The 288,358-nt window shown below is 38.5% G+C and overlaps 11 protein-coding genes across 19 annotated transcripts; 5 read left to right on the forward strand and 6 right to left on the reverse strand.

Moving 5' to 3' along the window:
• Positions 1-37,103: 37,103 nt before the first annotated feature.
• On the reverse strand, positions 37,104-75,608 carry agtpbp1 (ATP/GTP binding carboxypeptidase 1). Of its 5 annotated transcripts, XM_084728779.1 has the most exons (27): positions 75,453-75,608; positions 72,603-72,661; positions 70,938-71,068; positions 64,412-64,479; positions 63,427-63,490; positions 62,857-63,003; positions 61,781-61,912; positions 61,525-61,618; positions 61,319-61,356; positions 60,815-61,023; positions 59,822-59,999; positions 57,147-57,188; positions 56,290-56,384; positions 55,010-55,126; positions 53,517-54,298; positions 53,194-53,277; positions 52,876-52,965; positions 52,490-52,638; positions 52,211-52,298; positions 50,832-50,976; positions 50,200-50,350; positions 48,985-49,165; positions 48,630-48,759; positions 47,939-48,070; positions 46,025-46,201; positions 44,245-44,396; positions 37,104-37,414 (listed from the first exon to the last, which is right to left on the reverse strand). In XM_084728779.1, exons 2-27 carry the CDS (start codon positions 72,632-72,634, stop codon positions 37,234-37,236), a joined length of 3,789 nt encoding a protein of 1,262 aa, XP_084584905.1. In that variant the 5' UTR covers positions 72,635-72,661; positions 75,453-75,608; the 3' UTR covers positions 37,104-37,233. The 5 variants fall into 5 exon arrangements, with proteins under 5 accessions (XP_084584905.1, XP_084584903.1, XP_084584901.1 ...); XM_084728777.1 differs by lacking the exon at positions 57,147-57,188 and having other exon boundaries at positions 37,104-37,411; XM_084728775.1 differs by lacking the exon at positions 57,147-57,188.
• Positions 75,609-77,318: 1,710 nt separating this feature from the next.
• naa35 (N-alpha-acetyltransferase 35, NatC auxiliary subunit) lies at positions 77,319-88,537 on the forward strand. Its single transcript, XM_084728780.1, has 23 exons — positions 77,319-77,475; positions 79,517-79,645; positions 79,759-79,792; positions 80,121-80,235; positions 80,408-80,482; positions 80,933-81,100; positions 81,398-81,464; positions 81,616-81,659; positions 81,767-81,817; positions 82,300-82,383; positions 83,488-83,602; positions 84,075-84,253; positions 84,394-84,453; positions 84,567-84,673; positions 84,859-84,925; positions 85,193-85,291; positions 85,516-85,694; positions 85,810-85,946; positions 86,661-86,728; positions 86,822-86,962; positions 87,158-87,280; positions 87,621-87,701; positions 87,786-88,537. Exons 2-23 carry the CDS (start codon positions 79,525-79,527, stop codon positions 87,843-87,845), a joined length of 2,175 nt encoding a protein of 724 aa, XP_084584906.1. The 5' UTR covers positions 77,319-77,475; positions 79,517-79,524; the 3' UTR covers positions 87,846-88,537.
• Positions 88,538-91,835: 3,298 nt separating this feature from the next.
• On the reverse strand, positions 91,836-93,420 carry LOC146320505 (venom plasminogen activator Haly-PA-like). Its single transcript, XM_084729566.1, has 3 exons — positions 93,109-93,420; positions 92,779-92,941; positions 91,836-92,382 (listed from the first exon to the last, which is right to left on the reverse strand). The coding sequence occupies exons 1-3, from the start codon at positions 93,149-93,151 to the stop codon at positions 92,094-92,096; spliced, it is 495 nt and encodes a 164-aa protein (XP_084585692.1). The 5' UTR covers positions 93,152-93,420; the 3' UTR covers positions 91,836-92,093.
• Positions 93,421-98,173: 4,753 nt separating this feature from the next.
• Positions 98,174-102,020, reverse strand: LOC146320506 (kallikrein-8-like). The gene is made up of 5 exons (XM_084729567.1): positions 101,893-102,020; positions 101,563-101,725; positions 99,884-100,155; positions 99,664-99,803; positions 98,174-99,079 (listed from the first exon to the last, which is right to left on the reverse strand). The coding sequence occupies exons 1-5, from the start codon at positions 101,933-101,935 to the stop codon at positions 98,930-98,932; spliced, it is 768 nt and encodes a 255-aa protein (XP_084585693.1). The 5' UTR covers positions 101,936-102,020; the 3' UTR covers positions 98,174-98,929.
• Positions 102,021-108,387: 6,367 nt separating this feature from the next.
• On the reverse strand, positions 108,388-116,669 carry golm1 (golgi membrane protein 1). The gene is made up of 10 exons (XM_084729568.1): positions 116,459-116,669; positions 114,423-114,564; positions 111,737-111,916; positions 111,550-111,604; positions 111,341-111,443; positions 111,032-111,155; positions 109,736-109,898; positions 109,329-109,556; positions 108,686-108,844; positions 108,388-108,508 (listed from the first exon to the last, which is right to left on the reverse strand). Exons 2-10 carry the CDS (start codon positions 114,549-114,551, stop codon positions 108,417-108,419), a joined length of 1,233 nt encoding a protein of 410 aa, XP_084585694.1. The 5' UTR covers positions 114,552-114,564; positions 116,459-116,669; the 3' UTR covers positions 108,388-108,416.
• A 1,127-nt stretch (positions 116,670-117,796) lies between these two features.
• LOC146320508 (G-protein coupled receptor-associated protein LMBRD2B-like) lies at positions 117,797-133,544 on the reverse strand. Its single transcript, XM_084728782.1, is given in 18 exon segments — positions 117,797-118,559; positions 118,703-118,796; positions 119,303-119,429; positions 119,565-119,611; positions 119,799-119,902; positions 121,430-121,527; positions 122,049-122,154; positions 122,386-122,519; positions 122,627-122,808; positions 124,579-124,762; positions 124,864-124,968; positions 125,071-125,145; positions 125,810-126,020; positions 126,177-126,344; positions 126,724-126,822; positions 128,814-128,923; positions 131,397-131,614; positions 133,401-133,544. Coding segments are annotated over 17 exon segments (2,082 nt in total). The 5' UTR covers positions 131,571-131,614; positions 133,401-133,544; the 3' UTR covers positions 117,797-118,495.
• A 21,278-nt stretch (positions 133,545-154,822) lies between these two features.
• On the forward strand, positions 154,823-172,330 carry slc1a3a (solute carrier family 1 member 3a). 2 transcript variants are annotated; one of them, XM_084728784.1, is made up of 11 exons: positions 154,823-154,967; positions 155,636-155,685; positions 155,774-155,972; positions 156,839-156,976; positions 166,827-167,031; positions 167,121-167,163; positions 167,957-168,225; positions 168,322-168,555; positions 169,596-169,790; positions 170,234-170,368; positions 171,697-172,330. In XM_084728784.1, exons 3-11 carry the CDS (start codon positions 155,789-155,791, stop codon positions 171,899-171,901), a joined length of 1,608 nt encoding a protein of 535 aa, XP_084584910.1. In that variant the 5' UTR covers positions 154,823-154,967; positions 155,636-155,685; positions 155,774-155,788; the 3' UTR covers positions 171,902-172,330. The 2 variants fall into 2 exon arrangements, with proteins under 2 accessions (XP_084584910.1, XP_084584909.1); XM_084728783.1 differs by having other exon boundaries at positions 155,787-155,972.
• Positions 172,331-177,790: 5,460 nt separating this feature from the next.
• Positions 177,791-209,564, forward strand: nipbla (NIPBL cohesin loading factor a). Of its 3 annotated transcripts, none has more exons than XM_084728785.1 (49): positions 177,791-178,177; positions 180,482-180,553; positions 182,215-182,364; positions 182,580-182,745; positions 184,019-184,119; positions 184,232-184,343; positions 184,542-184,705; positions 186,100-186,248; positions 187,362-187,452; positions 187,780-188,001; positions 188,160-188,414; positions 188,520-189,280; positions 191,351-191,564; positions 191,716-191,892; positions 192,166-192,339; positions 193,021-193,182; positions 193,304-193,410; positions 193,509-193,595; positions 193,839-194,070; positions 195,345-195,496; positions 195,604-195,684; positions 196,051-196,151; positions 196,379-196,505; positions 196,619-196,701; positions 197,225-197,357; positions 197,870-198,013; positions 198,227-198,313; positions 198,619-198,839; positions 199,018-199,120; positions 199,301-199,399; positions 199,559-199,705; positions 200,841-200,975; positions 201,184-201,282; positions 201,442-201,495; positions 201,591-201,699; positions 201,819-201,949; positions 202,184-202,324; positions 202,454-202,547; positions 203,515-203,669; positions 203,804-203,894; positions 204,145-204,318; positions 204,457-204,647; positions 204,990-205,097; positions 205,285-205,485; positions 205,780-205,926; positions 206,047-206,435; positions 206,553-206,727; positions 207,958-208,155; positions 208,261-209,564. In XM_084728785.1, the coding sequence occupies exons 3-49, from the start codon at positions 182,301-182,303 to the stop codon at positions 208,621-208,623; spliced, it is 7,671 nt and encodes a 2,556-aa protein (XP_084584911.1). In that variant the 5' UTR covers positions 177,791-178,177; positions 180,482-180,553; positions 182,215-182,300; the 3' UTR covers positions 208,624-209,564. The 3 variants fall into 3 exon arrangements, with proteins under 3 accessions (XP_084584911.1, XP_084584912.1, XP_084584913.1); XM_084728786.1 differs by having other exon boundaries at positions 193,307-193,410; XM_084728787.1 differs by having other exon boundaries at positions 177,792-178,177; positions 188,520-188,695.
• A 1,531-nt stretch (positions 209,565-211,095) lies between these two features.
• ndc80 (NDC80 kinetochore complex component) lies at positions 211,096-219,006 on the forward strand. Its single transcript, XM_084728788.1, has 16 exons — positions 211,096-211,202; positions 212,374-212,457; positions 212,969-213,089; positions 213,875-214,047; positions 214,383-214,485; positions 214,657-214,746; positions 215,049-215,142; positions 215,305-215,405; positions 215,612-215,756; positions 216,320-216,525; positions 216,724-216,870; positions 217,131-217,220; positions 217,403-217,495; positions 217,787-217,917; positions 218,338-218,440; positions 218,865-219,006. Exons 1-16 carry the CDS (start codon positions 211,096-211,098, stop codon positions 218,991-218,993), a joined length of 1,917 nt encoding a protein of 638 aa, XP_084584914.1. The 3' UTR covers positions 218,994-219,006.
• Positions 219,007-238,805: 19,799 nt separating this feature from the next.
• LOC146320512 (glial cell line-derived neurotrophic factor-like) lies at positions 238,806-243,175 on the reverse strand. Its single transcript, XM_084729569.1, has 2 exons — positions 242,115-243,175; positions 238,806-240,411 (listed from the first exon to the last, which is right to left on the reverse strand). Exons 1-2 carry the CDS (start codon positions 242,347-242,349, stop codon positions 239,840-239,842), a joined length of 807 nt encoding a protein of 268 aa, XP_084585695.1. The 5' UTR covers positions 242,350-243,175; the 3' UTR covers positions 238,806-239,839.
• A 9,505-nt stretch (positions 243,176-252,680) lies between these two features.
• Positions 252,681-284,487, forward strand: egflam (EGF-like, fibronectin type III and laminin G domains). 2 transcript variants are annotated; one of them, XM_084728789.1, is made up of 26 exons: positions 252,681-253,263; positions 260,774-260,883; positions 262,748-262,834; positions 264,224-264,250; positions 264,536-264,653; positions 264,755-264,890; positions 267,522-267,688; positions 270,740-270,805; positions 271,371-271,483; positions 271,617-271,867; positions 272,507-272,694; positions 273,389-273,489; positions 273,577-273,677; positions 274,399-274,543; positions 274,790-274,979; positions 277,373-277,498; positions 277,898-278,141; positions 278,251-278,362; positions 279,640-279,756; positions 279,981-280,161; positions 281,233-281,256; positions 281,465-281,543; positions 281,686-281,829; positions 282,187-282,270; positions 283,015-283,118; positions 283,221-284,487. In XM_084728789.1, the coding sequence occupies exons 1-26, from the start codon at positions 253,158-253,160 to the stop codon at positions 283,370-283,372; spliced, it is 3,273 nt and encodes a 1,090-aa protein (XP_084584915.1). In that variant the 5' UTR covers positions 252,681-253,157; the 3' UTR covers positions 283,373-284,487. The 2 variants fall into 2 exon arrangements, with proteins under 2 accessions (XP_084584915.1, XP_084584916.1); XM_084728790.1 differs by lacking the exons at positions 270,740-270,805; positions 281,233-281,256.
• Positions 284,488-288,358: the final 3,871 nt, after the last annotated feature.

Below are 288,358 nucleotides of genomic sequence, written 5' to 3' on the forward strand. Positions count from 1 at the left end.
TTTTTGGCATTTGCAACAACGGTCTCTTGGGAGATAAAAGAAAGAGAGTGGGTCAATATAGCAGACAGTTTCTGCTGTAACCAGCATCAATTGTGTAAAAGCAGGGGTCTGCAACCTGCAAACCCCTGCATGTGGCTATTTTGGCAGTCTTATGTCTTCCTTGAGTAGCTATGGATGCCAAATCCAAAAGAAGAAAAATCTTTTAGCAAAATAGAAAATTTAATTGTTTTTTGCCCAAAAATGGCTCTTTTGCTGACACTACCTTCAGCCAGGGGTGGACTGGGGCAAAAAATCAGCCCTGGCATTTTTGGCCCAGACCAGCCCACAACATTATTGGTTGACTGAATCAAGCACTGATTTTTGAACGCAAGGACAAAAAGTGACAGAAAGGCCGGATTTTCTGAACAAAAATTCAGAGACATCTTCAGAGACCTAAACAAACTTATTGACAAGTTGGAAAAAAAATTGCAATCCAGTAGAGCAAATACAATATCTGCATATATATGCTCTGCTTTTGGTGCTGTAATGACACCTACTGTGCAATTGTTTTTTATACTCACCAACTCAAAAAGGCTCATTTTCCCAAAAGGGAAACTGACAAAGGAACTTAACAGCTCAAGACAACCCGGTGAGACAGAAGAGAGGATGGAAAAGAAATAGGCAGGGACTCTGATAAAGGCATTTGAAGATACTATCTGTATGTGTATGCTCTGCTGGGTTGTCTGCTGTATAGCACCACCATCCACTATGACCTCAATAATACACATTAGGCAGAATGATCACACTCATGTCAACAAAAACTGAAAATGTATAAGCTTTGTAAAAAATAGGCATAGCAGTTGTATTTGATTGCATTAGATTGCACGGGTGTAACTAATACAGTGGCCAGCGAGTGTATATCTACATATAAAATAATGAATTAATAAATATAGCTATAATAAAATATTTGAGACTGACAGCATCAGTATGCAAAAGAGATATGTGGTTAGCATAACTCAGTGACTGCCAAACTGCACATGACCTGGCACAGCAATAGACATGTTTGTCTATTACATTTATAGGCCTATGTAAAGTTACACGTGTGTAATGTGTCTGCGTGCAAAAACAGTGTTTTTGTTTTTGTTGACCTTTAAAATGTAGCTCTCTCTCAGCTAACTTCACTAGAAGTGCTGCTAACTGCAATACACTCAATTGGTTGTTGTTACAGATCTGTCATGTTGGTTTTTATTACTGACCCCGGCCTCCACAGGCTCACTCTCCATCACCTGTTGTGTCACCGGGTACTCTTGCTCCTGCTGGTGATGACGCTGGAGTAAGTAGCCTGAAGCCGGGAGGGTAGTGCCAGGATCAGGTCTGGTCTGTGGGGTCTGTCCTCCGCTATTGGATGCTGCTGCTGCTGCTGCTGGCGCTGCAGCACCTGCTGCTGCTTCTGGACCAAATAACGCAGTTGTTTTGGTGCATTTGGAGGCCTCGTTGCTTTTCAGCGTCAACCGGGCGTTTTTTCGGTGGCTGTTTTTCTATGACGTCTCCTCACCTAACCTAGCTCACTCGCCGTGACTCTGTCAGCCCAGCCCATCCAGCAACTGAGTGATTGACAGGCCCTGACTGACAGTTAACCAATGGGATGTGTCAATGGGCTGTGCCGAATGGCCAGTCAACAGGTCCGGCCAATTATGTGGGAAAAAAAACCCTGTTCACCAGCCCCAACTAGATACCGGCCCACCGGGACAGTGCCCGGTATGCCAGATGGCCAGTCCACCCCTGCCTTCAGCTAACAGTACAGGCAGGTCATGGACAAGATCAGAATGGATAAAAAATAAAACAAGACCAAGACGCAAGGGGTTGAGATGAGGGCAGGGCAAGACTGAGTTAAGCCCTGGAGCAGACCAGTGTTGAGTCCCACATTGCCTGACACAGTTTTAATAAAATGTGGAACATGCAAACCAGGTACTTGTGAAATTGATCTGAGAGATCCACATGAAAACATTTCCAGAAAACAGAGTCCTCTTCATTCACCTCCTTCATTGCCATATATACAGATATATTTGTGTACCATGAGAAATATTTTGATAAAATGGGTGAATTTTATGTGTCAGAATTTCCCTTTGTTTTCTATGAGCAAATACAAATTAACAATACAGAGCTGAAATCAACTTAAAGGTAGAATCTGACCTTTTTCTTTGAGAAAACAATATATAGACATAGATAGATAGATATGACATTATTCCTTTCAGTCATCACTTATGCCCCACCACACACCTCTAGTGTGGTGGGGCAGAGACCCTGCTCTCTGCCTGTAGTTGCTGTAAATGTTTCAGAAAGATAGTTCATGTTGAGTCTCATTCCATCAGATACCAATGTTTTCCCAAAACACACAGCAAAAAGAAAAAGAAAATAAGACGGTACAGCCGGAGGGCGGGGTCTCTGTGGATGCAGGCGCTGCCAATCACTTCTGGTTGGTCGTGGGTGATGATTGAGAGGGATTATTTTTGTATGAGTCTGCAATGTTTTTTGGAAAACTCCTGTATAGTTAGCCTTTAACCATCTTTATTCAACACTCCTTAATCTAACACAACACATTTCTTTGCAGAAGCATCAGGTTTCCTGAGTGACTCTTGGAAATATCCGTGCAGTTGTGGTTTTTGACTGGTCTTGAAATAAAATCCCGAGTCCTCTGTCTGAGATGAAGCCAAGAGACTTTCAAAAAGTGGTTAGGAGTATTTCAATGTGTGTCTGTGTTTGTGTGTGTACAGAGGGAGAGAGACACACCCAGCAAACAGCTAGATGAAAAACAAAGTGAGACAGAAGAAGTACTCAGGCATGCTCAGTGTAAGAGAAACAGAAAAATGTGCTAAATTGAATTCAGTGATAGAGCTGGAGTGTTGCTACATCTCTCCCATTCTATTAATCCCAATATAAATCCAGTGTCTTTTAAGAAAAAAAAAATAAAACACTTGCTTGGTTTGCAGATTAGGAGCAAGCTGAGGGCTTTTGCTGAGAATTGTACAAGCAAAATGGACAGGAGAGTATGTCTAAATCCCTGATGCAATTAAGCAACAGCTGAATTAATATGTTCTTTTTACACAGAACTCTGTCTACAATTTATCTTTTAATAAAAACGTCATTGGAAAGGAAATGAGAAATGCACAAGCCGGCACAAAATTTCACCTTGGTGTGAGAGTGTGTTGTGGTGGAAGGGAAAGTACCCACACTCAGCATACTGTATATGAGTGTGTGTGTGTGTGTGTGTGTGTGTGTGTGTGTGTGTGTGTGTGTGTGTGTGTGTGTGAGTGTTAAGAAAATGGTAGTAGTGTTCTCCTTAGTGTACAGTGGAGAATTCCTGTACTCAGCACTTCAAACTCATAAATAACACTTTTAATCAACGGATACACACACACACACACACACACACACGTTGTAAGGATGAGGGAGGCTGTAAAAGCGGATGTCCTGGTAAGACAAACACAGAAGAATTGAAGGACATCTCTGTGGTTCAGTTGCAAAAACATGTAACCCGAGTGTCCTGAGTTTCAAAATGCAGCTAAACGTCTTTGACACTGCACCTCCTTCCTCTTCTTCCTGCCTCAGGACAGCATTACAGCACACTTGATCTCAATTAATACATACTTAACCTCAATAAATGTGGTCTAAAACCGTTCTCCTTGAGGAAAAAAGTACTGAAGGCAAGACCAGAGCACTCTACAAGAGTATACAAGTAATTTCCTCCAGTCATTTTAATGAATTAAAACTGATTTGCTTTAAGTAAGTATTTAAGTAATACTAATTAGCTTTTTGGCAGATTGTTTTGGCAGCCTGCAAAGACTGAGGTTTGGGATTCAGAAGGCCTGAGCCTGACTGTAAAAAAAAAAAAAAAAAACTAATAAAAGTCTGACCCCCAGATCATTAAAGATCACTTCCAGGCATGTTTTCAGACATATAAAATGTTCTGCTTGGATGCAGAATCTGAGAATATGCCAAAATTTGTCATTTTAAAAATTAGCTAGATACATACAGTCTCCTACTTCCCCGAGTGCATTCTCACTTCATGTGTACTGGAGGTTTCAAGTTTCCACATTACACTTGGTTGCATTTTGGACCAGGAGTGTCTTCCAAACTAGTTGGCATGTTTCAAAATCACACTTCTACGTTCCCGTTTGAGCACAGAGAAACTTTCAGCAGATGGATGTGCAAACAGCTTTCAAGTGTCAAATTCTACACAAACATCACTTTACATAGTGAAGCTCAAACATCCAAGTGAAGTCACACATTTTTGAGTCCACACCAAGAACAATAATTCTAACAATAACTATAACAGAAACAATGTGAGTATTGACACTGATGAACCATCTGAAAATAGTGTCACCAAGCGCACCCTACACGTTCCAGCTGTGTCAGCAGCTTTGGAGAATGTATATTGATGACCTGTTACCGCTGTATGATGTGCAAAGAAACAGAAAGAGAAGCAGAGGGATAATGGTTCATGAAATAGATTTTTCAAAAATGAGAGGAGATATAAGAATACAACAATGTAACTGGTGTTGCTGTCTTTTAAAATAAAATAAAGTTGAAAGTTGAAGATTCAAATCATCAGTCACTGATCCTTCAGTGTTTGTATCACATTAACAGGATAAAACAGAAGCTTACATTTCAATTAGGAATTATAATAATTTTCATGAATGTATTTGTATATTAGCTGGCAGACTTTACAAACTGAGTCTCAATCACCACAAACCACAAAACCAACTGTGTTGGAAATGGAGAAAAGTTATAGAAAAAGAACGCAGGTAACACACTGCAGCCACTTAATCACAGTGCACTGGTGAACTGCACAGGACAGGCAAATTTGCTTGTTTGCTTGTGCATGTTTTTGCTACCAGCTGACTCAGATTGTCACACTAAATGTCTGACAACAGTATGAAAAGTATCATGACAGAAAGAGAGATTTTTGTAAAGTGTAAGATATGTCTGGTTTAACCAGAAACAGCTGTTCTATTGCTCTCACCAAACTGACTCTCTTTGTAAAACTTCATCATCGTCAGGTTCATTCAAACTCGACAGAAACAAAATGAAACACACATCATCAACTCTGGTTTGGCCAAAACTAGTCTTTAATTCACAGTGTGATGGAGCACAGAGCTTGTTAGGCAGGTGACACTGTGCCATTGCTGCAGCCTGGGGAGTGAAGCTCCGCAGGTGCACTGATTTATAACTCAACTATAGAAGGACACACTCGTTTACTTTATCTGACTGCATTCAGATCTGATGTTTTCACATAACAGATGATGAAGAAAGTCATTAACATGTCAGCACTGGTAAAACAGACTCGTGTTGGCTGCAAGACAAATTTGGTGTGATACACTGAACCGAAAAAAAAAGAAAAAGGAAACATGTAATCAAATATTTTTATAGGACTGCCAAATCTGATGCAATCAAATAAAATCTGAGTTGGGGATCGTCCTAATTCACTCATATGTGTCAACATCCTTTTTTAAATACATTTATTTGATAGGGCAGCTAAAGTGAGGACAGGAAAGGAGGAGAGGGAGTGGGAGGATGACATGCAGCAAAGGGCTACAGACAGGAGTTGGACCCACTGCAGAGGACTCACACCCTTAGTACGTGGGGTTCACGCTCCACCAACTGATCTACTTGGCCAACAGAATGATTTTTAAAATGACGTATTTATCATGATTGTTCTTGGTCTGGATGGCAGCTAGGTGGCGCTATAACATGAAACAAGAAGAGAAAGCTAACACCCGATTCATTTACACTCAAAAGACCCATGGCTGAGGTGTTGTCACGTCTGACCTCCTCTTCATTCAGACTGGTATGGAATTGAAAATACATTCAAAGACATGGAAACACTCTGATTACCACGATATTTCTCCCATGAGGACATTTGTTACATTCACCAGTGCATATGAGCACACGTTGACTATATTCACCAACATTGAGCATTTGTGCCAGCAGAGCCAGGCATTGTCATTTGCATTCATCTTTGTGTCTTGAAAGTCTCACTCTGGAACTGACTCTAATGCTACCTGAAAACATATCGTATTTTTTTAGGCTAAGCCACGGGTTTTTCTGTCCAAAAAAAAAAAGCCCATTATGTCCCTGTTGCCCCCCTTTGCCTCCCGTCATTTTCTTAATTGCATCTTTTTGGAAGTCAAGTTAAATTTATTTGTCAAGCACTTAATCATTAAAGTGTCAAAAGGCTCCCCAATACCAACATGTAATTTATAAGAGTAAATGACAACCCCAACTTAAGAGAGAAGTTGATGTACTCCTACGAAGCGTTAATACAGAAGAGAAGAGAAGGAGACCTCGCAAAGGACTTCACTGACAGAGATCTCACCTTCAGGATGGTCAGGCATAAAGAATGAGTAAACACTGATAACAAAATGGAACATAAACAAAATAGACAGATGAAACACAATAACAATGCTCTGCTGAACGCCAACAGACGCAACATTGTCAGAATCACCAAAAAGGTCACGACAGGGACAACAGCAGGTGCAGAGACATTTATGATTAGCCAGGAAGACAAGTCAGTCACCACAAATGCTGGTACCCATTCTGACACCTTGATATAGTTGGAGAAAATTTTGGAAGAGGAAATAGTAAGCATCATGTTGACCACAAATAATGATGAGCTGTGATTGAATGTAACAAGCAGGGTTAGGTGATATGTTAAAATTTTCCAAACAACCACTTTCAGCCCAAACTAGTAGCGTAAAGTAAAATAGATGATAAAACAGGGTATGCATTAGGGTGTACCTACATTGTGAAGCCATTCTCAGTGTGTTGGTCCAGCACAGTGCACCAGGCTCATGAAACCCAGATCAAATTGTTAAACCAGGCAGAGCTAATTAAATATGGATCAAGATTCCAGTTCCTGTATTGCCTATTTCTCTTATTTTTCTGCCTAAAATGTTTTGAAAAGCATAATTTAGTGCTTCTTTTGGCTGTAATACGAGAAAGATGGAGAAAGATCAGGAGCTCTAATTCCCCTTTTAAAGATTTTCTTAAAAGTTTCTGATTGTTATAAATTCTTTTATTATTTTATTTATTAACTCTTTACTGTAATTTAATTATATTTTCAGTACAAATTTATCAGCCTACATAATGGTCTAAAGGGTGTGTCAAAGCAATTAAATATGTTTTTTTTTATTTTTTGTCTATGCTGCAAAACAATTGCAACATTATTAAGTAATGTATTTCTAAGTTGAGCTGTAAAACCAAACTTTTCTTGAACAAAAGCAAACATCTACTTATGTACAATATTTTTTTTCTATTTCCTGTAGAAATCTTTTTACAAGAATTCAGTCCGTTCCATTCAGTTTTGATGATTAGAAAGTAAATAATAATAGTAAAATAACAGTTTTTTAGAAGAATACTTTGTACTTTTGTTTGAATATTTTGCCAACAGCAGTAGTTTTACTTGTAATTGAGTAATATTTCAGTAATGTAACAGTACTTGTATTTGAGTACAGATTTTCAGTACTCTTTCCACCACTGCTGTTTAGTTGTAATACGAGAAACTTTGCGGCCAAGCAGACCGCCGTTTTTTCCTGCTGAACAGATGAGCCAAAACCAAATTCTGCCCAAGTCACAGTATATCATCAACAAGCTCCAGGCTCTCATTAGTACTGTGCATGTTCTGGTTGCAAAAAAAAAAAAAACAAGATGACAAACCCGATAATAGCAGACTCGAGGCTTCTAAATGTCATCATGTTTATGGCAAGGAGAAAAAATGTTTTTGTCATGAAAATGCTTTTTCACCAAACCTGTATTCTAACAGCAGGAAAACTTCCACCACCTGAAAATTGCACCTGAAAACTTTCGAAATGGAGTTCAAAGAATGACAAAGCCTCTCGAAGCTGGTGAAACATCCAAGAAGGTGATAAGTCACCAGAGTTGAGAGACTGAAACTCTACAAAGACAATATCTCACCACCTTTCGCCATCTTCCAGCCACGGAAATAATGGCCACCAAGCCAGGGCTTAGTGTCTCTATCCAGCGTGCTGTACATCAAAGCCTCAGTAATGCCGTTACTAACTATAGCCTGCCTCTGCAGACTTAATACTATATTATTAGCAGTAGCTTCATCCCAGAAGATCTAAAAGCAACAGGAAAGAGCAACTGTTGCTCAGAGGAAATGTGTCATTATTACAGAAACATGGGCTTAGAGAGAAAACATACAACAGAACAATGGTTCAGTGGAGACGGAGACAAGACGAGCCAAAGCCGCCTCATAATGACGTGGACCAATTAGAGACTTTTAAGGGAATGACAGGCGGTCATTAGTGGTTAATCCCTAACTGCTGCACCTGTGTGATGACATCATCACCACCACAGGGAGGACCGTGGATGTGGATGTGTTCCCCTAATAACGAGCATACAGTGCGTGACTGATGATGGTTGTTCCCTGCTGCAAATAGCAATATAAAGCGTAATGACTGTTGCTCCTGAATATTATTATTTTATTTTAACCATATTCGACTGAAAATGACGTGACTGATTTTTGTTCTGTTTGCTGAGAAGAAGAGGAGGTGAGGTGTATTTCTGCAACCTTAAGATCAAGGTCTTGGTTTAAAGTGAGACTATACTGTTTTTGCATTTCCAAAAAGACAGACCTAGCAAATAAATCATGTCATACATGGGAGACTGTAAACCTAAATGCCATATTTCCATCATGTTTTCCACATCACTTTCATTCACTTGAGTTTTGACTGTTGCTCTTTTAAATAGATCATCTTTTTGCGCCTCTTCTTCTGCAATGATTTAATACCACCTGACTAGAGAATTAACGCTCTAACTGTTTATCTTGATGAACCACCTCCTGATATTCCCATAAAAGCAGTGAATGGAAACATGCATTCATTCGCACTTTGTTCTACAGATTTTTGAAGAATTCAGTTAATATTTGCACTAAATTTGGATGGGAATAAATGCAACTGACTTATGTAAAAATGACACCTTAAATTTAATTTTATTTTGCACAATTCCCTCAAGTCAGCTGCTTGTTTTACTGTCAGGATAAAGCAGAGCAAAACAAAATCTTTATCTGTTGCATATTAAAACAAAAGTGCAAAAGAGACCCCTACAAGAGTCATGACATCAGCAAACTGACTCCATCATGTACATAACAATATCTAAAATCTGCAAACATTAGCTAACATTAGCTTCTTTAAGCTACTGGTCAAAAGACCAAATAAGACTGCTGTTGCAAAACTGGCCAAAGAACTGGACAAATCTGTGAGCTCAAGTTTTATTTGTTCTGGTAGATACTTCTGGCCCCCATCCCATGGATCTTGTCGAGCAAATCACAGCCCTTTATCTAATATGGGGATTGTTTCAAATGATGGCTGTACAGAAGAGTCCAATTTTGGCTGCTGAGGCATTTTGGTGAACAACCAAGATGTCTGCCACTGATGTGGAACTATACTTGCCGCCTTGAGACCTCAAAAATAGAGATTTTTGAAACCAAAAAATTGAGTTTCAGCGACTTTGTGTCCTGCATTTTCTTGACTGAATGAATATAATAAAATAGTAAGTATATTGCAACAACATTGTTAATTACTTTTCATTTATTTTTAATTCTCAGGGAAGAATACAGAATAAGTTGCCTCTCTGCCATGAATTTGTGTAGATCTCTGTCATAAAGTAATATAATGTAATTGAGTGTTTTTCTTCATTTATTTTTTGGCCTGCCTCTAAAAGAAATTTAGCATTGCAGAATTTGCAAAATACACGGCTGATTCCTTTAAAACTTTGCTTAAGAAATGTGAATTCTTCTTGGTGTGGTTTGGTGTAGCTGTGCTGTCTGTGTGGAAGCATTTCAGGCTTGTAGGGTTTATACACGCTGTACAGTGCCAGAGACAGGTTGTGTTAGTGAAAAGAAAGGTATGAAAAGTTGCCATCAATTGTGAGACATACAGGACAACTGTGATCCTGGGAGAAAATAGGGAGAGGGCAATGAAAATCCTGAGGAAAAATCAGGCAAGGCACTAACTTGTGTATTCATCTCTTGTATTATTTTGTCTTTCAAAAGGTACAAAGTCTCGCTTTAATGCTGAAAAAGTTAACAATGACTTGAAGCACAAGGCACAAACATCTTTATTTTATTAACATTTAATCAAAGCCGTGATCGTTCCTTAACCTTAACCAAAGCACTTTAGTTGACTAATCTGAACCACATGCAGTACTCAGAGATCAAACTCTGATCGCCAATGACAAAGTGTTGGTCTTTGTACAGCCATACTCCATCCAATCACTTCCCTAAAAGTTGCTACAACACACCATATTCCTGGCAAAAACCCACATTTCCTCCCTGCAAAACAAATCTGTAATATGTAAAGGTAATTTTGAGGAGAGCGGTTTTATTTGTTCCCCACTGCCAATCTGTTGAGGCCATAATAAAGAGAAATGTTCTCTTTCCCACTAGTTTTCTGTTGGATTGCTTAATTATTTCAGGTAAATGCATGAGGTGGTGGGAAAATGATTAGAAGTAATGGATCACTTAAAAGAGAAACAAAAAGGATTGGATACACACACAAATATTAAGGTGCCTAAACAAACACAGCTATGATGACAATCGACACCTCTGCAGATCCCGTGAGTAAATTCCAACAAAAAAGGAGGTCTAAATACACAAGAATGCTCTCTCCCGGAGGACGCCATCAAAACGGAAAAGCAGGACAGCCTCGTGAACGAGAGCCATTCCTCATCTCGTGTCTCCACCTGCTCCTGCAAGAGTTTCCTGTTCCACCGAAACGGAACAGCCAGTGGCTTTATCAAGATTTATGAGCTAAATCATCATTGGAAATATAAGACACTTGTTGGGGCACAAGGGGAGGTGGGAGAGGAGGGGGAGCAGGCAGAGTGAGAGAATGAGACGGCGGTGGCTGGAGAAGATGAGGAGAAAAGACGAGGAGTGAGAGAAAAACAACAGAGAAAGAAAGAGATGGGGAGGGAACAACAAACAGAAGGAGATAGATAGGAGGGTTCTGGTAAGAACAGATGTCTAGACTTGATCCAAAAAAAAACAAAAAAAAAAAAACATCGGTACTATCTTTTATGCTCCTGCTGTTTTTCTCCCTAAATGTGCTGACATCCCATTTGAAAGCTGTTATCAAGTGAAACACTCGAAAAACAAGCGGAAGTGCAGCAGAGATAAAGGGCTGAATAGACTGGAGACAAATGGAAAATGAGGTGAATCTCAAAGTCCATCAGTAGCAGCTGTTACATTACATGACCCCTCCTGATGATGCACTTATTTCTCTCACTTTCCTGTTTTTCTCCCCTCAGAAAACAACAGTAGCACACATGACAGACAAAAAAAGCACACTGGCAATATTACATGTTGCTGTTGGCTCACAAGAAGAGCCTGGCCAGAAAGGTCTGGAGAGAGAGATAAAATATACAGTCTTTGAAAAAGCAAATAAGTTCTTCACAGATCTTTAGTTTTTAGTTTTTAGTCACATGACCTTCAGTGGTAGATGAGTTTGAGTGTCGCTGTATATTGTCTTGGTATATCACAGTCTAGACTAGGGCTGAACGATGTGAAGAAATATCTGATTGCAATTATTTTGACTGATATTGCAAGTGTGATTTACGATATAAGCAGAAAGGATCATTTTTACATAATTACTCTGACTGTCACTTAAAAACAAAATTATTATAGTGGGTTATTTTTTTCAGGGATCTGTGCTAAACAAAAATGTTTTCTGAAGTCTAGAGAATGATGTGTTGGCCAGGACACCTCTGCAGCACCACAATATTTAATTTAAAATGGTATTTTGACACACACTTCACATTTAACAAATATATAAAAAACAGGATTATCTGTTTAGCCCTAGTGTAAATAGCTATATCAAATGTTCAAGTTTGAGTATGGGATGTGGCACATCACAATCTCGCAGCAGTTTGTGAAATAGGAATGAAATTTAATCTATTACATTTATGTAATGGACACAAGCTGCCCATTTCCACTTTCAAACTAATGTAATATCAACTGTTGTTTCAGTCTGTGATCAAGTTTACACTAATAATTACGCAATATCCAGTTACACTTTCAAAATAAAGGTTATGGCACTAAAACTACTTGGTTAGTTTTAGGAAAAGTGTAGTTTGAGTCAAAATAACTACTTCCTTCATTTAAATCAAATTCCACCGTCATTAAATTTATAACAAATAAATAAATTCTTGACAATTTTTGTCCATGTACACAAAATTTATAAATAACATTCTGCAAATTCTGTTCAGTGATACTGGACTGATATAAGAAGTAGAAATAAGAAAGACGTAGAGAGTAGTAGAAGTATTCAAATCCAAATACATGACAAATACCAGCACTAACAGGCATCATGTATTCCAACAATCAACCAAATTGCAGCAGGGAGTCTCACCAAACACCCCAGGCTGCAGGAAGAATATCCACAGACTAACAAGCAGAGTCTCCTGCCTGACTCCGGGAAGCCCTGAGGACCCTCATGATGTGCCTCGATTTTTTGACTACCATACATTAGTATTGCAATATATCGATTATCCAAAAAGTTAGAAATTAATTTTTAATTTTTCCATATCAGTATTTTGTTCACAATAATTGCCCAATACACAGACAAGTCTATACCCCAAAAAACCTTTAAAAACCTTTGTTAAGTTTTTGTTTTGGGAAATATTAGAGATTGACACAAAGAAGAGTGACTGATGCCTTTCTTTTGTACTTTGCACAAAACGTTTCGAAAACCGTCACTTTAGAATAAATAATGATTACACATTGTTTAGTCTTGGAAATACAAATTTTCAGCATTTGAAGTAAAAACTATACTTTTGTCAAGAAACCACCCTAATTTCTTGCAATAGCAACTGAGTTGTGGTAACTGAAATGTCTGGGGTTCATTACAAAGTGAAAGAACTCAATGTACTTGTGGAGAGAACCTCCTTTCTGGGCTTGTTCAAGGTTTGCTTTATATTTAGTGTCATGCACACAACTCAGTCCAGTTGCAGTGGCTTTTTAGCAAAACAGCCCAGAGAATCATTCACTAATCATTTGCTCATTTTTTGATTTCTTCCATTGATAATTCCAGATGAGATTAAAGGTTTGTTGTCACTGTCATGATGACTGGTGCCTGTTCAGCCCACTCTGCCACTGCTGGGGAACCTCCGGTTAAGGATCCCCTCAAGGGTCATTTCAGTTTTCAAAATGGGCATGCAGCAAATAAGGATATACTTCAAGGCATGTACTGTAATTTATTGTATTTTTTTTTTTATACGTGTCTCAGATGAGTGACATGGTATTTTCTCTGATCAAAATCAAACTAAGCAAACTAAAGACCAGAATCCACTTTAGCCACTCTTTGCACTATTTCTTCATGAGTTGCAACAAAATTGTGCAATTCAAAATTTTATTGAAGAATTTGGGAATTCCCTAAACGTGAGGTGCAACAGACAAACATTAACATTAAACATTTTGATCATAGGCCACTGAATAAAGGACCATAGCTGCCAAAATCAAAAATAAACATATCAATAGTCAATAATTTAATTATAATACCTTTAAATGCACAAAAATAATGTCGAAAATAAATGTAGATATTATTTAATTAATAAAATGTGATATAAATTGAGATTTCTGTTTCAGTTTATTTACCTTTGTAAGAATTCCCCTATTTATTTACTTCACATTTAATTTTCATTTTATTCATGTATTTTTTTTTTTAAGTTATTAATTTATTTCTGTATTTATTTTATTATTTTCTTTTGCATTCCCCTTAATTTAGATCCCAAAAGTTATTTTTTTTTATACATATTCTTTGTATATTTTGTATGTATTTCTACTTCATCATGCAGTGGGCTGGTGTGTCATGGGATCAACTTTTTGCCTACTGGTTGATCGACATCTAGAGTTCATAGATCAACTAAACATGCCTGAAACTCTAACTATTCCTTTAATGCATTATGTACAACAAAGAGTTTTTAAAATGTATTCATTAGGCCCAGCAAGCTAACAAAACATTTTGTCTTTTATTTGTTTCATCGAGACCGTTGTTACAGCAGCGCTGTTTGTTTTCCGATCTCCCCATTCCAGCTTTAAATCCTAACCCACCTGGTCTGTAGTGAGCTGCTGAATATTTAATCACACTGATGTGAAAAAACCAACAACTTTAATCAAAATTCAAACTGTGAAGTGCTTGATAAATGCCAGCCCTCATTATTTTGCAGCTTGTGCCACCTTTAATGAGCTTAGCGTCTGTCCACTGAACAATACGACATTCTGAAAATGACTGCTGAGCCGTGTGCTTCTGCAAATTGAATCAAGTGTGTCTGCAACTGCCTGATTTTCATATGATTGACTAATGAATCGATGTAAGTGACAAACTAAACCAAATCAGCTTCATTTGCCCTTTCTGAGATTTTAATGATAACTGCTTGTAGATTTCCTGTTCATGGAGATTATTCAAGCAATGGTGAGAAAGAAACATGATGTGAGGAGGGATAGGGGCTAGAAACTGAAATACTGAGAGTAAAGTTGGAAATAAACTGGGTTGCTATTACAATGATGACAGACAGACAAAGGAAGAAAGGAGTGACAGACAGTGAAGAAGAGAGAAAACAATAAATTGAAAGAAGGACAAATAGCAAGAGAACAATAATAAGCAGAGCAAGAAATGAGAGCAAATTCAAACCAGGTGCAGACAGTACAATCAGGCATCAGGAGCCAACAACAGAAAACACTGGGGAGCTCGCTTGATGCAGAGAGAGCAATAGAGCGAACAGCAGAAGAGAGCCAGCGAGCGAGGGATGGGCTTTTGATGGAGTCTCATCTGGAGTGTTTATGACGAGGCAGCGCCAGCAACGTAATGAGTTGACTGATCAATCTTTCCTCCTTGCCCCGCTGGATCAATAGCACTGTTTTGACATCCTACATTAAGCTCTAACTAATTGCCAGATTGCTAAATGCTTTTAAGAAGGAAGAAAAAAAAAACATATCCAGGCCAATCAATAATGCAATCACACCAGTGACTCTCCTGTACTGCCAAGGGAGGATGGATGTGCTGGTGTGTCTGTGTGTGTGTGTGTGTGTGTGTTTGCTTGTGAGTGTTAAGGGCCAAACTGTTACCTGCTTCATAAGTCCTTTTAGGACTTGTGGATGCATCTTAATTTGTGTGTGTAAGTGGTGTTGAGGCAGCTGGGAGTTGCGGTCACGGGAGGAGAATGGTGGTGTGTTTGGGGTTTGATCCTCGGCAGCCTCAGTGGAACAGTTAGTTGACTTGGCTCACAGCTCCGCGGCTAACCCACCAAGACTTTAAAACAGCGCTCACTGACAGGGGAAATGAGCCATAACAGCCTCATTTAATAATGGCTTTGTGTGTTTGAATATTGAACAATCTTTACAAAGAAAAACTGCCAACCTGACTCTCATGTTGTCATTTTGGGCATCTTTTTTTATTGGCCTTGAAACCCACAAAAGACATTACTGAGATCAGGGAACAAAATATCATTGATACGTCCGTCCATCCCCAACTGCCTTACACTTAACCAGAGTCAGGTCGTGGTGGCAGTAGGTTAAGCAACACTTTCCAGCTTCTCCTGGGGGATTTCCAGGTGTTCCAAGGCCAGATGATTCCTCAAAACCTCCTGTTTGCTCCTTCAAAGGAGCGGCGTTTTACTCCGAGCTCATTCCAGATGTCCAAGCTCCTCATCCTCTCTGTAATGCTGGGCTCAGACACCCTATGAAGGAAGCTCATTTTGTCTGCTTGTATCTGCAATCTCATTCTTTCGGTCACTACCCAAAGCTCATGATCATAGGTGAGGGTTGGAACACAGATTGACTGGTAAAATGAAAGCTTTGCTTTCCAGCTCAGCTCCTTCCTTACCAATGGTTTGCTATAATGCCTGCTTTACTGCTGATGCTGCACCAATCTGTGATGATCCCATGCTCCATTTTACCATCACTCATGATACTAAAACTTGTTAGCTTGGGGCAGCAACTCACTCCCAATGTGAAGGGAGAAATCCAGCAAATAATCATGGCTGTAAACCGCATCACTGTACACTACAACAGAGTCCAAACAGGACAAGAAACTAGAGCTGTCCCAAAAAACAATTTGGGGTTTCGAAGCTTCAATAAGAATTATTCATTATTATTCAAAGTGAGTATTAAGCAGTTGTGAGCGCATAAAGAGGGTTGAGCTAGCATTTATCACAGCCCCATACTAGGGACCACATTTGTACATGCAAAGCAGAAAAGGTTTCCACTCATGGATACTGTTCTGTTACTTGTATCATGTATAATGTGTGGACCCACCTGTCCTTGGACTCATAACTCCTATGGCAGGTTATAGCTAACCTGCAGGTTATTATAGCAATTAACTAGCTGAATGCAACAGTATTGTTACCAATATTGAAGTGCTACAAAAAAAGGCCCAAGTATGATCCTTCAGGTCCCTCTCTTGCTTTCTGGCTTTTATTTGTAGATTAGTACAAGAGAATTTGATATTACACAACAATTAGTTAATAAGCACACAATCTCCTACATGGTGTGTGTGTGTGTGTGTGTGTGTGTGTGTGTTTCTACAGGTCTGTATGTGTGTATAAGTTTAAGGGCCAGCATGTTTTTGTCCAGGACTAACGGGGTCAGAGATGACAACATCAGACGACCAGCCCCTCTTCTTCTCCACCTTTACAAAACAGTGGGGGATAAAAACCCTTTTTCATGAATTTTTCAGACAAGCGGTGCTTCTTGGGCTGGAGAGCCTCTCCTGTGCAGTCGGCTCATGCATTTTTAACAAGGAGAAACACACCGGACAAAATGCCATGGATTTAAAGTGCAGGTATAAGGTTGGCTGACCTGGTGTCTTACTATTTTCACAATTCACACAATCCTTTACACACAGCCCGACTCAGGAGCTAGTGATGAATCACGAGAAGAATTCAAATGAAGGCCAGAAAGACGAGCATGGACAAAACAGAGGAAGGGAGGATGCACACGCCCAGAATCATCTATTCACTGTCAACATAAAAAGATAATCAGAACAGCAGAGCAAGTTGGTTTAAAATTACACCGAAATAACCAGTTTCTGTAATGATTTCCGTGAACTCCCAGACTTGAACTTTAAGCCGTGTTGACATTAATTTCAGAGATGCTGATTGTAGGAGAAGCTAATTGCGTGCAGATGATATCACGATGACAGTGTGATTAGACTCTAATTGCAAAACAACTTACTTTGATTTTTATTTTAATATCACTAATGAAGCAAATCCAAATTTCTGTGCACTAATACTGATACCTGTGAAATGATTTAGAGCACAAAATTAGAATTAAAGGCTCATGCACACCTTTAGTTTCCTTTAGACAGGTGCATAGGAGGAAAATCCTTAGGCAAGAGAAGAGAGAACTCCTGCACACTGTCCTTCATTTGCAATAAACTTTATTGAAGACACAAGGTAATGCAGAGAAACAAATAAGCTGAGCGGAAATAGTTAATTAACTGATTAACCAACTGAAATTAACTTGAAGTGATTAAAATAATGTTTAAGCAATAACTCTCATATAATACTGAATATTTTCTATCTTTTGGCCTTACTTTTTCCTTGTTGACTAATAGGTACAATATGATTTAGAATTGGTCCAGTAGATTGTCTCATCCAGCAGCTGTGAAACAATGACATAATCCTTGGCAGCAAATGCACACGTTAAAGTTAAGGTGGTTGTTGTTGCCACTGACAGGCCCAGATCATAAAACTTTAAAACACAAAAGTCATATAATAATGCAAAGAACCTACCTATTAGCAGTGTTGGGCAGTAATGCATTACCCGGTACTGCGTTAGTGTATGTGCGGATGTTCATTTGAGTCTACATGCCTGCATGAATCATCCGCCTGCCACCCACCTGAATATATTTTATCCAGTTTAGAGACCCGCACCTCCACCTGTTTGTAGGCTATACTGTATTATCTTTACCACTAAATGATGCAACCTTTCCTGATGACTTCTTTATTGTATGTTGTATTGATGTCTGAGTGTTTTCTTTAACAAATTACTGATGATTAGAGAAGCTGCTTTCAGTTTCATTTCCATATATAATTAATTATTATAAACTTCACAAGTCAGAGGAAACCCTCATCGTGCATAAACACAGGACATAGACACCGCCTTTCTTTCTCTGAGGCGACGCACACTCTTTTCCACCCGTGATCCATCTGCTATTAATCAGAATGTTGTTTTTTATGACCCAGCCTGTGGTTCTAACAGTTGTCTGTGCATCACTAAGAGGTAGACTGTTGTTTTCATTACAGCCAAGATCTGAACAGCTAACCACAAAAGCAGCAGCACTTTGGGGCGCAACAGGCTGCCAACAAGGTACAGAAGTACCTTAGTGATAGAGGAAAAAAGTAATCTCACTAACTGTTTTTGATACCAAGTGATAAGTAGATACTATTATTAATCTTAAACAATATGTGAATAAGTAACTTATTACACTTCCTGAGTAACTGATAGGCCCCTGATTTAAAAGTACTGGAATTACAGTTTGAGACGCTGTATTAATGGCCTCTTTTTTGACTTATTCTTTTTAATGTTTTGTTTAATGTCCTCAGCTATTATTTTCTGCTTCTGCACTCAAGATAATTATATTTGTTTTATTGAGAGCAAATCACATATTTTCCTCGATAGCTCAGGAAGGAAGGGACACATTCACACACTGTGGCAGCTCCACTGAAAAGCGAAAAGTGACTTGCACACGAGAACATCAACAGGAGAAAAGATGGGATTTTTTCTTTCATTTCCTGCATTAACAGTTTTAATCCGAGGATTTGTTTCTGCAAGCTCATTACCATTCAGCTCTTCTTTTCCGCCCCTCATCTTTTCACTGCTCTCCTGTTTTTCTTCCTTTTCCATGACGTCTTCTCTCCATTTGTCCCTTTTCTCCTCTTCCTCCTCCTCCTTCTCTGGCTTCACCCCTCTCCCTGACTGTTCATCTTCTCCCCTCTTTCCATATCTCTGCTATTAAAACAACTAAATTATTAAACCTATAGTGATAATCAATCAATAACACTCTTTCTTAGAGGGATAGACCGCTTAATAATTGACAAATCCTGAGGGGACCTCTGCCCCCAGTGAGTATATACAGTATGAGCGTGTGTGTTTTTGTGTGGGTGCGCATGCGCACACCCCCTTGGAAGGGCCCATCCATTTGCATTCGTGTGCACCTGCATGTGCTTATTGTTCCCTTTGATTGAGGCGAGTGTTATTGAGGTAGACTGGCTCTGATGAGGGTCATGAAGGACTAATTAAACCCTTAACTCTCATTTCTAGAGAAGCAGGAAAAGAGAGTCATCAATGGATGTAATTAGAATGACTAAGGCACAGGTGCAAAAGGGTAAACAAACACATAGCATGCTACGTCACAGGACTCCAGTGGGGTTTTATGGAAATGGTTTAATGATTCATATAGCTTTAAATCTTTAAACTTTAATTCCAGAAATGAGTGAGTATGAAGGAATCTCTGCAGGGAGGCATGTCATCCTGCTCTCTGTTTCACTATGTAAACATGTTTTTATCCCGTCTTACATTCCTCAACCTGTACACCGAGACTGTCCTCATCTAACCTGTAGAGTGACCTACTTACACAACAGTGGACTTGTTACATGTGTCCAGTGAAGCCGAACTTTCCAGATCCTGTTCTATGAAGGATGGAGGTCCTTCAAATTCCTTAAAAGGTTGTTAAGTAAGTAAAATTAATACAGTATGTGTAGGCTTCCTTTTACAGTTACTAATTGCATCATTTATCCCTGACTATCATTTGGTTTAATGTGCCATTTAATTCAAATTATGACATGCATATGGTGTTATTGCTTGGGATTTTCCTTGTAGAGATGGAGAGTATTTGCAGTTTACTGGTGAGCTTTAAACTGCAGCCACAACCACAAAATAATATATTAAAAAACGGATTTTTAATGTTTAGGTTCAGTCTTACAGCTCTCATGAACTAGTTTTTCTAGTCCAAGAAAAGCTGTGATTTAAAGCACTACATGCTGTTGTTGTAGTTGCTGTAACTTCCGTGTTATGTGAGGCTTCATTTACTGATTTCGTCAGTGGAGTCTGGTTGTGCAAGCGAGAGCAATATTTGGCTTATATAACTGCAGTTTACCTTTGGAAAAGGCTGTCTGACAGTAAGGTTAAGTGGTAAAAAGTGATAGTGATTTATTTAGATGGGCTTTTTTGTTTTTTTGTTTTTTTTGCTAAAATTTTGTTTTTGTTGCTTAGACCTCATACAAGAACATTTTTGTATTCTTATCTTAATTTTCTCTTACTTTTTTCATCCAAAGGGCTCATACGTGTATATCACATCAAATCCAGCAAACACTCGTAACTGTGTAAATGATCTGTCTGTGTGCATTTGAGTGCACGAGCATGAGACTTGTAAATTAGCATAATGACGCCCCCGTAATACCATATGAGGCAGCGCTTTCTGCCCCATATGTCAGGAGGTGTTAATTCATGAAAATGGCATCAAAAAGTCAGAGTTTGAAGTTCTGCTTTCAGAGATCCGTGAAGTGAAGTCTGTAATTTTAACAGTGTCAGAAATGATATTAAGGGGCCCATTAAAACAAAGGCAAGGGAAAACCAAGTTCTTTTAATGCTGTGTTTCTTGAGGGTCGTAGCATCACTGAAAGAAAGAAGAAATGTCTTGATATGCAAATTGCTTCAAAGAAAAAATAATGCCTCACCTCATAAGGTGACAACTTCATAAACCTTCATGTGAAGATATACGGCCAATACACCTGACAGCATCATTAAATTAATGATGAGAGTGTTAATTTGATTGACATGATTTTGAAGTGTCATTTCTTTTTCAAACTCAAAATGTCTTCAAACTGATGACATATATAGTCATTAGTGAAAAACTTTGGATAGCAACAGACTAAGTGCACGACTCCTAATTGTGTTCATGTCTGAAAGAAAGTTCAAAACATGAGAAAACTGGGGAATGCGACAAGTTCTCCCAAATCACTCATAGACACCACTTAAAAACAAAAATCTGTTCATATGAGTAGTCCCTGGATGAGGCCAGTTGTTTAGCCACCACCATCTACTGTAGGTATCACAATAAATAAAGACCTCATATCACCCGACTTCAAGTAATCCTGAACTACCCCTCTAACACACAGACATGACAGTGGTATCAATCCTCTCATCCCAGCCCAAAATGTCAAACTATTCCTTTAAAAACAGTGTAAGACACTGGGTTAATATTGTGCAAATTAACAATAAATCAAACAAAGTTGCTTACTTTATATGCAACCAAAATTCAAGCACTCTGGCTTGTGAACGAAGCGGCCGAACTAGCTCTGCAAATGTTATTGTCAGGTCTGTGTATTGTGTTTCGTGTTCAGTGGAGCTTGTTGTATTGTACACACACTCTGATGTATTGTGGCTCCTGTGAGTCTTTGCTCTTAACATACCAAAGTGCTTTGAAGCTCTTTCAGTCAGGAATTCACTCCTCATCCCATCTCGCATCGATAACAACTCGAGTACTGGCTGCCTACCTCAATCCTTAAATTACCTCCTAAATCTTGGAGGAGGGTCAGACAACTGCTTCTTTTTTAGCTGATGGGATTGGAAGCTACCTATTACTCTGACAGTCACTCAGTCAACCGTCGGGGTCACACAGGAGGTCACATATTTTAGCTTTTGGTGGATTAGACATATTTTGATTGACAGCGAAAGGTAGAAGGCACAGCATTAGCAAAAATGATGTCATATATCTCCATTGTTTTAAGAAAAACCCTGGAGAAACCCATAATTCACCTTTCTATCTGCAGTCATGGCTGTTTTTGATTGATTGGTCAGGTCAGTGATGCTCAGGTCTTAAACAAGCCTGTCTGTCAACTGTCACACACCTGAATTCCCAACAGTCTCTTTGTTGCTGCTGAACTGTCGCCTGCTTCCTTCATCATCCATCTCTTCTTTGACAATCAACTCTGTCAGTTAAAGAGGGAGACAAACATTAAGCTCATGCACACACAGAGAAAGGACGTTGTAAAAACTGACTTTAATGGAACTATATGTAAGAACTGGCTGCCTGTCGAATTTGCACTCCAAACAAAATGGAGGCAGCATAACTCAACAGATAGTTGGCGTGTCCAGCCCTATCGTAAGAAACAAGGAAATGTACAGTCCCTCTCATGGATGAAAGCAGCCCCCACCTGGGTTTACTCCTACATCATGCCTCCGACCTTTTTTGGGTGAAAACAACCGCTCTAATTTGACTCAGTATAAATTCTGAGGTCTTTGCCAGTTTAAACACATAAAATAAGAAATTGTGGACATGACAAGGACAGCATAAATGCCTAAGGACGGAAGGAGAAGAACCACTACCAGCTAGGTTTTGGCCAATTGGATGAATATATTGCCCACTGACGATGGACTGAATCCATTGCCAGTGGGGTTTTTTTTTTGGCTGATTTTGGTTGCCATTTTATTCTGCTAATGTAATGGTCTGCAGAATGACAGCCGCTGCTCTGCACCGCGCTCTCATCTATCAGCACGGTACACACCCACTCAGCTGGACCATGAGTGCTCTGAGCTGGATGAGGAGTGATAGGTATACAGTCTGCAGAGCCAGACTCTGCACTTTCAAGCAGTGAATTAAGGATTTAATTCCACCAAAACAGAGTTGTGGTTGTTGGAAGAGTGGACAGACTAACAAAGATGGTTTTGGTGAGTTTTACATGCTTTTCTGACTTTGTCTTAGTTCGGTAAAAGGAGAGAAACTTTAATTCAGAAGGTGTATGGTTGTATTTCTCTGTTTAAAAAGGAAAATACGTGTAAGAATATTCAATTTCTTGACACTTTTTGAGTTTATTTTGTTTATTGGGCATAGTGAACATATACAGTGTATATAATGTAGTGAATTTGCCACTTGTGCAGATCTCCCAGCTGACACTTGATTGGATGGGGGTGGGGGAAGATATCACCAACCACCAATGGTTGGTTGGAAAATTTTAACACATGACCTAACCCTCCTACCAACACTGAACAACGATAACTACACGTAAGATAACAACATGTGCAGCTGCAGCAACAGCTCCACTTTGACTTGTCTAAAAGAAAAAGCAGTTATGTGCAGAATGACCCTGTTAACTCATGGGACAGATGGGTTCAGATTGAATTTCGAGAAATACCACGGGCTACGATGGGCAGGTCAACTGACAAAGCAGCGGTCAGTGTATAATATTAATGACTTCCAGAAAAAGTGTGTGCAATAGTCCTCCTTCTATCTTCTTCTTCTTCTTCTTCTTCTTCTCTCTCTCTCTCTCTCTCTCTCTCTCTCTCTCTCTCTCTCAGTCAATCTTACACACACTGGCTGTAGTCGTGCACACAGCAGCGCATCCAGTGCGCTCTGTCAGCTCAACTGATCAGTGCTCAAAGCACAACAGAAAACGTTACATCTTTAAACTGTGGACCTTTTTCTACACAATGCAGTGAAACACCAGGCTAAGAAAATATTGTATAGACCTACAGATGTTCACTACAATTCTTTAAAATATGAAGGGAAAAAAAGAGAGAATGTGAAAAAAAAGCAACAGACTTAATATCTGAAGAATTATTTTTGCTTTAATTTCCAGATATGGCAATATGCGTGGCAGATTCAGTAATTGTTCCTCTAAGCCTCACAAGAGATTTTATTTCAGGTGGCAAAGAAAAAGAAAACACAATGGTTGAATATTATTCTTCCTTTTTGTCTTTTACCATAATGTCAAATTAGGTATCCAGAATCATGGACCTTCACTACTATTGATATCAACTACTAAATTTCTGGTACTGTGACATCCTGAATCTCCAGGCAATGTGTTTTCAACATCTGTCAGCTATTTTAGTAGTCTGACCACTGTGGCGTTAAGCAGGCACGGCGCCAGGATTTCAGTTTTGGATGGGCCACAGTAACTTTGGCTGGACCTTTTAATTATTTAATTGATTCCAACTGGTGGTCTCACTCATCACGCTGTGGAGGGCGACTAGCACTTCCAGTTGATTATGACACTGAATTATTTAAAAAAAAAAACAATTTCAGTGCTGAGATAGCTTTTGACGTGCATGCCGGAGCGTAACATGTCTGGGGTGACGAATAATGGCCCGTTGTGATTGGTTCAGACCTCACATGTGATAACAGCCAAATAAATGTTGTCTTTTTTTTTGTTGTCTTCAGGGTGTATTAAAATTCTGATTTTAATAATTAAAGTCATTCAAGGTGAGCCATTTGAAAAAGTGGGTGGGTCCAGGCCCGTTAGGCTGACCCACAATGCCTGCGCCTGGTGTTAAGGTAAACAAATTTCATTGCCACCATTAAAGTGCAAATCACCTTAGTTTTTTCAATTTGGCGCCAACACTTCAACAGTGTTTGTTTCACAGCTAAAAGTGGGGGTGGTCATCCTAATGACTTCACTTCTGTCACAGGACTTACACGAAGTAACATATTTATTTTAAACCAAGCCATGATCTTTTCCCAAAATTACCCAAGTAGTTTTGTTGTGCAAACCAGGGTTGGAGCAACGTGTTAAAACTTTACAATCGGTGGTCAACACTACATTCGTCCCCACCTCCCCCCTCCTTCAGTTCTCTCGAGCCTCAGCTTGGACATGTGTAAGTGGCAAATTCAGTAAGTTACACACACTGCAAATGCTCACTACCTCCGATAAATGAAATAAACTCAGAAAGTGTCAAGAAATTAAACATAATCACAGCTATCTCCCTTTTTAAACAGAAAAAATCTAACCAAACACCTTCTGAATTCAAGTTTCTCTGTTTTTACCAAACTAAGATGAGCTTAATTGGCTCCTTAACACATCATATGAAACACTTCATTCAAACAAAACAGAAAAACCTGTAAAACTCACCAAAACTGTCTGTCACTCCTCGCCCAGCTCAGAGCACTCGGCTCTGGCTGAGTGGGTGTGTACCGTCACACTGGATGAGAGCATGATGTGGGACATCAGTCGTCACTCTGCAGACCACGAATGACATATATTGTCCCAAAAATCGGCCAAAAAGAACAATCAGCTGTGAATTCAGCCGATTGTTGATTGGTGATATATTCGTCCATCTGCCCAACCCTAGCACAAACCTAACAAAACCATGACGGTTTCACATTAACCATTACAAATGACAAAGGTTGTTGGTATTTGAACACATTTATTTTCTTTAGTTGCAGTGCATTGACCTCTCAGGATCACTACACTCATATCTATAGCAGACATACTTTAACTTACATATTAATTAGGGTGCACTCCAGAGACAGTCTGTCTGCCTATCATCACCACTCACTCTGTTTCACTATGTTCATTAGTACAATGTGCACTGTCTCTACTCCGGCGTCCCATGAACTTAACATGCTTTATGCTTTATGTAAAGTGTGTCAGTGAGTTTTATGCATACATGTGCATTGTGTGTTTAGTGTGTAGTAGGTAACTGTGTTAACGTGAAGGTTATAGCTGTTGACCTTGCTGGCGTCTGTCCATCGATGTCCCCAAGTCGCCTTGGTCTGGGGTCTGACTGGACGCTGACACAGGACTATTAGAGCTGCTGTCTCTTGGTCTTGCTTTCCTTCCTCTCTATCTGACAGAAAGCTGACACAGAGTACAGACACGACCCTTCCTTTCTCCTCTCATTCTTAACAGCCTTTTCCTGTTGTTTTCATCTATCTGAATATCCCTTTTCATTATTTATCTCCCTCTTTCCTTTCTACATTTTTCCTTAATGCCATGATTTCTCTCTAATTTCCATCTCTCTGAAAGTCAACCTTGGTGTGTTTTCTTCTGTTCTCTCATAAATGTTATTTCAAACCAATTTTGCCTTGTGTGTAAATGAGATGCAGGTCTCCTGTTCGATCAACATTTCTGGTGAAATAAAGTTATCTGGGTAAAATTTAAGAAATTAATTAAATTTTTGCATGAAAACACTACAGTTGTATTGTAGTAGCCACTTCTCTTCTGTTAAAAACCATATCCCTTTCACCCTCCCTGAAGTCTAAGTTATTGAAACAAGCTGATCCTGAATGTCCTGAATACAGGGCTTCTGATTCAATATATTGCAATACTGTAAGCAAGGTGATATATTGCTATTTTTTAAAACCTAATTTCAGGACAAATGTCACCGTATAATGAACACACTACCGTATGCATAAAATCTGAGTTAAAAAAGTTTATTGCTTTATGTAAGCAGAACAGTGAAGGTAAATAACACTGTTACAGAGACAAAACAACATATTACCCTCAATAATTACGTTTTATTAGACCTAATTGAATCAATGTACTGATCTCAACATGACATTTACTCTTCAAAAAAAATTGTGGTAATGCAGTTATCGTTGCAGCCCTGTATCAGGCAGTTCACTGCTGTTGACAAATATATTTCTTTTCACACACAATGTCTAAATTGACATGAGTTAACTTCACTGCACTGTCATGCTCCAAAACAGTAGGGCTCTTTGATGCAGAGGTGTGTGTGTTTGTGTGTGTAGAGCACGTGTGTGTGTTTATTCATCTAGCATCTCCAGAGTTCTGTCAATAGAGCAATATATACTTCCTGTTTCCTGCTTTGTTGGCCAATGATAACCTGATACACCCTGGAGAGAGCTGTGGAGGCGCTGAGGGGCGAAGCTGAGGAAAAGAGGCAAAGGATGAGATGTGTGTGGAAAGAGGTGGGTAGTAAAGCCATGCTGCATTTGAGTTGTAAGTGAATAAAATGAGCGAACATGAATGATGAAATGATCAGGTCCTTTTCTTGACTGTCAGAAGTGAATTATACCGACATTGTAACTGCTTAGATGTCGTGTCAGCGGGTCTGAGCCACTATCTCTGTGTCCAACCGCTGAACACACAATGCTGTTCGTTATTCAATTCTTTTTAATTGGTTTCAAGTCTGCCTCATTTGCATATGCATGCTAAGAGGGCATCTTACTGGAGGAGAGGTGGGAATGGAAATGGGTTGAAAAGCACCCAGAGAGAGAAGCAGAGAGTGTTGTATAAAGAAAGGCTAAAAGGAGGAATGAATGAACAAACAAGTGAATAACAGACGGGATGTGAGTAAGTGCTTCTAGAAAAATCAGTCTCTCTGGTTACCACGGCAACGAGAGGTGCAAGTTGGCTCTGCTCCCTACGTAACCAATTATGTCTGTGTGTGTGCAAGTGTGTGTGTGTGTGTGTGTGTGTGTGAGTGTGTATCTACTATCTAGGGCTATTGATATGCAAAAGAGAAAGTGGGTCCATGTGAGCTAGTGTGAAAAATGTTTGCAGGGCATTTGATTTTAACATGGTGTGCTTGCATCTGTCATCTGTGTCAAGCTGTCTTCTGTCAGTTTATCACCAGCCGCAATTTCTGTTCTCGACACGCATACACAGACACACACACACACACACACACACACACACACACACACAAGCAGCAAACAAAATCCCACCATGTTGGCACTGTTGTGTTCGCAGACTGTTTACAAAAAGCTGCACATAAAGGCTTTACAAGAACAACACAATCAGATGTGTCTCCCCCTAGTGAAAGATGCTATCTATGACAGCAGGAGATTTATATTTTGATTTGATTTTATGTTTGTCAACAGCACCATTGGCATTAATTCAGATGCAGTTAAGCAAAGTAAATTACAAAAAAAAACAAACAAAAAAAAACAAGATGTGCTTGAATTTTTTGAGCTGCTGTGTGCTGCAAATGATTCGTCTACTAGGTGCAAGTATGTTAATATTAAAGGGATAATTCCGATTTTTTGACCGGGGCTTGTATGAGGTACTTAACAAGAGTCAGTGTATTACTTACAATAAATGTGGTCAGCATGCCTTCAGTTTGGAGGAGCAGACTGTACACTATGTTTTGGACATTTTTACAGCTTTAACTTGCTGTCAGGCAGCCTTTTCCAGCAGATAACTGGTATTACATAAGCCAAATATTACTCTTTCTAAACCTACCAGACTCCATAGGCAAGATCGGTAATTTTACTTCATAGGAAAACAGGAGTTAGTTAGTTCGCACTGTTCTGTGACCTCTGTGAATCTGAACTAACCTTTTAAGACACCATAGTCACAAAGTAACACAAACTAACTAACAGACCGAGGCAGTGGTAGACCAGCATCTCCTATGTTCAACGAGATAAAAGGAGAGATTTTGCCTATGGAGTCTGGCAGGTTTGGAGAGAGCAATATTTGCTTTAGTGATTTACTGTAGCTTATACACTGTCTCTTGAATGCTTCCTCATTCAACCCCAATGATCCAAAGTATCCCTTCACATGGATATGCAGTGTGAATTTTACAGAGAGCCTGTTTTGTTGGGTTTGAAATGATGAGGCATTTAGAAGAGGGAGGGAGGGCCTAATGAAAGATGCTGTTGAGTTGCATTACAGGATTTGTAGGATCTAGTGAACAACGTTGACCAGTTCTTTTAAAATTCCTCTCTTGCAAGTCCAGATTTCTAGACATATGAGACTAGATTGCAATACTAAACCCTATTTAACTTTTATACCATAGTTATATTAGGAGCAAGATAGATAGGCCTCTTTGCGGTGGTTACCAGTTGATTCTGGAGTTGATTTTCAGGTTTTATGTATAACTTTTAAAGCACTCTGTGGTCTGGCTCCACCATATTATACATTAGTCAGCTTTGTGCCCTGACTTACCCGCATTCAACCTCAGATCCTGCTACAAAACTCCACTTGCATTTCCATTTTGATTTAAAACTAAAGAAGTCAGGACCTCAAACTCTGAAAAGAGCCTCGCTGTTGAAATCTGTCTGACCACCTCAGTGACTTCCTTTTTATCTCTTACTAAAAACTAATTTTCATGAAGTTGCACGTCTGCATTGAGTAGTCTGTCTGTGCCCTTTTTTTTTTTTATTTTAAATCTTTTGTATCATTTTTCCAGACCAGACTTCCTTGCATTGCATTGTATTGTTCTGGCATGTGTTTTTCATTTTCATTGCTCAGGTCAAAAAGCCACAAGTCAAGCCATACAAATTCCTGATGATTTCCCCAGTTTAAATCAGTTAAAAGACAGCAGTCGTGACCAGTTGAGTTTTAGTTTGAGCATTAATGAAAACTGTTGCAGCCAGCTCACACCATCCTAATGATATTGACACATTTTGTGTTGTCAATTAACAAGCCTTCAAAATGAGTAATAATGAAGAGTCGGGCTATGAAATTATAATATAGCTCTATAAATTAAAGGTCTGTAAAGTGAAAACAGAAGTATGACACTGAATAACGCTGTTCTTTTCTTACTACCATCATCAACAACATATTCATATTCATATACATATTTAGTATTTCTGGATTGGCCTACAGTGGCTCGTGTCAGAATGAAAATGCATGTATGGTTTTGAAGTTTGTACCTTTAGTTTTACTGTAGTGGCACCATTTTGAACCATTCAACAATCTTCAAAAGCACTTCTCCCCATCATAATGTGTAACAGCTTATACTGCTTAACTCTTTATTGAGGACCTCTGATGCTGAATTACAATGAGATCAAACACACACACACACACACACACACACACACACACACACACACACACACACACACACACAGTTTTTTCCAGGCTTATGTGCTGCTGTGACATGCAGCCTATGCACACACGTCTTTGTCAGGCCGTTCTTTGTGGACTTGTACCTTTTCAGAGGAGCCATTCTGTCCCTCAGTGGGACCACCAGTGAGTTGGACATGTGGCCAAGTCGGACACTGGCACTAATTGGCTACGCTATTAGAGGCCCACAGAGCCACACTTAGACTACAGAAATAAGCTCGTCAGTGTGAGGACGGAGGCCGGGCACGGTGCCTGTGTGAATGCGTGAGACAGAGAAGAAGATGGAGGGAGAGAGATTTCTAATTAGAGGTCTCTGATGAACATGAGAAACATACAGAAGCAGTTCACACACACACACACACACACACACACACACACACACACACACACACATACACACACACACACACACACTTTCTGTCCTCTGACCAGAACAGTTAATTGGTTGGTGTTTGTGGTGTTGGTTGGAGGGTGCAGGGGGGGGGTCTTTTGTCGGATGCACTTCAGCTGCTCTGATTGACAGCGGGGACAGGAAGTGAGGGCATGGGGCTTAGAGAGGAAAAGAGCTTTTCTCTCTACACTGCCTTCCTCAGATTAACATTCTCCTCCACCTCTCCAAATTCCTCTCCGCTTTTTTTTCCCCCTCCGCTCCTGCTTTCACACTCGCTTCTCTCTGCCATGTCGTACTCTCCTCCTTCTCTGCATCCTTCTGTCCATTTTTATCCATTTACATTCAGCATCATACAGGACGTCTTTTTAAAGACATTTGTGCTGGCCTCTTTGTTGCCCCCTTTTCGCCTTGCTCATTTCCTCAGAAGCTAGAGATTAGGTTACTCAGGCCACTTACGGAGCGGAGGTACGTTGCTAAACAAATGCTTATACAACTGTGCCACTGACATGACATGATGGAGTATCTACTTATGCTCTATTAGCCCAGAAATAAATCAGCTCAGAGCAGGTAGCACTGCTGATACCGGGGCTGTTTCAGAGCTTAATTGTCACGTTCATGTCACAGTTTTGATGGAAACAAGATAACAGTGTTTACCTCTACTGATGGCTTCTGTGAAATTAAAAATATATCAACATTTTCTCACCCTGAAGACTGAATTGAGAGCTGCTGCTGATCACCAGGAGGTTGATTGAGGACAAAGCATTACATCATCAGATTGTCAAGCCTCTTGTTTCGAGATTTAACTGCTGCGTTTGCCTGGGAACAGAACAATTATCTTTTTATTACCTGCAAAAATACATCTGATGCAGCTCCCTAGACAGGATTTTTTTTTCTCTCCAGACAAAAATAGATAGATAGATAGATAGATAGATAGATAGATAGATAGATAGATAGATAGGTAGGTAGATAGATAGATAGATAGATAGATAGATAGATAGATAGATAGATAGATAGATAGATAGATAGATAGATAGATAGATACAGTACAATAATATCTTGATACAAATACAACATTTATTAGATTTCTAATATTATAAACAAAAAGAAATTATTATTTAAAAAATGTCCATTATTGAATAATAAATTTCACATGTACAGCATCTCTTGTATGTATAAAATATGTTTTTCCTTTTAAATAGGGATGTTAATGATTAATCATTAATTGATTAATCATCATTGAGTGTATTAATTAGTAGTATAGAATTGACAGTAAATGTGCCTCATTTGACATTGTATCATCTGGCAGAGCCATTTGTGGAATAAGAAAACTTAAACTTCAACTGAAAATGAAAAAAAGGACAAACAAACAAAGAATATGAAACTGATCAAAAAAAGAAAAATGCGCATTTTGCATTTGTAATTGATTACTAGCATTTTCCACTATTAGTTAAGAAACATGCACAAAAAAGCTCTTCTGTCTTCTCCCTTTAAAAAAAATAAATAAAGTATTAAAGTAGCAGCCATGACCTAATTATGGCAATGAACAATTACATTGCCAGTAATTATTAGCTTATAAAATGCAGCATTTGCCCAATTTAACATGACTTCTGGTATAAACCACACCCAGTCCTCTATCTTAATACAGATACAAAGAAAGATCATTTTGTTGGTTGGACAGATAGAAATAGAAATGACATCTCTGTGCACCATAGATAAACAGATACACACAATCTCCACAGTTAAGGTGGTGAGAAATGTGGGAAGAGTCAATATTGAGCTGAGAATAAAAAAATCAGTAAGCAAGACATATAGTGGAAGATGCACAGCAGAAAAATCCTTAAATAATTGACAAGTTGCAGATCCTGCGGTATAGATTTGTGGATGTGAAAGTTTCTCCCTGTGCTATAGGGAGATGTGAAGTCTGCTGATGATGTCATGAAGCACCAAACATAAGTGAATATGTGGCTGTACTTCAGATAGCTTTAAAGGACAGGTTCATGTCCTTATGTGCATCAAAAGAGTTGTAATTGTTCCTCCTGTCTATACATTTCAGCAGAAGGTAATATGATGCTTCAGCTGTTTGAGTGAGTAAAGTCCAGTAAAAATCTTCCAGAGTTCGGGTTTTTAGTATCCTCTAGTTAGTTTCCTCTTTTGTTTCCAGAGTTTTCTTGCTGAGCAGTGGTGGAGGGATAGTAACACTGGGTCTCTTCATTTGTTGTGTAACTTTGGAAGAAACCCAGTTAATTTGTCAAACTCAGACTGCTGAAGCTTCACATTAGCTTTGGTTGAACTGTGAAATGAATTTTTTCACCAAATGAGGACTGCGGATTTAGTCCCCCATGATTTACGCTTAAAGGGCAGCGCTTTATTTTCATGCAAGTACTGTGAACCTATTCTTCAATTCAATTCAAATCACTTTATTTTACCTGAGAGGCCATTGCAGGGTATTGTGTGAAGAAAAATAACTAAATTCACCTGCATCTCAACAGGATTTACACTGGACACACAATAATACACATACAAACTAAGACATATACCCACCTGCATCTCAACAGAATTTTTAGTACGGGGCACCCAAAGCCAACATTAAAAGAATTTGTGCAAGTGCTGGAAATTCCCGAATTTTAATGTGGTGTTTACTAGGTTTTAAAAGTGCTTGGATTTTAGATAGAGTGCTTGAAACTGCTTGGAACTGCATCATGCAGCTTCTTACAGCTTTTTGAGCTGCAGTAGTCAAGGGTCTCCAACACATTTACAATTTCAGGCCAAACAAATGGTAACTTCAGCATTTTTCAACCTGGAGCTTAATTTGCATGTATTTGTGCCTCAGTGATTAATGGAAACTACAATTTTGAAAATCATTCAGGCAAGCCCGCATGTAATGCAGCTAATGTAAACAGCAGCTTATTATTACAGGTTACCTTATTAGTATTTACCATTAACATTGTGTCTTTAACAACACGTCATTACTGCTTTATTTTTCTTTGATGTCAACTCAGTTGCTGTAATGACACAGTATGCACAATGTTCCAGTTTAAAATCTTGACAAATATATGCAATATTGGGTACCTCTTTATATTTATTAAAACCTCTGATGGTTAAAATGAAATTAATAGAGGTTGATGTTTACTCATTTTGGAGAGTCAAAAATGTCCATAGTTGAAGAAACACCCTCAAGTCAGTGTTTTGTATCGGCGCAGCCAAGTTATAGGACAGGCTACCAAATCTACTTACAGGTAGGTGACACATCTTGAAACATGATACTTTTCCTTTAATTTGTCACCCCTCTGTAGAATGCAATACCAAAACATAATTTTGGTTGTATATAGTGCAATAGTATCTAATTTCATGTATAAAAATATTTAATTTACTACAGCTGTAAGGTGCTGGAAAAGCTGGAAAATGCACCTTGAAAATGCTTGAAACGTGCTTGAATTTAACTTTGGAAAAGGTGCAGAAAGTCTACAATAGAATCACCTATATCTCAACAACATGGGATTTACAGCAAAGGTACATTAAATTAAAGCCAACAGATCACTCTCAACCACAAGAGAAAAGTTTAAGCCACCCCTATATTAAAGGGACGATTCATCCAAAAAAAGAAAATTCGTTATATAGACACCCTCATGCAAGAATCGAAAGTCGGATTTAGTTTTTTAGGCATTAAAAAACAGCTGGAGTTGATATATCCCAGCCTGTGATAGGCTTAAGCCCACCTTAAACACAAAACCCCCCCAAAATAAAGTTCGCCATCACATTGCTTATTCTATAAGTAAACATATCTGCGTTCCCTGTACACCTAAATATATATATTATTTTCATAGTTTATCCATCCTAGCTAACATTTTTCAGACTGGTTACAGTAGAAAAACATAAATGTTAGACAGCCTTACAGTGGAGTGCATTCTGCATTAAAAACATGAGTGATTGTTTAAGCAAATCCAGTATAACACAATTATCTAAACCGTCAACTATGAAAATAAGACCCAGTTGTAAGAGCCCACCCCACCCCACCCCACTGTGTGTTTGGTTAGCACTGCCGGTCACGGCACGGCTCCACCTAATTCAGTTAGGATCCATTACAGTTACTTTAAGTTTGAGAGAGAGGTCTTCATGAGGACAAATGTTGAGTGAATTTAATGTTTTTTTTCAGTTGAGACTTAAAACAATGCAACCTCATAATGGCAAAGCACATAATGTCTTGTTCTAAGACAGAAAATACAGCAGACAATTTAGCACATTCACATTTTATTTCCCATGTTCACTCTTAGCTTCAGCTTTCTGCGTTACAATCCAACTTAAAATGAGTTGCTATCTCTGCTTGTTTACTTCCAAACAAACATAAAGCAAAAGTAGCTCAGCATCGTGTCGACGTAAACCGCTACGGACAAACAGATATAACAGCACACACAACTCTCAGAGGGTACAGACATTATTTCACATCATATATCCATCACACACACACACACACACACACAGAACAAGGACCTCAGTGGGTCTGTACGATGTCCATGAGAAAGTAGACAGAAAATGAGGGAATGAAAGAGGACAGAGGGAACAAGAGAGAAAATGATTGAGGGAAGAAGAGTGTGAGGGGATAATCAAATTGAAAGAAGAAACACACAATAAGAGTATTAGCTGAGCTGAGTAATGGAATAACTTAAAACTCCTGCACACGCACACACAGGCACTGACACTTACACTCATACACTCAAAATGCCTCATATACATACAGGTTTCCATCCCAGAAACAATACTTAATAAATTACAAAATAAAAACACCAGAAAATAGCCATTCGCTAACTGTACAAATGCAACAGAAATGTACCTCATCTTCATAAACAAATAAAGAAATAATGGAACACGCTACTTTATACTCTCAATATGAAGCACCATCTGTTATGTATGCATGGGTCTCTCCTAGGCAAATCCACAAAATGTACACACAGATTGGAGGACAAAGGATAAAAAGGAAACAAAATTCCAGTATAATTGTTTAAAACATCACAGCAATGTTACCATCAGCTTTGGGCTGAGCTCTGAGAACTTCAAACTAATGAGGTGACTGAAGTTGAGGTTTGCAAACTGTGACATTGTAAAGTGATGCTTCACTCTCATTCAGTTTGTTTTGTGTGTATAGTGTATATCCAAAGTGCAAAAGGGTTTTCTGCTCTCTGCAGCTCATGCGTTTTGTTCATTACTTCTTTGTCTAACGCTATAATACTGTCTATCATTAAGAACAATGAAAACACCAACTGTGCGTGTGGATATTTTACATTCCATCTTAATGTTTTTACTGTTATTGACCTAGAAACTGAAACCAAACCTGTGTTAGTTAGTTCATGGTGTGATTACAGTATATCTGCATTTCATGTTTTGTTCTGTACAAGGTGTGTCTTGATAAAGATGTGGACATTCTACATTTGAGTGATATAAATAGTCTTAGTTTTGGATAAAGCAAGGCAAGCAGCACATGGATGATCAGGCCATGTGCACTGCAGCGGAAGGAAGGAGGGAGAGGAAGTGAGGTCACAACTCAAGTTAGGTAAATCTGAGTAGATTTTCTACATGGGTCACCTGGGATGATTAAAGAGATAGAATGGATTATTTTACGTGGGGTAGTATGAGGTACTTATTAATAGTCAGTGCATTACCTACAGTAGATGCTTGTCGGCACGCCACCAGTTAGGAGAAGTAGAGAGGGACACCAGCACAGAAGCCAAGCAATGTACTGCTGTAGACAGGGTCACAACAAAATATAGTAACTTAAAGAAGGTGAAAAATTCACTTTATGTGTATGCTATATTTAGAGTATTTTCACCACTTTACTTTGACATCAGACAGCTTTTTCTGATGGGAAACTGCTATTTTATAAGCCAAATATTGCTCTCTCCAAACCAACCAAACTCTACAGACAAAATCAGTCATTTAACCTTGCAGAAGTTGCTGGAGTTGCTGACCTACTGCTGCCTCGACCTGTTAGTTTGTTTTTGTTGTTGCGTGCCTTCAGTGTATTAAAATGATAGTTCAGATTGATTGAAGTCAAATAATACCACAAATAATCTAAGGGATTGAGGTTGACAAGCAACTCCAGTGTCCTGTGGTAAAATTACTGATTTCACCCATGAAGTTTGGTTGGTTTGGTGGTTTCCCATCATAAAAGGCTGCAAGACAGCAAAGAAGAGCAGTTAAAATATTTAAAAGAAACTATTCTAAATATAACGTACCCTTAAACTGATATTGAGTTTTTTAGGTGGACCTTTTTTTAGTGGCTAAAATACATTTTGCTGCTGACTCTGTCTCCAGCAGTACACTGCTTAGTTTCCATGATAGTGCCCCTGTCTGCTTCTCCAAACTGGGGGTGTGCCGACTGGCATTTACCAAAGTTATTATACATCAAGTTCCTCATACAACCCATTATTCAAGAATCTGAACTATTCCTTTAACCAGCAGCTTGGTCCTCCCTGCATTTAGACACCTTGGCTTGTCAGAAAAAAGGAAGGGAGGAGGCAAGCAACAAACTACACCAGGAAGGCCCAAATCAACAGAAGGAGTCAAAAGTTAAAGTGCAGGGTGAGACAACAGAAAGGAACAAAAAGCAAAATAAGAAGGCAGGTTGGTTGGATCTCCTAGCTGGTCAGTGGGGGGAGATCCAGTTTCCCTCAGTCACCAGGAGTGTTTTTTTTAATCAAAACAAATGGTCACAAGTGAGAGAGGTTTGAAAAACAGTACCTAGAGAAGCCACAGGCTCTGTTACACTACCACAGCCCTGTCAGGTAGCTTAAGTGTAAGACCGGCTGTGAAAAATGAGCAAGTGGGTGAGGGTTCAAGTTAAGGATCGGCGGTGCCTTCTGTTTGCTGCTCTGGCTAGCTATATGTGAATCTCAGAGGCTATGTGGTGTCTGAGGTCAGGGGTTACAGTTCAGCAAGGAGATAATATGACGGTGAAAGGTGAGAACATTCGTTGAAGTCTTTGAAGTGAAAGGCAGGTGGAGTACGCACCTTTAGGAGCAACACAGTTGGGGAAAGAGAACCCGCGTGGTGCCATTGTAGTCTATGTACCATAATTAAGTGTCTATACAATAGGGTCTTGTGTAAATCTAAGTTACTTAATCACCAATCAAAGTGAGAAGTATGGGGTTCTGACTACTTTACCTGTGAAATCTTTCATTTTAGATCAGCTAACAATCCAAACACTAGCTGGTTTTAAGCTCAGATTGCCAGGTAACAAGGAGATAAACACCTCAGCATTAGTCCCTGTGATTTGTCTCAGAGTCCGACAGGTGATCGTGATTATCGGGACTCTCGTGGACTTCGTTGCCATGTTCGTTTTCGGGCTCGGCGTCCTCATCGTTGCTCTCTGCGCTGTAGTCTATGGCCTCCAGAAAGGACGGCTCGTCCTCCTCCATCACATAGGTGGTAGGGCTGCTGCTGAAAAACAGAACAGACGTTTCTCGGTGAGTTGATTATGTGAATACATCTGTGAAAAAAATGCTGTATCTACATCATATAAGCTTTTCAGGGCTTTAGAAAGGCGCACTGCACTATTGATGCCTATGGATATTTTAAAGGGATAGTTTTTATCATTAGGGGTTGTATGAGATATTTACCAATAGTCAGTCTATTACCTACAGTAGACCTCAGCCCAGCCCCAGCAGAGAGAGCACCAGAACGGAAGCTAAGAAATGTACTGCTATGGACAGGGTCAGCAGGAAAATTTTGTTTATTTTATTATTTTGTATTTTAGCCAATGGAAAAGGTCCACCCAATTAAAAAAATCTACATCATCTTAAGTGTCCACTATATTTAAAAAGGTAAGGTAAAATGACCACTTTTGCCCATGGAGTTTGGTTGGTTTGAAAAGAGCAATATTTGGTTTTATAAACAGGAGTTTCCTATTGGAAAAGACTGTCTGATGTCAAAGTAAAGCAGTGAAGATATTCCAAATATAGGCTACAGTGTGTTTTGTTGTTGACCCTGTCGACAACAGTACATCACCAGCTTTCATTTTGGTACTCCTCTCTGCTTCTCCAAAGTGCTGTGCCAACTAGAATCTACTTCGGGTAACACAGGGACTATTGACAGTACCTTCTACAACCCCACTTCAAATAATTCAAATTATGCCTTTAAATTACAAAATGTATTTCTTCATGAACTATTTTAAAAAATACACAAAAAGTAAATAAACAAATTTACAACATTTATATGGGTACTTTTTAACAAACACATATCATCACCCACTGCATAGCACATGATCATCAATCAGCTCCCTTTTACTCTGAGCTGAACTCAGAGTCACTAAGAGCTCTCTGATTTCACAGAGTAAAACACTAAAGAAAATGCATTTGAAATGGGTTTCATGGTCCTTGAAAATACGCTGTTGAGAAGCCCATTTTTTGAAAGCACAAACCAAACAGCACGAGGCGTTCATACAAAATGTAGGATTGTTAATTTACCCGTTTACTTGGGTAAATAGTGTCTTTGCTTTATGATGTGTTTAATTAGGAAAAATGGACATGAAGCCTGTGATCTTAGAGCTTAACATTTTTACATCTGATGAAATCATGACTGCTGTAATAGTAGGGCAAGGAACAGATGATTATTTTGCTTGATATGATTAAAAAAAAAAAAAAAACAATTTGCAATTACTTTGACAGATATACTGATTGCAATATGATTCATGATTAGTGGGAATAATCATTTTTGCATCACAATTTTCATTTTCATTGAAAAATCTATTAAATTCATAATGATGTGACATGTGTTTGGGTCTTCACCAAACAAACATGCTGTCTTACATCTGGAGAACGAAATAATGTGATATTAATAATATTTTGATTAACTGTGCAGCCCGAATCAAAACTTCATGGATTCAGTATCTAAACAGGAAAAAGCAGTAAATCTTTGATTTTGAGAAGGTGGAACCAGACAATGTTTGGCATTTCTTCTTAAATGATTAACGATTCATTATCAAAATTATTGCAGATTTTTTTTGTGTTGCTCAGCTAATTAAGTAACTCCTTAAACTCTAAACAATAGCCAAACAAAATATATAAAATAAAATACAAACATTTTAGTTTTACAAAACTCATCAACATCAGACAATGAATCTACTACAATACATTAGACATTGAAATATATTTTAAAATCATAACAGAACAGAAGCTGGAAACAAACTGTGCTTGTGTGCTCTGACTGGTGAAGCTTTTTTTTCCTGTGGGTCTTAATGGTTAAATGGTTGCTGGTTCTTTGAGGTTTTAGTGGCTTTAGTGGGTTTTTAATGGTGTTAATGGTCTGAAATGTGATCCCAGTGAGACAGTCGATCAGGGGGCTCAGACAATGATCTCCCACCAAGCTCAGCAGTGTGTGAGTGCAGGAGGGAGAGACAGAGGGAGAAATGGTGCGTCAGTATATGTACAGTAAATGTGTATGTCTGTGGTAGTGTGTGTGTGTGTGTGTGTGTGTGTGTGTGTGTGTAATGATGTGGATGGACAGAATATTGTCCAACAGTTAATGAGAGTTGTGAGTCAACCATTACAGGCCATTATAGAAAAAACAAACCCAATCTCCTTTCTTTGGGTTACATTTTCTGTACCCACCGTCTCTGTATACAGACCATCTTCATATACAGATCCATCTACATTACCTTCATTCGCATGTGGATAAACATCTCTTTCTGTCTTCTTTACACTCACACAGAAACACACCCATGCCCGTATCCACCCATTTACTCAGTCCGAGACACCCAGTTATTTGCAGACGCCTCCCAATGGCCACAATATCATTGTTGTGATGACCTATTAAACGGTAAGTGGTACCACACCGGGACCCATGCATAAAACCATAAAGCCAAGACGGAGAGCAACCAATCCCAAAGGATCCTCACGCAAACACACACAAGCACCAGAACACTTCTGGAGTCCCTTAATGATCAGACACATAAATGATAAATGAATATATCAATATGAGAGTAGAGTAGGTTATAGGAGAGAGACTGGGAGACACAGAGACAGGAGCATTAAGTGGTTTTGTGTTTGAAGCCATTCTTTCAAATCAACTGCTTTAACAAATCTGTGGCACAGAGCAGACAATGCTGACGTTTTAAAAAAGAAATTAAGATAACCTTGGTGGTCACAGCTTTGGTTAGTCCAAGTTTAATAATTTATTTGCGGCTTTGAACCGAAGCACTATCTAATCTATATGGACTTCATATTTCAGAACAGGGAATTTTAATAGAGTTGATTTGATACACAGTAAAGCTACGTGGTCATTTGTTAGGATGTACAAGAGTAGACTCATTGTTTGAAGTCCTTTCTTAAAATATGGATGAAGGTTCAAGAAACATTCTTGAATGAGTCTCCTATTTAGATTTTGGTCACATTTTAAGAGTTAAAAATTAATTTCCTCTACATTATAACCCTTATATTGACTAGTCCTAGTTTTAGCAAGTACACTGTGTGTTTATAACTTATACCATTCTATTTATTGGGGTTAAATAAAGTAAGAAAAAAACATTAAACAGAACTGCCCATGCACAGCCACTGTTTACTGTTAGAATCACTGCATTAGTTTCCTCGCCCTTGATTGCCGTCACTGAACAGACCAACATGGACGCCCAAACAGAACACCTGAACCATCCACTGTGCTTCTCCCTCAATGATGTGGAGGCACAAAGTATCATTTCACAGCAGTCTCTCTTTAAAATTGACAACAAAAACCCAACAGTAAATCTAAACCCAGAGGGCTGAGAAGGAATGAGAAACCCGCAGTGAATCAAGACCCTCAGTTTAGAAAGAAGTGGGAACAGATTTTAAACAACTACTCATTAGATCTGACTTTATTAATTATTGAACAAACTAAGCAAAAGCTTTTGAAACTTAAGACTTACAGTAGTTACAAGAACTGGGAACACTGCTAAAGAACCGTATGGACACCATTAATCTCACTGAAAGAAGAACTGGCAAGCTTTGGCTCAACAAAGGGTCTACAAAATGAAGAAGTATAAATGAGATGTGGAGGATTATAGAGGAGGAATTGGTACAACTGGACACCTATTTGGAAAGCTGATACACAACGCAGACAGAAACCAAGACGCTGACACACAACATTCACTCCTAATTAAAGCCACAATTAAGTAATTTTAGTGTGCAGTGGTTAATTCTGATCTTCAGAAAAAAACATTTCAAGTAAGGATAATAAAATATCTTTTTAGTACTGGCAGTATGGCAATTTCCCACAGCCAAGTCTGACATCTAAAAACGGCTTATCTTATCTAAACAGCCTAAACCCCAAAGATAATCAATTTACAGTAAAACAGAGAAAAGTAGAAAATCCTCACACTAGAGAAGCTGGATCCAGACAATGTTTGCCATTTTTCCACAATAAATACCAAAAATTATTTCTTTTCTGATGAATGATTAATAGACTAAAATTTTAAGAACTAATTTAAAGGGAGCAATTGGTTGACTTTACAGTTATTATAATTATTTTTACACACACAGCACAAACACTGAGGAAATAAAACCAAAGTTACCCTTGGTTTGTGTAAGACTTGTCTATACTATGTGAAAAGAGAAAGAGGAGAGAGAGACCGCAATATGAAGTCGTGAACTCAGAGACAGTAATCAAGATGAACGCTCTAATGAATCACTGATAATACTCTTGTACAAAGCAAACATGGTGTGACAAGAGATATAAACAGGGTGAAGATACATGGTACTGTTTTGACTGGTGAGATTACCATTTGTGTTACAGCTGAACATATTCAGTGCTGCCACCCCTAAATGCACTGGCACTTAAGTGGATGAGGACATGCTCTGACACTGATCACTTTAATATATTTCTCTGCTACTTTGTGCTAATGTATTCAGGCTACAAGCAACGGTGCAGGAAGGAATTCTACTAGTGAGCATGTTCCATGTGCGTTTAATTCACGCGGTACCAAACTGTGCCATCGACTGCTCCCTGTGGCCCTGAAAAACCTCACTGTGTAGGTGTAAATGGTTTTTATCAACAAAAAAAGATCTTGTGGCTGTTTTACGCTCTCTTAGAGAAATAATGACACTGCTGACAATTATTCATACCCATTCCCCTCTCACTCCAGAGTTTTCATTATATTCATCACACACTGATAGAATTTCAATGATGCTCACAGCAGACCTGTACAAATGCAGGCCTTCATTTGTTTCTTGAGTAGTGCTTCAGAAGAGATCCGAAGTGACTGTCACACCGTTGAGTATCAGTGCCAAGGGGGAACGTGTCTAGCGGTAAGAAGTGTTTTGTGCAGATAAAAAAAAAAAAAAGTCTGTAACCATTTTCCAGGTAGAAAACACTTCTAAAAACTTGTATCTTGTGAAGGTTGCATGAGGATAAAAACACTGTACCTACACTGCTGAGCGAGAAAAAAATTCTGAAATCTGAAAAACACATTAATGACTGTAGTGTAGCGTAGTCCCAGACTTTAACTGCGTGTGGTTGGTTTGTGAACTTCAAATCACTGCTTTTCATCTCAAGGCCCTGCTCAGACCTGATATTAACATGCATCTTGGGTTTTCCGATCATGAGTGGACAGCTTTAATTACAGGCGTGAATGAACCCAGGACAAATTTGTGATCCAAACACTCAGACCACATTCGGAAGTGGTCAGGGCCGCATGTGACCACATTCTTTTAGCACTGTATTTGCAGTGTGTCCTAGGCCACACTGAATAACCGCCTACCTAGCTGACATCCTGTAAGTACATCATTTGGTTCACTGACATCAGGGTTTCTCAACTTTTTTACACTGTGTACGACTTCAGAAAATTCACTCCAACTGAATCTAAATTTGAGGCAGCTCAACTTATATCTCCTTACTCTTTAGCACGGTTTCGTGTTGTGGACACTTCACTGGCACGTCTGAAGTAGCCACTAGCACCTGTGACCAGTTCACTGTCTTCCACTTCATTTTCAACAGGGCTGCTCAAAATATTCTCCTCCTGATCTGCGTTTCTCTTTCTAATAGTTCCAGTTTGGAGCTGCAATTGCAGTGCATCTAGCCCGCCATCACAGTGGACATTCTGACATGTTTTCATGTACCACTGAAGAGTGCGCACGTACCACCAGTGTTACATGTACCACAGTTTAAGTTATTTCTTTGTTCGTGTGAAAAACATTGGGCCTCATACAAGAAAATTTTCATATTCTTATCTTTCAAAATATATATATAAATATTCAAAATATGAGAAAATTGATGAATGCTACATATTCTCCTAAATCACACATACACATGACTTAAGAACAAATCTGTTCATAAGTGTGGTTCTTGCACATGGCCCATTGTATATGTACGTGTATCTGTTTGTCTCAGTATTTTAATGGTTACAACTGTTGAACCACAAGTTAAAAAACATTTAATCATTTGTGCCTTGTAGTAAATTCAGCCTTTAATGCAATACATTTAGTTGTTTCTCACCTTGTAAAAAAAAAAAGGGTCCTGGATGCACATTTATACTTTCTCTAACTCAGTCATGAATGCCTTTTTTTTGGTGTCTAAGATGTGAAAACATCAGACACAGGCCTTTTCCACCAACATGGAGCCTGTTCCATTTCCAACACCTTATTCTCAACCATTCTGAGCATTTGCCCCCAAAATAAACTGGTTCAGAACCTGAAAAATTGGTTCCCAGCTGGAACCACAAAATAACAGGATTTCCTTGGGACCCCAAGTGGGCGTGTAATATTCCACAGGTTGTTGTGCAGCGCCCTCTATTGATGACATCCTTGATTTCAATGGTTGCAAGGCTTTTGAATGGAATCAGTTCAAGAATCAGAGCAAATTTGGTGGATAAGGGCTGACAGTACATCCTGCTTATAGTTAAAGTATAAAATCCAAGCACATCAGAGCATCTCTGTCAGGCTGCTTACAGCCCAGGTCAAATGTGAGGCTCATATAGGCTGATATAGAGGTTTAGTGATGCAATTTTCTTAAAGAAAAAAAAATACAGACAGTAATGGACATTCAAGTAACAGACAGCCCTATGTTTATTGCCTATAGAGCAGGGAAGTGAGATCCATTCACAAGTGGTCACTGGAGACGCATTGTAATGCCTAGTGTGAACTCACATACTTAGAGCTATCCACTTGGGATCAGATCTTCCAGGACGCATGTTAATACCAGCTCTGAACAGTCTCTAAAGAGCAAATCACAGCATCTGTGTGCACCCACATACACCACGTGTTGTGGCTTGCGTGTGACTTTGCAGGATGCTCCACTTTACTAACCTGACCACTTTAGACTGTGTCCCAATGATGTCACTCTCCAAATCCAGCAGGTGTTGATGGTTGCGAAGCCCCGTCAGCCTCTTGAGTCTCAGCAGGGCCACACAGAACTGAGCTCCCATCTCCTCGAGCTCTCTAGTGCCGATCTGAAGACCCTGTGAAGAGAACATGAACATGCATATCAAAGAGAATATAAAATACTAACATGTTCACGCACAAAAACATCACAGTCACACAAACGTGCTTCCAACATGCAGCCAAATTCCAAAAATAATTTCAAAGCTCTAACACAAATCTGCTTTAAAATGGCTGCTGAGGTTTTTTATAGCTGCTCTGGGGCCTGGGGACGGAGCCGTTGTCCATCTTCAAACACCCCAATTCTCAATGCTGGGAAGCACTCGCTGAGGAAACTTTTCATGTGGGAACATGATAATATATTTCATTTGCAGGAAGCACACATTCAAACGCCTGTGCTCTCACACCTGCAACCCTAACAAAGTCTTCACAGCTCGGCACGGTCATACAAGTAAATGAATACTCACCCAGGGATGGACTCACACACAGACACACAGACACACACAGACACACAGCTTACCCCCCGACTCAACCCAAAAACTTTCATGTTCCTTTTTCCCCAGAGCGGAGCTAGGAACATCTGAAGTTGGCTTGGCCACAGAGATATGCAGCCTGAATTCAGCAGTAATTCCTGCACATCTGGACAAATACTTCCACATAAACTGGGGGGGGGGGTGCTAATCAGTGCCAAAACGGCATCCCTAGACTGCCTCTGGATATGAAAGATGTTGACACTGGCAGAATTTAGGCGGAAGGAAATCAGCTGGGATGGAAGGACAGAGGGAGAAGAAGACGAAAGGGACGCAAGGGGGTCAAAAGAAATGAGGAGAAAAGACAAAGGTGAAGCAAAGAGAAAGAGGAAAATGGACTGCAGCTCCACCTGGTGGACATCTGGAGATTTATAGGAGCATCTCCTCACTTACAAGGGCTGGACGCAATAAAACACCAGTACAATGTGATAAAACTGATTAAACATTAGCCAAATAATTAGTTCCCTGAATAATATTATTTTTACATAAAAAATCACAAAAGACTCCTATTGCACTCTCTTTTAAATCCATTAAAATGCCTTTATTGCCACAGCATGGATATGTTGAACATTAAAACAAACTAAGACATGTTTTGGCACCAAGCCTTTGTCAGGAACCTTTTTTCACTTCTTGGCGAAGGCTTGATCCGAAAACACACTGGTGTTTGTTTGTTTAACGTCTAAGATAACCATGCTGTGGCAATAAAAGTATTTTAATGGTTTTAAAAGAGAGTGTCTTGGAGTTCTTTGGATTTTGCGTACACATATGTCCCTATCCAAAGACAATCAAATAAATTTTGAGTCTGGGAAGAGATCCTACCCAAACATTTTTAAATGTCAAGATTTCATCTGACAAGAATGCATTCCCATCCCACACCGCAGCCTGTTAATTAGCATGTACGCAAATAATAAAATCTTCTGGGCCCCCTGTTTGCTGAACATAAACTGTAACATACCCAGCCTTTGTTTGAAACTCTTTCCCTGTCTCTATCCCCTTTCCTGTCATGTCTTTCTACTGTATCTGTAAGAAAAGGCACAAAATGCTACAAAAATGTATAAATAAGACATTAGAAGCAGCACAAAGGGAGTGTTTATATGCAGGTAATTGTATTGAACTGACATTGGTCATACTAGTCTTTTTCGTGCATATTCTATAAACAAAATAAAATACATGCTTACCTTATATTTGCCCTGGTCACAACCACAGAGTGTGCTCTCCATGGTGTAGCTGCGCTGGACTCCTATCTCTCTCCATACAACTACGCGGGCAGTTGACTCTTTGGAGCGCTCCACAACAAAACTGCAGCTCGCCATGCTGAATGCTGGAGCAATCTGGGACAGGATCTTAGGAAGTGCCTAAAAACACACAAAATGTTTAAGTGTTTTTGTGTGGGTGCATGTGTGTGTGCCTTAGTGCATCTGAGGGCAGGTGATAAAGAACATTTTATAGTAGGGACAAATAACTGTGTCCAACAAAGACAGGTTTATGTACAGAGCAGTTACTTGGGAAAACAAGAGTATTGACTGCTGCAATCCAAAATGTTTGCTGCGGGCTTGTAGCCTGAAGCTACTCGTCCACTAGGAAACTTTGTATTGAACTTGCTTCTTTATTAGCATTCAGCTCAGTGAGAAATATTTTTTGCATTCCCAGATGCAGACAGAAAAAACAACCCGATCTTGACCTGACCAGCTTGACTGGTGAATGCAGGAGATAAAATCCTCCCCTGCTGCAGAGTAAAATTCAAGGTGAAATAAGAGCTGGTGTTGATACACATGCCAATAGGTTAGGCATCATTATATGTGTGTATGTATGTGTGTGTGTGTGTCTGTGTGTGTATTTATTTATATGTCTATATATTAATATTAGGGATTTAAACTAAATGGAATAAGGAAATCCATCGCAATGACACAGAGGGAAAGATAAAACCGTAAGCAAGAACCAAAACAGGATATGTTACACTAGGTGAGGATATTTAGTTTTGAAGTGCAAAAATATTGTAAGGTGATGTAAAACGGTGCTACAATGGACATGTGCTGACGAGCTGCATTTCTTTTCTGAGGCAATATGAATACATGTTAAAGAACCAGTATGTAGAATTAGTGGCATCTAGTGGTGAGCTTGCAGATTGCAAACACTTTGTCTCTCCCTCCCATTTCAGTGTTTAGGAGAAACTATGGTGGCCAAGAAACACATGAAAAACACTAAAGGACCTATCTAGAGCCAATATTTAGTTTGTCCATTCTAGACTACTGTAGAAACTAGTGATGTTAATTAATCACTGTTATGAATTTAGCTAATTAAAAATGGTCATGGTTTGGTGATCCTTGTAAGTCTAGAAACGGCATAAATTGCGCCCCATTTAATATCATTTTTGTTTTTGGTGGAGATATTTGTTGATTAAAGACAAGAGAAGTTGTTTCAAGTAAGATCATTATTGTTTAATTTGTTTAAAACTGTTTACGATTAATGAATTAATGTTTCACATAAGTAATGTGCTGCTAGAACGGTTTGAATTAAACACACAGAGAAAAAGACATGCGTTTGTATTTTATGAATCAATAATAATTGATTGTTGATTGTTACTATTAGTTAAAGGTATAGTACACCCAAACATGAAAATTCAGTCATTATCTATTCACCCTCATGTTGATTGAGGGTCGGGTTTAGTCTTTAGTCCACAAAACACTGTTGGAGTTTCACAGGAAAACAGTTTTGCAGAATCTCCCAAACAATATTAGTGAATGGTGACCAGCTTTCAACTTTAACAACATTACACACTAATAAAAACATATTTAAGAATACTATATTCCACTTCTGCTACATTCTGCAAATACATCCCCATACATCACACTGGACCTTTAAAAAAGGTGAATCAAGTTCAAAGCAATTATTATTCAGTAATGTGAGAACAGTAATCTGGAACAGAAGGCAAGATTGATAGAGTGGTAAGGATGAGTGTTTGTTCATTTACTTTTGCAGGCATTACAGCCACTCTGTGTGTGTGTGTGTGTGTGTGTGTGTGTGTGTGTGTGTGTGTGTGTGTGTGTGTGTGTGTGTGTGTGTGTGTGTGTGTGTGTGTGTTGTGTGTTCACCCTGTATCCAAGGTCCTCCTGTAAGTCACTGGACGTAGCGCTGATATTGGACTGCCAGACTGTCTCCTTCACGCTGCATCCGTACATGAACACATTTTTCTTTCTGGAATGACCATGGTAGTCGCAAAACACCTGTGTATAGATACATACACGTACACATACACACACGCGTATAGACATACAAATAGAGAGGGGAAAGGATTAAAAGATGTGATACTTATTGCACTGCATTTTTCAGTCTGACTACATCTCCTCAACCCCTATTTTTACAAATGTGTTAACTTATGTGATTATGTTTACATAATAAGAACAAACATATATAATCTTCCCAGGTCTGCTTTCAGAAGAAGGACAGCGGCCTCACCTTGCTTTGTGTTGTTAAGTCATCACCCTTTGCACAGTAAACAAATCTCCCATAAAAGGAATATCCTATTATATCTAAGTTGCTGACACACAATGTAGCATAGAGGCCAGTAGAGGCTGTTGTTTATGGCAACTGCATTCATGTCCTAAAAATAATGTGGTGATTTATTGATGTGAAATTTAGTGTACATGCAGCCAAACAGAGTGCGCAGCTGAACAGGAGAGATGGCACCACCACTGACAAAGAAGTCAGGAGAGATTCTTTATATTCCCGAAATGAAAGATGATGCAGTAATCTAATTTAAGTCCAGTTAATTAGAGGTCATACCAGTGGTGCCCTTTGTATGTGTGCAAGGTACTGCAGCAGGCTCTTAGTGTGGTAGATGGTGGGGTGGAGCTCAGGATTGGGGTTCTGCCACTGGCGATTCAAATCCTCTCCACTCAGAGAACAACGATGACTACAGCAGAAAGGAGATGGCAGAAGAGGGGAAGGAGATGGCAGAAGAGGGGAAGGATAGAGAGTGGAGGAGAACAGAGCAACAGCTAGAGAATCCTTCAAGACAAGATTTTGTGTGTGTTAATATAAATAAAGCTGTGACCAACGTGCAGGCCCAGGTTCAGCAGATTTCAGTGTGTATACTTGAAAGCTATGAATGTGTGTTTGTTTCTCTCTCAAGACTCACTTTCCATTTATAACTCCGTCTGGATTGAGCATGGGGACTATCTTGAAGATGTAGGCCTCTCTCAGACTGGCTGCAAGCGGGCTGGTGCCCATCAGGAACTCCAGCGTGCCCTTCATTACCCAGCTGGCGTTGGTCTCTCCAGGGTGCACTCTGGCGGACAGGAAGATCAATGGACGATTCCCTGAAGAGGGAGAGAAGGAGCGAGCGTGAGCACGGCACAAACACAAACAGGGAGATGGAATGAGGGGGAAAAAAGGAAAAAAGATTCTTCAGTTTAAAGTTTTTCACAGCTGAGAAACAGCATCAGTGAACTAGGGTGGACAGAAAACCTATTTGGGAAGCACTGGCATGGCCTGATACCCTGCAGCTGTTCTCATCCAGTAACATTCACTCTAATGTTCCAGCATATAAATTTTTGTCAGTTATTAGTGAATTTCTGAGAGCACATTTTGGAGAACTATCAAGCATGAGGGATCACAAATCTTTGACAAAGGCCCAGCGAAACCTGAATGTCTGAGTAAAGGAAAAGGGAAGTTTTTTCTTCTAAACACATTATATATGTTAGAACATAGGTGCTGAGAACATGTCAAAAGACTGAGAACAATTTAGACTGGTGGACTGTTGTTCACCATTTCTGTCTTCAGGATTTTTGGGTGGACCTGAAACAAGACTTGGTGACATGCCAGAATCATGGTCCCCAAATACTATATAAGCTCCACAAACTGACAAACAAATGACACCGCCTCCTCCTCCCTAACAGTCAGTTATGAATGTACCTCAGCATTTCTCTAAACGTAGCCCCACCTTTACCAGTTCCAACAACAAAGTGATCCATTCAGTGCACCAATTTATCAGTGGTGACAATCAAATCCATAATAATCTGTATTTCTAAAATTAGTACTTTTACTTATGGTACTTTAACCATACTTTGATACGTTTGTACCTTTACTTAAGTCAAGTTTGGAATTTCTGCACTGTGGTATTACTTCGTTAGTATTATTTGAGTAAATTATCCTAGTACTTTTTCCACCACTGCTGTTGATCAAGTGTTCAAGTCTAGACTTGTTTGTTTTCTCATAGTGCAGTCAACCTAATTGCAGATAGTGGCACCATGATTGGTGAAGCTACAAAGGTTTTCCACTTTTTCCAGGATTGTGGAAAATCCTGTCGCTGAGACTGTTCCACATGCACACAGGTTGACATGGATTTACTTACTAAACTGACAGATGTGATCGTTGGAGTTGGACTCTGGCATGGCAGTGATGGTGAGAAGGGGGCAGGTGTTTCCTCCCAGGGTTTCACAGAGGATGTCCTGTCTCAGGTAGATCTGAGGGGTCCTCAAAGCCTCCAGTTTGGACAGGTGCATCTGAGGACATGATGACAGAACAACAAATTACAGTTTAACATTTCACTTGCTCACATTTTTATCTACAACTTCCATTTAAGCCCCCACACCTCATGGGCTCACAACACTTTACTGCTGTATTGTTGTGCTGGCTGTTGTGGCTATTAAGCCACTTGTGATTAAGAGATTCAGATTGGGTTTCTCTATTGTTGCTGCTTTTACAAGCAGTTTTGCATAGTTACTTTAGATAAAGGCAGACAGTTAAAATATAATCATAACATAACTACTGACATAATGAGTATAAAGTAGTTTGAGTTTGAATTACATAAATAATTAAATATTGGAAACAAAACAGCAGAGTCTCTTAAGAGGCAGGTGGATCTGGGGTAACAAGATTTGAGAGGTTTAGCAACAGGAGAATCAAGTAATAATTTCTGTGCAGGCACACGTAAACAAACTACTAAATGCTAGATTACAGCAAACAGTGGTATTGTAATACTACCTTAAGAGAGGAGTATGTGTAAGGGTAATGATAGGCGAAGTAACAGACATCATCCTTATGGCTGAAGGTTGTGCTGAAGGTCAGTGTGTAATAGGATTTTCCTTTCTGACCACCAGCTGCAATGGAACTCCTCGCAAAATGATTCCTATGGAGAAGGAGGAACATTTCATGAGCGCAATATAGCACCTATAACACTCAATGGCCTCTTTATTTGGTACATCAATACAATCTATTGCAATTCAATACAACTGTTCTGCCATAAATTCCACCTAGTTTATAATGTTCAGTTTATGGTGACAGTGTTGGAAAAATTCAACTATAAATTCAACTATATGTTTATTACTGAGGTGGTAGTTAAAGTTAATGCAGTTAAACTGCATTATATTGAGATGTTTCTAATATTATCTAAATAGGGAGGACAAACACCTCTATGACAGTTCCAACAAAAACATTACAATTCTAGGCATCATAAAAGTAGACTTTAGGGCAGAACCGTTGTATTAAATTGCATTAGATTTTACAGATAGGTAGGTTGTTCTTTATTTATCTCTGTGGGGAAATTTCAGTCTCACAGCAGCAGAGATATGTGAAGAATAGAAAAAGGATAATATATGAGGAACAGCTAAGAGATATCATAAAAAAGAATGAATATATTAACAGTACTGATACAAGTATTTAAGATCTGTGTGCATCACTATGCATCAATAAAGATTAAAATGTACAAAACAGTGCAAACTGTGCAAACAGTAGCATCAGTAAAATAAGAAATGTAAAATGTATGTGCAACAGTGGTCAAACAGTGACCACAAATATAGTACAATACAATATAGTACAGTCCATGAGGAGTGACCATTCTCTTAGCTGACTGAGGCTGGAGTCATTACGGCAGGCAGCATTGTGTAGTCAAATGACTGATGGTACATCAAGCACTCCTTCGAACACGGATGAGATGCCCCCATTGTATTCATGATTTTGGACCTCACTGTCCATACAGATACAGGTATCTCATAAAATGTAGGTACCATCATCACTGCCATCACTGCTATAACAACTTTTTAAAATTTTGTGTGTGTGTGGAGCAGATAAAGGGTGTGTCAAAATGTTGCAGTACTATGTGCGTTAATACTAGCTTGCAATAACTTTGTTGATGTAGCAAGCTATAAAGAAGTCAAGGAAGTGTTTTACAGCTATATAAAATGAATACAGATTGAAGGTAATATGCTACAATACGGTGGTGCAATATGGCAAAACTGATATGCTGCATGAAAACTGTGATCTTATCCCATGTAAATCTAACACTTAATAAAAATATATATTTTTTTGCTTTTCTCCTCAATACATTTCCAGTCCCAGTTCCTTTGCATTCTGAGTGCACCTACTTGTAATAACAGATGTCTGTTCCTGTTCTGACCCAGCGAGGCCTGCCACTGATCGCCTCCTGCACCGAGTACATCAGCACCTGCATGCCTGCACACACAGACACACACAGACACATACACAAGGAGGATGGTACAAAAAAAACATTACCTTAGTTTAAGATCTAATTTACAATAATATATTACAAAAATATACAAATTTTCAGTATTTCAGATGGAGAACTGTTGATAAAACTGTTGAGTGTTTCAATTTGTCTTATTCCAGATGTTGTTGTGTCTCACCGTAGTTGAACTGGCTGTTGGACTTCTCACAATTGATGATGTTGAAACGGTAGGTAGTTCCAACGCGCATGCCGCTCACCTCAAAGTAGAACCACTGATGGTAGTGATTACTGTTGATGTCTGAATTTAGCACAAGGTCATACTCGTATCTGGAAAAAACAAAGCATTAACTCTTGATATAGACCCATCATCAACCAACAATATTGATGTAACACATCTTTTGTTTTTAATCTAATTTCTGTGTAAATGAGATAAGAAGTAGGTTGAAAATAGTAAAAGTTGACCACAACTTTAAATGTTATTAATGTAATTAAGGGTTTCATTAAAACTGCAAAAATAATTGAGGAACTCGCTCCATTGTAACTGATGTAGCAAGAAACACTTACTTCCTAACTTGAACAGCCTTCCTCAGGTTGCCAGACTCAAATTGAGAATTGAACTTCAGGGATTCACCATTGTCTTCAATCACAGGACAACTGAAACACAACAAAATACATCAATATTTTGAAGGAAAGAACAATACTCTTAAAAAGTCATTGCCCTTCTCATCATATGGATGACGAATTGAGTTAGTCTGCTTTGTAAATGTCACAGCTCTCAACATTATTAGGAAAAATGACAAACTGGAACTTTAAGCACTACGATGGCACGTCAACAGAATTGCAGAAGCACTAGTGACAAAAGTCATAATTTCAGAAACTCACCTAGGAAGGTCCAGGTCATAAACTACTTTATCCAGGATATCATTAGGATGAATCAACCTCTCAATGTCCTGAAATATTTTAGATCTGCAAGGATAGACCCACGAGAAACTCACAATTAAAACAATGGATGGACAAATATGTTTAGAAATATTGTTTAGTGATGAAAATGAATGCAGTAAGCTCTATTGAATTCCTTTTACCACTACCATAACCTTCCAATCAAGGCAGAGATTAACTGTGAATTGTAGCTCGCAGACTGAAAAGCCAATTTGAAATATGCTAAATGATTTCTGCAAACCACAGTTTTCATAAAAACATCTCACCTCTGGACGCCATAAACTCTCTCCAGAAGAGGTTCCCTAAATGTCGGGGCTACATGTCCAAAGTAGTCTGGGTAAGCCACTTCAGCATATTGGGGTACAGACAGAGTTCCCTTCACCTTCTCCACATAAAGGTCGGGGTCATGCAGCGGGAGGAGCAGCGCTGTGTCCGGCACCTCCAGGACTGCTCCTTCTCCTCCCTCATCCTCAGCACCCTCTGAGCCACAATCTGACCCCCAGTTACTCCCTCCTCCTCCCACACGTCGAGGAGTGATACCCCCCAGGAGCAGAGGAGACTGTATGTGTCTTGTGGCGTTGACTGGGGATCCTTCTTGTATGATTCCCCTTCCTCCTCCCTCCTCTGCATTCAGGACCCCCTCTTCTTCTAGAGAGACACACTCCAACACATGTGCTAGTTCCTGTTGTAAGATCTGCCCCTGAGTAGGAGGACTGGTGAGGGAGGACAATGCCATGCACGTGTTGGGTGAAGGAATGTGGGCCTCCTCTTTTTTGTCTTGGTCCTTGGTGAGGTGGATGGTGTCCAGTTCTAGAGGGGTTAGAGGAGCAGGAGCAGTAGGCATGGGTGCAGAAGGAGACGGCAGGGTGTGTTTTCCTTTGGTAGAGTTGTAGTCCTCCTGAGAGCTTTGTACAGGAACGTGCTTTGGGGACAGGGCTTGAGCTGTGGGCACTATAATCGGCCGAGTGGATTGAGCTGAGGCGGATGATGAGAAGGGTGATGATGAAGATGTGGTAGAGGCACTCTTTGAGCATTCAAAGTTATAACCCTGTAGGAACAAAATATTCTAATCAGCAAAAAACAGACCATAAATGTTTGGAGGAGCAACCAAGCAACACATTTTTTCTCAGTGCTTCAACAGGTTCATAAAAAAGTGCAATTGGCTAAAACACAAAGTTTTTGTACTAAAAAACATGACAGGTGTGTAAAATAAGTTTGACAATCTCAGACATTCAATATTGAATGCAAACAATAATAAAACAAAATACATAAATACCGAGAAGCAATACATGAAAAGTAATTAAAATAAAGTAAAAGAGAAATGACAATAAAGGGCATTCAATTTAAATCTCCTTCAATTTATTTGAATTAAATATAATGAAATGAATATAAAAGAAAAATATAGAAAAAAGAAAAAGAAAACAACAAAAGAAAAAGAGGTAACAAAATCACAAATCATATCACTTGCTTTGGTGATGTAACCATTTGTTTCTTAGGCTAATAAAAACATCTGAATGTTAGATTTTTGTATGTGACCATGTTCTAAAACTAATTCAGCTGGTCACGCAAGAATGCTGACATTGAGCCAAAAATACGTTTTAATCATACAATTTTTAAAAATATACCTATACAACTAAACAATATAATACTGTCACATACTATTAATACCCCCCAATTCAGCTTCAATTCCTAGTGGTCAAAATGGATGTTTTGGTCTTTTTTTGCCACTGTGAAATCTTGATGTGCACAAAATACTGACCTGGAAGTCTTCAGACAGCTCCAAGAAAAACCTCTCATAGACCCTCAACTCCTCAAAAGGACGTCCAGGGCTCTTTTTGGGATGTAGCTTGTTTAGGTCCGTCTCTATGTCGTCATTCTGATTAAAAGGACACAAAGAAAAAAAAAAAGTATACATCTACATGTTAGGGTTGGACGATATGGACAAATATCACAATATTTTTTTATCAAACACCTTAACAATACTGTAGCAATGACTATTGGTGTTTTCACAAAACAGATTTTTGATAACTCACTGATTTGGACATAATGACTAAGTGGGTAAAGGCAAATAATAGCAGACCTAAGGCAATCTGGTAAATGAAGGAAATCATATCACTTTAGGCAAGACAAGTTTATTTGTATAGCACATTTCAACAATAAGGAAATCCAAAGTGCTTTACATAAAACATAAAAAGCATTAAGAGCATCATGGCAAAATGTAAAAGGAACATAAAGTAATATAAAAACACATTTCAACCCAATTAAGTATTAAATAAAAATTAGATAAAATAGGAAAATAAACATTACAGTGCAGTTTTAGTTATCATTTAAAAGCCTCAGGTGTGGTTTAAAGAAAGGCAGTGGCAAACGGAAAAGTTTTCAGCCTTGATTTAAAATGGTTGCAGCTGATCAGCAACTTTATTGTTATGCATCTCTTAAAACCAGGAAAAGACCAGACACTTATTCCATGTCACAACAGTGATATACGAAAGCTAAGAAAACATCCAGTCTCATATCACGATATCTACATAAAATCAATGTATTGCCCAGTCCTACTAAATGTTAAACCTATTGTTAAATTTATTGTGTGCTGTCTGGGCTATTGTTTAAGTTTGTTGTTATCTAAGGATTACAAGATGGAGAAAACACTGAAAAAGAACTACAGCTTATGAGGAAGTAACAAAATAGAAGTCTTGTCCAAGACACCAAAACACACTTATTTTGTGAAGCCGTTAAATTTTGGGGTAATTTTTTGGTGCTTAAAAATTTTCTCTAGATTGCCTATTCACACTCTGTGAGGGAAGAACAATGTTTGGATCAAATAAGCAACTGTAAATGCGAATCAGACATGGTTGCAGTGATTGACATACTGATAAGAGAGTGTATGGCACAGTCTGGTGAGTTATGACTGCCCTCTGCTGGAAACTTAGAGGAGTACAATTGGATGGCATCAACATTAGCTCCTCATACAACTGGAGGTCTGAGAAATTTTAATGTTGTCATGTGAAATATGGTGCGAGCATGTGAGTGCAGAGTTACCGCCGAGCGCTGATCCTTTTCATCCTCTTCATTCTCAGTATCGTTCTCTGTGTCTGCCTCCTCGTTATCATCACTGTCATCCACAACATCATCCACTGGGCACACAAATAAACAAAAATGTCACTACATCACTGTCCTCACAAACGAAATACCTTATATTTTGCTTTTCTTCACCCAGGCTGGGAGTTTTTTAATTTCTCACAGTGTATGTAAGGTTGGCACATGACCAGGCTAACAGTCTGGAACTCAAATGAATTTCGGTCACTGAGTCTTATTGCAATAAAAGGAGGAGAGAAAATGTTAACAGAAAGATGTGAGCAGCCATGATCCAGAGATGAGTGAGAGGATTTAGAGGGCAGAAGAAATTCTGAGTATATTTCTTCATTTTGAGCGTGTGATCTCACTGTCAAGTCCATGTAATTGCAGTAGCTTGTTATGTTACACTGTTCTCCATGGTTGAGTTACTGACATCACTGACATATTTTTAGGAATACAGATGAGTCAACACCATTTTGAGGCAATTACTGGGTTGCTGCTGCCAATTAGAGCTGTCAAATGCTAGTGCTAGATGAAAAAAAGGATTTTAAACAGACATGTTTTATTTTAGATCAGATTAAGAGAAGGAAAGGGGCTAAAATTTGACAGCCTGCGGATGCACAAAAGCAAATTAGTTGAGTACAGTGCAAGTACATAAGTCTACTAGTGAGCAAGCAAGCACTAAGCAATGTGTACTAATCACCTTTATTACATCTTTATGACTAACACATGTCATGTGTTAGTTAAGTGAAGTTAGAGTATGACATGAAGTGAATGAGAAAGCATTCTGAGAATGGAGTTGCGTCTTACGTACGTCTTACCCTTCTTTAAGGGCTTGTTGCAGAGCTGATGAATTTTCCTTCCTGTAAGGCACATTGTGTGCAGCAGTGTCAAGATCGTTGCCAGTAACCATTTTGTCGTTCCAGGGGTACAATCAAATTTTTTTTTTGTATGGATGGGTATTAAGAACTGATATTAAATTGGTACCGGTTCCGAAATATCAATAAGCTCCTTGACAAACAGTGCAACTGTAGGCATTTATGTAAACATCTGACACAGCAAAAAGCTTCTCAAGTGTGAGCTCACTTCAGCTTCACCTCAATCAGTTTAATTTTGATTTAACTAAATGAAAATGGATCTAAATGCAAGAACTAATGAAATTTAACCTGTTATTTCTCAGAAAAAGAAATAATAAAATATAAGCCCGATTCCAAAAACACTGTGACGCTGTATAAAGAGTAAATAAAATCAGAATGTAATGATTTGTAAATCCTGTGATCTATATTCAAATTAATACAGTACAAAGACAAGATATGTAATATTCAAACTGATTGAAAATCACTCATTCTAAATTTGATGCCTGCAACATATTCCAAAAAAGTTAGGACAGGGTGAGATATAAGATTTAAGGTGCTCAACAGTCCGGGTCTCTGTTGTTGTATTATTATCATATTTTGTTCTTCGTAATGCACCTCACACTTTCATTGGGAGACAGTTCTGGACTGCAGGCAGGATAATCTAGTATCTGATTCTTTCACAACAAAGCCACACTGTTGTAACACATGCAGAATGTATCTTGGCATTGTCTTGCTGAAGTAAGCAGGGACGTTCCTGAAAAAGACATCTTTTGGATGGCACTACGTGTTGCTCCAAAACTGGGGTGTGCCTTTCAGCATCAACGGTGCCTTCACAGATGCAACAGTTACACATGCTATGGGCACTAACACATCAAATTATACACATATTTACAAAAAAACAAGAATTTGTCAGTTTGAACATTAAATACCCTGTCTTTGTGGTGTATTCGATTGAAGACAGATCAAAAAAAGATTTGCTAATTATTGCATTCTGTCTTTATTTACATTTTACAAAGCATCCCAACTGTTTAAAAATCAGGGTAGTAACTGTTGAATCATTTTACATCTTTTCATTTCGTATCTTTATTTTTTGCAGTAAATTAAGGTGAGTAGTATCAAAAAGAATATCAGTATACAGTGCTTAACAAATTTATTAGACCACCACCCAATGTAAGGTTTATGCCACAGCTGCCCTAAATTAACAGCATTGGCAATTACCAAAATCATTTTTTATGTTTCAGTAATGGTTAATACACCAGTATGTAGAAGCTCTTTAACCAAAATGATATTTTTAATGCTAAAATATAATTATTATTGTTAACCATGAATTTTTAAATGTACTGTTTTACAAAAAAATTGAAAAAATAGTAAAGCACACTATTATTTCTTGATTAAGATGTCAAATTATAGTTATTTACTTACATTCCTGAACAGAAAAATTTGTTTTAGTGGTTGATTGTTAAGCTTGATTAATTTCTGACTTCTCAGAGAAGTCCAGTGAACCGGCTCAAATTTGGGTATAAAAAGGTGAATTCAGTTTGAAATTCCTCATTCCTGTGCAAAATGGTAAAACGTTGACAGCTAACGGAAAATCAAAGAGTCCACATTAAAGCACTTCATGATGATGGATGGTCTCTGAGACAAATAGGGAAAGACAAAGTGTTCTCACAGTGTGGTCAAGTACGCTTTGGAGTCAGCTGCTGAGACTGGTACCTACAGCCGAAACTGTCGGTTTATTTAAATCAGGTCTTAAAACATTACTGTTTACTGCAGGCTACCAGTGAAGTGGATACCTTACATATTTTTAGGATAATCTGTAGCTATTGTTTTTATATTTGTCTGCTGTTGCTTTTGTTTTATGTTTGCTTCTTTCTTTATATGCATTTCTGTAATGTTTTAAACTATTTATTGTCCTGCTTTTAGCTTTTGTTTTTAATTATCTCAAATGCAATTTTAATGTTCGTTTATTGTTTCTAATTTAATGCATTTTCAAGTTCTGTAAAGCACCTTGAATTGCCTTGTGTATGAATGGTGCTATATAAATAAAATTGCCTTGCCTTGCCTTACAAAATGCACCAAGGAAGAGGCAGGAAACGAAAGTTAACTAGAAACTAGAACTAGAAACTATTTGGAACTCAATAACAAAAGAGACTGTCGAAAAGTACATAAAAACAATACCAGCAAGAACGCAAGCTGTTATCAAGGCCAAGGGAGGCCTTACAAAATATTAGGGTTTTTGGACATTATATGTGGAAAAAGGACTATTTAGTTGTTTCATTTTGTTATTTGCCAAGTAAATAACAATAACATTTTAAGTTCTAAACAAGTTTTTCTAAAATATTTATGTTTTCTCATTTTCATGACAGGTGGCCTAATAAATTTGTTAAGCACTGTATATCGGCATCCATAAGCAATACCAGCATCAATACCGGTATCAATAAAATCCTAACAATACCCATCCCTATTTGTGTATATGTGTGTGTGTGTGTGTAGGATTGAGTCTAGTAGCAATAAAAAAGTGTACTGCATTGTACTGCACTGCATATTCCTCAATGAAAAGCATGCACATACACTGTGATAAGCTGGAGCACACTCTAGTGAAGTGTGTGTGTTTTTATGAGTGTGTCCTGTGTTCTCACCCCCAGGTGGCTGGCTGTACAGCTGTGCCACAGGCCCTGCAGCAGGTACATGTGGGAGCTGGTAGTGGAAGGCCGATTTGATGGTGGGCAGAGGCAGACGGTTCTTAGGAAAACACTTCCTCATGATGAGACTGGAAGTATTGATCAGAGGATCCAGAGTTCGCACCGGGAGACACTCCTAAAAACAAAATCACACAAAAAATATGTGTATGTAGGCAAGACTGTGTGTGATTGTGTGTGTGTGTGTGTGTGTGTGTGTGCAATAAGTATGCGTTACATGCTTTAATTCTGTGTCATGTGTACATAAGTAAGTAAATAAACTTGAATGCCTTTAAAAATCAGAGTTACAAGGTGCTGTACAATACAAACTCTGAAGAAAAATGACAGGTAAAAACAGGAAATAAAAAATAATGGAAAAAAAACAACACAATAGTAAAAAATAGAAAAAAAATTAAAAAAGGGAGCCAACACACATTACAGGGAACAGTACTTAGAGTACCTTGAAATTAAAAGTCTAGCAGCCACATTTTGTACCAATTGAAGCTGAGACACAGACGAGCAAATCAGAGTGGTGAACAGTAAATTGCACTGATGAAGACAGTCATATGTTGGTCTAGATTTTTTAAGGCTAACATTTGCTGCTCTCAAAGGGCCAATGACGAGAACCTCGGTTTTGTCTGAGTTAAGTTGGAGGACATTATCTGTCATCCAGCCCTTGATAGCTGTTAGCCAATCTTGCAAGGTACAGAGTTTACTGGGGTCATTCAGTTTGAAAGAAAAGTATAGCTGCATACTGTCCACATAAGAAATACACTTGAAACAACTATTTAAGTAACCAAGTGGACTATGTACAAGAAGAGTAGAATAGGACCAAGTAATGAATCCTGGGGTACACCACATCCCAGCTGAGCAAATGAGGAGACTTAATGATCAGTGGCCCCAAAAACCTCCAGTCTGACAAATAGGCGACAAACATGTCACATTCTCACTCACAGTGGATGAGTTGTAAAGGATCCTCATGCCATCAGCCTCTATGAATGCTTTCCTGCCGAGCTTGATGTTGGTGATGTTCCTGAGGCAGACAAGCAGCCCTTTGCGAATCAGCATGTGGCGATGTCGTGTGTCATTGCGATGCCAGTCCAGGTACAGAGCTAACAAGACAGGCACATGTCCACCATCCACTGCACGGCGAGCATTAGTTTCTGCACAGGGAAGTGGGCGACGGAGAAGAGACACACTGATAAGAGAAGCATGGCAGATGTAAAAAGGAAAGCAAGGTACAGAGAGGTAAAAACTTGGGGTTGTGCAAACCATGTTGAATGATCATTTACTGTGTTTGCTTCAGTGCAGAAAAGAGAATCAATCAAGAACAAGTGAAGGGTTAATGATGACAAAGGTGAGAGAAGCAGAAGAGAACAATACTGCATGGACACAAAGACTAATAATCATTACACTAAGGAAGAGTCAAAAGTCAATGCTACAGAGTGAATTACTCACTGGATTTGAGCAGAGCCCCCAGTGCATCCAGAGCTACCCTGTTGATTTAGAAACAAAGCAGATGGATTACACGGTCTGCTGAACAAACGTCAATGACAGATGTTAAACTCTGTCTGAAAGAGGTAAAGGAGATGTAGCCTGTGGATGTCACTAGTTTATTAAAACACCACATTCATGTTGGATCATTAACACAGTTAACTTCTTACTTGAGCAGGCTGGTGTTCTTCTTGCTGTATGGTGCGACGATCTTGAACATGAGCTCCACCACTCCATTCTTGCCCAAAGAAACAGCATTTACCACTTTACAAAAACAGACATACAAATGAGAAGACATCAGGAAAAAAAGAGACGGACACCAAATACTACTATTTGCAGGTATTTGTATTTCTTGGTCCTAATCAACTTGAATAGAGAGAGCAGTAACAGTTTGAGAAATGTATTTGAAAGTTTAAAGTGACGTACTGTTGGTTGAGTAAACCCTGAGAACCTGCAGGCAGGGCAGAAGCAGTTTGGTGTTCTGTAGGTTCTGTTTCATTAAGTTGACTGTGACGTTCAGAGCACTGCTCAAACGTGCTTTCACTCCAAACTTTCTGTCTGAACACACAGAGGTTGTAAGGTCAGTGATTATGCAGAGAATAATCATATTTCAGCATTTCTGTTCTTCCTAGTTTTCTGCAGAACACTCAATAACAATACAGTCTTAAAGCTATAGTTGGTCACTTCCATATAACCAAATAAGTTTTTGTCATATCTGGTGAAACTGTCACTATATCCTGACAGTTGTACAGGAGTGAGATCATTTGTTAAAAAACAAACAAACAAACAAAATAAATAAATAAATCAGGTTCAGTTGGCTCCTCCAAGTGCTTTTAATGACATTTGCAAAAATCCACAGTGCCTGAATGCAAACAACCAATCAAAGCCAGCCACTAACCCAAAATGTCAACATTTGACAACCTGAGAATGAGTCTCAGTAAGTTATTTTTATAACAGTTACCATCTATAGCTTTAAGGGAACCCTGTAGAGCATTTGACCAGTAGGAGCACTACAATACAATGCTATTTTGACTCATTGTTTTGTGTGTCTTGTGCATTCACATGGACACACATACAAAGATGTGAGCACACAGTTGTTATGACTCACATGCCAATGGTTTTATGAAGAAAACTGCTAGCAAGGATGCAAACAATGCACAATTTCAAATATGTTTTTAAAAACTTGATTTGCAAATATTATGAGGAAGGAAAGGAAGGAAATGCACTCAACATGTTTGTTCTCAAAACACAATGTGTAGTACTGAATGTTTTTGTTTACACGAAAAATCAACAGGGCACCTTTAACAGCACAAACCAAACTTTAGCTCCCATAAGTGACACAATATATTAATCATATAAAAGAGTTCTAAAAAATTATATAATAAGTTATAAATGAGGGAATCAGAGACAGAAGCTAACTCAATAAGACTGGTTGCTATGTATATACAGTATATTGGTGTACTGTTTGTTTGTGTTAAACTGTGACATTAAACCTAATATACCTTTTGGGCCAACCTTGGCCAGCAGTGAGTGAAGCTGCAGCATGAGTTCCTCACTGGGAGGCAAGTCTTTGCTGGCAGTGATCAAGATCTGGAATAATATCCCTGTTCCTCCTTTAGACACAAATACTCCCACCCTGCGACCTCTGCCTAAGAAGGAAAACAACAAATGAAACAGCATTAGAAGTGATCATAACTTATGATGGGATCAGAGCAACGTGGCTAGAGGAAATAACTGCCTTCAGGTGTGGTAGGCTGCCATGAATATGCACCTGGAATCTGGGAAATCACAAACATTTAAACATTACTAGATTTTTAATCCCAGCTAAATGTACAATGTATTACCACTTTATTTATTTATTCTTAAAGCAGAAACTATTTATTTTGCCACTTTAATGAAATGGCAAATACTTCTCACAGTACCCCGAGATATTTTCTTTCTAAATTAGAAAGGACAGTTAAATTTGCGCTAAGTCATTATCTAACAAAGGAAGCAAATCTCGTTATCAGCTCTCAAAATCAGGGAAAAAAATGCTCATTAGTTTTGAATAAGATGTCAAAGAATGTACTCACCCACAGTCAGCAGCTCACTGAGAATGTACAAAATGTTCAGAGTAGTCTGGACATCCCGTGTGTTCTGCCAAAGAATACACACAGAGCACACTTTTTAAACAATATACAGATATTTACAGTGAATTATGTGCAATTACGTCTTTGTACACTATTTTGCTTAATGTTCTCTGTCCTCACTAGGCTGTTTATTCTCAAGTCAGACAATGGATCAATGTCACTTTTGCAGCAGGCTTCCCCACAGCTGTTCATACTTATGCATGGAGGCAGTGAGTATGTCTCTGCGTACAAGGTTTTAAACATTGAGTTTATTCTGGCAAAGCTCACACAATCGGAGTCTACACGGGTTAGGAAGGAACTTCATCTTGAACTTTGAACTTCATCTGTCCCAATGGGAAATCGATTTTGCAGTATTTAGTGCAACATAGAGAACACACATGGAATAAGACATAACAATAATAAAAATGGGGGATAACGCACTTGTTATACTCAATGAACACCATATTTGTCAAAGAACAACAACTAAAAACAATGATGACTCAGCTGTCATCTGACAATGTAAAATATGTCCAGCATTCATCAATACATCGACAAAAGTTATCCAGTGGCAGCAACATGAAAAACAAATATTATTATACCAATATGACTACCAAGCCAGGATTAGCCAGCTATCTCCTGTTTCCTGCATTAAGGAAGGTAATGGCTGTGGGGATGAACAAGTGCTTATATATGTTTGTCTGAACTATGGGGAATCTGAAGAAGGTGCCAGGGGGTAGGAACTGAAACTCCTGGTGAAGACGATGAGTGCAGTCAGACAGGATGAAACAGGGAAACACACATTTTCAAATAAGTGGAAAATAATAAGACATGATGATGGTTAAATCTATAGAAAACCATTCCATCCATTCAAACAAACATGTAAAAAAAAAATACAAATTAAGCTAAAAAGCTTTTAGTAAAAACTGGAATATCCAGTGAGTGAGCTGACCTCCAGTGAAGCCAGGATGACCTCCATGCCAGTGGATCCTTTGGACATCACCTCTTTTCCACTCTTCTCTGTAAAAACAACATATTAAAAATGTCAATCAAAAATGTGAAGATGTGTTTGTGGAAAAAACAAGAGGTTTCTCACACAAGCAGAGTGAGGTCTGTTTTTCCAAGTACAGCAGGTTGCCCTGTTGGGTTGACCATCAAGTCACAATGTCACAGAGGATTATCTTGGAATGTGAGAAGACAACTGTCCTGCAATATTTGGAGTTGGAAGTATTCTGCTGTATTTCACAATAAGTAGATACTGTATCCTTAATTGTCAAATATTAGCTTCTGCAAACATGAGCTTTACCTCTAAAAACTGTCCTAGTCAACAAAACAAGATATAAGTGGTCTTGCTACAACTCCTACTGCATCTCTTTTTTCTTTCTCCACCTCCCCACCTCTTTAAACTCTACACTTGCCTTGTAATTTAGGAGCTGAGAGATTCCCGACCTCTGTGAAGAGGCCTCAGTGAGCTCTCCTGTCCTTAAACAAATGCAAACTCTACAAACACAATCATAGGACTGAGAGTAGGTAACAGATACTGAAGTATTTTGACCTTTTAAAAAAAAGACTTATAGAAACAAACATTACACTTTAAAAAGGAATTACATAAAATATTACAAATAGGAATGCACAGATTTAACAGCCAAACAAATAGCAAGCACCTGGCAAATATCTGTTCTGTTTCATCACTCATTTAATATTGTGTTGGTTATTTGCATTCGTACAATAGGAACTAGCATAAAACCCAGCTGCTGTTTTGGAGAAGTAGCCACTGGCTGGACACAACCCTGGCATGAAGTAAAAGGGCAACAAATGCAGTGTTTTTTGTTTTGTTTTTTTAAATCATGAAGATGTCTTTGTTTCCCTGGCACAAAGGGTGAATGAAAAACAACATATTTTGTACAACAGCAGATTGTCAGACACTTCTTATGACAGATTGGAGAGTTATCACTTGGTGATGATGGTACACACATGAGGAGTTCATGTCTCTGGCATACACACTGTCTAATTAGGGATGCATCATAGCAGCAGGTGAATATGCAAATGAAACATGTCAAGCATACAGCTTTAATGATTGATGATCTCTCACTATAAAAGGCACGTGAAAGTTAAATTATAGACAGGAAACATAACTGATGTGTGTGTACACACACACACACCCACACATTCCACAAAATCACTTTCCAACTTGTACAGCTGTGTGCACATGTGAGCATGTGAACACACACACACATGCACACACTTTAGTGCCTTGGAGTGCAGTGACCTCTTAAAACATTACTGTCATGCCAGACTTTTTAAAGCTCTTCAAAACAAAATGGTATTTCAACACTAATCCTTAAAAAAGAAAAAAAAACATGAATGGTTACACACAAAGAGTCATAATAAGTATAATAATAAGTCATAATGATTTGCTGCATTTTTAACCATTTACTCCAATGATTTTATTTTGCTTGTAGAAATTTGTGTTCTAAAAAGAATTAATCTTTATGATGCCACTTAAAAGTCAGGCAGATAGACAGCTACTTGCGATATGCACAATCTGCACAATGTTGCCCTTTAATTTAATGCCCATCATTTGTCTTTTCTAGTGATAACAGTTATCAGTCGGCTAAGGCTGACTGCTAAAAGTTCTCAACAAGAACTGCATTGGCTGTAGAAGTCAGAGTGTTATTCCGATTGTCACCTGAGCGAAGTAAAATATTCAAAATATTTTGCCCTTGAATTGCCTTCATGGACTATTATGCTATTGTGAAAATCTATGTCTTGGGGGATTTTCAATGACAGATTACATATACATTACCAGACCTAGTATGCTTTTTAGCATATTTTCATAATTCTGGACCCTACCTGGTGTTTCTGCAGAGACCACAGATTGACAGTATCTCCTGGTGTAGCGGTACTCCATTTTGTAACAAGTTCTCAAAGTTTATCAAAACTTTGGGTAAAAAGAATCCCAGGTTTGCAGCCTGTGGAGTCTGAAAAGTTTACAGTGCAGGTCTGCAGTGAATCTAAAGGCTTAAGAGTCTGAGAGTGTAAAGGCACCTTCTCCGTCCATCTTAGACTAGAACTAAACTGTCAATCCTCCAAATGTGTACCAACACACTGGGCTCAGGGGCAGGGCACTCTGAACCCAGTAATCAGCACCTCCCCTCACAAGCTACCAGAAACTAAACCACCGACTCCCCTATAGAAAACTGACAACTGTTTAGGATACCTCTGCTCACGAGTCCTCTCCTCTTTCTCTTGTCCCCCCCCCCCCCCCCCCCTTTTTTCTACTCAGCCCTGTGAAGAAAAGGAGAGCTGCTGTACTCTAAAAATTGAAAACAGACACAGAGTTTCTGACAGCAAATCAGAAATGGAAAAAGATGCTGCCTGCAATTTATTTTTCCACTAAACCAAACTCAATCTCCTCCAATTTTTATATCGTTTTTGTTTATCTTTTCATCAGATGGATGAGTTTATGGTTACTCCACTACTCCTGGCTTTCGTCTCTCCCTGTCATCCTCGTTCTTTTTCTTGGCATGTCTTGACTGCCTTCTAAGCTCTTAATACTCTGAACATGAGACAAGAGCACAGCAAAGTCCGTCCCATGGTGTATAGTTACTGTGAACAGGGTCATGGACCCCCTACTTTCCCCTTACCCACGTCACACTCATACACGTTTCAAGTTGAGGCTGCAGGCGGGGTGTGACAGACAGCCTAGAAGTAGATGAGAGAGGAACAGCTGATATATCATGATTGACAGGGTCACAGACAGAAGCCTTTCCACTGCACCTATCAGTCATTATGGACCAACTATGAGTTTCCTTTGAAGTCGGCGGAAGTAACAGGGGAAATATCAAGAAAAGTGAGAGGGAATAAGTTCAAAGCAAGTTCAAAAATTTGCCAGCAGGCTCAAAATACAAGGTGATGATACAGCAGAATTCTTCAGTTCACACTGGACCTTCACACAAAGAGCCCACTAAGGCTTGACTCAAGAGATTACAAGTTGTTCTCATTTACACAAAAATCCACACTGAAAATGCCACCAACTGAAACCTGCTAGCTCCAGTCCACAGCAAAGTTAATGTAACAGCTACAAACAGATATGGATTCTGTGGTTTGGCATCCCCATGGGGAAAATGTTCACATCTACGGTCATGTAGCTGGACTCCAACAGTGGCCTGCAATGACACTTCAATAGGGCTGGGTGATATGACTTATAAATAACATCTTGATATTTCTAGACATTTTCTTTAAAATAACGTACCACAAATTGTCGAACAGTCCAAACATATGATGATTTTATAGTAGGGCTGGGCAATTTAAACAAAATCAAATGTCACAATATTTTTAACCAAATACATCTATATTGATATTCCAAAAATACTGCTGGTACTTTAATAAAACATTAACACAATGAGGTTTTTGATAAATAATCTGTGGATATAATGACTAGATGGGTAAAAGCAAATAATAGGAAGAACAGTCTGGTAAGTCCAGAAAATTACATGCCTTTACTGTAGCTGCAGCCTTTAAAACAAGGAAAAGACAATACTTATGACATATCACAGTATAACGAAAAATCTAAAATGATAGCGATACAGTATAGTTTTATCACCCGGCTCTACCGTCTACTCACCCTTTCTTTTAGTCAGGTAGAAAAATCACAAATTGGATCTTGACTAAGACTAAGCAGCAAGTATCAGCTGTCAATACTTGATTTTGTTCAATTAACTGATTGATCTTAAACTGATTAATAGTCTACAAAATGCCCCAATGTAGTAAAAATTCAAATTTCAATTTTAAAACTTGTTTTCCTTGTTTTGTATGATCAACAGTCCAAAATACAAAGATAAGACAATCTACAATGATGTAAAACTGAAAAAAGCAGCAGCTATATAATGATGAAAAATAAAGTAGGTGTGTAAAGATGAATTAATACCTTGAAATGCTCACATCTGAGAAGTTTTAAACAGAATATTTTGACACTTTTGCTTGATAAAGAAGTATCCAGACTGCTGTGCTTTTTGGCCATTTGACAAATCCATTACTTAACTAATTGTTAAAGCAACAGAGCAACAATGTTTGCATCAGATATTTCATTCATCCCATCTCCTCAGAGTGAAAGAGAGGAACCCTGCTAGCAGAAACACACTCATGTTTCAGTTTGTTCTACACAGCGATGCAGCACAATGCCTTCAGATCTTCTTCACTGCTCTCCTTTCAAAACAGTAATCAGAGAAGCAGATCGGGAGACACTGAATCAATCCATCCACACTTTGACTACCAGTGACTGACCCATCTCCATTTACATACACTTCACAGAACACGTTTTTAATGAATAAATAAACTTCAGTAGATGAGCTAAAGCTTTGCATCAAGACATTTTAAAACGGAACTCCAGGATTTTACATATCAAAGTCAGTTTACAGGTATTGGGGAGTACTACTGCATGTGAAAAAAAAGTTGTATTGAGCCTTTTGTGGCTCCAGAGGGAGCTGAGCAAAGTCTGATTAATCTCCTCCAGTGGTCTCACTTCAGTCAATGTTGGTTGGAACTGAAGACCAGGGAAAAAATGTGAAAAATGCTCATCACAATTTCCAAGAGCCCAAAGTGACAACTTGAAATTGTTTTTTTGTCTAACCTGACTGACAGACTTTTCATTTACTATTATAAATGACAAAGACAATTAGAAAATTCTTACATCTATGAAGCTGGAGCAAGCAAAAATTTGCCATTTGTTTGCTTGAAAAATCAACCCATTATCAAAATAGGTGGCAATTAATTTTCTTTTGATTGATTAATCAACTTATTGTTGAAGCTCTACTGAACACTAGAAGTTTGAAAATGAAATAAGCATGTGGAGTTTCAAAAGAAGTGAACTTACCAGACTTGTGTAGCCTGCTTTTCCTTTCTGCTGAGGTTAGCAGCTTGAGGTTGCATTTGCCATTACTAGAGTAACACACCCAAATCTGTGAATTGTTGTTGGTCAAGTCATATTCTGCTGAATTCTGGTACTTTTTACTGTCCACTGTGAGAGTCCAACAACTTCAGTACAATAATCAGTCTTTCTAAATTAACATGTAGACTGCCTGTGCCTATCAGTGTCTGCCCTTAAGGCCAAGCAGGTTAGCCAATATCAACCTGAAACCATCACCGCTCTGACCAGGCACTGTGTGGGGGTGTTATGGTGTGGGTTACATCATATTTATTGGAGATGTGTGGATAGATGTGTGTGTGGAGCAGAGATGTTAGTATGTCCAATCTTCTATTCTAGTGTGTATTGTATTAGTTTGCAAAGTGAGAGCCCAATAAATTTTCAGGGGAGGCTTAGTGAATGGAAACGCATTCCTGCAATACTACATTGCTCACTGCATTATCAAAAGGAGATCATATAGAATAGCCTAAATGTGTGTGATATGGTTAAAGAGTACCACTTATTTAAAAAAAATCCTAGTGACAGCATGCGCTGGTAGTTAATTGATGAAAGAAGGTGAAACAAGTGGTTAGTAAACAAGTTTCAGCTCAAGCTGCATCATTGTACACAGAGTGATGCAACAATGTGACAGACTGTAAACTTTACATATGAAGTCTCTAAATCACAACAAAACTATGATGAAAGCAGAGAAGAGTTATCAAAACGCAGGTGACACGTTGCAGCAGCCTCTTCACCAGAGTGCACTGATGGAGCACACAGGGTAGGTGATGCTTGACCGTTTGCTTGTGTTTGTTTTGCCACTGATGGGCTCAAAAACTTATTAAGTATTATTATTATTATTATTATTATTTTTAAGATTTATTCACCTTTTCTATACAAAACTAGTGTGGCACACTGAACTGTGAAAAAAAACAAAACAAAAAAAAAGCAAAAAAAAACAAAAAAAAAAACAAAAACAAAGAAAAACCCCCAAATCACTGAATATTTGTATTGGATGGCCAAATCTGATTTGATTGAAAAAAATTTTGACCAAAATTGGCTTAACTGTGGACACCTGAGATCATATAAGTAGGAAGGCAGGCACAGGATCAGCACACACCTGGATGGGCCCTTAAGGTTTTTTAATCAGAGCAAGAGAGGCATGCAGGAACCATGATATCTTTGTTCCTTTGTTTGCTTTGTTTTTTGAGAAATAAACCATATGAAACAGAAACTTTGCATGGACAATGGACATCTTGCCTGTATACATTACATGCACATGGTGCTGCAGCAGCCCTTTGATTATAAGTGTGAGTTGATTTTTGACAAATAGGCACTACAGTAACATATCACAGTGCATTAATATTATGCATGTAAGAGGCACTGCCAACAATGCAATTTAAGTCTTCATTAAAGAGGCAAATACCAAGAGGTAGCAGCGCTGCTCATATATCATCCCTTGGTCTGGGTCTGGGTCTATGAGAGTGTGTGTGTGTGTGTGTGTGTGTGTGTGTGTGTGTGTGTGTGTGTGTGTGTGTGTGTGTGTGTGTGTGTGTGTGTGTGTTGCTCTCACCCTGTGTCTGTATGAGATGAAGTATCTTTGCAGTGATCTGTCTTGCTGTTTCGACATCCCTCACCATGGCCTCTCCATTCATCCTCTCCAGCTGGCCCAGGAGCATAACTACCCTGGAGTTACTGGGTACACTGGAAAACACACATTTTTACATTTAGGAAGACTGCATGTAAAAGGATAATTTAATTTAGAAATGCATTCCTGTATAGGCATTTGGAAAAAGAATAAATGAAGAAAGAATATATAAGAATATTCAAGTCCTTCTGGATAGGGCAAATCACTAGCTCATGTAGCATAACAGGACTGTAACTAACAATTATTACAATTATAATTATAACTGTATTGTTTGATTATCGATCAGCTGTCCAGTCTATAAAATGTTTGAAAGTGGCAAAAAATGTTAATCACTGAAGTCCTAAAACCCAAGAATACTTGTTTACAACCTAAAGATATTCAGTTAACAGTCATAGAAGACTTAAGAACCCAGAAAAATATTCACATTTAATGAGCTGAAATCAGACAATTTTGACTTTTTCTTCTTAAAAAATTAGTCAAATGGATCAACCAATTATTAAACCCGTTGGAAACAAATGAATAGTTGACAACCAATTGATGAAGCTGCATTTACAAACACAGTAAGTGGAAGTGTGTTATGATTCCTGCTCTGTGCCTAGGATTATAAGACAAGGATGGATCTGTTTAATCACACAAGTGAGCCAAAGTAGCTAACACTGGGTGACACTAGAGAACAAACATAAAGCAGCCCCTCTTATGCATGAATTCCATTGTATGCCCACAGTGAGTCAAAAACAGAGTAATAATAAACATGAAAAATGTCATTTTCTGTAACATAGTGCAGTGCTTAAAAAAATTACAAATTTGCAATGCATGTTTAAAATACTGAGGCAGTCTCCTAGTGCTTAACTATTTTTGGGACAGTGACCCATCCCCCACTTATAACCTTAACACAGCGGCGCTCAGCTGGAAACACAAGGTTAGAGGTCAGTTGTTGGTACAGCAACGGCAAACATGGGAGAGGGAATCAAAACTCTGATTATACCCAGAGGAGCTGAGTTTCTCGTATGTCCTTATAAAGACAGACACAGACAGAGTGTGTGCTGAAACAGAAAAAGAAAAAAATGAAAAAAAAAATGGAAAGAATGATAAAGTGATGTAAGTATGGACAAAGGAAAACACTGCAGGAGAAGTAAAGCCTAAATAAACACACTGTGGAAGACAGACAGATGAACAGAGATCAACTAGAGAATGAACAAATTATAAAGATGCAAACTTGAAGGACAAATACACTGAAATGTTTTAACCCCAAGCCTGTTTCCGTTGCATTAATGATGAGTGTTGTTATTTTTAGGCATCATGATAAATACATATGGAAGGGTTAAAGCAAGGCCAACTAATTATCTGCTGTGTTGCACAAACACAGATAAACAGCAAAAACAAACAGACAGTTAAAAAGTAAAAATAGCACAAGAGCAGGCTCATATCAGGGACGGTAAAAGTAAGCACTCAGAGAGAATTCACGAAAAGATGATTGTGACAGAGCAGCTTTCACACAAAAACAGATACATACATGTCACAACTTACATGTGTGTTTGTGTATGCAAATTAAATTGCAGTTACCTGCCTTCAAAAAGCAAAGCAACTCACCCTTTCTCTGTGGCCATTTTGGGTTTGTTCATTTTTACCACATCAACATTTCATGTTGTCTGCAAGAGAAAAAAAAAGACCTTGTTGACAAAAAAGGACAAGCATAAACATTATGTACAATTTTAGAAATGAGCAAAATCAACCTTTGCCCCATGTGCCAAAACAGATCTCACTGAACCCCCTCTGTTGTAATCTGAGGCTCCAGTCAGCTTTGCAACTATGTCAAAACCACAGTACAAGAAAAGTAAACTATCCATAACTGTTAGGGTGTTGATCTGATTGTGTGTGTTAGATCTGTAAGAAATTAGTGATCCTTTAAGGGAATATTGGCACTTTTACTGTCTTGTTTTTGTTACCTCCCTGTAAATTGAGTGAACCTATCTAGAGGGGTCATATTAGCTGTACAAGTACAGGACTTCTACCAGATACACAGAATCTCCTGACTGATTTTACACAAAAAAGGGGGCTGCCACTGCCCTACATGCTGCAGATCTCAAATGTCTAGACACAAAAGGGTTGAAGACAAAGTAATTTGAACACAGGTTTGAAAAAAGGAATGCTGATGTTCAGTTGTATTACATCAAATGAAAATGGGCTAAAGCCTACTTCAAAGAAAAAAAAGCTGCATCATTCAGCAAAAATGTCTAGAAAGTGACTACAGCGGAGTGTACTGCATTTCCACAGGTCTCCCAAGTTTAGATTAGGTCAGAGTGAATACAGGAGCATTTATGGGCTGAGGTAAGATGAGTCATTAATAATGTTGCTGTATTATATTATATATTTAAAGCTATCAGTCAATATCACGAGTGCTAGATAAAGTTTGTTCAAAAATATATATTTTCCTCTTACCTGTAGTGCCATTTATCCATCAAGATTGTTTTGGTGCGAGTTGCAGAGTTTTGGAAATATTGACCACAGAGAAGTCTGCCTTCTCTTGAATATAATATGAAACTAGATGACACACACCTTGTGGTGCTAAAAACGCAAAAACAAAAGTAAATTTTGAAAAACTCAACAGCAATGTTTCTGCCCACAAATCACGATCTGGTTACTCATGATAATCAACACACCTTGTTTCATGTAGTAACTGTTTTCTCTCTACTTGACTACACAAACTAACCACATCACCATGCAGAAGGATTTGTGCATTTAACTCATGGATGAACCGTGGAGGATACTATTAATCTTCACATCCTGTGCTGTCACGAGCACAAGCCTCTCATCCATGAGTAGATTATCCTTTTGCATAGTGATACAGCTGGCAAACTGTAAAAAGAAAATAGTTCCTATATACAATGGTCACAGCAAGGTCTGTGGATTATCCTGAGTAACCATGATTTCGGGAAAGAGACATGGCTGTTGAGTTTTTCAAATGTACTTTTTTTTTTGCTGCTTTGACCACAACCCAAATGCCATCTAGTTCCATTATATTCAAGAGAGGGCAGACATCTCTATGGCAAATATCACCAAATCTCAGCAACTCACACCGAAACAATCTAGATGGGTAGCTCTACAGTTAAGACGAAAAATATGTGTCTTTGATTTTAGGGTGAACTGTCCCTTCAAAAATTTAAACCAATAAAACAAACAATGCAATTTAAAGAGAAAGCAACACAACATGCTGAAAATCTTTTTCAGTTAAAACTAAGCTTTTAACTAGGGCTCCAGCTAACATTTATTTTCACTATTGATCAATCTGCCAATTATTTTCCCAATTACTTGATTAGGTGTTTGGTCTATAAAAGAGAATGGTAAAAATGTCGAGTTTCCCAAAGCCCAATATGGCATAATCAAATGTCTTGTTCTGTCCACAACCCAAAAACAGTCAGTTTACCCCCCCCCCCCCCCCCCCCCCAAACACACACACACACAAAATATTAACACAAGGAGATTTTTTGATAAATAATAATCACTGGTTATAATGACTAAGTGGGTAAAAGCAAGTTCAGAAAATTACACTACTTTACTCTAATGAAGCCTGAAATGAAACCACGACAAGACTCAACTTATGCCATATCATATTATGACAATATCCAAAGTCTAAGGTGATATCTTCATATATTGCCCAGCCCCAAAAGAAACCAAAAATTATTCAGATTTAGGAAACTGGAAAAATATTTTTTTCCTTAAAGTACTCAAGTCAAGCATCAAAACAGTTGGCCATTAGTTTCATAGTTGACAGCTAATCATTTAATGTTGGCAGCTCTACATTTAACAGTTCTGGGTATCCTTAACGCCAATGTATTTTTCCCCCAAATTTTGCAGAGTCAGACTGCAAAAGGCCTCCGTCACAACCAGATAAACACACCTGAGAATCTCACTACGGTCACACCTCGGTATGTACAGTATGGGCTGAGGAGGAGCATAGATAGCTATTGATCAGACCATAAAGGGTCTTCTATGTTAAGGATAATCTCTCTGAAGCTTTTTCCAAAGCAACTGTACAGATGACATGTTGAGTAGGCCAGCTTACATGGGACAGATGGTGGCCTGGCCACAATAACCCCATAGGGCTGCCTCCAAAACCCATTCAGAAAACATGAGGAGCTACTGTCATAACTTCATCCTGCGGGGAAATTCGGGTTAGTCACTGTCGGTATGCTACTGTTAGCAATGTAAACAGCTAGGCAAGGCTTATTTACGAGATGCTGAGTTAGATAACCTAACTAGCTCAGGCTAGTGTCCGCTGCACCTGCTGAACTAGTCACTCATTAACGGCCGTCTGTCTGCGGCAGCAGGCTAGCTACCATTGGAATATGCTAACAATAATGCTAAATAAAGAGCACACAGCCGGTGTTAGCTAAAGCAATAGGCCTGCAGAAAACTAACAAAAACGAGGATTTTACGAACCTGGATGGAAAGGAACTGTTATCCCGTTCAGGGAGGACCAATTCCACGATAAGGGGGACTGCTACAGTGTTTGAACGTTGCCTGAAACGCCCTGATGATGTTGTGATGAGACCAGCCCCTAGCTCAACTGTCAGGGACTGCCCGGAAACATCGCGAGAATAAGATTCGTGTGCTTTGGTCGTGTTCAGAGAAGGGAACCCAGACCCGCGAAAGATCTCGCGAGAGTCATTATTTTAACTTACACGTGATATTTTTTGTCTTGTTTTTTAAAGTTCATTTAGTTAATACAGGCAAATAACACACATAGCACACTCAGGACAATGAGCACATTACGGTACATGCCCCCCCGACTCATATACAGACAACTAGGCAAAAGATAAGAGACATTAATAAAAAGAAACGGAAAAGAAGAAGAAGAAAAATAAAGTTTTACAATACAGGTACAATAATTACAACTGAAATATATATGACAAGTAGAGCGTAGGCTGTGTAGAGTTTCACATACTGTAGTCTCACTCTTCACTAGTACAAATCATCTCCTGTTTCATAGTATGTTGATCTACTTCGGTATGGTTTGTAGGTATTATTTTTTCCAAACGAAACTAAACATTTTACCTGTCAGAATAACTGTATCCATTATCTGTGGACGTGGTTTATTCAGAACCCCAATTATAATGTTTAAAAGTGTAAATTTAAAGTGTATGTCAATGTTGGTCCAGATATGTGTGACATGTAGACAATAGGAAAAAACAGAACATACTGATGATTGTTCAAGGCTAAAACATGTTCATTTGTTTTTATTTACTGGCGGCAATTTTGTTGAATATCTTCAACTGAAATGTTTCTTGAGTATAAATCAATTGTTGTTTTGTTAATTGTTCTGAAAATTTGTTTCCAAAGTATTAAAATACTAAATGCACCTTCTCAAAAGGAACATACAGTGTGTGAGAAAGCAGTAATGCCTATGCTCTGTACAAAGAACTTACTGTAAATGACTTAACCTATCTCTGTTTTGGAAAGCTATTTAAGGTGCACAGACTTGCCATCTGAATCACACTTATAATAAGGTGCGTTCGATGAGCCAGGACTGCGCAGAATCGATCACCGGCAATCGCCGCACAGTGCATGCCGGTTTGTGTCCGACTTGCTCTGAGGTCATGCACACGTGGGAAACGATAACCTCACGAGATCGAGGTGGCTGCAGTTCTTAGAGCCAGGCGCCACAGTTGCTCTCCACTGACGGCAAATACCTGGCTGTCACCTGACCGATGACCTGACAGTCTGATTGTTCTGTACATGCTCTGTAAAACACTAATTTTATGTGTAATTGTAATATTTAACGCTGGATATTTTAGTCTGATGTTGTGCAATGAAGTTTAATATGACTTATCAAAAGAACAGTTACAAAGTGCTTTACAAGGTAAATAAAAAAAAACATGTTACATGTGTCAGAAGGGGGATCTATTCTATTTTTACTTCAATCAGCGATCAAGAACGCACTGCATTTATTCAGCTATGAACGTGGTCTGCAGACGACAGGTAACCTAACAGGATTTTAGTGTCGCTTCCTCTACACTCTTTTAAGTCTGTTGAAAAGTGTCTGACTTGGCTGCAGATTTTCGTCTCGACGTCGTGCTGCGGCCGCCTGATCTCGTTTACTTTCCAGGCGAGGCGCAGTTCATCTCGAAAGACCCTATTGTTTACCATTATCTTTCCCTGACCCATTCTGTCTCAAAACATCCCTAAATCTTAACTAGCGTACAAATCTCGCGAGAGTTAGGAGGAGGTTGGCACCGGCAAGTGCTATCTAACCTTCACCAAAATATAATAATCATATAGATTTATACCTATACAGAACATATTCTAAGTTATTAACAGTTGATCGGTGGCTTGGGCTCGATCGTGACACGTAAAGACTACATTTCCCAGGTTTACAGTGACCTGTGACGTCCAATCTATGCGCCATTCTGTACAGTCTTTTGAAGAGATCTTTATTAGCTTCATGATCAATACAAATACTAAGGTAAGTGTTAATTTACAATTAAAATATGGCTTAGTGATGACATTATTCGTGCTTCGTAAGCCCGATCAAATTGAATAAGCCGTTAAACTGAAGATGTTCAGGCTTTTATTCTCAGAAAACAGCAACATTAGCTTGTTAGCACACGGTGTTAAATGCTACTTTGACGTTGGTGATAGCTAGCTAACATGTCATCTCATATCTTTTAGTACCATGCATGACTTACGTGAACTGCTCTTCTTGTTTTTGTCTGTTTTTGTTAACCGTAGAAATTTAGGTCAACTCAAATAAGCTGAAGGACTGTTACTCACTGTTACTGTCGTGTATTTGTTTGTCATGTAAGTGTTCGCCGAGTCCTCTTTCTCTCAGTGAGATGCCTCCCAATGCCAGGCTGAAGGAAATGCAGAAATATCTTGTTTAATCTATCATTATTTTACCTGTATGTGATGAGGTAAAATCGATTTTGCATTTTACACATACATGTCACTGGGTGCAGTTGTTGCCTTAGCTCAATTAGTAAACGATTATTTAAGGATATCTGATAGATAGAACATTATAATGTAGCTATACCATCATTATTTGGTTAAAGACGAATTTACTAACAAATTACTATAAATGGAGGAGTGTCTAGATGATGTATGAGGGGTGAAGGGAAGGAAAGACGGGGTAATGGTTGAGGTGGGAAGAGGGATGAAGGGATGGGGGGAGAAATGAAGATAGTTTGAATGGATGGAGGGGTTTGATGATGGATAGTGTCAGCTGGTGGCAGAAAGACAGGTGGGACCCAGAAGAGTGAAGACTCTCCTCATGAGCTCCCCAGTTGTTCCTGTATCCAAACAAAGGGAGAAAAGAGGAAGAGGGAGGTTTTAGGGGGTGAAAACTGCGTCAAAGGGGAAGGGAACTGATGACATGCTTAAGGACTTTTTGTTCTTAATTTTTAAACTTCATCGAATCAGTCGTACAGAAATCTACTACTGACTACTGACATGTTCTTGGTTTAAAAGGCTAAAACTTTCCAGTGCACTCAAGGGTGCAGTTTACACCTTTTTAGGCCCTAACTTCAGCTTCGCAAGTCAGTTCACAGAGCATCATGTTAATCCTCCACTGTTGCCCTAGTGATCATCATATACATCCTGTCAGGTTTTCCAGGAGTAGATATCAAGTATAAACATCAATGTTTAACAAGTAACGTGGATGATATAAATAGACATCTGAGTTTGTTCTCAAATCATCACATCTACATGTAAATAATGTAAAATTTGACAAAGTATTGCCTATATAATGTTTTTGCATGATGTTTAGATGCCATGAAAAAGCGGTAATAGGAGTTTAATGCTGGGAGGCAATAAACTATATTTATGGCTGAGCCCTGAAAACTACACTGGATTATAACATCCATGACTGCTCACTATGTGTGCATAGATCTAGCCAACATATTGCATTGCATTACTTTTTTTTTTTTATCAATTATTTATTGTTTATATACAGAAGGGTTGCATTACATGAATAAACCAGCACAGTGTCTGACAACTTTGGAATGTACAATTTGGAAGATGAAAGAATGTGATAAATGATTATGTGGATGTACTGTAAATTTGTGTTTTTCAGTTCATGATTAATATATATGTAAACACAGCCAACTGCTTAACCTTTGCAATGTTACAAAACCATAGGCACCTCACTGGCTCACATCATGTAATGCTAGATTTTCACTTCATTGTGTAAAGATGTTTTGTCTTATAGAGTTTTCTTACTGTGGATAGTTTGACTTCTAAAACACAGGTTTAATTAAAAACAAATAATGGTTTCATTCAAGTTAGGTGTGCTGGTTTGGAAGGCTTACTGGTAAGGCTTATTGTTATGTCCAAATCAGAGTCACCGTTACTGTTATTCATTACACCTGTGCAGCTCTTGCTAGGCTAAGGCAGAGGACCATTTATGACAGCTTGTGAACAGCGAATGACCTAAATGACCCAAAACAAACATTTCCATTATATTAATATTGTGAACACTTTGTCCTGGCTCTCTTTGTGTTCCTCTACAGTAGTCACCATGGTGATGAAGTCAGCAGTTGAGGACGATGATGCTGGCTGGGGGCTGGGCATCCCAGAAAAGATGAAGAACAATGCCAACTGGGTTGACATTACACATGAATTCAAAGGAGCATGTAAAGGTACAGGCTCTACTTGTGATTGTGAATGTGGATCCTACAGTATGCGTGCAGTTATAAAAGGGGGTGACGTGTTCCGCTTTCTTTTTCCTTGTCCTCATGCTTTATTCATGCAGAGTTGAACCTTGGAGAGTTGCTTCATGACAAACTGTGAGTAGCACAAAATGTTTTTGCAGACTCACATTTTTGAAGGGTCAGGTCACTCAAACACCAAAAAAACCACTGATTTCAGTAGGAAGTTTTCATACCCAAAGTCTAATTTATGTTTTAGAGACTTAATATCATCAGTAAGACAGACTAATTGAAACAAAACATCCTTGCAATTTTTTGGTATGTTTGACTTGCATGTATTGATATATGCATCAGCTATAGGTTCAGTTTACAAATATTATCACTGGTATCAGTCCTTACAGTCCAAGATTTGTTGAACCTTTGTAAACACATAAAACAGACACTAAACGCTCTGCTTTGGTGGCAGGTTTGGCCTGTTTGAGGCCATGTCAGCAATAGAGATGATGGATCCTAAGATGGATGCAGGAATGATTGGAAATCAGGTCAACAGGAAAGTGCTCAACTTTGAACAAGCAATTAAGGTAGAGTACCGCTGATCTATATCCACCGCACAGTTGAAACAGTGCCCAATTTTGTTGATTTAAATTAACAAGTCTGATTGCATTGTCCAGTTGAATTTGTTATACAATATGCACAGTATAATTAACCATGTGGTTCTAGATGATTTCCATTACTCTCTTGTGTTGTTTGTAGGAAGGTGCCATCAAGGTGAAAGACCTTAGTCTTCCTGAACTCATCGGGATCATAGATACCTGTTTCTGCTGTTTGGTGAGTTTCACTTTCTCATACAGTAAACAGTGAGTTTTGTGTATACTATGTATGTAGAGGTTTGCATTTGATTGACCCATGAAGGGGTAGCTCCCCTCCACATGCATATCAAAGAATTGGTATAGAGTTATTCAGTTACTCAAGATCACTGGATTTTTTTTAAAATGTTGGAGAGATGTGTTGCAGACAGAAAACTCTCTTGGAAGTCACAGGAAACTGTAAAAAAATGTATTTTACATTTCTATTTATACTTATAATTTGGCAAGTCAGTTTGTAGGGTATACCACACAACTGTTTTACTGGACTAACAATGAGAAAAAATAAAAAATTTAAAAGTCATGGAGGTGTTTTGACACTACAGTCACTGAAGCCCACTGAATTCTAGATCAGCACCACTGCAGGAAAACCCAGTACTCATGTGTGTATGGTTTTGTGTGTGTGTATTCCAAGATCACATGGCTGGAGGGTCACTCCCTGGCGCAGACTGTGTTCACCTGTCTGTACGTCCATAACCCCGACCTGATTGAGGAACCAGCCCTCAAGGCCTTTGCCCTAGGTATCCTGAAGGTGTGTGACATCGCCCGAGAGAAAGTCAACAAGGCTGCTGTGTTTGAGGAGGTTAGCAACTTTCTACAGTCTTTCTGACAGCGTGTGTGTGTGTATCTGTGATACTGCAGTTAAGCTGATGGAAGCCATTATTTTATGTGCAAATGTGTGTGACAATATTTGAGTCACCTTGGTTTTTACATTCCCTTCGGGTCAGGTAATCATTTTATCAGTGGTGTTTCTGCTCTGCCCTACAGGTATTATTTAAACATTAATGTGATAAAAGAAAAAAAAAAGTTAAAATTGCACTTGGCTATTAATAATTCAGTTTTCTACGTGTATAATTTAACTTCATATTTTTGTCTCTAGGAGGATTTCCAGGCAATGACCTATGGGTTCAAGATGGCCAATAATGTCACAGACCTGCGGGTGACAGGTACAAATACTAAATATTTTGTTATAGTTCATTAAATAGACAGCTTCATGTATACTTTGGACAAGTGAGCCAATTACAGATTAATTCTGATGGTTGAGAGGAACAAGATTAGCTGATGTAATCTCTCTCTTTCATATTTTCTTCCTACCAGGTATGCTGAAAGATGTGGAGGATGAACTGCAGAGGAAAGTTAAGGTATTTGTTGTTGGCCAGTTTAAGCCACAATATTTAAAATATTGAAATATTGCTGCTACAAATGCAGGATGTTACATTGTTTATTGGTTTCTCTCCTGCTGCCTCAGAGCACACGCAGTCGACAGGGTGAGCAGCGAAACCCTGAGGTTGAGCTGGAGGTAAGTCAGGTCATTTCTACATGTCTAAGGAGTTTTTACTGCAGAAACACAAGTTTTTGTGTTTCAGTGTTTGCAGTTTTAACATGAAATACACAAGACTACGAGTAGCAAATAAGATTGTCACTGCTCTTATAAATTAACCTGAATATCCCAACATTGGAGCTACAAATCAAACCTTGAACCTCCCCTCTCTGTCTCTGCCTGTTATAATTAGTTTTCCATCTGTCTATCAGATTGTGGGACTTATATGACCTTTTGAGACTCTACTCTGGAATTTCCAGCTGTTCTTTTTATTTAACAGTAATAATAATAATCAAGGGAGAACAAATCAGATCCAAAAATGGACTATGTCTGCTTGGCCAAAACAAAACTTAAATTCAGCCTTTGTACTTGCCTTGTGGAGCCTCAAAGACAAATTAGGAAATATGTGTATTAATAGCTAATGTGAGTTTGTTTAATGTTCTCATGCTTTATTTTTCCAGCATCAGCAGTGTTTGGCACTTTTCAATAGAATCAAGTTCACACGCCTTCTACTGACTGCACTTATAACCTTCACCAAGAAAGAGGTAACACACACACACAAAATCAGACAATAACAATTAATGACTCTCACAGCAAAACATCTTACGTTATAGACTTATAGACAAAATAGTGTGTGTGTAGCAGAGAACTGGGTGGGCTACAGTACAACTGATGCACCTTTACATGAAATCTGTTCTATCTTGAGTCTCAAAGAATGTTGTTTTTTTCCATTACAAAAATATCATACATCACATTAAACCATTTTTCTAATGATGGTGGTCCTTGACATAATCATCTTTTTATAACGGCTTTTGTTCTGGCGATCAGTATCCCAATATCATTCTAACTATGTATGCTTTAAAAAAGTTGAGGAATTGTGGTGGCATCTCACGCAAGTATATATAGTCTTTATTTTGAAAAGTTTTTCCAGGTTAGCTCTGATTTTCTTCCAGCAGCTGTGAGTAGCATATCCACATGGTAATAATTTGCTTCCACAGCCTCTTCAGTGTGCTGTCTGCCTCACCCCAGACTGTTTAAGTGCTGGTGTTTCAAAGTATCGGACCATATTTTTTCATTTAAACTCTCTCCAAGACATTGCCATTGTTTAACTTTTACATTTTCCCATTCCCCTATTGACATTACAAAGTTACCCTAATTTTTCCACTTTTTTCACTTCTTTTATGTAGGACGTACTCACTTATATAGTTTAATAATAGTTCTTAGACCTATATCTGCTCTGCCAGCTGAAATAAAAACTTAATATACCAGGTCCAGATCTTGATTTTTCTAGATCCTCTCTATTAAGTATTTTATAAATGTGGTGTCTCAGTTGTAAGAATCTAAGCCATATTGCTCCCTCACAGAAATCCAAATAAATATTCAGGCTTTGTTACTGCCACCGTGTGTCCAGTGTGTTTCGATTTAAACCTGGTTCATAAGCTATCCAGTAGACCAGTGATTTTGGGGCCAAAAGGTTTAGCCTGTCACAGGGATTTTAAAATGTTCCTCTGCTTGTTACTGAGCAGTGAAGAGGACTTTATTTAAGTATCTTGTGCACTTATAGGCACTTGTATGTTAAATTGGTCATTTTCTTCTTTCTACTTCGTTTTTAATGTGTGGTTTTGTTTACGCTCCTCTGTTTTTATCAGACCAGCTCAGTGGGCGAGGCCCAGAAGCTTGTTGCTCAGGCAGCAGACCTCTTATCAGCCATTCATTCCAGTATTCAGCACGGCATCCAGTCACAGAACGACACCACTAAAGGAGGTAAAACAGACGCACTCTCATGCACACACCTTTAAGGCATAGAGTCAAAAATATAGTTTGGTTTGGCAGGACTTTATAAACAAGCAGCTTTGAAGGACCACACACACACACACACACACACACACACACACACATACCGCACATGCCTAGCATTCAGTTTGGAAGTTAGTTGGGACAACTAAATTAATAATTATCCCACGTACATGAAATTGTGCTTACATTTCACACATACTTGCTCTTCAGCCATCCAGTTCAGTAGTCATCATGGCAGCCCAGACATTTACAATAGGCTGCACACTAAATACACCTCCTCTACCTCAGCGAATTTCCATACCTAGAGTTAAAATAACTTCAATTAATTTTTATCTTGCTCCGCTTTGCTACATTCAGCTGAGACAGCCTCTCCGGGCAGATTAATTTATAATTACGAAATGTGACCTGTGCTAACCTTTTCTTTCTGTGTGCGCTGCAGACCACCCCATCATGATGGGCTTTGAGCCCCTGGTAAACCAGAGACTGCTGCCACCCACCTTTCCTCGCTACGCCAAGATCATTAAGAGAGAGGACATGGTGGCTTACTTTGGCAAACTCATCGAACGCATCAAGACGGTCTGTGATGTGATCAACACCACCAACCTGCACGGCATACTGGTAGACACATTTCCAGATCTACTTCAGATAGTTATATTTATGTACCAATTTTTAAGTAACTTCTCATCCCATACATACATTTGCTTTCTTATACATTATAAATGAAAGGCATAATAACACTGTGTTTGTGTTTTTCACAGGACTTCTTCTGTGAGTTCAGTGAGCAGTCTCCCTGTGTCCTCTCCAGATCACTTCTTCAGGTAAGTTAATAATTGCCATTTTAATAATTTACAAAATCTTTAGATCATATCATATGATGTTGTCATTAAAAAAATATCAGTTTGAGCTAAACATGTTGTTTTCCTAAATACAGACAACGTTCCTGATAGATAATAAGAAAGTGTTTGGGACCCACCTGATGCAGGACATGATTAAAGATGCTCTGAGATACTTTGTGAGCCCACCTGTCCTCTCCTACAAGTAAGTCTGCCATTGCTTAAATGATTAAACCCTCGACATGTGAATCATCTAATGTCGTTCAAGTTATAACATTATTTATTTAAGTCAGTTAAGGAATGGTTTGGACCTTATTTTGAGCTTTGGTGCTTATTTTGCCTTCAGATGCTTCTTTTGTGTGTATCATGTTTGTATTTGTCTCTCTCCAGGTGTTGTCTATTCAACAACCACCAGGCCAAGGACTACATTGACTCATTTGTTACGCACTGTTCCAGGGTATGTGACCTTTACTGTTCAAAATTATAGTCTGGACCTGTGGTGCATTCTCACACCCCAGTTGCTCAGTGAACCTTATGGGCAGTTTTCACTTCACCATGTCTGTTTGAGGAGTTCAGTAAAAAGTTCTCAAAGTGCGGTCTGTGAGCCAATTACAGCACTCAGAAACATGATGTGCAGCCTTTGATCATGACATGAAAGGCACGCATTATAAGCTTTGTGGCTTTGTGTTTATTTACGTATTTGTTTTGTCAATTCTCCCTGCAGCCATTCTGCAGTCTGATCCAGATCCACGGACACAACCGAGCCCGGCAGAGAGACAAGCTGGGTCACATTCTGGAAGAGTTTGCCACGCTGCAGGATGAGGTAAACTGCAACACTTTCATCTGTCATATTCCTTTTTTTCTTTATGATGTAAGGCACACCTCCACTGTTTTTGTATTATGCACAGCACGAGATAGGCAGAACATTCAAGTTACATATTAATGAAGCCACTGCACCATATCTCTTTGTTGGAGTTTTCTTTCACCAACTTTGGGAGCAGCTGTGATTTTAGAATTTAGAAACCAACTACTAAATTCTTCTTACAGGCTGAGAAGGTAGATGCAGCCTTACATAGCTTGCTGATGAAACTTGAGCCTCAGCGACAGCATCTTGCCTGTCTTGGCACCTGGATCCTCTACCACAACCTGAGGATCATGATCCAGTACCTGCTGAGCGGCTTTGAGCTGGAGCTGTACAGCATGCACGAATACTACTACATCTACTGGTGAGAGCATATATATGGTATACGGTATACACAAACTCAGAGTTCAAGCACACACAATCAGATCTCTCTACAGGTGCCCTTTTCCGTGAATAAATGTGTTTGTTTTGGACTGCAGGTACTTGTCAGAGTTCCTGTACGCCTGGTTGATGTCCACTCTTAGCAGAGCCGACTCCTCTCAGATGGCAGAGGAGCGGATTCTGGAGGAGCAGCTGAAAGGACGCAGCAGCAAAAAGACCAAGAAGAAGAAAAAAGGTACGTTGTGTGGTAGCGTACGTGGCAGAGATGAATTCTTAGAGTGTGACCACACCATATAGCCTACTGGAAATTTCTTGGACTCCGAACTGGTGTCTCCTAATGAACTTGAAATGTCATCTATAAGCCTAGTAGTCAGGTGCTAAAAGTTGCATGCTGGGCAATTAGCATAATTAGCTCATTATCAGGTAAAAGAAAAAAGAAAATCCAAAATAGTCACAGACTTGCCATAGTTTATTGTGATGCTAATTACCTGCATCGTGCATAGAAAATATAAAACAAAACATGTCTAGCCCCGGTGCCCTGGCCTTATTATCATATTAATCATTAATAACACCATATTCAATGGTAAAAAAAGAGAATGACTTTACTAATCTGTTATTATTTTGTGACTGTGCTGTAAAAAAAAAAATAGTAAGAAACAAGCAAAAAAAAAAAACTATCTTGCATCAACAAGGTTAAATGATGCTTGCAGATACAGTTTATGTTGGCTCAGAAACTGCAAGCAAACAGTAAGAAACACAAGCCTGTTCTAATTAAAATACCAGGTAGCTAACGTTAGCTAGGTGGAAGTTAATTAACATACAGTTTCATAAGTAATATGCCTTTATCCTGGATACTGGCTACAGTCTGCACAAATTTGTCATTAAATGTGGAAGTTTGTTTTCTGCAGGTGTTTGTCTTAATGATGTTATGTCTGTGTTTCCTCCACAGTCCGTCCTCTCAGCAAGGAGATTACCATGAGTCAAGCATACCAGAACATGTGTGCCGGCATGTACAAAGTAGGACATAAGTACAGACCCCATTTTGACTCTGTCTCTCTTAATTGACCAACAGACACACACTGCAGCATTGTCCATCTTTTCTCTCCTCAGACTATGGTAGCTTTGGATATGGACGGGAAGGTGCGTAAGCCTCAGTTTGAGTTGGACAGCGAGCAGGTTCGCTATGAGCATCGCTTTGCCCCCTTCAATAGTGTGGTCACCCCCCCACCTGTGCACTACATCCAGTTCAAGGTAACAAAGCAGACTGTACACATTATTCTTGTCTTTCTTCTTCCACCCTTCACTTCCTCTTTTAATTACCCCCATTTTCCTGTTACCATCTTTTTTTATCTTTCCTTTTTTGAAGAATTTCCTTTTTGCCCTTTGTCTCACTTGCACTCCATTTTTTTCCGCTCTCTCTGATGTTGCCTTTGTCACCCTCTCTAGGAGATGTCTGATCTAAAGAAGTACAATCCTCCACCAGGCTCCGCTGACCTCTACCTGGCTGCCAGCAAACACTTCCAGCAAGCCAAGCTCATCTTAGAAAATGTGCCCAGTCCAGACCCTGAGGTCAGGAAATTTTGATTTTGTAAAATAAATGCCCGCTCTTAGCGGAAACGTATATTTTTCTTTATGTTCGATTTTCATTTGCTAAGAAAATTATCTGCTCCTGAAAAAATTCTCATCTACACCTGTGCTACTTCTTGGTAAATCAATTGACAATGTGTTTCTGCTGTATTAGTTCAGATTATTTGATACAGTATGGTCTTGTATGAGGTACTTACTGACAGTCTGTGTAGTAGTACCAGCAGGGAAGCTGTCCCTTTAAATGGTTTGATTGTTTTTGACTCTTTTTTTTAACTTTTCCATTGGTCTCACATGTAAATAACCATTTTATGATTGATAACAGGTGAACCGTATACTGAAGGTGGCCAAGCCAAACATTGTAGTCATGAAGCTCTTGGCTGGCGGGCACAAGAAGGAGACCAAGGTAATTAAATGAAACGCACCCTGGATTATCATCGGTAGAATCGATTAATGTATTTTAATGTACATGTGTTTTCAACATCAACAGGTGCTCCCAGAATTTGACTTCTCAGCTCACAAGTACTTTCCTGTGGTCAAGATCATCTGATTCTGCTCTGCAGCGCAGGTTGATACGAGAGTATTATCATGAAGACCATCAGCCATAAAGACAGCACCCTTGTCCATGTCTGAACAAAGTGTGTGTGATGCACCTGACTGTAAAGGAGTGTTTGATACACCCGATTCTTTTTTTCACCCAAATGAACGATGTGACACAAGAAACCAGACCAGAGAACTCACAACTGGACCTGAAAGAGTGACAATATTCACATCTGCATCTGTGTGTGTGCGAGTGTGTGTGAGTGTGTGGGTCAGACACAAGTTGAGGTGCTTTTGCGTAAAGAACTGGCCAATGGGAATTTTTATAAGCGGCCTCTAGAACAGCTGTAATGACAACGGGTGCATATCATTCAAACATATAAAACCTTTCTATGTATTTATGTGCTTATCTGAATGAAAATGTTCATCTTGAAAAGACAGCAGTATCCTGTCATGCCTTGTACACCACCAGTGTCATTTGATTTTAGAGATTCCCAAACTCACAGTTAACTGCAGTGGGACAGTAGAGGCACTCTCCAGGACAAGGAACCATCTGCACTGCTTCCTTTAGCTGATACCAACAACTCCAGAGGACTGAAAAGCTCCAGCTGTCACACATCCCAAGAATACAATAAAACATGTCTTTGCTGGAAAAGTTAGATTAAATTTCTTGTTTTCAAGCAATAAAATCTATTTAGGGCACTCTATATGACTTTTTTTAGTTAAAACTTAAAAACCTTTTCTCTAGATTTGTATGTTTTTGATACTAACAGGTAAATTTGCTACAGAGGTTTCATGATGGGATGATTTTCTTTGATGAACGTTATGAAACTGCTCGCAACAAGGTCTGTGGATTATCTCGAGCAACTGGGTCATAAATTCTGGAAAGAGATATTGCTGAGTTTTTAAAAATGTTTTCAAATGCTGAGTGCCATCTCCTTACATTATATTTGAGAGGAGGCAGATATCTCCAAAACTTGGTAACTCACACAAAAACGATGTAGATGGATAAATAGTACCAGAGGAAAAATAGGTATTTGTATCTCCGTCAGGCGTAAACATGGAGGAGATCATGCGATGTGTATGCGAGTTACCAAGGCAGCTGGAGCTTGTCCGCAGCCAATCATACGACTGTATGTGTGAGTAACTCTTATGGTTGCAGTGATTCACAATTTTTGAAAAACACTGAAAGACCTTTATTAAACCTATACATAACTGATAATGACTGCTGACCCCTCACTCCTCTGAACCAGCCAGTAGAAGCCACAAGTCATCAGCAACTGCCAGGCTAAAAACAAGGCTTACCTACCTGCAGTGTTCAGGAGTAGGTGGTCCTACTTTATCTACTTTATCTGAACATCAAACCAGTTACATGTAATTAAATTACATAATAAATTTAATTCTATGCCCCATGGTAGTCCTGCGGAGCCTCCTGCTCATTGTTAACTATACTGACCCAGTGGTCAGCATGGACATCGTAAGGTCTGAGGCGTTGGTGGGTCTCCTGCGACTCTGGCCTGCAACAACTAACAGGATGGCAGAGGGCAGGTGTGGACAGGCCGGAGGGTTGCAGAGAGAGGGAACTTCTGTGTTTGGATGTCAACTATGGCCTCTATTGTCATGAGGAGAGTTGGTCAGCACTCTATACTTGCCTTCACCAGTTCGATGTTTGCCATGTGATCTGTATTCTGGACTCAAAAAAGCCAGTCTGACCTACACCAACACATGAGGTTTATTTGAATAGTTCGTTTTGAGTCATTATAAAACTATTTCAACATGTCTTTTCAAACGCAGTCGACTTCACATTTTTAGGCCGCTGGACACAACCTTTTTAAAATAGATACTAGTGTAATAAATTAAGCAGCATTAACACCTGATAAAAAGCTCACCTGAAGTACGAGCTGCAGTCACAAAGGACCTTGTGCATGGGACATTCAACACTGTCCACTTGGACAGACGAAGCTCATTATTCACTCAGCTATATTCACCCATCTTTGCTGTTACATATGAGAACTTGTATTCTTTGTATCATGGATCCAAGTTTTTCTCCTGAATCTCAAGAAATAGTGTCTCTCCCTGTGTGTGAGGAAAAGTGTCCTCTCACACAGGTCACAGGTTAAATGGTAAATGTTTAAAGCAAATAATAATGTTCAAAATGTATGAAAATCAAATATAGAATAAAGAACTGGATAATACTCTAGTGTACATTAAAGCATTGTTTGAGTTCATGCCAGAAAAGTTTTAAACAAAAGACTACATGACTTGTTCAATTGCTCTCTGTTAAAAAGTAAAAGACTTATTCTCATTTTAGCAACCGTATTATTTATATGAGTTGTCCAAGACACAGTTTAATCAAGTGTGATTTTACATTCTTTAACATGTCCAATAGCGCCACCCTGCAGTGAGACGCACAACTCTTGGTCTGTTCTTGGCACTTTTCAGAAACCCATTCAGAAACTGGCATGTGCTTTAAGCATTTTGTTAAACTAATATAGTCAGTGATGATACTGTAAGGGTCAAGTGTGGCCATTGTTGCTTTCCTACAGTATATGCAGATGTTACATGTTTTAATTAGTGTCTAATGAACTGAAAATAAAAATCATTGTTTTTGTTATAATCTGCCATTTATATCTACAGAGATGACCATGTTTTTACAGTACAAGAAAGTTGCTATGTTCTGTATAAATTGTATGGCTGCACCCGAGTAAAGTGACAGAACAACCAGAATTTAAAAGGAGACAAACTCTTATGGACATCAGACATTTGACATTCAAATACACTGTTAAGAGATAACAGATAACACATGAACTCTGAGTGATCACATCTTTTTATTTATGCAAGAAATCCACTTTTACAGAAAACAAGTATTTAATTAAATATGGCTCACAATCATATTTCTAAAGAAAGAGATCTAAATAACACAGCCGCCCTAAATGCACTAATATAATTGTTGTAAATGCCTCAATAAAAACCATTTAATTTTAACTAGCTAACTTTACATAAATTTGAGGCTCCTTCATCTCACTGAGGTCTTTTCTTTTCATGCAACTTTCTACTTCTACTCCACTGCATCTCAGAGGGAAATATTGAAAACTTTTGCTCATAATACTTAAAGTACATTTTCCTGATTAGGCTTTTACAGTACAGGACTTTTCATTGTAACAGAGTATTTTTGCAGTGTGGTGTTAGTACTTTTATTTCAGTAAAGGATCTGGATACCTCCTAAATTAATAAGGCAGGTGACTATGATTAGAAATATAATAGATGTGAGATATTTAAAACAAACATGTTATTCTGTATTAACTTGTGAGGTTTACTCATGAATTTTCCTGCATGATTTTATCAATCCAGTCCCTGTAGTAACAGATGTCCAGCATTACAACTGTCTTTGCACAAGTATCAACTGGGTTGCTGACAATAATCCCATGTAAGAGTTTATTATACTCCACAGCTGAACCTGCATCACCCTGGAAGAAAGAAATCACAAGTGTCATCATTTCACATCATGACACAAAGTTAGATAATAAAAGTTATTGGTCACACTTTATTTTGCAGTACAGAAACATGAAACAAGCTGTATGTTGTATCACATTAGTCAAAAACAAAAAAAAAAAAAAAAATTATCAGACAGCATTAGACCCTTTATTAGACTAGGATTTTGTTAGAGTGTAATTAGGGACACATTACAACACAACCGCTCTGCAAAATAAATTGTATAATTTCTCACTGTTAGACATTTATCAGACTTTATTAGTGGGTAATTTGTGATACAACAAAACAGGGCTGTATTGTAAACTAAAGTCTTTGACCTGTAATAAAGACTAATTAGGGTCTAACAGTGGGAAACAATGTACTTTAGTTTACAGCACACTTCTGTTGTAATGTTTATCTAATTAACCTATAATAAAGTATAATAAGAGTGTAGTAAAGAGCCTAATAATGTCTAATAAACAGCATATCATTTCATGTTATTGTCTTATTTGACACAAAGTACTGCTTGTGTTAAAGTAAACTGTGACCAAATATTAAATAAAACAGTTTGCTTACATAGCAGGCCTCCACACCAGGTCTAAAGGCACACATTGTGGTAGTTTCATCACTGTGGTAGTTGTTGCCTGGTTTATCATTATCACCACATTTGCTCATAAATGTAGTGGCACACTTCAACTTCATGGGGGGTCTGGCCTCTGGGGATTTAAAACAAAACATTAGACAAGTGAATTCTGTTTTAAAAACCTGAATCTAAAGTGTTTTGGTGTTACTCACTTGCTTTGGGCTTCTCTGCTCCCCAGCCTCCAATCTGCACCTGCTGTTTCTCCTCTGGTCTGGTACAGCCGGTAGGAGGGAGCTCGATGGTGGGGAGTTTAGCAAACACATCTTTATTCAGTTTTATGAGCATGATGTCATGGGAACGCCCTTCCTCATCTTTGAAGGTAAACTGTTGCTTGGGGTCAATTTTTTGTGTATTTTGTGTCAGCTTTTTTTTAACGAAAGCATGGGCATTTATCAAAAAGCCAGCGTTCATGCCGACCTTCACTGTCACAAGCCTGCAAAAATAAGGAAAAGAAAACAACTTATTGTAAGGAGACTGACGTGAATCAAATATATCTAACCAATGTTTATCCAGGGAAATTTGACTGAGCACTAAGCTCTTTTACAGCAATGCTTTGAGTTCACTTTCATACATAATAACAATAAAGTGAGATTTTAAAAAAAATCCTCCCTCCCTGCTTGCACATTTTCATGTTTTGTGTGCAAAAACTAGTAACTAAAGCTGTCAAATAAATGTTGGGAATGTGCTACTCACATATTAATGCATCAATATTTTGATTTGCCGTCAGTATTTTACAGTATAGATGTCAAAGGGAATCAATTTTCAGTCACTTATGTAAGAAACAAATCTTAAACAGCATCATATGGGATACAGTGTGGATGTCTCTTACTGTTCTGCACAGTGAGAAGCAGTGAGGACCCAGCGGGTGTTGAGCAGAGAGCCTCCACACTTCTTCCCCCCCTGGACAGACTCGACCTGGACATGGTACCCCCTCTCCTTGTTACAGGACGTACCCCCAACAATCCTCTTCTCAATGGCCTCAGATGCAGCACCTGAAAAGTGGAAGAAGAGCAGATCACACACTGAACACATCAAACTCAAGCTTCCTTTCCTTTAATATCCCAACTTACTTTTATTTTTACTTGTAACTTTTGCTTGTTAAGTTTTCTATCAGAAAATTACATGCAGGAAAAAAAGCAGCTGGAAGGAAAAAACTCACCAGTGAGCCCCAAAACAAAGACGAAGCAGCAGAGCCTCTTCATGGTTCCTCTGACAGAGACGACTTCAGGTGTCTCGATGTGTCATCCTTTTATAATGAGCATTTTTTCTTATCGACTGCTGCCAACAATGATGTGTTACAAAGGTATAGGAGGGCATCAGCGCACTGGAAGTAGCCGTTTCATTGTGCACCTAATATGGAAATCAAATGAACTGTGGAGCTGGGACAGCAAACATTTGGGATGAAGATAAAGGACTTCATTACAGAACTGTGCAGACACTATGCATGAATTCCACTGAACCTGAAGAGCCAGGTCAGAGCACCTCTGTTCTAGTGTCTATTTTGTACGTCAAAAAAAGTTTATTTTCTCCCAAATATCTGTATTTAATGTTTCCTTTACAGCATCTTGGCTTCCATATTTACTAGAGAGGTAAAAAGTCCAGAAACACTGGCAGGATATAGAACATATTGCAAGTGTTACTGCAGTTTTACATTTTCATCCCTTTTTTTTCTTCTCCATGCACCTTGGAAGCAGGTCAAGTTGTGCTGTAAACCCCTGCACTGCTTCCATATTTACCACATATTTATACTCAACATCAATAAACATACAAAAACAAACAAATATAATTTGTTAGTTTTAGTTCAAATTCTACAATGTGCTTAAATGGAGATGTATCATCTCTGGCTATATGTAACCTTTTTTTTCACCATTAAAAGTGATTTAAAGTATCATGTCAATGTTGTTTACATTAGTTCAACCTGTTCACTACTATCGATCACCAACAGGAGTCCTTTTTGCATTACAGTTAAAAAAAACAAACAAAAAACACTTGGGTATTAATTAATTAATTTGTCTATGCTTAAAGACGTGAAATTTAAATAACATTTAAGTCTGTACCTGGTGCATGAAATGTCTTTTTGAGAATGATTGGGGTGATGATAATGGTAATGTGTGTCTGTATATACATACAGTATGTATCTAACTAAATATAGATCAACAAGTCCTCATTCTATGTTTATCCTCTTTGTGAATTTCAGTTTTATGGAACAAAACAATTTTGTATTTGAAATGTTAATATGGCATCTACACTCACCGGCAACTTTATTAGGTATACCTGTTCAACTACTTGTTAACGCAAATATCTAATCAACCAATCACCTGGCAGCAATGCAAGCTTTGACCAGATCCTGAGGGAGGCTGGAGACATTGAGTCCAAATGGACCATGTTCTCCACCTCCATCGTTGACCCAGCTGTTCGGAGTTGTGGCCGTAAAGTCTCCAGCGCCTGCTGCGGCAGCAATCTCCGAACCCGGTGAAGTCCTATCGAGCTTGGTTGGCTCATGGGACTCCTGAAGCAGCCGACAGGTACCGGCAGGCCAAGCGTGCTGCGGCCCGGGTGGTTGTGGAAGCAAAAACTCGGGTGTGGGAAAAGTTCGGGGAGGCCATGGAGGAGGACTACCGGTCAGCCTTGAAGAGATTCTGGAAAACTGTCCAGCGCCTCAGAAGGGGGAAGCAGTGCCCTGCCAACACTGTTTACAGTCATGGTGGGGAGCTGTTAACTTTGACTGGGGATATTGTTGGGCAGTGGAAGGAACACTTTGAGGATCTCCTCAATCCCACTGACACACCTTCCATAGAGGAAGCAGAGACTGGGGACCCAGAGACTGATTCATTCATCACCCAAGCTGAAGTCACTGAGGCAGTTCAGAAGCTTCTCGGTGGCAAGGCTCTGTGGGTGGATGAGATCCGCCCTGAGTACCTCAAGTCTCTGGATGTTGTAGGGCTGTCTTGGTTGACATGCCTCTGCAACGTCGTGTGGCAGTAGGGGACAGTGCCTTTCTGTTCATTATTTTTATGGACAGAATTTCTAGGCGCAGCCAGGGGTCGGAGATAGTCTGGTTTGGGGACCACAGGATCTCATCTCTGCTTTTTGCGGATGATGTTGTCCTGTTGGCTCCTTCGAACCAGGACCATCAGTATGTACTGGGGCAGTTTGCAGCCGAGTGCGAAGCAGCTGGGATGAGAATCAGCACCTGCAAGTCTGAGGCCACAGTTCTCGACTGGAAAAAGGTGGCTTGCCCCTTCCAGGTTGGAGGAGAGTTCCTGCCTCAAGTGAAAGAATTTAAGTATCTGGGTATGCCCCACTGGGAAGAGGCCCCGGCGAAGACCCGGGACACACTGGAGGGACTATGTCACTCGGCTGGCCTGGGAACACCATGGGATCCTCCCGGAAGACCTGGAGGAAGTGTCCGCGGAGAGGGAAGGCTGTTGCCACTGCGACCCAGCCCTGGATAAGCGGAAGAAGATGGATGGATGGATGGATGGACTTTCTAGTGGTCCAAGTCCTCAAAGTTACCAAGACATCAAATGAGACACTTCAGTTTCAGTTATCAAGTTTCAGTTCTCTCCTGCACACCTGTCTCTGTACCAGACAGGTGCACAAGAGCTGTATCAACAGTATAACACACCCATTGTGTTTTAACAACCCACTGTGAGCACACAGACACATTTCAGATAGGAAAATAATGGAAGTCTAGGAAGGTAACTTTCCACGACATGATTCATGAGATGAGAAGTCAAAGTATCATGTAAATGATGGAAATTACAACTACATCATACTAAGTGACTGTGTGCATTTAGTCAAAGTCACTACTTTTACAGGCAACAAACAATCCCAGCAAAAAAATTTAACTTTTTGTTATTTCTGATGCCTAATATGAGTTCATGTTTGTGCTCATACACACAATTTCCAGTCTAGTGCAGCTTCAAGTTGAATGGACTAATACATTTTAGCACAGCAACTTCACATCTACTGGATTTGCAGGAGCCCCGACAACAAGCACACAGTTTCTGCTTCAAGGAAATGTCCTTCATAATGTTACAGCAATTCTCAAAAATCTTTTTCCACAAAAGACCAGAGACAGTGTCCACAAGGGAATTTCACAAAACTTTGAGCCGGTCCAGTGAACATGCACCACAGCTCTACATCTGACCATAGAGGGAAACTGCTGTGCACAGAATCAATAAGGCATGTGTCAAAATAAAATAAGATTATTAATCCATAAATATTGTCCAGGTATTCTAAACTATTCCTGTCATTATGATCTAAAACAGTTTTTCTTTCTTACTTATTTCAAATGTTGAGCACAGTACACTTTCTCTGATCTGATACCTCTGAAACGACTGCTCATTGACCAGAAATGTATATTTACAGCAACTGATGTCAGCATATAATCCAGAAGATGAATTTTCCTGCATGTTATGTGGCCAACCTGATAACAGTTTTGGCTACATGGGAATCAAAAGAGGCTGATGTTTTCATTCTCCCATTTGTCTGGCTGTAGCATCAGCAGTCTAACAAGAATCTCAGCACATTTCTTTCATTTGCTGCAGTTATGGAAAGCATCATGTGCATTCACTGACAGACATTTTGTAGAGCAAGCTGATGATCGGCTACTAATCCAAAGTCAGCATCCTTTTCTGTGACAGATTCTATACAAGAGTAACTTAAGGCGTTTAAGATGCTGTTGAATCTGTGAGGGGGAAAAAGCCTGTGCTGCAGAGCCATTTGATGGATCAGTTCTGTCGCTGAGATCACTTAAGATCATATTTGAAACCTCATAACCCTATAAGGGTTTGCACATTATCATCACTTATACTGCATCCCATTTACAGCCACTACAGAGTGAACTTAAACAACACATCTAATCACATAATCAAAATCTACTGATTGCCAGGCATGTCGAGATATTCAATTTTTCATGCCAGCTGAAGTGCGCAGAACTTACAAATAAGAGGTGACATGAAAGAAGTCAGAAGAACTGAGAACCTTAATATCACCTCGACATATTGAAATGAATGTGACTAGAAAACTCTCCTGAGAACCTTCTTTAGTTAGTAATGTATTCAGTTGTTTGTGATGTTTTTCAGTGTGAATGAAGAGCTTATAAGCTTAAGTTTAGTGATCATGTAATCTCAAGAACAACAGAATTATTATCAAGTTTATTTGAACAATTTGTTTTGAATCATTACAAAACTATTTCAACATATCTTTTCAAATGCAGTCGACTTCACATTTTTAGGCTGCTGGACACTAACTTTTTAAAATAGATACTAGTGTAATAAATTAAGCAGCATTAACACCTGATAAAAAGCTCACCTGAAGTACGAGCTGCAGTCACAAAGGACCTTGTGCATGGGACATTCAACACTGTCCTGTTGGACAGACAAAGCTCATTATTCACTCAGCTATATTCACCCATCTTTGCTGTTACATATGAGAACTTGTATTCTTTGTATCATGGATCCAGGTTTTTCTCCTGAATCTCAAGAAATAGTGTCTCTCCTTGGGTGGGTTAAATGGTAAATGTTTAAAGCAAATAATCATGTTCAAAATGTATGAAAATCAAATATAGAATAAAGAACTGGATAATACTCTAGTGTACATTAAAGCATTGTTTGAGTTCATGCCAGAAAAGTTTTAAACAAAAGACTACATGACTTGTTTAATTGCTGTCTGTTAAAAAGTAAAAGACTTCTTCTCATTTTAGCAACCGTATTATTTATATGAGTTGTCCAAGACACAGTGTTTAATCAAGTGTAATTTTACATTCTTTAACATGTCCAATAGCGCCACCCTGCAGTGAGACGCACAACTCTTGGTCTGTTCTTGGCACTTTTCAGAAACCCATTCAGAAACTGGCATGTGCTTAAAGCATTTTGTTGAGCTAATATAGTCAGTGATGATACTGTAAGGGTCAAGTGTGGCCATTGTTGCTTTCCTACAGTATATGCAGATGTTGCATGTTTTAATTAGTGTCTAATGACCTGAAAATAAGAATCATTGTGTTTTTGTTAACTTATAATCTGCCATTTATATCTACAGAGATGACCATGTTTTTACAGTACAAGAAAGTTGCTATGTTCTGTATAAATTGTATGGCTGCACCCGAGTAAAGTGACAGAACAACCAGAATTTAAAAGGAGACAAATTCTTATGGACATCAGACATTTGACATTCAAATACACTGTTAAGAGGTAACAGATAACACATGAACTCTGAGTGATCACATCTTTTTATTTATGCAAGAAATCCACTTTTACAGAAAACAAGTATTTAATTAAATATGGCTCACAATCATATTTCTAAAGAAAGAGATCTAAATAACACAGCCGCCCTAAATGTATATAATTATTGTAAATAAAGTTAATTTTACATCACTTCACTTATCTGACAGGTTTATTTACTAATCACACCTCACAAATCAAAGAGCTTAATGTTAATAATAACAATAATCCCAAGGTTTAATAATAATCCCAAAAAAAGGCATTGTGAAGGTGTCACTTTGGGTTTGGGGTAATTGTGATGGCTTTTCTCATTATTTTCAGAATTTTTTACAAAACAATCAATCAATCAGTGGAGATAATAATCAGCAGATTAATCAATCTAGTAGACCAAACTGTTCAAAATGAGTTCCACCTCAACCAAATATAACAGTAAAATCCTGCTTTTCATGAATGCATGAGTAATAATAATATAATTATATAACACATAACAGTGTAACGGTCAACAGGGAACATTTTTCCACATTTAAAACTTTTGCTCATAATACTTAAAATACATTTTCCTGATTAGGCTTTTACAGTACAGGACTTTTCATTGTAACAGAGTATTTATGCAGTGTGGTGTTAGTACTTTTATTTCAGTAAAGTATCTGGATACCTCCTAAATTAATAAGGCAGGTGACTATGATTAGAAATATAATAGATGTGAGATATTTAAAACAAACATGTTATTCTGTATTAACTTGTGAGGTTTACTCATGAATTTTCCTGCATGATTTTATCAATCCAGTCCCTGTAGTAACAGATGTCCAGCATTACAACTGTCTTTGCACAAGTATCAACTGGGTTGCTGACAATAATCCCATGTAAGAGGTTTTTGTACTCCACAGCTGAACCTGCATCACCCTGAAAGAAAGAAATCACAAGTGTCATCATTTCACATCATGACACAAAGTTAGATAATAAAAGTTATTGGTCACACTTTATTTTGCAGTACAGAAACATGAAACAAGCTGTATGTTGTATCACATTAGTCAAAAACAAAAAAAAAAAAAAAATTTATCAGACAGCATTAGACCCTTTATTAGACACTTCTGGATTTTGTTAGAGTGTAATTAGGGACACATTACAACACAACTCTTCTGTAAAATAAAGTGTATAATTTCTCACTATTAGACATTTATCAGACTTTATTAGTGGGTAATTTGTGATACAACAAAACAGGGCTATATTGTAAACTAAAGTTTTTGACCTGTAATAAAGACTAATTAGGGTCTAACAGTGGGAAACAATGTACTTTAGTTTACAGCACACTTCTGTTGTAATGTTTATCTAATTAACCTATAATAAAGTATAATAAGAGTGTAGTAAAGAGCCTAATAATGTCTAATAAAGGCCATATTATTTCATGTTATTGTCTTATTTGACACAAAGTACTGTTTGTGTTAAAGTAAACTGTGACCAAATATTAAATAAAACAGTTTGCTTACATAGCAGGCCTCCACACCAGGTCTAAAGGCACACATTGTGGTAGTTTCATCACTGTGGTAGTTGTTGCCTGGTTTATCATTATCACCACATTTGCTCATAAATGTAGTGGCACACTTCAACTTCATGGGGGGTTTGGCCTCTGGGGATTAAAAAAAAAAACATTAGACAAGTGAATTCTATTTTAAAAACCTGAATCTAAAGTGTTTTGGTGTTGCTCACTTGCTTTGGCCTTGTCGACTCCCCAGCCTCCGATCTGCACCTGCTGTTTCTCCTCTGGTCTGGTACAGCCGGTAGGAGGGAGCTCGATGGTGGGGAGTTTAGGAGACGCGTCCTCATTCAATTTTATGAGCATAATGTCATGGGAACGCTGTTCCTCATCTTTGAAGGTAAACTGTTGCTTGGGGTCAATTTTCTGCTCTTTTTGTCCTTTGAAGAAAGCCTTGATTTTTGACCACATGCCAGCGTTTACGCCGACCTTCACTGTCACAAGCCTGCAAAAATAAGGAAAAGAAAACAACTTATTGTAAGAAGACTGACATGAATCAAATATATCTAACCAATGTTTATTCAGGGAAATTTGACTGAGCACTAAGCTCTTTTACAGCAATGCTTTGAGTTCACTTTCATACAGGCTAAAAGAATGCACAATGTATGATAATAACAGCATCAATAATAACAATAAATGGTTTAAAAATAAAAGAAAAAAGAAAGAGATAAAAAAAAATGCCTCCCATAAATGTAAATAATGCAAAATAATTCAAAAATGCTCTCTGTTCCATTTTGTTTTTTAATTTGTCTGATTTAGTTTTGTATTATTTTCCTTTTAATACCTGATGTAACCATCTTAGTTGTACCTATTCCTCAGTGGACAGTGATGGAAAGTAACTAAGAACATTTACTTAAGTACAGTTTTGTCTTTACTTGAGTATTTTCACTTTACCCTATTTAATACATCCTCTACTGGTCCTCAGCATCTCAGAGGCTGAATTCAAATACTGACAGATACACTGAGAGCGATGCTCTCTTTTGCAGGAAGACCCTGATCACATTCACACCTGAACGCTGCCCAGTACAACCACAGTCTTATCTGCCGGCCACTGAGCAGCTCCACTGGAGCGGTTGGGGTTTAGAGCCTTGCTCAAGGGCACCTCAGTGGTGGTAATGAAGTCACATGCTCACTTCTCTAACCTTTAGGCCAACACTGCCTACATGTAAAAATGTGGCATATGACATTGTTGTACTGTTTGTAAAAAATCAGAAAATAGTTTAATAATGTTAGTTTTGTCTAACCAATAGTTTAAACCACAAAATTATTATTATTAAACTAAAATTGCTGAAATAATCCTCACATTTGAGAAGCTGGAACCATAAAAGTTCTGGCATGAAAAATGACTTTAACCATTATCAAAACAGAAAAAGTCTATTTTTGTCTAGTTGTTTCAGCTGTTTGCACATTTTCATGTTTTGTGTGCAAAACAAATGTAAAGTAACTAGTAACTAAAGCTGTCAAATAAATGTTGGGAAATAAAAAGTATAATATTTCCCTTTGAAATGTAGGGGAGTAGAATTATAAAGTATTAAAAGAATTAAAAGAAATAATTAGAATACAAGCATCTCAAATTTGTACTTAAGTACATTGCTTGAGTCAATGTATTTAGTTACATTCCACCACTATTATTACTATTACTATTATTATCACTCACAGTATTGGGAAGATTAAAATTAGCTCCACTTCAACTATCATAGTAAATGTGCTACTTGCGTATTAATGCATCAATATTTTGATTTGCCATCAGTATTTTACAGTACAGATGACAAATGGAATCAATTTTCAGTCACTTATGTAAGAAACAAATCTTAAACAGCATCATATGGGATACAGTGTGGATGTCTCTTACTGTTCTGCACAGTGAGAAGCAGTGAGGACCCAGCGGGTGTTGAGCAGAGAGCCTCCACACTTCTTCCCCCCCTGGACAGACTCGACCTGGACATGGTACCCCCTCTCCTTGTTACAGGACGTACTCCCAATAATCCTCTTCTCAATGGCCTCAGATGCAGCACCTGAAAAGTGGAAGAAGAGCAGATCACACACTGAACACATCAAACTCAAGCTTCCTTTCCTTTAATATCCCAACTTACTTTTATTTTTACTTGTAACTTTTGCTTGTTAAGTTTTCTATCAGAAAATTACATGCAGGAAAAAAAGCAGCTGGAAGGAAAAAACTCACCAGTGAGCCCCAAAACAAAGACGAAGCAGCAGAGCCTCTTCATGGTTCCTCTGACAGAGACGACTTCAGGTGTCTCGATGTGTCATCCTTTTATAATGAGCATTTTATCGACTGCTGCCAACAATGATGTGTTACAAAGGTATAGGAGGGCATCAGCGCACTGGAAGTAGCCGTTTCATTGTGCACCTAATATGGAAATCGAATGAACTGTGGAACTGGGACAGGAAACATTTGGGATGAAGATAAAGGACTTCATTACAGAACTGTGCAGACACTATGCATGAGTTCCACTGAACCTGAAGAGCCAGGTCAGAGCACCTTTCTTTTAGTGACTATTTTGTACGTCAAAAAAAGTTTATTTTCTCCCAAATATCTGTATTTAATGTTTCCTTACAGCATCTTGGCTTCCATATTTACTAGAGAGGTAAAAGTCCAGAAACACTGGCAGGATATAGAACATATTGCAAGTGTTACTGCAGTTTTACATTTTCATCCCTTTTTTTTCTTCTCCATGCACCTTGGAAGCAGGTCAAGTTGTGCTGTAAACCCCTGCACTGCTTCCATATTTACCACATATTTATGCTCGACATCAATAAACATACAAAAACAAACAAATATAATTTGTTAGTTTTAGTTCAAATTCTACAATGTGCTTAAATGGAGATGTACCATCTCTGGCTATATGTAACGTTTTTTTTTCACCATTAAAAGTGATTTAAAGTATCATGTCAATGTTGTTTACATTAGTTCAACCTGATCACCAACAGGAGTCCTTTTTGCATTACAGGTAAAAAACAACAACAAAGAAACTTGGGTATTAATTAGTTAATTTGTCTATGCTTAAAGAAGTGAAATTGAAATAATAGTCACATACACTGATCAGGCATAACATTATGACCACCTGTCTAATATTGAGTTGGTCCCCCTTTTGCTGCCAAAACAGCCCTGAACCGCTGAGGCATGGACTCTACTAGACCCATAGAAGGTGTGCTGTGGTATCTGGCATCAAGATGTTGGCAGCAGATCCTTTAAGTCCTCTAAGTTGCGAGGTAGGGCCTCCATGTATCGCACTTGTTCACCCAGTACATCCCACAGATGCTCGATTGGATTGAGATCTGGGGACATTGGAGCCCAAGTCAACACCTCAATCTCGTTGTTGTTCTCCCCAAACTATTCCTGAACCATTTTTGCTTTGTGGCATGGCGCATAATCTTGCTGAAAGAGGCCACAGCCATCAGGGAATACCGTTTCCATGAGAGGGTGTACATGGTCTGCAACTTGGCACACTTGGTACAACTGAGTATCATTTAAACTCCACAGCCTACCTCAGTATTGTTGCTGACCATGTCTATCCTTTTATGATCACAGTGTGGTCTTCTGATGGCTACTTCCAGCCACTGTCACAAAACTCAAATCATCTCAAACTGTTTTTTTGAGGATGAAAGTGAGTTCACTGAACTCCAGTGGCCTCCACAGTCACAAGATCTCAAGCCAATAAAGCACCTTTGGGATGTGGTGGAACAGGAGATTCACATCATGGATATAGCCAACAAATCTGCAGCAACAGCCTGATACTTTCATGTCAATAAGGATCAAAATCTCTGCAGAATGTTTCCAGCACCTTGTTGAATCTATGCCATGAAGAATTAAGGCAGTTATGAAGGCCAAAGAGGGTCCAACCTGGTACTAGCAAAGTATACCTAATTAAGTGGGTGGTGAGTGTATATTACACAATTTTATAGTGCAATATTTGTTTTCTTCAGAGTCTTGTTCTTATTTTGATATGAACCATAAAACCAAATACAATCCTCCACAGTTGTGACTTCTCATTTGACTGGATGTTGGTCAAGCTTCTTCATCTTCAGGCTGGGTGAACAAGCTGTATGTGTAAATTCTCTTAAAAGTTTGAGAACATTATATGTAGACACTGTAAAACAATTGCAACAAACAAATGCACAATCATAGTTCAATTTTTACCATTTGTCTCATATATACAGTGTTCAGTGTGTATTGGAAAAGATATACCACTGGAAAGACTTTGTACGTAATTTATGTTTTTAAGATTGATCATAAACAATGTTTCATCATCAAACACGAACATGTCTTGATAGTGGTAATAAAAACTATTTTTATTCTCTATCTTCAATAAAGCCTATGATTATTTAAACCTTTCACAAATTTGTTCAGCAGTTCAAAATAAAATACAAATTCAAACACATAAAATCAACAAAAAAAGTGAATCCAATTTATAAAAAATCATTTTGTTTTCATCAACATTTCCTCTCCAGCTACACAGACTTCTAGCTCAAAAAACAGGATTTTTTTTAACACAAATAGGAAGACAAAGCCTTCTGACAGGACAAAGCAGTAACTGTCCAAGCTTTGCAGCATCAGACAACAAAATTGACAACAAAACTCACAACAAATAACAGCAACTTTGTAAATAAAATCACATAATAAAAATTCAAGAAAATCTCAACAACATTTCCCCTGCAAGATCAACCAAAAGGGAGACAATCTCCCATTTCATATTTGTATGGTTATTTAAACAAAAACGACTGGGCTCAGATATGAAAAAAAAATCTTAAATTAAAAAAATAAGTTAACTAAATTGATATTGTTTAGGATGAGAAATAATCTTAAATTTGAGCTGATAATATGAACTCTCAGTGGAAAAAGTCTGAAATTGTGTTTTTTATTTTTGTTCCTCAAGGAAAAGTTAGTTATCATGTTATTGAGAGCAACATTTCATTACTGGACTCCAGAATCCAATAAAATACCTGTAAACCCATAAAACTTATTTTAAATTTCACTTTCCAGTGGTCAAAGTTACCAAGACATCAAATGAGACAATGATTTTACAAGAAAATACACAGACTGTACATTATCTTATTTCACTTTTTGGAGGAAATCTACCATTGTTCAGTCAAAATAAGAATGAAAACGTTTTGATAACTTTATAGTGTTAAGATCATGTTTTTAAAATCATCAAATAATAAATAATGATAATTTGTGAGTTCAAGCAGCCAACTTATTGAACCACAATATTTCTGTTGTTATTGTGCTTCAAAGTGAAAAAGAGACAACTGAACCTTTACATCAGAGGGGAAACTCTATGGGAATTGTGCATCACTGTGGAGACATTTCAGCATATATACTGGGAAAACCCAGGAACAGGAGCAGCTAAGCAGACTGATCTTGCAACAGTTGTGTTGAGGACATTGGAAATAAAATGGACAGAAGAACTTTCAGTTATCAAGTTTCAATTCTCTCCTGCACACCTGTCTCTGTACCAGACAGGTGCACAAGAGCTGTATCGCCAGTATAACACACCCATTGTGTTTTAACAACCCACTGTGAGCACAGACAAATTTCAGATAGGAAAATAATGGAAGTCTAGGAAGGTAACTTTCCACGACATGATTCATGAGATGAGAAGTCAAAGCATTATGTAAATGATGGAAATTACAACTACATCATACTAAGTGACTGTGTGCATTTGGTCAAAGTCACTACTTTTAAACAAAGCAGAGTAACTGTAAAAATAAAATAAACCATCTGTCCTGTATAAAACACAAGGCAACAAAAGATCCCAGCAAAAAAATGTAACTAACGTTTTGTTATTTCTGATGCCTAATATGAGTTCATGTTTGTGCTCATACACACAATTTCCAGTCTAGTGCAGCTTCAAGTTGAATGGACTAATACATTTTAGCACAGCAACTTCACATCTACTGGATTTGCAGGAGCCCCGACAACAAGCACACAGTTTCTGCTTCAAGGAAATGTCCTTCATAATGTTACAGCAATTCTCAAAAATCTTTTTCCACAAAAGACCAGAGACAGTGTCCACAAGGGAATTTCACAAAACTTTGAGCCGGTCCAGTGAACATGCACCACAGCTCTACATCTGACCATAGAGGGAAACTGCTGTGCACAGAATCAATAAGGCATGTGTCAAAAGAAAATAAGATTATTAATCCATAAATATTGTCCAGGTATTCTAAACTATTCCTGTCATTATGATCTAAAACAGTTTTTCTTTCTTTCTTATTTCAAATGTTGAGCACAGTACACTTTCTCTGATCTGATACCTCAGAAACGACTGCTCATTGACCAGAAATGTATATTTACAGCAACTGATGTCAGCATATAATCCAGAAGATGAATTTTCCTGCATGTTATGTGGCCAACCAGATAACAGTTTTGGCTACATGGGAATCAAAAGAGGCTGCTGTTTTCATTCTCCCATTTGTCTGGCTGTAGCATCAGCAGTCTAACAAGAATCTCAGCACATTTCTTTCATTTGCTGCAGTTATGGAAAGCATCATGTGCATTCACTGACAGACATTTTGTAGAGCAAGCTGATGATCGGCTACTAATCCAAAGTCAGCATCCTTTTCTGTGACAGATTCTGTACAAGAGTAACTTAAGGCGTTTAAGATGCTGTTGAATCTGTGAGGGGGAAAAAGCCTGTGCTGCAGAGCCATTTGATGGATCAGTTCTGTCGCTGAGATCACTTAAGATCATATTTGAAACCTCATAACCCTATAAGGGTTTGCACATTATCATCACTTATACTGCATCCCATTTACAGCCACTACAGAGTGAACTTAAACAACACATCTAATCACATAATCAAAATCTGCTGATTCCCAGGCATGTCGAGATATTCAATTTTTCATGCCAGTTGAAGTGCACAGAACTAACAAATAAGAGGTGACATGAAAGAAGTCAGAAGAACTGAGAACCTTAATATCACCTTGATACACTGAAATGAATGTGACTGGAAAACAGAGTGCACATGCCTGGTCAACACTTGCATATTTCAGCTATTTTTGTGGCTCTTTCAGAATACTGTGCATTGGATATGAACATTTAAATATTCTTACTCTAACACAGAAAACCTGATGGCCCCAAGTGAATTAACTGACTACATGAAATGAAATTAAATGTACAGAATGCTATTAAGATTGCAAATAAAACACATTCCAGCAAGCAAATGCTTATGAAACCATCACAAATGTCACAAATCTTTCTTGTAGAGATTTCCATCCAGCTTTGTTTTGTGTTCACTGTGTTTGGAGGGCTGCTGATTAACCTGTTGTAGTGAGCTGCAAAACAGGTTCTGCTTCCTTATGTGGTGAATAGACTCCTTCTCCAACTCCAGCCCTGCAAGAAACAGCCAATACTGTGTTAATATATTTTCTATTAATTAGCTGTACAGTTCCTATATAAGGCCAACATTAAAACTAGTTAAATATGCAAAAGCTTCTTAACCTTTATTAGCAGAAATAAATGCAAATACTGTTAAATACTGTGTTCAAGGCTAAAAGGAAATACACCAAATGCTTTCTCAATAGTTTATTTCATGGCAGCATATTGAAAAACTAGTGCAGACTGAAAAAAATCTTTGTGGTAATCAAAAATGTTCGAGTCAATAAATTATAAAGCACACGCTGCATATTGTCCTGGTGCTATTTTCTAAGCAGTTAATTAAACAGTCCACTGAACAGGAAAAACAGAAATCTGAACCTAGGTTTATTTTCTGAAACCAGATCATTTCTTTAATTACCAATTCCCAAGAAAAATAGGAACAATGAACAGTGTTCCTATCAATCATGTGTGTGGCAGACTTTATAAGGTGACTTCATCATACTGTACAGTCAGTTTAGTTTCAGTTCAGATGAACTATGAAACAAAAATAAGATTCATCTTTGCACATGGTTGTATTTAAATGCCTGAAAATCCCAGTGTAATTGAACTTACAGCAAAGATAATCATAAGTGAAAGCCACAACATGATGATTGATGTTGAACTGTTTTCAATCCGCCATGAAACAAACAATGACCAACCTTGGAGATCAGCTTGATAGTTCACTGATCAAACTGCCGAGCTAGAAACTTTTGCAGCAGAGGTAGAACTAGGCAATATGGCTTATAAATAATATTTCAATATCTTTAGGCTATTTTGTGGTATTCAATATATCTTTCCATATACACATTTTATCTAAAACAACAAACTCATTTTTTCTAATAGTGCAAAAATATGATGGCCGTATAGAATTAAGGCTGGGCGACACGGACAAAATCAAATATCACAATATTTTTGACAAAATACCTCAATATTGATATTGGGACAATACTGTATGGGTGACAACTGGTGCAAAATATTAACACAATAAGACTTTTGATTAATAATCACCAGCAATGTGGATATAATGACCAAGTGGCTAAAAGCAAATAATACAACAGCAAGAACAGTCTGGTAAGTTCAGAAAATTGCATCACTTTACTGTAATGCAACCTTTAAAACCAGGAAAAGACAACACTTAGGTCATATCATGATATAACAATATCCAAAATCTAAGACGATATCTAGTCTTATATCACAATGTTTATATAATGTCCAGAGGTGATTTTTAGCTATTACATTATGTGTCACATTGAGTCAATGTCATTACACTTTAACATGAAGACCAAAAAAGTGAGTGACTGTCAGCGAGAAAGATATCAGCATGTACCTTAGATTTGAGCAAGCTCAGCTTGTTTGTCTGCCTCAAACTCGCCTTCGTTCTCATCATCCCCGTTATAGTCAGCCAGCTCTTCCTCCAAGTCTGTCAGAGAGTACACTGTCAGAGTCGGTAGCAGCTATGTATGTGCACACATACAAGGAATACAACTACAGTTTTTACTTTGCTCAATGTACTTTGATGGGAACAGACATAGTTAAGAACATGGACAACAAGCTTTATACATACATGTTTGTTCAGTTTTATTCTGGACACACATACCCATATTTTCAGGCCGTTTACTCTGCTGTTTCTCCAAATCTCCACCCACTACTTGGTCCTCTCCGTCATATTCCTCCAGTTCCTCAGATTTCTGACCAGCAGGCATTTCATCTGCCTTTGCGCGGCCAATCAGCATGCCCTCCATCCCAGGGTCTGCATCTGGAGACATGACAAAATTGTTGTTTGATTAAAAATAAATAAATCAAAATCAAAACCTTGCCACTGACAATGTCCGGATGAGAATAACAAACTACTTCGATGCTTTTTTTTTTAAGTAGGGAAAACTTTCTATTGGCCGCCATTAGCCCTCAAAGCCATGCTGGCTGATGTACTCATTGGATGTTAGGGGGAGATGGTGCGGGTACCTACTAAGCTTCATGTGCCTCACTGTGTGTTGTGTCTGTAAAACTGTGAAAATGACGTCGTAGCAGAGTTGTTTTGCGCTGTGTAGGACACTGTTTGTGCCCAGGCTATCAGTAACTCAAGTCCCATACTACAAGTTGTTGCAATGTCACAAAACTGTGTCCTTAAAAGGCATTTTGTGTCACATTTAACATGCAAGAAAAGTAAATTAAGAAAACACAAGTACTGGTGTGTTCTGTACGTTTAATTCTCTGAAATATAAAAAAAATGGGTTGTTTACCTTCTGTTTGAGCACCGTCTTCACGAGCATCCATCAACTCCATCTCTTTATCCTCGGTCAGATTGTTCTTCACAAGTTTACTAGTCTCTGCCTCACCCTCCGCTGTTGTTACAGCGCCCTCTGGTGGCAGCAAAATGTCCTGCTTCACAGCAGCAGTGGAGGCAACAGGCTGGGACTCCACTTCTGAAAGATCCTTCAGTGGAACCAGGTCTGCAGGGGCATCAGGAACTGGGAAATAAGGCAGAAAGCAAGGGCAAGGGGTAAGAGTGTGCTCTTGTTATTCCAAGTGTGCATTAACATATGCAGATATACTGTAAATATACACAACGTGCACATACACATGGTGCATGTTATGTATGTTTAGGTGTATATTTCTGTGAAGTAGACTAAAACACCAGGTCTTTTACCTTTGTCCACAATGATCTCATTGGTCAGTAGTTCAGATTTTTCATTTTCTTTGGGCTGAGAGACACTTTGTGTGTGGCTTACAACAGTTGATGTCTTAACTGAGTCAGCCACAGTCATTGCTGGTCTGTCCTGTTTTACTGCTGCATCCACTGCATTGTCCACCTGTGGAGGAAACACCGCCATATACCACATTACTTTAAGTCATCAAAAGAAAAGCTGGGTGGACAACAACTGTTAAAGACAGTGCTATTTGATCTATTAATCACAGGCACTTTGTGAGCACAAACTCAGAAACCGTAGCATTCCTGTTGATTTTGCTACATAAACAGAGGCAACATTAACTCGAATAGAAAAAAGGAATAATTATGGGTGTCATGAAGAACAGGTTAGAACATCACCAAGCTTGATGGGAGGCTGTTTTCCTGTCAAGTGCTGGGGGTAACATTACTGTAATATATTACTTTCAGCAGTAGAAGTTTGCTTATACTATTACATTTACTATGACACATGAAGCATCACAGAGGGCACCAAATTATCATCAGAAAATCTCTTGTAGTGTATCAAAATGTACAAAATATAGCTGATGTGAAGAAATGTACACTCATGGTTAAAATTATAAATAAGCACAATAATGACAATTACCAACATACACCACCATGTTCTAAACAGACAAATTACAAACACAAAGTTGTATTTTGGATCATTACAAACAAAGCTAAACTACTCTGCACTAGGCCCGGTGAGAAATGTGGGTTGTCTACAATATTTTAGCCTAATTTACAAACTGGATATGGTTGCAAAATGTAGATGAATATATCTATGTAGCACCTTATTACTGGGGAGACAACCTCATGTTTGTGTACATACGTATTGTTGAAAAAATACTATTGAAGCAAAAATAAAATGAGATGATACCCTACACGAGAAGGAACATCGCTGAAATGTCCTTTATACAATATCACCTTCTTCTGTTTTATAATGCCCATTTGCATCTCTGCAGTTATTTTGGTGAAAGAAATGCAAGTAGTGTAATTCATTATGCTACACATACAGTAATATTATAAAGTAACTCATTACTTTCATTATATCTGGAAAGTAACTTCCCCAACACGGTTGCCCTATTGCAAACAAATGCTAACATATGCTTTGAGAAACAGTTTGAGGGTTTTAAAAAAAGGCCTGATGGAGCATTTTGAATGACTGGTGTCCCCAGAGTGCAACAGGTTACAATGAACAAAGAATCAGAATATTCATCCTTTCACAAGGTTCACTGTCAAACAGGAAAGCCATGTTACCTGTAAGGAGACACCTGCAGGAGGACTGAGCTTCTCCATTTTCTTCTGAACTTCAAGTTTGAGAGCAGCCACTCTCTCATCACACAACTCCTTCTGGGACAGGACCTGTGAGTTACAATGAGTCCTGCACATGTGTACAAAGACACACACATATAGGTTAATGATGATTGACAGAAATTGATTATGTATTATATTAATAATTATTATAATATATTATTTATTTATTTACTTATTCAATGAAGGAATCAATGATAGAAATGGCAGTTTGTGTGCATGTGACATATCTGAAGTTCACTATCTCTTTCTTACATGTCATAAGTGAGTTTGTTGTTAAGGGTTTTGATGTTGCCTTGGCAGCTCTGCAGCTCCTTCTGAAGCTTCCCCAGGTCATCATTTAACTGATTCAGCTGACCTACAGTACATACATAAAAATAGAATTATATTATTTTTCTGCAGAACTGTTAGTTGTTAACACAATGCAACTTTTGAGACACAGCGGTTAAATGCCAGTTTGTCACCTTTAAGTTCCTGTATGGTTTTGGTGCTAGAGGAAATGTTCTGCTGCAATGTGCCCTAGAAGCAAAAACACAACAACCCTCAGTATTCACAGTTACTTTCATGTTTGTTAGGTGTGAACAACAGTGAGGACATCAAAGAAGTGTGTCACGGTTGTATTTTTTAACTCCTCGTAGTGTTAGTGTGCACCTTCTCTTGGCTGCAGGTGTTCTGGGCTCCTTCTAGCTGTCTCTTGTAGAGGCTTTCTATGTGGCTTATCTGCTCTTTCTGTCTTTGGATCTCCTCCTGGAATGCGTTTTTCTTTTCTTCTGCAACTCCTCGCTCCGCTGCTCCACGTCGCACCTGGCCTTCCAACTCGTACAGCTTCGTCTGAATCACACACAAAAAGAGGATTCAGGTTAATTCAGATTTTGTAGTACTTTTTTTGGTCATTCATGTGTGTCTCCTAATATTTAGGCAGAAGAGAACAAACACAATAACAACAACAATCAGACTGTGCAGTCAACATTGAAAAGATCCTGGATAATGACAGATTGACAGAAACTGATTAGAATGAAAACATGTAAATGTAGTTCTTATTGCCACTTAAACCTAAGACAGTAAAAAAAGATCAGCACCGGTGGCATTAATATTTCTACTAAACAACAGAAAAGCTTGATGGGGACATAAGTATATTTTATATAGTAGTATATAATAGATCCTGGGTGAAGTTAGTTGCTTGTACTAACTTTAGATTAGATTTAGGGCTGCAACTAAAAATTGTATTCATTACCGATTAATCTCTCAATCATTTGATTAATAAAATGTCATCAATCAATATCAGTGTTTCTCCTAGCTTTTTTGTTTTGGGAGAGGGGCTGCCTGGGCTGGAATAAGCGTGGTCTGTCATTGGAACCCCATCGCCAAAGGACCCCACTGATTACAGAACATTTGGACCTGAATAAACAGTTAAAACTGATTTGTGTTCATATTTTTTTATTTTAGCAATGGAACACTTTTTATTTATTTATTCATTCATTCATTTATTTATGCATCTATCCATCCATCCATTAGGCACAGCGTTATGGGTGGGCCTAACGAACATACATTTTCTTATCTTTTATTTTTAATTATTAAAATCAGCATTATAATACACCCTTAAGACAAAAAAGTTTCCATTTGACAAAAAGACAACATTTATTCGGCTATTATCACATGTGAGGTCGGGACCAATCACAATGGGCCATAATTTGTCACACCAGATATGTTACACTTGCGCACGCACGTCACACTATGGTGGTTGTTCAGCAGAAGTGATGACCGGTGTACTGAGGAAAGCATATCATTGTCTTATTTTATACATGCAAATGCATTTTTCATCAAAACTAGAACGTCTATAAAATGCAGACAGTACAGGAGGTAGAGCTGAATATTGCTGCCTGACTTGATTGTTTTCAGATTACCTTCACAGCACAGATAGGCAAGTTTATAAATGAACAGCGCATTGCACCGTGCTCTCTCTCCTGTTAAAAGTCATTGTTGCTCACCCATTATTCTGATTGCTTTGTTTCTCTCTCTCCTTACAATCATTAAAGAGTAATCCAGCCAGATCCTGGCACTGTGCCTGCCATCCATCCATCCATCCATCTTCATTAATCAATTCAATCACCAAGTTCGCTCTTGTACAGCCATGCGGAGTATCTACAGTCTGACAGCCATGCTGGATCAAAGCCAGATTGACGCTGGTGACCTGTCTGCAGCTTTTTTCTGCGTGCTTCAGTGGGAGGGCTGGAACAGGTGTGTTTGGGTCTAGTCGTGGCGACGTTAACAGGGGCAGGAGATTGGCAAGCACTGTGGTTGGGGCTGGGAGAGATGGTCTCATTTTGGCTAACACTGCCCGCAGAGCTACCTGTGCTTCCTGCCTCGCCACAATCGGCCGATATTTTTGCTTGGCAGGGCAAATGGCTGGGAAACCTCCATTTACAATTTTTGTTTGTTTTGTGTTTTTTTTACCATAACGGTCGGAAACTCTCTCTCCTCTGCTCTCTGAGTGTGGGTGGGTGTGTCTGTACCGGTGCATGGGTGTATGCTGTGAGAGAGGAGCGAGGGGGCGTCTGTTGGGGGGGCGCCCTCAAATAAACAATAAGGGAAACACTGAATATCAATGACTTATATCAGTATGAGCAGTATTAACAGCATGAACAGAATTTATTGCATATGCCAAGATACACAGCATGAGCAGCAGAACCAATAGACAGTTACAGAGACAGATCTGCACTATAAAGAGTAGTATAATATAAATGTGCTATATAGCAGGTGTGCACAGTGTAGACAGAGCATAAATAATATGTATTAGTAAGTGAGAGTATTAATAGTGCAGGTAAGTGTATGTGCAGTAGTAGTGGGGAAAAGGCAAGTGAGCTGAAGCCAGCAGCCAGTGAGGCAGAAGATGTTTTAGTACAAAGAAATGACTGTCACATTTGGACTGTAAGTCAGGGGGTAAGAAAAGTTCAATCCATGTTCGAAGGGCAGACCTTACCACAACCAAAACATGAAGGAAAAAAACCCACAACCAAATGAGGAACTGGTGAAGTTTATGTAACTTCTGCAAAAGGGAATCGTGCATTGGAGATGCAGATCTGCACCTGCAAAGTCATGTAGTACTAAAGTTTTCCATCTTTATACAGCATTTGAACTGTGAAAACATCAAGTTTAGGCAAATGATCGAAACTACAAGCTTGCACTGCAAAAAGCAGAGATCCTGTACAAGGCAGCCTTTCAAATAACCTAAAAGTTTTTTAGGCTTTTTTGGGAGGGTGAGTGAGTGATATTTGCACTGTCCATAAGGTTAGAAAACCACAGAAGCACACACACAAACAAAAATAGATTAACCTACCTGTAGCTCCAGGTTTCGGGAGCTGGACACCCAGTAGTTAAAGCCCAGAACCAGGATACAGGCAATTAGCGCGCCAATCATTAGGGGGGGTGATCTTCCGCCACGTCGCCCATTTCCCAGCCCACCCATAGCTGTCTACAAACTGGACACACAAACCACAGTCAGGGTCTCACACATTCCAATAATTCCATAATTATATCAATTTTATGATACACTTCCATTCATGTCAGACAAAGTCAGGATGCTGCTATTGTGCATGTTGTCACACTGGCAAAGCTCTGCTACATTAAATGGAGCAGGACCTTTATTAGTCTCATTGGTAACACCTGTTACCCTACTGTTTCATAGCAACATGACTGCCGTGTGGTTACTGATAACATGGCTAGTAAGGTCATTAATCATAAAGATCTACAGGTGTTTTGGTCCTGCAGGTTGATTACTGACATATAAAAAGTTCACTGTCAGACCTGCAAGAAATAGATGAAATGTTCTAACTTACTCATATGAACATCAAAGTATATTTAGCATTTCCGTTAGTAATGCTCTACACATGTGACTTTTTATGTGCACACTCACTTAGAACTGCAACAATTAGTTGGTTAATTTTCACCTATTAAATAAATGGCTAACTATTTTGATAATCAATTAATCTTTCTGAGTCATTTTAAGAAAAAATGTCCACATTTTTGGATTCCTGCTTCTCAAATTTTAATATTTTCTGGGTTTTTTTTTTTATTCCTTATGACCGCAAATAAACTGAATATCTTTGGGTTCTGAACACAGCAAGGCATTTGAGGACATCAGATTGGACAAAACAGTGATCAGCGTTTTCCACCATTTATAACCCAAATAACTAATCAATTAATCAAAAATGTTCAACAGATTATTTGAGAATAAAAACGGTTGTTAATTGCAGCTCTACAGATATCAAAATCATGTTTTAAAGACCAATAATGACAGACAACTATATATTGTATTGCCTTGCACTCAACCCTATGGAACAGCAACAAGATCTCAGTTTGTTTGCCATCACAATGCTGACTCAATTAAAATGTCTGCAGGTTGCTGAGTGGGCACACATTCCCTGGAACCCACAGGTGCCATTCACCCATACCAGGATCCAAAGTCTATTATACTTCGACTTCACTGCCACAGTATCATGTTGTCTGGTTGGGGCAATGCATACCATTCATGTAAAAAACAAGTTATATTTCCATGCTTTGGTTCCTCCCATCATGCAAATGATCCAGGCAGACACTGGTGCAAAGCACAGTTTAAAATGGTAGAAAGCAAGAAATCCAACATTTCTCAGAGACTAAAATACCATACACACTTAATAGTACAAATATAAAACAGTAGTTATAAATCATACATCACTACAAGCTGACATTAAATGTAATATCCAGATTCAGCTGTGGTTTACCTAAGAAGAAAAAGATATCTTGCATTAACCTAGCTTTAGCCTGCCACCCAGTCACACAGCAGCAGTAACCTTACGAGTTTGGGTGGCCAAAGGGAGTCAACCTCAGCTCAAGATGACAAACAACCATGAGAAAATCTTGGCCTCTGACACCAAATCACAGCACAGGCCTGAAAGAGGACTGAGTCTCTTACATCTAACGTAACTGTTACCATTAAACAGCAAGCTAAAAAAATAAAGGTAAACCATAATCATAATCGATTGGTTTAATTCACGCCAGGAAAGAGCTTGGCAGTAACGGTATAGCTGGTGTTAACAAACATCAGACAGACTTAGCTGGCTAGCTACTACTTTGTAGAGAATACAGTAACGTTTGAATGTATATAAAACAGACAAACAACCTGACATACAAGGGATATAACAACGTTACGCATCATCTGGTCATTTTCATTATTCAAATCAATGCGAAACCGGCGCTGCAACACTACGTTTGAAGCTAACGCTAGCGTCGTTAGCAACGTAGCATATCCCTGTATGCCTGGTCCCCACTTGCCGTTTAGTTTTAAGCTAACAGTTAGCTAGCAAGCTAACGCTAGCAGCCAGACCGTCTACTTACCTGATAGACCCGAGAGTCACGAAACAGGAAATAAATGCTGGTCCGGTTTATAGAGTGCTATATTTTATGATCTAGCCGCGTTTCTCTCGTAATTAACAGCGCATTACCGTTAATCTGTTAGCTTGTTGTCATCATTCCCATACAAACTGCAAAGCCCCTCTGTGCGGTGCCTGAGAAACAGTGGGGTAGTGAGGTGCTGCGTCTGGTTGCTGTAGGAAAAAATGGAGCTTTGGAGTAGATCATCATTCACTGATAAATAGCTCACTTAATATAAATTGAATCCCATGCATTTAATGTATAAAATTATTCTTTAACATTCGTGGTGTGGCATTTCTCCTACAAAAGGTATTATTATTTCAAACTCAACATTTGATTGTTCGATCTGTCAACCACTGGTTACGGAATTTTACAGTTTACAAAGATCACTTAAAAGCAGCACGGGTAACTGTTCAACATAGGCCCGGTTCACCTGAGAGTGATAGGACTTAGATTGAAACAGAATCAAATAAACTTGACAGAAATTAACAAAAGTATAGAAATAAACTTGTAAAATGTGTTGGAATAATATAAAAGGGATTAAATAAGTATTAAGACACTTTTTGATAAGTTTTGTTTATACCAACCCTTGAGACATTTCCCTAAACTACTTTTTTATATTATAAACATTTGGGGTAGACCATCATTTCATTGGTAAAAATAACTCACAACATACGTTTAATCCCATGTATTTAATGTAAAAGTGCTCCTGTTAGACTGATTTCATGAATAAAATAAAAGTATGGCATATCTGCTACAGTCGGTATTATTATTTCAAACCCAAAAGCATTTAATTGTTTGACCTGTCAACTACTGGTAAAATTTTAGATTTACGCAGAACATGGGAAGACAGCATGGGCAACTGTGCATGGACCCAGACTTTTATAGTCAGATTAAAATAGAATCAAATAAAGTCAACAAAAATACAAAAAAAAACCAAAAAAGAAACTTTAGTAATTTATGTTAAAACAACACATAACACAAAAATAAAAAGAAAAGGGTCAAAAATGTCAAATGTCAATGTCACACTATTTTAACTGGCCTTTTTTTTTCACAGCTGATATTGTTCATGTTGGCTCACTGGAAAGGCTCTGATATACTAAATGGAATGAAACCTTAATTAGTATTATTGGTAATACCTGTGTTTACCCTAGTATTTCATATGAATATGGCTGCCATTAAAAGGTCTACTTTTATTCAGTCTTACTTTAACTTGAAAGTTTTCAACTAGCTTCTGATACATTTGCCCCAACAACTTTTTATGACAAACATTTTATGATGCAAATAATGAAGACTGCATGAATGGGTAAAACAATTGTATTTTAATGTTTTGTGGTAGACATGCAATTACACAACATACACACTCTTATATAAATGAATTGGCTGTAGATTACATTATACAAACAAGTCATGTCATTTCACATTCAAAATATCCAACAAGAAATAAGTTAGGTGTTGTATACCCTTTGAGTACATTAATCAGTTTTCACTGGGGTTTGTTTCAGACAGAGTGCGCTATTTTATTTAAAAAAATGTATCACCTCTATGGTCAAATGTTCAGACAACAATACATTTCCACATGTATCATGTCCAATCCTGAGTCACTGCAAGTTCATGTCTTTGATTCATCAATCTATGCTTGTAAAACCCTATTGCCATACACTATATTATCAAAAATACATTGTAAAAAGGGTTGGCTGTGCACAAACAGGGTAAGGCTTTGGACTGCATGATATCCTTTCACAGTTAGTGATTTCTTTCAGTGAATAAGCCAGTTAAAAAATCAGCAGTATAAAACCCTCCACTGAGAAATTTTATTTCACTTTTTATCCATTTTCTGATTGTATGTCCATATCTCAGATAAACCATCATCCTTCTTAGTTCCTGAGATATTGAATAATCCTTTTTATTCAGACGTCCCTCAAGAATATATGCATTTTCAGCCTTTTTTTTTTTAAATTTTCCAGTGGCTTTTTGCTTTACATTCATGTCTTCTTCCTGTCAAACATCGTCAACTATTCCTGTCGAAGAGGGCGACAGAGACAGGTAACGTCCTCCTCTGGATCTACAGTGTCAGACACACAGACAGAATGAATGATTATGGAAATCTGTTTAACACAAGATCAAGTTCTCGGGACCATATTGTTATTTAGCTCCAATTTAACACTATGTTTGATTAATTTTGCAAAAACAAAAACATTAACATACCTTGTGTTTGGTGGTTCTTTATCACTGGAATTGTCTTGAAGTAAACTTCTCTGCTGCTCCTCCATCTCCCCATCTCCTCTGCTGAGTGTTATGACTGAGAAAGACAGAGAGCAATGTATACACAGTGTACTGTAAGCATGCAGCCCACGAAACGTTAAAGGAATAGTTCAGATTATTTGAAGTGGAGTTGTATGTGGAATTTATTCATAGTCAGTGTATTAGACACAGTACATGCTACTTAGCTTCTTTGCTAGTACTCATGCTCAAACTTGGGGCGTGCCAAGCTGCCTAAATAACTCCTCCTGTGACTTGTAGATGTTTGACTATGCATGTGGGATAAAACACTGAAGCAAACTAGAAATAAGTTGCCATGGGAACATGGAATGGAGAGTTAATGGGTGGTGCATAGTCCAAAGTAATCCAACCTGACCCACTGTTTCTATCGACCGTGCATGGGTGGGGTGACTTATGGTTGAAATGGCAGGTGTTCAGTTTCCTGCACTGAGCGGTGAGTCTGGTGCCAAATATCTATAAACAAACTCTTAAACTAATACAAATTTACATCAAATGAAATCGAGCCCAGTCTGGTCATGGTCATGCCAGTTTCAGTAGTTGTGAGTGTCAGTTTTATTTAATTCCTACCACTGCTGTGGTCATCCTTTAACTCAGTGTAACCTGCTCTGGCCCGCCAAGTATCCCACTGGACTCCTTTCCGCTCCCTCCAGCTCTGAAACAGTCAACCACAAATGCTCATAAAAAGCTTGACACGCTTAACAGAAACCAGTGGAACCAAAGAGTCTCTCAGAAAATATTAAGAGACTGATTAAGTTTGAGATGTTTTAGTAGGATATGATTTTCTAACCCATTCTCGATTTTCTCCACCCTTAGCTTTCTGCCTTTTTCTTCTTTCTACAAACAAAACAAAAATCATGAGATATAGAACAACTTTGTATTAAGGTACAAGAATTAAATAGTAAAACAAAAGTAGTAAGTAGTAAAAGTAAAAGTGTGAGCCAGTGAATAAAGGCAATAAAAGAGCCAAATAAATACAGCACCTTTAAACAGATACATCAGAAACTGTGAGTGATGAAAGTACCTCTTCTGATGAGTGTCCTGCCTTCATCGACCAGGTCAGAGGTCAACTCATTGTCAGTGATGTACTGCTGCATGCCCAGGAGGTTCAAACAGCGAGAACCCAGGCTATAAGCATGCACACAATTACAAATATACTGTTAAACATATACTCTTTGTGCCACATAAAGAAGTAGATTTGATTGATAAAATGCTCTCAGAGCCAGTTCTTCCTGTGAATTACTGATCTGTGATCCAACAAAAGAGGGGGGGATTTAAAAGGAAATATGCAATATTTTAAGAATAGTGTTACATATCTGCATAATAAATCACTTAACACAAACATGAGACTGCATCAGTCCTGCATTCATGAGGTGTTGGAATAATCAAAAACATTAATTCTCAAAGTCCAGACTGGGAAAATTCATGTGAACCTAGAAAGTCTGTGAAAATTTTGGTCATTTGTTGTTTTGTCTGTTGACATCATATATGCAGAAACATGTTGGACTACCGTCAGTGCTGGGTTGATGGCAAGAAACTTTATTAATTCATGAACTGCATATCAATTTAATTCTCGCATACAATTTGATATGTTATGTTTGATATGTAATGATAGTTTCAGCCAACCCGACCCATGTTGTAGCATCATCCTGACGAGTCACATGCAAGTCTCAAGTCTTAACCTTCAAGCCTCAAACAAGTCCCAAGTTACTGTGATGAGAATCAAGCGAGTCAAGTCGAGTCATTGCACAGGTCAAGCACATCACAAGTCATGTGAAATTCTCATGATACCCCACAGTTTCCACATTTAAATGAGATAAAAGACAGTAGAGCTGCAACAATGAATCAACTATTATTTGATTATTAATTAAATTAATTAAGGAAAAAGGTCACAGTTGTCTGATTCCAGCTTCTAAAATGTGAAAATGAATAGCATCTCTGACAGTAAACTGAATATCTCTGGGTTGTGGACAAAACAAGACATCTGAGGACATCATCTTGGGTCATCTCTGGGAAACACTGATCAATATTTTTTCACCATTTTCTGAAATTCTATCAGCCAAACAATGAATTGATTTATCGGTAAAATAACTGACAGATTACTTGACAAAAAAAGTTATCGTTAGTCGCAGGCCTAACAGACAGTGATCATGAGAAGTTGAGTTTGACTGTTTTTTTAAATTTGATCATTTTTGGACTAGCCGTCAATGACAGCTGTCTCATGTTTTGGCCCTTTTGCCGGTCTGCCAAGAAAAATGCAAATTTTTATTTTCAAAAAGTCAAGTCTTTTTGAGTCATCTGTTATAAATCTAAGTCAAGTCTCACATCATGAATACCAAGCCAAAGTTGAGTCTTTAATCTGTTTTAGTCAAGTTAGTTTCAAGTCCTCAAATTTATGACTTCAGTCAAGTCATGTGACTCAAGCCCCTGCCTCTGCCATGAAGACACACAGCTAAATCCAGCTAATTCACCATTGATAATACCATGATATAAGAATTACAGCCACTGATGTTGGATTTTAAAGGCAGATACTGATATACACATTTATGGAAAGATATATGCTAATATATTAGCAATTTATTGATTATAGTCAATAATTACCTTTATTGATGTTGATAGATAGATGAAAGAAGTTTTTAGTTGCTAACGGCTTACCTGTAAAAAGTGGCAATGCAGATCAGCAAGACGAGCATGGGATAATAAATGTAGAACCAATCAGATATGAAAGACAGCACACGCATGGAGCCCATGATCTGACAGAGACACAGCAAGGGGAATAATGCATTGCTCCATTTGATTTAAACACAAGGAGATTTAGACATTTCTGCATATCTTTTAGTGATCATATACATTAACATTTTCTGAAAGGTCTGACTGGTGCAGTGCGCCGCTGCATGAGCAGTATTAGTAATGTTTCTGCAACCACAGCCATTTTTAAATCCCAGCAGCAAAATTTGCCTCTGACAGGCTCAGATTATTATTCTATGCGTCTGACAACATTTTGGAAAGGATCCCCTTTTGATTAACCAGAAACAGTCATTATCACTTCTGTCAAAGGCACCAGACTCCATCAACAAATACACTAAGTTTACCTTGCAGATCACTGTAAAAAAAAAAAAAAAAAGTTAAAACATTCATAGACATTAGAAAATCTAAATGTATGTATTACAGATTCTTGTGGTTAAAATCAAAATTCATAGAGGTTTATTCTTTGGAGAGTCAAAAATGCTTATAGTTGTCTTTGACAGTATGCGCATGTTTGTGTGGGACCTACAGAGGTGTAGGACGTCTGTATTCTGTCCTGGTGTGAGATGGCAGAGTCCATGTGAATCAGGCCCAGAAAGTTGAGGCACAAAGGAGGAGTCAGACGACAAAACAACCTGAGAGCAAAAAACAAAGAGAGGCAACCTGATACCATCATACAATGGGAGGAAAACACATTGAACTTTGCTTCTTCTTTTCAAATTGGGCCCTACAATACAACTTATTGTTAAAAAAACAACAACAAGTGTTTAAGAACACTGTGCCTCTTAAACCTGTAATGTGAAATAAATATAAATTTGAAAAAGACTACTGATTTAGAAGGCGGAAGGCTGTCATGAGGAACCTACATGCCACTGAACAGCAGGCTGTAAGCATCAGTCTGGTGATGTGGCACTAGGTAATAGTAGTCGAAAACTCGTATCTTGAAGACTGTGGAGTAGACACACACACAGAGGAAGAGGATGCTGACAAAGCACACCATCTGGTGGAGAGAAACAGAACAGAAAAAGGAGGCAGGTTAGCTCGTTCAATAATGTTCCCAAGTAACAAGTCAAAACTCTGAATGCTGAACGCTGAATCTGTGCCTACCTCGATACAAATGTAGTTGTGTTGTTTTTCAGACATGCGAACGAACACAGCAAAGAGGGAGAGGACGGGGCGTGTGCTGGAGAAAGTGCACTCGGACCAGACTACTGCCACCGAGAGCAGACACAGGACGACTGCCAGCAGCCTGTAGAAACTCTGCCTGAACACACACTCCCAGTACCACTCTGAGAAGGACACAAACACACCCAAGTATGAGTACAAACGTTGGAGGAACAATCAAACTGACATTTCAGTTACTCATGTAAGTTCACAGATGAATCACATATGCATTCACTGTCTTTTATAAATTAACAGAGTATTAAACATCATGCTATTCTAAAGCATCCTAGGTATCCCAGAGAGTTTAATTATACAGTTTTATACATCAATATTTTACTGTCACTTGTTTTAATATATTAATATTCCTCAATCCGGTAAAATTGGATATGCCTATTCACCCTTATACATGCCACTTCTGTTTGACAGTTAGATCTATCTGATCCCCAACAGGCCAAATAACTGAAGTACTGGAGTCTGTTGCAAAAGTGTGTTGGTTTATTCACACCTGAGTCTCAGAGAAGGACTGCATCTTGTTAGCTTTTTGTACTCATACATTTTTGGTATATATTGCCTCAATGAAATTCATTGAATTCATTGATCATATGCAAATTTGGTTTTTCATACATTTTGGGGCATGGCGTTTCATTTGTTTTTTAAAACTGGCAGAATATTATTGTATTTTATATATTTTCACTTAATGTTAATCACTGCTGTAATGACTATTTGTAGTTTCCTATCTTTTTATATGGTTCACAGGCTGTTCTTTTAGTGCCCTCTATGGGCTACGTACTATAATGCCATACATTTATAGCATTATTTCACCAGAGGAAAAAGTAATTGTGAGCTTTTTTCAATGGCTGTCTGTACAACTCAATATTAGGCAAGACTTATTGACCCTTGTTGTCATTTTATAGAGTTTATGTTTTTGACTGGGTAGAAAAATCTTTGAAACAGCACTTTAACATCACTAAAACTCAGAACAGAGACTAATACAATTATTTTATGTTTAGCAGCTTTTCAAAGTAGTGATACCCACACCACTAATTCATCTGAATAATGGAAATCAGGGGATACATTAGGACGTTGCATAGCAATTATCAAACTATTTGATAACCAAAATGTCCAAAAAAGTAATACTTCAATGCAGAGCTTATAAAATAAGGGCCATAGGACAGTTACATTAGCTACATTAGTAAAATACATATAAATAATCAGGTTATCTCTAAGAAGTCTCAACCTTTACTCTGCATTTTCAGTCAGATTTGGAGGGAAATGCAATAGATTGCCATACGGTCCTTCACAGGAAGATGGTGCTGTTCTTCCAGAGCAAACAAAGCTAAAGCATCCAGATATTTTGGTGAATATGGACAAGAAGAAACAAGGGGGTAATGGGAAACGAGGTCTTAATGCAAAGGAACACTTGCAAAATGAATAGCTGTTGAATACCAGGAGGTAGAAGTGACCAGTCATCTTGGTCATGGTCTCATTTATTTACTTTAATTATACCAAAGTAACAGCAGCAATGTGAAAATGATGTCTGCTTTTTAAAAGTTGCACATACAACCTTTAAGAGCATTTATCTGGAAATCTGTGTCTACATTTGTTCTTTCTAGAAGACCTGAATGACTAAAATGAAAAATAAGCAGAATTACAGATCCCTTGGAGCCAGTGTTGATGAGAAATTTGTCCAGTGGTAGAAATTATATCTTTTAAGAAGTCAAAGAAACACTAGCAGGATATTTAAAGTCCAAGAAGTTTGTCTCTTAGTTTTTCTTTTTTGTTTATGAGACTTGATTTTCTCAACTACATTTCAATCATAGGAACCAAAATTTTGTAATCAAAATGTGCTAACTTTCCATTTGTAAATTCGAGATTGTGTTACTGACTGAACTCACCCACAGTAGGAGTGTAAATGAACTTCTGGATCCAGCTGTGGTTTTGTTCTGAGTCTAAACTGTGGACGAACTGTCGAACTGTGCTGGTCTGGCTTTTAGCTACATCTTGTAGATGAAAGGCTTCATCTAACAAGATGGACCACTGAACCCGTCTCTGATTGCATCTCTGCACTGCAGTGATCACCTGAAACACACACAATTATTATTTACATGTGCTGTCATAATTTACCATTATTTCCTTTAAAGTAACAGTACAATATTCAAAATATTAAGAACAAAAATTACTTTTTCATGCAGATTAATTAGGTATTTTTTGGTGGGAAGGGCATTCTGTTCACCACCAGAGCTCTCCACATTTCTCTCCATCTCTTCTCGGTACTGGGTGGGACACTGAAACAAGATGGCACTTACATGATGACTCTAAATGCAACATTAAATGTTGGTTTTACACACAAAAAAGTAAATTGTGAATTTGTCTCATGTATTTCTCACCTTTGTCAAAATGGTGTCCACACACTTCCTAAGACGGCGGTTGTGCCTGACGGATTCATGGACGGCTGCCACATCCTGATAACAAGAACATATTTTTTTTATCTTTATATGTTGTGGTGGAAATTCTGTATTTACTGTTCATATTTTTCTCGTTTGCTTCTTTAATTTTATATATTAACTATATGTGTTTGTTAAAGTGTGATTCCTGTCCCAGCTCTGTGTGTGCAGGTCAGCTTGATCTTCAGTGTGCAGTGTGACCTTTGACCAAAGAATTCCCCTTTTCTGTGAGAAGCTCTTGTCTTTTAATTCTCACACACATAAATTAGAGAATGTCTGTCTCTGGAGGGAGAAGGAGTTAAGAAATGTTTTGAGTGCTTGTAATTTTTTAACTGAAAAAAATGAAAGGATCTCTGTTACAATAACTTTCACTTTTGTTTGCCACTGCTGGGAGGAAAATGAGAAGACAAATCTAGCTCTAAAATTTGACCGTGAGACGGCTCCAAGGCATAAAAGAAGTGGACAGCTTCTCTCTGTGTGCACAGTATGAATGAACCTCTGTTTTATGTACCATTAATAATGGTCTGACAATACTGAAAAGAATTTTTGTCTTGTGGAATTGCAGAATTGCCTTGACATGGGTACAAAAAAAAAATTTCCACATGCAAAGTCTGATCAAAACCCTTTCAGGTTTAGCATCTGCTGGAATCTGTTCCCTTAAAAAGTGTTTATCAAACTTCACCTCCATCACATCTGCCAGGTTCTCCTCAGCTGATGCCTTCTCTGTAGCCATTTTTGCTGTATTGAAGTAGGTCTTGTAGAGCAGGTTACCATGGGAAGATGAGAGCCAATAAGAACGCGGGATTTCTACCAGGCCATAGCCTAGCAACAGCACCAGAAGGAAGAGGCCCCAGGTGTTGGCAGCTGTAATGCCGATGGTGTGGAACTGTCCCCTTCACAGGTTTTACAAAGAAAATCAATAACTGACATACCAGCTTTGAAAACATAACTTTAGTCCACTCACCAGAGCTGTAAATTATTTCTTTTTTCTTTTTGTTCAGCATCGTTTACTCCCATTAGTAGTATAATATTTCTTGGATTTGACCTACCATGAGAGCTGCCACTCTGGGTGAACAGCCACATAAATGAGCAGAGAGATGAAGATAAGGAGGTAGGTGCCATAATAGATTGCATTTTCAGTGACAGCTGTTTCAATCTTTTTAACTGTGGAGAAAGCTCCTGAGCTAGCGTAAGACTTCATGAAGGGCAACAGCAGCCTGTACACACACACACACACACACACACACACACACACACACACACACACACACACACAAGAACAGATTCAATATACCAAAATACAACATGTAACAAGCAGCTGTCAACATCACCTATCATTGCATTACATTTACACACATTCTTTTTGCATGGCATTTTTTTCATATTACTATCTAGCACATATTTGTATGAAGGTTTGCACATTTCTTGGGGAACAATTTGCACATTCCTATACAGAACTGTACAGCTCTTTCTTGTAAATAACATACTTTTACACTTTTAGTAATATTTTTCCACATATTATTGTTATTACTTTCTATTTGTGCTTCTTGATTTTCAGCTTTTGCTTTTTATCTTGCATGTCTGATAAGATCATACCAAGTAAGGAACTGGGAAGTCCAGTATACAACTTTCCAGAACACCGGTAGAATGCCATCGGGGATATAACTCCATGGTTTCCCACAGGCCTCTGGTACACTGTAACACACACACAGAAAAATGTAAGCTTATGCATATAGATACATACAGTGTCATTAAATGCACATTGAATTGCACTGATGTGTACAGCAGTCTAACACAGTGTTGTTTTGAATACTAACACTTGGTGTCGCCAAAGTTTAAATGTTCAAATCGCGCAGTTAGTTTTCACTGATATTACTTCATGGTGAAGAAATTGTGAGGATTTTTTAAAACTAAGTAGACCCAGATTCAGTGGTGGACTGTTTGCAGCACCGGAAAATTGTTTATAAAATAATTTCTTTCCACAAACCGCTGGAATTTCATTCAGCTTCATTCTACCGGGGTGGAGGTAGAAACATCAGACATGAATATCAAATATTGGTCAAGTGATATCAGTACTATCTGTGAGGCTAAGCACCATAAGATATACGTGACAGACCCAGCCTGCTAAGTCAATATTGTATACTCATTATTGGAAGTGTTATCCACCCCGATCTGCAAACACATTCAAACTGAGTTCTACACTGAACACAGGTCAGGTCATTCATTCATCATTGTATGAGGTATTTATCCATAGTTAGTATTTTACCTTCAGTAGATGATATGCCCCATGTTTGGAGAAGCAGAGATGAGTACCAGCACAGAAGTTAAACAATGTACCGCTCTGGACAGGGTCAGCAGTGTATTTTAACCACTTAAAACAAATCCTGTCTAAAACAAAAAGCAACATCAGTTTAAGTGAATGCTACATTTAGAATTCACAGCTTTACGTTACTGTCAGGCAGCCCTTTCTGATGGGAAACTGCCGTTATATATAACTTTAATCCCCAGAATATAGGAGTTGCTGTTCTATCACTGCCCCCATTGCTTAGCTTGTTTGTGTTACTGTGTGACACTGGTGTTTTAAAGGGTTAGTGCAAATTCACCAAAGTCACACAATAACACTAATTCACTTATCGGATGAGGCAGCAGTAGACCAGCAGCACCCATGTTATGTGAGATAAAATTACCATTGCCAAAGGAGATGGTGACAGCAATATTTGGCTTATATAACCTCAGCTTTTTTCTGTGAGAAAAGTGTATCTGATGGTAAAGTTGAGTGGTGAAAATATTCTAAATATAAATATAACATACACTTAAAGTGATACAGATTTTTTTAGGTGGATCTTTTTTAAGTGGCTGAAATAAATTTTGCTGCTGACCAACATCCACAGTGGTTCATTCCTTAGTTTGTGTGCTGGTGCTCCTCTCTGCTTCTCCAAGCTGGGGCAGTGCCACCTGCTATTTATTGAAAGCAATGACACTGACTATTGATAAGTACATCATACAACTCATTTCACAAAAAACTCCAAAGCATCCCTTTAAGAACTGAGAGATCAAGAAATGAGACTGAAAACCACACAGCTTGGATTTAGAAGTGTTAGTATTTGATGTTTAGATTAAAACTGTTCGACTCATGTGCTGCTTGGATGTTGTTTGTTGATACATATTGTTCAATATCAACTCAGCCAAAACAATATGAATGTATGTGTGTGTGTGTGTGTACATATACACACACACATTCATATTGTTGTGCAGAGACTATTTGACCAAGAAAAAGGAATCTGGAGTACTGGAACTGATGGACTAACCAAGTCAAAGTCCAGATTTGAATCCTATTGAACAGATCTGAAATTTAGTAGGTTCAAAGATTGATCGCACAAAACTTTCATCTAAAGAAAGTCTATGCTAGAAACTATTTGGAACTCAATAACAAAAGAGACTGTCAAAAAGTACATAAAAACAATGCCAGCAAGAATGCAAGCTGTTATATACAACATACAAAATATTAAGTTTTTTGGATATTATGTCTGGAAAAAGAACTTTGCTATTGGCCAAATAAATAACAATAACATTTTTAGTTTCAAATATATTTTTGAAAGATTTCTAAAATATTTGTTTTCTTGTTTTTACGACAGGTGGTCTAATAAATTTGTTAAGCACTGTATGTATATATGATATTAACCTACCTGACAGTTGGATAAACAGAGAAGTTGTCATCTGTCTGATTAAAGCCTCCTGCTGGAGTTACAGGTGTGGAGTGGTTTGCATTGTCAAGAAGACACTGCTTGTAGATGGTCTAAAAGAGAAGTTTAAACAGACAGTCAGACAAACACTCCATGAAAGGCATGAAAAAACCTATTCATTACATTACAATGGTACAAATAAGACACCAGAGGTAAGAGCAGCATAAATGAACACAAAAATATCACTCATCATTGTCAAAAACACACAAACTCACTTCCTGTTGATCCTGTTTTTTTTGCACAGTGCAAAACATGGTTTTTATTGACAATTTTAACCTCTTCTGGAACCGTCAGTCTTTTTATTTAAAGGACTGCATCCGCCCTAGCAGGCTGGGTGCTCGTATTTTAACGCACAACATATTCCATACAGTTCTTAATGCTCCAGCAATCTGACTACGTCTGGCTATACTTTGCAATAAGTCTTTCATAATTAATGATATGATTGTCACATAACAATTTTGACTTTTTTATGGTGACTGAGACCTGGCTGACCTCAGCAGACTCTGCTGCTGTAATAGAGGCTACTCCCCCAGATTTTAAGCATTTTCATCTCCCTCGTCCCTCTGAAAGTGGTGGTGGATTAACAGTCGTTTATAAGAAATGTTTTAAGTGCCCTCTTGTTTCTTTTGGGAACTTTGTTTCTTTTGAGGTTTTAAGCTTTATTATCACTGGTCCTACTCCTCTTGTATGTATTTTAGTCTATAGACCACCAGGATATAACAATTTTATTTCTGAATTTTCTGAACTCCTATCTATTGTTCTATCTAAATATGAGAGAGTGCTTATCCTGGGTGATTTTAACATTTAGATTTGAGTGCCACATTTAACACAATTGATCACGCCATCCTTTTGCACCGTTTAGAAGCTTGGGTTAGTATTAAGGGAACTGCCCTACAACTGCTGCTTTCTAATAGAACCAGTTCAGTCATGGTATCAAATGTATGTTCCTCTGTCACTCAGGTTAACTGTGGTGTTCCGCAAGGGTCCATCCTCGGCCCTCTGCTGTTTTCAATCTACATGCTCCCTCTGAGCCAGATCATTCAAAACCATGGTATCGCCCATCACTGTTATGCGGATAATACACAGTTATACATCCCCCTTCAATCCAGTAACTCCAGTGCTTTAGATAATCTTCATGCTTGCCTCAATGATATAAAATGTTGTCCCAAATTTTTTTTAAAACTTAATGATGATAAATCGGAGGTCTTAATAGTGGGTCAAATCCACCCCATGAGCCTACCTTTCAGTAAACTTGGCTCTCTCAATCAAAATGTTAGACAGTAAAAAATCTTGGCATAATTTTTGATGTGGACCTTGGTTTTGAGGCTCATGTTAAAAGTGTTGTCCAGTCTTGCTCCTATCAGCTCAAAAAAAAAAATAGCAAAGATAAGGTCCCCTACCGATTTGCACAAAATTATTCACGCTTTTATTTTTCCTCGATTAGATTAGTGCAGTGCACTTCATGCTGGCATCAACCTGAGCTCCATCCATTGTCTCCAACTAGTACAAAACGCTGCTGCTCGAATTTTAACAGGCACAAAAAGATTTGGACATATTATTCCGGTGCTAGCTAACCTACACTGGCTCCTGGTTTTATTTCATATTGATTTTAAAATTCTGTTTTTAACTTTTAAAGCATTGAACGGCCTTGCTCCAAATTACTTGAAGGACCTTTTGATCCCTTATTATGGATGCAGCTCTCCTGGTTGTCCCCAGATCCTGGCTCATGTCTAAAGGTGACCGGGCGTTTGCGGTCAGAGCCCCTAGGCTTTGGAACAGTCTCCCTATCGAGATCAGACAGGCTACTTCATTAGCTTCTTTTAAATCTTTGCTCAGAACCTTCCTTTATTTTATCCCTGTACTTGTGATGTCTCTATTTGGTTCCTTTTACCTTATGCATTTTTACCTGCATTTGCTTTTATTTTGTGTTGTTTTACTTGCTGTTTCTTTCTTTGTTTTTGGCTACTCATATTTTTTATTTACTGTAAAGCACTTTGTAACTTTAAGAAAAGTGCTATATAAATACAGATTATCATTATTATGATTATTATTATTATCATTATTATTATTATTATCATTATTATTATTATTATTATTATTATTATTAATATTATTATTATTATCCTGAGAAAATCAACAACTTGAAAAAACTGTCTTTATCAAACAATAAAAATACATCTGTTTTTAGTCCTTTTTGGTCTTTCCTTCACACAAAGTGCTTCTCAATTCCGTCTTTAATGAAAGAAAAGTAGTCAAGTATGATCTCAGCCTGTGCACAAAAACTGGCATTGTGTGACTTTGGCATTGAATTCTATATGTACAATAGTAAAACAAAGCGGCAGTCAGTCTTTTAATGAAATAAAATAAAAATGACAAAATAAAATAAACTCTGTTAGATCAGGGTAGATACTGAAATATGCGATTCTATGATATTTTAACTATTGTCCTCAGTAACAATTATCCCTAATGGTTATTGAGGCAAAAAAAAAAGTCAGCACACTTTAAAGAGCTGCAGTAGTTTCATACCGTGCTGACATCGAATGGCAGGATGAAAATGATGAGGAAGCAGAGGTACCAGGACAACAGCGTCCCCAGGAGAACCATCCGTTGCTGCTTCCGAAGATCTCCATAACACTGGAGGAGGTAGAGGGCCAAGAAGAAGACAAGCACGACCACCACACCCAACACAGCACCACTCATAGTGATGAATGAGCAGACAGACGTCAAGAGGTCATGATGACAGACTGGAAGAGGGAGCAGGAGAGATAAACACAGAGAGAGAGAGAGAGAGGGTGAAAAGAGGACCTTATTGGACAAACTGCAAACAGATATCAGCTGTTATCTGCTGGATAACAAAGAGAAACAGCCTGACCTGAACACTGAAGGCAAAACACACACGACACAGCACTGGGGTAAGAAGGAAGAGAGCAGGGGGAAATGAAATAAGAAAAGTTGATAAGAGGAAAAATAAAAAGAAGACAGATATTTGGCCGTTTAGAGAGTTAAGAGACCACACCAGTCAAGGCTTAAGGATAAGGATTTCCTGCTTGCCTGGGCAAGGCAAGGAAAGTGCCATGTCAGGCAAGTAAATCAGGTAACTCACTTGCCAAAAGGGGCAAGTGGTACAAAGAATTAAACTATTTTGATAATCAATACATTTTTAAGGTAACGTTTCATGCAAAATGGCAGAAAATTCTGATTTCAGTCTCTCAAATATGGCGATTTCCAATTTTACACTGGATATCTTTGGGTTTCAGACAGACAAAATGAGACATTTAAAGACATGTTGCACTTTGAAAAACTGGGAAGGACATTTTGATCATTTTCCAGGGCTGCAACGATTATATTTTTTAGTGGATTCACTGGTTGATTATTTTCTTGATTAATCAATTAATAGTTGTTTGTTTCAAATTGTCAGAAAATGGTGAAAAACATCGATCAATGCCAGCCCAGGATGAGGATCTCTAGTGTAATGTTTTTCTCACAACCATAAGATAACCAGTTTACTGTCATAGAAGTAAACATTTCTGACTTTTTTTTCTTAGAAATTTACTCAAAGTGATAAATGAAGTATCAAAACAGTTGGACATTAATTTAATAATGTAGTAATAATTGATTAAGCAATTCATTGTTGCAGCCCTACCATTTTTTTGAATTTTTAATAGATGTTGCAGCCCAATGACAACAGTCAATTTGTGCAGGGGCAAGTAAAAATTGACTTGGGGCAAGGAGATTTCTGACCATCTGCCCAAACCAGGCAAACACATTAAGACTGAACCCTGCCATACCAGTGGTTTTGCATGTTTTATACCATTTACTGCAAATCACATATACTTTAGGCTGCATTACAGCTAATCATTCTGTAAATAGTGCTCTGGTTTAAAACAAATCAATACACTTGTATTCTTAGTGCCCTTTCATTAATTTTTGTTAGAAAAAGAAAACATGGATGTCAAGCACACAGCAGTCACAAATTTCAGACCAGAATGCAGTCTGAACAAACAAGTGATACTTATTGTAGAAAATGTTGTTAAGCAGCAGCTTCAGTACAAATTAATCTGTATCAGACTTCTGCCTTAAAACAGTATTAGTGAAACCCAAGTGCTAAAGCACTGCCAAAATCTTCTATTTGTAAAAGCAAAATAGTATATTGTTGTTCAGTGCCAAAATACCGAATTGTTTTGTACATTTGTAGACTGTGATCTGTATATTATAATAAACACATAATGACAGTAGAAGTAGGTTGTGTAATTTTGTTTGTATACAACTGTGACAATTCATGCAGACTTCATGTTTACTGTGACGATGACACGACGGTAAGAAAAGCCTATTGATTTTAATTCTGAATTATTTAACATTTTTCTGCCAGTGACTGAAATCTGGTGACCACTAATTATTTTCGTTTATTCTGTCATGTTTGATTTCTAAACATAAACAGCAACTCACAGTACTGTGGTCTCGTATTGTTGATCGTCGGTTCAGATTTAAACGGAGAGCAAACAGCCACAGTAAACCAACACAAACTCTCACCTTTTCAGTTTCTTCTGTCCGGCTGAAGCTTGTAAACCGGCGAACCGTCGGAACTTCTTGGCACGTCGTGCTCCTCAGACGTGGAGTCAAGACAAAACGTACACTACCTTTGAAACTACATTACGTAACGGCCGTACAACGTGCTCTCTCTCTGTGGCCCGCGGAGTTCTGGGTATTGTAGGCGCAAACCAGAGACGAAACAAATTACTTTACACTCAAGTATTGTACTTAAGCGTGTACAAGTACAAACGTGAGATGCTTGTACTTTTAAGTCTTTTATTTTCACGTCACTTTCTATTTCTATTTTTACTTCAATACAATTGTTTGGCAGCTTCGTTACTAATTATTTTAGAAATTAAGCATACAAACAATCAAATCAGTTCACGGAGAAATGAAATGAAATGAAAATGAATAAAAAAACTAAAATAAAAACTAAAAAATGTAATTAAACTAAAAATTTATTGCTCCAACTGACTGCATTTACCATCAGTACTGACTGGATAAACACATGAAAAGTTCCAAAGTTGCCCTTCGAAGGAAGGAGTGGTCAATCTTTCTGATCATTTGATTCAATGAGAAAAAAAAAACAAAAAACAGCACATGCATTTTTTAACAATCAGAACTTTTACATTAATCAGAAATCAGTAATAATATTGTAGAAGATGTAGATGAACAGTTAAACTGAACAAAATGTATTTTCAGAGCAGTGGGCTTTTATTTTCAGGGTAACAGGCTGAACTTTACATCAACTGACAGAGTTATAAACAGCTGATCAACTGACAGTGGAGGACTCATCCTCACTTGTTATTGTCAGTTGACCACGTTGTCATCGTCCTGCGCTCCTGCAGTGTTTCACTTTGCTCCCAGAGTCTGGGGAGGTGGAAGCTGGTGGAGACAATTCACTTCAACCATAGGTTGTATATTAAATAGGATTTCAACCTATTTAATAGACTATCTATGTCAATAACTCACTATTTGGGCTGCAGTGTGAAAGATAAACGATTCGGTGTATTGATTATGGGATTCTTTGTCTCTCAGTTGTAAGGAAGGAAGATAACTGTAAGTTTGAGAGTAAAATCAATGGATCTTTGTACTCAGAAAAGTCACTGTGCTTACACATTGTTAACATCTGAAGAGGAAATGATTGAATCAACATTGTCATGGAATCAGCAACTGTTGTTTTTGCATACAAGGCAAGACACTGTGAAAGACCTTCAGAGAACACTGCTTGAGTCGTCACTTCATGCTGCATGTAGTAAAGAGATCGTCTTGGTAATTCTTCAGAGAACTAGCAACTCTCACTATTTAAACAAAGAATTTTTACAACAACAGTTCTCATTTTTGCATGTGCAAGTCCTACATATTGCTCCTATAAAAGTGAAAATGAATAAAAACCCTGGACTGGAATTTGAACCAAAACAGTGGAACAGGTTTTCTTCCTGGGCTGAAGTCTTCTTCCCTGCAGTGGAATAATAAACAGGAATTAGTCACTAAATAATTGGGCATGTATAGTAATACATACAACATAAAAACAGGTTTCTTGTTTACAAACATTAAAGGGCGTGCACACATTCAGGGGGCGAAACAGCTTTGGTAGCTGGTCAACAGATGTAATCAACATACATTTCACATGATTTTGTAAATCCTTGTTGACTTACTGATAAAAAAAAATAATAATTAAAAACATAAAATTAACATATTATATAAAATATTAGCTAACAATAGTTTACTGTATATTCATCAGGTCTCTGAATGAAATCGCCCCACTAAGTTTGTTATTCAAATAAACGTTAAACTAAGGAGCCGAATCACAAAAACTTTACATGCTGCTGACACGTTCTGTCAATGTTGCTCATCTTACCTAGTTTTGCTGGCTATTGATTCTGTTTATCCTCCTTATTTATTCATATCAGGAGCACTGTTGTAACATTAGTGTCAATAACCTAATTAACTCAAAGTAAAAATGTTTATGATGGCTACATTTGAAAGAAATTCTGTACAAAGCATGAGCCACGTGTGACAGGCGGATATTGATACGATAAGCAATAATTTCACATTTTTGTATTTTCAAAATAAGTTCATATAACTAGGGATGCACAATAAATATCAGTACTGATTAATTATTGACTGATATTGGCCTATCACAATATGTCAGTCTATATCAGTATTGGGAAATATTAGCTGATAAATATCATCTGTAAAAATGTCTGATCTGACAGATGATGTCCAAGTTTTTCATTTGAATTCTTCAGTAAAATGTTCTATAAAAGTAAAAGTATGCTTGTTAAATATTTGGTGAAAAAATAAATGAAGATTTGAAGAGTCAGAGTTGATATATAAACATATGAAATCATTGGTTATCTTATTGATATTAGTCATGTGAAGCAGGTAATTATCACATCAGCTGAAAAAAAATCCATATCATCCATCCCTACATACAGTATAACCTGTAGTTTACAGACAGCCAAGGGAAATAAGGGCAAAGATGTAGAAAGCAAAGATCAGTGATTTGATATGCCAAAGTTCTGACCAAAACAACCCCAACTGACATCACTATATGACAACAAAAACAAACAGCAGTTCTGACTCTTAAAATGTTTATTTTTTCTAGTAAAGTTCATCATAAAACGTCAGAAACAAACCTGAGCTTTAATAGAACATTGACCTCCCTCTGCTGCAGCTCCTCCTGCTCATGTCCAGAGGGGATCCCTTGATTTGATAAACTCTCCATAGATCAATGTCAAAGGGATAGTTCGCCCAAAAATGAAAATTCCGTGATTTTCCACTCAACCTCACGCCGACTGAGAGTTGGGTTTATTTTCTTAGTCCAGAAAACACTTCTTACTTCCATTGTTTGGGGGATTCTGCAACACTGTTTTCCTTTGAAACTCCAGCAGTGTTTTGTGCATAAAAAACTAGACCCGACCTTCAATCGGCATGAGGGTGTCTCGGTAATGACTGAATTTTCATTTTTGGATGAACTATCCCTTTAAGGTTTGAGATTTTCGTGGGTCTGGGGTTCCCCTCTAGACATCACCATAAAAACTGACCTTGATCTGAAAAAATAAAAGCCACAATATCGCTCAGTGATATGATAGCTTGTATTGTCTTACCTTTTGGGGGTCTGTGGTGACCTGAGCTGCTTCAGCACTTGGTCCTCAGGCCTCATGGTTGCTAGCAAGAGACAAAAGCTAGTCACACACAAAAAAATATATTGTCACACACTGCTAAATGGAGCAGGCTAGCATGCCAACACACAGATATACAGGCAAGCACACACACTGATTTAACTTTTATACAGAGCTGGTCTTGACTTCCGCTGGGGCCTAAGCTAAATTCTGCTAAGGGGCCGTCCTAACTGACCAGACAGCCATGAAAACCATTTGCCACACAGTCACACGCAAGTGCTTCCACTACAGTCCTCCCTCCCCAGTTTGCTCCATCTGTCAGTCAAAGAATAAGATTTATACAGAGCAGAATGAGGTACAATCAAAACAATATTTACTGAATAGAATATTTTGTTTACTAGCCACAGATATGTGAATGTTGACATTAACATGAATAGGAATTTTAAAATGTAGAAAATACTAATACATAACACCGAACTTTGGGTCTGCTGCCTGGTAATTAGTCAGTTAATTGATTTAAAATTCAATATTTCAGAGTTGTGATCAGTGGTGGACTGAATAAGCACATGTACATCACACACTGTACTTACTTTGTACTTCACTTGAGTTTCATTTTATCCAACTTTATGCTTCTACAATTTATCCCAGAGGCAAATACTGGACTTTTTAATCCACAAAGCTGAAAAAGGCTATTTTCTTACTTTTTAGAGCAAAGATGTTCCTGGCGACTAATTTCCCTCTCGATTAAATGCAAAATTTTATGAAGACTAGTCAACTAGTCAAACAGTAAGAAAACACCCAGAAAGTAGTTAAAATTGACCATAATTTATTAATTTATAATGTTAAACACTGTCTGAAATATACTGTGCGTATTTACAGGGCACTGTGCGTTAATTACAGTCTAATCGCCTAATTGTACTTTGAATGACACTGAAATGCCACTTTGCGCCGTGCAATGCAAACACTACACATTAACCTACAAAAAAATGACAACAACTCACTGAATGCTTCACCTTTTCAGACCGAAGAGGATCCCAGTGTCTGCAGTGAAAGACCCGGAGCTGATGTTAGCTGCAGCCTGCTACACACACTAGCAGCGCTAACAGCAGCAGCTGCTGCTCTGCTTACAGGTTGATGCCCGTGTCACATGTTGCTCCAGTCCAGTGGTTATATACCAGTTTATACTCTCACAGACTACATTCAGCGTTATTTACATTTTCTAGCTGGAACCACTGGCAAACCGCACTGGTTTTGGGAGCTGTCGTCTGTCCTCTGCTGATATAACTAAACAGCAGGAGTTGCCTGAGCATAAATGCTCTTGCAGCGCAGGGTGAGAGAGGCTGCAGTCTGATGGAGCCGCAGCACCGACTAGTGGCGGGCGGCTGTATAACATCTTAGAGGCGACAGTTAACTGACACTGCATGAATGAAATATTGATAAATAGTTTAAATGAGTAGTATTTCTGGTGCCGACTAGCGAGAATGGCAACCTTTAATCGTGCACATCCCTATTTTAGAGTTTTTTGGGTTTTTTTTACAGTGACACACATTTGATGGTCTTATAGACCATGATGCATTGCTGTAGATTAAACTAGCCAACAGTGGCCTATAAAGTCATTAAAATGAGCTTAAACAGCTGCAGCAGTAAACAGCAGTAACATTAAAGCAATAATATTAATCCGGAAACATCAGACATAATAACACTGACAGGGAACATTTTACTGCAATATGACTACTTTTACTTGAAGTATATTTATCTGATTATATTTCCATACTTTTACTTCACTAAGGTTTTGTGAATGTAGGACTTTTACTTGTAGTGAAGTATTTTTTACAGTGTGATATTAGTACCTTTGCATTAGTAAAGGATCTGAATACTTCAGTAACATCATGTCCATATATTGTCTGAACAGACGGACAGACAGACTGGTCTCCATGTGATAAAATTGTTTTATTTCATCCTCACTTCTGTCAGACACAAAGTGACAGAGCAGCCCTGGATGTGTCTGTAAGCTTGACACAGAGAGACCGACTGCAGCACAGCTAACATGGTTCAACAACGATGTAACATGACAGCAATACAATAGATCTGCTTTATAAACAAGCAATCCAGTCCTTCAATGAAACATCCACTGAATTAATCCATAATGTGTCAAAAATTTTGGAACGTTGAGGCTTTTAAGGTGAGCTGCTTTAGTCTACATTTTCCCTAAAAAAAAAAAAACTCAAAAAGGGGCAGTGTCTTGATGCCTGTGCTGTCACCTTTCTTGTCACTCTCTAATGTTGATTGTGTGTTCAAGCAGAGGTAACTTGAAAAGATTGAGCGGACATCAGCACTCCATTGGTTGTAATGGGTAGCTTTTGGATTTACCTCGAATTTCAAATGCTTTCCAGCCAGCAAAGTTGAAAAATGTTTGAGGGAAATAAGCAGAACAAAAACAATAAAGGAAGAAAACCATCTTCAGTCCATTTCAGTTGTGTAGGAACATCCACACGTACGGGTCGTCAGCGTACAGAGGGCCCAGTACATTGAAGCACACAGCTCGGTGTTCCAGTAAAACATCCATCTGGCCCAGCAGATCCAGACACATGTGTTCTACAAGATGCAGACAAACAGACCAGTCCACTCTGGACACACCCAGAGCATCCAACCAAACTGAGCCAAAAATGTCCAGAGATTCTGGCCAGTCCTCAAGAAGATCATCTGTCAACTCCATCTGGTTTATAAATCTGTTTAGGGTTCACATCGATAAGCAAATAAATCTGCAGTCTACATAATGAAGCTCAGTGGAGGTCAGTAGTCCATTCCCAGTGTTTGTGTTGGTCACATTAACTCCTCTCTGTTTCTCTGCCGCTTCATTTCTGCATCGTTCGGCTAATTGCTCTGATCCAAACAGTTACTGTACAGATAAAACCTGGCTGCATCGACAGGTGCTTAGGGAGGCCATCTGTCAGCCTACATTCTCACCTTAACCCCTTCTATCTCTCGGATTACTGTAGTAATCTGTGTAACCATTCAGGCTCTCATGCCCCAGTTATATCCTCAGTATTATCATTGATAAACCTGTGTGAGTGAACTTTAGTACCTCATTTATATAGTATTCCTGTTTTTTCTTAAATCATTAGACTTCTAACAATTTAAACTTAAAGAGAGTCAGATGCACTATTGTCTCCAATTAACTGGATTATGTACATCTGTGGCCTATGAGAGGAGACGTGAGCATGCACCAGGAAAGTGTGTATGTGGGAGTCATTTATTAAAATAGTTCACTGTGATCCAGTTTTTGTCATCATTAACTAGCTCTAAAATTGTCGCTGTTAATATTAACTTGCATGTTTGGCAGACAGAGTGACTGAACTCAGTTTATAGTAGGTTTCTTCTTGCACAGTGCCACCACTAGATGGAGGTAATGAATTTGTTCTTACACATGATTGCATAGCAGGGGAATGGAAACTGGGCAGCGATAAGTTCATTTGACGGTTAATTCTGTACACCAAGGTAAAATTAATGCGGTCTTATAAAACAGTCCTGCAATATATCCTACCTTCATGAAGTTTATAGTGTTTTTTTTTTCGTTCACTCACATTTAGAGAGATGTGGATCCAGCTGTATGATCATTTGTCTTGTAAATTTACTTATATTTATGACTAATTTTATATATAATTTCAGGATATAAAAACTATGGAGACCCATTTCTGCTAATGTGATGTAAAAAAGATCCTGTGGGTCATTAAGAAACCTCCTCATTATAATTAGTATCTCAAAATAATAAGACATTTTGGCAAAATAACAATGTACTTATCTCAAAATGATGACTTATCTAAACTTATTATTTTGGGAAAGTTTCTCATTGTTTTGAGACAGGGTGGATAGAATGTGTGTGTGCATGTGTGTGTGTGTGTGTGTGCATACGGGCGTGATTAAGAGAACTGTATCGTGTCCAGAGCTTATTTTGAATAATACTGGACCAATCATCCTTTTTTGGTGTATGTTCATAACTGTATGCTGTGATTCAAAATTTTTGAAAATCCTCCAACCTTTTTTTTTGTAGTTGTAGCTACAGGTTGTTTTCAGGTCACCTCATTCTTGTAAAACACGATATTGTGAGGCAGTTTCTTCAAACTTGGCACAGATGTCCATTTGGACTCAGAAATGAACTGATTAGATTTTTGTGGTCAAAGTGACCTCACTGAACACATTTTTGGCCATGATTCAAGAGTCAATCCACTAATTATGACAAAATTCCACATAAATATCTAATAGGATAAATGTTAAGGTGATGACATTTTCTATAGAAAGATAGAAAATAGAAAATCCAGACCTTTCTATCCAAAGGTCAGTTTCATTGTGACATCATAATGTTAAGCTCACTATCAGTCCTCTGACTCCTCTGTAAAAATAGTCTCTGAGTGAAGACAACATGGAAATGATTCACTGAAATCACACATGGTGATAGTGATAACCTCCATTTTGACCTTTTATTAAATTCCTTCAGAGTTACAGGTCAATATAGTGATAAAGTCCTCACTGCAGACATTATATAAGTCTTGGTGTAAAGCGTAACTTGACTGGTTGGTGGAGACATACAACCACGAGTAATTCTCTTTTTTGACTGCTCTGTTTTATACCACCATTGACAGTTCACTTCTTTTTCTTCTTAACCGGCCGCTAGGGACCGCAAACAATCAACAACTGCTTCGGTCTGAAATCGTGTTTCAGCTCAGGACAATGTATGTGGAGGTCATGTTAATGTTAATGCTGCAAACCTCTGCTGATTGCATCTGGCTGTTGTGGTGGCACTGCAGTAGGTGCTTCACCATCTGCTGCCTGGTGGAGATCTGCACTCTGCTGAGTGACCTCGTCAAGTTTTAAGGCAGTTTCTTATTATAATGACGTACATAATGTTTCTTTCATCACATTGGCGGAAATGGGCTTCAATAAAAAAAATGGCAAATTGGAAAAAAGTACTGTAAGCAAATGTGTCTCATATTGTCCAACTAACCAATAATGGCAACAAATTGCACAAACATAACATGATGTCAACTGACGCCATTGCACATAATGCCTGTATGCTGCTGATGGTGATGATGATGATGATTATGGTGTTGAGTCAGATTCTTTTTCTGGCTGTTATACTTAAAATCTGACAGGAGTTCATGCAGTCATGCTCTCACCGAGGAAGGTCATTCATTTGAGGAAAACAACAATCATACTTGAATACAAGAAGAAGTGGGGAAAAAAACAAAAACAAAAAAAAACTTGCCAGTAATTCGTCTGAGAGTTCAGACCCCTGAGACTGAAACGAAGCTGTGATAAGGTGAGATACTATCTGTCTCTCCTTTATGCTTTTGTATTCTATTGTTATTATCTTGTCATTAATCACTTTAATCTTCTGTTTACAGAGAAATGGGCTCCTCTGGTGAGTTGTTTACGACACAAAAAAGAAGGGTGTCATATTTTAATATCCTTAAAAGAAAGACTCAGATCAGGTTTCTGGTCGATCCCCTTGGCACCACAGGGCACTGATTATTTGGGAAACTCAGACCTTGTATCAAAGCTTGGTGATATCCAAGCTTTGCTGCTAATAGGACAGAGTAGAGCTTAGTTTCTAATTCACATAAGATAACTCATCAGTCTCACTTACAGTAAGTAGCAAAGACACACATGTAAACCTGATCAAAGTAATTAACACTGCACATTGCAAGACAATCAGATATTTAAATAGCAACCATTCAAAATCTAGCAGAAGCAGAGACTGACATGAAATAACATGGGAAAAAGGTCTATTCATGTATTTTACTTAAGCAAAAGTAGCAAAACCACCATGTAAAAATAGTCTGTGACAAGTAAAAGAATTGGCAACCAGATATACTGAAAGTATTGAAAACGGTCATTATGCACAGTTGGTAACTCTTAATTATACAACTACTACTCATATTACTGTAATAAAGTAGTTCTTTGGTTACTTTTATGTCTGTACATTTACTTGTACTTATGCATTACACTATGTAATCTACTCCATTACTTTTAAAATAATATCCAATATTAATATCCAAACTTTTCATCTGCATTTTTGTAGCTAATAAGGTTATCTGATCACAAACAGGCTGATGAAAACCATGACATATGGATGCAAAACAAAACAGTGCAGCAGCACAGGTTTGGAGTAAGAATGTTAATGATTAATCATTAATCAATGAATTGCCATTGAGAATTTAACCAATTTAAAATCTATCAATAGTCTAGAGATGGCAGTAATTGCACCTCATTTGACATTGTTTTGTCTGGTGGAGCCATGTGTTTGATAAAGAAGCTTAAACTTAAAGTGAGATAAACAGAAAAAAATGAAAATAAGAAAAAAATGCTAAAAATGTGTTTGTATCTTATAAATTGTTAATGATTAATAAAATGCTAGCATTTTCAACTATCAGTTAAAATTAACTAAAATGTACAAAATTTGCAACATTAGTTTGAAGAGGTGACAGTGGCCACTGAGAAGAACAGTGGAGTTATGAGAGTAATTTAGACCGATGATTTGAAGAAACAGAAACCCCTTTGACGAAATGCTTCTACTGATAACATTAAACATTAAAAAGTTTTTTTGTTTTTGAAAGCTGAATCATTTGCACTTTTACTCAAGTCTTTTTTTTTAAAACACCAGTACTTTTAGTGCCTGCTTAGGTTTAAAGTTTGACATTTTTAACACACTAGGCCAGTTAGACTGCTGCTGAGCATCTTCATGCACATATTAAAGATAATCAGGGATGTTGGAGATGCAGTTATGATGGTACACTGGTGTCTGGTTCCCAGATATCATTTTGTCCCTGACTTATATTTCTAGGAGGTCTAGTTCGTTGGTGAATGTGGTGGAAACAACGTTTATGTTGTTGGGCTGAAGAATAATTGTACAACATTGGAAGTCTGACCAATTATCTACTTTAATTGAATACAATTGTAGAATTTAAGCGTTGCCATAGGAATTTGCCACAGGAATCTTTGAAGAAACGTTAGAAGTATTTGTTGTATACTGGAACAGTTAAAGTGGAAGCTGGACTGACAATCTGACCTTAAATTTTGTTTATATGTGGTTACATACAAATGCAAGACTTTTTGGTCTCTCATATTACTTATTCCTTTTTGTACCTTGTGCAGATATTTATTTGTTTACTTATTTACTTAAACTTCTTACCACTTTTCCTGATTCTTGCTTTCCCCATCTTCCAGAGCCTCCTGGTGTACATACACACGTCTTTCTACTTGAGTACATCTGTTGTAAATAATTTATTGTTTTGTATTGCACAATCAGGCAATGGAGATTAATCTTTACACAGAGGTTTTCTGATGCGTGTATTTACACATGCAGATAGGGTTACTTCTTGAAAATCAATATTTGTGTAAACATATTCTGTAATATTTTATATTTCTTTTTGCTAATATTGTTTTTCCTTCTTCCTGTGTCTTACACACTTGATCATGTCTATGTATTGTTTATTTTATTTAAGTCTAAAAACCATAGAAGACTAAAAACATATTGGTCTGACATTCCACCAATGACAACTAGTACACTATAAAATATGTGCACAGCAGGCCTGGGAAGGCTACCTTAAAAATGTACTCTGATACAGTTATTAATTACCTGTTTTAAAAAAAATGTAGTCAGTAATATAATCCAAGCATCACAATATCAAAGTAATGTATGGCGAAACTGTTAATCCTAATATAGTGTTATTAGGGCTGCAACTAATGATTATTTTCATCATAGATAAATTGGTCAATTATATTCTCAATTATTTGATTAGTTTAGTTTGTTTGGTCCATAAAATCTAATCTAATCTTACTAATAATGCCCATTTTTCCTAAATATATCTGTGATCTGATTACATCGTTTTTCATCTGTTACTGTAACTGTAATGGATAGTTACTTTTTTGTATCCAGATTACATAATTCAGTTACATGTTACTCCTCAAGCCTGGTGCACAGTCTTTCAAATGTTCTCATTCAAAAGGTCAACTTTTCCCTGTCTTTTAAAAGCTGTATCATTTTGCTCTTTACTCACATCGGTGGTGTGGAACCTTGACATACGATTTGAGTGTGGAACAGAGGGGACTGTAAGTAGTTGTTTAGCAGGGGAAGTTTGTTTTCCTGTGTGAAACTTTGCCTTTGAGCCCAGTCTGCTACTGTTACTGAGTGTCTAGACTTCCTCTGTCTCTTCCGCTGCCTTCGTTCACTCTGTTCCTCCTTAGAGTTCAGACCACGTCTTCAGTTGCTCTTATCCGTGTGTCTAGCATCTCCTCTTCTCCCCACCACCACCATCACTCCCTTCCTTCTCCACATCCAGACGACGAGCCACTGGGACCACATCCAGCGTGGCCTTATTCAGCTCAGTGAGAAACAGTGTGTGAACAGCCTCGTCTCCCATCGTGTCCATTGAACAACAGCTACGAGTGCGCTGAGACCCCTGGGTTTGAAGTCTCTAACATTTGATCCATGGGAAACCCTCCTGCACAATGACGCCAGTGAACAATGTAGCCCCAGTTCTGTGTGTCCCTAGAGGGCCACTGTAGACTGCAGATCTTATAACCTGTCCTGGATACATCACTCTCCTGGGAGAGGACCACTCCCATCTGAAACGACTGGAGTTACACACACTCAGTGGGGCTGAGATTGAGGGTATGACCTGTGTGTGTTTGTGATTAAAATGTGCATGTGTATGTGAGAGAGAGAAAGTTTGTGTGTTTGGACGCCTATAGGAGTCTGATGACATCTTATTCAGTGGTTACAGTACAAAAGTAGGCGATAAAGTCATGAAATTGCTTCGTTTTCACCTTCTTGCAGAGGAGAGCTGCCTAAACATCCCTCACCAAATGTTTATGTGATTTGGTGAGAGATGACAACAACAGTCACTCACTGTTTCCTCTTTTAGGGAGGCTGAAACAAACACGAGTCCAAAAGCAGCCCATTTCCCAAATGTTGTCATGAGCCGATTCTCTTCTCATTTACAACCAATCCTAGCAGAACATATGATACCATTAAAGGCACATTACGACTACTGTCAACAATGAATGGATAGATTGTTGCATGAGATTGGAAAAAACGAAACTCACTTTGTTCCACATTCCTCCAGTGATCTATTTAACAGAACTGAGACCAGACTCTAACAGAACTATTTGAGACACTGAGCGCTTCTAAACTTACAGACTGTTACGCAACAGCAGAGGAGTTGTTTGATTGATGGTAGGATGGGTGAGAGAAGAAAGATGATGCAAGAACCTTTAAAAAAAACTGTGATCTATATGATTTAACCATATAAATGCTGGGTTCAATGGGTAGAGATAAGTCTCATTCCGTGGAGACTTGAGGTAGACGTGGACAGTTGCAACAAGTCTTAGTCCTCTAATCAGAAACATGCTAGAGTTAAGATGCTTAAACTCACATGGCCAGTTAGACCATCTCCCCACCAGGAAGACGGAAGACACATTCAACATCTGCTGCTGTATTTATTGAAAAACAGACAAACAACAAACTTGTTTTGGAGGCATGAGAGCATTTTTTTCATGAGCTGTGTTTTTGTCATACTGTCCAGTCCTTTTGTATGAATTAATCAGTCTTATTCGATTTGAAATGATATACTTAGGTCTATGTGTCTAGCTAACACATGATACTCTGTCCTGGCTGATAGAGGCAGGACAGCTGTAACATGTTTCTGCAGCTGTCCCCAGGTTATATCAAAACAGTATTTTTCAACATAAACAAGTTATGACGAAGTAAATAAAGTTGTATAAGAATAATCAGATTTTAAAACAGATGTGGTTTTGTACAATAAATACCTGTTTAATTAAAAAAATTGATGCATTGCAAATAATCCTATTGTTGCATGCCTGACACTGAAATACAAAGAGGCTGAATAACATCTGTAACATCTGCATATTGACTAAGTATAAGGCCCACGTTCTACGCATAAACAAACAAATCTGAATAACTTTCAAATAAATAATGCTCAAATGTTCTGTAAAACAACACATATTTTCAAAATACTATGCTTCTTAACACAAAAAAGCAAAAGTATATTAGTGAAATGTAATGTATTTTTGATATGTTGCAACAATCACTTGATTTCTTTTTACAACTGCCCCCAAAGATGGGGTCAGTTGCAACATCTGACTTTTTCCTTTCAAATAAATACTGTGAATGATATGCCATATGTTACCATCTTTAATTGGCATGGATAATTACCAGACAGCTGTAGGTTTAATATAGTAGGATTTTGGTTGGTCTTGTCCAAATAGTCTCTGAACAGAGAGAGAAAAGGCAAAAAGTGTTGCAACCATCCCTGGTCTCCCCTACTTTAGTTTTAACCACTACATTCCTGACCCTAAGAAAATACTCTGAAATGAATCAACAGAAATCCCACATTTTAAAACATCTGAAAATACTCTGCTCTGGATAGAATGTTCACTTACCTGGTTAAAAATTAATAACATTACACACAAAGAAAACATAGTTTGTTAATTGGTGAGCTTTAGATGTGGCAGGATGAAACAACAAGAAGCAGAAGAAGAAGCAACTATGTTCAACTGATAAACATGGAGGGGTCAAAAGGGAAAAGGAGGAGGGGGTCTGATATCATATTATTCTTTATTATTATTATTATTTAATACTATTTTTTCTCAAGTCAGTAAGTTTTGAGTAATGAGCCACTCATGATTTTCAAGTTCATTTGAAAGTGTTGTTTGCTAATTTACTAATTAATCTTAAAGTAATGTCATCTGTGGACAATTAAAGCTAGCTAAGCTAGCAGCTGAGCTAATTTCACATTAGCTACACAACAGATGTCCAAAGACAGCTAAAAGAATAGCAGCATGTGATTTGTTAATGGTGTGGGACATATGAATTAGAAGTTACTATATATGCGTGTATTTATGTGTGTGTGTAGGTGTAATTGGTCGACAATAAAAGCAAAAAGACTCTTCCATTCATCCATCCATCCATCTTCAAGCGCTTATTCCAAGTGCAGATGACAGAGTATGAGAATCTTTCATAATTCCATATAATTCCATATTTCAAAGTTTTGATGTCTTAAGTATTAATCTACAATATAGAAAAATAGTAAAAATAAAGCAAAAAGAAAAAAGTAATAACAGACTGTTCCTATGGGTGCTTAGACAAATAAATTTTAAATCAACAAAATCCTTTTTAAATTATTATTTTGTGTCAAATTATTTATTTTTTAAGTAGCCATGCAATAAGTGGGACAATGTTCAGTATTGTATCACCCTGTGAGGATTTATTTTGCAAAAATAAGCCACTGTCCTTTACTTAGGTACTGATCTACATGAGAACAAATCATTGAAAGAATGGCTGAGAGCCTGACTGCATTATATTTAATCTTATTTTGAATTGTCATCTTGTGGATGATTTTTGTGTTTTCTTTTTCATAAATAGACTTCCACCAGACACTGATGCAGAAGAAGCTTATTAGCGTGTTTCCCCAAAAGTATTCCTTTAAGGTGAGCACAGAGGAACATACTCTGTGCAGATGAACGTGAAAACATCTTTTGGTTTCACACAGTAAGCAAAACACAGTAGCAACAGAGACCGGCAGTCAGTCCCCATGATGAAGACATATTTGTCCCTGCAATGTGATTAACACAAGAATACAAACAAACACAGTCCAAAAGCAACACATTTTCCACCCAGCATCCATGGCAATGTGTCACATTCACCTGTTCCACTGTTGTTTCTGTGTGTTTTACGGCAGGATCCCTGATCCCCTTTTTTCTTTTCTTCAGTTTACAAGTTAGACTCTTCAGCTGACCCCATCAGCCGATCCCTCGCTTGCTTGCTTGAGACAAAGAAGGCTGTTGTCTGTTGTTGCTTGTTAGGATAGCTGTGTGTCGGATGCCATGTGGGTCGCTGCGGTGAGGATGAGGAGCTGTGAGGTCCTGATTTAAAGCTTTCCAGATGAGCTGAGGTTTAATGATGTGAAAGGCAGGAATTTGGCCTGTTATTATTGGAGTCACATACACAGTGTTCAGGGATGATTTGGCAATGCTTTTCTGGAAATGGTTTGGATTTGTTTGGAAATAGGAATTTTATGTAAGAAACATGAACATAAGGATGAAATAGGCATTGGCCTGAATGCTTTAGTGAAGCATTAATATTTTCACACCGGTTATTTTAGACATTTCAGACATAGAGACCAACGTCCACTCCAAATCAGTTTATGGATAAAGACAGTGAGGTTAATGGACTACTTTGATGTGTTTTGTATGGAAATGTGTCCTCACTGCAGCTGAAAGCAATTTGTAAGAATGAAAAGTCTTCCTTAACTGATACTGGTACAGAAGAGGGAGCTGTGAAAACAGTTACTAACTCCATCCTAAATGCTATTTGGTCAGTCCTTAACCCCCTTTACATCAGCTGAGGAGAAGATCCAGTGAATCTCAGTCATTTCTGGGATGCAGGACGGTCTGTTCAATTTAAATATTTTTCTCCTTTGATCCTTAAAGTGATAGTTCACCCAAAAATGAAATTTCACTCAATATCTACTCACCCCTGTGCTGATGTGAGGATGGGTGAAGATCTCCAGTTCACAAAACACTCCTGGAGCTTCAGCAGAAAACAGCCTTACAGCCAAATCCAGTACAATTGAAGTGAATGGTGACCGGTTTTAAAATGTAAAAAAACCCCACAAAAACCCACAAAATGTCTCAATCCGTAAGCCGCAACATTAAAATCTGACCCCAAAAAGACACCATTTACACCATGTTTTTAGCCTAAATTTCAACTGTAGCCTCTCAGACATGATCTGCGTGCACACGCCTGAAGCAGACACGCAAGCTCTTGCCCAAGCTGCACGGCTGCAGCAAAGAAATGATGTTCCTCTTCTTCAGACATTTTGTTCTTTGTTGAAAGCTTGCCAAGTCAACTGTGCATGTAACAACTCACTATTTCTGAGCAGACCTCTCTGTTGTCTGAGTTGCTTCCAGGTAGCATGTAAACACAGGTGTCAAGGTATCACGAGATCTCATATATCTTGTGTCGCTCTGCTAGGGTCTGAGAGGCTACAGTTAGGCTAAAAACAAGGTGTAAATGTGTCTTTTTGGGTCAAATTTTAATGTTGCGGCTTACAGACACTTGGATTACACCACACGAGTAGTATAGAGACATTTTGTGGGTTTTTTTGTGTTCTTCCTTTACATTTTAAAACTGGTCACCATTCACTTCAATTGTACTGGATTTGGCTGCAACACTGTTTTCCGCTGAAGCTCCAGAAGTGTTTTGTGAACTGGAGATCTTCACCCATCCTCACATCTGCAGAGGAGTGAGTAGATATTGAGGGAAATTTCATTTTTGGGTGAACTGTCACTTTAATAACATGCAGATGGCAATTATGGCTGCAAGTGTGGCTCATCCAGGATGGAATATAAAGTGCTGTTTGGCCAAAAGAGGAGAGTAATCTAAAACAACAACCAAATAATACACTCAGTGGCCACTTAATTAGGTACGGCTGTAAAATCTGATGCAATCTAATACCATAGCTCATCCATAAATCCAGTCTCAACAACAATAATGATGTTCCAAAAGAATGAAAAGGTAGCACATCTGCAAATGATTTTTTGGAATATGCTCACTGGATTTTGTGTTTAGCAGTCCACTGAGAATCCCTGAAGTGTAGCCTCTTCTCCCAGATATCATGATTTTTGCTGTCAGGTGAGCATTAATGTGATTCCATGTTTATTAGTGAAGTTGTGGTTTGCAGTGGTCTTAAAGTGGAAGGCATGTGATCTAGGTGTTTCTAATGTTTCGCCAAACCTATTTACAAACAGAAGTGTGGGAAGACATTTTTTATATAATCTAGTGCAATACAACATCACCACTAACTGTGGCCTCAGTAATAGCTGAATTAACTGTTTTTTGGCATTGTCCACAAAAAAACATTAAATTATACACTGAAGATTAAATTATAATCTTCCAAAATGTAAAATATGTGGCAGATCTATTGTTTTGGATTGCATTAAATTGTATATCTGTATGGAAATTACAATATATCAGTTATTCATTATTGAATGGTTCTTCAGATTTCACCACCATCAAGATTCTTATACCGGGGAGAGAATATTGGCTTACAACAAATGACATTACAGTCTATGTCAGCAGAGGACATCAAGTCTTTACTTCAAGGTCAAATAAGTTGGATTTGTTGGTTGTTGTAAACAGAGCATAAAGATAGTGAAAGAATGAGAAAATCATAAGATACTGGAGGAGGGTGGGGTCTCTGCTGATATAGGTCATTGGTGATGATTAAGAGGGATTGTTTTTGTGTTTCAAGTCTATGCACTGTTTTAGGAAAACCATGTGTATGTTGCCTTCAATACTGTCAGGAAGAAAGAAATATATAAAATGTTAAAACAAATATTCTTGCAAATAGACTTTACTTTAAAGGTACTTCAAGGAAGTTTCATATTTTCTTGATGTTGGCGGCCCCTGTGGTGTTTCCACCATAGTAATCACAAACTACAACATCAAAAATAAAATGATCTGAATAAAAATGACCTCCCGCTCTTTTTTAACTTGCAAAAGCAAACACACACACACTAATGATGGCCAAACTCGATGCAAAATCCCAGCCTGCCCATCAGGAACAATTTGGAGTATAGTGTCTTTCCTAAGACATGTGGCCTTGAGCAAGTGATGGATGATCTAATCTACAAGCTAAAAATGTTCATACTCCATCCATAAAAATGTGATTCACATGCAGTCATATGATAAGCGAAGTTAACACATTAACACTTTGTTGTCAAAGCAGGCTGTCTAAGTGTGGATGTTAAGGCTGCAACTTGCATTTGTGACACAGTATATCATTCTCTGCTTCTGATGAGTGAATGAGGTTATTTTTTTCTATGATAATGATATCATCCAGATCAAATTTAACATTAATAGTGAGTTTGCAGAAAGTCGAAGACAACAGTCATCAGTGTAACTTCATCTAAATGAATGCTGTAACAGCAGTGATGTGGTGGAGCATGCAGCCACTGACAATGATAGCCAGTCTGAGCACTAATAAGCCAGTGACTCAGTCTGGACTCCCCAGACCGAAGTGTTGAGAGAAGCTGTTCAGCGATTCTGAGACCCAGGGGATGATGGCAGAAGATCATAACACAGAATACATATTCTGTCTCCATGCAATTCAGACAATAATTGCTTGTTTGTACAAAGCTAATGATGGTTATCCAACCATTACAGAGAAATGACAACTCTGTGCTCTCCTTTGTTGCTCCATTATATTATGAATAATGATTACAGTCTTAAAGTAACAGCTCCAAGTATTTGCTCTCTGATTGCAAACATCTTGATCTGCTTTGTTTGCTCACATGATTGTCTTTTTATATCTCTGGCAGGCAGCGAGAAATGAAATGACAGCATTATTCATTAAAAGCATCTGTGAAATTTAAATCAAATGAAATGTCTCATCTTTGGAGAGTAATCCAGCTTTAAATGGACTTTTACAGGAACCTGTATGGGAGACAGTAGAGACTGAGGAGGCAGTGATGCCAAGTCAGCAATTTAAAGGAAAAAACAGAGGCTACAGTCATGCCAGCAGCTCTGTGAGGCTGTATTTTGGCAGAGAGATGCCATGAGCTCAGTGTTATGATGCTTTCTTGTTGTTTAAACAGTAACCATCTTAGTTTAGTGTGTAAGCCTGCAAATATTTGCTAATTAGCAGTAAACACAAAGTATTGTACATAGTTTTGCAGGTATTTGGTCATAAACTGAAATTTTTGGCTAATTGTGAAATTTAGATCTTGTTATGCTGAAAATGGAAATTAAAGGGATAGGTCACCCATAAATGAAAATTCATTCATTATCTACTTACCCTCATACTAATTGAAGGTTGGGTTTACTTTTTTGACCCACAAAACACTGCTGGGGTTTCATATGAAAACAGTATTGCAGAAACTCTCCTAAACAATTTAAGTGAATGCATCCATTCTCTGGGTCTCCCTCCTTGGCAGCTCTGCCACTGTCCCCACCCTGAATGTTTCTGTTCTGAGCCTCTGGGCCATCCTCCAAATCAGTTCTGCCTCCCCAGCTTCCTTCCAGGGCAGTCCCGTTGTTGTCAGTATTTTCCAGGACATCCTTCAGACCTGCTCCACCCATCTACTCTGCCCTCCAGTCATCCTTGCGAGCTGTCTTCTACCTGAATCTGAATCTGTACCTGCTTGCCTGCCTATACCTATAAAACTGTCCCAATCCTGTTAACCTGTGAATTCTCACCTACTAGACTTGCTGCCATCGCCTGTAAGCCTGTGTATCCTCACCTTTTATCATTTAAATCACTGGACTGTCTGACTGGTTGTCTGGATTTGGGTCATTGTCCCGACAGCCTCATATACACCCTTTGACAAAATGATCCATCCTGTGGTGACTATGAATGTCTGCACAGAACTTCACAGTAATCCACCCAAAAGATCTTTCAGTCTGGACCAAACAGGTGGACTGATCGGCCAGCATTGCCATCCCTGGAACTATGACTGTCAAGTGGAATAACAATAGTTTCTCTCATGAATGTTATCTAAAATAAAGACCAGCTATTGCAAGTTTGTCACTGATTTTTATAATCATGTACATGAGACAGAAAAGGTTATGTGCTATGAAGGCCATGTGGATGGTTATGGGATTTAAAGGAGCAAGAAGTCTCTTCATCAAAAGATTTTCAGTGTAATTTGCCAGAATTTTGCTCAGTCAGCAGTAACAGACCTCAGTGGCGTTGGATCACCAAACAAACTTGCACATTTATTACCAGTAATCTACAAACCTTTCCAATGCTTTTGTTGAGAATGTCCTTTTATTAAAGCGTTGCCTCCAACTATTTATCTAAGAAACAGTCCACAACAAAGCCAGTGGATAATTGTGAGCATCTGTGTCATTAGGTAAAAGATATTACAGCTGAACTGAAATAGTTGGTGCTTTGAATTACTCAAATCAAATTCCATAGTTCCACTGAAAGCATCTGCAGTGGTTATGGCAGCTATTCCAGACTATGTGGATGCATACTCCAAATTCTGGGTAAAAGGACAAACATTTCACTCTCTTTCTGAGTGAACTCTTCCTTACATTCACACAAGTGCAGCTACTGCTAATATATTTTAAAACTGTGTCTAGACGTCTGTTTGTTTTATTCTTGAAAATACGTATGCTTTCTAGTAGTATGCAAGAAACATACCAGAGTTAGAGGTTATATAATTCAACTGAGGTCATATGAAGTATGATGTCACGCGTGTGTATGTGTGTGCGTATGTGTGTGTGGATGGATGCCTGAATTTCACAACATTTTTGCCAAACGTGGATTCCCTTGGCATGAGTCAGAAGGGATGCCTTCAATTCTGCCTCTCTCCCCCACTTTCTTTCAGGCACATTCACTTACTTTCACACCCACATTTCTCTACACACATCCTTAGCATTAAACACATTGCATGTGGCGACTGCAAATTCCTGAGTTTTGCTGCCAAACCAAACTCTCGGTCATGAGTCTGCTTGTGTTTGGCTCATCCTCCATGTAAGTGTTTCACTGATCCTGTCCCAGAAGCACAGTCCTCAGCTCGAATGCCAAAAAAACCTCCAGACTGTTTACATGGATTGCTTCTTTCATAGCCAAAAGTTGCAGAGTGCCAGTTGCACCACTGGCTCTTGGTAAATATTCACTCACTCTGTTTAGCTTAGCAAACTAAAGATCACACAGCTTTTCATTGGTGGACTTTGTATGGTGTAAATGTGTAACGTTCTGCAAAATTAGACAAACTGAGATTGATGGATGAGTGTGTCTGTTGGAAATGTGCTAAAATAAATGCATGAAAGGGTAATCCACTTCCATATTTTCTTTCTTTTATTTTTTTTGATGGATGTAGTACTTTTATTTCTCTGTTGACTCACTCTCCACAGGAATCTCCAATCAGGCTGAACTTATCAAGCGTGAAAAACCATTTGAAAAGAGGTCCTGAGAGGAACAGAACAAAACAAGAAGGTTCTTTCTCTTTTTCCTGCTTGGAGAGCTCATTATCCTTAAGCCCCCCTCGGTCTGAAATGCACCCCCCTCCTCCTCCTCCTCCTCTAAATTACTTCACTTTTTCAGTTCCCGCCTCACCTCCCCACAAGCCCACACTGTGTGAGTGACAAACCCTAGTTTTTCTTCTGCTATAGCACCGCCTCCATTCTCTCACTGGCTCTTTTATTCCCTCATCCCCTCCACTGCCGCTCCCTCCTCTCCTTTCTCCTCCCCTCTACTCCTTTCCTCTCCTCTTTCGTCTCATTGCTGGTTGCTCACATCAACCAGCTCACAGCCAAAGAGCTCCTCTGTCCCTCTCACACCGATCGAGCTTTAAACCCCCTGAAAAACTGAGACATTACTCCAAAGGAAGTTATTGCTCAAGTCTAAAGGTACAGAGACAACTGCTATATTAATATTTTACAGCTTTAATGTGTCTGCAACTGTATCTGCATGTGTCTAAGTGTGTGTGTGTGAGTGTGCCATCTGTGAATCTGTATCAGTATAACCATTACACAAACTGTACACGTGTGTTGTGCTTACTCGATTGTACAGAGGAGGACGTCAGCATGCCTTCACGGTTGAGCCACAACATGTGTTTGTCGCTCATGGAGTACAGTGTGCCACTGACAGAAGCTGTTTAGTTTTTATGATGCATTTTTAGGAGGTTGTCAATTAATTAAACTTAAAATCTCTATTTATTTTTCAGAACACCTCAGAGGTCTTTTAACATGAAATGATGAGTTTAGTGAATGTACTGTACGGAGATCAATCAACTTATTGAATTAAGCTTCTACAGAAATGTAATCAACATATTAGCAGGCTTGCCAGTGTGACTAAAGGGTTGTTGGTTCAACTTTTTTCCTGTTCTTATCTCTTTTACTGTTTGTATTGTATACTATGTTTTAGTATCTTTTGCTTGTGTCTTAGTTTTACAATCACATTTATTTTCAAGGACTGCCTCGTGACTGAATAGTTGTTGGATGAAGTACAACTGAATTAATATCAGGTTTTTTTGACAAGAAAAGTTTGTTCCAACGTGTGCTTTTCCCTCAATCAGGAGACCTGTAACCAAAGGAGAGGTGTGACAGAGAGGAAGAAGAGCAGCAGGTAACAAGTGAATCAGCAACACCTTTATGGTGTTCCTGCCACAGTTGAGAGGAGTTCAAGTTCCTGCACGTTAATAACAAATCTGAAGTTTCCTGCAACAGCAATGACTCAGAGCAACGGGGAGAATCCACAGAGGACCCGGAGTGGCCTCCACCAGATCCGAGCAGGGATTCAGTCCCGGTCACTGCTGGCCAAGAAGAGGGTGGAGAACATCACAAAGGATGACGTGAAAGGATTCTTCATAAGAAACGCCTTTGTGCTTTTTACTATCGCTGCTGTCATCATTGGTAAGTGAAAAAAACCCACTATTTATACACTGAACTCTATTGATAATTTAGTAAATTTAGAAATGAAGATGATTGGCAGAGGCTTTGTTTGTACTTCTCCTCTCCATCCATCATCACTTCACCCCCCTCTATTCAAACTTGTAAAACCTAAGGCAGCAGATTTTCTGCGTCACCTCAACAATCCATCAATCTGCAGAGTGACAAACCCCCCTGTGGCAGAACGGAAGAAGGAAAAGATCTGAAACAAACTCATTGGATGAGAGAATAGAGGGAAACTCAGACTGGTCTTAATCTGACCCTGTAGCTGACCCTTGACTTGTTGCCATTAACCTTTAAATCTTACTCAGTAGGAGGTGAGCCAGGCCCACCCAACTCCTACACATCTGCAGCCCTGCTAGAATTACACCATGCCATGACAAACACATTTGATTCATTGTTAGATTTGGTGTGTTTTTCACTTCTGGCTGCTGGGTCAGCCACCTGGGCCTGTTGGTGGATCAGTGGTGCGGTAGACAAACAGCTAGTTGAGAGAATAGATCTTCCCGCACACATTTTCACTTTAGAATTAAGAGGAAATTATTGCATAATCAGTGCTATTCTGGAGCACCCATTTCACCACCCAGTATTAGTGTTCCCGGCAACAATCATGTAAGCACATGGTTTAACCTGAAATAGCCTAGCCTCACCAAATGCATCATTCCGAAACAGGCAGCCCAAGAAAACTTGACTCTGAAACTTATCAGTATAATTATAGTGTTAATATTCAGATCTAGGACTATTAAAATCCTGCCGCATTAGCACAAAAAACTCGAAAAGTTCTAAAAAGTTTTGACTTTTGTTTCTTCCACATCTGATCCTCATTGCAGGCATAATTCTGGGATTCTCCCTGCGGCCTTACAACATGTCTTACCGTGATGTGAAGTTTTTCTCCTTCCCTGGAGAACTGCTGATGAGGATGCTTCAGATGCTCGTGCTGCCCCTGCTGGTTTCCAGTCTCATCACAGGTATGAATGTAAGGTTGATTTTAGGGTCATCAGGATACCAATGGCTGCAGATGCAGCTCTGACCAAAATGTATGCAAGACTTTTATTTACTTAATTACTTAATTATTGTATACCTGTTTTATACCTCTGTTATTGTTTTCAGTCATTTTGACACAATAGTATTCATGTTTCACATGTTCTGCTAAACCTTTTCTTTAAAGTCACTGATAAACAAAATCAAGTTTTTCCTATACATATGAATAGAGGTATGATTCCAGACAAGACATAATAAAAATAATAACAACAGTAACTTTATAACTTAAATTTATGTATCACCTATCCCTTTTAAAACAAAGTGCTTCACAAACAAGGACAAGAGAATAATCAAATACAAAATCACCACCAACAAATTACACATAAAACAAGAGATCATTTATAAAAAAGGCCAGATAGTAAAAATGAATCTTGAGAGGTGAGTTAAAAGATGGCAGTGACTTCTAGTCTAAGTTCAATAATTCTTTAAATGTGTGTGTATGAGTGTGTGTGTGCCCATGTGACCCTGTTTTGGGGGTGTTAGCACAGGTCCAGTTCCTCTGGCTGCAGGGCACAAGGAGGTTGTTGGGGAGTTATGTTTGTTAACAAATCTAATAGCAAAGGGGTTGACGCTGGCCCTGTCCATGTTTGTTTTGAATACAGGGGTGGCATATTCCCTACAGGGGCACCCCCAAGGTGCAGCCATGGCCACCCTGATACAATGTTGGCCCCACCCTCGATTTCCTGGGGTTACCACTGTCTCCTCCAAGAGGGCACGAGATGAGAGCAGGTGCTGAGGCTATGAGTTGAGTCCTTCACGATCTTAAGTTCTTCACCGTCCAGGTGCACGACACCAAACGTAAGCAGTGCATCCTCCTTGCATATTTAAATGAAAGAGAGGAGGAAAAATGGTGCATTTATTTGTGACATTAATTTACATGTACAACAGGTTTTACTATATGATAGTATGTGTTATTTTAATTAAATATAGGGAAATATACTTTATGCTGCCTTTTAGTTGATGGTTTACCATTTACAATGTGTGCTTCCATGACCACTGCCATTGTTGTGTGACTTCAGACAACTGCTTCTTTAGTTCACAAGTAGGAACTCTACCTTTTGGAGGTGTTCCATTGTACTTTTTCAAGTGGGTTGGAAATTTCTGAGTTCTGAGTTGTCTAAGACACAGCATAAGTGTTCAGTTGTCATCGGCTATTTTTAGCTCAAATGCACCTCTGATGTCTAAAATAAGCACACTCGGTGTACACACTCTAGTTCAAGCCGGTGTGACACTGTTTTGTTCTAAATTTAACAACTTAGTTACTGTACAAAGCACTCTACTGTATCTCCCACTATCACAAAAAACCCAGACATTATCTCTTATCTGCACATTTGCAACATGTCTTTATGCTTAGCATGGCTTCACAGCTGTCTTCATGCTCAGTTATACTACTACTACTAGACAGAAATAGCCTCCAAAACCCCATCAACTTTGTAATACAGTGTCTCCTTATTCTGTATCAACACGGCATCGGTTTGCACATATGGAAAAAGTCTCAGACTGTTTACATGAGATTTTAGCAGCATGTTTTGCAGGTAGCATGTGTAAAAGATCGACGTGTAAAAGGTTGACATCAGTGAGTGACATTGCTGTTTGTGGCTTTGTAGCTCCACTGATCAACATGTACCTCATGAGTGGCAGAGTGAGCCATCTGTTTGTTCAGCCGACGCTGTTTGTTGGTTTGGGGCCCTGCAGTGGACGGGGTTGGGATGATGTCATGAGCAAGAGCGAGGCAGAGAGATATATTCTGAATTTACAGGACTGGTCTCAATCGCATGCTTAACACATGCTGTAATGGTCTTGATAGAACATGAACAAAACAGGCCCAGATTTATTATGTTTTAATTGAACGAGCAAGTCAGAGTTTGTGGGTTGGATTTGTTTGTTGTTTCAGGACATCTTGTACCCTCTGCAGCTCACATGTATTCGGGCCTGTATTTCAGAAAAACACAAACATATGACACTGAGGGCTTCATTTCGAATCCAGGGATGTTGTGATTTCATTCGTCACTGCTCATATGGTTCATAAACTGAGTCAAACAAACAGGGATGTTTTATTCCAAAAGCCAGTGGGTCTGTTACTGAGCAGAGCCTCTGATTGTTATGGAAGTAAAAGTAGATAGACTTATGGAATATGGGAGTTTCCAAAAACATTGGTCAGCAGCACAGGCTGATAGACAGATGTAGGTGGGACATGTTGACACCAAATGTCCAGTCTCTGAGCAATGATTGACAGGGCAAGAAGCCAGTCTCCCGAAGCGATGACAGGGACACTATGAACGATAATAACCTGCTTTGTGCTGCACTGGGGCGTAACATCAGCATCCTCTGACATCATGTCACATGACCACAGCTACAACATGTGGAAACCAACAAAGAGTGCTGTTCTGTAGCCAAGTCATCTGCCACATGGCTCCTTTCTCATCTGTGTGAGTGTGTGTGAGTGTGTGCGTGTGTCCCCTTATCCAAGTTATCAGATGCAATATTATCTGCTATGAAGTTGTCATTAGACTAGAAAAGGCAACTAATTAATTACAACAAATATAACTGTAAGTAGCTGCTGCCACTCGTGTTTGTGTGTCTATATGCCCAGGGTCCTATGTTCTACCCTAACCCTAACCCTAACCCTAACCCTAACTCATTATGTGCTATATAGAGCAGGGGATCAAAGGACCCTGGGAACACTGGACTGGGTGAACATAAGACCTTGGGAACATTGGATCCTGGGAACACAGGTTCTGGTAGAACACATGCAGAACTGTGTAACATAGGATCTTGAGAATATCAGTCCCTGGGAACGTAGCACCTTGGGAACATAGGACCCTGGAATAGCACATATGTAGAAATGGGAACCATAGGACCCTAGAAACATAGAACATTGAGAGAGCACATATGTAGAGCTGGGGGACAAAGTATCCTGGGAACATACAACCCAAAGAACATGAACAGTTGGGAACATAGGACCTTAGGTCATTGGCCCCTGGGACCATAAACCCTTGGGAACATAGGACCTTGAGAACACAAGACTCTCGGAACATCCCTTCCAAATGTGGAGGAGAGCCTAGGATGGCTGCAAAGCTCATGAAAAACACTATAGGCCATACTTAGAGTGAGTGTTTGGTTTGTTCGTTCTGGGCTACTGTAGAAACATGGCAGTTCAACATGGCTGACTTCATAGAACAGGACCAGTCCCCTCTGCTGCAGCAAAGAAGTAATGTTTCTCTCCTATGTCAAAGTCCTCTGACATTTTCTTCTTTGTTGAAAGTTTGCAAAGTCAACTGTGCACGTAACAAGTTACTATGTCTGAGACACTTCCAGGTAGCATGTAAACACAGATGTGAAGGTATCGCGAGATCTTGTATATCTCATGTCGTACCCATCCTCACATCAGCACAGGGGTGAGTAGATACTGAGTGAAATTTCATTTTTGGGTGAACTATCACTTTAATCGGTTCCAAAATTACTTAAGCGTTTCTGTTAACAAATTAAACTTATTTGTCTTTTAACTGTTGTTCATCCACTGCCACCACCTTTTTAATGTTAAATGTGGTCTTGAGCCCACTCTAACACAGTTTGTTGACAAATGCCACACCCATCATTGTTCTCTTCATTGCATAATTGGGTGGACTTCCTTACTGACAAGAAAGATATACATCTCATCATATTCATCTATAAAACTTTAACATTATTTGATCTTATTTTATCTTATCTCAGTGCAAGACTAAAATGTGCAAGTTCCCAATAATTTCAATGCGCTGTCATCAGGAGTCTGTCAGAAATTTAGAAGAACATTGAGGTCAGAGGTCAAGACAACAACAGCAAAAAATCATCTTTTTATAACTATAGACTGTATATGTAACTGTTTAACCAAAACACACACACACATACCTACACTTCACACACATACACACACACACACACACATTCGCATGCTGACAATTTACAATTAACAGTATTAAAGGAAGTTTGACTTTCAAAACAATGAAATAGGAGAGTCAAATGATTATTTTCCTCTCACATTTTGACAGACTAGCTGCATGTTTATCTGTGTTTCTATTCCTAAAGCATGCAGGTTGGATTTACTCTTATCTTTTCCATAACACCCCATATCCTACAGCTCAAATGTAATTGCTGCAAGATCTATTTCTAGAGTACAGATTGCTCTACATACATGGCTTCATGAACATCAGAGCTCCTATGACTTCTTTCCTCCAAACACGTGGCCCCTGTGCAAACTGACTGTCACGCTCCCAACGATGAATTGTGCCTTTATGTGAAATGGGCTGTTCCAGTTGAAGGGGACTTGCCTCTGAATTTTTATGCCGTCCAAAAGTGGGGTCAGATGAGGAATCAGAAAGTTTGAGCAAAGTCCAGGGGGGGCCTATAAGTTGGAGAATGAAAGAAAGCAAAACTAGGGAGAAGGATTATGAGAAATTGGCATATGTGGCTTAAGCACAGAAAACAGCAGGGTCCATATTGATCATTCTCCATAATGACTTTTTCTTTTCTCACTCACAAACAAACTTCAAACTAACCACCCAACATGTGTTTGTTGCAAAATCGATATTGTCCTCAGGCATGTCATTAAGAGATTTAAGAGTCCACCGCAGAGTATTTATAGAGCCAAGACGGGGCTGGACAGGGAGAGGGGATGTGGGCAGTAAAAAGAGGAAAAGGAGGATGATTACGGAGGAGGTCGCTGGAAGGGGAGCTTGAATGTAGGAGGGGGGAGGAAGCCAAAGGGAAGACCAGGACTAGGAGTGAAGACGGGAAGAAAATGTGAAGGAGGATGCAGTGGGGTGTTCTAGTAAATCAGACAGATTATTCGTCAATTTGTAAAAAAAAAAAAAAAAAAAAAAAAAAAGCAGAAAAACAAAATCAAAAAACAAATCAATAAATGTCAGCGCATGCATTTTAAACTTTACTGACAAATTGTTAAAATATCTAAGCAACTAGGAGGCTAAAAAGTAAGTAAAAGTTCTCCTTTGGTAGATTTGTCCACTGCAGTATTAAATTATTATATAGTCACACTTTTATTGGAGATTTGTAATATATGTTTTTATTAGACAGTAGTTATGCCCTATTTAGACACCATACGATTAATGGTACACTAAGAAGATGTAACAAGCCATAGTGTGCATCAGATTAGACAAAAAACTTATTAGACAATATTAGATCCTTTTTTAGACTCTTAATAGACTTTCTTAGAAGGTAATTAGGGATACATTACAACAGAGCTGCGACCAAATCATTTTTATGTGTCCAGTAAACTGCTGTCTTATGCATGATTTAGCACAGACTATGGAATTTAGCTACATCCCAAACGTGAAAAAAAGTATAAACGTGTAGCAGCTCCAACTGAATTGTAGTTTTAATGACACTCATTTAAACATGAAAGGCTAATTGTTCTGGGAACCTGCAGCCAAACTGAAAAAAAAACCAAAACAAAACAATTTGCGATTTTTGAAGTTCTGAATCTTATTAAAGTTCAAACATAATTTACTTTCCTGTTGCAAAGTTAGCTGGACATTTTCACTTCTGTTGATTTATGAGGGGCTTCACTAATCTGTGTATTTCTGCTATGATGTAACTATTTTCATTCCTGACATTTCTTAATTAGTCAATTAATTGTTTCATCTGCAAAAAAACAAACAAAAGAAAAACACTGAAAATGCTGATCACAACAACCTAGAGCCCAACTTGAGGTGGTCACAATGCTTCTTTGGTCCAACCATCCCTCCAAAATTCAAAGATAGATGGCATAGCACAGCACGAAATGAAACAAACTGTCACAAAATGAAGTGAACTGACACCATACAGTTTGATATAATATACTTTATTATAATGCTGCAACTAATGATCATTTTTATTACCAGTTAATCTGTTGATCATGTTCTTGATTAATCAATCAAGTGTTTGAATAAAATGTCCGAAAATAGTAAAAATTTTTGATCAGTGTTTCCCAAAGCTCAAGGTCATGTCCTCAAATGTTTTGTTTTGTCCACCACCTAAAGAAATTCACTTTACTGTCATAGAGGAGTAAAGTAACACGAAAATACTGACATTCGTGAAGCTCAATTGAGAAAATTTTGACTTTTTTTCTCCGAAAAAAAATTCTTATCAATTATTATTATTATTATTATTATTATTATTATTATATGAATTATCTAAATAATTGCTGATTTATCCAAAATTTGTCAACTAATTGATTAATCGACTAATCATTTCAGCTCTACTTAAGTGTCCTCTAAAGGAAATTTGTGTTGTTGCACAGGTAGCTGCCTTTATAGTAACAGTATGAAAAAAACATATTGTGCATATTACATATTGAATGGTTCATATGATAGTACATATCATAAGGACACAATGATGTTATTGCACAACCCCTGCAGCTTCAGGACACGTTATTGTATTGTATAGTAAATGGTTAAGTTCACACTGGGGCACATTAAAGATATATAGATGTAGATATTCAGTATAACATCATATAAGACAAAAACAAGCAACAAATCAACACATCTGACAGGCTGTAAGAAATAAAAATTGATAATCCAAACAGATTAATTTCCTGTAAAATCTGTTCAGACTGGCACGTGGAGACATTTTCGGACTGCAGGCCTTCAGATAAAGTCTTGTTAAAACTGTAGAGTCAATCTTTGCCCAGCGTCAGTGGATGTTAATTGTTGCCTGCGGTTGCCATGTCCTGCACTTCAACCCCCACCCCCACTCCACCTTCTTTTGTGTTTGATGAACATTCCCCAACATAAGAAAGAAAGTCATTCTCCCCGCTCTCCTTCAATCTTGGTTCTTTCGTTCTTTTCAAACGATGGAATTGGTGAGACTGCGTCCGTTGTTGCCTGGACAACAGGCTAGAGATCATTGTGTGCGTGCGGGGCTGACTAAGTCAACAAGTTTTCCCAGGGCTGTCAGAAAAAGGAATAGGAGGAGAGCAGAAGAAATGGGGGGTTGGTTTGGAGGAAAAGGGTGGCATTGAAAGAGGATTGCAGCAATAAGATCAGTGTGCAAGAAAAAGAGAGGAGGGGAGGGGTACAAAGGGGGCACCCTGAAACAAGAGGTGGTGATGGAAGGGTGGTGGAGAGCGGAGGTGAAGAATTCAGGAGAGGAGAAAGAGGGAGGGGAGGATGAGGAGGGGAGGAAGAGGATCAAAAAGAAGTGGATAAAAGCCTGAGTCCTAGGCATGTTGAGACAAGAGGGACAGAGAGGGCCAAAACGGGGGCAGTAGGTACGCCCACGCATGCACACACAAAAACACACACACACACACACACTTTGGTACACAAAGTGTCAAAGTGCCACATATGAAAGTAACACATTCGTCTCCTGTCACACAAAGCCCGCTTTGCCTTGTACAGCTCTGAATGAAGATAAAGGCCTTAATGGGACCTGACACTTTGAAAATACAACACCACTGTCATGCTTATCAAGGCAGCCTGTCTATTTTCAATGGCTGCATTTCTCTCTGTCGCCATGATCCCGACAAAGTCTGTTTAATGCTATTAGAGCTGTGGAGGACAGTTTAGCCCCCAGGCTCCGCCAGGTTTTTTTTGTGTGCAGTGGTTTATTAAAGCAGTATCACACACAGGGATGTGCTGTTATACTGATCATCAGCACGGCTGTGATTTGGCTGAAGGAACAAGGTCACAAGCCAAGAGCTGAATATAATGAATGAGATATTGCCTTGCCCTACAATAACTCTACAAGCAGCATTTACTATGTTAATTAACAGCAATTAACTAACAACAGATTCTAATTTGCTGGTTTATTTATTCATTCAAATTCATAGATATATTCTATATCAGCACTCATGGAATGCATCTTATCCAGTTCTTAAAATTATTTCTCCTGTAACCTGCTAACCATTTGTGGCTTTTCAGCTAGCCTGTAAAGTAAAATTCTCCACATATTTTACATCATGTATAATTAAATAGTGTCCAACTCTCCTTGTAGGAATGTGAAGTTTACCAGACAGCAGGGAGCAAAGTATTTTTTCGTAACTTGATCATTATGTTTGTTTTGAATCAGGCTTCAGCACAGTTTTCTATCTAATGTCTCAGCTGCGTTCTAGTCATTGGCCTCAGCTTTACATGCCTCATAGCTCAGACAAAGTTAATCTCTGAATACAGATACATGTTTGCTCTATATTTTTCTTCATGGCACTAATATTCAGTTGAGGTCAGGCTGTTAATCTGTAACTGACATGTCTGTCTGCTCTTTGTGTTCACAACAAACTAACGTCACACTTGGGGACACACAGCACTGTTGTATGATCAAATAAAAGAGCAGCGATTTCAGTGATGCCAACTCTGCTTTAGGGTGAAACACTGTGCCCTTTCAGCTTTTATTTAGAATATATAATCTGTGTAATGAACATAGAGCATGTAAACAGCTGATGTATAGTAGATCCACCCCTGAGTGCTGTACACTAGGTGTTGTTTTTCAACTAGTAAAGGTCAGAGTCAGATTGCGTTTCTTGCTGCTCTTTGTTGTCACAGATAGTTAGGCAGATATGGGTGTATTCCACCTGTAATTACAGTACATTTTCCCAGGCTAACTGAGCAGGACAGAACTTAATAACACATCTGTGCCAACTCTGAGGTCAAGGGGCAGCATGACTGAAGATGACAGGGAAATTTTTTTCCAGACACAGAAACAACAACAAAGATTATATTATTTTACAGTTGTAATTCTTAGATTATTGCACCCGCACACATTTTAATTAGCAACAAATTTTGCTATATGGTTAGAATACGAGACAGTGAGTGGGTTCCTAGGGACTGACATATAACCCGCCTCCAACAGGAGCAAGACACCCAGATGAAAAGTTTTTCTTGTAGTCCTTTTGTCTCACTGACTTCGTTTTGTATCTCTTTGGTTATTTTGTGTTTCTTTGTAGTTGTTTTGTGTCTCTTTTGTACTTGTTCTTGTCTCTTTGTGCTCGTTTTGTGTCACTGTTAATTCTGTGTCTCTTTGTAATTGTTTTTTGTCTCTCTGTGATTGTTTTATGTTTGTCTAGTGCCATTTTTGTCTCTTTGAGGTCATTTTGTGTCTCTTTGTTGTCGCTTTACGTCTCTTTGTTGTAGTTTTGTGTCGCTATGTGGTTATTTTGCAACTCTTAATTGATACGTTTCATCTGTTGCCACTTTGCGTCTCTTTTTTGCTGATTTGTGTCTCTCAGTGGTTGCCTTGCGTCTGTGGCCTTTTTTTTTCTTTCCGTAGTTATTTTGTGTCATTTTGCGTCTTTTTGTGGTCGTTCTGTCTCTCTTCGTGGTTGTTTTACGTCTCCTTTGATAATTTCCCATCTATTTGCGGTTGTTTTGCATCCCTTTGCAGAAGTTTTGTGTATCTTTATTGTTGCTTTGCATCGCTGGTCATTTGATTGACTTTCCAGTAAGAAATGTTACCTGTCACTTCAAACTGAAACTCTGGCTCAGGAACTTCTTGGTGTGATCAACAGGCACGGTCAGAAATCCATCCATAGTGCATGCCACTGAAAGTCAGTTGTGTGTGATTCAGAAATTAATTATCCATACACTGCTCAGTGACTTTTAATGTGCTTAATTCACAAGATGTCATCAAGCTGCTTATAGCACCGCTGCTCCCTCTGCAGGAACTGTTTAGAACTCCAACAGCATCAAAGACCATCCATCCATGCCCCTGACAATATGAATAAGAGTGCAGGTATGAGGGCATAAGCTCTTTGGAGGACAAACCCTGTAGTGCTGATATACATTAATGTACATGATATTTCCTTTTCAGGTATGGCTGCTCTGGATGGCCGTGCTTCTGGTAAAATGGGTATGAGGGCAGTGGTCTACTATACCACCACTACCGTCATCGCTGTGATCATCGGTATCATCATGGTGCTCATCATTCACCCTGGAAAAGGATCGAAGGACGAGTTCACCAAGCAGCAGAAGATAGAGCAGATCAGTCCTGCCGATGCCTTCCTGGACCTCATCAGGTACCTACTCACAAATTTATGCAGCTTTGACAACCAAATGTTTATTAATAATTCTAACAAAAATGTACAATTTCTGTTGTGTTTACTAGAAACATGTTTCCTCCTAACCTTGTGGAGGCTTGCACCAAACAGGTAACTCTCTCATCACATCCTCTCTCTTTCTTTGTCTTACAGTTACATGAAATATTCTATTCACTGGTTGTCCCTGGTGACCCATGTTTAAAAAAAAAAGCTTCAAATGTGCCCTTTCAGATGCCCATAGATAAAAGATGATAAAGCACCATCAACAGGGACCCAATGTCCAAGACAATGTGATGAAGTGCCCCCTTGGGTATGTTTCCGGTGGAGAAAACATGATGAAGTGCCCTGAAGGGTGTATTTCAGTGGAGAAAGTGTGATGAACTGTGGCCTTTTTATTTTCTCCACCCTATCCCTCAAACAGGCTCTGTCCACCACTGATTTTACGCAGTAATCATTTCAGACAGGGATGGGACTTTTTTCATGTGCACCTAATGACCCATCCTCAACTCCTCATGCTTACACCTGACACAGCCGCGTTATTAACTGATCCCTTCGTTGTCTTGGTGCCACTTTCACTTCCTCATTCAAACACATTTTAGGCAGTCAGAGGTACTCTGTTGGGATTGTGAAATTTTTTAACAGATGGCAGCACAGGAACTTGAAAGCACAAACAATTAACTGCTCTCTGGATTGCTCAATGTACCTTTTATTGTAAAGAATTGAAATTTAAAATGTTGTCATGAAAATGTTTTAATTTTGCAGACATTCCCTCTGCAACAAGCTAAAGGGAATCTTCAGTGTCCCTGAATCTCAAATGTTATTCTTTCATCGAAGTATTTATAAAATGTTACTGCCCCAGGGATCAATCACTGTATAACCCATCCTTTTTCTTTTTAAATCCCAGTTCAAGACGCAGTATGCCAAAAGAGTTGTCCAAGTGACAATGACAGTGAACGACACGATATTCACCCTCAATGGTAGCCAGCAGATAAGCCGGGAGGAGATGATCCCGGTGCCAAGTACGGTTAATGGAATCAATGCTCTCGGCCTGGTGGTGTTCTCCATATGCTTCGGTCTGATCATTGGAAGCATGAGGGAACAGGGACAACCCCTCAAGGACTTCTTCGACTGTCTCAATGAAGCGATCATGAGGCTGGTCGCCATTATCATGTGGTGAGCACCAGGACAGATCAGACTGATGAACAGATTGAGTGAATGAAATGTTGGATCTTTCAACTATAAATTCGCTAAAGACTTATCGATCCTCAGGTACGCCCCTATTGGTATCCTGTTCCTGATTGCTGGTAAGATCGTGGAGATGGAGGACATCACAGCCATGGGTGGCCAGCTGGGAATGTACACCATTACAGTCATCTGTGGCCTGCTCATCCACGCCATCATTGTCCTGCCAACACTCTACTTCGTCATCACCAGGAAGAACCCCTTTGTTTTCATTGCTGGGCTATTGCAGGCACTTATCACTGCCCTAGGAACATCCTCTAGGTATGTGATTGACTTCAACATCTCACAGACTGACAGGAAAGGTCAAAGTAGAGTTTGCTGTCACTCTCTGATATACAATACTCAGTGCACAGGGGAATTAAATTGCGACGCAACAAATTGACAAAAAAGAAACAGGCAGAGAAGATTATAAGAAACACACAAAAAAGATGCTAAAAATGTAGTATAGTAGGATTGAGGAGCTAATATACTCTCAAACGGTCCACAGACAGCTGCCTTCACCATGGATGTCTATTAGTGTTCCAGATATGCACAAGTCTGTGCAATCACAGTGAATTAGATGGAATTATACTTTCCGCATCCGCAAGTGCGCAATGGACTATTGGGGTCAGTGTGATGTAAATTTTGTAATCAGAGGGTCGTATTTGCAAGAACACATGAGAATCCATCTTGCTAGGCTTTAGGTAATCTACAGTGCATGTGTAGAATGTATCCTCAAAGCAGACTCCAGAAAGTAACAAAACTAACAGGCACCTGTGGCACCTGCAGCTGTCCGCGTATGTGTCATTTCAGGGCTATAATAGAGCCCATTGTAAGTACGTGGATGTCCAAATGAAGCCTATAAGTACACCCTCTACAATGAGATATAATAAAGTCCGGTTTCACATGTAAGGAAGTGTATAGTTTTCATTATAAACAACAAAACTGACTAAATAGACAAATAATACACAGAAGGATAATAGTAATATTTAGCAACCAACACACTGGCCCCAAATGCTGTAATTATGGACCACTCAAACTTCATATTTTTCAGATCTGGTGCAGATTTCAAAATTGAGATTGTTACATTTTGAAATCATAGCTGCCTTGCACTGAATGATCTGGACTTTGGTATGCAGCAGTCAGCCTCCCTAAATACCACAGACGATGAGTGTTGATAAGCATGATTTATTGCTTTCCCTAAACAACTGGCCAGTGTTAAAGCAGTCAGAGCAATTCAGGAACTTACTGAAATTTGTATTCTTTTCTTTTTTTAAACTTTGTTTCTGTTTCTCTTTATGTCCCCCTTTATCCTCTCTCAGTTCTGCCACATTGCCCATCACGTTTAAATGCCTTGAGGAAAACAACAAGGTGGACAAGCGCGTGACCCGCTTCGTGCTCCCTGTTGGCGCCACTATAAACATGGACGGCACAGCTCTATATGAGGCTCTGGCAGCCATCTTTATCGCTCAGGTTAATGATTATGACCTCAATTTCGGACAGATTCTCACCATCAGGTACGTTATATACAGAAGACTTGCATTTGAACTTTTGCTTTATAAAAAATAGTAGACCCAGTAGTAGTAGACCCAAAAGGATCTGATTCAGTAAACCTTGCCTGTTTGGAGAGTTTAATTACTTTGGATGTACATGAGAATATTTCTATTGCATTTGTTTCTGATTATGGCAAGAAATGCCACTTAATCCATGTGAAGCTCGCCCAAGCCTCAAAACCACAGGTTATAGCTTTAATGACTTCTAACCGCCAGTCTCAGTCTTTGACTAAGGACACATGTGGGATAGTATTTCAGCCAAGGCAATGAATTTATTTAGCCCTCTTCAATGCCATTACAGAGGAATGATCGAGAGGTCAATACAGGGACATATTGCCTCAGTTGCACTGCAGTGAATGATTTGTAGACAAATTTCAAATTTCTCCCCCATTTCTTTTTCCCATCAGTATCACAGCCACAGCAGCCAGTATCGGAGCAGCTGGAATCCCTCAGGCAGGACTGGTCACCATGGTGATAGTGCTAACATCTGTCGGCCTGCCCACTGATGACATAACCCTCATCATTGCAGTTGATTGGTTCCTGTAAGTATTTCAGAAAACTATTTAGTTCCAGTCGGGCAGATTTTCAGGAGTTAAAAGGGATGAAATCAGTGTGCCGTAACACTCTCGACTGTATCACGGGACGGCTTCCAGAGACACTCCCCTCACATTCCATGTCCCTCAGTCCATCTGGTTTTTATTCAGTTGGCAGCCAATCCCACTGCAAAGCCCTACTTCCTCCAACCTACTGGCTGTGTTTCATGTGGTTTGAAGACCGCCTCGAGCGATTACAACTATGACTCTAGTTTCCAAATGACATTTTTTATATACACAGATTTACTCCTGGTGGAATTCAACTGGAATTGAACTGTGTGATATTTCATACTCTTGTCTTCTTTAGTCTTTGTCTTTTTTTTCTGTTCTGTTCTGTGCTCTTGTCCTGTTTGGTTTTGCTTTGTCTTTTGTTTTTTTGTCTTGTCTTCTCTTGTCTTTGATTCTATTGTTTCTTGTCTTGTGTATTGTTTGGTCTTATCTTTTTTTTGTCTTGTTTCTGTTCGCTATTTGTCTTGTTTGCTATTTTGTCCTCTCTTGTCTCATCTTGTTTGTTTTGTCTTCTTTTGTCTTGTTTCATCTTCACTTCTCTTATTTTGTTTTGTCTTCTCTTGTCTCATCTTGCTTGTTTTGTCTTGTTCTGTTTTCTGTTGTCTTGTTTGCCTTGCATTGTTTTGCTTACTCTTGTCTTGTTCCATCTTTTCTTGTCTAGTTTGTCTTGCTTTGTTTGGTCTACTCTTGTCTTGCTTCATCTTGCCTTGTCTTGTTTTGTCTTGTGTTGTCTCGTCTTGTTTGTTTTGTCTTCTCTCTTTCATCTTGTCTTGTCTTGTTTTGTCTTGTCATCTCTTGTTTTATTTTGTCTTGTTTGGTCTTGTCTTGTTTTGTCTCTGCTTGTCTTGTCTTGTTTGTTTTGTCTTGATCTATCTTCTCCTGTCTTGTTTTGTCTTGCCTTGACTTGTTTTGTTTTCCCTTGTCTTGTTTTGTCTTATCTTCTCTGCTTTTGTCTTGTTTTGTCTTCTCTTACTTTGTTTTGTCTGCTCTTGTCTTGTTTTGTCTCCTCTTGTTTCACCCTCTGTATTGTTTTGTCTTGTGTTCTTTGTCTTGTTTTGTTTTTCATCCCGTCTTATTGTGTCTTGTCTTTCCTTGTGTTATTTTTTGTTGACTTTTGTCTTGTTTTATTTTCTCTTCTCTTCTCTTGTCTCATCTGGCTGATTTTATCTTATTTTGTCTTGTTTCATCATGCCTTGTCCTGCTTGGACTTCTCTTGTCTTATTTTGTCTTCTCTCCTGTCCTCACCTGCTCTCTGTCTGTCTCCTCAGGGACCGATTGCGCACAACCACCAACGTCCTTGGAGACTCCATTGGTGCAGGTATCGTGGAACACCTGTCTCGCCACGAGTTGAAAAAGGACCCCGAGGTTGGCAACTCGGTGGTGGAGGAAGCAGACAAGAAGCCGTACCAGCTCATCTGCCAGGAGAATGAGTATGAGAACGAGAGGCGTCCTGACAGCGAGACCAAGATGTAGTTTTGTCTGAGGTTGCAAACATTCTTAGAAAAAACATTCTACTGCAGTGAACCGTTCTCTCAACTGAGCTTTTCTTAATTTGCAAACCTTCCTCTCACAAGATTGGAGGGTTCAAATTAAATTTCCCTACAGCTAGAAAATATTTCAACCAAGATGAGCTCCTCTAATGTGTGTGGTGTGTTGTGGACTTTCCTGACACACTGTACACTTGACATGGTCCACTGTTGCATTGTTTTTCTAAGGTGTTGTACTGTGATGCTTCCTTAGAGTACCACACATATGAATGAACTACTCTAAAGCCTGGTGGTTTGTGGCCTGCTTGCTATAGCCAACCCCACTCAGAACTGTAATTATTCATCTCACCCACTAGAGGTCAGTGTTTCTGTGAATCTTAACACGGCAGGAGATTACAACCCATACTTGCACAGATTTTTTCTGGCTTTGAAGTTGTTGCTTTTGTTATGTTTGTGATTATGTATATGAAAATATGGTACCACTTTACAATAAGACAACCCTTATAGATGATTTATAAATGTTTACATTTTGGTTATTAATTGGGTTGTAAACCCTTTTTTAAATCATTAATATGCAACTATAAGCAAGTTATGACACAGTTGTAACACACTAATCAGTCCCACAGGAATTTCACAGGCTAAAATTCCTGATTTCACAGTAGCTTATCTGAAAGCTGTGATATACGTTGCATTTTTTTTTTTTTTCCTACGAAGTTATGTGAGCAAGTGAAAATTGCAACAAAATATGCTTTATTTGAAAATTAAGAAGTGCATCTTCCACAAAAAAGAAAAATGTTTTTGGAGGTCAAACTCAGTAAAAACAGTAAACATGATATTATAAAATATAAAAGTGCCTGGAGCATTGATAAATGACAATAACAATGGCAAACCTTGTGGTATTTTCAGTAGCCATGACAAAACAAAACAGAAAAACAAACAAACAAACAAAACAAGAACAACAAAATGAAATGATAACACATAATAATAATAAAAACGCATTCATGTATGACGTTTGCCTGGGGGACTGCTATGATTGGTGGAATTCACTGAGATCTATGATAACTGGTCAAATTTGTGGAAAAGTTGTGGTGATTGGACAAAATTGCAGGATTTAGCAGAATTTGCATTAACTGCTTTCATCCTAGACCGACTGACTAATTACTCCTAGAGACAACTTAGTTATTCTAAACATGCCGAACATGTTAAGGTAAAATTATTGCCAAAGCCTTTGTGTGTGAATCTGGCAATTTGATATGCCAAACAAATTTAGATATGCAGACTGTGGTTAAATGCCAGTACCTTTACCAGTTAACAAATATCTGTTGAAGCTGACAGGTATGGAGAAGACAGTGTAAACAATAAGATCTGAGACTTGAGCTCAGTATTTGGCAAGCAACAGGTCACTGTTGCCCTTTTTGTCTAAACCAGTTGTTAGGCAAACAAAGTTGTCAGAACATCTTGGCAACCATCCAGCCCTCAAACCAAATTAATCGTTACAATCATTAAAACTGACAAACCAAAACCACTCAGTTGTGTTTTTCCCTGTAAGTTTGCTCTGCTGAGAATTTAAACTGTCATGCAAACAGAATTTTATGCCATTATGTTTCAACCAAAAAAGGACCAAAATTATTATCCCTGTTTCTGTACGTAACATACACATATCATACCCAAACAAACCGCTGATCCGCACAATAATGGCCTTTAATACTGTTTCAATAGGAGGATAGTAATGATTTTATTTCTGATTATTTCTAATGGTAATTCCCTACATAGGCCCTCTAATATGGATGTAGTACTAAAAATTATTTGGCTGCAACACTGAAATGTTAATATGAAATATTTGTTTTCTATTGAATTAGTAAAATTGTAGTCAGGGATATATCATTTTCAGTTTTTGTGAGACTATACTCAAGTATTGTCTTTTTCTAAATTCATCTTTCTTTAGAAAATAAAATCTAGCATTTATTTGATTTACTATATGCATGTTGTAAAGTCCTTCCCCATCTTTTATTTTAGCTGGTTTGAATTTGTTTTGCGTTTCAGCTGATTCAGTATGTATAGCATTTACATAAGTTACTTTGTATAGAAGATTTCTTGGAATATACTGTACTTGTATAGAGAATGTAGATAAATGTGTACATTAATTGTAGATTTAAGTTGTAAAGGGTTACTTGAGGATTGTGTATGTAAAGATGCTGTTAACCGTGCTCTTATTGACCAAACTAACAATTCCTCTGACTCCTTTTACAAATGCAAAACTGGCTGATTTAAAGGACCAAATGTTTTCCTTTACACACTTGAGGAAATTGAATAGTTCCTTTGTTTACAGTTGCTGGTGTCTGTCTTGATATGTCTCTCTCTCACACATGCACACAAACACATGCACACACACACACACACATACACACGACTTAATAATAGTTGTACTTTTATCTTGCATGGATTTTTTTGAATAAAAAATAAATAAATCAGTGTTTGTGTATTTATCATTATATCATGAACATCTTAAAGATCAAATGTGTGATCTTGTGAAATCTCAAAATAAGCCTCTAGCATAGATATGTGCTCACTTTGAATATTTTAAATCCTTGTTCAGCTAGTTTGCTCAGACCTGTTTGCAGGTATTAGGGAGTAGCTGCCTGGGAACTACCCATATTCATACCTAAGAGCTGCCCAGAGGCATGTAATGTACAGATACTGAGCAGCTTAGTGAGTGTTGGTGGAGGCAGTGTCTGGCTTGAGGCAACATTAGTGATTGGTGCAGAATGGGAGAGCAGGTCTCATTTCCCTCCACCAACAGTGATTGTCCTTGCTGAAAACGGTGCTTTAGACCAGGAACCCTCATTTACAGTCCAGAAAGTGTTTTATGTTTGTTGTAAGGTTTATTAGTTTGTGAAGCTGTCCCCTCCTTTCTTGTATGAAATTTGTTGACTGATTGATTGATTTAAAGACAAAAAAATTGTGAAATTTCCACCTAGTGAAGCGTTTTTTCACAAGAGGCCATGATAATGAATTGAAAATTGTGTGTGCACTGTGCATAGTAGTGTATCATTCTTGATTTTAAACTAATATTCCTATTAATAATCCCCAGTTTCATTGAATGTAATCTGGTTACACATTTATTATCTGTAAATGCATTGTAACACAGCTACCTTTTTATATCCAGATTAAGTAATCCAAACCTGTATTTTACACAAGAATCCGGACTTCCCAAAATTGTGAATGAACCCTCCTAACTTTAGCCTAACTAACTCATCATATGACTTCTAGTCAGACGTCCAGTCAATTAAAGGACTTAAATGAATGATAAGATGACATCACATAATGTCAATATAGATAAATACAAATAAAAAGAAAACAAAGATCAAAATATGTGAAAACACATAAAAGCAAATCTCCAAAAATGGATTTTAAGAAGCGATTTAAAAGATGCTGCTCTCTCTTTCAGAAGGCCCATCATATTTAACAAATGCCAGTGCTGACACCTTCAGGTCAAACAGTGATTTGAACTCATTCAATTCATTTTCCTGTGCACAGTCTGCAAAAAATACTAATTTTGCAAATGCACCTAACTTTTGCAACATGTAAAACTCCCGATCAGTCATATCTCATCTCTCAACATTTTAAGCACTTATACCATATTTCACACATAAACTTATTTATTTCTGTTTGCACATGGTGTTTTATCAATGTACATACTCATCCCTTATCCTCATAACTTGTCTCATCAAACCCTTTGCCTTTTTAAACTTCATATGTAAAAAATATAACCACTTCTGATGAAATCTGACATAAAACTAGTGCAGTGAATGCTTAAAAGCATTCCCACTAAATATAAACCATGTGAACCATGTGACCCCACCCAGACAAGACACACATGCATACGCAGTCATGAAAAGTACATTCACTCAAGAACTGTCCTTAAGGACAATTTTGAGGTACTTGATTATAATATTTTTCTTTATATTTCAATTGCACTACACTCATATGGCAGGTAGTTACTAGATGTTAAGGCCTATGATTAAAATTGTTTGTTTGTTAATGAATGTTAATCCAATAATACAGTAACACCATGAAAGGGGTCTTTCTGTGTAATGAGCAGTGGTTGAATGTGACACAGTACATTGTGGTACTGGTACTTAACCTAAGTGTTTCCATTTTATGCAACTACTCCACTACATTTCAGAGGCAAATATTGTACTTTCTACTCCACTACATTTACTTTAATTTAATTTTAAGTTATTTACATAACTTTAGCTGGTATACTTTTCAGATTACAATTTTTCATACCCTGTCTGTCCAGTGAAAAACATGTCAACCTACTCCAAATTTAGTCATTTTGAATTTGATTTATCTGATAAACTGAGCAGAGTTCCTTCATGGGCTGAGAAAGCTACCACTTCAACTAAAGAAAGTAAAAACTCTCATGCAACCTTGTCACAAGGTTAAAAACAGGGCTCATGAAAAGTTGACTTTTTACAGTTACATGGTTCACAGAGGACAGAAATGCTACAAATATGATGTTCTGAAGCAGAATGTAGGGTACACATTTTATATCTGAGCTTTTCTTGACTAAGATTTTATTCATGTTTGTTTTGATTGTATTAACTTCACGTGCAATGCATAATTGCTGTAGATTAAAATACCAGGTCTAATAGTTAAGCAGCAGTAAAATGCAACATACACAATAGCGTAATCCAAAAACATCATATATAGTAAAACACTAACACAGACCATTTTTCTGCAGAATTAATACTTTTTCTTTTGATATTTCAAGTAAATTTTGGTGATAATACCTACATACATCTTCTCAAGGTTTTGAATGCAGAACATTGACTTATAGTTGAGTATTTCTAGTGTGATATTACTGCTTTTAGGATCTGCACACTTCTTCCACCACTGATACTGAGTAACCACTTGAATATATGTTGCTACTAACGCAGTACATTTTCTTGTAGTTGAGTGCTGGTGAAAAGAGCAGGCTTACTGGAAAAACTGTACTCAATTACAAGTACTGCTAAGTAAACATCTCTCCAAACCTGGGCCTGTTTGCAATTGGACCTTATTGATTACAAAAATGCAGATGAAAGGTTTGGATATTAATTCAACTGTACTCACCTTTTATCACGTTTTTAAATGTAACAGTACTGTCAGTAGATTACATGATGTAATGCACACTTAATTATGGGTAAAATTACAGACCTGAAAAAATATTCATGAAAGTGGCTAAAAAATGACTGAATGACAGTCATTTGAGTAGTTATAATAAGTTGCCTTCACACCTGCAATTCAATCTACTATCAATTCTTTTCTCTATCCTATTGAGTATTGCTACTCTACTGAAGGATCTCATATAAAATAACAGACATATTGCAATGAGTGAGCAGTGTGTAATGTAACGTTTATCATTAAAATATTGTATGTCATCATATGCAAAGAGAGACTAAGAGATTTATAGATTTTTTTTTTTTTTGCCGAGATGTTCCATTACATAAGGACAGGAAGTTAAGTAATACAAGGTATAATAATAATAATAATAATAATAATAAAATAGAATATAGAATAATAAAGTATACTGTGAACAATAAAAACATTACATAATACATAAGAAGACAAATAAATATAAAAACAAAAATATATAAAAGGTAGTTTTTTAAAAAAGGGTTGACTATTGTTTTAGTAGAATAGTCTAAATAAAACCGAATATAGTGAAGATTTGTTTGTATGTGTATATAATTTGTTTCTGTAACTGTTTTTGTGGAGGACTACAGAAGGTAAAGTTGTGTTACAGCGCCGTCTGGCGGCTAAAACACGAAACGTTGCATGGCATTTTGTTTGGCGCCGATGGAGGGAGTCACTCCTGAGATCTTTGGTCAGTCAGACGGCAGAACTTCCGGTCGGCATTTTGTTCTACGAGAGGAGAGCCTCTTGATGATCGCAACAATCGTCATATTTCTCATTTACTGTCGAAATTGGCTGCACTCATTGTTTACGTCGGCGCAGACCGACTAAAACTCCGAAGAACGAATGTTTCCCCATGAATGTACGCCGAAACATTCACCCTTGAGTGACGGAAGAAGAACGAATCAGTCCGACCCGGATTATTGTTGATAGCTAGCAGGCTAGCTCAGCAGCTAGCTGGCAAGCCAATCGAGTTCCTTCTGGAGGAGCTGCGAGAGAGAAGAAAGGGGGAGCTAGAGATACGGACACGGACACAAACCAAGCTAAAACATTCCCCTCCCTTTGAACGCAACATCCGAAGGTAAATATAATCACCCATCTACCTTTGTGAACCAAACTTTTTAAATTGCGATTATTAACAATAACATTTATAAATGTTCTACTGAAAGACCACCTACGGCGTCGTTAATCGTTGACCGGGAGGTAACGGAAGCTAGCGAACTAGCCAGCCAAGCTAGCTAGGTGTGTTTTTGCTCCACCAAGGCGCACGGCCTCAACTGGATGTCATTTGTCGAGCCCGAGGATTGGGCCGTTGCCACGGAATAAGAGTCTGTGCCGCTACCTTTACATCCACACTCTAACCCATCGCATTTTCCCGGAGCTCAGGGGAATTTGGCTAACATTAATCAACCCCGATTAGCGCTTCCTTGTGTTATTTGAATTGCAGTCCCACTGTTTGAACGGGGAGCAGCGTTAGACGCTAACCAACAGCAGTTAGAGCTAGTTAGCATAACTAGCTAGCTATTAAAACACGACTATTGTTGTTAGCGAATGTAAGGTAGATAGCGTTAGTTATCTTATCCGTAACACTAGCTTCGCGGTTAGCTCGGCAGTGAACTTCTTGGCTGTGCAACTTAACGTTGCTGGTTTTGTTCGTTATAGGGCTGCAGCTGCAATTCAGCTAAGATAAACAGTCAAATTGATGCTAACTTAAACTACACATTAGTTAAATGTTTGTTTGGGCTTTATTTTGGGTTATTTGACTCCTAACGCTCTGCTGTAGTTTGATTGAGCCTTTTGCAGGCTAATGTTGGTTTTGTTTGTTATAATGTTTTGAAATGTTTTGACTGAGTGAGCACAAGCTATGTTGCCTTAGCTATAGTTACTTTATTCTGAGAGTTTGCGGGATTAAGATGGGTTAATGTTGTTAGTGGGAATCGTGGATATTCTTGCTTCTTGACCACCACAACAAATGCAGTTTGGTTGCTCTTTGCAGTTAGCCAGTTTGCAGAAAGTGCACGTTATAACGGTGGCTGTAGGCTACTGAAGGATGCAGCCAGCCCCCCACTACTGCCGCCACCATCACACACAGTGCATCTGTTCCTTTGTGCTGCCTCCTGCCTGTCAGTCTCACAGCTGTCAGCCAAGCCCCTGCGTACTGAGCAAGAGCACATAGAGCGAGCATGCTAACCTTACTGCAAGCTAATGTAATGTTTACAATATCCATCTGTTGATCCGCTGCAACAGTTCTGCCGTGCAGAATCTGTTGCACGTATTTACTATTTGACCTCGATCGTGCGCTTGCAGTGAAGCCTGCTCGAAACATTGTGTACAGATTTGCGTGGCAGAAGTTGCTAAACGAATGTTGCATGAACTGAGAAGACATTAAAAATGTTTTCACTGAAGGTTAGCAACGCTGCAGACTGTTGCATTGAAGATAAGTGTAACGGTAACTTGGTCATTGCACGTATGAAAGTTGTCAAAAGTATCGATATTTCAGTACTTTCTCAATAACGTGTTTAAAACGATGCAGTATCCGTTCATTATGGAACTGAAAGTACCAAAGACATTAAGAAAATGATGCTCATTCAAGACCTTATTTCATTTTCCTGCACGAAATTTGGCTTTCAGCTTAGCAAAACAAACCAGTGTCCAGACTTTTTCTGTCCCATAAGGACGTCAAAAATATTACCACTATAATACTTCCCAATACCACACTGTTTAAAACAAAACAATACAACATTTCATGGTATCTGAAATTCCAAAGCTATAAAAGAAAAAGATGAAAAAATGATTTAAGTACTTGTGCATGACCTCAGTTTAGCTTAGTTAATTGTCTTGAATTTATTTTATTTATAGATTGTTATGATATAATTGTATTTTGTGTGCCTAGATCCTTTTTGTTTTGTTCTTTAGTCATGATATCAAAATAGGTATTGAGAATTGTTTTTTTCAGACTGGTATTGTATCAAAGTTTGAAATTGTGGTATTGTTATGATCCTAACTTCACTACTTATTCAATTCCACATGTTTAAAATAATACAGTAGTAACATTTGATAGCACTGAATGAACCAGAGCTAAAAAAAAATCTCATTAAAGACTGTAGTTCAGTTAATTCAGTTTTCCTGGCTGAAATGTTGCTTGCAGCAATATCGGACAGCATTCAGCTTTTTCTGCACCAGCACTGTCAATTAATTTGAAGAGGGAAAAAACTATAAAATGTATGAATACTGTGATGCTCTATCTGGGACTTATTTGCTGCTTTGGATTAGTTTTATAGTTAAACTTCTGTTGACAAAAATTATTCAGTAACTATCTTGACGAAGAATAAAATGCAGTTTTATTTCCTGGAGTCTGATGCAGAGCCATGTTCTCTTTCAACAGATATAAGGAGTAGGACTTTTTATCTGAAATGTCAGTGAGTCCACCCGAGACTGCACAGAATTCTTCAAAAAGGTATTATTATAATATTTTGAGTCATTTGTCATTTCACTGTCTTGTCATTATTAATAATAAGAGTGCTGTTTATCCTTAATTTAGGCTGCTGATAATGTTAATAACATGTTTAGGGGTGTTTGAGGCTAGTGCATGTAATCAGTGTCTTTAATTTTGAGTTCTATAGTATGGAAAAACATCATCATAATTTTATGTCATGTGGAGTAATGTAGATAACAGTAGAGACCTGTACTGGTCTTCTGTTGACTTGTTGTAAACAATTGGGTATGTCCATGAAGTGTGGGGAGCATTAAGACATTCTGAAAACTGCAGCTGGCTTTTCCCTCCGCTTTTCTTTGACCTCCTGTGCAGTTTTACTTGAGAGGTCAAGGACACCTAACAAGCAAAGGGATTTAAAACAAATTAAGTGCTACATAGGGTACTAATTTGTGCAGATCTATCATAATAAGCTGTGAGCAAAGAGCCCTGTGCTTTGAAATTAATGAAAAGCAATAGACTTCTATTAAAGTAACACAAAGATTTATGTCAGTTGGCTTCTTATTCAGTTTCACATTACTGGCGATATTAAGTGTATATAATAAGTGAAATCCTGTCAGACAAGAATTGGAGACAAAATAGAGGACTGTTGGTATATACCCACACATGGTAGACCCTTTACTGTATTACGAAGGCCAGTCAGAATGTCACAACTTATTCACTCAAGTACATTATCACTGGGGCTGTGTATTATTCAAAAAATGTATAGACTGGTGGCAGTATGATGCATGAGTACATACTTTTTTCCACAAAGTTCATTTCTTTTGTGCTTATGCCAAATTTGTAAAATGTGAATATATTAAGATTGTGTTGTTGTCTTCTGCTGCTGTTTTGGAATATATTTTCCATGCAGAGATTGCTTTGGCTTCCACTTTTCAAATAGCCATCCCAATGTATATATACTGCATATCTGTTGTGGGAAATTTAAGTAATCTGGCATGACATTTAAATGACTCATAACATGCATCAGTGAGGCAGAACTATGACGTATTATACAAGGTGTTAAAAAAAAATCACAAGATTGTATCCATCAATATGTCAGACTCAGATAATTAGTTGTTGTTGCTTGTGGTGTGTAACAGTATAAAACCAGAGTGTGATTGAACAGCAGGATGGTGACCTTGGTCTTTAATGGTACAGCCTAGATTCAGTTTGAATCTGTTGAACATTTCTATTTTCTTGGAGTATGACATTCCTGAAGCTCTGTACCTATATCCCAGGTAGAGTGCACAGAGGATACCCCCCTTATGAATTGCTAACATATATAGATAATACTAGACAGACAAGTGAAACGAGTGAGATCCTGCGTAAATACTCAGTAAAGAACATGGCACTTAATCTTTATTGACAAGATCTAATAAGACACATTTATTTGTGGCTTACAGATGATGCAGCAGACACAGTTTCTATATCAGCATCAGGGCAGGCATAGCATTATACAGCAAATGTGTCTCCATTCACTGTGCATTTCTCTCCACATGTTTGAACATTATTGATTACTTTATTGTTTTCGTGTTTGTTAATTTCTATTATCCCCTCCAGTCTATGCTTTGTTGTACTCTTTCCATCACTCATGCTGGTTTTTGTCTTTCTCTCTTTCCCTGACTAACCCTCCTTTCTCGCAGGTGTCAGGAGATGTGAGGACGGGTGTCGTCCATCGACCCCCTGATCTACCTGTGTATCAACACACTCCCCCACCCTCACCTTCAGCATGAATGGGGATATGCCTCATGTTCCCATCACCACTCTTGCTGGGATCGCTAGCCTCACAGACTGTGAGTGACATGCAGCCGTGTTCCAAACACATTGTCACAGTTTTTGTTCTGTCTACTCTTCCAGTGAAAAATGCCAAGTTGAAATATTCTGTCTAAACGGATGCAAATTTGCAATTGTGATTGCATATTCTGTCTCTTGCCTTCTCTATTTTCTTTTCTCTGCTTTTCTATGACCGTGTGTTCTATTTTGCACTCTCTGTCTCTTCTCGTCCCAGTGTTGAACCAGCTGCCCCTCCCTTCCCCTCTCCCGGCCACCACCACTAAGAGCCTCCTATACAATGGGAGGATTGCGGAGGAAGTTACCTGTCTACTGGGCTGTCGGGATGAGAATCTGGCCTCCCAGCTAGCCCATGGCCTCAACCAGGTCTCCACAGAGCACATGTGAGTAGATAAGTCAAAGTATTTAAATGGTAAGATTTTGTCTTAACCCTGACCAGATAGACAGGCCCCAACTGAGGCAACATTTTTGCCTGAAAGTGGATGAGCTGTCAGTGTTAGAGCTTGGGGTTTGTAATGAAGTTTTCCATCAATTAAAATGCAAAGAGGTGAATTTTTGTTGAGATGGGGGCATTAACACTTATTCCAGAATAAATGTTATTGCCTTACCTGTGGGTAAATTTGTTATATGAAAATACTGCATATTGAAAAGTCATAAACTGTTTACTGTATATTAAAATGAGAGTTAAAAAAGAGTTTTTTTTAAAATTGCCATTTAACTTTAACAGGTGTAATTTTTGCAGTGTAGTGTATTTGTAGTGATGTACAATGAGGCTAGCATTTTTAACATGTTAGGTATAATTTTTTATTGTTGTCTTTATGTTTATTGATATTATTCCACTGAAATACATACCTGACAAACAAATGTCATATCCAAGTCATTAAATTCAAGCAAAAATCCTATTTTGCGATGAAGCAGTTCTGCTCATTAATTTGCAGCATTGCTTATAAATGCTGCATTAACTTGCACTTCAGATCATTGCTTTTCCCAAGTTGGGAAGATGATCTTCCAGCTTAAGTCGTAATATGGAAAAACCATGGACACTAAATTCCCTAAAACCACTAAAATATTCCATTACTTGACTTTTTTAGCAGTGTTAATGGCTTTAAATAACTTTACTCATTCTATTCTATTCTTGGTCACTCTATGTGGACAGCAATCTTTAAAAATATTGATATGCAATACCTGAGTTAATTAAAGTTTTCAACTAAACGTTTACTTCCAGTTACCATGCTTTTAAAACAGACAACAACTTGGCAAGTCATGTACTAAAATTTTTGCCTGCTTTCCCAGTTGTTGTTTTGATTTTGGCTGGCATTTTCCCAGTTGGGAACCAATTTTTCCAATTTTTTTTGGTGCCACTTGAATGCAGAATAAATTTTAATACAACCAAAGATATTAGAGGAATAGCTATTTTTTTTTACTTTTCCAAAATTGTCCTCTCAACCCCCCAAATCTCCCAACCTTGTATGGTACATATGTATTAAATTAATTAAAATACATGCAGTTAATGCATATTTGCATGCATGCATGTGCATTAGATTTTGGAAATGTTTCAGTATTGGGGATTTCAACACTCATCACTATTAAGTGTGTTACCCTCTTATTTTGGTGCCATTATTTTATAACGGGATTTAATGTTGTGTATTTTTCCAGAGAGCTGAAGGACAACCTGGGTAGCGATGAGCCAGAGGGAGATGCACCAGTGCTGCTGCAGACCATGCTGGCCAGGAACCCTGGCATCTTCAGGGAGAAAAGTATGAAGATGCATACCTGTTGCACATCACGGCATGAAAGCATGCAATGATAAAGACGAGCTTCATGATGATATTTAGAAACAAATATACTGTGTTTTTTTTTTCTGAGCAGATGTCATGCAGCAGCCGATGGTACCACCATACAAGATCACCCAAAATTCCATGCATAGCCCTGCCCAATCTGCAAACTTCCAGCCAGCTGCAATTTCTCCCAATCCATCAAGGTGAGCCAGGCTGCAAAACTGACCTGATTCCCATGTATTTGTTGTAATTGTTGTTTACATATTTGTCTTATGAACTGGTATTATTATTTCTCTGTCTTTACATCATGAAATTATACTTAGTTTGCTAATAATTATGGAACTTCCTTCTCCTTGCGTGCTCACTTTCATTCTCCCTGCTCTCTCCTCCTCTTTGTCCAGCCGGTTTGTGTCGCCACAGACTGGTTCCAGTAGTCGGTATATGGGCCAGCAGAACAGTCCAGTACCCAGTCCCTACACTCCGCAGAGCCCTGCCACTGGTTACATACAGCCGTATTCCCATCAACAACCACCCAGCTATAACCAACACCAACAGATACAACAAGGTGAGAGTATAGTTTGTGTGTTACGTGTTCATGTGCATGCAAGTGCTGTCTTTTTTTAAATATGGATTGGTGCTTCCTTGCTTGTGTTCCTTATTTGCATATCAGGTTAACATGCTAGCAGCATAGTATTACTGTAGACAATTAGAATAAAGTATGCTTTAAAGGTCTGGAGTTTATTCATCTTATTCCAAAATTGCCTAAAAGGTGCACATATATGGGCAAAACTCCTCATGACAACATCTGGATTTTATCAGCTATACATTAATTGTAATGGAAAGCACATTTAAATCTGTCAAGTGGCCATATAAAACTAGACTGTCTGACTTTTATCTTCTAAATGCACTCTGCTTGATATACAGTTGCAGGTGATCAGCAGCTGTGGTTTTATGGACAAGTTGGACAAAATTCTGTCCCTTGTTAAGCTGCTGTTTATTGGAACATGACACTTCTTCAGCTGCTTCGCTAAAATCAGCAAATATTGCTTTAATGTCCCATAATTTGATTAAAATGTTTAACCAGCAATTTTGTAAAACTTTTATGAAATTAACAATTATGTATATTGTGGAAGACTTAATTCTGAATACAAATATAAAGTCAAACAGTATTTCCATACTTCTCAAGACAAAAACCAAAAAAGATTTTTAAAAAGCCCTTTAAAAATTTGGTAAAATATGGTAGAATGAAAAGGAAGTCAGTGTGACTGTTTAATGAGTCTAGTGCAGGTGTTCAGTTGGGTCGATATTATCAGTCAATAGTGGCTTATCATTTTTATGTGTTGGCAGATCTGTAAAAGGAATTTACAGTGCAGCAAATTGCAGCAAAGTCTGATAAGCTCATTTATGCATATTTGAACTTCACTTTTCCTGTGTTATGGGTTTAGGTAATGGGCAGAGGTTGGCTGGAAAATGTATGTCCCCAACATGGATATAACACGCAATTAATGTTGTGACAGTTGTATTTCCTATAATTAAATGTAATTGGTTGAAATGTTAATCCTTTGCTTTAGAGTGCCTGCTCTCATTAATTAAATTATATACACTCCCAGATGGTAATCACTGGTAAAATGTCTGACCAATTACAGGAGATACAGATTAACATATCTCTGTTTTCTATATAAGTTGGCAGGAAGTTTGCAGTTTGTATATATAGTGGTTAAAAATGTAGAGTTTCATTTACCATTTCTGGGTCTCATAAAATCCTGTTTGGAACTCCTGGAAGAGTTGAAGTCCTGTTCAAGCAGTTAAACCTAAAATATTTCTAATAGAATCCTTGGTCCAGTAAATGCTTGTTTATTTTAGCAGAATTTTTGGGGCACATCTCTAATTAATTAGAGAGCATATTATTTTCTTCTGTCATGATGGACTAATGTACTATTTTAATCTTCTGTCTGACAGTGTCTGTGACCAGTCCCATGGTTCCAGGTGGCATACGAAATATCCATGAGGGCAAAGTTTCAGGGCAGATGGCAAATGCTGCCAACCACCACTCAGACAGACATGGCACTGAGGACTACCTGAACATCGTACACCGACTGAGCAATGAGGTACGACTGAAAAAATCTAGCAAGGTCAAAATTTATCAACAAGCAACGTAGTCATAGTGATCAACAGTGCTTTTAAAAATGTTTTTTTGCATCTCTAATGTGAACCAGAAAGCCAAGTTTTCTCCAAGCAGCATGTAGACGTCACTTTACATCAAAGTCTGTCATGTGGCAGACAGTCAGCATCTACCAGTGAGTGTTCAGATGGGGGAAAATATGGTAAATGCTGCTAAAATGCTAAATATGTGTTGTGCAATAGACTGTACAGTCAGATCTTACAAACTGCGTCAGACTAAAAAGAAGAAAAGAAATTCAGAGGGGAGTTTGTGTAATGTCAACCAGCCATGTACTGGGGCTTCTGAATAAAACCTGTCAAGCCACATATTTGTGTTTTAAGTTCTGTTTTGTTTTTTATAACTTGATCTCAAATAGGTTTGGAGATTTATTTTCAATTAGTAATTTTTGTAGACACTGGTCTTGAGGTGGATACTCCCTAGTTACTGCCTAGGAGAAAGTGAAGAAGATTAAGGGAAAATGCTGGCATAAACACATAAGACATTTTGAATAATGTGCTCAAAGTAAAAGGTTCTACTACAGTGTTCTGTAAGTGTAAAATCCAGCAATCTGAATTTTAGGCCACAAAAAATTCTTGGATATGATTTTGACAGGTCTTAAAATTTGAATGATGAAATTACTGTTACTTTTATAAAGTTGCATTAACTTCAGTCACACTTTTAACTTTTAAATGTGTTTTTTGGGGAAAAATTGTATTGATCACGGTGTAACAACTACAAATCATAACCAACATCGCCAGTAACCGCTTATGCAAACTGTGCATGTACTTTTTTGCCAGTATAGATGTGAAATATGTCTTAAATTGTATTCATAATGGCCTTAAAGAGGTCTTAAAATTTGTTAAATTTAACTTGTTGGAACCTGCCAAAACTCTGAAAATGAAATCAACAAACTGTAGTCAGTAATCACAGAAGATTTATTGGTGACAATTGGATTTAAAAAAAACGGACTCTCCATTAGCTGTTTGAAGATGTATTTGTAGCAAATACATGCAAACCTCATGCCTGGTAGCTTACATCTCATCTTGTGTGTGTTGTGCAGGAGAGTGACTCCACCATGAGGAATCCCTCTTTCCCTCTGAGGTCTCCACAGTCTGGCTGCTCCCCAGCAGGGAGTGAAGGAACACCCAAACGTAAGGAGGAGTAAAGGCAGCACTATAGTGCATTCATCCCCACCCACCTACCCTTTTTTCATCTAGGGAAAAGCAGCTTCTGCCTTCGTAATACTCATTACTAGAATTTCACAGCAACAGATTAGTTTGACGTCATTATCCCTCAATAGTGAAACAAGGCCAAAGTGATTTTCTTTTCAGTCTTCCTGGCCATCTTATATTGTATTGCTCATTAGAGATACAGCATTCAGCTGTCACAGTGTAGTGGCTGGTTCCATGCACTTTCTTTTTACACACCTTTGAATGATAACATTCTTCTCTTTGGTGTTGCTTCTTGCTTCCTCACAGCGGGCTCTCGTCCCCCGCTGATTCTACAGTCACCTCCTCCCTACGCACCCTCACCGAGGGAAGGAGGCCCGGACCAGAAACAGCAGCCCCAGCAAAGGAAGAAAGCTCCAGCGGTGAAAGAGGAGAAGGATATGTACGACATTGTAAGCTCTCCAAACAAGGACTCAACAAAACTCACCCTCAAGCTGTCAAGGGTGAAGTCAAATGAGTCCGATCCCGCGGGTAAGTGAAGATTTTGGATCAGCTCAGTTTTAGCTAGTTCCTCATTTTTTTTTAATACAGTTTTGTACACCTCCAGTTTCAAAAGTAATGGCTTTCGTTACATTAGAGCAAGCACCCTGTGCTCACACCTGTATGTGATTTTTATGTTGATTTCTCAGGTGAGGTTGTGCCAGGAATGGACCAGAACTCTGACAACATGGAGGCAGAACTGGGCTTTCAGCAGGTACCTGTTCTACAGCAAAATCTAGCCCGGCTGCAACAGCAGCAGGTCTCCCAGCAAGCAGGTGGTGCCAGCGGTCTCCAGCCTCCCAGTTCGCCTTACGACGAGGCGGAACTGGATGCCCTTGCCGAGATTGAAAGGATAGAAAGAGAGGCAGCTAGTGAGAAGTGCTCAAAGGAGGTGCAGGATAAAGGTGTGTATATGACTATATCGCTAAAATCTGAACTAATAGTTGCCAATGTAAAACTTAGAGGGTTTATGAGCATGTTTATTTATCTTCTTGTCTTTCTCTTTTCAGACAAGCCTCTGAAGAAGAGAAAACAGGACTCTTTTCCCCTGGAGCCAGGTGCAGGGGGACCGGGTGGCCCCACAGGTGCCCCAGGCAGTGGATCAACAGGAGGGGGCAATGCTGGCAAACTGACCCCACAAGAGGCCACTGCAGCTGGGAACGGTGCGAGCCGGCCTCCCCTCATGGTGAGCATCGACCTCCAGCAGGCAGGCCGAGCTGATGGCCAGCTCGACCCCTGTCTGGCTGCCCCTATTCCAGCCCTTGAGGCCCAACGCTGGCCTGAAGAACCAGCTAGTGGTCCAGCGGCAGTGGAGGGTTCTGACACAGCTTTGCGGTTGAAACCAGATGGTAGGCCGGAAGTCATCAAGAACAGGGTGGATAAACATGACAGCAGGAGAGAGGGTCGTGAGTCGTCAAAGCACCGGCACGATGAGAAGTCCTCGGAGAGACGGGGAGACATGCCAAAGTCATCAAACCGAGGGGAACATGGACGAGACAGGGACCGAGAATCTGACAGAGATAGGAGGCATCGGAGTGAGACCGGTGGTCGAGACCGACGTTCCCCTGACTCTCGCTGCCGAAGTGACCGAGACCGAGACCGAGACCGTAGCTACCGGGCCTCTTCCACAGGAGAGCCTGGTCGGAGCAGCAATAGGCAAGATGGTGCCAAACCAGCCTCATCGGCTTCTGGTGCTAAACTTCCTGATTCTTTCCCTGCTCATCTCCTGGGAGGTCATAGTGGCGCACTGAAGAACTTCCAGATCCCTAAGGTGATCTGGACCGACCCAAACCAAATATCTACCCACCTACCAATCATTCAGCTGTCACTGCCTGCAATCTCACAAAATCAAATCACACCACTGCTCACTCCTGTTTATGTTTTTGTTTTCCCATTTTAAGCCTTTTGTTTATTCCTGGGATGGGTTTTTATAATTCTGTTAACACATTAACACACACCTAACCATCTGCTAAAGGTAGAAGAAATTGTTTTGTTTCAAGTTTTTAGTTGTGTGTGTGTGTGTGTGTGTGTGTGTGTGTGTGTGTGTGTGTGTGTGTGTGTGTGCGTGTGTGTGTGTGTAATCAAAAGCAAGTACTTTAAAGAAATGCTCCACTGCTGTTTCTCAGGTATTGCATCTGGCTAAACACCTACTTAAAGTGCTCATTATCAGTACTGGACCCCAAAAAAGCACAATTTCTCTTAAGTCAAGGTTCCATTTGTTTCATCCTTTTGTACAATATCTGTTTTCAGAGCAGTGTTCTGAGATGCAGCCCGCAGCTTCATGCCATGATGCAGTTACATGCTACTTTACACTCCTCAGTAAAGCATGCTGAGCTGATACTTTCACATGCTAGCAGTTGTTGTGCTAGTGGCTACCGTGTGGTAGCCATATTCAGCGCACAAGCAAACAAGATTACACTGCCAGTCAGTGCAGTCAAAGATGGTAGCTAATCACCCACACAGCATACCTGCCAATGAATGGAATATCTACTAAAACCTTGTCTTTACCTGAAATGTCCTGGTGGTTTTTAGTTGAAGTTGCAATAGCTGGCAGGACTAACCAGCTATGCGGCCTCTGGGGGAGGGAAAGTAGCTCCAGCTGATAGGTTATGAAGTTGCATGCATAGGTCATGAAATTAAATAGTACCACAGTCACAGTCTTTAGCAACTATGCTTTTCGCTATGAGAGCACCACACTGTTCCTCTCATTAGGTCTAAGAGATGTTTTGATTTAATTGTTGATCGACAATGTACATGTCTTGGTTGTGTGAGGGCACTGTGGTGTGATGTTACCTATTGGCTGCCGTGTTATGACTTCCCTGTGCTGGAAATGATTGGATTGAATCACACTTGAAGAAATTGAATTCACAGATGTAAGATTTTCAGCATATAACTGAAACATATACTAAAACTCACACAGTTTGCTTATAATTAGTGCTGCAGTGACTACTTGATGAAATGAATTGTCTGTAAACAGAATGGCTTGCTTTCATTGATTAAGTAAAAATACTTTTGCTAATGTTTGCTAGTTGTTTAGTCAAACACAATTTACAAATTAATTTCTTTCAGCCAGTTAGGAATGATCACATATCATGCATCACATTTGTGGTCTCAATGTGAAAACTTTATTCAGCTTTACTTCGCAGTCAGCTTTAGCAGAACTAACCTGCAGCATTGTCCAGTGAGCTATCAGTCTGTGTTGCAGTGCTCACCAGCCTTTGTTGTTTTCACCATGTACAGATGACTAGCTGCCTAGATTAGCCAGTGCTTCTGACTCATTGGCAGACAGAAGAAAGCCATGCAAATAACATGTGGAAGAGGGGTATTAACTCACTATTGGTATAAGCAGAGTACCTGTACATGCTATATATGTATTGATAGATGGACACAACTCAGACATAAACCTTACCATGCTAATACAATGCAAAAATTGAAATGTTACGTCTTTGTTGAAGAGTGGAAATGTCCACAACCAACATTTTTTGCCCATCACCCCTAGTGGCTGAGAGAAGTTTTGTGTATACTGACACTGCAGTGCTGATAATGCCTTATGTATTGACCATGACTCTCACAATTCAAGACATTGAGATAATGTTGGGAAAACAGTGGCGTATTCCTTTAAGTCTTTGAACTGTACTATAAACTAACACCAAAATCACTAATTTCATGTCAGTCAGTTTGATCCATTGTTTACATTTTTTATCTTGTGTGATTTTTTTCTTTTGTTTCAACAAAACTTGTGTTTTTCTGTCCAAAACTTCAAGTGTGAATTTAATTGAATCAGCAGTCTCTGAGATCTTTCCTCATTCCTTTTCTGTTTTGTTTTTTTTTTCCATTCCAGATCAAACGTGATAAGGATGGCAGTGGGTCAGCTGAGGGTCAAGTGTGGGGCCAGCCCAAGGTTAAACTGGAGCGGCTGGGTTTGGTGAAGGACTTTGAGAAGAGGCCCAAACCCGTGGTGCTGGTGAAGAAGCTCTCCATCGACCAGATCCAGAGGATCATCCGGCACAGCAAGTCTGGAAAGAACAGGATCTCCTCAGGAAAGTCTGGCAAAAGTAAGAACAAGAAGTTGTGGAGCTACAAGCAGTTTTGCTCATCTCATCCAACTAACTTTGACATTTTTCCTACTCTCACTCTGTACCGTTTCGGAACTGTTAGAGTCACCCTTTTGTTAATAACTTGAAATTTCTGCTGTCACTTCTTAAGGTGGTATGGACCCAGCAGTTCTGAATGAGCTGCCCCCAGAGCTGCTGGCAGAGATCGAGTCAACCATGCCCCTGTGTGAAAGGGTAAAGATGAACAAGAGGAAACGAAGCACTGTAAATGAGAAGCCCAAATATGCTGAGGTTAGCTCGGATGAAGACTTCGATGCAAACGGAGAGTGTGAGTCAAACTATTTGATTCTTTTCAGTGCTACTTGCAAAATCTTTGAACAATTTTTGGTCATTTGATTTGAGGAGTATTCTTAAAAACTGATGAACTAAAGACCGAGCTGACAGTTGAAGCCTGTTGATTTCTGCACAGTAATGTTTTTATATTCACTTTGTATTTTTTTCAGACACAAGTTTACTGTTGTTGATTGAAGTGTTTGTCTGGTATAACAGGTTTTTTTTTTTCAGACTTTAGGGCTGATTTCTTTTTGTCTGATCTCTACAGCTGCGAGGAAACGGCAGCGTCGAGATAAAGACAGGGCCTGGGAGTTTGAAGAAAGGGAGCGTCGTGGCTCAGGGGACCATCGGAAAAGCGGGCACCGGGACAGCCGACGAGGCTCTGGGAGCCGCTACAGAGATTCATCAGAGGAAGATTCACCACCACCTAGCATGAGTGAAGGTCTGCACTCAAATACTGTGCCATAACATTTCAAATTAAGTCTCTCTTTCTTTTTAAATGTGTGTGATAGTGATACAACTTTGAGCATCTTTGTTTAGTCTTTGTAGTTTAATCTAGTGCCATTTTGTATTAAGGAGTAATGTTATGTCCGTTTTGTGCCAGGAGTTCTTTGAACTTCTTCTACAGTGTACCATGTCAACAGGGTCCTGCAAGGGTTCAAATTACAACACTGCAGCCGCAGGTGCTGCCTTCATTTTTCTGATATGTGCTCACTTAAAACAAAAAAAAAACAGAACATATCTGAATCTAATGTGAAGTCAAAAACTTGACAGATGTCCTGTTCACATTTCCACGTTTCCTACATGTTTGCTGAAGAAACAGGCTCAGTCACACCCCTCCCTTCTAAAACAGCCTTATTATCATCTACTCAATCATAGTAGATCCAAAAAATAATTGGTCACTATATAAATCTAGAATTTTAAAAGAAAACTTTAACATCACCATCGTAAATTACCAAATTGTAAGAATTCAGATAAATTATGTGAAATCACAGACTAGAAACCATTAAAGGAAGTGCATCCATGTTTTAGTTATCAATGCCAGGTTAATGTGACAAATGGAAAACTAGAACATAGAGAGTTTCTTCAAATTACTAAAAAAACTGAACTTTATCTCATGCAGTTGCCAGAAAAATGAAGATGAAGGAAAAGCAGAAGAAAAGGAAAGCATATGAACCTAAGCTGACGCAAGAGGAGCTGATGGACTCTTCTACATTCAAGAGGTTCTTGGCAAGCATTGACAACATACTGGAGAATCTAGAGGATGTGGATTTCACGACCATGGGTAAATATCAGTGATGACTGGCTTTCTAACTGACACTGTGGTCCATACTGAAAATGTAAATGCGGCAACCTCACTGTATTTTTTGTGATTTTTGTGTCATGATTTGTTTTATGTTTTCAAGCAGCAGATGATGATGAGATACCTCAGGAATTGTTGCTTGGAAAACACCAGTTGAATGAACTGGGCAGCGAGTCCGCCAAGATCAAGGCCATGGGAATCTCCAGCAGGGTACTGTACAGTACATTAATATAAAGGCTTCAGTTGGACTGTTGTGGATGTGTGATGCTGCTTCAGGTGTAAGTCTAAATAATGGTTTGTGTTTGTAGATCCCATCAGACAAGCTGGTGAAGCTGCTGAACATACTGGAAAAGAATATCCAGGATGGGTCCAAGCTCTCTACCATGATGAACCATGTGAGCTTCCCTCCTTCTTCTTTATGTGTTGAATATTCTTCCCAGTGGTATTAAACAAACGTGATAATTTTGGTAATATACTACCGAAATCTGTACAGTATACATGTACACTAATCAATTTTTATCTTGTAGACTTGCAGAAAGAGTAGCAAATTAATTTAATAAAGATTTATTTATTTCCACCTTCAGATAAGTGGTTTATTTCTGTAAAAGCATATGCATTATTTTCCTTTCTAACCTCAGGACCATGATGCTGAAGATGAGGAGAAACTCTGGAGAGACCTGATAATGGAGAGAGTCACAAAGTCAGCAGATGCCTGTCTGACAGCTCTCAACATCATGACCTCAACGCACATGCCGAAAGCTGTCTACATTGAAGACGTCATTGAGCGGGTGCTACAATACACGAAGTTCCATCTTCAGAACACACTGTATCCACAGTACGACCCAGTCTACAGGGTGGACCCACACGGAGGTGAGAATAAAGAAAAAGCTTTATTTCATTTGATTATTTGATTTCTAAATGAGCCTGAGACATATACTTTTGTGATTTGAGTGAAACTACGTTGATAAGTTTTGGTATATAGCTGATTGTGTGAGAACCTTGGACTAGTTTTATGGTGAATAAATAATGATTCTTCATAAAACTATCCATGACGTAAGCTGAGAGATGGACAGACTTGTCAGCAATTGATCCTTGATATCGGAAAAACACAGGATTGTTGCTTGAAATTATTATTATTATTTTTTTTTCTTCGATCGACTTTGTGGACGACTACTGCATGAAAAAAATATACCTTAAAGGGATAATTTTCATGAATTGAAGTGGGGTTGAATGAGGTACTTAAGCATCACCGACTGTAGCTTCTGTTTGGAGAGGCAGAGAGGAGTACCGTCATGGAAGCTAAGCAATGTACTGCTGCGGAAAGTGTCAGCTGCACGCTATATTTAGAACCGGAAGTTTGTTTGTATTATTGTTTGACTTTTGTGTTTTAAAATGTTAGTGTGGATTCACTGAAGTCATTCAATAATTTGAACAGATTGAGGCACCGGTAGATCAGCTACTCCTGTGTTGTAGGAGTTAAATTTAGTAATTTTGCCAATGGGGAATGGTAGAGCTTGAGAGAGTGATACTTGACTTACATAATGGTGGTATCTCATCAGAAGAGGCTGTCTGATTGCAAGGTAAAGCAGTGAAAATAGTATAATCTGACATATACAGATATTTGGTGGGTCTTGTTGCTGCAGACCCCATCCACAGCAGTACATTATTTAGCTTTTGTGCTGCTACTCCTCTCTATAAACTGGATGGCGTGTCGACTGCCATCTACTGTGGGAAATGCACCGACTGTTGTTAAGTACCTCATACAACCACACTTCAAATAGTCTGAACTATCCCTCAAAGCACGAATGGTATTGAGCTGTAGCAGAAATTACAGCTGTAATAAACTGCACTTCAAGCTTCTCAGGAAGAAGAACTCTTTACACTTTGGGTGGAGATTAATTTGTAAAACAACCTAAATGATTCCCTGAAATACATTTAAGAAACATGTTTATGAAGCTGTTTGGTCAGTTATACAATATGACAAAGTCCCTGCAATTTAAGGCGAGGTTAATTCAATAGAGTGCTGTAGAGTGAATATTGATGTTATTTTCCTTAAACATAAATTAAGAATGTGTGCAAAATCATGGTTCATTATCAAAATCACTTTGAGAAAAGATTTAACAGGGTTACTCTTGTCTGTCTAGGTGGCCTGTTGAGCTCCAAGGCGAAGCGTGCAAAATGCTCGACGCATAAACAACGCGTGATTGTCATGTTGTACAACAAAGTGTGCGACATTGTCAGCAACATCTCTGAGCTCCTAGAGATCCAACTATTGACAGACACCACCATCCTCCAGGTACAAATTAAAAATACTTGAAAATCTTAGACTGCAGTTATCAGTTTATCAAGTCAATGATTGCATTGCAAACAGATGATGCTTCATGCCATTCTCTTTTTTTTCAGGTTTCTTCTATGGGAATCACCCCATTCTTTGTGGAGAATGTCAGTGAGCTGCAGCTGTGTGCCATTAAACTAGTTACAGCAGTAAGTCTTTGTTTTTTTTTCCCCTCTCAATTTGGGACTCGTTCTGGGAGACTGATCCCTTGTCTGTTGCCTCTTCTTGCATTTCTTCCATTGTTTTCCCTATTAAGAGTTTTATCAGGGAGGTCAGAAGATGTTGTACTCTTTACAAATTGTGATTTTGGGCTGTATAAATACAATTTCGCTTGATTTGACTTCATCCGATACACTACTTTGCCTTTTTTTTGTTTGTTTGCTTGTTTTGTTTTTTTTTTTTACAATTAAGTGTGTCCTTGTGTACATCCATTGGTGTGCTATCCTTACATGTGTTTTCACCGCTTTACAAACCTGAGGGTAGATATTGACTGCATTATTACTTCCTGTCTCCAGGTGTTCTCACGTTACGAGAAGCATCGGCAGCTGATCTTGGAGGAGATCTTTACATCTTTGGCCAGACTGCCCACCAGCAAACGTTCCCTCAGGAATTTCAGGTTATTTGCTGTTTATGAATTCAAATTGATATGCAGGGATTAGACAACAAATGTGGGCTAGATTATTATCCAGTCAACAATATATCAGTGGGTAAGGGTACATCAATACAAGATGCACAGGTGAATATTTTTCCCAGTGTAAAAGCATCTTTCCTAAACAACTATTACTTTCCTGGATAACACCCATAGTAGTAACTTCACATATGTCCTGATCTTTGTGTCTTTAGGCTGAACAGCTCAGACAATGATGGAGAGCCGATGTACATCCAGATGGTGACGGCTCTGGTGCTGCAGCTGATCCAGTGCGTGGTCCATTTACCCAACGACAAGGACACTTTTGAAGAGCATGACAAGGTAGGCCAACACATAAGCAAGCAAATACACAATTTAAACAACTACAGAACAACTGAAACATTCAGACTCTGACTCAGATTTTCCTTACGAGTCCCCTTTCTTCCTTTTTTTAGGTGGATCAAGATGTGTTGATAACCAACTCATATGAGACAGCGATGAGAACGGCACAAAACTTCCTCTCAGTCTTCCTCAAAAAGTAATTGCATTCCATTTTATTGTGCTCTGAAATGGGATTTTTTGATTACGCAATTGCATTCTACTGGAGCTTTACTCTATCACATTAAGTATTTATTAACATGCATGCAATGCAGACTAATGCTAAAGAATTAGGCTGAAGACTTTGTTTTCTCTCTTAGAGCTGCCTGTCATGTTTCTTATGCCCTCTGTTGTCAGCAGAAATATGTATCAAACCACCACCATTGTCATGGTGTGCATGTTTCCTCATGTGCACAAGACAAAAATAATTCAGGGACCTATTAGTCAGGACATTGTTCTAAGCCTTTCAAGTAGCCAAACAGGTTATTAGTTTTGTTGGATTTAGCCTACCAAATTGTTAAGCCTTACAAATTTTCATTTTATATGTCTTAATTTTCTATTTGCTTCATTGTCCTCGGCTCCTGATTTTTATTGCCCCCATTAATTCTTTGTCATTTGCTTTCCCTTTGTCCCTGTTTTTACCTCTTTTCCTACCCTGACACATTCTCCATCCCCTCCCTCAGATGTGGCAGCAAGCAGGGAGAAGAAGATTACCGGCCATTGTTTGAAAACTTTGTCCAGGACCTGCTCTCAACAGTAAACAAACCGGAGTGGCCTGCTGCAGAGCTTCTGCTCAGTCTGCTTGGTAGACTACTGGTTAGTATGACAGAGTTCTTTCTTTATAGATGAACCATGTCAATAGTAGGGGGCAGCTTTACCATCCTTTGACAAACAGAAACACTGAGACCTAGACTTAAGTGGTTGCAACTCCTTTGAAAAGGCATCTTTTAATTGTATACGTTCTTTGCATTTTAAGCACTGATGCCGTAGTTTATTATTTCTACAATTTATTATTTCTACAATGCTAGTCTTGGACTTAACTTGTTCAGATGCTTGTAATAAGCAGAAATACTTTTTGATCAGTGCAAGTGAGCAGTGAAGTATTTAAAAGCTTAGACACACCAAACTAGAAAATAAATCATCTTAAATGCACTAATGCATTGATTGTATTGGTTCCTCATCTTAAATGCAGTAATGCACTAATTCTATCAGTTCTTTGTTTTTATTAGCATTCAAGTGAAAGCTGGTCTTGGTCTTAATTGTAATATGATACCAGTAACACATTAGTGCATTTCTTGCTAACGTCTCTCTGTCTCTGCTTCCATCAGGTTCACCAGTTCAGTAATAAGCAGACAGAGATGGCTCTGAGAGTAGCATCTCTTGACTACCTGGGCACAGTGGCTGCCCGTCTGAGGAAGGATGCAGTCACCAGCAAGATGGACCAGAGATCAATTGATCGTATCCTCCAAGAGGTAGAAGACCAACTTCACATTTGATGACCTCACTGTCTTTTGAATGTCTAAGTTGATGTTTTTAGTGACAAAAACAAGTTAAATGAAACAAGCAGAAACTGTATGTTACAATTTAGTTTTCCATTTTCTTTGAAGAGTTGCATTCTGACCTTTTTGCTGAACATGGATTGGTTTTAGTGGCACTACTTGTGATCTTTCTCTCTGGTTATATAGTCTCCAGGTACTGATGAGACCCAGCAACTGCAGAAGGCTCTCCTGGACTACTTGGAAGAGAATGCTGAGACAGATGCCTCACTGGTGGTGAGTTTACATTAGACCTATATTAGATCTGTGAGTGCTACATATGGAAGCTTGTTCCTATACGCAACTGCCATATGTAATTAACACACTGAAAAACATCCATTATTATTAGCCATATGTTCATGCTGTAATCTGCTCAGATTACTCAATAGGGCTACATTAAAGGCACACATAATATTAATTTCTAGCATCACTTATTAAGTGTTCATGAAATTATTGTTTAATTGATGTTATTTTACTCTACAGATATGATGATATTCTTTGAATCTGCTTAACCTGACACAGAGTCCTTCTTTGTCCTCTAGTTTGCAAGAAAGTTCTACATCGCCCAGTGGTTCCGGGATGCCACCACAGAGGCTGAGAAGTCCATGAGGAACCAGAATCCGAAGGATGAGGACTCCTCAGATGGACCACAACACGCCAAGGACATAGAGACCACTGGTGAAATTATGCAGCGTGCTGAGAAGCGCAAGAAGTTCCTGCGCAACATCATCAAGACCACGCCAGCTCATTTCGCCACACTGAAGTAAGGATGTGTGAATGTCTTAGCAGTGTACTCCATATCACTCATATAACATCAACTTATTTATCATTCCTGAGATTTATGACTGTCCTATTTCTTTTTTGTTGTCACTTACAGTCTTAGTGCTTGTTGTATGACTGTAAAATCCAATAATGATTTTCCTCTTTGCCCCTCTCTCCAGAATGAACTCTGACACTGTGGACTACGATGACTCCTGTCTGATCGTGCGTTATTTGGCCTCCATGAGGCCGTTCGCCCAGAGCTTTGATATTTATTTAACACAGGTAAGATCTGAATATTCTAACATAATTATCTTTATCTTTTTAATGACTCACAACATCTACATAAAATTATTTATAAATTGTTAACACAGTGTAATACAGGTGAAGTTGAGTCTCAGTTGTTTGTCTTGAAAACTTACTGTTTGTGTAATCAGATGCTGGTGTATTTGTTCTTTTTAATAGATCTTGCGAGTCCTTGGGGAAAGTGCCATCGCTGTAAGGACTAAAGCCATGAAATGTCTTTCTGAAGTTGTGGCTGTGGACCCCAGCATATTGGCAAGGGTATGGTTGAATCTGTGTTTGCAAAGACAGTTTGTCCTAATGTTAAAGTGAACTTCCTTATACTGTCCTTTGTTATTCTTTGTACACGCTGTTGTGTTTGCAAGTTATATTATAGTCTTTTCCCCCTGTGCTTTATACTGACATTCTCCTGTCCTGCAGTCCGACATGCAGCGTGGCGTCCACGGTCGTTTGATGGACAACTCCACCAGTGTGAGAGAGGCGGCTGTGGAGCTGCTGGGCAGATTTGTGCTCAGCAGACCTCAACTCACTGAGCAGTACTATGACATGCTCATAGAGAGGATACTGGTGAGTTAAGTCATTGTAGACACATTATTGTGTTGTGAAGTCTTACAGTCCCCATATTAACTGTACATCTAACTATGTACTGTATTTAATTATTGAGTACTGGCCATCAGTGGATGGGCCTCGCTTGCAATGTTATGGTGTGCTGGTTCAGCAGTAGGTTGATCTATAGGTATTGATGTGTCAGTTCAGTGTTCTACAAACAACCACACACCCCCTCCCCACCAACCTGCTCAGTGTATGCATGTTATGTCCATGCATTTTGGGGTGCATTAATATCATTCTGTTTTTGTAACCCTCCAAGTCTGCATCATAATGGACTAAGGCTAAGTGATATGGCTGAAAGATTTATCACCATAAAACACTTCTTTTCAGTTGATATTGATCATTTTTAATAAGAACCAGCAGGATCATTTATCAAGAGCCTCCTTCATAGCAAGCTTTTTGATAAGATATCTCTGAGTTGTGATCCAGTCATTGTTCACCTTTTTAAGATTGTCTCCTCAATGTTTCCAGACTTTGAAAACACTTTAAGGCTCATTCTTGGTGAACTGTTCACATTCAAAACTAGTGTGGAAATTGAGCTGCTGTTGCATGCACCTGTTAAACACATTATGCAAATAGAACGAGTGGGGTCACTTCTGTTGGGGCAGGAATGCTTTTTTTTCTTTCTGTTTTTTTTCTTGTGGCTGCAGGGATTGAGTTTGAGAAATCTGGCTTAAAATGGTTCATACTAGAAGTTTAAAGTTTGCTTTTACTTGACGGAAATGATTAAAAAAAACAAACAGTTTAACAGCAGCACACCGGAATTAACACAGATCATTGTGATGACTGTGGTAGGAAAAGCTTTCAATATTCAAATGCAGTCTAACACACAAGCTTTGTACTTATTTTTTGTGCTCATCTTAGAAGTGAGCACATTGAAATTGTTGTGCCTGTTGTCATGGAAATGCTCAGGAGGGTTCATGAGAAGTTCATTCTTCATTACAGTATCATACTGCCACCTATTGGCAGAAAAAGGCTATTTCAGGCCCATGCAGTTGTTACATTTGTAAATGAAAACAAGAGCATTGTATTTGATGTAATGCTTGCAGAACATTGCAAAGCATTTCTGAATTCAATTGATTTTGATGCACAGGACACTGGTATCAGCGTGAGAAAACGGGTGATCAAGATCCTCAGAGACATCTGTCTGGAGCAGCCAACCTTCAGTAAGATTACTGAGATGTGTGTGAGGATGATCCGCAGAGTCAATGATGAGGAAGGTATCAAGGTATGGATCAACTAGATCTTTGTCTCTTTACACCTTTAGTTGTTTTTACTGTGACTTCTGTTTGGTTTTCATTATTATTTTATTTAGTCTGTTTAGTAGATAAATCTTTCTGATTTGCAATAAATTCATAACAAAATGTAGACTTTGAAAGATTTGTGCAAAGGGTAGAACCAAAATAACAAAACTAATTAATCTGTGTTGTATATAGAAATTGGTGAATGAGACATTCCAGAAGTTGTGGTTTACTCCAACTCCAGCCCACGACAAAGAGACCATGACTAGAAAGATCCTCAACATCACTGATGTGGTAAGTTTGACTGACTTACAGTGAATTCTATCTGTAATGAACATAATAAAGCTCAATAAAAAGGCCAAAATTCTTATCAACCTCACTGTTGTATCATTTTTATGTCATGATGAATTTTGACTCATGTATTTTTAATCTCATATCTAATTTCCTCTTCAGGTTGCAGCATGTCGAGACACCGGCTATGACTGGTTTGAGCAGCTTCTTCAGAATGTAAGCATTGGAGTTTGGTTTGGGGCTTCACCTGGTTGGGAATATGTACACGTTTAAAACATTTTATAAATTGAACACTGTCTGTCTGTATCTAGCTTCTCAAGTCTGAAGAGGATGCATCATATAAGCCAGCCAAAAAAGCCTGTGTGCAGCTAGTTGACAATCTGGTGGAGCACATCCTCAAATATGAGGAATCTCTTGCAGGTATGCAGGATTATTATTTGACATCAGCTTTTACACTGTCTGTACTTCTGATAGACCCTTGATAGAATTAAAATGCGTATCTGCATATCTAATATCTCTAATTTTCTCTTTTCTTGCAGAGAACAAGGGTGTGAACTCAACACGGCTAGTGGCTTGTATCACCACCTTGTACTTGTTCAGCAAGATCAGGGCCCAGCTCATGGTCAAACATGCCATGACCATGCAACCCTACCTGACCACAAAGTGTAACGTACGTTGCATTTAATTCATATATTTTGTTATGGCATAATTATCAAAAAAATGAATTGTTCTCATTGGATGATTAACAATCTTTCACATCAGCATGAAAAAATGAACATAGTAAGGAAGTCACTACAAATTGGATTGAGCAGTGAAAATGTGCGCAGACCATCAATCACATCATTATTGGTGCCTGATGTATCAGAGCTTCCCTAATAATTACTGCTTTTGTTTTCCCCTGCAGACTGCCAATGACTTCATGGTCATCTGTAATGTTGCAAAGATCTTGGAGCTTGTGGTGCCTCTGATGGAGCACCCCAGTGAAACTTTCCTTGCTACCATCGAAGAAGACCTCATGAAGCTCATCATCAAATATGGCATGACGGTGTGTGGCAGTGCTGTTTAGAAATATATACAGGGTGCACAGCTGTAGAAGCTGGTCTGCTCTGTGAAATGTAAAGTGTGATCAGTGTTGTTACAGAGATGTCATGATTGTCTTCCTTTCTGTCTCTAGGTGGTCCAGCACTGTGTGAGCTGTCTTGGAGCTGTTGTCAACAAAGTCACACACAACTACAAGTTTGTCTGGGCTTGTTTCAACAGATTCTATGGTGAGATATTCAGTCAGCAACTTGTTTTTGCAAGGATAACAGAAGTGTGCAGTGTTGAGCTTTGACGTGCAGGGCTTGACAGGAATAGGTACCAGATTGTCATTTGCAACCATGTTGAGAAATTGGCACCCGATTCTTGGCCTTGGCTTTTTATTGTACAAAAAAGGGACAGAATACAACTTAACGTGCACCACTAAATACATTTATTTATTAACATTTTCCAAATTTAAAAAGAAAAAAAAGATTTAAAAGAAAAAGATATTAAACAGTGTGAGGTCTTGGGATGATCAAGAAAAATTTGCTTAATTTAAGATAATACAGCAAGGTACATACAAATAAATACATTTTTAATAATTGGTGCATTTGTGATATTTAAATATTGCTGTTACAGTCAGAACTGGAACCAGACAGTGCTGCATGTGCATTGGTGCGTTTATTCGTGCATGTGCACGGGCATTGTTTAGAGACAATGGTGAAGCAAATAAAGTTGTTCAACTGTGAGGTCAAAAGTTCAACTAACTCATCACAAGTGATTGTGCAAATGGATTGGATGAAACAGAAAAAAAGATAAACCTGAACAAAAAATAAAAAATTGTGAAGTCCATCTCTGAGCTGATGGAAAGTTATGCTGCAAAGCTTGTTCAGCATATACTTCGATAAGCTACACATCAAGTTCACTAATTCAAGATAGCACATCCTACAGAACCACGGGCTACTTTACCACATTCCAAGATGATGAAACATAGCTCATACTTCTAACTTCTTCAACTTTCTAAACAACCTCATAATTGTAGTCTATCTCCATATCCCTGTAGAAGAGTGACTGTAGGGTTTGAGCTATCAGTGCTTGAGAAAAAACATTACAACTACAAAAAAAGCAAAAAATACCTAAAAACAAGTGGGACACACCAATAATGCAGGTCTTCTTAAAAATGGCTTTAAAGTCTTTCTTTATTTTATTTTCTAGGTGCACTTAACAAGCTAAAGATTCAGCATCAGGAGGATCCTAACAGCACGACGTTGGTAGCAAACAAGCCTTTCCTGCTGCGGTCGCTCTTCACTGTGGGTGCCCTGGCCCGACATTTTGATTTTGATCTGGAGGAGTTCAAGGGCACCAACAAGGTAAGGATTGCAGCTGATATTTAAAATTTGACTTTAAAGCTGTTGAAATCTATGGAGCTATGGAAGCCAAAGCCATTGCTTTATTGCCGCTATCATAAATGATTAAATGTGTTTGCTGTTTATGTTGTTTACAGGTTGTTATCAAGGAGAAAGTTCTTGAGCTGCTGCTATACTTCACCAAACATGAGGACGAGGAAGTTAAGACCAAAGCCATCATCGGCCTAGGCAAGAACACCATTTTTAAATATTATTAGGTTTGACAAACATGAAGGTCACCATATTGTGTGCAGAAATGTTAACCACTGACAGCGTGGGATGTTGTGTTGCTGAGTCACTGACCTTCAGTGTCAGGACAGCAATAAAAGGCCAGAGAAGCTGACCTCCGCAGATTGTCTTGCCCCAGAAGGTGGAGATGACGTGGATGGAGGCTGTATTGTTTACTTGTTCTTACATTTCTTTGCTGTTTGTTATTCAGGCTTCCTTGTGATCATGCATCCCAGCCAGATGTTTGTGCCAGAGGTGAAGTCCTTGTACAACGGCATTCTGGCTGACAGCACCTCCTCCATCAACCTCAAAATCCAGATCCTCAAAAACCTCCAGACGTACCTTCAGGAGGAGGACACGCGGATGCAGGAGGCAGACAGAGAATGTAAGTAAAATTGTAGTCATTGGTGTGTTACATCCTCTGGTGGCGCACGGATTTTGTTTGTGGCACTTTCAACAATGTACAGAGATAGTGACAGTAATAGAATGGCTAATAAACAAATGATATTATGTGTCGTTGCAGGGAAGAAACTGTCCAAACAGGAGGATCTGAAGGAGATGGGAGACATCTCTTCAGGGATGAGCAGCTCCATTATGCAGCTTTATCTGAAACAGGTGTTGGAGGCGTTCTTCCACACCCAGTCAAGTGTACGGCACTTTGCTCTCAACGTCATAGCTCTCACACTCAACCAGGGTCTCATACATCCTGTACAGGTAAGACGTGACAACCACACTACCACCAGTAATTGGTGGATAATAAAGTCCTGTTTTAACACAAATTTGGCTAATAAAAAAAGCGATGTATCTATTATCTATATAAATTATCTCTTTTTCTGGTTCTCATATACAAAATAGACGTGATTTTCTGTCTGAAGATTTTTGGTGTGCAGGCATCTTTAAACCTATAAATAATTCTAAAAGTAACTAAGATTCATTGATTCATTACTTCATTGCTGTCATATAGATAAACCCTCATCTACTTCATTCAAACTTCTCTTTGTTCAAATATAACCAACTGCATGTGAATGTAACATGTTTTTTGTCCTATCTGTGCAGTGTGTACCCTACCTCATTGCAATGGGAACAGACCCAGAGCCCAGCATGAGGAACAAAGCTGACCAGCAGCTGGTGGAGATTGACAAGAAGTACACAGGATTCATCCATGTGAGTCGGTTTTCAATGTTGTCAAGTTTCAGAATTATGGCTGGTCTCGTTATTGGATGACTCAAGCTTGTTCAGTGGCGAGCTAATGATACCTAAAATTTAAGTTATAATAATACCAATCGTTCATGATACAATATTTATGAATGCTGAGTTTGTAACACTTGTCTTTCAACGTATGCTTTCACAGATGAAGGCAGTTGCCGGGATGAAGATGTCGTACAATTTGCAGCAGGCCATTGATTTGTCTCGTAAGACCATCATCAGAGGTTTCAGACAGGACGAGACCCACTCAGCACTCTGCTCCCACCTCTTCACTATGATCCGGGGGAACCGGCAGCACCGGAGGGCTTTCCTCATCTCGCTGCTGAACCTCTTTGATGACAGTGCTGTGAGTAAACCTGCACTTATCTTAACCAATCTTGGCACTGCTCAGTGTAAAGTGGAAATTTCATGTGCGTGTTGTTTTTTTTTACACATTTGCCTGCAGCGTATCTAAGCAAGAAGTGTATTAAAAAGTGTTTTATATGACTCTTAGGGGATATAGACAATACCACTAAATATGTTGGGTTATTTTTTTACCATGTATGAAGAAATTAGAATTCTTAAAGCTGTACACTGCAATGTGAGTTTGTAAAAAGCACCGACCTACTGTGCTCTTTCCCTCTTTTCTTTCTTTCTGCAGAAGACGGAAGTAAACATGCTGCTGTTTATAGCAGACAACCTCGCCTGTTTCCCATACCAGAGCCAGGAGGAGCCTCTCTTCATCATGCACCACATAGACATCACCCTGTCTGTTTCTGGCAGCAACTTGTTGCAAACCTTCAAAGAGGTCGGATAACATTTTTTGAAATAGCTTTCAAGTAATTAAATTCTGATTGGCTTTAAAGAAATTGTGAAAAGCACACACAAGCATTTTTTAATGATTTTATTGTGAATTTCTCCTGTCCAGCTTCTGCTAAAGGAGCCGAGGCAAAAGAAGAAGGTGAAGAAGGAGAAGAAGGAGTGGAAAAACACGTCAGATGGGGAGGATGAAGAGGAGAAGATGAACTGTGATTCTCCCAGGAGTGATGAGGAAGAAAACAGCAACAGTGAAGACAACAGTGAAGATGATGATGTGGTACGGCGGCCTAAGAAGGCCAAAAAACCTGTTGCAGCCAGCTCAGAGTCTGAGTCAGATTCTGATCTGGAGGATTTGGATTTGGAAGACGTGGAAAAAGTAATGAGGCTCCTCCCAGAGAATCCCATTGGTCTCTTGGACTTTGCAAATGCTGTTCAGGGCATCCTATTGCTATTGGTGCTCAAACAGCATCTGAAGAACCAATATGGATTCTCTGACAGGTAAGATCTACAGAATCTTTATTTCTACATAACCTTTATCTAAATGATTACATCAAAACTTAGCAAAATAGGGGCTTCCCTGACCTCTATCTCAAAACATGTTTGTCTTTCCAACAGTAAAATCCAGAAGTACTCTCCAACAGAGTCAGCCAAGGTGTACGATAAGGCAGTGAACAGAAAAAACAATGTTCACTTCCACCCACGACAAACCATGGACTTCATCTCCAACAACATGGCTCATGCCACACTGACAAACGATGTCAAGAGGCGGATAGTCAGACAGTACCTAGATGTAAGTAAAGAAACTATCAGTATTGGGTTTATTGCCATTTTTTGTGTACTTTACCAATTGCCAGTTAATCCTGTAGTGTCTTTTGGGTTGTATTATTTTCTGTCTGATCACCAGCCCTACTTACCTAGCTTCAGTAGTCATGCAGATAGTAACTAGCTGTACCAGAGTGCCCCAGTGCACCTTTAAATCATGCTTTAGTCTACCCTCAACCAAATAGAGAGCAGATACTCTGCAGCATGACCCGGCATAGTATCCAGGGTTTGTTTTGGCTCAAAGTGAAGATGACTGAAAGTGAATAACAGTGAGTGGGAGGTTAACAGACAACAACATGCTGGGAGGTTGCTGTATCAACGAGCATTGGCTTGAAAACAAAAAATCTGAACAAAAATTGAAGGACTTTTATTTGTTTTTAAGTCTTTTTGATTTTTTTTTTTTTTTGTAGAGGGATTGTTGAATATTTTCTCACACATGTTAAAAAATTCTGTCAAATCGACTTGCAGACAGGTGACACATTTTGAAACTTGAGACTTTTCTTATAATTTGTCACATTGAATTTTGGCACAAAACATAACTGATTGCTTATAACACAGTAACATCCAATTTAATGTGATGAAGAAGTGAAATTGAGCCTAATCATTTTGAGCACACATAAAGGTGTATATAAAGGTAATTTACCACATCTGTAAGGTGCTGGAAAAACTTGGAAAAGCTTCTTGACAAGTACTTGAATTTGAAAGGTGGAAAACCCTGAATATCTACGTTGATTTGCTCACATTTGCCTGCAGTGGCTGGCTTAGCTGGCTTGATAAGCAACTTCATCTGAATGCCATGGCCTGCTCATTTTCTACAACCAGACAGGTATTTGTCTGGTTATAGAAACACCTTTACTTCTAAGAGCCTTCATTTCAATTTAATTTGTCTGAAGAACATGGCAGAATTATATAAATCTAGATGCAGACTTCATTTGTTTATTATAGTGTACATCAGTGTTCCCCAACCCTGGTCCTCAGGGCCCACTGTCCTGCATGTTTTAGATGTTTCTCTGCTCCAACACACCTGATTCAAGTGATCAGCTCGTCATCAAGCCTCTGCAGAAGCCTGACAACATAAATCTGCTCATAAAGAGTTCAGTCCTTCAAATCATTCAATGGTTACCCCGACGATTCTGTCACATTTGGTTCTTAGAGGTCGATGTTTAACTGCTGTGTCTTGTCTTTTCACTCCACATAGTTCAAGGTTCTGATGGAACATCTGGATCCAGACGAGGAGGATGAGGAAGGAGAAGCGTCTGCCAGTGCGAACATCAGAAACAAAGCCATAAACGCCCTACTGGGAGGCTCCGGCCCCGGGTCGGGACCCAGTCCGCGCAATCAGGCAGGACCAGAGACGGATGACGACGATAGTGATGGTGACGACAGGACCCCAGGGGTGAGATAAATAGATACACACACACACACACACACAGGGTTTATAAAAGACCACTTAAAAAGTAGGGAAAATAGTGCAACTTTTCTTTTCTTTTACTCTCCACAGTCCTCTCGAAGGTCAAGGCGAGCAGGCGACTCCTCGGACCCCGGCCGTATGAGTGAGACAGTGGAGGCTATGGATGTGATCGCCCTCTGCTGCCCCAAATACAAGGACCGGCCGCAGATAGCTCGAGTCATCCAGAAGACGTCCAGCGGATACAGCATCCACTGGATGGCCGGCTCCTACTCGGGGCCCTGGGCAGAGGCCAAGAAACGCGATGGCCGCAAACTGGTGCCTTGGGTGGACACTATTAAGGAGTCGGACATCATTTACAAGAAGATTGCCTTGACCAGCAACCACAAACTGAGCAACAAAGTAGTACAGACTTTACGCTCACTGTATGCAGCGCGGGAAGGAGGGGCTAGCTAATGGCTCCCGTGTGTTTTTTTTTTTTTTTCCATTTCTTGTTTTTTTGGTCCCCCTGCTCCATTTCTACTTTATCAAAAATCCTCCTCTTTCCTGCTCCTACTCCTCCTCCTCAACCTGCCACCTCCGACGACACAGCCAAACTTCACTGGATTCCTACCCTCCTCCTCTCCTCTTCCTCATTTTTGTAAGAAAACACAAGAGAGCAAGAATATTTGACACTACATACTTTTACATGAGTTATTCTTGCAAAAATGAAATGACACAAAACATAAGACTTATTATATTAGAGGGACTGCTCATGTTTTGTTTGTGTACAAGTGCAGAGGATAGAATCCAGAAGGCATTAAAGGAATAATTCACCCAAATTATCCCTTAAAATAGGCTATCAGAAAAGAGACCTGGAGGGAAATGTTTTGTCAACATTGTTGTGGGAGCTCCTTCGCTGTTGTGCAGCAGATTCTAGTCGCTCATTTCTACTCCCACTGTATCATAGTTTAACACGACAAAAAACTAAAATGTTTATATCTCTGAAGACAAAAAAGCTGTAAAAAAAGAATAAAACCTTAAGTGAATGTTGGAAATTAGTCTTTTTGATGTTCTTATTAAAGTGTTTTTGGAGTTTATTATACTACTAGCACCCTGATGGTTTTTCCTTTTAGCTTTTAGATATTTTAAGGAAAAAAGAAGAAAAAAAGAAAAAAAAAAATAAGAATTTTTATTTTTGTTCACTTTTATTTGTCCATGCTGTACAATGGCAGAGTCCTCTGAATATAATTTATTCTATTTCGAACTACGCATGCAGTATATGTGGCCTATTGCAGGAGGATATTTTGTAAATGTAGATTTTGTTGTATTAGGTCACCCTAGTAATAAGAGGAAAGGGGATTCATACCCTTTCGGTGGAACAAATACTGCAATAAATTTTCTACTTCTCTTTGTCACTTGTCTGCTCACAGTGTTAATCTGATCTGTTCATTTTGCAAATGAAGACCAGTATAGGACCTGGATATTGCTAAAGCACAGACAGACTAAGAGGGCTGATTATTTACACAAGGGAGAGATGACAAAATGACAGTTTTATGAATATTTTCTATACATTGATTTTCAAAACAAACAATCTTATGTATGGTCGTAATTTGTAATCTGTGGCTATTTATATCAGAGATTCCCAAATGTTTTAATGTCAAGATGCACATTAGACCATGGACCCCCAATTTGAGAGGATTTCATCTGTAGTCCCATTATTTTTTTTATTTTATTTTATTTTTTTTTCGTTTGAAGATAGTCTTCATAGTTAATCAGTGATTGAACTAAGATCACTTTGAATCAATCAGCATGATCAACCCTATGTATTCCCTTGTTGCTCCAAATAATATGATAAAAGTTAAAATGTTCTGTTTCTCATTTTGCTGGGGGCCCTCACTGGTCCCCAGATGTCACTTTGAAAACCACTGGTTCATGATACTATGTTGTTTCATTGGATATTTTATACCAGCTGTATTTAGGCCATAAAAATAATGACTTGTTAAAAATATGTCAGACATAAGATATGATTATTAGTCATAGCCATAGTCATAGAGAAATACAGTACTAAAAATTGTCAGATATCATTTTAAAATAAATTTTAAAACCTGTTTTTAGACCAAACAGCTTTTTAGATCACATTAAAAATGATATATGGTTGAAGAGCTTTTACTTGCTAAACAAAAGTGCACTTTTAGACTGCTCTTCCTCTCTTTTTCTTGAGAAAATGTTTCAGTGAGTCGCTGTGAATAAGTTTTATGTGTGACCTATGAGGATCATTACGGAGCCTTCTTGGACCCAATGGCTCTCCGTACTTCGGTGATGTCACTGCCATCCGGTATTTTGTATTGTTTTGGCGGGGTTTACAACTTCGTTAGTTCGGATACTTGATTGAACATCAGCTTTCTACGGACGAAAGATGGAGCGGTATGTCTGAAGCTCACTAAAAAAAAACCTCCGCTATTTTGTATCACTGAAAACTATCAGGGAACAGCATTCTGACAAAAGGAATTGTTTTTCTAAGCTAACATGGCGAAGATATTGCCAGTTAGTCGCCTTTACGGTGTCTGAACATTAGCTAGTCAGCTAACGCTAGCTACCGTTAATTTAAACGTTGTTACCGAATATTTACTTTACGTCACGTTACGTTGTTATTTCAAACAACAAATTTTAGATTTACCCAGCGTACAACGAAGTCGGCCTATTGAGTTTCGTCCATTTAGGCTATGTTGGCTCACCGAATTATTAGCTTCACTGCTAGTTAGCTAGCTAAGCTACTGCATAATCTACGCTCAGATGTGACACATAAACATGGGCTTGCTGTGGGCGTATCCGCAGGCGTTGATTATAAGATCTAGCCGTCATTATCGCAACAGTATGAAGTTTAATGTGTTTTTAGAGATTTTGTAAAACAAATTAAACTATCTGCTTTATCTTTTGTAATAACTCATGACCAGTGGGAGGAAGAGTCGAGCAGCAAACAGCAGAACATCGGAGCTGCCGATGCGGGTGCAAGACAGCAACAGGATGAGTATGGTGTACACAACGCCCCAGAGGTTTGTTTAAAGTCACTTAATATATTCAGACATTATAGTTAGTAAAGATACTGCTTTCATATATCATAAAAAGAGTCCTTGTATTTGACAAGTTTTGGTGTAATCTTATGTTAACCAAATCAAAAATATAACACTGAGATTGCTTACTCTGGACTACAAAACAGAATAAAATGTTAAGTATCATGATATTTGTGTAATGACAAACTGGGGCACGAGCCCTTATTTACTTAGATGCTTCATAGTTAAGATTTTTTTTGCAATGAGTAATGTGTACACACAAAAGCCGAATAATATCCAGAAAGTCTGAACAATGAATTGAAATATTCTCAACAAAAGTGCAATGTGGCCAAGTGCAATTTCTTGATTAAAAAACAAATGTGTGTCAAATCAGCCTTAAGATGAAGTGCAGTAGTGCTGCAGTGATGCCCAGGCCTACAAATCTTAAGGGGACATGTTTGTTTGGTACAAACCCCAACAAATGTCACCTCATCTTGATTGAATAGTTTTTCTTTCTTTTTAGTGCAAATTAAAATTAACACTAATTGTGCATCTTATTGCCATTGAACTAATAATCCCAATATGCTTCTCTTGTATGCCATGTTATGCGGCCCTATTTAAACTAAGGTTGTCAAAAGTCATGATACTTAATTGCTTTGTCGATGTCACAGGTATAAAATGATACAACATCTGTTAATTATAATATCAAAAGTACAGAAGCTATAAAAATGATCTAAGTGTTCATTCAAGACCTCAGTTTATTTGAGTGTTAACTCTCTTGCCTGAAATTTGGCTTGTAGCAGAACATGTTTTCAGTGACTTTCTGTACCAGCACTGTGTGCAGGTTGTTAATAAAAAGAAAGAAAAATCTTATCCAATGTTGTCTGCCTATGGGTTAAAAAATGTTGTGGTATTGAAAGAGACACCAGTATAATTTTTTTTTTCGCTACTATTGTAGCAAAGCTTAAAATTGTGCTATCATGACAACTCCTTTATATCCAGTTTGTGGGTGTGATTTAATTAGAGGCTTCCTTGTTTAGACTTAGTTATTTTTGGCAAGTGATGATATGAAGAGACATTATTTGTGAATAAGTGAGGAAACATGAAGAATTATTTTAGTGGCAGCTTGTCCAAATGTGAGTCAGTAAGTGTTGACAGTTTTGTTTCTTGACAGTAAACTGCCTTCATTTGGAAAGCTCAACATACCCAAACCACAGTCTGTGACCTCTGACAGGCGGACCAGCTTCTTTGGTGCCCGGTAAGTGAATAATAATTCAGAAACTCTTACAAATACATCACAATGTTCTTCACATAGAAGCGTAAAAACAGCTGTAAAAGCTGAAGCATACAGTGTATATACACATCAATAAAAGTTAACTGAGATTTTACCAGAACAATTACAGTTGTAGTAAGAACAAATATGTGAGTAATGAAAATACATGTAGCAATAGACACTTCATCAATAGCAAGCCGTAAGAAAATATTCAGTAGTTTCACTTAGAGGCCAGAAATGCAACCCACACAGTTAAGAAAATTAATAGAATAAATGTGTTAAAAGAAGCACAAATTAGTAAACTGGGAGAGAGTTGATTATCCTACTCAAGGTAAAATCAGTCAGATTCATCATAAATTACTAACCTAATGAGTGTTTCTATTGCTTTTCCATTAAAACATCACAGTGCAATTATTTGAACGAAAATGAAATAATTATTTTCCTTGTCAATTAGCAAATCTGATATTGTGGTGGCGTGTTAATATTTTGATTGCAGGACTAGTGGAGCTGGCATGCCTCGCAACAGCAGCATGTTTGGAGGAGCTGACAAGATCAAAGATGCCAGACCTCTGCATGATAAATCCTTTGTGCAGCAATGTATCAGACAGTTGCATGAGGTAAAACACATTATTGAATATTCTGTTTATTTAGACTCAAAAGGTCTGTCTGTTTTAAAATGGCAACATTCTTGTATGTTCAATACATTAAACACACTGTGAGATTTGACTTCAGTGCCCCACAGTGTTTGTATCTAAAAGTCACTGTGGCAAATAGCAACATACGCCTCATTTCATAATATGGGTGTGTCAGAGCTGAGCACGGGTGGGAACGCCAAGCTCTAAAAAGAAGGTGCCTGAAATGTGGCAAAAACAAGGATCTAACGCTAGTATCTGAGGATGAAAGTTGTTTTCAACTGACATTTTTTGAAAATCATGTTGTGCCTTCAAAGAGGACAACTGCACAAATGAATAAGAGCGAAACTGTTGAACAGACAGGTAAAGAGGAAGGCTTGCTGTTCTTAATCCGCATGATAGTAAGAGTAGAAATCAGCATGGTAATAGACAAATTGCAACCACAGCTAAATGCTCTTAAGAAGGACATATCCGTGTGCAGCCGTTTAACTGAAGTTGTTAAAGAAGCATAGAGCAATATGGACAGTCAGATTACAGACTTGGAGGCAGCAAAAGAGTTACTCCCCAAGGAGAATGATGATTTACTAATTTGCTAATGACAATTATTGACAAACATGCCCCTGTGAGAAAGCCAACTGTGGAAATACATTGTGGCTCCATGGTTGATCAAGAACTCAGTAGTAGCATAGGTGTGAGCATGTAGCCTAGGTCAGTGGGAGTGTGAATCCATAGTCCTGTCCTCTCTGATATTCTCTCTTATGTCATTCTAGTTCTTGACTGAGCAGGGTTACCCAGGCACTTTGTCAGCCAAGACCCTGCAGTCTCCCTCGTCCAAGGAGTTTGTGAGGATGTTTGAGTTCATCTACCGCCAGCTAGACCCGACCTTTGAGATGCCAAACTCAAAGGTTGAGGAGGAGGTTCCAGCTATCCTAAAAGCCCTGAGGTGAAATGTGATCTTTTAGTATATATAAGTATTGTACTATATTACTTATTTCTTTGTTTCATCTGGTATCCCACCAGTCAAAAGGTAGTGTAGTATCACTGAAATTTAAGGATGGTGATAGACAAAAGACATTCAGAAAAAGAATTAAAAATATATATATATCACGGGAAATAGAGAAAAACAAGGCTGCATACACTATAAAACAAAATCATAATACAAGGAGTTTATTTATGTAAACACTGTGATTTTGAGCCTTCATGTTGGCTCCTCATCTATAGTTTATGAAACATTGCTGACTGTCTCTGACTTTATTTCTCTCTCATTCCTGGTTTAAGGTATCCATTTGTTCTCTCCAAGTGTTCAATGTATTCTGTTGGAGCTCCCCATACCTGGCCTCAGGCCCTCGGAGCTCTCATGTGGCTAATTGATACCGTCAAGGTGAGAAGGCAACAACACTTTTTAATGGGTATTACAGATGTACCATCTAAAACCGGGTTCATTTGTATTCAAAATTTGTAACGCATACAAAAAAAAAAAAAGGCTAAACCAATGTGATATTTGTTTATTAAATTAATTAAAACCAGTGTTTGTGCTTCTTCTGTGTGTCAGATCAACTGGAGTTTGGGTAAGCAGGAACTGCTGTTCAGTGACTTCTGTGAAGACAGTGACAACATCGAGGAAGGGGCTGAGTATAACAAGGTACTCTGACTTCTTTTAACAGCATCATGAGGCATCAACAATAGATAACTTTGAAAGCACGGAGACACATCAAGTGGATGTACTGTACGTCTAGCTGAACTCAAACACACGACCTTCTTGTTACATGGCTTCTAATACTTCTGATACAGTATATTACAAAACTATTCAGGTGTTCTCCCTCTGTATTGGAGACAATTTCCACAACAGAATTGAACATCATACGGTTATTATTTCGTCTGCTTAAATCTTAACACTGTGCATTGTTTTGTTTTTTTGAAATCATTCTCTTCGTTCATGTGCAGCTCTTCCTGGACTACACAGCAGAGACATATGCCAAGTTCATGCAGGGTGAAGATACATTTGAGCATGAGGATGAAAGATTCCTTACTAAACTAAGTAAGCACAGCATTACTCTATGAAATTAGTTTTAAAATTTTGAATATTTTTTCTGTGTATTGGATCATAATGTTAATTCAGTCGTTTCAAGTTGTGTTTTGATTTTTAAGGAAGAATTTCCATCAAAATGAAAAATCTGTAAGTGTGTGATTGTCTTCACAGAGAAGCTGTACAACGTTGATGAAGCCCTGCTGGCTGCGATGGAGGAGAAACACAGAATACTCAGTGATGAGGTTGATCGACTGGAGAAGGAGAGCCAGACGGTCAGAAGACTTTTAAATTGACACATCCCCATGTGTGCATTACCATTCATTATATAGTGAGGGTAATTTTGGACAGGGTGAAAACCTGATGTCATCAAACAACAAAAAATAGTGCACAAAAGGAAAGGAAACTGAGATATTTAGGATTTCTGAAGGTGCGAGCAATATATCAAACGCATCATTCTCTGTCTCCTTCTCCCGGACAGGACCGTCTAATGAATAAGAGGATGGAAAGGGTGAAGGTGCAGGCAGACCTCAAGAAACTCCAGAGTTATCGAAGCAGCCTGGAGACCTATAAAACCAACCTGGAGAACAAAGCTTCAGAACTGAATGATGAGCTGGAGAACACAAGTAAATACAAGCAATAAAATGTTCCATGAAAACATGTTAGTCAGCCAGTTCTTTGGCAGGGTGCACTGGATCCTGTGGACATCTCCAGTGCGACTCACTCTGCCCTTAAAATTAATTCCTGCAACTCTGGTAAACAACAGCATTTGGTTCTATGCATACATTGAAAGTAGACATATTCTGGACTTTACACACTATTTGCCAATATGGTTGTGAAATAGGTCTTAAATTGCATTTGTAATGGTGTTAAACCTGCAGAAACACTGAGCTATGACACTAGAATTACACATTTCCAAGTTTTTTATGGGTTTGTGGGTTAATTGGACTCATGTCTTGACAGAGATTCTTTCCCAGTTTAACATTCCTGTCTTAATTAATAAGGCACCAGAGACCATAATTTATGTTTTTAAAACTGTAATGGTGGAGAGTGCAAATAATCCGTTTCTTTATTGTCAACTAGTAATCAATCTGCAAAAAAGCTCCCACTAAGCAGCATAGATCCCTTCAAACAGGTTTTGGATTGGATCTGATCTCAACATGTTTTTTTCCTTTCTGCCTTTCTGCAGTCAGTCATCTGGACACTCTAAAACATGAACGAGATGAACTGCAACAACTGCTGCAGAACCAGAAGTTTACTCCGGCCGATGTAGAGAGGATCAACAGAGAGAAGAGGGAACTCCAGCAGACCATCTCCAGTCTCAGCAAGTCTCTTGAAGATGCTGAACAGCACAAGTGGAATGAGGAGATCGCTCTGGCCAAAGTGAAAGAGAAGGTACTGTGTGCACAAGATTAAACTATGATATTTTGTGTCAGTGAGATTTTGGGACCAAGTTGTAATCAGTATAGATTGTTAAAAGCAGCAGATGTATTTATTTTTTTTTTATTCAGTGGCACACATTTAGTCTTTTGATTTGACGTGTTTCTTTGGCCTCCTGTGTGTATTCTGCCCTGTTATTTCTCTTTATTCCAGGCAGAGCTGAAGCTAGCAGAGTACCATAAGCTGGCACGCAAACTGAAGCTGATACCGTTGTCTGCAGAGAATGCCTGTGGTCACGATTTTGAGATCAGGCCATTTGAATGTGGACCTGGTAGCGGGCAGCATAAAACACAGATACAGGTATTTCCAGATAGTAATGCTGTTTACACAACCATTATAATTTGTCTAAAAGCAGATTTTCATTGGAGTATAAACAAAACTAGCTTACTATCTCAGTGCTAAAGCTATTTCCGTATGCAATTATTTGTAGCTTTGGGCACACTTTTTTTTTTTCTTTTTTTAATATTTTAATATTAACTCCATTGTAGGCTGTTGGACATCAGGTTTCATTATTGTATGAAATTACAGATTTTGGTATTCTGTGTACTGTTCTGGTCTAGATGCTTCTGAGAAAGCTGATCAGTGACGTGGAGGAGGAGAACAGTCGATTAGCCAACATGAAACTCACTCAGGAGGAGTCTTGTGAGCAGGTAACAAAAGCATTATTGTTTTACACTATTTACTTTTAATTTTGTGATACGCAATACTACCAAAGTGCATTTTTAAAAAAAATCACATTTGTCATTTGTAAATAATTGAAAATTTGACTTAAATGTGTCACAGTTGGAGATGATAAATATTATAAATGTGTGTTTGTGTGTGTGCCTTCAAGGTGAATTCCTACATCCTGGACAAGTCCAATGACATGAAGCAGCTGAGAAAGGAGATCTGCAAACTGGATGAGCGCTTGGATAATGGCATGAAGGTAAAGTACATAGTCTGCATTTTTGTTACCCGCCTGATGAATGATATCATTTGTAATCAATTAACTAGTGGACAATCTCCGCCGCCCTCTACAACCTGTATCCTATCACAGACACTATGCTAATGCCCCTCAGAGCTGGAGTTTCAGTTGATTAACTTCTGTGCTTAATACACAATACTATTATTACATTAGTTAATTAGCTAATTATTGAATATCAATATTTTTTTTCAAGGTATTAAATCAGGTTTGGAAATTTCAGTATCATGACAGCACTAGTTTGTTTTTGTGTAGGAGCTGGCCCAAGAAGAAGAGGGCTGGGCAGAAGAGATGGAGTCGGTGGAGAACCATCGCAAGCTTCTTGAGAAGAAGGTTAATTACGGTTACGATGAAGCTGTGCAACAACTTAAAGCAGCACAACAACAGTGAGTGACTTTTGTGTATTTATCAGCAGCATCTATATCTGAAGGATCACTTCATCCTGCCTGTGGCCACTATGAAACAAATCATTGTTAAATGACCCCAGAAAAATCATTCAACTTCAAAGATCTGTCTCATATATACAAATATTCAAGAAATGGGGCTCAGTGTGAGCTCATCATCCTCAAGGCCTCTGTTTCTGTCAGTCTAAATTGAAGCTCTTTTCAGGCTTGAAAAGAGCTTCAATTTAATTTTGGAAAAGATGAATGAGCCCAGAAATTGTGATTTTAGTGAACACGTGCAATTCTGAACCTTTGTGATTTCTGGCGTACCCCTAAGGGGGGCCCGGACCCCAGGTTGGGAACCAGTGGTCTAAATTATGACTTTTTTGTTTCAGAATAAAACACTTGTGCTCTCTTCCTCAGGTACCACCTGGTGCTGCAGGAAACCAATGAGGAGAGACGAACAGTAGCCAACAACCTTGCGTCTGTGTTTACCACAGCTGCCAACCACTTGACAATTACAGAGGTAACTTATAACTGTGCATCTGTCCCTCATACTTCAAGGAGGAATCTACATCTCAGACATATTTCAAAGAAGAAGAAAGAATATACAGGATGAAGGCATCTACAAGCTTTTTTTCCGGCACATGACTGATATAAGAACAACTGAAACATTTCACTGTGGTTTAGATCTAAGGAGTCATAATTGGCTGAATGTCTTTAAGCTTTCCACACAAAAGATTTGATTGCATGAAGTAAAGTCTTTGGCTAAATATTATATTGCAGTAACTTTAATCTAAACCTTTTTAACATGTTCTTTCTATTTCTTTAGGCATTCCTGGCCTTAAAGCATTGTTACTAATGTTTTCTCTCTACCTGTATTTATATTATTCTAATACGTGAATGTGTGATATAACTTCTGGCTTTTGTGGTTCCTTCCTGTACAACAGAAGTGTCTGGAGGATCTGCACAGCAGAATGCAGCGTGTCTGTTCTAAAGCTGTAGAGGAGGACGAGGCTGCTGTACAGAAGCTCCAGAAAACTTTGGAGAGCTTCGTGTCCAAGGCAAACAGTTTATAAAGTGAGGTGGAGGCTTCTGCAGGAAGATCATTTCAGAGAATATAGAAGTGTCACTTGTGCTCTAAGTTTGTTTCAATCTAGGTAAAAAAAAAAAGAAACTAATTACTTAATGAATTTGAATTTCATTACAATCTAACAATAGAAAAAAAAACATTTTTGTTCATTGTCATTACTCTGTGTAAATGATTCTGTGTAAGTACAACAGCAGTGTGTTTTTTTTGCCATCACATTCATTGTAAATACAAAGTGGTTGCATCTAGATGGAGATTTTGAAGTTTTAAAGGCATGTCCTTTTCTTAACTACTATTTAAAGACAGATATTCATGTTTTTGTGTATGTTTTTTGTCATTCTATATCAACACTTTTCTTTTTTTTGTATTAATAAACATTCACATGCAGAATTAAAGTGCTTAAACCCCTCCAGTTTCTATTGAAAATGGTTCACTATATGCAAACAACACCAGAGAGGAGATAGTAACTCTGACAGACAATCGTTTTGTGTTTGTAAACCTTGTTTCAGTTTGTGGTTGCTCTGCGAGATCCATCTGTTCTTCCTCACTGGTCACACTGTACCTTGTCGTCTAGTTGTCTTGTATAAAAGCCACTAGAGGGCAGTACACCACTGGCTGCTAAGACTGTTCTGCTTGCTTGTTGGCTGATAAAATGGGTAATATAACTTTTCTATTATGTAATTTTTCTTCTGGGAAATCCTTTACAAACTTCTGATCTGTTGGTACATGTACATCATGAGTTTCTTCAATAGCTACCAACTTCCTTAAAATACTCAACAACAAAACTTCTGCAACAGCTTTCTTGATCTGAGTACGGAAGCCAAGCCATTTCACCTAGCTGATATTTTAAGTTTTAAACACACTGTTGATCTGGTCTTGGTAATATTTGAGAAAAAATTAGAAGTATTTGTGTCCTACATACCCATTAAGCTGTGAATTTATGATTTTGACTTCAGTTATAGTTCAGGCAAACACTAGTTAACAAAGAAAAAGGCATAGTTTCCATTTGTGTCAGTCTATTTATCCTATTTTTACAGAGCACATTAGAGCATTTATGTTCTGCATATCAGCCAAAACCCATAAAACTGACTGGCTCATTTGTAAATGAAGCATTTATTTTAGGAATGAGTGTTTTCTGCACCTGGCAGGAGCATTTATTGCAGATCGTTTGGCTGAGCCAAAGGCAGTGAGGACACAGGAAGTGGAGAATATCTCTCCACGATGTTCTGTCATGGTCAACATCACTCATTGTACCTGTTTCCAATGAACGCTGCATGCTTGGCATCAGTATTAATATATATATATTTTTTACATCTATAGCCAGACCAGAGATTGAGTCCAGATATCCTGTGGCAATCTGTATACAATTCAAACCACAGTTTGGGTTTACTTCAGGTTTCAAAAAATATTTATTGAAGCTTTAAATCTTTTCGTATCCTATAATATCGGGCCTGAGCCAGTATTGACAAACTGTCTTATGAAACTTAAGGGTTCACAAACCCCAAGGACCTTTTTCAAATAAAGATGTCTGTTTTTTGGTTCAGCTGCTCTTGTTGGACACAGTGGTGGTAATTTATGATTTCAGAGAAGTGCATCTTTTTCCTGACTCATTCCTCTCTCTATATACCACCATCTATCTATCTATCTATCTATCTATCTATCTATCTGTCTATCTGTCTGTCTGTCTGTCTGTCTGTCTGTCTGTCTGTCTATCTATCTATCTAGAAACACAGACATGGTAACAAGATAAAAACTTGTCTCATACATATTTAAATATATGCACAAATATTTCCACAAGATAGAAACAACACATTAACAGAATGACGATCTCTGAATTGTACAACTGTCATTCATGGTATACAGCCTACACTCATATTTAAGTTTAATGTAGTTTATTGACCACACTAATTGCATTTGGGATAATGAATCACTGAATTAAAAAAAATATTTTTTTCAAGCCAAAATGCCAAACATTCACTGATTGTCAAACTGTCAAATGTGAGAATTTGCTGCTTTTCTTTGTTTTACATAATCTTAAATTAAATATCTTGAGATTTTGGACTTTGAACTGGCAAAAGAAAACATTTGATATTTCATAGACTAAATCATCAATTGAGAGAATAATCTTTATTATTAATATCAATATTGATTATTAATAACTTAATATACTAACTTATAATAACTCACTATAATTGAGTTGTTATCCATCAATGGAGTATTTTCAGTTCAAAAGCATTGCAAACAAGGCTGAAGTGTCATCCTGGGAGTTGATGGGCCAACCCTAAAACTCCACATCGTGTCAATACCGTAAAGTTGAAGACGTTTTTACAAGGAGAACGTTTGAAAATCGCCAGTGCTGCAAGCGTGAGAGAAATGTTTTGGCAGATGTGATGAGGAGAGATGAGGTGATTGTGAGGGGCTCCACAGAGAGAGGGAATGAAAAATGTGATGGATAACTTCCACCAGAGGCAACCCCTGTGTGTGTCTGTGTGAGTAGGGTGGGGTGGTGGAGAGGACAGGAGGGGCTGTGCAGGAAGCCAAAGGGAAGGAGAAAGGCCGGTACCATGTGTTAACAGCTACAGAGACTTAATTCAACTAAACACGACGGACCTGGGTGTGTTTATCAGATCCCGTACGGACAGATGGCATCCATAAAAGACGTTTTACAAGACTTCAGACTGTGTGTGTCTTTGCATGTGTGAGAAAATGAATGTCATGATTTGTGTATCTTTTGAACTCCAGAGGCTTGTGCGTGGTGGCCTAAATGTGTATATATGTATGTGACTCCTCGTGCAGGAATTTGCGCGCGTATTTCTTGCATAAACCTGTTTGTATTTGTGTTTTTTTGCTTGTGCCCATGCTTCTTTACATGTTATGTGGTTCTTTATCGAATGTGTGTTTGTGTTGTCCCGTGTTGCCTGTTGCCCTCAGCTGTGTGGACCTCTTTTATCATGGATCATTGCATTCAAAGACATGCACCATGAATTCTTAATACACTGTATGTTCCTGCTCTCACACAGGGGAAGTCAATGTGACCTGGTCGAGGGCAAAAGCCTAACTCTTCCAGGGATTGTGTGTGTGTTTAACTCTCACGAGACCTCTCATAAGAAGGGAGATGTAAGGAGGGTAGGGAGGAGGTTATGTGATGGCGTGCACATGAGACAGAGTCTTGGGTGCCAAGGAAAAACCCAAGATGTAAAAACAAAGTTAAGGTTATCTCCCTCCCTGCTCCGTGACCTGGAGAAGGTGTGTGTTGTTGCTTTGCCATGTACCACGAGGCTTTCAGCAGCCAATCTGTCATACCAGAGACAGGCAGACACAGTAGAGCAGTGAGGTGTTAATGTGGAGTCTTATTAGGGGTTAATCTCACCCATCCGCCACTAGAATAATCTGTTCTACAGATGTGGGAAAAGGAGGCAGAGAGAATGGGGAAGGTAAAGAAAGAAACTGAGCTCTGTCTTATAATACTCCCTGCTATTTTCTTTCTCTCAGCTCCCTGTCAAAACACCATTGTGTAGCTGAAATCTGTCTTCCTTAGACCTACATTATGACTAGCTCTGGCATTTTGATTCCTGTTCCAGCATCTAATTGTCTCCAGATTTAGAAGACAAACGAACTTCTGCTATAGCTGTGGCGCAAACACGCACAGAAATGACGCAACTGTTGTAATAGGATTCAGATTTGAGCGATCTTACTGTCTGTCTTGCTTCACAGGAGGGATAATTGTGGACATTTCGACTTCAGCACAGTCATTAATAACAATAACAGCAATTATAGAGATAATAATGCATCAGCTGTGTCTGTCAGGTTGCTGGTGTGCGATGTGCAACACTCACTCTTTGCAAATTGCTTGTTTGAGCTGATGTGTAACATGTAGCTGATGTTGAAGAAAATTCAGGATTCACAGCAGCAGATTCTTGGTTAAGGTTGGTTTATTTTTTGTGTGCTGGAGAATGGGCAACATCTGCTTCTCAAAACAGATTTGAAATTTATTAAAGATGACTGCTTATAAACAGACAGAAATATTGTAGATCAGAGGGCTTTTTATGCTAAATATACAAGAGACTTAAGACTTATGCAAGTCTACACTGTCAAGATCATGTCAGTTCAACTCTTGTTACAGCAGGGGGGTCTACGCATTTGAAGGGACAGTTCACCCCAAAATCAAAAATACATATTTTATCCCTGGTGTGTAGTTCTACTTATCCATCTTGACAGTTTTGGAGATATTGGCCATAAAGATGTCTGCTTTATCTCCAATATATTATAAATTGTGGCGCTCAAAGCACAACAAAATAAATTTGAAAAACTAAAAACCAGTGTCTCTTTCCAGAAATCATGACCTGGTTACCCAAGATTATCCACAGACAGTTTTCTCTTCAGTAGAATCTCCTATAACTACATTAGAATCTCCTTCTTTTCTACCAGTAAGAAAGTAGTTTATGCATCAAAGTGCACACAACAAGGTCTGTAGATTATGTTGAGGAACCAGGTCATGATTTGTGGAAAGAGGCAGACATCTCCATGGCCAATATCTCCAAAACTCAGCATCTCACACCAAAAAGTCCAGATGCACCACAGGCCAGGAGAAAATATGTATTTTTGGTTTTGGAGTGAACTGTCCCTTTAATGACACATTTTTCTCTTTCATATCAATCACATGATTGTATTGTGCTGTGATCTGCAGCTGGCTCAGTTAATCGGCTTGGTGGCTCTCCATCACACTCGATTTCTCACCTTTTGACATCTTTATGCGTCAAGGCAGATACATAATGTTTTATAATGTGTCTGTTGGTTTCACATGTTATTTTGTGTTATGCTTTTTAGGCTCAATGCATGTAAAAGTAATCATCTGAATATTACATGTGTAATGGTTTCTGTTCATTCTGCATATTCCCCAGGAAATGAAGTACTAATTCTCTGACTTAATAAACATATTCTGTATTTTTTATGATCGTTTTCTATATTTTTTCAGTTTTGTATTTTCACTTTTGACTTGCAGTACCTGCTTCATCTTTCATTATATTTTCCTGCCTTCTAGTTTTATTGTTATGCATCAAAACATCAAAGCGAATTCTTTGTGTGTGTATACATACTTGGCAGTAAATCTGATTGAGTCTGAGTAAAGCGTCTGGACAAAGTTTGAAAGGTTAACTCACTGTTTTGGCATTGACTGGACAGTTTGGGGGTTTGGAGCACTAATGAGACTCAGTGTTTCCAATTTTCACTTCCATGTACGTGCTTTTCTTGTTGGACTATAGCTCAGCTTTTAACACAATCAGGCCCATTAAGCCTGTTATAAAACCAGCTGATATCACCCTGCCCTTATCCACTGGATTCTGGACTTTCTCAATGACAGACCACCAACAGTAATACAACAAAGTCTCTGTGGAACTAACAGTCAACACAGTCACCTCCACAGGACTGCTGTACTCGACTCTCTACAATTACAACAACTCATCCATTAAAGGGGCCAGACTCCGCTGATTTTTCACATGATGATCAGCTTACTCATCATTACTCAGACTGCAAAACCAGTTCCCTTTTCTATTTTGCTTGAAGGAGCTTTGTCAGAGCGGAGAAAGTAATACAATGATGTCATGTCATCAGCAGGCCCACATGGAATTTGCACCCGCAGAATTCCAACAAAACCTCTGGATATTTTCTGCAGAGATGAAAATTCAGTTATTATCTTCTCACCCTCATGCCAAGTGACCCCTGGGGTTTCCAAGGAAAACAGGACTGCAGAAACTCCCAAACAAGGTAAGTGAACTGTGAAAAAACAATCGTAAAACAAAATATAAAATGCCACCATACCTCTTGGCTGGTGTGATTCAAGTCTCCTAAGTTTGTTTGCAATTGCACATGCAAAAATGAGTAGAGCAGTGCAAAGTGTACTGCACAGTTTGAAATCCTGTGTACTATGTGATCTATGGTTGAAGCAAATTGTTAGTACCTGCCCCTCCTCCCCAGACTCCAGGAAGCATGGGCCTGGAGCACCAAATGCGCACAGTATTGTAAATTGACAATAACAAGCAAAAACGAGTCCTCCACTGTAAATTGATCAGCTGTTTATAACTGTCAGTTGTCTGCCTGTTAAGTTAATAGCCTGAAAACATTCAGCATTCATTTGAACACTAACTAATGTGAAACAGGCAAACAAAATCAGTTATTCCGGCCTGGACACTGGCTATAGCTTTGATGACAGAATTTACATGTTTCATTGATCTCTGATGACATATTGTGGCCATTTTATAATTTATTAGAGTAAATATATTACAGCTTTATCCCTTATATTAATATTGTCTATTACATTACATTTCAACAGAACATTCTCCAGAACGCCGCAGATTTTCATTCTGGAACACGGCTGAAAACTGGATTTCATTTGGGACTGATCATCGGACAGAAAGTCTAAATTACAAACTGGGTTGCAGAGTTGGAAAGATGTGGCTGCTTACCGACGGGTAGGATGTAATAGATGGATCAGTCATTTGGGTGACATCATGGGAATTGTAGGACCCAGTGTTTTTGGAGGTTGACTAAAAGTCTTTGATCAATCTTTTCTTTTTTTAAACAGTCTCTTCTTAGTCTCGTTGAAGGAATGAACGCAAATTGTTGGAGTGCCCCTTTAAATATTTTAATATTCAAACGGTCCTCAGCTCAACAGTGAAAAGCTCCTGAATAAAGCTGGAGAACAAACAAGTCTAACTGTGGTAGTGTAAAGTGTCTACTTCTCTCATCACGAGTGAGTGTTTTTTCCACAGGCTCTCTCGCTGCTCCCAGTGCATGTGTGAGGCCAGTGGTTCCTCCTTGTTATGGTTCCTTTGATGACAGTGTGCTCTGTTGATATTATGGCAGCTTCCTGTGCGACTTCAGCGCATGTTGACAGTTTCCTGTGTGTTCAGCCTCCGTGTGAAGCACTGTAATCATGCTATCTTTTGTTGAATAATAGATTCAGTGAGTGACCGGCAGTGAGACACAGCAGGTTTTTCCATTTCAGCGCGCTCATAATTCAGCAAAGGCATGAAACATAACAGTTTTCTCAAATGTTATTCTTTTGTGTCAGGACCATTTATCCACAGAATCCACAGTATGGAAGAGACACCGCAGCCAGAAAACAACAGAGAAAGTGTGTTCCACAGTGATGCCAGAGTCACGTAGAGCTCCACAAAAAATGAAGAAAAAACAGCTGGTAACCTACTTGGACTTTACACATGGCAGTTTTCTCGGGATTAGAGCATGTTTGTAGTTTACCTTCAACCTTAAAAACTAATTTTAATAAAAGACAAATCACTGCCAAATGTATCTTGTGACCAGGTGAAACATGGAATGCACACATTCTTGAACTTAAGATGCATAACACATAATAAAATGCTATGACATATGGTATACATATGTAAAACATATATATTACAATGTTGAACTCTTCTATTCTCCTAATGTGATTTCATGTTTGTTTTTTATCTGGCATTTTATGTTGCCAAACCAAATGCCCTTCAGGGACAAATTGTTGATGCAGCAACTCTTAAACAGAGGAAACTAAAGGAGTTTTCAATTACCTGTTTCTGTTATCTGCTGTACTTATCCTAAAACTAAGAATTTCCACCTCATGGTTGTACAAACCAGACAAGTTGCAGTGAGAAACATGCTGAGACTATTTTTACAGAGGAGCACCGAGAACTGAATGTCACAGTGAAATTCACCTTTGACCTTCTGGATATAGATTAGATCCTATTAGATATTTGCTTGAAATTTCCAAACGGTCATTCAGGCCAAATATGAAGAAATTTCTCCCAGATTTTGTGTTCATGAGAATGGGACAGACTAGAGGTCACAACGACCTTGACCTTTGACCTTTTTACAACCAAAATCTAATCAGTTCATCCAAATGGATGTTTGTACCACTCCTCTAAACAATATTGTGTGCATATGAATGAGATGGACGGACGACCAAACATAATCCCTCCAGCCACAATTTAGAGGCATTAGGAAGAATTCAAAGGAGAAAACAGCCTTCACTTGGGTTTAAAGGGGTAATCTCGTGATTCAGTGTTATTGTTCTGAATATTATTCACTTTTATAAAGTTGGTGAGCATGTGAGAGACAGACACAATAAGAAAAAGTGAAAAACAAAGCTACATTATCTTGGCTTTTAGTCCTTTTTATTGATAAAGCTCTAAAACAATAATGCAGCTCAGTTACATCTTTTCATTCGACTCTGCATGATGACATCATCAGGGTTATTGTTCATACAAAAGTACAACAAGACCTCCTCAGTGATGCCTGGCAACCTTATGGTGAAAAGATTAAACTGTTGATTTCTATATTACATGTTAATTATTGAGCTTTAGAGGAGCTGATGGTGGATTTTCTTGCCTTTGCACAGAGGAAGACTAGTTGTTTGCCTCTATTTCCAGTCTTTATGTCGGGCTAAGTTGACAAACTGCAAGAGTTAATGGCTGTAGCTTCAGATTTTTTTATATATTAAAGATTGTCTATTATCTATCTTCTCATCTAACTCTCAGTAAGAGAGTAAATTATACTGTGCATTTCCAAAAATTATAAACTATTGTAAGACCACCAACAAACATAAACTATTCTAAGTGTGGCACATCTTAAAAATTGAGTGCTATACGGTTAAATATCTTTTGGAGAGTGCAGGCAAATGAAAAAAGGCTGTATGAATTGAATGTATTAGCTCTACATTTGGCATGTTCCCCAAGTAGCCTGTGGTAGAGATTTTGTTTTTCCATCTAGAGTGGAGAGGAGTTGTTTTTTAGGCTGCTTCTGTTGTTCTGTGTACCTCAAAAGTTAGAGCGTGGCAGAAATATTACAGAGGCCAGTGTTTTATTTCCTGTTGTGGTAATCTCTGTGAAAAATGTGTCCACTTCACAGTGTTGTGGGCCACTTTCCACCATATGGCATGACTTAAATGAATCAAAGGGCAAATAAACAAGGCATGTCATTATCCGTCTTCTTCTTTCCACTTATTGTTAGATCACAGTAGAAAGTAACCTTCAAACCTACAACAGTTAGCCATCAGTCATTGTGTGCGTGTGTGTGTGAGCGTGTGTGTGTGTGTGTGAGCATGTATATGACGTGTAAGCTTCTGTGTGCTTGTGAGCAGATTATACTTGCAAGTGGATTTTTTGTCAGAGCTCGATGATGTGTGTGAGCGAATTGCAAGGCAGCTGAGCATGAGATATCACATTTCCATCAGTTCTGTCTCCACTCACTCAGGCCTGCATGAGGGTCATTAAGGCACTATGAGGGTCATAAGAAGGTCATTCTAGACTATGAAAGGTTATAGAGGGGTTATACAGGGGCTGTGAGTCAGAGGTTTGAACTGTTTGCTCCCTGCTTTTGCTCTGTGAGTCATTTTCTGGCTTAGTGGGATCCATTTCAGGGTCCATTCACCTCAGGGGGGAAACAGATGTCTGTTAGAGGATCAGAGACTTGTAAATACTTGGTGTATGTATTTTGAGGATCTTACATGCTAATGTTTAGGTCTGATCTGGAGCTAATAACTGAAATATTTGGTGGCAGTTTTTCCTGGATGTATAATCACAACACTGTGCAACTGTTTCTTTCCTCTGTTTACGATCAAGTATAGCAAAAACAATAAGAACATTGTCATAAACAGTGAAACTTTGCTCAGATTTCATTGAGGTGTAAGAAGATTTCTAACTTAAAACAGTCCTTATCTTTTTGTTGTCATGCTGCCAGTTTTCTTTAAAGAACTAAGATGAGGAAACACTTGTGCAATGCTGCAGCCATCACAGAGGAAAGCTTGCTTCAGGTTGGGTAGTCCATATTATTTATGCATCCTGACAAGTAGGAGATTTATGTATACACACATGGTTTGGAGGTATGTTGATTTTTGGCTTGCTGCAGTGTTGTTCTTTCTATTTGGCTCGGGTTTAGTGTTTGTGTTAGATGATAAGGAGACAGTGCTCATGTGTTTCTATGTATTTGTGTATTTGCCTGCATGTCATATTGTCAGTTAAAGGCCAACCTGTGTAATATGATACTTATGCCTTTAATACCAGAATTATGTTTATATTATGATGTTTTGATCCAAACACATGGACACACAAGTGCTGCATCTTCTTTTCAGATAAAGAACAAAGAGAAAAGTTTAGAAAGAAGTTCATAAAACTTTTACTTAGTTGCTGAAAAATTACAGTATTTAGTTAGATGCAGGATGCAAAACTTAAACAAGGACAGAATTACAAATTATTATATAAAACAAGATATCCAATAAATCTGCAGCATAAATGGAGAAAAGAGCAGAAGACAAACAGCAGAAAATAGCAGAGCAATGTGCTCATAAAACAACAAGAAGAAAAACATCCTTTATTAGTCCTCCTTGGGGGAAATTCAATGTTTTTCACTCCATTGTTAATTATCTCACACACACATAGGCTTGTATACACACATGCACATGCAATTTTGTGGTAGAGTGATGGATGCTGCCAAGAAACAGGCACCCCAAGCAGTTGGGGGTTCGGGCCCAGGAGGTGAACCAGCACCTCTCAAGCTACCAAGTGGTCCACTGTTGAACCAATTAATTTTCTATCTTTGTACAAATATGGAAGTCCTAATTGTGACGCCATTTTATACGGTTCATTATAAAGAACACTTGTTGTCCTTCATTTGCAAAGTTCAATTCTAATTCTACCTAGAATATTTACATCATGTTAACACCACAGCTCGACAGGTATCATTAGATATAAGGTTAATCTAATTTGCTAGCTAACAGTTAGACTTCTCTGATATTTAAAGGACAAGTGATTAAGATTTAGTGACAATTAGCGGTGAGCTTGCTGACACCTCATCTCACTCTCTCCTTCCAAGCCTGCAGAAGAACCTATGGTTGCCGTGCTCACACAAATGCAAAAGGCCCTGTCTAGAGTCAGTGTTTGGTTTGTCTGTTCTGGGCTACTGTAGAAACATGGCAGCCTCTGTGGAAGAGGACCTGTGCTCTCTGTAGATATTTTAGCTCATTTTCAAGTAACAAAAGCTCAGTGATTCTTATATTTATGTGATTATACACTGATGAAAACATACCAAGTGCAGGCAGCAGAACACTGCCTGAACAGCTATTTTGTCAGAAACAACTCCAAGATAACAGCACAGACAAATTATTGTTGTTTTAATAACAAATGTAGGCAATAATTGGCCTTTTTCCATAATTAAAGCTGCATTTGGCAAGTGTCTATGAACAGCAGGGCACAGTGGAAGGAGTTAGTTAACTTACTGAGATGATGGAGGCCTGCAATTCTTCATCCAACAGATCACTGTGGCTGTTCCTTATTGTCTAGGACACTGATTAAGGACAATCCAGCATGCTGGATGCTCGCTTTCCCTGTTTTTATTGCTTTAGTCCTTGAATGAATTAATTCTTTTCTTTTCATGCTAGGCCAAGAACTTGACTGTTTTTCCCAGAGTACTGATTAAAGACATTTCAATAACTTTTCATGTGTCTTATTTACGAGACATGACTGCAGTTACACAGGGTGAAGGAGTCAGAAGCCCTCACAACAGATCTGTTACATGCCACTGAGGTGTTTATGGAGGAAGTGAGAGGTTCCTCCCTTTAACACCAGGGAATATACAGATTTACACTTTACATGCACAAACACAGGAGGCTGCAGACAGCAAGCCAAGACCTAACTCTATATTCACAAGGGGTAAAAGAGAACAAGAAAACAGAAGGTTGGAAGGCTTGAGACATTAATGGATGATGGGACATCAAACGCAGGGGTACACAGGGAAGAGGTGAGGAGATGTAGGAGGTAGTGAAAGACAGAAGGAGGATCGAGGGATAGTGAGGAGTGAGAAAGGGATAAAGGGAGGTCTGCTATTTCCTCATGTTGGAAGAATGAATGGTGAGTTAGTGGTCTGCCTCCTGGGGTCTTAGACACACACACACACACACACACACACACACACACACACACACACACACACACACACACACACACACCACTACTGTGTTTACAAGGGAGATTAGAGCAGCTCTACTCTGTACCTCAGCGTGGCAGAGCCATGTGTGTAAACAATGAGAGGAATGTACACTGATGTATTGACAATGTATGCTATGTACATTTTGTAATATTTATAACCTTTATAACCCTGGAGGGAACAGCTGTAGTATGTTGTCATGTTTTTTTCATATTAAGGGACAGGGTCCCTTATGGATGGAGCAAATAACACAATTAAGGGCCTAAATTTAATTGTTTATCAAAAAAATATTACAGCTGTTTAAAGCTTGTTTGGGATGTTGCTTATTGTGATTCCTGTTTTTAGGGATTAAGTACAGGATACTCTAGCACTGAGAACAATTGGGTTCCAGGTTGGAAATGTTGTACCTCTATATTTTGTCATTTTTATTTTTTATTTTTCATATATCAGTGCTGTTGGTCACACTTTATATTTGTGACTTTTACAAATATTTAACCAAAAAAAGCATTAAAAAGAGCGACCAACTTTAACAATGCAGTATTCAGTTATTCTAAAGAAAAAAGTTTATTAATTCATTTCTTGAAAAGTAACAGTTTTGGACATACATGGAAGGTTTCTGCCCGGTGGCAACAATATGTATTTTACTGACACAAATCACAGCTGAACTTGTGTGTCTTTGGTGGTGTCATTCAGGATCACACCCCTTTCAAGCTGGCTGTCACATCATCTCAGCAGTTCCCTCTTTGCTTGATGTAGTGTGTCACATTGAAACGGACAGCTTCCACTCCAGCAGGGCTACTGTCCGGTCTGTCTGTGAGCTGTTTCTTATCATTACACACTAACAATGTGGACAGAAGTGAACAGAAAATCACATCAACAACCAGCCTGTCTTTCACTCTGTCTACACATCTTTTAGTATTTGGTGTGACGGCATTCAAGAGAACTTATGGAAGAGCAAAAAAAAAAGGTTAAAAGTTATAACACATTTGAAAAACTTCTATTTTTACATGACTGTTAAGCTGGGTATACACTGTTCCATTCTAGGATGTCTCAGATTAAAGATGACCGATGTGAAAGAAACCTGACAATGACTTTTGTCTTTGGTTTCTTTTGGTTTTGGTTCTATGCTATTTTAGCATACCTGATATATTACAAATACATAACATCACCAGAAGCTGTCTTTGCAAAATTTGCACCCTGAGTTGGCCTCTTTTCCCTTGCCATGACCAGGTCCACATTCTCATTTTCCTCCTCTTTCCTGGATTTTTGTCCATACACATAAATACCAGTATTGAAGGAATCGATTCTTGCTTAGCATCGTTTACCACTGTAGCGCTGTAGGTGGACGACACAATCTGGTCAAGTTTTCTTGCATAATGACTTGTGTTCAGTAGGTGTGATCATCGCACAAACTACACATATCAAACTTGATGTCATATCCAAGTTTATTAGATCAATGTTGAGCAGAGTGGCTTGCTGAAATCTCACAACATGTTGAAGGCTTTAGGTTGGGCGCTGACAATGCACAGTCACATTGCAGTTTCACATACAAAGTGGTTTTTAAAAGAGGTTGAAGTGGCAAATTAGTAAGTCCAAACTTAATTTAAGCTTAAGTCAAATTTAGAGAGTAGATATTTACACTTGCTTGCATGAATACATCCACACACAATGATGTACCACAGGTGTGAGGCTGAGACAGAACATTGTAATGTTCATTCTCAGGTTGCACCTGAATATTTAACCATCTGAGCAAACACTTCTCACATACTAACACGCAGGTGATAGTGTTACATTCGTACCCCTTGCCATTTCCTGCTGCAGCGTTAAAGGTCTTGTCGAAATATTGCATCAACCACAGGCCCATTTGTGCTGGTCAGGCTCAGCCAACTTAACTGAAGTCTAAATGCACGTATGACATATTAAAAATATGTCAAGTAAGCTGCAGAAACATCTCAAGATGCTGCTTTTCTTTTGATCTCATTTTGTTAATACTTCACTACTATCACTGTCTCCTGCAAGCCCACGAAAAATGAAACCTCTGCAAAATTCAAAACATTTCCCAAGTAGTTGACATTTTAAAAATAAAGGGATTTGGCAAATCAAACCACTGATGATAGTGTTTTACGATGGTGTTGACTGGTCTCTCTTTCTGTCTCGCTGGCCATTAGATGATTCAGTATACATTCTGTCTGCACTTCACTATAGTGATGACTGATAACACGTGTCTTCTGTATGTGTGTGTGGTAATAGTGATGAGTGGGGAGCCAGTGGATGGTGGTCCAGACTGGAGGTTTGGCGATAGGCCAGCTGACGATGATCAGTGCAGTGCGGTTACAGCTCCATGTTAATCCCCTCTGCCTCTGCTTTGTGTTGCAGCCAGTCCAGTGACAGCACAGCAGTGTTTCTTAAACTACAGCTCAGAACACTGAACGGGTCATGGGCCAGTTTTTTGTATGAATCACAGCAATATTATGTTTTCTTTAGACTTTTCACTGTGTATTTTAATCTAGCAGAACTTTGGCACCAAACCTCTCTTCTCCTTTTATGTTTGTGACCTTCGGGCTTTTCAGGTTTTTGAGAATTTGTGATTAAAAGACTCAGGAAAACCTATTGCTTTTATCAGTTGTGAATATAAAAAGATAACAGATCTTGGAGCTTCTTTTGATCTTAAAAACAGGGTGAGACAGCATCAGTATTGTGCTGTCGTCATACGTCTCAAATTGGTGGCTGCATTATTTTCATCGGCGATGCCTCTCCTTTCTCCCTCTGTGGTTGTCTTTACAATTGGCTCGTCATATAGCCTGAGTCATACTGACAGATTCCAGAGCAGGGGCACAAAGAGCTTCTTGTGGTTTGACAGATCTCTCATGAAGACCCACGACACGTCTGATATAACCGTGATTACATTTCGGTTATCATTTGTATCTTTTCTCACGCCAGCTGGCACAATGGCGGCGGACAAGGCTCTGACCACAATTGCTTCTTCTTGTAAACAAGCTGGTTACTGATTTGAACTGAATGATGAGAATTTGAGCTCCCATGGAGAATTTAAATCTTGAAACCATCGTGAACCCAGAGGCTAAGACTCAGAGGAAGCTGGCTTCTATCATGAAAGTCTGAGAGGTTGACTTTTAACGGCAGTGTCACCAGACTAGTTTATAAATGATTAGAGAAATGAACTTCTCATGACCTCTTTACCCTAAATAACTACTACAAAAGGCCTTTGACTGCTCAGCTGCTCCAGCAGTTACACAATAAGAATATCCATATGGAAAATTACCATATAAATCGTTTGTATAATAAATATCAATGTAAAGCTTTCATCTTGTTATTTGTTAGTTTCATTAATTCACATTTTAAAGTTCCCCTCCAGACACATTTTAAAATATGTAATATGAACATGGACATAGGCGCTGCGCCCAGTGTCTTTTTTGTGTGAGTGCTTCGAGCGTTTTCTGATCTTTACAGAAAGTTGCTAATGTAGTCACCAGGACTTTTTTACTGGACCCATCACCACAGTAGCCAAGAATATGGAGGAGAGTTTACCTTTCTGTCTGTGTAGTAGAGCAGAGACTCAACTCATGTCTGTCCAGAAGCCCTGTGAGAAAAGTGTTTCTAAAAGTGTGTTCAGCTCTCAGTACTTCTGTAGCTACCAGAGACCTGTGTGTTTTAAAGTTAAGTTTCTGTTGCTGCTTTATTTTATTTTCACTTTCAGTTGATAGGAGTCGTGTCAAGTTACCGCTAATGAATATCTTTCCCGATTTTGCTGCCTCATGATTAAAGCTTCGAGATAGCAAAACTCTCTGAAGAATTTAACAGGAAGTTGCATGTAAATAAGCAGCATTTGACTCAAGACCAGCAGGTATCAAGAAATACCTTCAAGCTTTGAGTGGCTCTCAAAATTGGATGTTGAATCGCAAATTTTAGGGAAGCGCACAGACATCTTCCTCAGTAGAGGAATGTGTAAACACCTCACAAGTGCCAAACTGCACAGACAGTACAGACAAGGTCAGACATTTTAGGAGCCAGGGGATGTTTAAGATTTTGTTCAAGCTTAATTGTGATTTGGTGGGATGTTTCAAGCTTTGTTTTGGAAGGGTCATTTCATCCAAATTACAAAATACAACCCCAATTCCAAACAAGTTGGGTTGCTGTCTAAAATGTAAATAAAACAGAATGCAAGCATGCAGCATATGTTGCTCAAAACCTGTATGTACTTTTCAGCTTTAATGAGGCCTTCACAAATGTGCAAGTTACCCAAATCATGGGGACTAAAACTCTCCTGTACCATCACAGATGCTGGCTTTTGAACTTTGTACTGGTAACAATCTGGATGATCCTCTGTAGCCTGGAGGTCACGATGTCCATGATTTACAAAAACAATCTGCAATGTGGACTCATCAGACCACAGCACACTTTTCCACTTTGCATCAGTCCATCTCAGATGAGTCTGCAGCATTTCTGGGTATTGATGATATATGGCTTTGTCTTTGCATGTTAGAGTCTTAACAAAGGTTTGCGCTCCTGAGCCCATGTACTAATATCTAGAATCATGTCAATTTTTAATACAGATTCTCTGAATCTTTAAATGATATCATGGATTGTAGATGGTGAAATCCCTAAATTCCTTGCAACTGTGTCGAGAAACATTGTTCTTAAATTCTTGGACTATTTGCCCACAGTTTTCACAAAGTTGTAAACCTCACCCCATCTTTGCTTGTGAATGACTGAGCCTTTGGAGGATGCCCCTTTAATACCAAATCTTGATTTTATCACCTGTTACCAATTAGCCTGTTTACCTGTGGCATGTTCCACATATGTGTTTTTGAACATTACACAACTTTCACAGTCTTTTGTTGCTCCTGTCCCAACTTTTTTTGCAACATGCTGCAAGCTTCAAATTCAAAATGAGTGTATATTTACATAAAAACAATAGTTTATCAGTTTGTCAAATATAGGTTGAAAAGAACTTGCAAATCATTGCTGACACAATGGACATGACTTAATGTTTCTGGAATTCACAACTAAAAAAAAAAACCTTCAGAAAACTCATCAAAATCTTCTTTTTCCATAAACAGTTCCCAGGTTACTCTGGATAACCCACAGACATCATTAAAAATAGCTCTCATTCAAACTACTGAAATAGTCCAAATAAAAACTCACTGAGGTTTGTGAATTTTCCAAAGCAACCTGTAAATTGCTTCTGGAAAAAAAGATTTTGCTGTTGAATGTTTTATCACTTTTCACTGCAGTGCGCTTCACAAGTTTGACATTGACATTGAATACCTCAAGTAAGAGAAAAAACTAGATTGTTCTGTAATTTAGGTGTATCAACTCTTTGAAGATGTATCTATCAACGTGTGGTTCTGCTAGTATTTAGCACCTGTTTGGAACATCATACCTTTAACCGCTAACACTTGTGTTGTATTTCACCGTGGTGCAACATTATCCTTCATTACATGCTCCTCTCGCACCATGAACAAAAGAGCTGAAGACTCATCTGACTAATGACACTATCCTCTGACTGTCATTTGGCTCTAATGGTTTCCAGCTAAAGCCAATAAACTTGTTGTATAAATTTTCCAGTGAGGCCAGTAATGAAATATGGAATATGTTTAATTGGTCCCATAATAGCCATTAGACTACAGTTTACATTTGGCCAAGTCACACTGTGGGTGTTATGTTTTTAAAAGAATGTTTATGCATTCAGTGACTCTAATTCTTCAATACTGTATAATCTGTGGCTTGGAAACTAAAATAACGACTAGAGGAAGTCGAAGTAATGACTGTGGAAAGTGTTGACTCACTCTGTGTTTACTGACCAAAAAGCAATGAGGCTCAAAATAAAATTCAACTTGGTGCTCATTTTAATTTAAGATCCGTTTTTGTTTTATGAACATATTGATATTGTGAGTAACTGGTTTTGCACCAAAGTTAATGGCTGCGGATCGTGTTACCATGGTGATGCTTTCAACACTCAAACACCTTCATGATTTCAAGTTTAATGCCGCAGAGCAGAACTGTGGAGCTAAACATGTCGAACAGTGAGAGCCCAGCTGTCAAAGTGTACCAATCACCAGCTCTGAGCATGACTGGTGTATTATCTCTGGTTGCAAAATGTCTCGCAGAGGATCACAGCGTCGTTTACAGAGATAATGAGTCGCATAAGAAAATAAGAGAAATTTGGCTAGTGCCGTTTTGCCCTGTAGTTGTTGAACCAGGCTGAACTGACTCACAGCTCAGGAGACAGGCAGAGGAAGGGCTGTGAAATGTGAGAGAGCAGGCGATGGATCAGATATCGACCACACACATTAGTTAAGCAAGACACATCTTTTCTTCTCATGTTCGCTAACTCCTACATCATTGTCTTCTCTGGATATTTGCCACCGTTTAATCATACTGGCTTTTCATTGTCCTCCCTCTCTCTTCCAACATACACTTTAGCTCTTAGCTCCATTGCTCAGTTCTTCCGTGTTGTTTTCTTTATGTTTTAAGTTCTTTTAACATTGGTCTTTCTTTCAAATATCTTTTATCCTTCACTGTCTGTCTCACCTTCCTTTTATTCTTCTTCTTCTTTATTCTGTACTTTACGGTTAGTTATGGATACGCTGTTCTCTTTGTGTTTAAGACCTGCTCCTGACATTTGATAACATCAGACTCTATTCATCCTTTTTCTTTTACAAAGGACTCAATAGAGAATCTCATCCCTAATGCACTATTGCTCTACTGTTCCTCTTCCTCTGTTACATGAAAATGGACAGAAATACAATAATTAATTTCTGCTACCATTCAGTTTCACGATTCAAGTTTCCCCCCAGCCTGTTTTTGATTAATGTCAGGTTTATGTAATAAGTCTATGGAGTAATGTTGGAAACACTAAATCCTGTGCGTTCATAATTAGATACAGAATACACTAAACTGTGTAGAATGAATTTATTAGCAATTAAATGACACATTTTAAAAGTGAATGCCATATAAAAATAAAGCTGCACTTAGGTTTTTAAAGTGAGGAAATCATGTTTCACTAACACAGCAATTCATCTGAGAGGACACACAATTAGCAGTGAATAATCAACTGAGTCTATTATTCTCATCATGAAAACAAAATGTTTTAGCTTTTCTCACCTCATTAATAAAAAACAGGAAACAATGTAGTCAAATGACACTATTTTTTGTGCAGGACATTGTAAACGTTGAGATAGTGAGGAAAGTTTTCCTGTGAAAACTTTACAGCTGCCCTGTGGAGCTTTGGGCCACTAGTAGAGCTATAGAGCAATGTTTATAAGAGTGGGTCACTGTTTTGTTTGCATCATGAACATGCCATGTCCAGATATTCAGCTAATAGACAAGTGATGCCTCTTGAGTCCTGCCCCTTTTTGCTATGTGCTCCAATTACAGCTGAACAAGCTTAGTCCCCAACAGAAATTCAGTCAAATTTCTCCTTTCCTGTTTCCTGTAGGCTACTTAGACGCTGCTTGCTGGGCTCGGAGAGAAAACCAAATTTTGAAGATGGTTAAAAGATGTTGTTGAGGGACTCAATAATGTTAGAAAAGCTCGCTAATGATTGATGTGTATTAGCTTGCTAGTTAGCTAGTGTTTTGCTGACATTAGCTATCAGATGTTACTAGCTAGCTAGCTGACAATTAAGTTAATTTACCTAGCTTGTTAGAACTGTTATTGGAGCACGCCAAAATGGGGCAGGATTTTGGAAGGGTCAGTTGGTGGTGGCAACAGGCAAAGTATAAGAAGTATATAAAAATAACAATAAAGGCAAAGAAGAAGACTGGAAGCTAGAGAACATGGATGTAAACATGACTTAAAATATTTTTGCATGTCTTGTCAGGAAGAAAATTATAACTTGTTTGTTAAACCTCAAGAATGCACACAATGTGTTCTAGTAATAAACACTGAATGCAACTTGAAATGCTACAGGAGACCTTCAAGACAGTGACCAAGGTTAGCATCAGCCACCAGCCCAAATGCTGGTGGTAAAATATGCAAGTGGCTGGAGTTTTTGACCATTAATAGCACTATGGAGCCATGTTTTTAAGTGGATGTGGTGTGGATCCCTATGTTGTTTGAGGATCCACGAGTGATAACCATTTCTGGACATTTAATAAAACGTTTGATAAGGAATGACATGCACTGAACATGTTCAGGCCTAAAGGACACACACAATGAGATCTGGTAACAATGAATGCACACGTAACTGTGTTGGTTTCTAATACAACTCCACTCCACAGGGCACCTTTGATATAAGTTCCTGGTGTGTAAAAGATCATTTTGCAATGTAACCCAGTTTTTTACTGCTTTTATATGGAAATAAATCATAGACGTATTTGAACCTTTGGCACACTCTGAGATATCACATTACGGTAATAAATAACATTTATTTCTTTTCTAAAAAACAAAATAAATATCAATAAGTTAATAAATTCATAAATACATTTCATATGTGTATAACTTTCTCCATGTAACATATGTGTTATACAGTAGACAGAATGAGTCTGCTAAATCATCCATTGTGTCTGATTGATTTCAGTCCTTTAGGTTGAGTATCCATGGAAACATTTAAAATCACACTGAACACATTAGCAATGTAAGGTGTAAAGGAAATCGTGGGTATTGTGATTTAGCCAAGGAGGAGAAGAAGAGGATCATAAGGATTCACTGCTTTGGGGTAAAAACTGTAGTGATGCCAAATCCTCCTCTTATTAACTGATGGACTCAGGTCATACGCGGCCACACTTAATGCCTGAAAGTTTTCTCTCAGTAAGAAAAATCAGAAGAAAAAACGCCCAACATCATATATCTAAGTGGGCGTGAATGCAAAATTACACAAAGCCTGACAGCAGCTCACACTCCCTACACACAACCACATTTTCTGGCAGAGTGCTTCCTCACGGTGTGGTAGATGAGGTTGTCGTCCAGAAACGAGAGATCATCGTCAAACGCTATTGGCCGACAGCAGGCCTGAGGGGGCGTGTCTTTGGGAGGAAGCTTCCTGTTGTGAACGAGATTGTAAAGGATTTTGTCATAGTTGGTCTCGGACTTCCTGCAGGGTCCGGAGCAGTACTTAAATATCATTTCCTCGCTGGAGCGGTAGCCCAGGCCGAGGTCTGACACATTGAGGTGGATCTGCTTGAGCACGCAGCCCTGTCCTCGTCCATTACCTCCTCCTCCTCCCCTAACCTTCCTCCCTGTTTCCCCAGCTCTAGGTCCTCCTCTTCCTCCTCTACCACTCTGCTGGTTCGCCGCCTTCTTCCTCTCCCTTCTTTGTCGAGTCCTGAAGTTTTCTTGGGACGGGGAGGAGGTGGTGGAAGAGGAGGTAGATGAGGACACGGTAGATGAGGAGGAGCGCCGTATTCTGCTGATGGTCACTTTGATGAAGTCCACCACGTCTTCAAACTCATTTAGGGGGGGCTCCTCCATGATGTCTGAAACACATAAAAAAATAGGACTCTTACAGGAAAATATAATATTGGACAGCACATATTGTTTCACTTGAACACATCAAACTGGTTATTGCACAGATGGAGTGTTGTGACAGAAACCACACGTGCAAATGCGGAAACTGTACACGTTGTTTTATTTCTGCAGAGGAATTCCATCTGAACTCATCTGAACTGATTCATCCGTGTTACAAGTGGATCCCATTCTCATTTATGCAACAGACAGTTGTTAGTTTGAGTGGACTTGTTGTATTAAAGATACAGCAGCAAAGACAGAGAGATATAGATAAAATAATGAATCGATTAGTGGACAGACAGAAAATTGTTTCCCAGGTTGTAAACCTTTCCACAGACAGTACTGTGTGTCAAATTGATTCAATGAGACACAAGTGCTAATAAACAGCTTTATTACTGTTGATGCATGGGGCAGCCTTATTGGATTTTGAGATCAGGGTTGGTGAGATTCGTCTGACTTTACAAGTCGGAAATCTGACCTCGGGGGATGTTCCAGTTGAAATTTCAAACTGGGAACTTGGAAATTCCCACTTCCCAGTACAAATGGAATGCACCATTGATGCATGCATCAAGGGCTAAATTTTCTGAAGTCTGAAAACAGCCAAAAGGAAGAGCAGAAGTCTAATTATCTCCCAGACCACTTGAATTAAATTATGCTTAAAAGGCTGTCATAGAACCTTTGCCTAGTGACCCCAAAACTAAACTGCCTACCTCTGATTCAAGTACTTTTTATAGCAACAATTACAGCTTCTTAGTTATGAGGATGTGTTGCTTTTCTCTGTCCTTTGTGATAGTAAACTGGGTGCATTTTTGCATATTTTTGAGTGCTTGTCCTTTCTGTTGAATAAGTCTATAAGGGGCTGACGTAGCTGAGAGCTGCTTCCTGGCTTTCATTTCATGCTACTTGCCTCAATATGTTAGAGGTGTAAGAATACATCAATCTGGACTGATACATTGATTCAGTGTTCAGCTACCCAATACGATTGATGCAAAGTAAAAATGTTGATCTATATTGTCATCTTTAAGATACACCTTTATTTTGAAATTCCCATCTGTGTCACAAATATCTGGAAGAGTTCAGTCATAAAATTGTCAAATCATAGTTAAGTTGCCTTTTGTGGCATGACATAAATGTAACTGAATATGTAAAATGGACATGTGACATCATATCGATCGTAGACCCCTGAACTGAACTCTATGTAAATCAAACAATGGCAGACTTTGTGATATCAGCAAATATTGTATTGTTGTCCAAAGAATTGATATAAGATCGTATTGTGATGAAACTTGTGATTTACACCCCTACTTAATTCTGTGTAAGACTAAACAGCTCGATGCATGTGGGTGTTGTACATAGTAGGACAGAACATTAAAATGAATGAGGCAGGTCTAATTGGTAGCATGGACAGAGGCCAGAATCAAACATCACTGCAGATGTTTAATAACTGGACCATGCACTCTAAAATATAACCATTTAAATAAGCTGTTTTATATTTCACGTTTTCAATTTTTTTGCTTAAATTGGTCGAAATCTTAAAGATTTTTTTTTTTTCTATTGGACTGGATAACAATGTCAGTATTCAAGACTCAGCAAGGCTGCTGCGTGCAAAGGACTTATTAGGATCTGTTTTTGGCATTTTGGGAACTCCAAAGTTAAAACCACTGGCTCTTACATTTGTCTCCTCCAGCCAGCGTCTCTTCCCAGTCTTCTGAGTCCACCTCAGCGAGGCTGATGCCCGGGGAAGTGACAGACAGTCGGATCTGTACCGGCGGGAGCTCCAGGGGAGTCTCGGCGGCGCGCCCTGTCCTCTTGGTGGACGTGGACTGCTGACGGCTACGGAGCAGCGAGCCGGCGCGCACGGCGCTCAGCAGTATCAAACAAGTGGTCAGGCTATCCCATAACTTCATTGTCCACTTCAGTCCGACAGCAGGACATGGCGCGATGCAAAATCAACAGGTATCATCTGGCCAATGCGAGAGACAGCATGTTGTTGGAGAGGAAAAGGTGGCGCGCCCTCATCAGCTCTGTGAGGATCAATGTGTTGCTGCCAGTAAACTGCACGCTACCACTCACATGCCAGCTGGAAAACGCTACATCCAAGAAGACACGGAACCTAAATTCAGCGCCAAGACTTCCCTCTGAAGTTGTCTGCAAACCGACGGATCCAACGACACTTGGAAGGCAAAATTTACTACCAGTTTGCAGTCCTTCACCCAATGTAGTGGATCCTCTGTATCCCCTCTCACCATCAATCCTGACTGAGCTGTGAGGAGAGGGAGAGGTCTAACAGGGGAGATGGGGAGTGGTGGTGACGTCTGATGGTCCATCCTCTGACTCTTCCTGTCTCCACCCTTGCACACAAACTTACACAGAGAGGGATGGAGTCCAAATTCATGTTTGAACTTAAGGTCCAGAGATGGTGAGTGAGGGTGGAGGAGTTCTGTTATGAAAGAGTCTCAGATGGCTGAGCGGGAGAGAAGAGAAGTTTCACACTTTCCACTAACAATCCTCCAGATTCCCCATCCTGCGTCTTCGTGTTTGGTTGATATTGGATGGGAAACGTGTTTCTAATCAGCCAGTCAAAACACACTGAGTAGATTGTGTTGCTACTTAAAGCCACAGAGTGCTTGAAATCAGGCTGCTCTGCAGTTGATGAGCAGATGACATTTATCATCAAGACCTGATATCCATTACAGGAACTACATGTTTAACTTGAGGAGTTCTAACATTATTTTGGTTAATAATCCAAGGTGTAAAGCAAAGTGTCATTTTATTGAATATCTTTTGGCACAACAAGAACCGTTGGCTCAAAAGGTGCATTAGAACATTTTACAGACATGTTAAGTTGAGTTGAAATCAGTGGAACTGTAATTGGTGGCAAAAGACCACACATTTTTTACTCAAGCAGAAGTACAGATACTTGTGTAAAAAAAATACAGCAGAAGAAGTACTGTTTCAACTTCTTTATGCACATAAAAGTGAAAAAGTACAGGCTCTGAAATGTACTGTAAGCATTAAAGTAAAAAGTAGTCATCTAGCAGCTGTTTCTTGTCTGTTTCATCTTGTTACCTCTTTTATGTTGTTTTTGCATCTTATTACATCTTTTTCATCTTATTTCTTTTACATTGTTTTCCATCTTGTTACGTCATTTTTGTTTTGCTGTGTCTTTAGTGTCTTTAGTCTTGTTATACTTTTTACGACATATTTCTCTTGGTACATCTTTTGCACCTTTTTGTCTGGTAAGTAAAAGGTTTCCATAAAATAACTGATACTCAAGTAAAGTACACATACCTCAAAACTCTGCTTAAGTACAGTAACAAAATGTTTGTACTCTTTTACTTCCCACCTCTGGAAACTGCCTCATTCATTAGGTTAAGATTTTTTGAGTTTTGTTTGATAAAAACAAATTTTGGTAACAATAAACAAACAAACAAATAAATAAATAATTCTTTAAGTGACATAGTTTGAGAAACACACCAAATTATATATGGATCAGTTTGCTACATATATGTTTTGAGTGATCCTGTTAACTTAAACAAACTGCCTTTGGAAGGCCAAGCTGTGAACCAGCCATGGTGAATGTCAATAAGAGACTGAGAACGTAACGTTGAATTAAGCTGCAGATTAAATCCTTCTGCTGTCACAATGTGGCCTCACCTCAACCACTGCCTCCTCATTACTTCAGTGAAATAATTTCAATGAGACTGCAAAGTAAATCCCATCTTTTTTTATCTATTCATATGTTGTTGTTTATCTCTGTCTGTTATATTTTTTATTAGAGGACATAACAAGGCAGGGTCTAATGATTGAAACCAGCACAAAGATGAGTGAAAATGATCTGAGGACTTTATGTGCCTGCGTGTCAAGTGCTTTCCTTCCAAGAGTAGTTAAAAGTTGTTTATTTCAGTGTAGTCTGCACCGCAGTAAAGCTAACAGCACTCACACAGCTGTAATGTTTTAAGAGTTTGTTCAGGGTGAGCAGAACAAATAATATATATCTATGATAATGTACACCACATGATTCAGAGTCCAGAACAAGGACCAGTTCATTTGTATGGAAATGACCATAACAGAGACAAAACCATGACTGCAATAATTTATGCATTAGCAAGCAAATTCAATTTCTCAGATTTGGAGGTAAAAGCACAGTTTTGTGTTTTTTTTAAAATTTAGTTTTCCCAGCAAGGAATGCAGTTATCAAGTTCTAAGATAGATTGAAAATGTGCAGACCTTTATTTACTTCACTGGTTCCCGATGTGGTGGTCCTGCACCCCACTATGAGTCACCAAAGCTTCACAGGCGGCTATGAAGCCTCTTTGTTTTAAAAGGGTGTAAGAAAACTTTAAAAAGAAATGTACAGTAGACATATATCTCAGTACTTCATTAATTTCTGTGAATAAAACTATTTTTTTTTTTACTTTTAAAGTTTAGTGCTTAAGTTTTAATTCAATAATTCTTGTAGGATAATGGCATGAAACACAAGCCATAGTCACAGCCTTTCTCTGCATTACAAAAGAAAAAACAACCAAAGAGCTAATATAACAACAGTCAAACATCAGGCAAAGGAAAACACTTAATTTTCCCCAAACAATAAGCCTATTAAAGATGTATGATTGTATTGTATGACTATTTAAAATACATAATAAAATACATGCAGTCATGGTGGTCACTGTATGGGTTAATTGTACAGTTTAGCTAATGCTCTGTGTTTTTATTGCAATGCTTTAAATACAATGTGAAATATCTATAAAATATGTCAGTTAGAGGTTGATAGAAAAGGGGTCCCATAAGGTTTAAGGTTGGGAACCACTGCCCTAAATTGTATTGTATTCTTTAATTTTGTCTTTTCTTCTGCAGTGACTGTCATGAATAAAAAGTACCACTGTTCTGGTGCACATGTTTTGCTTTGTTTTTTTTTTTTCTTCTTCCGTGCACAATCTTTCCATGAAGAAGAGAAATGTTGCTGAATAAAGCTGTTTCCCCTAAGGTAGTTAATTCCCCAAATTCACAAGGTGGATGTGAAACACAGTACACAATGTATCCGAATCCACATTCTTATAAACACACATGCGCGTCCATGCACGCTTGAAGTGTAGTGTTTCATGATGAATCATGTTTGTGTCAGTGCACGCACATATGTTAGCCACATTGTATTGTCATCATTTGACCATGCAAAAACCATTTGGGCACCCAAATATGCTCCGAATATATATCATATAGAATAACAGTTGCCTTCCGCTTGTGTTTTCAGAAGTCTACTAATCACTCAAAAGAGGCTTCCCTTTCCACTGACTCGCTCACTAAACTGTATGGAAATACATCATCCTCGAGCAATACACCAAACAGATGTCTGTTCCCTTCTTGCAAGGCATGAGGGCTAATCGGGGGCTGATCTGCAATTGAATCTGTCAGACATTTTTGGGGCTCAGTTTGACTCACATGTAACAGGGCTAATTGCACGGGTCATGTCACCCGTCATTATCGGCCAACATGAAACTGCGGCCCCAGAATGGTTTATGGGATGCAGGAGTTGACAGCTGGAATGGACGACTGATTTGGGACATGGCTGCCGGTGTAGTAATTAGCAGAAAAAGAATATCCTGACTCTCGACACTGACAGGGAGAGTGGGAGCGGTTTTCGGGATGGCGATGGTTTTTTTTAAATTCAGAGCCAGTTTTTGAATGAAGTGTCTCTCTATTCGATGGGTTGCAATGAAATTTGGCACACAGTCATTGCCTCCTTAGGTTAAACTCTAATAGTTTTGATGATTGAACTTTTCATGTAGTACCGCCATAAGGTGAACATTTTTATTTTATTTTTTAACATTCCCATTAGCCTCAGCTTTTTGAGTATCTATTTTGCAAATTTGATTGTAAACATTTTCCTGACATCTGCATGTTAGCATGTCACTATTAGTAGCAGTTATGTGCCTAATGGCTGCCTCACATAGCTGCTGGCATGGCAGGTGGAAATTCAATAAGAACATTTACTCAAGTACTGTACTCAAGTAGAATTTTGACATACCTGTACTTTACTTGAGTATTTCCACTCTTCTACTCTTACTCCTATACTCCACTATGTTTTAGAGGAAATATTGTTCTTTTTACACCACAACATTTATTTAACACTTATAATTATTTGTTACTTTCGTATGATGCAGCACTATACTATTAATCTGCTCATTCGTATGAAAAGTATCAAAAATTGACTCCACACGTGGGAAACTGATCTCTTTTAATCCCTGAAAGTCTACTTTAAGCGTGGTGGGCTCAGTTCACTCTGGATTCACTTAATTCAGGATGTGGTCTTGCATCAAATTAACATTTGGATTGGAAAGTTACTAAAAGTAAGGACATAACCAAAAATGTTTGCTGTCCAGTTATTAGCAAATCAACTGATCTAGAACTTTCCTTTGTCATAACCCTCACAGTACTGGGACTTACACACTTCAAGTGTAATTTACATTAATGCTCACATTTCTTGCAGCAAATCAGTCAAGAGTTGTTCTTCAATTTATGTGTAAAGAAGTTCCCTTGTTGATGATTTTATCATTGTTCGTATATTTGAGTGTTGGATGGATCATTGTATACATGGTAAAAATCACCTCCTTTGGGAGCCACAGTGGTGCTTACACAGTAATCCACACCATATGTACTCCGGTGCTGCTGGAGCCTCGGGGTGAGAGTGATCAGGCTGCGGGAGCTGTGAGAGTGGATGCTGTCTGCTCAGCTGAACTGCCAGCAGTCGACTCAGAAATGTTAACATGGGGTCATAACTGTTAGGATGTTTGAACAAAAACTTTGCTCTTTGTTTACCTCCAGTTTTGTAATTTGTGCAACATTATTGTCCACTGGTTGGTTCTGTGTAAAACCTAAATGTCTTATTTGATTAGAAGAATTACATTTGGAAATTTATAATGCAGGTTATACACCGGGTTGAAAAACACAGACCTTCCAGATGTGCTGACTGCTGTCATACATGTGCCTGTAGGATTTAAATACTGCCACTAGTGGACGCTGTTTACCACTGTTATAATCAATCTGTTAGGTATTTATTTTTATACCTAATCTTTTCTGTTTTCTTTCTTTATCTCTTGTTTAAATACAGAACTTACAGACTTTAAATGAATGACGTCATCTGTAAAATTTGAAATATCATGATTAATATGCATATGCATATGTGGTAATAACCTAAAATACAGTATGTCTTCAATATGTTAAACTGATATAAAAGTTTTTGAGGTTTGTTTGAAAGGACAAAACTGCTGATGCAAAGTCAATACCAAAATCAGTTTATCTTGATATTTTCAGTGATCTTTGTTGTGTGGTGAGAAAGAACAAATTGGTTCTCCACACATCCAAAAAAATCATGTCACATGTCTGTGACTGCAGACTGTTGTTTATCTTGAGTGGGAAACAATTTTCTAAACCACCAGTCTGGTTTATTTGTTTGTTTTTGATTGAATGTGAAAGCTACCTTGTGTTTCTCTCTTGGTTCTAATGAGCTTGGTTCTAATGAGAAGTAATACAATTAGGTGATCATTCTTGTTATGAAAATATAGAGATAGATGGACAGGTTACTTGTATGACAAAGTTATGTGAAAAGAAATGGTTTTGTTTGGGTTACAGCTGCATCTGCCAGTTCACTGGTTTCTTTTGGTTCCCCCCCAGTCTTTCCATCATGCCCTGTATGTTTGTGTTTGTCCAGGAGATGGAACCAGTGAGTTCCCCATTCTGTTACACTTTTGGTATCCACTAAAACAGACCCAGCAGTTTTATCAATTTTTTTTTTCATGCTGAAATGGATACAGATTTTTATTTTCAGTATCTGATAAGTCTCAATGTTAAATATTTTTAGAAATAAACATTTTTTTCAGAACAGAGAGGTAATGCATAAGCTTAACCTTAGTTTTCAGTCACATATTTTAAAACCACAAATTCAATCTTAAATAAATAATATGAAAATAATCAGTGATCCAGAGAGTGAATCATTAATATGAGCTGCACGTGTTAACATGGAGAAAGATGGAAAGAAGAAGAAAAGAAATGAACACAGCTCTCTGTTCCTAAGGTCTTGATTGGTAATGTGTGAGCTTCTTTAGGTGACTTAGCTGGATATCATAAAAAACGTCAAAACCAGAAAACAAATAAAGATAACAAAGATATTTCATCTTGGTGATTTGGATTTTATTTTTTGTCTGCTTATCCCTCTCCAAATGTCTCCTTGTTTCCAAATTTTATTTTCTTCTTGTCCTTTTCTGAGACTTGTAGAAAGCTGGCATGCTGCTGGACTTTTGAGACTGACTTTTAAATAATCCCACAATAATATGCTGTTAAAACTTTCCTTCACAACCCATTTAACATTTATAAGTATTACATTAACATTTAATTGTCTGTTTATATGACACATTATAATTTCTCCTATGAAGACCTTTTTATATCATTACGAGTTATATTGTCATTATTGTCACTCATTACCAGTTCATACATTAACAGTGTTATTGACCAATATACATCATATATATACAAATATACATATTTATTAAACAGTAAAAAAAAATACTTATAGCTACTTACAACTTTATAATATATGCAATTTATTGTTTATATACTGCTCAGAAACTTTGTGTGTTGTTATGACTGAAAGACTGAGATTGAAGAACTGTGCAAACACAACCAAACTGCAGCTGCTTTATCCTCAAACGGTGCTTGTATTCACACACACTTACACATTTAAGATTCACATATTTACTAAGAATATATAGGAATAAAGGATCTTAGTAACAAAAGTTGCAGAACTAGTACTAGCATGAAATACAATTAGCAATAAAAATTCAATAAAAGACTGAAGCATTTAAAGTGACAGACAAAATAAAGCAAACAAAATAAGCAACATAAAGTATAAAAGTACAAAGCAACATCATGTATGTACAATAGTACAAGTATGCAAAAGCATTCAGCAGCAAATACAGTATAAGGTGCAGTGTGGCAGATATGGACTGATGGTCTATTGGGGATGATGATGATGATGATGATGATGTGTGGTTTGTGGTGCCCAGATCCTTTTATTTTCTCCATATTCTGCTGTGACACGTTACCAACCAAGAACTTCAGTATCTGACGTCCTGAAAATGAGACTCAATGTCGAACTATCTTTCTGCTACCTTTAAGCTACTTTCAGGGACACATTTCAGACTCAAGACCAGCGAACTGGGGACTGCTGGTGCAATTGTGGACAAAAGCCATGTCCCCAGTTGGAAACACTGATTACGGGTTGGGTCAGGGCAACCATTCTCAAACTTAAGAGTTAAAAATTTGAAAGCTGAAAGTCTTCTGCAGCCCACCAAACCTTTAATCCCAACACACGAGAGTAACTGTACCATTGACAGGATAAACTTGTGTGTGTGTGTGTGTGTGTGTGTGTGTGTGTGTGTGTGTGTGTGTGTTAATGAGAGGCAAATTGTGAAGCAATATATAAAAGTAGCCATTTACCATTAAAACCATTAGTGTCAATGTTCATATAGAAAAATGAGAGCTGTCATGGCATAACCTCACAGATGCAGAGAAAATTATGTCCTGTGAATACTACATGAGCTCCGCCTCACTCGATGTCTAAGGGGTTTTGATGAATGGTTGGTACATTCAACACTACTGTACAGATGGATTCAATTTAAATGTGACTACAACAAACATGTAAAATTACTCCAGAGGTCTCTACAGTAATCAGCGCTGTGTGTTGCAGACTTTAAAGATTTGAATCTAGACCTGAAGACTTTCTGTAGTGTGGGTCAGGACAAAAATGTGAAATCAGAATGAGATAAAAAGCTTTTTAAATTATTCTGTGCAAATTGAAGGCTTGAGTAATTGTTGGATTTTACATTCTTATTTTGTATGAAGGTAGAATGTGCCTGGCTCAGAAAAATGAGTCTAAGTAGATGACCAGCCGAGTGAAAATGAAAATGGCTTGACAAATCAGCCTGGTGCCTGGCTGCTGGTTAATTTTTCTGCCACTGTACCTCTATTATGATATAATGATTTAATACAATTCAGGAAAAAGTTGAAATCCCCCTCCACTCAAAAACGTTTTTCTTCTTGTTCCTACAGCTCGATGTTTGAGCTTCACTGTGAGGAATAATGTATGTACAGAGTTTGACACTAGAAATATGTTTTCACATTCATCTGCTGAAAGTGGAAAGTTTCTCTGTGCTCATTGTAAATCAGATTTTAAGGTGCAAGCAAACTCTCCCGCTTTCATTCACACAAAACTCAGTAATGGTGACATCAAGAGAAAAATAAAATTAAATCTCAAAATGTTCTTATATTTAGAAAAAGAGAAATAATTTCAGGCAGCCTTTTTATGTTGGATTGTTTTTATTGGGGTGAAAAATACCACATAATTAATGTATATACTGCTCCTGAAGCCAGAAAGAAATCTCAGTTATTTAACAGACTTGGAGAACTCCTTACAGTTGGCTTCAATCTAATTTTATCCTGTGATTTTAATACAATCACGTCAGAAAATGATAACAGCTGTCCTTTTTGTTTTTGATTGCATTGCTATGCTGAAGTTTTTATTGGTGTTTCTATAGACTTTGTGTAGCAGAGTGGTTCTACTGGCAAGTCAGTGTATCATTGGGCAGTTTCAGAGAGTTACAAGGTTCTGTAAATTCACAGCAAAAACAATACAACAATGTACTGATATTAGAAATGTACTTTGTAATCTGTACATTTGATTACTTACATATTTTAAAAACAAGTACTCCAGTACTTTAACTCAAGTAAAATTTTGACTGAGCAACTTTCACTTGTAGATGAGAAATATTTGAGCAGGAGTATCTATACTTTGACTCAAGTACTGCGGTTGAATATTTTGTCCACCACTGCCTGTTATGTTGTTATTGTTGTCGTCTCTACTAAATTGTATTGTGGGCTATTTATACTGGTGTAGTGTGCAGTGCTTGCATACTGTAATTGTAACTGTAACTGGCAAAGGAGAATGTGCCTCATGTACTAAAGTTTCAGACATACTAAAAAAAATCTCACATGGCATGTGAGTATGGTATTAGTATGAAATTTCAGATGCAACCTGAGAATGGACTTTACAGTTAAGTTGCAGACGTGTTGCATCCAGCATGAAAACTTGAACAAAACTTGCACATTCATAAGATCCTGGGTTTTTTTTATGAGGTAGAAGGAGTAGATATCTTTTAACTGCCCGGTGCTGAAAGAAAGAGATCCACCAGGCTTTTCAAGTGACTTCAGAGTAAATGTCATGTGAAACCATTAAAAGTTATTAAAAGTTGAAAGGTACATAACATTATGTACGTCATGTGACATTTATCATATGACTTTGGTGTTGCAGTCACTTCAGTGACATTGCGTCATGCATAATGTATTGTAGTTTCTGCAACTCTAAACATGGTCTTTTTGTGCAGAAACCTAACCAAACTGTGACCATTTCACAGTACTAATCACATGTTATGTTATCATGTTATCAAATGTTTCCTGGCCGTGTCAGACACAGCTGCCAAAGGGTACTTTGTGCTTCAGGATCAGATGCCAAGGGACGTTGACATTGTTGGTTTGTGACAAAGTGTTAATGATAGTTTTTTGTGGAAAAACATAACAGACACACATTATTGTTCCAAGCAGACTGTATGTCTTATTACATGTCTTGAGGGAATCGTTAAAAATGTGACCAAAATGTTTACCAATTACAGCTTTGATGCCAATTTGTGCAGGACATATAACTCAATTTTAACCAAAACTCTTAATAGTGGAGCCTCTGGGCAACTTTGATTTAATTGAAATGTGCTTTATTAGTGTTAATAGCATACTATTGTTCTCCCCAGTTCTCCTTGAAAAGAAAAATGCAATCAAGAGGATTTGGTTGAGTTCTCCTGCAAATATACACATGTACACTGTGGGTTTACCCACACACATACCATACCTTTTGCTCAAACTCTACTTTTTTCAGCTTGAGACCACACTAAATAACTCATCAGCTGGGCAGTTATAGCCACATATTAACGAGTGCAGCAGTTGCTCTAGAGGACTTTAATTAATGGATTCATTGTTTTGGCCCTTCCTGCACACAGACAGTCCGTCACACGCACGCACGCACGCGCGCACAGCATACTTTTATGGAGTGGCTGTAGCTTGAGCGGCTCCCCTGCTTCTGCGTCAAGACACGCTCTGCTCTCCATCTGTGTCCAGTGTGCGTAGGATTAGAGGCTTATTATCCTCTTAGCTCTAAATGGCCCCACGTTCCTGCACTCCGCTGTCCATCTCATCTGCTGTCTGAGACGCGGACCGGCCGGGGCGTGACACGAAAGCAAGATTCGTGCGTAAAAATGATCGTGCCCACTATTCAGTTGCTTTAGTCGTTGCGCATTACGCGTGAATCGCCGGAGCAAACCTCTCCATCGCCTGCCAGCGCGCCTGTTGTGACACAGTGTCTGTCTGTCCGTGCGTTAATGTGTCCGACCCACTGATCTTTTGCAGACTGTAATCTTATCAGTGTCAAACCGTAGCTGCCCTTTCCTCTCGGGCAGTTTCTGCCCCTCTTTGGATGGCGATTGCGCCAAAATTTGGATGAAAAAGACGATTTTATGACGAATTGAATCAGCCAAGGGACGAGTTACAGTTACAGGCGCGTTTGAATGTGTGATAAAATGAACATTTGACCGTTTGAAACTTTGGACCAGAAGAAGACATGGAATCTACATGTAAAGAAAGGAGTCTTTTATACTTACTTCTCTTTTCAATATGCACAGCCAGTGTTTGTTTTTGTGCAAGAAGATCAAATGTTCGGAGATCTGGTAAGTTCACCCACTGACCTTTATACCAGATTTATTTGACCAAGTGGAATAATAATAATCATTTATACTGAAACATTGTGGATTTGTGTGGACTCGTCTTTCCATTTGTTTGATTAAAGCAGCACTTTGTCACGTCACATTTGCGATATTACATGAAACACAATATTTTAGCATTAATTCAGCAAATAGCAGATCACAGTAACCTTAGTGCATATTTGAACTTGTGAAGTCCTTATGAGCTCACGTTTATGATGACAAAGGCAAGAAAATATGAACTTGGTTGTTGAATGATCATCATCAGGAAAAGACACCATCTTCATCTTCATTTTATCACTGTTAATTGAGACACAAAAGTGATTATTCTACAACAACAGCTACTGAGCAACATGTTACTTGGACCAGTGTTTTTGAAATTGGGGTCTGGGGACCAACAAGGGACCTTGAGTGGGTTGTAGGGGTCCTCAGCAAAAGGCAGAATAGATATTTTAACTTTTATCATATTTTTTTGGAAGTAAGAGTGATTTAATTTGTAGTGCTCCAAGTTTAATCATTGATTGACTATGAAGACTTTGTTATCATCAAACCTAAAAATAAAAAAGAAATACTCAAACTTACCTGTTGGAGGGTCAGACAGTACAAACTCATGCTGTGCAGCCTAACATTGATCAAATCAAAAGATTTTGTTTTCCATTTAATGTTAGATGAGAAAGTCTCCCAAAACACTGGGTGTATCAGGCTGATTTTTTGCAAAATGTGAATAAAAAGACTCAAGACATCTGGAGTATTTCCATTTCTTGGAATTGTGGAGCGATTAAAATTCTTGGGTTTGAAAAAGTTTCTCTGTAAACGTCATATGTCGCAGAGCTGCAACATGATAAAAATAGATTAAATATTGTCTGACAGTGTGAAAGAAGAAGATTGTTCAACCTTAAAGCTGTTTAAAGGAAAACATAATGAGAAAATTGGATGTCAAGGGACAAAATCCACTCAATTTGAGTGGGGGGGTGGGGGGGTCTGTGGTGCATCTATTGTGGGGAAGTTCTGACTAAGACCATTTTAAATAAAAGGCCCCTACCCCTCTTTTTTATAAGGTGTTGTTAGTCATTGAGCAGCAGAATGAAACTGCATTTTTAACCACAGTCAGTGAGCTACAAATTGTCCACAGTAATTTTAACGCTTCAAGATAATTTGAGTAAGAGGAAAAACACACATAACTGTGAAAACTGGTGTTTTCTTTCTCTTTCTCAAAAAATGTTTGTGTTGATAAAAGCTGTCTGTATTTTTATACCTTTAACATAATATGTCAATATCTGTCAAAGAAACATAGGAAAAACAAGAAACAAAGTTTTGTTTATAAATCACTTTTCTAAGCCCACATTACAAAGTACTTCACACAAGGCAGCGACTTCATAACAAGAAGATCATAAAAAACAATTTCCAAGCAAATAAATAAAACTTGCAAAAGGACAGTCAATAAAAATCGAAGCAAATAAAGCGCAACAAAGACAGGAAAATGTATTCGGCTTTCGACCAACAGCACACCCATCAACAAACTCGCCAGTGTGCTCCTTTGGGCAGAAAGCCCCTGATTTCTTCACCTCTACAGTGTCTCCTCCCTCTCTCTGTCTGTCTTCATCTTTCTTTGATATCCTGTCACCCTGAACACTTTTTCCGTCCCAGTTTCTTTCCTCTTCTGCCTCGTTCTCTCTCTCCATCACTTCCTTTTTCTCTCTCTGTCAGTCTTTCTGGCTGTCTGTCGTCTTTCTCCCTCACTCGCTCTTTCGGACCCACAGGCCATAGCAGGCTGACTATTACATCTGTCTGTCAGCACAGAAAACTCACCACAGTTGGGACTTCCACACAGAGGGCGGCTGCAGTTCTGTCTTCATAACTGCCAGTGACATTTGTACCGGCTTGTTTTTTTTTGTTTTGAGGTCTTTCAGGCCTCATTCTGAGGGAGGGGAGAATGTCAACAGGGCTCGATGTCCAGATAAATCACATCAGCCTTTACAGAACAAAGCTGCCGGTACTAGAAAGAGTTAAGATTGAATGACGGCTCTCCCCAAGGTGGTCTAACTTTTTTCAGGGATTTGACAGCTTTATGCCCAGTTAGAGTAACCTACTAAATTATTTCTAGAAACATTCAGTGGCTTTATTTCTTACACTTACTGTAATGTGTAGCTAAACGCATTAACTTGTTATGAAAGTCATGCATTTTTAGGAACTCCTTCCATCATTTGGTGACAGACAACAATATAAGAAACTGTCTCTTTTTTCCTTCAGATTCAGTGTCTATATATTATTCCCTAAGCAGCGCTGAAGAGCAGCATGTGTTTTAGTTATCATTCAGTTTTGGATGACTCAGACCTGGAAATAGAAGCACTCCACATGACTGACTCTAAAAGAGCACATATACGATCAGTAATAGAACAGGTGTTTTGCTGTGGAAGAGGATATCTGAATTTAAAATTTAACAGTTGTTGATCATATAAGAGCAAGTTTTATAGAACACCTTTTTGATTTTTAGCCCGAGTACAATAAAATTGTAAAATGCATAGATATCTTGACATAAATGTCTTGTTTCCATTACTAACATATTTTCATCATACTTAAAAAAAAAAAAAAAAAACACAAACACCTGTTTCTTCTCCTTTTTTTTTTTTTTTTTTTACATACATTCGAACTCTTTTGACTCTTCCAATTGGTCATTAATTGATAATTGGTTTAATCTGTGCTTTTGTCAAAGGCCACAGAGTGTGCTGTGAAACCTCTAGATTTGTCACGTAACTGATCATAAATGTCATTTGCTAAGCCACTGTGTTTGCAGATAGAGAAACAATAGCAACCGAAAACAGAGTGAGTAGAGTCAAGCCGAGCTTTCCATATAATGGAAATGTGTCTACTGAACAAGAAATTACGGTAGAGAAATGCCAAAAATATGATCAAGGTAATGCAGAAAAAATGTCTCTATTGCGTCAGAGAGCACTGACAAATTGATCTCGGTCACAAATCTAGAAGGAAAAAATACTGTGAGACAGTATGTCATCACTGGATTTTTTAAAATATAGAAGAGCACTTCGAGGTCTAATCATGAGTTGGGTGGGTCTTGTCTTGTAGTTGTAAAAATCTCAGATATTCAAGCTACTATTTATTTTCAATATTTATATTTTAATATTTATAGAGTAATGAGTAATTTCAAAAGAGAACTGTGGATATTTGCAATCTCACAGATTAGTGGGCGATCGTGGCAATTTGCTAATCTGGTGCATTTGTGTTTGGTGAATTAGGAAAAAGTCTATGAGATGCTGCAGCCACTACTTTATTCTTTATCAAGGGAGCATGAGAGTGTGTGGCTTTGTGACTTAGTGGCCTTTTTCTGGACACTAGCCTCAGTGTACTTTGCTGACCTGGGAAATTTGGCGTCACCTGTCCATGTCCATGTTCATGTATGGATTGGGCAATGGCCCAAATGGAAGACAACATCCACAGCAGCTGCAGTCTCATGATACCAGGCAATCAAACATCCCACTTACCAATCGTCTCAGGATTTCTAAACGCAAGGCAGTTGCTTGAATGGCAGAGAGAACAGCCACTAACAAACTTATGCCCCTTCAATCTTTTCAAGGACACACCGTACTGAAAATGATGTTCTCTCCTCATTCACCTCAGTTGTGAGCACACATCATGGCCCCAATACAAAGGGCTGCCCTAAAGACATTAGGTTGGTTTAACAATGCAGTTTTTTTTTAAACTTTCTGTTTCCACACAGTTTTAACAACGAAAGCTAGCAGATTATCCCCAGACTGATGTGTGAGTCTGTCATAGTAGAGTAGAGTTTCTGTCACAGCAATTGTAGCTAATGTGGCCACTGTATGCAGTCAGCGTCTATTTTTCTGACCTTCACTTATGAGGGCGAGTGGGACTAGATTCACTCTCCAGGTCTGTGTGAGTCAGAGCTGAGTGATTCTGGAGTGTGGCTAAATAGATACACCACCACCACTCTCCTACTCCTGGGGTTGCACCTGGAGATGTAGGGTTATACTGGTCACAGAGCATCTTACCAATTGGTTTGGAAGGTTTCACAATATAAAATATGTTCAAACACCAGCTTCAGGCCAGGGTTGCTCAAATGATGCAGTTCTTGTGGTTACTGCGAGGCACACCAGAAACTAGTCTTACCTACCAAAAATAATCCGCCAGTTTCAGGGGTTTATGTCAAGATTTTCGGGATTCCTGTTGATTAGAGATAGCAGTTTCACTCCCGTGCCTCTTAAAATTTGCACCCAGGCCTACCTTACACATACAGAACCACTGTGAGCTGCTGTGTATTGATTGACATAAAGATGATAATTTAAGAAGTCCTCTTTCTATCTGCTCTAATTCTGTGAATTCGGCTCACTCATACGTTCACTGGGCCACACCCCTGGGGAGATATGGACGATCAGGGAATTCAGCTGACATATTGAATTACCCGCTTGGATGGACGAGCAGGGAGAAGGGTTTGAGAAAGCGGGGGGGTGGGGGGGGGATTCAGGAGGACAGTAGAGAGGTCAGCATAGGAAGTGGAAGAGGGAAGTCACACGAAATAAAGAGGAGAGGAAAAGGAAAGTGGAAAAGAGCAAAGCTGTAGCTACGTGAGATTTCAATTTACAGGGCTGTGCTTTGCTATATCAAGTCTTATTTGATCCTCTTGTCGGTCTGTGCCAGGGAATTCTGTCCTTTTGTCGCTTTGACAGGGAAAGGTCAGCTGTAGTACTTTTTCTTTTGAAATAAATTGCAACATAGTGAAGATCTTCAAAAAATGAAAGTGTTTCCAAACAAGAACCTTAACTGGTAGGTAATAGTGCAGACAGTAAGAGATAATATATCTTTTTTGTCCAGCCATATAAGAATATACTCTTAGTTTAGTTTAGTTTAGTTTACCTCGTCCAGCTTGTGAAGATACCTCCCCTACATAAATAACAACAGTCATACTTCAGTGTCAAGACTTACATAGAAATGTATGTAAACTGTGTTGTGATGAATTACAATCAGAGCCAAGAAGTGAAACCTTTGCTAATTAGTGACTTTTTCAGATGTTTTTTTGGATAATGATAATGTAGGTGTTGATTGTAGTGTTGTAGGTAGATTATTCCAAAGAACAAGTATTGATTGAGAGAATTCTGATAATATGGAAGATGAAAGTTTTCAGTGTCCTGTATGAGTGAATATCTGAGGAAGATAAAAAAAAAAAAAGATTCTGGAAAGTGTAGGCAAGCCATGAGTTAGGTATACATGTTTGTACATGTGCATAGCAGTTTGTATTTTCTGAAAAGAGGTGAAAATGAGTTGCAAAAGCAAAACTACTGATTCTCAAAAATTTCTTTTGGATTAGAAAAATATTTAACTTATATTAATATTTAACTTGGGACAGGTTCTGGCCCACACAGTGTTACAGTACATAATAAAAGGTAAGTTAGGCTGTAATAAAAACTTGAAATACAGGAATGATTTATCAATGAACAAATTCTTCATACTTACTAGTCTCTTTTACTGACAAATTCAAAATAGTCTTTTCTTTTGTATACTCTTTATTTTTGTCACAAACTATTATAAAAACAGATTTATTTATATTGAGAGTTTGTTCGAGAGTTTGAGTTTGTTCATCTGAAACCATTTAGAAATGGATGATAGCTCTTCATTTTCTTCTCGCATCAGTGTGCTAAAATTTTCCTGTGAAGAAACAAGGTGTGTCATCAGCAAATAAAAGAGGCAGCGCATTGTCTCAGACCTCAGGTAAATTATCAATATATATCAAAAACAGGAGAGGTCTGACAGTAGAACCCAGAAGTACCCCACATTGTTGCTTCGCTCTGTTGAAATTTTGCCTGTTTATAAATAGAGACTGTTCCCTGTCCTTTAAATAACTAAGAAACCATTTTAGAGCAACGTCATGAAAACCATATTTCTTTAATTTTGCAATAAGGATGTTGTGATTGATACTGTCAAAAGTCAAAAATTATATATAAACAAATTCATAAATAGCTATTGGAGCTTTTTAATGACCTGGGTGTAATGTAGACAACCTTCCACTTTGTGTAAATGTTATGATTTAAAATGTATGACTTTGAGGCTATAAGAGTCCTTGTCTGCTTTTGTTTCCATTAAAGCCAGACAATGCATATACAGTAGGTCATCAGGGGTGTTGATGATCTATACATCTACAGCTCAATCGCTATGTTTCTTTTGTAAGAGGCTTCTGAAGTGTTTTCAGGCCACAGTCGGACACTACAAGTACAATCACAATCTCTTGAAGTGTCACAGAAGCAGCAAGGATTGAATAACTCAGACCATGAAAATAATGACATTTGAAGTTAGAGTCAGTTGATATTATGAGGCAGCTCAATGAGCTACAGGTTACGGCATTTCAAATAGTCCTTTTTACGCCCTTCAAATAAACTAAGGTGAAATACAGAGTAGATTATGTTTTCATGTTCACTGGCTATTTGGAAAGATATTGAAACAGACTCGTGTGTATTCAAAACTCATGGAACTATTGAGAAGGCAATTATATGTAATAGTTCACCCTCTTCACTTACTGTGAAAACAGCTAAAATTACTTTTTCAATGTACAGACTTTACCTAAAAAAAACAAGCTCCACAAGGATGATGTTGTAGGACTAAAGTTAGATAGGTATGTACAAAAAGTAGTGTATTTTATCGTTATTAAATCCTCGTTTATGCATTTTTGCCCACTTGAGGGCATTGGGAACAAGCTATGAACACATTTACATATTTTCATGTTTGAAATGTTTATTAGAGCAAAGTCACAGTTTGGTGTCTCGGCTCCAACCTCATCATTCCCTGCAGAGATGTTTACCTGGAGATGTTGGGGAATGAAGAGCATATGTTTCAGCTGACCTGTTGGAGCCTGCAGGTGGATGCTGGGTGGTTGTGGTGGGGCTGAAAAAAGGTGTAAACACTGATGCAGAGCAACAGTGCATTGATAGGCAGAGGGACAATTTTTTACAGCTGTAAACTATTAAGCCCGTATGAATTATTGCTGACTCTCATTTTGAGCTGCTTGCCACAGTATGTTATTTTATTTTATTCTCCCAACAATCTGGCAATATAGTAGGGTCCTGGTTTATGGTTAATAAATGATGTGATATCACATCGATCCATATACTCATGTACTCACCAAACAACCCGAACTTAAACATATAGTATTTATAGAGTAACATCATCCTTGATTTGGAGTTGAGTTTCTGACAACCTGGTGGATCTAACTCTAATATTCACTCTCATTTTTGTTTAGTTTTGGGGTCTACCAGCACCTGGCTTCACTGAGTTCATTAACTAAAGTCACTAACTTTGTCAGTCTGCCTTTTAAATTCAACATCAGTTGTCTCTAGTTCAGTAACACATCACAACCGATGAATTAAATAAAATATTTCTGCTGCCTAATGTGCTCTTGTATATGTTGTGTTTCATTCCTTTTCATGTCTTTCTGTTTGTTTTTATGAACCAGATCGACTGAGTCCTCCATTAGACATCCAGCTGGAGACAATCAACTGCACCGCCTTCAGTGTACGATGGAAGATGCCCCGGCGACATGTTAGCACCATCACTGGATATAAGGTAGTCACAAAATGTACATTATATGATGGCACAGCTGTAGCAGTATAGTATGTATTGTTTTATTTCAATGTGACAATAAAACGTGAGATAAATATTAAAAAGCTGCTGGCTGCTATCTGTCACCATCAAATATATTGATATGAGCATTAGGTTAGATACTGCATACAGTTCACTGATGACTGCAATGCAGTCGTGCTTGGTTGGAGAATTTGCCAGCAGCCATTTCTGTATGGTGGATTCCTCACAAAGTCCCCCCCAAAAAAAAACAAGAGAAAAAGAAAAAAAAAAAAAGCTTTACAAACTACTAGTTACTAAGACCACACACCTACATATTCCTTTTTTCAAAATATATAGAATGGTTTTCAACCTGGCAAACATAAAAACAACTTCTCATATGTGTCGTAAATCAAATTTTCTCTCTTTCTTTGTGAATGGAAGCCCATTTCCCTCTGCAAGCTGCTGACTTTTAAAGTGCCTGTAAAATTCACTGTCCAGCCGGGTGGCCTTGAGGGCTAGATTGATATTTTGAAATTTCAGGTGTTTTGATGGAACACCTTCACTGCCAAATTTATGCTTTTTCAGGGGCAATAAAGCTCTGAAAGATGTGGTCACAAATTATTGTGTTGTCAAGAGATTTTGTTGCTTCACTCTTGGTAAGGTGTGCTTCAAGAAGTGGGATTTGCTTTTCTTGGTAGAACATGATGTACACAAATTTTGTGTATCTTCTTTTTTTATTCTGACAACTTTTCCATACTTTCGTTTGCCCTTCATAAAATATGTCTTATCTGAAAGCAGTTCCCCACAGTACGGAAAAGTATGGAATTTAATTTCAGTCATTTCAGTCTCCAGTTCTGTTTTGTAAGATATAATTCAACAGCAAATAAACAAGGCCAGACAGATGCCATTGAAATTATTAAACTATTTTTTGTTTTTTATTTATAAAAGACACTAAAATATAATAATGATATGCAACAATGATATAATATAATATATAATATTTATTCACAGTGGAATATTGTCCAGCTTTCTGTGTATAAGTGCAGACTGAACAGGGACAATGGGTAAATGCAAGGGCCAGTTTGACAATCCCAAATATAAAGCCTTATTGGCTGAAAATCCCAAATGGGAAAAGAATAAAATGCTGCACACTGAACGACAGTCTTCAGATAATTATTTTGCATGATGAATTATGCATAGATGAAATGTAACATGCATCTTAACAGTTGGATTTGAAAACCATTTATTTACATAATAAACATCTAGCTATTTGTACTCTTACGTAAAATAGGATCGAAAACTCTACAAAGAAGTCTGGAAATTTAAGTCTGGAAAAAAATGTGAAATTTTGAAATGGAGAATGGGTTGGAATCTTGTCCTTCCTTCGTTCGTTTGTTCTTTCCTTCCTTCGTTCCTTGTTCCTTTGTTCCTTCGCTGGTTCATTCCTCCTTTCCTTAAGTTTATTTTGAATCAACCATTGACAAAGCGTGGATCATTATGACTGTGTGTGCTCTGCTTTTGGCCATATGTCTGCACTAAGAGGATTAGCCAGCTACCTAGCTTCCCCTCGACTCCTCACAGATAAACATGTGTGTTCATTCGGACAATCACTTCAAGTTCATACATAATCCTGTTTCCTCGTAGTGTTTTCTCCTCAGTGTGCCATGTTTAAGTTGATACTAAAAGGGCTGAAAGTAAAGAAGCAGCGTTTTAATCCAACATAACAAGCATGACATCAATGTTTGCCAAAACCAACAATATCAAAACTGGCTGGATTTCACTGAAAGAATCTGACGCCTTTTCATATAAATATGTTTGTTTGTGTCTCTCTGTTTTTCTCTTTGACTGTGTGTGCAATGATTTTCAGGTCTTCTATACAGAGATGAAGAATGGCCGCCTGATTGGTGCAGCGTCTTTGATGGAGGTGCCTCTCAGCTTGGACATGCTGACCACTGTGAGTACACTGACTTTTAACTGTGCTGCTTTATGTCTGTCACTTTGAAATCAGTGGTGAACATGCTTAGAGAAATCTAAGCTGTGCTGTGCAGCGCTGTTTTATCAGTGCACAGAAAATTGCATGCTTCACAAGCAGCTTGACTCTGAAAGAAAGATGAAAATAAAAACAAAACATTTAGAAAGTAAAGCTGGCAATATTCTCGATTTTCCTAATTGGCAACAAATCCCATAGAGCTCAGTTTTTGTTAAAAACAAACAAACAAACAAAAAAAAAACATTTCACAGTTACACAGTTGCACTGGATGACATGTTGCTTCAGTATGGTAAACAAGAGCACTGTAGTTTAATTAAAACTGATCCCACATGCACTGTCCTGCTGCCGAGCATCTAATGTGTATTAATATGTGGCTGAAATTAGTCCTGAGCAAAATTTAAGATTTACATGTTGAAAAGGGGGGCCTCACGGGGACAGTTGCTTTTGATGTTTCATGGGATTTGTTGACAATAAGAAACAAATTAACCTCAAAGGGATTGTTTGGATTTTTAATGTGGGGTTTTATGAGGTACTTATCGATAGTCAGTGTATTACCTTCAGTAGATGGCGGCCGGCGCTCCCACATTGCAGAGGCAGCAGGATTAATGATGTAGGAAGCTGAGCCATATATTGCTGTGGACAGGACCAGCAGCATTTTAATCACTTAAAAAGGGCTCACATAAAAATAAAATCAATATCAGTTTAAGTGTATGCTATATTTAGAATATTTTCGCTGCTTTACCTTACTGTCAGACAGCATTTTTTGATGGAAAACCACAGTTAAGCCAAATATCGCTGTTTGCAAAGCAAACAGACTCTGAAAAAAATTGCAATTTTACCTCGTAGACAATCGTAGTTGCTGGTCTACCACTGCCTCAATCTGTTAGTTGGTTTGTTTATTGTTTAATTTGCAGCACCAGTGAAAATATCCCTAATGTAGTGTACACTTATACTGATATTGATTTATTTTAGATGGCTAAAAAATGTTTGGCGACTGACCCTGTCCACAGCAATACTACATTGCTTAGCTTTCTACACCAGTATTCCTGCTGCTTCTCCCGAGAGCCTGCCAATCGACTGTAGGTAATACACTAACTATGGATAAGAACATCATACAACCCCACTTCAAAAGCGCTATCCCTTTAACCTTTAATATTAAGTGACAATGACCTTTAAATCCACCATCATGAAATCTTGCAAGATTTTAGGAAAGCCTTTCTCACTTTCTGTAAAAATGTAAAAGTGTATTACTGACAGTATGTTGAATGTTGACCCATAATTAAAGTTATGACAGTATCGGCTCTGCGACACACTCCAACATTTATGGATACCTCTGCTCTTATTTTCACAAAGGGGCAATTTGACGGACAAGCAAGCTTTGTGAGTATCATCCAGCCCTTTCCACTGAATTACACCCTGTCACTGCTCTCATATCACAGATGACATTTATGGCTGGATATGACTTACTTTCCACTTAGATTCTGAAAGAATCCCTAATCAGTAATTTAATCGACTCCCTCTCATCTTCCATTGTCTTTTCTCTTTTTTCTTATTGCCTTCTGTCTTTTCGTCTCCTGCTTCTCTCCCTCTAACCTTCCTTGCTGATGTGCTCTTGCTCAAATTTCTGTGCATCTCTACCCTCCTCCTCCATATGCCATCTTCTAGGATGTGGACATCGGTAACCTCAAGGTGAACACTAAGTACAGAGTCAGTGTTGGAGCATATGGTTGGGCAGGGGAGGGTCGACCCAGCATGCCCAGAGACATTGGCACTGCTTCACATGGTAAGAATATGTGAGTAGTAGGAATCACAGCTCATATTACTATTTTTTCGATAGCGATGTTAATATCCGTCACTCAATTAAATTTCTTTCTGTGCCATCAGAAATGTGCATGCCACCGTCACCCCCTACTACTCCTGTTGTCATAGCTGTGTCAGACACAGAGCTGGCGTTGTCATGGCAGCAAGGAGAGAGCGAGGGAAGTGCACCTGTCCTTCACTTCCTGGTGGCTTACATCAGGTCAGTCATAATTGATTGATCAGCTTTACGTTTATTAAACCGGCCCTTTGAGACTTCATTAGCAGTGTTGCTGCCAATACACAGACACACATTTACAGGTATATATACTGTATATATGTGTGTACACACTCAATTACACACAGGTCACACACATACAAACACCCTGTAACCAGCCCATATAGACACTTTCAAGGTGAAGAGCAGCCTGAAGTGGCCACGTCACAGAGGGAAAGAACAGGCTGAAGTGAAAACCCTTGTTTCATCACTGGCAGTGAGAGGGAAGAGTGAAGGATGACTGTTTATGCTGACCTCTTATTCATTGTCGTAACTGAATAGAGACCTTTTTCCCAAAACACTGCTTCCATGTTTCCTCTATAATGACACAGAACACTGAATGGATCCACAAATGTTTGTTGTGGGGCCACACACTGATCAGGAATGGTGAATATTTCAGGGGTTTTCAAGATATCAAATGTAGAAATTTGCAAGGAACCTTTGTAAAAGTGACCCAAAAGACTACCAGAGTTTTAGATATAGTGGTGCAGCCATTTGAATAATATTTTTTAGTAATAGTTTGAGATTTTTAGGGAAATAGGAAAGTGCACTTGTTTGCTTTCAATGCTCAGACTTACCACTTTCATGTAGCTGGGGCCAGCAGCTAGTTAGCTGAGCATAGCATAAAGACTGGAAGCAGGCAGAAACAGCTAGCTCACTAATGAAGACTTTGCAACTTGTTTGTGGACTGTGGACAAACTGAACATAAAAACAACATTTGGTGGGTTTTAAAATGAACTCCATTCTGAAAGCAGGTGTTTTATGTCTACAGGCACAGTTGGCAGACACTTGATTTACTCAGTAACAACATTAACTAACCTGTGATGAAGTGTTTGCACAGGTTTACACCACATACATTGACTGGCTCAGCACTACAGCGCTTATTTTCACTAGACAAAAGTGACACATGCAGTTCAAATCACTGAACAGGATAAATGGTAGGGGGACATCAACAAAACCTTCAAAAAGTGTTGAGTTTAAGTTTTAATTATTTCAAATTGGAGTCTGTCTGTATTGAATATTCAGTATAGTCTCATATAATTGAAAAGAAAGAAAGCAAATGCAGTGTATTTCCCAAAATGTTGAAGTATTTCTTTCTTTTGAACATTGTCCTTCATGCATCCATAATGAATAGAACTTAGACAACAACACAAAATATGGATCAGGCCTTTTTGACCATTAAAGCCACAACAATGGAATTTTAAGGGAAATACTAGAATTTAACAAGTATTTATGCTGTATAAAAAAGACATGCTAACTAATGATGTTTGCTTTTCAAACAAAATATGTAAGGATACTTTATAAGCAGCCACAGTTCTTTTTCCAAACTTTTATCCATGTGCCTTAATGGATGTGTTCAGCAGCACTTTCAGTCTCCCTTATCAGCCCTTCTGCGTCCAGTCATTGTCAGATTATAATACAGAATACATAGCTCTCTTTAACAGTGAATTTTATTAAGCTTTTGCTGGTCTGCTTAATGTAACCATGTGGGTCCGTTGGGAAATGAGAAAGAATGAATTTCATTCTCTGTCTCGTAGTGTAGAGTCTCACACACACATAAACAGTATGTGCGCACATACGCACACACACACAAAGTACCTCTTATGTCTAGACAAGTCCTCAGGCAACAATGTCAAGGAAGTTGAGGTCAGAAAAAATTCGCCCGGAGTGCTCTGATGATTTGCCAGACACAAATGAAAAAAAAAAGGCAGATAGAATTCAAAAATGCCCCCATAGTAAATGTTTAAAAGAAAATCAGAGATGAAAAAAGTTGTAAAGATATATAAGGAAACAAGCTTTAAATAAAAATACGTCATGGTGCAGAGTTAACACCCTGAGACTGAGCAAAGAGAGACAGACGGAGACAGAGAGAGACAGAGGCAGAGAAACTGTCACTTTCTGTGACAGAGTAGACATGAATCAGTGTCTGTTTTTGCATGCGGGGGCATTTTCCACACAAAAGGGCCATCTCAGAGGCAAATCTTTCTCAGCATACATCAAAAGAGGCCTCGCTGAAGAGAGACATTGAGTGGTGGTGAAGATGACCCTATTCAACAGATAGTCATGGCTCCAGGCGCTCCAGATTCAGCACATGAATATGGCAGATTGAGATGGAAGCTGGAGATGATAGGCACAAAAAATGTCCAGGAATTAATCTGTTTGTTTTTTCCTTCATTCTTCTTTCAAAACAACTCTGTTTAATGTAAAAACTAATGTTTTAAGACTCACAGTAAAGGCCCTCAAAAAGATAACATAATGAAAATGAAAAACATCTCAATCAATTGCTTGTTTTGATTTTTTGAAGAATTATTATTGTGACTTTCAGTTATTCAGAGCTACAGTCTTTGCAATTACTTGTAGACATTTTCAGGGACATACAACTGCAGAAGGAACACAATGAAGTGAAAAATCAACAGAACTATGAAACATCTCTCACAAAAACACATCACAACATAACCGATTACTATGAAGATGTTTTGAGAATGATGATTTTTGGTAAAATAGTAACACTTATTTTGTAAAATGTGGAAACATATTTGTTTCCTAAACCTAATTAAAATTCTTTGTCATTTACAGGCCAGAAATGGACACGGAGTGGACATACATCCGTGAGCCCATTGAGTCTAACTCCATGGTTTTGAAGGGGTTGTTACCGGAAACAGAGTACCAGTTTGTCATCAGGGCGGTCAACGTGCATGGAGCTAGCCCACCCAGCCACATCAACAACCCCGTGCGCACGCTTGGTAAGGACAAAACGTTGATCTGTGAGCCGACATGCTGTGATCTGACAGCCAAGAAAGATCTCTGCTGCCTCGTTAGTCTGGTTGCAACCACGTTTCAAAACAAAGTCAGTTTCAGTTTAGTTTCAACAGCACGCCCACACAGAACTAAACAGTCTCTGCTTATTTTTTTGCATCACCAAAGTTTTCATCACAATAAAACATTTACCATGTTTAACCACACTGTGTACTGTAAATCTCAATGTCACTGTGGTTTTCCCAGCAATGTGAAGCAATTTTTGAAACTGTTTCAAAGTTTCCTGCAAATTGTTTCAGTTACAATAGAGGCATCATTTCTAGATACAACCAACATGTAAAGATTCACACTAGAAATTAATTCTAGGGATGCACGATCCTGTATTCTTGCCAGTATCCAATATACAGATATTCTCCACTGATATATGGACTTATTTTTTCCACTTAATGATATTTTCATATTAACATGTATAAAGACACTAGACATAGACATAGGCCCAGAAAATCTGTAATTTATTCAAGTTAACTGTGCATTTCTTTCATAGGCACTAATAGCTATAACAGGAAAATTATACTGCTTCCCTACCAAGATCACTGTGTATCCCTACTTTATTCTTTAGTGCTTAACTAAATGTATTATATCAGCATATTCTATTTGTATCACCTGTCAGACTCTAGTCTACTTCTCTAAATTGTGTTGTCATAACATGCAACTCCACTGTATAATATTCACAAATCTTGGCATTTTTAATGTACTTTAATGGACTTTCTTAAAATTTTGCACAGTTTTTCCTGTAGTTTTTGGGAGGCACCTCAAATTATAATGTCTCTTTTACTTCCAAATGACAGTGAATAGAATAAATGGAATTTATTTTATGATTTGACACAAAATGAAACACAGTGTACAGTCTGACCGTTTGCCTCTCTCAGCCTTTGCTTGAATGTAGGACAACACCTGTCAGTGTGTCAGTGGGTTTTTTCTGACCGGAGCCTTGCCTGATGGAGATATAGAGCAGCAGTCATTTACTTTATTATTTTTGATGTAGTGGTACGGGTGGGGGGGGGGGGGGGGCACAGTCAGGACTGATTGATATTAAAACACACAAACACACACACATTCACACAGGTGTGTGTGAGATATGCGTACACATAAATGCATAAATAACAATGCCTTAATGGATCCAGACCTATGACATTTAAACATCTCACCTACAGATTTGTAGGCATGCTCGTGTGCATATCAGGCTTTTGGGCTATGATTATATATGAGTATTAAAATCAAACAGCCACAGAGACACAATCACATTATCCAGGCTTTTTTTTTCTGTGACCAACAGACCAGATCACTGACTCCAGAAGGCCATGTGGACAGGCAGCTCCTGCTTCACACGCTACAGTAGCTGTCAAACTGTTGTAGCCTGCTCTGATTGTATTAAGTGCTCTGAGTCCTGGTGGACTGCTCAGAGACAGAGAGACAGAGCTACAAAGACAGACCAATAGAGAGATGATACTAGAAAGACATTGTTAGTGTAATGATGGTGTCGATAAAAGTTACATGAGACAAGTTAAATTGAGCCAGTTGGACAGTCAGACACAGAGGGACAGACGGACAGAAACGGAGAGATAGAGGAGCGTGGTTTCTTAGCAGGGGATAAAAGCGGGTTACGTTCGAGTCTCATCAGACAGGATTAAGGACGGCATGCCAGACCCCTTCTCTGTCCATCCACACCCCTGATGGATGCACACACACACACACACACACACACATACACACACACAATGCACCGCTGCTTGAGTGAACAGCAGGGGTGGGCTTGACTGACTGACATACTTTTCTTGTCGCTCTCTCTGTGACAGTGTGTGTGTGTGTGTGTGTAGCGGTTGGAAACGGGGTGGTATAGATTGAGGGGGATTGTTACACAACAGAAGATTAGTTTGCTGAGGGTTTTTTTGGGCATCCCCCCCTCCTTGTATGCCAGCACTCAGATTTAATGTCATTAGGCTGTGCTCATTAGTGCTTTAGATCTTGACGTCCATTCAGGCTTAAATAGTCAAGTATCTATGAGATATTTGGTTAATTAGTGTTATATTGGTGTAAGTTGTCTGTACACAAATATAAAATATATTTTAATTCCTTAACTTGTCTAACAGCATGGTGAACTTCCAGCATTAGAAACTGTCGATGGGGAGGTGGAGGAGACCAGAGGGAGGGGATGTTGTTATGTAAGCTAAGATTAAGCTTCCTCAAGGTAGAGTGGATATTAGAGGAGGTGTCACACTGCTGTTTTTCATTTTTTGTTATGCATTTTGTAGGAAGAAATCATCATTTGTTATTACTTTTACTTCAATCAACGTTATGCAAGCACAGTATTTTTACAGTTTGAGTGGGTGCCATTCTCTCATATACTGCTCTCGTAAATATGGACATCTGTGCAAATGCGGTTATTATGATAACATTACGTATAATCAAGAACTAACAAGTCTACAACTTTGCTTATACAGTTAAATATGAAGCAGGTGCAACAACACAAGACGCAGCAAACTACTACAGCTGATATTACTTACAAGTCCAACAGCAAAACTATCACCTTCTGTCTTGCAGCCTTTTATTTCGCAAACAACTAAAAGCTTCAACAAGATTTGCTCTTGTCCACTGTTTCTCTTCTGAGATTCCTCTGTCCATGTCTGTTTTAGTCTCTTCACCTCTGCTATGATGTTCATAGCAGCTACTGAGCTTGCTTTTGTTTCCCGCTCACCATAAAGCATACCCGTCAACCCAATCTAGAGCAAGAACAGGTGTTTACAGGGCACAGTGGGAATAACAGAGGCACCATTCTCCCTATTACAAGTTAGTGAACCATCAGAATGATGTTGAAGCCGTTAAGGTAAAATAGTTATAGAGTATATAGAGTTTTATAGTAACAGAAGGAAGTATTAATTCAGGAGGTTGGTGAAATACACGTTTTTGCAGCTGCAGTTATTAACCAAAAAGATTGCTCACTTTATTCACTGTCTGGCTTTATCTTTGTACATCACGAGCTGCCGTTCTGTATCGAGGAGACACGTTTCAGTACGCGCTGCAGCAGCCTGGGTACCGACTAACAGGTAGACCCACTGGGCCTGAAGCTCTTGCTGATATTTAATGTGTGTGTCCTGTGATCATCAAGCCCATGATCATTCACCATAGGACTACAGTCATAACCACAGTACAGTCATCAATCTCTCCATCTGTGCATCATTCATATGGACTGGAGTTATTGTTTATGGTTGGAGCCACTTTGATTGTCATCGTCATTTTGCTGTAAAATATTGTGTGTATGCAAAGCAACAGTAGGAAGCAATAATATAAAAATGTCAAAATGATTATGGAGCTTAAAAATGTCTCTGATACAGATAATTCAAGTGACCAGTGTAAGTAGGTTTTTGGCACTTGATGCATTGGAACATAGTCTGCAAAGCAAATATAAATTCAGACTTTACAATATATTTGCACTGTCACTCCCATCACTTCTTCTTTGCATATTAACTAACCACTGACTTGTTTTTCATCACCAACTTTGTTTGAGCCTTCAGCCATTTCACTGCACTCCTCGTGTATTTTTTTTGTCATTAAAGATTTAAAAATTTAAAAACATAAGATAAACATCCTGTATCTTCTTCTTCTGAACAGCTGGATCAGATGTTGGCAGTGGTGATTACGGACGTTACATCACAGATTCGGGGATCAAAGATGACGATGGCTTTGACATCGATGACTCTGATTATGACATCTTCATTGAAGAGGTGGGTTTTTACACATTACAGCTGGACACATAAACATTTTAGGTGTAACCTTGTAAATCAAGATATACTGTATCACACTTATGTTTATTTACTTGTCATTCCTTTTCTTGAATTTCTTTCCTCTACCTCACAGTTGAAGCCATTCCCAGGTATCAAGCAGGACAACAGGAAGTCTCAGCTCCGTTCACGCTCTGGTCCGCCATCTGGTCGGAATGTCGTTTATCGTATGAACACCATCGCTCCTCCCAACATCACTGCTACCTCTCCAGCTTCAACCATCACCTCGTCCATCTTCCCAGACTTCTCAGATCTGGTTTTCTCAACCACCTCAGAGCCCAGTACCACAACTGACCCCACAACTACTGCCCCACTCACCACGACCAGGTAAGATGTACCTTGATTAACCCTGATATCTGTTTTTTTTTTTTTTACTGTAAAAGCAAAGTTGACCATTTACAGATTTTATCCCCATGGAGAAAAGAAAAACACTGGTATCAAGAAGTTCTTTTTTATCTCAACAAAATCACAGTTCTTATTGCTTTTCCTCTTGCTCTCTGATTGCTAGATTGCTGTCGCTCCTGGCTTTCTGCTTTCTCCTCAAAGCCACCTACTATTTACCTTTTTCATGCTCTTCCACTTAATTATTTAATAAATATGGAGGCTGGAGCAGTGAAATGTCACATCAATTTAAGCTGTCGTTCTGTTTGTGATGCTTAGCATGTCATTATCTGCAGCAAATGTAGGGAGGCAAAATTATTGTTCTATTGCTTTTGGCTGAATATTTAGTTTTTATCTATTTGATCTATTTGATTCTCTCTATATAAAAGATATGTCTAAGAAAAGGGGGCAGTTTAAAACTTTTAGAAAAGTCTGTGGACTGACAAGCCAATAAACACATTTCAAAACTGCATTTGAAAGTGAAACGCAGTTATTACATAAGGCTCTGACTTTACATGGTGAAAACCTACTTTCGGAAGAATACTAAAATTTCCTTATTTTTCCTCCTCTTCTGATCCACCTCAGCATCACTTTGCCAACCACCACCACCACGCCGACCATGTCCCCCTGGAAAGGTGACGTACCTCGTGTGTACGACCTGAGCTGCGATGACACTGTGTGCCCCCCTGACAGCTTCTGTCTCAGTGATTACGACAGCGGAGGTTCGCGCTGCCACTGTAACCTCGGACGAAGAGGGGACACTTGCTCTGAGGGTGAGAGAAGTGTAGCTGGGTACAACCTCTGGTAAAAGGGTTGTGATGAAACAGTTCTCAGTTGACCCTTTTTAAAGGCCCGCCCCTTTTGAAACCTCAGTCAGCTTTCTACTTTCCCATTTCCTTGCACAATTTTTTTCCCCTCAAGACAGTATGAGCCGCCTTTGTTGGTTTGGGTGTTTTGGATTGGGATTGGGTAGGGCAAGGGTAAGAATACCAGGGTGAAGGCCTGGTCACACATCTGAATTAATGGGAGTGGCTGTCAATTTGCATTCTTTCTTCCCACAAAGTTAAACTTTGGTAAACTTTGTGGGGGCAGAGTCAGAGCCTCAACCAATAGCAAAGACACATGTATGTTGTTGGCCCCTGCAGGCGATAACCTTACTCCAACATTTGTGTGTGTGACCGGGCCCTAAACCAGTGGGTCATCCCTTCATTAAAAACAAAACAAAACAAAACAAAACAAAAAATGCTCCTTGTACTTAGATATGACATATGCTAGGCTTGTAACATGTCAGGAATATCAATAATGGTGCAAAAGGCACCAGGATGACTTCACCAACATATGGACATATGAAGCTTAAAGGTGAGCAGGCAGGTAAAAAACCAGGGATCAAAAACATATTGTTGCCCTTATAACTTTTGTAGCCACAAAGATACATTCATAATGATTTTATCCTTTGTTTTCTTTCAGTTATACCGGTGAACTTTCCCAGGTTTTATGGCCACTCTCACATGACCTTTGAACCCTTGAAGAACTCCTACCAGACATTTCAGATCACTTTGGAGTTCAAGGTAAAGCACCATAAGGATTTTTTCCCACGGATTTTTCTGTTTTTCCAAAGGGTGAAAAAGGCATTGAACAGTTTCTCTGTGGTACAGGCAGACTCTGAGGACGGCTTGTTGCTGTACTGTGGAGAGAATGAACATGGCCGTGGAGACTTCACCTCTTTGTCACTGGTGCGAGGGAAGCTGCACTACAGGTGAAGAAAACAGTGACTCACTCAGGGGTTTAGATATTCAGAGGTTTGACTGATGGACAAAAGTAGCATACAAAATTATGTTGGCTGTCATGTCCAAAGAGATGTGATTGGAAAATATGTGTTTTTGAGTAAACAAACAACTTCATGAATGCTGGGGAACAATTCAAAAGATGCAATCGAAGGGAAAAACTGACAAACTGCTTTTAGAAACCAGTTTATAAATGATATAAACACAGCAGTGGTGGCTGATGTGCTTAATTTTGTTTTGAAACATTCAGAACTCAGACAGGGAATTTTAACAGATATCTGTGATACTGTATCCCCATTTAATCTAATGGTACAGCCATAAAAATGGTTTCTTGAATTTTTCACTCAGTGTAAGCACAGTTATTCTTCAGTGATGTTTTCAAGCAGAACAAGAATACAGATAAGGGGGATATTTGTATATTTTCAAGTGGGGTTGTATGAGGTACTTATCTAAAGTCAATGTATAATCAACAGTAGATGGCGGTCAACACAACTCCACTTCAAATCTGAATCTAATCTGAACTGTCATTTTAATGATGCAACCATAAAAAATGGTGTTTTTTTTAAGGATGACTTTAAGGTATGAATTGGAGTTAAACAGGTAAACAATATGATTTGTTCTTATTGCAACGTTGTTTTTTTCATGTCAGCGTACAGTATACAACAGCTGGATAATTGATCCATTGTCCCTCAGGTTTAACTGTGGTACTGGAGCAGCTCAGATAGTCAGTGAAAGTCGTATTGTTGTTGGTCAGTGGCACACAGTCACCGTCTTCAGAGATGGCATGAGCGGCTGGCTGCGTATGGACAACGATACTCCCATATCTGGACGCTCACAGGTAACAATAACGCAGGTGATAGGATTAAGGTTTGTGCTAATACACACAATATTGTAGATATTTTCATTTTAATGTTGATTTATGGACCTCTTTTTTTTATATACCACTGGTTATTTTAAATTCACAGTATGAGATATTGCTGACAGTAATTCAGTCCATTCAGTAGAGGACCATCCTCAAAGTCCAAGATTTAAAGAGTGTTTTTCCAGTAATAAAAAGCACATTTTGTTTTCCTTACTCTTTCAGGGTCAGTACACTAAGATCACTTTCCGCTCCCCGCTGTATGTGGGTGGATCCCCGAGTGCTTATTGGCTGGTTAGGGCAACAGGAACAAATCGTGGTTTTGTCGGCTGCCTTCAGAGCCTGACCATCAACAACAAGGCCACAGACATCAGACCCTGGCCGCTGGGCAGAGCTCTAAGTGGGGCTGACATAGGTGAGGAGGCACACAGTATGTATGTGAGTGTGTGTAATGAGTGTAATTTTTCCTGTTAGTATTACCCACAATGCACTGGTTCTAAGGCTTTGTTGCTCAGACAAACAATTTATTAGCAGTTGTGCTCTGTAGGACAAAAAAATTGGACAATTTTGAATAATTGTGATAAAGTTCAGAGCTCTGTTTCACTTTGGATGACAGTATTTATTAATTGCCCAGTTTGGTGCTATTGCCATTTCACTTTTTTCAAAATATAGCGGCAAACCTGTATTACAAAATTCATCCTTAGAAATTAAAATTGACAAGTTGCTCTTAATTTAAAAAAAAACGTACCTTAAAAAGACTAATTTTTTTAAGTGAATGCCATTCTGAGCATTTTAAGCCAAGGCCAGTTTTTGTAGAAGCAAATTAAATAAAACAAATCCATTTTTAAGCCTTAAAAATCTAGAAATGTTCAGATTATATGTTTCTCACTCCGCAAACAAAAACTTTTGAGTCCAGTTTACTCAACTGAGCTTAGTTTTATACTTTCAGGCAAAACAAGTACATTATATGATGTTTCCATGAGGGGTGGATTAACAAAAATTAACTGATAAAAATGGAGGTGATGAAAATGCATGTGAAATAAAGATTAGAGGGGTAAAAAGGGAGTGAAAGGGAAAATGGAGAGAAAAATTATCAAGTGATTTGATTAATTTAAACCTGATTTGATTAAAATAGTCATGATCTGATGAAAACAGAGTCATGCTGTATAATTTTCATTGTCTTACATTCATCATTCACAACACTACATCACATTTAATTTGGCTTCAGCCAATTTGTCATTGACGCTGGAAGCAGGCATGTTTGGCAGATTATCTCTCACAGAACACTTTGGAGTAGATGACTTTCAAAATGTGGTAAGAGCCTTCGCTGTTAGTTAAGAGAAAAAGTAAAAATTATGTTGAAAGTCACAGAAAATTGCCAGCATTTTTGGATTTCATAATTTACAATTAGATTGACTGTCAGTGTATTGATTTTCATGGCTTACATTGTCTTTTTAACTTTCTTTTTTTACCTGATGTGTGAAATAGCAGCTCCACCACCATTTAACCAAACACTGTCATAACATCTTAGCTTATAACTCAATATACCTTATTTTAGACGACACATCCCATGTTTTAGTTGGGACTGCACATTTTTGGTAGTGACAGTAATGTTTTGTTAGTGAGAGCAATATTTTCGTCACCAAAGCTGACACACTCTGTTACACATTGTCAACAATTTATGCTAATAAAAATAATTAATAACTGATAAATATGCAGCCAGCACATAGAGCAGACAGACATCCGGCAGTAAATATTCAATAGAAACACATATCAGTTCATTATTCTCTCTGTATAAGTGAACAATAAAAATTAACGTTATTGAATGGGAAATAAACAATTTAACAATAAAACAACAATGTAAATTTGGATGCAAATTTAATAATTAGAACCATAACTAATGGAGAGAAGAGGAAATAAAACATTATATGTAAAACTGATATGGGGAAAAAGAGCCAGGTGTGAATATTTCTGAAGATAAATGTTTCCACATTTAGAAAATAACAGTCTACTACATCATCACACACTTGGAGAGGGCACTGTTGGAAGAATGTAATTAGATTCTTTATTACACTGAAAATTAAGAGCAAATACTCGTCTGTAACACAGCATGTTGGAAACAACGTGGGGTGATAAATGAAGACCATTCTCATGTATTTTGGCTTTATCCTGAAATCCTGAAATTGCACAGTCTTGGGAAAAATATTCAATTGTGTTTTTTTTATCAATATTCTGAGCTATAATGATCACACCTAGGTCATGTATATTACTGCACTTTGGTAACATGACAGGAGATATTGTGTTAAGAGAAGACAGATATTTGCTGAAAATCTTGTTAGCAGCTTGTAAAAATCGTGAAGAGATGGTACAAGGCAGATCCACCAACACAAGATGAATGGCTGAACATTGTGAATGAAATACTCATGAATCATGACTCATCAGAATAAGAGCTCAGGAGGAACAGTGTTGAGAGAAATGAAGGAAATGGACAATGTTTACACGTCAATGCCAGAATACAGACTGATCCACTGATTACGTCACAGGAACAAATAGGTTTTTTAGAGAGAAGGCCATACATATCGTTTCTTGTTGGGGTTTTTTTTGTGTGTGTGTATGCAACCTTTCTGTAATGGAAAAGCAATAAAAAAGGTATCATAAAAAACAAAAAATAACATTACTGACATATTTTAAGAAGTCATTAATATTAACAGAAGGCAAAAAGATGCTGTCTGAGCCTGACTACTGCAGTTATCTCTACACTGTAGATACATATGCTGCCTTTCATATCTCTTTGTCGCTCTGTTCCAGGTGAGTGCAGTGACACTGTTTGTGACCTGGTCAGCTGTGCCAATAATGGAGTCTGCTTTGCAAACCGTGCTGACGGCTACATCTGCCTGTGCCCGCTTGGCTTCAGGGGAACACTTTGTGAAGAGAGTGAGTCAACTCTACTTTCCTTTTTCTCACGCCTACACAAAGAGAACTCTCGGTTGTCTTGTTTACGAGAGGAGTTTTGCACGGCTGTGAAAGCAGAGAGTCACATCCCTTTGTGGTTTCTTCTTACTCGATGGTTGTCGTAGATTGTCACACAGACCTTTTAAGGTAATTACTCAACAGTTGAGTGCAATATGAAGGAAAATTGGTTGAAATGAGGATGATTATTTCTTGCATAATGGCAGTGGGATTGATTGCATGTCAGACCACTTTTAATGCTATATAACTTTCCACTCTCCATCTCCATTTTCCTCTTCTTCATTTTCCTCCTCTTCACTCTTTATCATCTTAATGTCCTCCCTCCGGCTTTTTTCTCTTCATGTCCTCTCTCCAACTCTCCAGGTTTCTCACTGTCCTCACCGCTCTTCAATGAGACAGTGTTTTCATACGCTGTCATCCCGTGGCCTCAGTCTTCTCAGAGTTATCTGTCCTTTATGGAGTTTGAGCTGACGTTTCGGCCATCGATGCCCGACGGGACACTCCTGTACAGTGATGATGCAGGCAGTGGAGACTTTCTGGCTATCAACCTGGTGGACAGATATGTAGAGTTTAGATTTGACTGCGGGTCTGGAGGAGCTATAATAAGGTACTAAAGAGACGCACTGCCATACTTTTCTCCGTCCCCTTCGTGTTGTCATTGCTATTATGTTTTCTAACTGGATGGCCTGTGTTGTATGTGATGATGTGTGCTACAGGAGTGAAGAGCAGATCAGTCTGGACACGTGGCATGAGCTGAGGGTGTCCCGCACAGCAAAGAGTGGTATCCTTCAGGTGGACAGCCAGAGGCCAATGGAAGGAATCGCTGAGGTATGTTGTTCCTGTGTTTCTTAAAGCTGCATTATGTCATTTCTGACCACAAGGGGGCAGAAAAACTTCAATCTCAGGCTTATAGTCAGGTGTATGATTAACCAATTATACCAAACTGGTGCTAATGATCATCAATTTCATATGTAGGTTGAAACACAGTCATTAACTGAAACAGAAACAGCTGTGTAGGACCTTAAAACTGAGTGAAGAACAGCCAAACTATGACTATGATCCTACAAAATCCCTGACTTCGTGCAAGTGTACCTAGAAGAATTGATGCTGTTTTGAAGGCAAAGGGTGGTCATACCAAACATTGATTTTATTTAGATTTTTCTTCTGTTCGCTCACTTTTATATTTTTGAAAGCATTCTTACTTTACAGCATTTCTTCACACCTGCCAAAACCTTTGCACAGTACTGTATGTGGCAACATGGACAGATGTATGGCTGTATCTGAAAATTGTGCACACAAGTCATAAATTCACACATGGTGTGTAGCATTGTATAAGAGAAGAAAATATGTATAATATTACCTTGTGAGTGAATAATTGCACAGCGTAGAAGCAGCAAAGATTCACAGGATATTGGAGCTGCTGTAACTAGCTGCCATTCTTGCAGTCCCATCTTGGATATATTAACCACTTTAATTTGAATTAGCCACTTTATTTAACAAAAAACAAAAAACTGCAACAATGGAAAGCAGACCTATTCTTTTTTTTCTCAACAGTTCCCTCACCGCCTGCCCTCATTTCCTCACCCACTCACATTGTTTACGTTTTACCTGTAGCATGCTCCATTATCAAGGAATATAATTTAGAATAAATGTTTGTTTATGAGGGCCAAATCATTACGTGCTTTCATTCCAGTTTGCAGTTAATGCATTTAAGTGAAACTACTGAACATTTTATTAACCAGTTTTCTTATTGCTATTAATGAAGTGTCTATTGCCGATGTTTTATTTCCCAGGCCTATGTCAGTAACACATGCATTCACCTTTTAGCCCTGGTTTTGTCCTCTAATGCTCAAGAAAATGTTTGGGTCATTTTGATTTGCACAGTGATTTAAGAGACATTTTTACTTCTACCTCTATGTGCTTTTATGTTTTCATGTATTTGTTTAACAAAGATGTCACAAAATTGACCTTAAACACAAGTATTTGATAGGGAAAAATATGTGATGTTAATTAATATATGCCCCGCCTTATACTTTATATGGCTTTCATAGATTTATTTATAGATGGCTGACATAGTTGATAGTTTTCTCTCTTTTACCCTTCAGGGAGCCTTCACTCAGATCAGCTGCAGTTCACCTCTTTATATTGGTGGAGTACCACAATATGAAAAAACCAAGAGGACAGCAGGAGTAATAAAGCCCTTCACTGGAGTTATTCAGAAGGTATTACCACATCCACACACACATAGTTTTAGTTGTTGATTTTAACATTATTTGATGAAGATCATTCCATCAATGTGGGTCAAAAAGCATGATGCATGTATTGTCTTTACAGCTAAATAATATGTATGTCAGAGTATTTCATGTGTCTAGTTGAGTTTTCATACCTCTTGTTGCTTTCTTCTTCTTCTCATCTCCGTCTCTTTCTTTTATTTTCATCCCCCCAGCTGATACTTAATGATCGCACCATCCCAATAACAACTGACTCGGCCAGTGGAGTTAATGTGGCAAATTCAGCTCACCCATGTGTGGAAAGTCCCTGTGCCAATGGAGGGACCTGCAGGCCCAAGTGGGATAATTACGAGTGTGACTGCCCCCTGGGGTATGATGGGAGGCACTGCCAGAAAGGTCAGCTGCGTATGAATTCCTATCTTTTTACAGAACAAGCTTATCTTTCAGCACAGTGAATAGATATGTTTGGAGTCTTTATCTGATGCTTTCTATTTTTTCAGTAAACGTACTATACATACTGTGACTAAAACAGTTCTTAAGTGGGTGCAGGTCCAATGTGTGCAGGCGGGACACTGCAGAAGCATGTAAGAGCATATAAGAGAATATAAGCATTCAATAATATGACCAAGTTTAGGAGAGGACCTGGCGCTGTTATTAGAGTGTATCAGATGAATGCAGTGTGTGAATTTCACACTCCTTATCAAGAGAGATGTTTTCAGTATTCAAGATTCAATTCAAGAATATTTTTGGGGGTTCTTACAATTGATGGAAATCCTTGAATATTTTAATTTTAATATGTTTTGAAGGTTTGAAAAGCGCTTGAATTTTGAATAAAGTGCTTAAAACTGCTTGAAATTACTGGGAGGTTTTCCAGGAGGATTCAGCACTAGATTGAAAATGAACAATGAAAACAAATGAAAGGGATTTTATTGAAATTGTCTTTATTTGTCTAGTAATTGTTTGAGTGTTTGTTTTATACGGTCTCAGTAATTTTATACAGTATGCTAAGTCTATGTACAGACAGGCGACACAATTTGAAACATGACTTTAATTTGTAGAATACTATCATGAAACAGTTTTGCTTGTTTATAGCACTGTAACATATAATTTCACAGTATGAAGAACAACACAACTGCAAATTTCCATCTTGTTTTGAGGCTGTTGTCATGTGCTTTAAAGGACAAGGAATAAATATAAACCTGTTAATGGACTGTCAGTACCATGTCTAACAAAAAATATACGCACAATGTTGCAATTAACATTGATTTTAAAGAAAGAGTTGTAAAGAAAAGATTTTTTTTTGTGTGTAATATATGGCTTTAACGTGTGGCCTGATCTTTTCTCTCCTCAGGGATTAAATGTGTTTTTTTTCTGTTATCATGTAATAACATATAGCATTATATATTGGACAACTTAATCCCTTAAGCCTGTCTATGCCTTCTCTGTTTTAATGCTTTCACTGAACAGAGTGTGGGAATTACTGTTTGAACAGTAAGTTTTCTTCTATGAATTCAAAAAGCAGATATTAACACCCTGACAAATGTTAGCCTGACATTACCTTTGATAATAGATCTTTCCCCTCATTCATTGCTCCCTGCACAGTCAGTTTTAGTCCTCCAGCTTTAGTCTGTCAGTAGAAACATGCTGATGCTGCCACCTTGTGATGATGTGAAGTAAACACACTGTTTTCTCTGCCCAGCTGTGACTGAAGCCATTGAGATCCCACAGTTCATCGGACGAAGTTACCTGACCTATGATAACAGAGACATCCTGAAAAGGTCTGTTGTAAAAATCAGGTTTCTGGTAACTTCGCATGATATATTCAATTATTCCTCCTGTAGATTTTTTTTATATTGTTCTGATGTTTGGTGTTATCGCAGCAAAAGTCCTTGTTTTAATGATAAATTTGTCTTTTTTCAGGGTTTCTGGGTCCAGGACCAGCCTTTTCATGCATTTTAAGAGCACAGCCAAGGATGGTCTGTTGCTATGGCGAGGAGACAGTCCAATGAGACCTAACAGTGACTTCCTGTCTATGGGTCTTCAGGATGGTGCGCTAATCTTCAGGTATTTGGTTTCAGCTATGTAATCTTATCTAGTCATTCTTACTGAAATATCTGAGTTTTAAAGTCCTGCTTGCCACATGGCTGCCTTTATCACAGGGTGTTACGAAGAGGAAAAATGGTAGATTCCAGTGAGAGAAGAAAGTTTAGTGTGAGAAGAGGATGAAGATGATGGAGAGGGACGCTGATCCCACTAAAGGGCAGGGAAAGCTAAGCACCCAGGAGAGGCAGAACTAAAAAAAGACCTGAGCATGACCTGGAAAAGAAGCAGGATTTATCTCCACAGGACCAGACAAATGTGAACCCACTGCACCCTTTATAATGAGCTAAACTGATTGTATGTGTTTCTTTATTGTTATAGTTATAACCTTGGTAGTGGCGCAGCTACCATTGCTGTCAACGGGACCTTTAGCGATGGCAAGTGGCACAGAGTGAAAGCTGTGAGGTAAGCTCCGAAACTCCTGTTAAATAAAATAAAATAATCCACTGTTGTGATCACAACACACTTGACTCCACAACACGGACATTAAAGTTGCTTCTGTTGATTTCTTTGTCCCGTTGTGGACAGCAGGACAAGCAGTAGACTCAACACTGATGTATTATCATCTTACAAAGTCGATTTTGCAATCAAGCTAGCAAGCAGTTTACACATCCAGCACAACTGGAAAAAAACATTTGCTTCTATTGAGAGTTGTGAGAGTGGTGAGACTGAATCAAAGCAGTACAATACAACAAGGTTAAAGATGCTAAAACAGAGCTGAGAGAAAATGTCTGCAGAGTCAAGTGACATTTTCCTGTGGTTTTGTCTGCATCGGCATTGCAGTCACTAGTTCAGTGATGAAATCAGTTGAAACAGACAGCGTGTTCACAAACATCTGCTGCTTATCTTGGCAGGTAAGAGAGATAAATAAGTAATTTGCATTAAAGTGAAACAAATGATGTCCTTCACTGCCACTGTGTGCGCATACACACTGCTGAATGTCAGGCACACGTCCCCAGACCACCGATGCAGTCAGACGTCAATGTGTCTTTGCATTCAGAACTGTATTTAGAGCTGTCCTCTTAAGATTGGATCACCCAAGAAGCAAGGTGTAAACACAACGCCAAAGATAAAGCAAATATGTCATGCTAAGAAGCACAAAACCATACTGTTTACTAATAAGTTTATGGTCATCATCCATACCCTCAGGGATGGCCAGTCAGGGAAGCTGACAGTAGATGACTATGGAGCAAAAACCGGCAGGTCACCTGGAAAGATGAGACAACTCAACATCAACGGGCCTTTATATGTTGGTAGGTAAAACTGACAACTCAACTAATTCCACAAAGTACTCTATATGTACTGTAGATAAAGCAATAATTTCTATAATCTTTCTCTCCATTCTCTCCCTGAAGGTGGCATGAAAGAGATAGCTCTCCACACAAACAGGCAATACATCGGCGGCTTGGTGGGCTGCGTGTCCCACTTCACACTCTCCACTGATTATCACTTATCACTGGTGGAGGACGCTGCTGACGGCAAGAACATCAACACCTGCTCCAACTAGAGAATGGCGTCAGTCTGTGAAGGTCCATTTTCAGCAACATTTTCAACAGGAGTGAACACCTCAACCTGCTGATCTGTCATCTTGAAACTGAGACTAACCAGCATAAAATGAGTGAAAGCTGAAAACAATTAAATTTTGGTCCACCAATTCAGGGCTGACATATTATAAAGTCTCTGAAAAACGGTTTTGACACATGGCAACAGCACAAAAACGACCAGAGGACATTACAAAGCACAAGTACTCTGTGAAAGGAGAGAAAAGGCTTAGCGTTATGGGTAATGAGGGTCTTTGAAAAACATTTAAAGGACTGTTTTTTTCATGGGATGATTCCAATTGTATCTTTATTTTTTCTACTGTAAATCCTTATTTGATTGCCAGAAGAACCAAGTGATCCGATGGATCAAGAGTCATCACAAGTTTTTCATGAACCTGACCTAGAGCAGCTAGCGGAGATAAACGTCTTTGTAGAGGATTTTGCTTTTTTGCCCATAGAGGATTTGTTGTTTCTGTTGTTGTGGCATTTGTATTCATGTTCGTGGTGTATTGTCAGTCTGTAGACGACACTTTTTGAGTCTGATTGATGTCAGTTTTTATAAGGTTGCTAGCTTTGAAGGTGAAGATGTCAGCTACAAACAATATTTGTTTCTTCATACCTTCTTTTAGTTTACATACTCCTGTATTTTGAACCTTCAGATAGTAGTCACATGACAGTCTGATGTTGACACGGTGAAGCAGCCAAAATCCTGGAGAAATTGTGCATGATGGTCTGTTAATATCATTTGACACAAACCACAGTCCTGTCAAACTCAGCTTCAAGTTGAGTTGCTTAGCAGCTTTTGTTTTCACACCAGAGAAAATAGATACTTTCTCTTATTTAAGCATTTGCAGTCTAAGATTGTAAATTGGGTGCTTTCCCATGCCTAAGCTTTATTTTTTAAAAGGGACATTCTGCGAATGGTCCATCTAATCTGCATTTTGTTGAATTATTCTTAACTTTAAAATTGCTGCCCCCCCAAAAAGTGACACCACCAAGATGGTTTGCCTGTGAGAGCTGCAGCCTGGTTTCAAAGATTGAGCTCTGAACAAATCTGGTAATAAATTGTCAGTTATTACACGAGTTCATGTCTTGAATTCATTTGAGGAGAATGAAAGAAAGCCAGTGGTCATCTGTGGCTGTCAACAAGTATGTCAGATCTGGATGGCATTTCATATGAGGTGCCTCAAATGAAATATACCGTATGACTGTGGGATGTGAATGAACATGAGTGATGTGATCCACCATCACTGGATGATTAGATGTGTTGACTATCCACTGTACATAATGTGGCATGTATTGACTGTCAGATGAATGTTTTTAACTATAGATTGTAGGAAAATGTTGATGTAGCACCTGTGATGTGTCAGCACATGAGTCTGAAGATACATTTAAAGATTTGTAGGACCAGTGTGTAGGATTTGTAAGGATCTGTTGGTAGAATATGGCAGAAATTAAATATAATATTCATAAGTATTCTTTCACTACACTCTTAGAAATGAAGGTGCTAACTAGAACCATAAAATGTTCTTCAGTTTGTTCCCATAAGAGTCATTTTTGGTTCCTGGTTGAACTTTTTTTATAAAAGTTCCACTTGGTTCCACCCAGAACCGGGCTCTATACCTTTCAAGAACTCGACCAGGGGGTTCTACATAAATCCTTTTATATCATGGTACAAAGAACCCTTGACAAAAGAATTCTTTATTGAATTCAACAACCCTCTCTGTCCAGAAAATTTTCCACTTTTGACGGTGCCACGGAGCCACCCAGGGGGTTCTCCTGAGAACCCATCCAAAACGTTTTATCAAGAACCAGAGGATTCTTCTGAGAATAATACCCAGGGGGTTCTACCATGGACATTTTCATATTCCAAGGTTTTTATCTAGACTCATTCTACTGAGAACAGTTCTATAATCAAAACTTTTTTATTAAGAACCCATGCTGGGGGTTCTACTGAAAACTCTTTTATATTATGGTACAAAGATGCCTTGACCAAACTCTTTCCTCAAAAAAGGGTTCTTTGGATGAAAAGGGTACTTAATGGAACCTTACAAAAGAAAAAAAAGAGGTAGAACCTCAGCAGTTCAGGAAGAACCTATTTGGAACCTTTATTTCTAAGTCTTTAATCACCTGAAAATAAGAATATTTGTGTTTTTGTTACCTCAGAGTGAGCCGTTTATATCCACAGAGGCTGCTATGTTTCTACAGTAGCCCAGAACAGACAAAGCAAGCACTCACTCTGGAGAGGGTCCAAGATTTGCATATAGGAACATGCCCCTACCTATATTTTGGGAGGACAGAACTGTCCCTGTCCATATCTGAACAAACTTATTAGTTTAGTCATATAAGATAAGTCGTATAAGATAATTTCCATGTGCCCTCCCAGAGGGCGTCCAGATTAAGCATGCTATGCTAGCATTTGATTGGCTGAAAGAGGAGGGGGCTTGAAGGCTCATGTCAAGTTCAGATTTGATATTTGAAGTATTGACTGCCAGACACGGAAGAGGCGAGAAATCATCAGTGTGCTGACAACAGTTATCATGTCAGTCCATACCTCAAGCAGTTTAGTCTGTCAGATGACCAACTGCCTTTCATCTATTTCCTGCAAAGCACATTTGTTCATAGCAACACATTTTGTAGATCTCATGCATGATGCCACAAAAAAGAAAAGAAACATCGGGTGCTTTTTCATCACAGTAGCCACACGGATTTAAAATGAAACCCCACTGGCTACCTGACAAAACCAGCTTTTCCACTTTGTGTCCCCGCCACTGTTGAGACCATACCTACACCCTTGAGTGGGCCTTTTGCAGTTTCGCAAGTTTCAAAAGCCACCACGTGTTGTCCTACACACTTGGAAAGGAAGGGTGTGGCGTGGGATCTTTGACTGCACACACCTTTACAGGTTTAAAGTGTTGCAGCTTGAAAGTTTAAAATTATTGGAGCCAGGCAATCTTAATTCTTGTGAAGGACTGACCTGGGTGGAGCTTAAAATGGGAAAACAATCAGGAACCACCACAACTGCGTGTGCAAATTCCAAACATAACCTGTTAAAGTCCTAAAGAAATATATAGGTGTCACAATTTGTTGTATGATGATGAGCTTGTGTTCACATGACACTGGAAGACAATGAAACAGCCATACATTTAGTGAGTTACATAACACACTTGATTTGCAAAAGTCTGCCATCATTTTCTTTTGCAAGAAATGTTCACTGTATTTGTAATTAATTCACTGTGACAAAAACTAGACTCTGCATTACATGCTGATGGAATAGCCTGCTAATTAAATAACTTGCTAACCAAATTTTTGTCATGGTTTATCATGAATGGTAGTGCTCTCTACATTTTATTTAGGGAATGGGCTCAGTTGAAAAGCTGAAAATGGCATGGTCTCATAAACCACTCTTCACTGTGGCTGTTTGATCACCCCACATTTCAAATGGTATTTGTCCAAGAATAGACGAAACAGTCTCAGACAGGAGAGACAGCTCGCTCTCGCCTGCTGTGCTAACTGAGGGTTGTTTTATACATGAAAAGGGAGATGGACGTTACAAAAGAGAACGTCATATACAGCAGTTCTAACACTTTCTTTGCATGGAAAAATAAAAATAAAGGTTATAATAGAATAGAGGTCAAGTGGTCAGCAACAATCTAAAAAAATAATTCTTGTGCAATCAAACAATCATTATCTAAAAATAACAAAAATAAATCTGTACATCCAATCTACAGCAAAAACCTGAAGCTGGTTATTGCACAGCTGACAAATCCCCAGTATTAGAAACAAGAACATTTGAAAGGCATGAATAAAGTAATAAAAAGAAGGTTTGAGTTTCAAGTACATGAAAACAATAGAACAAATGAGACTGTGATTCACTTTAATCAAGGTCACCTACACAGAACCATACCTAAAACTTGATTTTTAGAACAGTCACATGGTCCAACCTGTTGTATAACCTTGTTGTACAACAACAACCTCTGTGCCGTAAGTTTCAAACTACGATACACAAACCTGCCGGTATAAAATGTTCAATGTTGAGGAATGGTCTGCACACAAAGGTGTATTGAATTCCTGTTTTTTGTTCACTGTCATTTTTTTTTAACCCCTGTCACTTTTGCCCTTTCTGTAGGTCTTTTCAATCACAGGCGAGGCTACAAGACTTGACATTACATTTCAGAACATGTGGTTGTTTTGTGACATCAATTTGACTATAGGACATTTTTCTGTTGTGCTTTAAAGATGGAGTGTTTTTTTTGTCAGCTGCAATATAACTTGATAAAAATCTATACAACTATGATGTGTTCAACTACAAAAATTCTCGGCACACATTGAATTTATTATATTTCATCTGTATTCCTTCTGGAAACTGCTTTGATTTGCTTGACTTGAAGGTTGCTTAAAGCAAACATAGGCAGTATAGAAACAGAAGAACGTCTATATTGTCTGTTGACTTATGTTAATTTTTCACCTCTTCTGATTACTATAAGGTTCCTTACAACAGCTTTTGTTCTCAGTTATCTAAAAAAAATGCTACATAGTAGTTACTTGTACACTCAAGGGTGTAGGTTTAATTTCAACATCGGAAACAAATCAAATTATGGTAGAAACGTCTTTAAATGAAAAGACAAAATTCAGGCACCATAAAACAATTCAAAACATAATGCAATATAAAGTAGGCTTTCAGGCATTTGTATTACTTTCAAACATTTTATCATATATATCAACTTTTCTCATTTCATGTTGTCCCTGCTGAGTCATCACACACATAGGCATGATTTACTCTTTGATCCTCTTTTATATTTTTTTGTTTTGACAAAGTAACCTCTTTAAATGGGTGTATGGCACCTTTTCACATCAATGACGAGTTAATTCATTTGAAATATTCATGAACTCCTGGATATAACTCATATGTTTTTCCAGCAAGATTTCAGCTCATGCTCAAAACTTTCTGC

Source organism: Lutjanus erythropterus, chromosome 10 (assembly GCF_056507025.1).
Source record: "Lutjanus erythropterus isolate fLutEry1 chromosome 10, fLutEry1.hap2, whole genome shotgun sequence".
Classification (NCBI taxonomy): Eukaryota; Metazoa; Chordata; class Actinopteri; order Lutjaniformes; family Lutjanidae; genus Lutjanus; species Lutjanus erythropterus.

What these genes read in the sequence shown, in the direction of transcription:
- agtpbp1 (XM_084728779.1), bottom strand. Translation starts at nt 72,634, where the DNA reads ATGAACAAACCCAAAATGGCCACAGAGAAAGG. An exon ending in GGGGGCTCTGCTCAAATCCA is followed by an intron (nt 61,024 to 61,318) that starts GTGAGTAATTCA and finishes TTCCCTGTGCAG; the next exon opens with AAACTAATGCTCGCCGTGCA. An exon ending in CGATCACATCTGTCAGTTTA is followed by an intron (nt 49,166 to 50,199) that starts GTAAGTAAATCC and finishes CTCCCTCTTCAG; the next exon opens with GGAATCGTCCATTGATCTTC.
- naa35 (XM_084728780.1), top strand. Translation starts at nt 79,525, where the DNA reads ATGGTGATGAAGTCAGCAGTTGAGGACGATGATGCTGGCTGGGGGCTG. An exon ending in ACTTTGAACAAGCAATTAAG is followed by an intron (nt 80,236 to 80,407) that starts GTAGAGTACCGC and finishes TGTTGTTTGTAG; the next exon opens with GAAGGTGCCATCAAGGTGAA. An exon ending in TCTCCAGATCACTTCTTCAG is followed by an intron (nt 84,454 to 84,566) that starts GTAAGTTAATAA and finishes TCCTAAATACAG; the next exon opens with ACAACGTTCCTGATAGATAA.
- LOC146320505 (XM_084729566.1), bottom strand. Translation starts at nt 93,151, where the DNA reads ATGAAGAGGCTCTGCTGCTTCGTCTTTGTTTTGGGGCTCACTG. An exon ending in CTTTGTTTTGGGGCTCACTG is followed by an intron (nt 92,942 to 93,108) that starts GTGAGTTTTTTC and finishes TCCACTTTTCAG; the next exon opens with GTGCTGCATCTGAGGCCATT. An exon ending in GCTTCTCACTGTGCAGAACA is followed by an intron (nt 92,383 to 92,778) that starts GTAAGAGACATC and finishes TTATTTTTGCAG; the next exon opens with GCTTGTGACAGTGAAGGTCG.
- LOC146320506 (XM_084729567.1), bottom strand. Translation starts at nt 101,935, where the DNA reads ATGAAGAGGCTCTGCTGCTTCGTCTTTGTTTTGGGGCTCACTG. An exon ending in CTTTGTTTTGGGGCTCACTG is followed by an intron (nt 101,726 to 101,892) that starts GTGAGTTTTTTC and finishes TCCACTTTTCAG; the next exon opens with GTGCTGCATCTGAGGCCATT. An exon ending in CTGGTGTGGAGGCCTGCTAT is followed by an intron (nt 99,080 to 99,663) that starts GTAAGCAAACTG and finishes TCTTTCTTTCAG; the next exon opens with GGTGATGCAGGTTCAGCTGT.
- golm1 (XM_084729568.1), bottom strand. Translation starts at nt 114,551, where the DNA reads ATGGGTGGGCTGGGAAATGGGCGACGTGGCGGAAGATCACCCCCCCTA. An exon ending in CCCGAAACCTGGAGCTACAG is followed by an intron (nt 111,917 to 114,422) that starts GTAGGTTAATCT and finishes TGTGTGATTCAG; the next exon opens with ACGAAGCTGTACGAGTTGGA. An exon ending in AACCATACAGGAACTTAAAG is followed by an intron (nt 111,444 to 111,549) that starts GTGACAAACTGG and finishes TATGTACTGTAG; the next exon opens with GTCAGCTGAATCAGTTAAAT.
- slc1a3a (XM_084728784.1), top strand. Translation starts at nt 155,789, where the DNA reads ATGACTCAGAGCAACGGGGAGAATCCACAGAGGACCCGGAGTGGCCTC. An exon ending in TGGAGGCTTGCACCAAACAG is followed by an intron (nt 167,164 to 167,956) that starts GTAACTCTCTCA and finishes TTTAAATCCCAG; the next exon opens with TTCAAGACGCAGTATGCCAA. An exon ending in GCCCTAGGAACATCCTCTAG is followed by an intron (nt 168,556 to 169,595) that starts GTATGTGATTGA and finishes ATCCTCTCTCAG; the next exon opens with TTCTGCCACATTGCCCATCA.
- nipbla (XM_084728785.1), top strand. Translation starts at nt 182,301, where the DNA reads ATGAATGGGGATATGCCTCATGTTCCCATCACCACTCTTGCTGGGATC. An exon ending in TCTCTACCATGATGAACCAT is followed by an intron (nt 193,596 to 193,838) that starts GTGAGCTTCCCT and finishes TTCTAACCTCAG; the next exon opens with GACCATGATGCTGAAGATGA. An exon ending in GTCTGCTTGGTAGACTACTG is followed by an intron (nt 197,358 to 197,869) that starts GTTAGTATGACA and finishes TGCTTCCATCAG; the next exon opens with GTTCACCAGTTCAGTAATAA.
- ndc80 (XM_084728788.1), top strand. Translation starts at nt 211,096, where the DNA reads ATGACCAGTGGGAGGAAGAGTCGAGCAGCAAACAGCAGAACATCGGAG. An exon ending in ACCAGCTTCTTTGGTGCCCG is followed by an intron (nt 212,458 to 212,968) that starts GTAAGTGAATAA and finishes TTTTGATTGCAG; the next exon opens with GACTAGTGGAGCTGGCATGC. An exon ending in GTATCAGACAGTTGCATGAG is followed by an intron (nt 213,090 to 213,874) that starts GTAAAACACATT and finishes ATGTCATTCTAG; the next exon opens with TTCTTGACTGAGCAGGGTTA.
- LOC146320512 (XM_084729569.1), bottom strand. Translation starts at nt 242,349, where the DNA reads ATGAAGTTATGGGATAGCCTGACCACTTGTTTGATACTGCTGAGCGCC. An exon ending in GCTGGCTGGAGGAGACAAAT is followed by an intron (nt 240,412 to 242,114) that starts GTAAGAGCCAGT and finishes TATGTGTTTCAG; the next exon opens with ACATCATGGAGGAGCCCCCC.
- egflam (XM_084728789.1), top strand. Translation starts at nt 253,158, where the DNA reads ATGGAATCTACATGTAAAGAAAGGAGTCTTTTATACTTACTTCTCTTT. An exon ending in TCTAAGTGGGGCTGACATAG is followed by an intron (nt 274,980 to 277,372) that starts GTGAGGAGGCAC and finishes GCTCTGTTCCAG; the next exon opens with GTGAGTGCAGTGACACTGTT. An exon ending in TCTGGAGGAGCTATAATAAG is followed by an intron (nt 278,142 to 278,250) that starts GTACTAAAGAGA and finishes TGTGTGCTACAG; the next exon opens with GAGTGAAGAGCAGATCAGTC.